At 40.1% G+C, this 242756-nt stretch overlaps 19 protein-coding genes, 3 long non-coding RNA genes and 1 pseudogene across 35 annotated transcripts; 5 read left to right on the top strand and 18 right to left on the bottom strand.

The window, feature by feature from the left end:
• Positions 1 to 1190: 1190 nt before the first annotated feature.
• LOC115727798 lies at positions 1191 to 4347 on the top strand. The gene is made up of 4 exons (XR_007196617.1): positions 1191 to 1378; positions 3317 to 3629; positions 3757 to 3818; positions 3924 to 4347. It is a non-coding gene; the product is annotated as an uncharacterized LOC115727798 (long non-coding RNA).
• Positions 4348 to 14884: 10537 nt separating this feature from the next.
• LOC115727797 lies at positions 14885 to 17508 on the top strand (annotated as a pseudogene).
• Positions 17509 to 20310: 2802 nt separating this feature from the next.
• Positions 20311 to 21211, bottom strand: LOC125312585. Its single transcript, XR_007196624.1, has 2 exons — positions 21073 to 21211; positions 20311 to 20797 (listed from the first exon to the last, which is right to left on the bottom strand). It is a non-coding gene; the product is annotated as an uncharacterized LOC125312585 (long non-coding RNA).
• A 90-nt stretch (positions 21212 to 21301) lies between these two features.
• On the bottom strand, positions 21302 to 22718 carry LOC125312717 (F-box/LRR-repeat protein At3g03360-like). The gene is made up of 2 exons (XM_048271831.1): positions 22564 to 22718; positions 21302 to 22240 (listed from the first exon to the last, which is right to left on the bottom strand). Exons 1-2 carry the CDS (start codon positions 22714 to 22716, stop codon positions 21302 to 21304), a joined length of 1092 nt encoding a protein of 363 aa, XP_048127788.1. The 5' UTR covers positions 22717 to 22718.
• Positions 22719 to 48551: 25833 nt separating this feature from the next.
• LOC115728933 lies at positions 48552 to 77660 on the bottom strand. Of its 2 annotated transcripts, XM_048286126.1 has the most exons (4): positions 77388 to 77660; positions 76675 to 77175; positions 75995 to 76531; positions 48552 to 48624 (listed from the first exon to the last, which is right to left on the bottom strand). In XM_048286126.1, exons 1-3 carry the CDS (start codon positions 77476 to 77478, stop codon positions 76011 to 76013), a joined length of 1113 nt encoding a protein of 370 aa, XP_048142083.1. In that variant the 5' UTR covers positions 77479 to 77660; the 3' UTR covers positions 48552 to 48624; positions 75995 to 76010. The 2 variants fall into 2 exon arrangements, with proteins under 2 accessions (XP_048142083.1, XP_030515192.1); XM_030659332.2 differs by lacking the exon at positions 48552 to 48624 and having other exon boundaries at positions 75952 to 76531.
• Positions 65587 to 66448, bottom strand: LOC115731936. Its single transcript, XM_030662607.2, has 2 exons — positions 66329 to 66448; positions 65587 to 66258 (listed from the first exon to the last, which is right to left on the bottom strand). Exons 1-2 carry the CDS (start codon positions 66421 to 66423, stop codon positions 65973 to 65975), a joined length of 381 nt encoding a protein of 126 aa, XP_030518467.1. The 5' UTR covers positions 66424 to 66448; the 3' UTR covers positions 65587 to 65972.
• A 176-nt stretch (positions 77661 to 77836) lies between the features above and the next one.
• Positions 77837 to 81897, bottom strand: LOC115728922 (putative disease resistance protein RGA3). Of its 2 annotated transcripts, none has more exons than XM_030659327.2 (2): positions 78794 to 81897; positions 77837 to 78696 (listed from the first exon to the last, which is right to left on the bottom strand). In XM_030659327.2, exon 1 carries the CDS (start codon positions 81421 to 81423, stop codon positions 78805 to 78807), a length of 2619 nt encoding a protein of 872 aa, XP_030515187.2. In that variant the 5' UTR covers positions 81424 to 81897; the 3' UTR covers positions 77837 to 78696; positions 78794 to 78804. The 2 variants fall into 2 exon arrangements, with proteins under 2 accessions (XP_030515187.2, XP_048142041.1); XM_048286084.1 differs by having other exon boundaries at positions 77837 to 78693.
• A 917-nt stretch (positions 81898 to 82814) lies between these two features.
• LOC115728958 lies at positions 82815 to 84908 on the bottom strand. Its single transcript, XM_030659366.2, has 3 exons — positions 84748 to 84908; positions 83269 to 83370; positions 82815 to 83147 (listed from the first exon to the last, which is right to left on the bottom strand). The coding sequence occupies exons 2-3, from the start codon at positions 83360 to 83362 to the stop codon at positions 82999 to 83001; spliced, it is 243 nt and encodes an 80-aa protein (XP_030515226.1). The 5' UTR covers positions 83363 to 83370; positions 84748 to 84908; the 3' UTR covers positions 82815 to 82998.
• Positions 84909 to 86375: 1467 nt separating this feature from the next.
• On the bottom strand, positions 86376 to 100284 carry LOC115728912 (protein SEMI-ROLLED LEAF 2). Its single transcript, XM_030659324.2, has 20 exons — positions 100030 to 100284; positions 99379 to 99702; positions 98448 to 98522; positions 95910 to 96025; positions 94966 to 95080; positions 94730 to 94858; positions 93497 to 93544; positions 92722 to 92918; positions 92427 to 92620; positions 92026 to 92318; positions 91733 to 91882; positions 91226 to 91648; positions 90567 to 90716; positions 89687 to 89762; positions 88553 to 88680; positions 88136 to 88336; positions 87907 to 88047; positions 87696 to 87821; positions 87337 to 87573; positions 86376 to 87013 (listed from the first exon to the last, which is right to left on the bottom strand). The coding sequence occupies exons 2-20, from the start codon at positions 99523 to 99525 to the stop codon at positions 86849 to 86851; spliced, it is 3111 nt and encodes a 1036-aa protein (XP_030515184.2). The 5' UTR covers positions 99526 to 99702; positions 100030 to 100284; the 3' UTR covers positions 86376 to 86848.
• Positions 100285 to 103317: 3033 nt separating this feature from the next.
• Positions 103318 to 106019, bottom strand: LOC115728940 (zinc finger AN1 and C2H2 domain-containing stress-associated protein 16). Its single transcript, XM_030659342.2, has 2 exons — positions 105527 to 106019; positions 103318 to 104387 (listed from the first exon to the last, which is right to left on the bottom strand). Exons 1-2 carry the CDS (start codon positions 105623 to 105625, stop codon positions 103593 to 103595), a joined length of 894 nt encoding a protein of 297 aa, XP_030515202.2. The 5' UTR covers positions 105626 to 106019; the 3' UTR covers positions 103318 to 103592.
• A 743-nt stretch (positions 106020 to 106762) lies between these two features.
• On the bottom strand, positions 106763 to 108824 carry LOC115728950 (40S ribosomal protein S2-4). 2 transcript variants are annotated; one of them, XM_048286144.1, is made up of 3 exons: positions 108613 to 108824; positions 108104 to 108576; positions 106763 to 107143 (listed from the first exon to the last, which is right to left on the bottom strand). In XM_048286144.1, the coding sequence occupies exons 1-3, from the start codon at positions 108758 to 108760 to the stop codon at positions 106982 to 106984; spliced, it is 783 nt and encodes a 260-aa protein (XP_048142101.1). In that variant the 5' UTR covers positions 108761 to 108824; the 3' UTR covers positions 106763 to 106981. The 2 variants fall into 2 exon arrangements, with proteins under 2 accessions (XP_048142101.1, XP_030515214.1); XM_030659354.2 differs by having other exon boundaries at positions 108104 to 108824.
• A 4614-nt stretch (positions 108825 to 113438) lies between these two features.
• Positions 113439 to 115589, top strand: LOC125312583. The gene is made up of 3 exons (XR_007196622.1): positions 113439 to 113625; positions 114712 to 114714; positions 115578 to 115589. It is a non-coding gene; the product is annotated as an uncharacterized LOC125312583 (long non-coding RNA).
• Positions 115590 to 118258: 2669 nt separating this feature from the next.
• On the top strand, positions 118259 to 118663 carry LOC115732742. The gene has a single exon (XM_030663430.2). It carries the CDS (start codon positions 118289 to 118291, stop codon positions 118589 to 118591), a length of 303 nt encoding a protein of 100 aa, XP_030519290.2. The 5' UTR covers positions 118259 to 118288; the 3' UTR covers positions 118592 to 118663.
• A 291-nt stretch (positions 118664 to 118954) lies between these two features.
• Positions 118955 to 124231, bottom strand: LOC115732656 (probable cellulose synthase A catalytic subunit 8 [UDP-forming]). Of its 3 annotated transcripts, none has more exons than XM_030663344.2 (11): positions 123894 to 124231; positions 123595 to 123776; positions 123161 to 123427; positions 122719 to 123064; positions 122486 to 122623; positions 122084 to 122209; positions 121762 to 121974; positions 121404 to 121671; positions 120835 to 121037; positions 120332 to 120682; positions 118955 to 120102 (listed from the first exon to the last, which is right to left on the bottom strand). In XM_030663344.2, exons 2-11 carry the CDS (start codon positions 123705 to 123707, stop codon positions 119518 to 119520), a joined length of 2610 nt encoding a protein of 869 aa, XP_030519204.2. In that variant the 5' UTR covers positions 123708 to 123776; positions 123894 to 124231; the 3' UTR covers positions 118955 to 119517. The 3 variants fall into 3 exon arrangements, with proteins under 3 accessions (XP_030519204.2, XP_030519211.2, XP_048142042.1); XM_030663351.2 differs by having other exon boundaries at positions 123906 to 124231; XM_048286085.1 differs by having other exon boundaries at positions 123595 to 124231.
• A 1631-nt stretch (positions 124232 to 125862) lies between these two features.
• Positions 125863 to 137153, bottom strand: LOC115732443 (polygalacturonase-like). Of its 2 annotated transcripts, XM_048286146.1 has the most exons (9): positions 136097 to 136225; positions 134115 to 134303; positions 133732 to 133898; positions 133414 to 133621; positions 133221 to 133302; positions 132995 to 133095; positions 132782 to 132906; positions 132658 to 132704; positions 132205 to 132616 (listed from the first exon to the last, which is right to left on the bottom strand). In XM_048286146.1, exons 3-9 carry the CDS (start codon positions 133732 to 133734, stop codon positions 132598 to 132600), a joined length of 585 nt encoding a protein of 194 aa, XP_048142103.1. In that variant the 5' UTR covers positions 133735 to 133898; positions 134115 to 134303; positions 136097 to 136225; the 3' UTR covers positions 132205 to 132597. The 2 variants fall into 2 exon arrangements, 1 of the variants encoding a protein (XP_048142103.1); XR_007196616.1 differs by lacking the exons at positions 132205 to 132616; positions 132658 to 132704; positions 132782 to 132906; ... (3 more) ...; positions 133732 to 133898; positions 134115 to 134303 and adding an exon at positions 125863 to 126784 and having other exon boundaries at positions 136097 to 137153.
• A 2242-nt stretch (positions 137154 to 139395) lies between these two features.
• On the bottom strand, positions 139396 to 142182 carry LOC115732297 (polygalacturonase-like). The gene is made up of 7 exons (XM_048286119.1): positions 141826 to 142182; positions 141552 to 141719; positions 141425 to 141445; positions 140273 to 140562; positions 140030 to 140138; positions 139801 to 139917; positions 139396 to 139678 (listed from the first exon to the last, which is right to left on the bottom strand). The coding sequence occupies exons 1-7, from the start codon at positions 142165 to 142167 to the stop codon at positions 139460 to 139462; spliced, it is 1266 nt and encodes a 421-aa protein (XP_048142076.1). The 5' UTR covers positions 142168 to 142182; the 3' UTR covers positions 139396 to 139459.
• Positions 142183 to 148336: 6154 nt separating this feature from the next.
• On the bottom strand, positions 148337 to 155747 carry LOC115730861 (probable galactinol--sucrose galactosyltransferase 2). The gene is made up of 13 exons (XM_030661488.2): positions 155564 to 155747; positions 153476 to 153683; positions 152422 to 152669; positions 152013 to 152103; positions 151863 to 151911; positions 151683 to 151774; positions 151462 to 151572; positions 151039 to 151161; positions 150137 to 150689; positions 149650 to 149717; positions 149196 to 149548; positions 148989 to 149077; positions 148337 to 148908 (listed from the first exon to the last, which is right to left on the bottom strand). The coding sequence occupies exons 2-13, from the start codon at positions 153664 to 153666 to the stop codon at positions 148546 to 148548; spliced, it is 2331 nt and encodes a 776-aa protein (XP_030517348.1). The 5' UTR covers positions 153667 to 153683; positions 155564 to 155747; the 3' UTR covers positions 148337 to 148545.
• Positions 155748 to 171190: 15443 nt separating this feature from the next.
• On the bottom strand, positions 171191 to 176189 carry LOC115730888 (calcium-dependent protein kinase 32-like). The gene is made up of 8 exons (XM_030661509.2): positions 175188 to 176189; positions 174404 to 174527; positions 174160 to 174303; positions 173524 to 173676; positions 173220 to 173335; positions 172930 to 173097; positions 172142 to 172369; positions 171191 to 171600 (listed from the first exon to the last, which is right to left on the bottom strand). The coding sequence occupies exons 1-8, from the start codon at positions 175689 to 175691 to the stop codon at positions 171442 to 171444; spliced, it is 1596 nt and encodes a 531-aa protein (XP_030517369.1). The 5' UTR covers positions 175692 to 176189; the 3' UTR covers positions 171191 to 171441.
• Positions 176190 to 182966: 6777 nt separating this feature from the next.
• On the bottom strand, positions 182967 to 190864 carry LOC115730878 (putative elongation factor TypA-like SVR3, chloroplastic). Its single transcript, XM_030661498.2, has 14 exons — positions 190366 to 190864; positions 189986 to 190095; positions 189644 to 189847; positions 188873 to 189049; positions 188424 to 188576; positions 187922 to 188011; positions 186942 to 187076; positions 186746 to 186862; positions 185695 to 185846; positions 185543 to 185627; positions 185149 to 185243; positions 184299 to 184464; positions 183964 to 184159; positions 182967 to 183469 (listed from the first exon to the last, which is right to left on the bottom strand). Exons 1-14 carry the CDS (start codon positions 190859 to 190861, stop codon positions 183336 to 183338), a joined length of 2310 nt encoding a protein of 769 aa, XP_030517358.2. The 5' UTR covers positions 190862 to 190864; the 3' UTR covers positions 182967 to 183335.
• A 5608-nt stretch (positions 190865 to 196472) lies between these two features.
• Positions 196473 to 198330, bottom strand: LOC115730906 (remorin 4.1-like). Its single transcript, XM_030661522.2, has 3 exons — positions 198001 to 198330; positions 197339 to 197742; positions 196473 to 196942 (listed from the first exon to the last, which is right to left on the bottom strand). The coding sequence occupies exons 1-3, from the start codon at positions 198263 to 198265 to the stop codon at positions 196751 to 196753; spliced, it is 861 nt and encodes a 286-aa protein (XP_030517382.1). The 5' UTR covers positions 198266 to 198330; the 3' UTR covers positions 196473 to 196750.
• A 15056-nt stretch (positions 198331 to 213386) lies between these two features.
• LOC115730081 (guanylate kinase 2-like) lies at positions 213387 to 215964 on the top strand (the record flags this gene model as incomplete). The annotated part of the gene is made up of 9 exons (XM_030660666.1): positions 213387 to 213422; positions 213555 to 213628; positions 213713 to 213842; positions 213971 to 214339; positions 214640 to 214761; positions 214836 to 214971; positions 215103 to 215148; positions 215247 to 215352; positions 215455 to 215964. Coding segments are annotated over 9 exons (1125 nt in total), but the record flags the coding sequence as incomplete, so codon positions are not given.
• Positions 215965 to 219155: 3191 nt separating this feature from the next.
• Positions 219156 to 223560, bottom strand: LOC115733515 (nuclear transcription factor Y subunit A-4-like). Of its 8 annotated transcripts, none has more exons than XM_048286142.1 (7): positions 223406 to 223560; positions 221558 to 221870; positions 220738 to 220779; positions 220664 to 220704; positions 220341 to 220412; positions 219987 to 220151; positions 219156 to 219844 (listed from the first exon to the last, which is right to left on the bottom strand). In XM_048286142.1, the coding sequence occupies exons 2-7, from the start codon at positions 221805 to 221807 to the stop codon at positions 219521 to 219523; spliced, it is 894 nt and encodes a 297-aa protein (XP_048142099.1). In that variant the 5' UTR covers positions 221808 to 221870; positions 223406 to 223560; the 3' UTR covers positions 219156 to 219520. The 8 variants fall into 8 exon arrangements, with proteins under 8 accessions (XP_048142099.1, XP_048142100.1, XP_048142095.1 ...); XM_048286143.1 differs by having other exon boundaries at positions 220738 to 220770; XM_048286138.1 differs by adding an exon at positions 222518 to 222698 and having other exon boundaries at positions 220664 to 220779; positions 223406 to 223555.
• A 4961-nt stretch (positions 223561 to 228521) lies between these two features.
• Positions 228522 to 232762, bottom strand: LOC115734029 (G-type lectin S-receptor-like serine/threonine-protein kinase SD3-1). Its single transcript, XM_030664622.2, has 2 exons — positions 231960 to 232762; positions 228522 to 231348 (listed from the first exon to the last, which is right to left on the bottom strand). The coding sequence occupies exon 2, from the start codon at positions 230989 to 230991 to the stop codon at positions 228706 to 228708; it is 2286 nt and encodes a 761-aa protein (XP_030520482.1). The 5' UTR covers positions 230992 to 231348; positions 231960 to 232762; the 3' UTR covers positions 228522 to 228705.
• Between the last annotated feature and the right edge of the window lie 9994 nt (positions 232763 to 242756).

Below are 242756 nucleotides of genomic sequence, written 5' to 3'. Positions count from 1 at the left end.
AATAAATTAGGCGAAGAAGACTATATATATTTTGACAAATATCCCTCGAACAAATTTCAAGGATATTGTGGTGGGACCTTCAAAGGTGCATCAAATGCGATAATACGGATGCTTTGTGTATGCAAAGACGGTTTATCTCTCTAAGTTATTTCCTATAATTTCTTTCAAACCTAGAAATCGACCATCAACAATTGGCGTGTGTTGCAATATGAGTGTGCTAAGTCTCGTGAAGGCAGAGCTACTTAAGAGGTTCACGCAAATCGAGCACCCTGGAGCGTCCTGTGTTGTTGGGTTCCTCCTCGTGGGCAAGGGGACAAGTTATCGAGGGAATGTGTTTAGTTGCTAAGACAAGTCTACGCAGGCAAGTGATGAAATGCCGCAAGAAGTATCTTTGATCTCTTGCACAACATGTGGTGGAACAAATAAGAGAGTTTTTTCAAAATAAGATTTAGAGCGACATTCTCTCAAATAAGATCTTAAAGTAGCCAACCTAGTTTCAAATAAGCCCATGAAGCTCCACATTCGTTTCTCACGCATTTCATGAGCATATTGTGTAAATATCGTTTGATGAATCTTGATTCCTCATTTTCATATCTTGCATAGAATTCTTTGCATTCTTTAAAATTAAGAATCACTTAAAGAGCACACAAAGAACAATCGATCAATATCACTCATCTATCAATTGAATAATACAACCGGTACAAATAAGCATATAAAAGAACATAATTTTGGTCAAACAATAAAATTTGCCTATTTCCTAACTACCTCAAATGGCTTCCGCTCCGATGCACAAGGCACATTTTCCCTCATTTTCGCGGAAAAAAAGAGAGGAAGAGATGGTTAAAAAAAATTCAATAAAAATTTATTTAATTACAAATAAAAACTAAGTTATTTTGCCTAATCTAGTAACGAACAAAATGTTAAATTGGTCAACAGCATAATCATGTAATTCTAAAAATCTATCATGGATTTCAAATTTAAATCAATCTTTCTCATTTTTAGCAACATGTCTGTGCCAGATTTAATTAGGATTAATTAAAAAAATGACCTTTTTTTATTCCAAATAATTTACCCCAAATAAATCCACAATCACCACGGGAAAAGGGCAAATAAAAAGAGAAATAAGGTTTTTTGTTTACGACTTTGTGGGCCAATTTAATTAGATATAAACTTAACTTCATTTCTGTCGTCAAGCCCAAGCCTCCCTCATTTTTCTCAGTGTGCCCTAAACACTTCCTCTCGCTAGAAATTTGGGAACACCTCTCGCTCTCTCCCCTCCGTCTCGCTCAGGTCTCGCGATCTCTCTCTCTCTCTCCTCCCGCCCGTCCGCCTTCATGTGATCGACGCCTAATCTCGAGAGCTCCCCCGCGTTTCCCAGGTAAAATCGACTGGGTGAACGCGGCGACGCTTGATTCCCCTGGCTTTTCCGCCATCGGGTTTTGGTTACGATTGTGCGGAGATATCACTTGTTTTGCGATTGCTGATGCTTCGGTTCCTCTTCAGTTGTCCCAATGCGTCTTCGTTTTGTCGGTTTCAGTATTTGAGTTAACCCCGTGGCCGATGCTTCGGTTCTGTCTTCTCTGCTTCTGTAGTTCTTGCCATGACGAGTGATGCTTCTTTTACCTACATTTCGAGCTCCTTGGTTTCGTATGATATGGTGAATATCGTCGCGCTGTTTCGGTCGTTTTCGTGTAATTTTTTGTGCGGCTTGGATTTGGAAGTTTGACCCATTTGGATCTATTTGTGGCATGCAGTGTTTCTAATGGTCCCTATTTAGCTGCATGCGATGCCCTTTGTTCAATTCAACGGTTCCTTGGCTGTTACAATGGTATTACCTATCGGTTTCTACTTGCTAGACGCTAAAGGACCACTGACACCCATGTTGCCTTCGGAAATGATATGGGTCGGCTATATATCCACTGTTCGAATTGTGGCCTAAGGCTGAGTTAAGCTGTCTTTCTCGTCGGGAAATGTGCACTATGGAAATGAAAGGAGTAGTCTGCATTCTTTTGACTCTATAGCCGAAGTGTTTGCATCCCTTTGATTGTCTTTGAATAGCCTTTTAACCTGAAGTACTGGAAACACATTAAGTTGTGTATTTAACACTCTGGAGAGCTGGAACTGTATCTGTAGAAGTTAACAGAGAAAAACCACTTTTAAATTGCATCTGTATATAGCAAGTGCAGAGTACGCATTCAATAGAATGAGGTACTTATGGTCTGAAGGTCATGTAGAAAACATGTGTGATCAATCGGGAAATACCTTTGCAAGTTCGTATATTCGTCCTCTGTATTTGATTAACTTTTGAAGCAATATGTAGGATTACCTGTTCAAAAAGATGAAAAAAAAATGAAAGAAAGGATTACTACATTGGTTTTTAATTCATCTTAAAGTTTTGGGTCTATTTGATTTTGTTGTGGTGATAATCAAATTCACAGGAGGATATATGATGTAGTCTCGCTGTAGAGGACCTTCTCTTAGTCTCTATGGCTTTTGTATCATGATTGAATAAACTGAGATAAAAAGGATTTGCTTACAGACTTTTATTTATTTGGAGAACTGTGAATTGGAGATGTATATTATTCTGGCACTGAGTGTGGCAGCGATTTCGCTGATAAAACAGTTTATGTTCCCTGGAGTTAGTTGAGCAGACAGAATTAATGTAAATATATCTTTGGGCTTGCTTTCTTTTTCTGCTGGCTCTCCCTAGAGAAAGGTAATTTCTCATTATTGTGTTTTGCAAAATAAGTAATGAAGCTTTTGGTTTTGCTTTCATCGGGAATGAGGAAATTTGTTGTGTTTCATTTTTGGAATGGTATTACTTAATTACACGAGATGAGGAATGGGAAGTTAGCAGATTATGCGAGTGGATATAATTGAGATAGTGATTTATGTCCGATGTTTAGTCTAGGAAATCGGTATGTGGTTTGCTTTTAGTTCAGATCCAAATTAACATAGATCTATAAAGTCTCCTTATTTAGGTATGATCAAAGAGTCATGTCACTTGTGCGCTCTTGGTAATATGACGATTTCAGAGGCTTTAAAGATCATTAGCATGTTGATTTTCTGGCTTGGTGGCTTTCCAACCAAATTCTTGATTAGGCTTGATATACTTTTAGATGCTTGATTGATTGTAATTTCAAATCCTTTGCCAATCTTGAAACTGTAGTAATCTTGGCATTAAAAATATTATGTTGTGGTGATTATTCTTGTGTCGTCCAATATTGGATACCTTTCACCTGCGCTATGTGAGTATACATTCCCACAACTTTTTCTCAAGCATACGAACTAAAAGTGGCCTCTTGGTTTTTGTGAGAACCATTAACAGCATGGTCCTAAAGCGGCGTGCTCGTGTGATCACTTACGGTGGTGGTGTAAATCCAAAACATTTAAGAGTATCTAGATGTTCCTCTTCTTATGGAGTAGACCTGGAGGGTCGATTGGGCGCAATTGAACGCAGGCTAGATCAGATTGAAGATGAACTTCAAGCAACTCGACAAGAAAATGCTGCTCTTAGGCGTCGAATGGATGAGTTCGAAGCCACATATCAGGAAATGATCCGATTTGTGCAACATTCTCGTCGCACTCAGGATGGTGGCTCATCATTGCCTTCAGAAGGAGCACCTCAGGTTAATAACCACAGGGTACTGTATATGCTTGTATGGTTATTGAATACTGACAGTCTTTTCAAATTATGGTTAGGATTTGTGATTACAAAGAAGTGGGGTAGCTTATTATGATCTTGGCGTTTTGTAGGGCTCCAAATCTTAAAACTTTTGAGGAGCAGTACTCTGATGCTGTGGACCATCCGACAGCTGGTACCAATTTTTGGCTTGAGATAGATTCCAGTTTTATGATTCTCTTTTTTCCAATCTAGAAATGGAAATGCTCTTCCATAACTTATTTATCTGGACTTGTTGCAGGTATGTGTGGAAGTGCAAGGCAAATGAGAATCTGGGGGATGAAGATGCTTCAACATGCAAATAGGAATTTCGGTCTTTCAGCTGCAACTTAGGGGAAGTAGATATTAGATAGTATTCTCCTTTTGCACCATGGTGTTTATAAGTGTACCTAACTTCTTTAGTATGGTTTGCTTCGGTGCAAGGTTTGAAGGAAAAGATAAATTATAACTTCAAAAAAAAGAAAGAAGAAATCAAATGGATACCATGGTGCTTGTTTATAACTCGGATATTCACACAATGGTATGGGCCTTGTTTTTGGAACGAGCTGGGCATTAAAATGAATGGCTTAGTGGAAATCAAGGTGTTGTGGGAGCTTAATTGAAGAATTGCATTGCGTGTGCAATGGATAGTTTCCTTGATCCGTCATCGACGGCACTTGAGTTGCAACTTTTTGATCGCCTAAATTGTTTCTGTTTTACTGGTACGAAATTTGTGGATCTTGTTAGCGTACACTTCCTGGTTGCAGGGTACTTGATACACTATTAGAGAGCTAACCATATTCTAGATCTGTCGAAAATGTGCAGATAACTAGGGCACATGCGAAATGGCGATACTTTTAGACCTAGGTACTCCTAGGAAATGACGAGGGTTGTGGGGATGTCTCTAGGGGTTGTGTTTGTTAATATGAACATGGCTTGTTCAAAAACTTGGCCTTCTCCACAGATTGATATAGCTAGATCATTAAATTGGCGTATGGGTAATAGCTTCTTTGAGATATACTTTAGTTTATGTGGCTATGTTAATGCGATTCTTTTCAAAAACCAAATAATTGTAAGAAAAAAACTCGACAAAATCCCGAAATTAATTTCCAAGTAATTTTAAAAGAAATTGCTTGTACTGCTTTATTATCTTTTAATGCTTGTTCATTTCGCTTTTCACAGATATATAGTAGCTAGGATAAAAAATCTTAGGTATTTGAACCAAATAAGGCAACATAGTTAGATCATTAACTAGATCGGCATGTTTCATGGGCAATTTCAAGTTGTATGGGTTATACCCTGATCCAACCCTTTGGGCAACCAAAGGCTGAAGCAGTTACACGTTTGCTTATTCAAATATTTTTGTGTTGATCAAAGAGTTCTTTGGTATAGGATGCGCCTCAACATCATATTCTGAATCATGTTTTCCTAATCCGTAAGAAATGGCCACCTTTAAAATCAACAAATTGAGATGACTGTTTTCTTTTGCGGAATCAATATGACAAATTTACTAGTGTTTTCTTTGGTCTTTTTGTCATGCTTTATGTAGACTTTAGTCATCGTATTGCTGATCCCTTTGCTAATCTCGAAAGTTGGAAGTAGAAGAGTCTATTCAAATTGATTTTGAGTCTCAAAATTTCTCGTATGAGCCAAAATGCTTCACTCAAGAAATATTCAAATAGTGGAAGGTGCATCTTTTCTTTTCATTTTGTTGGGTAATCTTGCTTGAATCATAACATGGAAACATGCCACATGCCACTAAATACCAATTTAGCACACAATTGCTTTTGCCGCGCCCTGTGCCTCTCTCAGGAACAATCTAATTGACCGGAACAACCTTAACATCATCCAAAACAGGGCCACACGTGTGCCCATAATCATGCAGCTTTGTGAGATAGTAAGCACTGGAAAATGTGATCCTTGTGCTGGCCGACATCGCCCGGAACTTGAGGCTCCCCATCTTCGACCCGCCCTCTGCACAGTGGGGACATGTACATAACTTTGAGAGTGTCCTTGGCCGCAAAATGCCTCGACCATCATCGACCCGTGGCACCAATTCTTGGCATACCCCGATGGTGAAAGCAAGGTTGTAGTACTTGTTGGAACCGTCCGGATTATCTGCAAAAAACAGTATGTCATGCATCAGATGACTTGAAGCGGCAAAACTAATTAATAAACTCTTCGGGGGAAGGTATATTACCGGATTGGCTTTGTCATTTGCAGGGTAAAATAGGAGCGTCGGAGAGTCAACCACCTGCAGAGACAAATACAGTAGGGGTGAGTGATTCTAGGTTCCACCTGGAACCTGAAACCTACCCGTCGGAACAGGTTCCTCATTTTTTTGAACCTAAAATCTACCCGTCATACTTTGAAACATGAAACCTACCCTATCACAGGTTCTAAGGTCGGTTCCAAGATACCCGAGAACCTATCAATTTATTTTATTTTATTTTATTTTTTTTTTTCATTTTTAGTTAAGCAAAATGAGAGTGAACGCTATAACATCTAAGAGAAAGTAGAGGTGAGTGATTTTAGATTTCCTACAACTTATATTTAGAACTTGAAACCAATCCATTGGAACACATTTTATCTGAACCCGAAACCTAAAAATTTGTTTGGCTCCGGATTATACACTCATCATTAGATGCCATAGAACATTATAGGATCGTGTAAAAATATATATTAAGAAAAATATATAAATTTATTTTAGGATCTAGAGTCTAGGTTCCAGGTTCCAGAATTTTTAGGTTTCATTATTCATATATTTTTTTAACTTTCAATTTATTTTCATTGCTAAATAGGATCCTTTGGTGAGCCATATGAGATTAGGATATTGATGAAAAAATGCCACGTAAGATTTCCAGCAAAGCTCACTAGAGTTGGCACTCAAATAATCCCTTCCGTTTTTCCTCAAACTTATTTCCAAATTTTCAAAGTTGAATTTTCTCTTCCACTCAATGTGCAGAACAATTATACAAAAATACTAAACCTATTGCACTTTTTTCAATTTTAACCTAACTTTTTAATTTTGCCAATTAAATCCTATAGTCCATCGAGCTAATTTTAGCCGAAAATTGCCAACCTGAACACCAAGCGTCAACATGACACCATCAGTATTCATGTGAAATATTTTAATATCTCTCAAATATTTATTACTTTTGTTTATTGTCTTTTTTCTATTTTCCTTTTTTTTTTGTTCCTTCTTTTTTTCCTTTTACCCTCCGCCGACCATCGCGCAGCCTCAAGCGAGCGGGAGCTGATTCGGAGAACTCAATCGGCAACGTGCATTCACGGCATAATGGAGAGAAAAGATAGAGAGAGACAAAAGCTCTCGGCCTCCCAGTCTTTCAATCAATCCACAGGCCACGCCATCACATATAGACGGCCAAAGAAGGCTTCACCTTCATAAAGGTAAGAGAGAGAGAGAGAGAGAGAAAGAGAAGTGGTTGTTCTTGTTGCGGGTTCCGAAGGTGAAAAAGTCACAATCTTCACGGCCACATTGGGGAGTTCTCTCGCTTCTCTCTCTGTGGATGGTCTGTATCCACACGAGACAGACCAAAAAGAAAGAAAAGAACCGCCGCTCTTGAGAGGGAGAGAGCTAAAAACTATAAAAGAATAGGGGTTTTCAAGGTCGTCACAAGGAGACAACACGTACATCAAAGCGGAAGGGAAAAGGAGAATTACGTGGGTAACCCCTGAAATTCTCGGATGAGGCCAAATTAATACATTCTCTTGGTCATGGGTCCCTGCTGACAAGAAAAGATTTTGGGGTTTTGTTGGGGGTCTTTGCTTCTCTCTCTTCGTTTTTTTATTTGTTGAATACATATAGATTGAATTTTCACTCTCTGCTCTTGGAGAGTTTCAATTTAATTTGTCAATATCAACCCAGCGACGCCCCTCGTCGACCAGCTGTCCCCGAGATCTCCATTGATTCCAGCATTTGCTTTTGCTCAAGTCATTATACATAGGGGGCAGGTCTTTCTTTGGTCGAATCCAGTAATCACCGCGCTGTCCTGAGCAGTCGACCACCAACCCGAGACATCATCAGCGAACATGTACCGAGCCGAGCCTTCTTGCGTCGGTGTCCTCATTCCGTTCTCGGTTTGCTAACGTTCTCTGGTGTGGCGTTTCAAATTGACAGGAAGGCAACGCTATTCATATCAACTATTATCAAGGGGAGTCCATCGGTGAAATTTGTCTTTTTCCCAAAAGGAAAGCAGACAAGGAATTTTTCTTGGTTGCTTTTAGTTTGTCTTTCTTATTGCAGGATCATGTGCTACCGAGCCTTCCGTGCAAGCATGAATTGAGAAACGGTGACCATAGAGAAACCTCCCCATCAACAGATTAGAGTCCCGAGAGTTGCTTCAATTCAGCTCAAAATTGGAAGCGTAATCTTTGGATAAGGTAAAATTCCTCATCTTGAGTAGATTAGAATATTTACTTGCCTATTTGGTCATATTTTGCATATATTTGCATAAAAGTGGATATTTTTCAAAATTCAAGTTGATTAGGAAATTTTTTTTAATCCACAACTTGCCACATGATAGAGGAAGTCCATTTGATGGAATAAAGGATTTGAGTTCAATCGTTAATCGTAGAATTACGAATTAAAGATTGACTCAAGTACTATAAAATATTTTCAAAAATTGATTGACATAGCCATTTTTCTTGATTTGAATTGGCATTTTATCTGCTTTCTTTATTTGAATTTGTTGATTGTCTATCGTTACCTTTTAGAATATATTGTCTCGCATGATATATGTTAAATTTATAAGAGATTCTTATCTTTACGTGTAGTTTTCTTTAGGGTCATTAATTATTCTCGAAAATACAAAAGTAAATCATTCATGTCAATGTCATGTCATCATGCATTATATGTTTGCCATGTCATATACATTGCATTTAAGTTTATATTGCATATAGGATTGCATGTTTAGGGTTTTAATTAATTCACACATCATGTAGTTGATTTAATTGAACCGAAACATCATTTGTACTATAGTTTAATTTAAATGCATGTCATCTAGGTTAATCATGTAGTTAATTAAATTAATTTCACATGCATGCTTAGGATTTTCTTACATTTAATTTAATTCTTTTGCATCTTAGATTAAATTCATGCATTGCATATAGGTTAGTCTTTATCCCATTAAAAAGCGAAAATCCAAAAGTGAAAACAATTTACCTTGGCACATGCTTCCTATAATTACCTTGAGTTCCGATTATTTAATTTAATTGATTGCTCACTTGCGTGATAACCTTTATTAGTGACTTAGATTAAAATCAATTAATGTTGCCTTCTTAAATGATTTTTCATAAAATAAAATGGTAGCGAAAGGGCGTTAGGGTAATCTAGCGTAATCAAGTTCCCGAACTTAGGATCTCTTCTTTGCAGAAGTAATTTGTTTTTTCGCTAATTTACTTAGGTTTCTAATCGGCCTACCAAAAATAATTAGTGGCGACTCCTATTGAAAATCTTTTTATGCATTTTGATAGGACTTGGGAGAGTCCAAGTTAGGTTCATTAAATAATTAACCCGATAATCCATTAATCTAGAATGTTTGAATTTTAGGTTGCGACAGTTTCGCGACTCCGCTAGGGACATAACTTGATTTTTTTTTAAAAAAATTGATTAAGTAATCACTTTAATCTTTTGAAAAAATTAAAAGAAATTCTAGTGGACTTAGCCTGATAATTTCATGAAAAATTGCATTTTTTGTTTGGAAATTGGACTCCAAGTAAGTCCCTAACCATGTGTTAAATGGTTTTGCATTTGGGAGTTATAAGGGGTGGAGTGTTTGGCTAACCATTTGTCTAGCAGGTTTTGGTGTTTGGAAATTATTTGTTTAATTATGCACATTTTGAATCGGTATTTGGATTTAATTGTTGTGTATGATTGATTGCTTTAGCAATACAACACACATGACCCATGACCGGACTTGAGCCACTAGTTTTAGGATGGTATCGAGATTGTATCCTAATGTCTCCGTGAGATCACGGTTGAAAGTTAGTCCGAATTCAATCTAGTTAGCAATTAAAAAAGATAAAAATTGAAAAAAAATTACTAAAAATAAAAATACAAACTTAATTAGTTTACAAAAATAAAAAAATATTGGAAAAAATAAATCAAAAATACAATTTTTTTTCAAATTAATTGAAAAATTAGGTTAAAAATTAACAAAAAAAGTCAAAACTACAAAAAAATTTAAAAAAATATGAATGTTAACAAAACAGGGGGCGAGGACTCGCACAACCCTCGCCACCACCGCCCCACCATTGCCGCCAATGGCCGGTGAGGGTGGGGCATGGCCCCCTCGCTCAAATCTAGGTGAGGGCCGGTGCGGGCGAGGGCCGGTGACCCTCACCCGATTTGGGTGAGGGCTGCGGCCCTAGCCTCTGGCGGGTGGGAATCGCCAACCCTAGGCTGGGGCTCGGCGGCGGCAAGGGCTACCCAAAACGTTTTTTTCCTCTTTTTTTAAAGTTTAAGGTTTTTTGTTAAATTTTTTAGTTAATTTTTAAATTTATTTTAAATAAAGTTTATATTTTAAATGAATTTAATTTTGAGCTAATTTTTAAATTTGATTTTGATTTATTTTAATTTATTTTAAAGTGCAGAAGTCCACGTGGCAGCCCACATGCACTTATTTTAATTTTTTCATATTATTTTATATTAAAAATTAATTATTAATGACACGTGGTAGTTTTGGCCGGAAAATTTCGCCAGAGGCACCAAAATGATCATTTTGTCTTCAACTTAGCACTAAAATGATTCGATTGAAACTTTTGACACCAAATTGATCTCCGTATATAACTTTTGGCACTAAAAGAATCCTTTTGCCGCATCTCCACGAACCTCTCTCACCCATGTGGGTCTTCCATAATAGCCCAACTCTTCCTTTATGCAAAGTGAAGTACCTATTCATCTCCACCTTAGTTCCAGCCAGATTATTAGTAGCATCTCCCACGAAAGGCATTAGCTAAACCTTAGTGATTGATTTTGTGTACATATTTTGCAAATGAAATGACGATGTAGATGAGATTATTGAAACTTTGATTCTTGGAAAAGAGAAATTATCGGTTTTTTGTGAATTTGTATAAAGCAAAATGTGTTTTGGTTCAATATTTGGGCTTGAACTCAGTGAAATATGTTTTGGTTCGGGTCAACTGAAACCATTGTGATATTCATTTGTTAAACTATTAACCGAACATGGAAAATACCCAGCCCCAGTTTTTAACCCACGCGCTGCGTTATATGCCTTGAACCTTTGGCGGAGGCGGCTAGCCACCGGCTACCCCTATCCATGGGCAGAGATGTGATGTGTTGAGACGAGAGAAGAGAGAGATGGTCAAGATATTGTATTGAGGTGATCCAACTATAGTAATTTGTTTGACCGGGAAAAAAAAAAACCATGGTGATTCGATAACAATAGTTTGAATTTCTATCTTTATCCAACTTCCACAGTTAATCTATGAAAAGATATTGTTAGACCGTAGATTATTCACTCATTTGAAATTATTGTTGTTCTAAACACATGAGCTAGAGAAAGTGTGGGATAGGAAATTTCATTGTATTAGTTTTCATCTTAGTTCCAATACTATTTTCAATGTAAGACCTAAGAGGACGAAAGTCATTCTTAAAGTGATCTCCGGATAAAATGTACTTACAAGTGTTAGCGAGTACATAAGCTAGTGGAATCTTTGGAACGAGCGTGAGCATACAAACCTCCGGTAGGTGCTGATATGCCTTCTAGAACCACTCCTTCTCATACTTATACCACTAGAAAGATTTCCAGATTTGAAACAAGACGGGGAAACTAGCTAAGCTTAGCTTAAACAAAACAATCTACCTCATACTTTATTAGTCCATCGAGCTACATGCTAGTAATGACGCTAAAAGCTTTGACTCATTGGGGAACAAATGATCTAAGGCTTGAACTTGAAAGTGAGCTCCGGCTCCTTGAGCTTCATTCCAGCTGCCTCCAGGAGATTCCACATTCTTCTCTTTGTTTCATCTCTCACATCACCCAACCGCACTCGTTTCAGCTGACCTTTGTCTTCTTCAAAATGTTCCTTCAGCAAACCGGCAAATGCCTTAACCTCTTCGACCGTGTTGAGGACTAGTGTGCTTCCCACCTTAACCAGCTTCACCGTCTCATTGAGCTCTTCTCGTGCTTTATTTCTCTGCTATTGAGAATACCCGATCTCCTGTCCGCTGCGTCTAACAATAGAACATTAGAGCCTAAAAACAAATTATTTGGAGTTTTTAGACTAACTCATCTCGCCTTTCCTCGAGAGACAAGTTTTTTGTATTCTTTTTCAGCTTTTTTGAATTGTTCGGCCTTGAAGCGCAGCTTGGCACCAAGATCATCCGTAAGCGTAGGGAGAGTGACGTTTGACTCAGTCATGGGAGCTGGTGCAACTCTTTCTCTGCGACTCGGCCAATGACTCCTCCGCCGATTACGTGGAAGAGCAAACACCTATATATGCACATTGAAAGGAGAGGTGGCACGCTGGGCACGCTTGATTGCGAGGAAGTTGTGACTTACCTAACATAACGATGAGCAGCGCAAGAAAAGCATGCCAGCCAAGGATCCCGTTGCATTGGGGTTTTCTATCGGTTTGTTAAAGGAAAAGAAAATCTTTAAAAGATCATGACTTGGACTTTATTTTACTGCCGATAGGCCCAAGTAAAGAAAGGGACTAATCATGTCGAGCTTAGATTAGATACGGTTCACGAACTACATAAATATAGTAAAAGAAAGGGTCAAATTTCGACAATGCCAGATGACCGCTGTGCGTACACTTGTCATTCTAGAGATGAAAGCCAACGCCACAGCAGAAGAACTTAACCTACACAAACAACGCTGACAGTGTCTCTTTCCGGCCATTAATAAAATGTCAGAAGGCAACCTCAACAGAACCGAAAACACGATTTATTTTTAAATAACCATCATGAAAAAAGCAGCACCAGTCGGTTATCTTCATAAGACAAGGACCCCTTTTGGACTAGGAGTTGCTTCAGGATATGACAGATAACTCAAACCAATGAAGCTTCATTGTTGTCATAAAAGCAATTTCAAAGCGCATCAAATGCAAATCTTTATTGGTGAAATCAAAGTGTAGTGGTTCAATTGAAAACCTCACTGAGTGACTAGTTCCGCTTATTACACGGTGGAAGAAAAACTATCAAAATGGGTGATACACTAATTTCTTAACCCATATATAATGTTTCAACAAAAGATAAAAACTCATATATAGTGGGTTAAGTTGTTATATGAGTTAATGGTATTTAACAAATGAGTTTAAATTTAATATGAGTGTTAAATGAGTCATAAATGGATTAGAACTTAGGTAGACCTCACCCACTTATATGAGGTTCTCATAATTCTCTCTCGCCTTGACTTGAGTCTCGATCTCATGCTCACTTAATCCGCACTCTCACCTCGGTTTGGATATGCGTTTTTCTAGATTGAATTAAAAATGCAAATATTTTAGAAATATTAGTCATGTGAATATGAGTCACTAAATTTGCATTGCAATAAATGTGTTATAAACGGATTAAATCGGTCTATTCGGATGATCCGACCATATCTACCCATTTGACAGGTTTACACAAAAAGCACGTTATTCCCAACAGAACGGCAGCCATTGTCTTGGCACGACTCTATATGATCCACTTATTTCAACCATTAATATAATGGCCATGCATCCACAATATGGCCCTATTGCTCCAAAGTCCCTCGCATTACCCGACCTTTAGGCCGTACCCAATAAATTTCTGCAGAAGTACAACTAATTATAACACGACTAACGCACGAATCGAAAAAGAGATTCGCATACTCGTGCTTGGAAAGTGGAAAAAGTGGAAATAATATGCGCTTTAGCACTTGCACTTCTTCTTTTCTGAGGAGAAGCTAGCTTATTCTAAATCACTTCCCCTCTCATTTTGAATCCTCGCAAGCACGAATGGTTCTCCAAACAACTCATCTTGACCGTCCCACACGTTATTAGCCGGCGACTACTGAGCCCGGGCCATTGTAGTGTGGTGGGTCTCTCACGTGCAGACGAAAAACGTTCCCAGTTCATCTCCCCATCCACAGGCATTTGCACACCCCTACGAAATATCTAACGTCACATGAAATCTTCGGCGCAATTAACGGTTTTCTTAGAATTAGGTTTGACTACAATCGAGGTTAGCACCCCTCGCGAGTTCTTGAACTGCTAGTGTAATGACCCGGTCCGACGATAGCGGAGAGTAATTGCCGGGATCCATAGGGCCTAGATAAGGAGCGGCTCTAGGCAAGATTCTAGAATGAAGAAGGAGGGGCATTAATGAACCGAACTATGCAACTAATAAAGGGAGATCGATTCTGATATATATATATATATGTAATTGGAATTACATCATGGAGGTGCCTTTTGACATAATGGCTAAGATGGGTGCACCACTATGATGGAAATGCTTTCATGTATGCCGTGAGACTCGATATAGGATGAGCCGAAGTGAACAATATCTTTGAGTGATTCATGATCATGAGCCCATCAACCTATCTACGAGAAATCAACAGATAGACAAGTCATGTCCCCACTCTCTTAAAAGAAAGGAAAAAAAAAAAAAGACTATTGCCTTAATCATGAAAAGTAGTCGTGTTGATGCCTTGTGTTCGTTTTCTTTAAGCATTTGTACAGATAATGCCATAAATTATTAATTTACTTATTGATCGATGCATCGATTTTCTTTTTCTGCGTCGACGCGTTAAATAGTGAAAATTGTTACCATTTAAGTGTTGGGACAATTTACGCATGCACTTGACTTTACTTAATTCAATTTCTTTCATTAGACCGGCTAGCCTTTGCTCAAAAACAAAAAGTCCAGAAACACGAGAGCTCTATCCTCACCATTCTTTTTATAGTGAATGTTGCTCTTCAATGTAACATGATACTTGGTGTAACTCATTAGGAGAGAATTTTGTATTTAATGGATCTTACAAAAAAATACGCCATCGTTCGAATACTTGGTACGCCAACCAAAAAAAATACTCTACACTTACACGTAGAACTTGGCATGTTTCGGTCCCACCAAGTCAAATGTCTCTCCTTGCTGTACACAACAAAACGTAATCATGCAGATTCATGTGTGTTTGCCAATTGGGTAGTCCTTGTTCACTAGGTCGAGGCAATTAAAACCAATATAAAAGCACTCAGCGTTGGAGGTGTGGGGATTGGGATGAACTACCGTTAGGTTTTTATCCTTTCAAAAGCCTGGAATCTTCTTCATATTTGCTGGGTTCTTGCCCTTTTGTTGGCACCGATCAAATGGAACTGATTCTGAGCTTGGGAGATACGTCGTTTCTTGAAGTGGAAGACTTAGGGTTTCATCTTGGGTTGGGAAGCAGCTTTTGTGGACGGCCGAAGGAAGCAAGAGACCACAGCCGTGGCGATCGCGAAGATAAGAGTAAGCGATCCAGAGAGGTCGTAGCTCTTCAGCTTCATCTCTTTCCTTCTCGAAGCCTGTCTTTGCTTCCCCAGCTCAACCATAATAAAGTTGAGCTACGACGTCCCCTTTTCGCTGATTTTCTACTCGGTAATGCTTTGAGTTTTGAGTTTTTGTGAGAGGTAGATCGAAACTAGAAACTTAAACGGTAAGCATGCATTCGAGTGAAACACAACTAAGAAAAGGTCACGGTATATTTATAGGTGGTTCTTAAGATGGGCTAGCTGAAGGGAAGTGGTTGTCAAGCCAGTTGCTGGCGACTGGGGCGGTGATGAAGGCTGAGGTGGTGGATGCTGTGGCGAAGCAGCTGTCATCGCCGAACAGCGGCGCGTCTTCGTTTCATCGGTCGGAGTTCAGATCAGGTGGAAGAAGCAGGACGGTCGACGCCTTGTCATTGGAAGGCGACAACGACAGAGCGTGTTCCAAAAGCAGTGATGAATACGAAGACAGTGGGTTGGCTCGGAAGAAACTCAGGCTCCCTAAGGAACAGTCTGCTTTTCTTGAAGAGAGCTTCAAGGAACACCATACCCTTACTCCTGTGAGAGTAATAATATGCAAAAGAGTTTTTTTTTTTTGGTAAGGTATGCAAAAGAGCTATTAAATTCTTGCAGACTATAAATTTTCTTCAGTTCTCGGATTACGCATGACTCCGTTTTTGCACATACGTACTGTTGATCTCGTGACCCGTATATTTTATTGCAACTAGCCTATGCTATACGTATACAGTAAGATCAATTTTACTTGTGTAAATGAAAACTTTCACAGATTCTGATGTAAACATGTTCTTAGAATGAATGGTTAACATACATACTAGCAATGTGCACACTCCTTACGTATGCATAAGAAATTGGTGTTTAAAAGATTGAATTTGTCACGAAATCTTTGAGTCATTAAATAGTTTAAGGAAATTACAGACATTTAAAAACTATTTTTGAGAAGGTTGTTGTAGGATAATTAAGACTAGCTAATTTTATGTTGAAGACTTGCGAAAGATCCTATGCATAGTTTAAATACCGTACTCTTGGAATTATGAAAACAGTATAGAATCTTATCATGGCTTGAGAAGGACAAGGGATTTTGATGAACGATAATGCTGAGTATACTAAAAGTCTGCCCAAAAAGATGGCGGCAAGCTCTTATGTTATGAACATACCTCGACTGTTTAATTGTTCACATATCATTGATGTCATCGTTGATGAACTAATCTCGTAACTTGGCGTCAATATACATAGCAGTACTCTATAGTTATATTCTTGAAAATTTTAGCAACTAAAAGATGAGAATATATAGTGATAAAGCCGTTAGCTCATTGCTAAGATGAGATGTAATTTACTCTTAATGACTATGCTCCTTGTCACTTCATGAAAAGCGCGACGGTGAATCAACCAGCAAATAGTAATGTACACTCGACATATGAGGTACGAGCAAAACACATTTCGACATATGGAGCATTTCGGGTTTCATTATCACCATACCTGCACTAATGTTCTTGTTTCTTTCCTGGCTTATCCTTGTCCTCTGTAAATGCGCAGGAGGAAAAGCTTGCATTTGCGAAACAGCTGAATTTGCACCCTCGCCCAAGTAGAAGTGTGGTTCCAGAATAGAAGAGCTAGGTGAAAAATTTTCTGCAATTCTAGCACAGGACATATCTGATTCTATATAATCTCATGCTGGATCCGAGACAAAGACATGCATTATCCTTATATAGAGAGCTTATTAAATGCTTATCACATATTTCACGATGACTTCTGCATTGGATATTGCTCTATGGTTTATGTTACCAAGTTCGATTTTCAAAATGCGGATAAAATTATAACCTCCACAAGAAAATTTCTTTATTTGGTTGCTTAATGGTATCAAAAAGCACATGTTGACATAATTTTATGTATTCGCGTGTACCGTCAGGACGAAGTTGAAGCAAACGGAGGTGGATTGCGAGCACTTGAAGAGATGCTGCGAGAGGCTGACAGAAGAGAACAAGAGGCTGCACAAGGAGCTTCAAGAACTCAGAGCTTTCAAGTCCTCCCACCATTGCGTTAATTCGTTCACGAAGCATTCCGCTCAGACCACCACTCTCACCATGTGCCCCTCCTGCGAGCGAGTCTCTACCTCCAACGCGACCGCCACCAACACCAAAAAAATGCATGTTCCCTCGTCATCATCGATATCAGCTAATCCTAGGACAACCTTAACCCACCGGCCTCTCTCTCGAATAATACACAGGCTCAAGCTGCTTCCTGATGCATCAGTATTGAGCACGCTGTTCTCTTCTCCTTTTCTTGTAAATGGCATTTGGCTTTTCTTCACCACCTTAACTTTGGTTTTGTTTAATCAGGTCTCTCTTTTCCTCAGATTTAAGTTGCTCCTTCTTACCCAAATATCCTATATAGACACAAAGATTTCGACATGGCCACATACCAACGTCTGATGATATTTCTTGGAAAAGATTGATGCGTTATATATTTGTTCATATATTGATTGTTCGCGTGGTTTTTCAATCCAGTATACATATACAGGAAGCTAAACATCATGCATGAGTGACAGTTGTGTGCTCAAGATCCTCTTCTTCGTCATTGTTTCGCATGAATAGCGACGTGTTTTTAGAGAAAACACATATTGGATAGATTCATATATGAATTATAATGTCCAAATATTCTCAATTACTCCAAAACAAAGAGAATTAGCAGTCTAATCCACGACGTTCTTGAGCTAATGCTGCGTTTAGCTAGACTAACCTTCGCCCTTTTGCCCGCATGCTGTTCTTGCACATACTTTCACCTATATTCCCTCTTCTTATAATGAGAAATTCTAGCTTTATTTACTACTGGACAGAGGAAAGAAAAATCTTGAGTTGACATAGTAACTTGACATTTGACCGCTACCACCCTCTATATCATGACTGTCTTGAACCGTTCTTGAATATCGTGGCAACGATTGAATCATTGGACATGATCTTATCTTGTCCTTTACTGGGCTTGATGGCCACGCAGACTTCAAGAACCCCTAGACCCGCATCGTAAAGTCGATGTTAAATCTCACACCGGCATCCAATATGATTATGGAACGACCTCAGCAAATTATAAATATCTCCTGGAAGTTCAAAAAATAAGGTAAGGAAACAATCCAACCTCGTTTGTGATAAGCTCACAAAGGCGCCGCTAGCGGACTTGTAATCTGAATTTTTCTCGGCGATTTTCTTTCATTTCACGTCCGACAATTAGCCTGATTGGATAATCACTAGATCAACACATCAACATCTCTATCTACACATTCCACGAAAGGACCAACCTAGATGAATAACAATGTGGTTCGGAGACCGATGAACAAAAGAACATGTCGGATTGATTATGGTAGAACCATTCGTTAATTGAGACATTCCTAGCCGACGTAGCATATATTTTTCCTCATATCCACTTAAAAATTGACACGTGTTTTGAAATTAATCTAAAATAAATAACTTGAAATTTCTTCCCATCGTCTTCTTCCTTTGTCATGGCTACCCGCTTGACCTTGGACGATTCGCCATGGACAAGACGCTTATTGGCTCTCGAGATCATCTTTGTCAAAATCGGAGTTAATGCATCAAGCCTTGGGCATTTTCGTCTTTGTCCTTCTTTTCCTTTCTCCTTCTTCCTCCGGTGGCTACAAACCTCGGTGATGGGCCTGACGCGAGCCGGTGAGCTCGAGCTCGGGGCTCACCAGATCCAAGTGAGCCTAAATTGAATTCATTATCCTTCTCCTTCAAAGATTATCCCGACTTTGCATTGGTAACTTAATTGTGCTCGTATGGCACACGTCTCTTCAATAATTGCAAATTTTAACCGCGGTTTTTTTTAGGTTGTTTTCTGTTTAATTTTAATTTAAAAAATAAACTAAATTTTTAGTTTAAAAGTCCCCGTGGCGTCCACGTGCACTTTTTTAAAAAAAATTTGCCACGTTGACGCCATGTGAACTAACTTTTTTATAAATATTCCACATGTCACTTGTACTGTTTGGCCGAAATTAGCATTTAAGTGATCGTTTTTTCTCCGATTTGGCACTTAAGTGATAAAAAAAATATTAACACTAAAGTGCGGCACACAAATATTGGCACTCTGGGTGTCTTTTGGCCTCCCACGAAACTAAGACACATGAAATCAACATACAACACTGCCAGAAAATCAAAGAATTCTGCTATTGACCTGAGTTTGATGTTTCTACATATTGACATCCAAAACTCTTTGTCAGTTACGATAGCTATGGTTCATGAATGAACTTCTAAGTTATTTAAACTTTCGAAGGAACACGAAAGGGTCTTATACAAGTCACTAGAAATATGTTATTTATGTATTTTGTAACACCTGCCGACCTTAATATAACGGGATAAATGCATCAGATTTCTTAAAACTTGTAAAAGAGCAATATTGAGGTGATCCAACTCTAGTGATTTGTTTGACCCGGAAAAAAAAAAAAAACTAAGGTGATTTGATAAGATTAGTTTGAAATTCTATCTTTATTCAATTTTTCATGCATTCGACTTTATCCAACTTCCACAGTTAATCTGTGAAAAGATATTGTTAGACCGTAGACTATTCACTTATTTGAAATTATTGTTGTTTTAAACAGTTTTCATGAGCTAGAGAAAGTGTGGGATAGGAAATTTCATTGTGTTAATTTTCATCTTAGTTCCAATACTATTTTCAATGTAAGACCCAAGAGGACGAAAGTCATTCTCCTCATCAGCCTGTGTTTTTTTTCTTCTTCTCCTTTTGGGTTATGGCCCCAGAAGAAAAGAAACTCCAGTGCCATTTCTAAAAATATGTCTTTTAAAGAAAATACTTTAATGGATACAACCGTCAATATTGTTCTACTTTTTCTATTATGGAGATCACAAGATAAAACATATTTAAATGGAACAAAAAAATACTTATAAAAACCAAAAAGGTAATAAAAAGATAGCCTTGTTTTCGCCTATTTAGGAAATGTATTGGCATGAAAGAATATTCTAAAAGCCGGGTAATAGTGTAATTATGAATAATTCTAGTAGTATGGAAGGATTAGTTTGACTTTAATACGGAAGGTTAAAAGACTAGATTGAACAAATTGAAAAATTAGGGAAGTTATACCAAAAACCAGAAACATCCATTATTTATGCCCTTGCCGCATTCTATACAGAGTAAAAACGCAAAAGAGCCATTACATAACTTATTAATCCTACTAAAAAATCAGAACCAACAAATAATTAAGAAACAAAACATATATCCGTAGTCGAAAAATAACTGTAAGGAGGGGAAGAGAATTATGTTGCAGATCAAAGCCATCCATAATAGTTCTGTAGATGCCACACGAATGATGCTCTAGTTTCACTAACTAATCACCAACTCAATTCCAGAAGGTAAGTTTCCCTTGAGCTGTTGCAGAGCACGTTCTTTAGGTTCTTTCACGCTTTCCATCCCATTTGAGAAAAAATATTCTTCATCACAAGGATTCACCACTAACTTCTCCAGAGCAATGGCATTTTCGACAAGGTAATTCACTAGTTCGTGATCACAAGGTCGACCACGATAATTATAAAATTCAATCGCCTTTAAGTATCGATGGGGAGGTCTAACAACTCTTATCAATTCTCTCTCCCTGCATAGCGTCTCTAGTAGGTCCTTCAACTGTGGCAAAAGAAGAATGTCGTATGTTATGGATCACCACAAGATATCAATGCATTGGAGAATGCTAGTTGGCAAAAAAAAAAAAAAAAAACTTGCAAAATAAAACATGTCAGCGTGGATAGTCACATTGAGTAGATACTAATCACATGATGTCCCAACAATTCACATAAGTAGAGACTCAAATAGGATTCAACAAGCAATTTTGTTTATCATATTCCATCAATCTCGCCAATGCCTAAATAGATGAAGGCTTGAATGAGGCCCGAAAAACCCACCTCAAACACTAAACTCCGCAAGTAGGGACATGCCTCAATCAGGAGAGTCAACGGAAGTAGACTTGCATCTCCATATCCTACAAGTCTCAATTCTAATTGCTTGACACTTGTTAATTTAGGTAGTTCACGAATACGCAAGTTTTCCTGCATATTAGAGAGAGAGAGAGAGAGAGAGAGAGAGAGAGAGAGAGAAAGTCAAAGGCAACACATATTGTAAAAAGGAAATAACTTATGAAACCTTATGAAAATCACTCAGTGCTCTTACATCAGGGCTAAAAAATTCAAGCTTGAGAGTTTGCAGACAAGAAAGACTCGAAAGCTGAGAAAAGGTCAGATGAACAAGTGCCAACGGAGATAATATAATAGACACCTCGGACAGCTGAGGGAGTTTGTCTAAACACAATGGAATTTCCTCTCCACACATACTGAAGGACACAAGATCGGTGTCATAAATCTCAACGCGTTCAAGATCATTGCAGCTATGTATGCGCAAGTATTTCAGCTTCGGTGATCGGCCGAAAAGCCTAAGCATATTCAAAGTAGCAACAAGTACCAAAATCAATCGCTCCGGAACCGGACAATTAGCAAGCGGTTGCTCAATAAATTCTCTCTTCACAGTGACTCGAGTCAAGGAGAGCTCTTCGAGATACTTGAAGCCTACATGCCAAGAACTAGAAGGGCTCAAGCCAAAATTACTACACCCTACATTAGCATCCATAAGTGTCTCCTGCCCGAAAATATATGGCAAGCGACTAGGGTCACCATCGGGATCGGGCCATAAATCCTCGGATGATGCTGGCTGGAAGCACAATTGGAGAACTTTAACTCGTTTTGCCAATGCAAACCTAATCCATCGATCAATGTGAGACTGACATGAGATATTGAGGTCAAAGCATAGTGCGAATCTATGTAAATGGCATTCTCCACATTGACGATGTAAGACATTATCCACCCATTCCACATATCTCGCCCTCTCCTTCTCCAACAAGTCGGGTTTATCTTTCATCCCGGCCAATAAGTCATACCAGTCGAAATCAAGGTTGGTGATCCGACAAGTACACAAATGCCTCCATCTTCTCGAAAGAAGACAAGTCGCCCTTGCTTCTCTAGATGTCAAAAGAGATAATATAAAGCCTATAACATCTTCAGGCAAACAACTGATCCGATCCTTTTGGATTGAGTTTCACAAAAAAAGAACAAACAAGGTTAGAAAAATCTGGAAGTAAGATTGATGGAAAATGGGAAGCAGGAAAATTCAACAAATAAACATAAGGAAAAGCTCAACTTCATGTCGTAAACAACAAGATAAGGAATATTGAAGACCCATTGACCCAACCAAGAAAAAAGTTCAACTTTTGCTCCATCAGCCAACGTATTAAACTGAAAATTCTCCACCATAATCTGAGACGAGTACATGCAGTCGTTCGCTCAGCGAAGAGAAAGGGTTGGTTCTTCTTACGACTTAGTTCCACATGCAGCAAAATTCGTTACCTTGTCGGCAGATTCGGCTTCAGATTCAGAGCGGAGCCTCTTTGGAGAAGGATAATCCATAGGCGCCGGCATTATGTCACCTTGATTTCGGTAAAAGCCTGTCTTTATATCTCCCCTCCTTTTTCTTGTTCCTTCTCGTATTTTAGGGAACATTCAGAGAAACCCCTTCCAGTCCATATCTTTTTCAAGATTTCCAATCAGCGATATCTTTTCGAACCATACACAAAAGATAAACATTCGGAGATATATATTATCGCTAATGGCATGTCTGGATTAACTTTAATTTTTGCACTTTGACTTTACTCGATATGAGATACTCGAAAACTTCACATTGCGACGTAGATCAACATGCTATAATTACATTTAGATTTTTTTAAAAAAGAGCACACTTTTAACTTTTGATTGAGTTTATCCACATTCTTTTTAATCTGATCGAGAGTAAAATCCAAAGTCCACGTTTTAATCTGATCGAGAGTGCACGATTTTAATTAAGTGGTCAAATACTATCATTTTTTTCCTTGTTAATCAGCATAGACCGATTAGTCAAAATATTAATTCTAAATCATTTGAGTTTAGCATTAACGTATCTATTGCACTTTTGCCAATTTAAACCTAAATCTTTTAATTTGTCAATCGAGTCTTAAATACTTTCACGTTTTGCCAATTGAGTCCATCCCACTAATTTTAGCCGAAAATTGCTAACGTTGATGTCAGCCGCCCTCGTGGCACAATCGGTACCGACGTGGATAATTTATATAATATTTTAATATTTTTATTTTTATTTTTTCCTTCTTTACTTTCTTCTTTTTCCCTTCGTTGGCCACTGTGGGCCTTAATGGCCGACCGAGTTCGCCAGCCCCAGGCTTTACCAATTCAAGTGAGGATTGCCCATGCTAGCCTAGGCGAGGGCGACGCTTGTTGGAGGTCGGCGAGGGCAATGTTTGGCGGGGATCGGCAAGGGCGGCCCTTCGTCAAATCGGGTGAGGGTTGCGCTCGCTAGCCTAGGCGACTGTGATCCTCATCTGAGGTCGATGAGGGAGGCCTCCACAGCCAAGGCCGAGTATCCCTGGCTTGAGGCTGCACGGAGGCCAAGGGAGGGTAAAAGAAAAAAAAAGAGAAGCAATAAAATGAAAAAAAGGGAAATAGAAAAAGGACAATAAACAAAAGTAATAAATATTTGAGAGATATTAAAATATTTCATGTGAATGCTGATGGTCCCACGTTGACGGGTGTTTAGGTCGGCAATTTTTGGCTAAAATTAGCTCGATGGACTGTAGGACTTAATTGGAAAAATTAAAAAGTTAAGGTAAAATTGAAAAAAATTGCAATAGGTTTAAGATTTTTTGTATACTTTTTTTGCACACTGAGTGGAAGAGAAAATTCAAGTTTGAAAATCTTGAAATAAGATTGAGGGAAAACAGAAGGGAATATTTGAGTGCCAACTCGAGTGAGCTTTGCTAGAAATCTTACGTGGCATTTTTCATCAATATCTTAATCGTATGTGGCTCGCCAGAGGATCCTTAGCAATGAAAATAAGTTAAAAGTTAAAAAAATTAATTATTTTTTTAGAATAAGCTAACAAATTTAAAAAGAAGAAGAAGGGTTTGGACTTGGCAGCAGCCAGGGTCTTTCTTTTTATTTTTTTACCTTAATTTTAAATTTTAATTTAATTTTTCTTATAAAATTTTAGCTTATTTTTAAAAAACCAGTCTACGTGGACTAAAATTTTTAAAAAAGTTCACCACTCGGAGTCCATGTGGACTGACTTTTTAAAAAAATTGCCACTTAATATTAGAAAATTAATAATAAAAGTCACTAAGTTGTTTGAATTAAAAATGCCATGCCACAAAATTATTTAGATAAAAATGTCACGTATAGTTTTTTGGCCGGAATCTTTCGCAGTCGGCATTTAAGTAGTCGTTTTTCTCCAATTTGGCAGTTAAATGAGCCAGCGAAAAATTTTGGCACCAAAGTAAGCACCGTATACAAACTTTAAACAGAAAGTAAGAAAATTCAACGACAAACATACCCAGAAAACTGTCACAATAACCTATCAGAATCAACAAATGATAAAATAACGTGCATGCCAATTGATCCACCCAATAAAAAGTTCAACTTCTGCTCCATCAGCCAATATATTCAACGGAAAAACCTCCTTCGACCAAAAAAAAAAAAAAAAAATCTCCACGAAATGCTAATGTGAGACGTGTATAGCCACCGAAGGAAAGAAACATGCATCTTCTTCCAGGAATGTCTAATTTCAAGCTCATAAACGAAAAATATGGCTTCAGAGTCATAGCGAAGTCTCTCCAGAGATGAAAATCCATAAAGGACGACAAGTGAGAAGTGCAACTTTGAGAAATCTTTTATGGAGTACGTCCAATGCAGAAAATCTTTTGGAATTTTCCCTTAGATCGTTTAACAATCTTTACCTTCCCATTTCGAGTTGATCCTTATCAATTATTTCTTAATGTGGAACAAGTTAACATGTATAATAATTTATATCTGTGGAAATTATATTACACAAAAGAAAACTTTTCTCAAAATTATATTATAGCTAACGGCGTATCTAGATTACCTTTTATCTTTATACTTAACCAAAATCTTTCCACTTAACACCAAACAAACAGAGCTTGTAACTTTAAATTTCCCAAGGAGTGAACTTGGAAAGATGATAATTAAATTGTTAATATGAGATGCATGTGGTTTGCTTAATTTATTATGCACTTATACACATCCATCAGAGGCTCGTATGGTAAAATTAGATTTCTTAAAATATTTTGGATTTGAGAGATGTTGACAATAAATTGTTTATCCCACGACCATCAATCGGAACAGAAACCCCTAATAAACACGAGCTTCTCACCAATTGCCAACCAAATTCTGGAGCCTTGCCTTTTCATCTACAATCACGATTACCGAAAAAAACAAAAACAAAAGAAAATATAGTCTACGGGAACCGGTAGATAAGGTTTGTCTCCTGCCGCCTGAGTCAGGCACTTGCGAGCTGGCGGCTTATGTCTCTCTTGGTCTCATTGCCAACATTCCCGGTCTGGATGCATTCCAGATGACCACGATTGTTCAAGAATTGTGGCAAAACGGATAAGAATGTCCTAGCTTTGCTTATCGTAGCTATGATCAGAACATTGTATCCCTTGATCAAGACCATGATCTGATTGAAATTATTTTGTGCTAGCTAGATTGAACAAATTGAAAATTTAGGGTTTAACACCTATTCAATTGTAGATTCGTAAGATGTGGTGGGATAGAATCTAAATCATACCACTGCTGAATATTAATAATATTTTCTTGTCCGTGCTTGAATTCATAGTCATGGGAGTTGCCTTGAAATCTTATTAAATATTCATTTCCTTTTAGAAGTTCTGTCTTGCATTGGCATTTGGCAGTAAAATTTCTGTTGCGGTGATCAACATAGGCAATCCCAGCGATGACCTCACTTCAAGGAGTCACAAACATGGAAGCGAGCAAGAAAACGTGCCAAGAAGAAGAGACTCTCTCTCTCTCTCTCTCTCTCAAGGGCACACACATTCCACTTTACTAACTAGTTTGCTTGTCTTGTTGAATTTTTCGACTGTACTTTCTCAGAAATTTATGGGTTGGCGGATGACATGTGTCTGTGCTAGGACATATTGGGGTCATGTGTTGCCGACTTTTCTGCTCGTCTTTTTCTTATTGCTAATTTTTATTGTGTCGGGGATCTTGTTGGTCTGGAGATATTGTATTGTGACCATTGGGACGATGAAATTAGTTGATCTTTCATACGCTATTTTTTGTCATTATTTATCTTGGAAATTGTAGTAATTTGCATAGTACGCAACAGTAACTCAACTTCACCATGTACTTTGTGTATGCAGGGCAGTAATTTTCACCCACGCATTTGTATTTGCGACCCGCTAAAGCCGGTCATAATGGCCAGTCGAAATCCCACGTCAATCTAGGCACAGTATTGTACTATTGTCAAGCTAATGTTTGTACCAAGTGACGTGCACTTCCATTTAGGCACACAACAATCTTTGCTTTTGACTGCATTATCTAGACCATAACTAGATAAATCCATTCTTTCCTGCTACCACTTTAATCACCAACAAAAAGGGGAAACACAAGAGGAAGTTAAACCAAAAACCAGAAACATCCATTATTTTTGGCCTTGTCGCATTCTATATTGAGTAAAATGCAAAAGAGCCATTACACAACTTATTAAGCCGACTAACAAAATCAGAAGCAACTAATAAATAAGAAACAAAACATATATCCGTAGTCGAAAAATAAGTTTCAAGGGGAAGAGAATTAGCTTGCAGATCAAAGCCATCCACAACAGCTCTGTGGACTCCACACGAATGGTGCTCTACTTTCACCTAACTAATCACCAACTCAATTCTAGAAGGTAAGTTTCCCTTGAGCTGTTGCAGAGCACATTCTCTATATTCCTTCACGCTTTCCATCCCGTCCGAGAAGAAATATTCTTCATCACTGGGATTTACTACTAACTTCTCCAGAGCAATGGCATTCTCGACAAGGTAATTCAGTAGTTCGTGAGCACAAGGTCGACCACAGTAATTATAAAATTCAATGACCTTTAAGTATTGGTGGGGAGGTCTAACAACTCTTATCAGTTCTCTTCGCTTGCATAGCATCTCCAATGTGTCTTCCAGTGGCAAAAGAAGAATGTCATATGTTATTGATCACCACAAGATATCGATGCATTGGAGAATGCCAGTGGAAAAAAAAAAATCTTGCTAAGTAATTATGTTAGTGTGGATTGTCACATTGAATAGATACTTGTAACATGATGCTCCAACAATTCATATAAGCAAAGACTCAAATAGGATACAACAAGTAGCTTGGTGAAGGCTTGAATGAGACCCGAAAACCCACCTCAAACACCAAACTCTGCAAGGAGGGACATGCTTCAATCAAGTGAGTCAACGGAAGTAGACTTGCATCTACACATCCTACAAGTTTCAGTTCCAATCGCTTGACACTTGTTAATTTAGGTAGTTCACGAATACGCAAGTTTTTCTGCGTATTAGACAGAGAGAGAATCAAAGGCAACACAGATTGTAAAAAGGAAATAGCTTATGAAACCTTATGAAAATCACTCAGTGCTCTTACGCTAGGGCCAAAAAAAACAAGTTTGAGAATTTGCAGACAAGAAAGACTTGAAAGCCGAGAAAAGGTCACATGAACAAGCTCCAACATAGATAATATAATGGACACCTCAGACAGCTGGGGGAGTTTGTCCAAACACAATGGAATTTCCTCTCCACACATACTGAAGGACACAAGATTAGTGTCATAAATCTCAATGCGTTCAAGATCATCGCAACTATGTATGCGCAAGTATTTCAGCTTCAGTGATCGGCCGGAAACTCTAAGAATATTCAAAGTAGCAACAAGTACCAAAATCAATTGCTCCAGAACCGGACAATTGGCAAGAAGTTGCTCAATGAATTCTCCCTTCATAGTGACTCGAGTCAAGGAGAGCTCTTCGAGATACCTAAAGCCTACATGCCAAGAAATACAAGGGCTCAAGCCAAAATTACTTAGACCCGAAGCCTGTTGTGAACACCCTACATCAGCATCCATAAGTGTCTCCTGCCCTAAAATATATGGCAAGCGACTAGGGTCACCGTCGGGATCGGGCCAGAAATCCTTCAATGACTCAGGCTCGAAACACAATTGGAGAACTTTAACTCGTTTTGCCAATGCGAATCTAATCCATCGATCGATGTGAGACTAATATGAGATATTCAGGTCAAATCATAATGCAAATCTATGTACATGTAAATGGTATCCTCCACTTTGACGATGCAAGACATTATCCACCCATTCCACATATCTCGCCCTCTCCTTTTCCAACAACTTGGGGTTATCTTTCATCCCGGCCAATAAGTCATACCAGTCGAAATCAAGGTTGGTGACCCGACAAGTACACAAATGCCTCCATCTTCTGGAAAGAAGACAAGTTGCTCGTGCTTCTCTAGATGTCAAAAGAGATAATATAAAACCTATAACATCTTCGGGCAAACAGCTGATCCGATCCTTTTGGATTGAGTTTTCACAAAAAAAAGAACAAAAAACATGGTTAGAAATTAAAATCTGGAAGTAAGATTGATGGAAAATAGGAAGCAGGAAAATTCAACAAATAAAAATAAAGAAAAGCTCAACTTCATGTCGTAAACAACAAGATAAGGAATATTGAAGACCCATTGACCCAACCAAGAAAAAAGTTCAACTTTTGCTCCATCAGCCAACGTATTAAACTGAAAATCCTCCACCATAATCTGAGACGAGTACATGCAGTCGTTTGCTCAGCGAAGAGAAAGGGTGGGTTCTTCTTACGACTTAGTTCCACATGCAGCAAAATTCGTTACCTTGTCGGCAGATTCGGCTTCAGATTCAGAGCGGAGCCGCTTTGGAGAAGGATAATCCATGGACGCCGGCATTATGTCACCTTGATTTCGGTAAAAGCCTGTCTTTATATCTCCCCTCCTTTTTCTTGTTCCTTCTGTATTTTAGGGAACATTCAGAGAAACCCCTTCCGGTCCAAATCTTTTTCAAGATTTCCAATCAGCGATATCTTTTTGAACCATACACAAAAGATAAACATTTGGATATATATATCATCGCTAATGGCATGTCTGGATTAACTTTTTTTTTTGCACTTTGACTTTTCTCGATATGAGATACTTGAAAACTTCACATTGCGACGTAGATCAACATGCTATAATTACATTTAGATTTTTTTAAAAAAAAGAGCACACTTTTTAACTTTTGATTGAGTTTATCCACATGCGTGACTAAATAGGCTTTAATAGATGAGAAATATATATACGAAGAGAGAATCGAGAAATTGTATATTCCGATATTGAACAATACAATTGCCTAAATAGGCTTTAATAGATAATTATTTAATTAAGGATATGCATAATAAGATGGAGATATATGTACAATACAGAGATCAAGAGAAGTATTCTGATTATCTCTAATAGAGGAAATATTCCAGAGAAGTATCGGCTCGAGAAACGCAGTAACAGCCAGTATTCATGGCTTTGAGCCATTACATTACTTGTGAATCCAAAATAAAAATCGGATCAACAAATTATTAATAATCTTATATCTGCAGTAAAATAGTAATAATAATAAACTTGAATCGGGAAGAGGGTAGGTCGCAGAATAATACCCATCCACATCAACTCTATGGATCTCGCGTGAACAAAGCTCGGGCACTGTTAGTTAATTACAACATCAATCTTTGAATGTAACTTTCCCTTGAGCTGTTACAAAGCCCGTCAGAATAACTTTCCTTTCAGCTGTTGCAGAATTAGAAGATATACCAGAGGGGAGCACAGCGGGTGTGATTAGAAGGTTTGATTGCACAAAAGAAAAATTCTGCGATGAAATCGAAAAATTGCAAGGTTAGAGGACCAACGTTCTTTCTTGATCCTTATCATATACGGTCCTTTGCTACATGGTTCAATCTATTTATGATTTGTAAATGATCAATCGTCGTTAATTCTTAGGATGGCAGTCTCAGAGGACTGTGAAGATTCTATGGAGAGGGAGATATGTTGTTAAGGTGGAACGCTCACTTCAAGTTGTTACAGAGGGTTTTGACCATGCATGTGCAGAGCATATACACCACAATGAAATGGATTGTGTTCTAGACAGTTGTAGACAGAAGAAGATTTGAAGAGGAGGAACTTCGGTTTTTATCCTTTTCTTTTATTTTATCATTGTCCCCAATCAGAAAAAATTGACAAAAAAATCCTAAATTTTTGTCCTTTTATCAATTCAGTCCTAAACCTTTTTAAGGTTGCCGATTCTATCCTAAATCTTTTTACATTTTGCCGATTCATTCCTATTGGTTGAAAATCACTAACGTGGACGCTGGCCGTCCTATGTGGCATCACCCGGTGTTGACGTGGACAATTTGTAATAATATTTTAATATGTTTTCAAATTAATTAATTTCTATCTTTCCTTTTTTTCCCTTTTCTTTTTCAGGAAAAAAAAAAGGAAAAAGGAAAAAGGAAAAATAAAAAATAAAATAAGATATTATTAAAAATTGTTCACGTCAGCACCGGTACTGCTAAATAAGACGGTCGGCGTCCACGTCAATGATTTTCGGCCAATAGCATTGATAAAAAAATTTAGGATTGAATTGACAAACTTAAAAAGTTTAGGATCAAAATGGCATAACTGTAAAAGATTTATAACTTTTTTGACAATTTTCCCCCAATCACGTTTAAAGTATAGAGCTGAATACATTAGCTGGTCTCAAGCTTTGTCAGGATAATGATAGAATAATTTCGAGTCATCAAACTACCCGGGACATTCACCTGAGACCTAATTAAGATTACGGTCATGCATTTGAAATGGATTTGGATCAGACAGATTACTTTGATATGGGACTAGTGGAGTCATAACGCACTTGGATGAAAGTGCCACATTGTTCATTTACTGGTGGAATGCCGGCGCAATGATCGAATTAAAATTCTTGAACAAAGATTTGACTGATAAAAACAGTGTGTAAACGCTGGCGCGATTCTTGAACGAAAACTTGAGTGATAAAAACGGTGTTATGAGTTACATGTTTATATTAGGGGTGTCAACAGGCCGGGTCGGGTCTCGGCCCGGCCCGAAACTGAATAGTGCCAAGCCCGACCCGGCCAGAACCCTCTTCAAGCGGGGTCGGTTTTTTTTTCTCTTTTTTTTTTTTTTCTTTTTTTGAATCAAAATCACTTAACATGTCCGTAGAATGAAAGAATATAAAAAAGAAAAAGAAAAATAAGATAAATTAAAAAGAAAAAGTAAGTGAAAAAAAAAAAGCCCAACCGGGCCGGCTTGACCCGGCCCGATCCTAACAGTACCAAGCCGGCCCGAAAGGCTGGAAAATTAGAGTGAATTTTCGAGTAGGGCCGGGTCGGGTTGGACCGGCGCGGGTTTTTTGACATCCCTAGTTTATGTGATTTGATCTGATTCAACTACCGATGTTTCTTTGGTTTAGCTCTTGGAGGACCAAGATTCTCACATTGAGTTTACATTTTCTTCCAACTAATAATCGTTCGTGCTGATTACCATGTCCAATTGAAGGGTCCGCAGTAAGTGGGCATTCCATCTTTCATCCCCTGCTCTTTCTCTCTGCCAGTTGTCCTGTAAGCTCTATCTAGCACATTTACGTTGTCGTGTGAATGGCTGTCGCGACAAAAAAAAATAAACGAGTTAATTTTCGGGCTAATGGATTATCAGGTTAATTAATTAACTAACCTAACTCGGACTCTCCCAAGTCCATACCAAATCGCAACTTAAGGTTCAAATAATTAACATGCAATGTGATTTGAATTTGGAGTCGCCACTAATCATTTTCGGTAGGTTGATTAGAAACCTAAATAAAATAGCGGGAGAAAACTATCTTATTTCCGCGAACCAGAGATTTTGAATTCGGGGATTTGGTTACGTCGGATTTCTCTAACGCCCTTTCGGTACCATTTTCATGAAAAATATTTGATTTGGCAATTTTGACGGATTTTACTCGAAATTCAAAGATGCAATTTTTTGGTTTTTTCTTCTTTTTATGGGGATGTAAAACATTGAACTTTGTACGATATACACCATGGGTGATTTAGAAAGAAAGAAAATGCAGCCGATCACGAGTATTTATAAAAATAAATTAACATGTAATAATGCTAAAATTTGAAACACGTGGCATGTCTAAAATAAACAAACAAATATTCAAACCAAACGATTACATTTTTGTAGATCGGGATGGAAAGGATTACCTTCTATTACACAAAATCTTACTCACATACACGTTATAGTTCCCTTCAAGATCTCGGAGCTGGAAGAACGCGGCTGTCGTCGAAAATGGCAAGCAATGGCCTTGTTGGGTTGCGAGGGGCGAAATATGTGTCGGGACTCGTCGAAGATGATGCTCGACTAAAACACTTTTCTTCACTCTCGAATTTTCTCTTCGATTTTTCTCAAAAACTCTCTTTTTCCTCTCTAAAAATTCCTCTCAAAAACTCTCTCAAAACTCTCTCAATTCTCTTCCACTCTTCCTAAAAAACTCTCTCAATTCTCTTCTACTCTCTCTCTCAATTCTCTTCCACTTCCCCCTTCTTCATCTTCTTTTGGTATTTGCAATACAGTCCCCGAAGTTCCAAGTATTTGCAATACGATCCTCGAAATTTTAAGTATTTGCAATACAGTCCTTGAAGTTTCAAATCTTCTCGGTGTATTTTTCTATCCCGTGCCTAGTCTAGACGCATGCTAAATTAAGTGTTCTGCTTGCCCGATTATATGCCAATGCAATGTACGCTAAAAATAAATATGTGAGATGATTTTTTATAATTTTTATGCAAAAAATAGATTAATCAAAATTTAGGCGTCAACAGCTGCCCCTCTTTGAGTGGAGGCTCGTAGAGGTTCCGCTCAAAGACAAAAATTGAATCCTAAATTTTGACAATGCAAATTATGGATGAACTTTTTGGCGGGAGTTTTAATCCCATTTTTTATGTAATGAAGTGATGCATGATATGCAAGACTATAAATAACACGTGTCATAATTTCCCTTTTTCATGTTAGAGAAACCTGCACATGGATCGCATACAAGAATACCTGTTTTACCAAATTTCTCGTAAGCTAATGGTTCTCTTAATTTCCAAGCTTCTTTTTGCGGATGCAAGGATTTTAAGGTATTTGGCCTATCTGTTATTAGAGACTTCTCCCTAATGCGAGACAGCGCAAGATATGTGTGTCGTTTGAGATCACAAGAGCTACGTCGTTGTGAGTCGAAAGAAGTGGCATCAAGTTCACAAGAGCTACGTCGTTGTGAGTTGATTAAAATGTCGAAATCGTCGGTGCATATGTCTTCACGATTCGATAAAGGGGAACCAAAATCATAAGAGCTACGTCGTTATGATTTGGTTTGGATCAAAACCATGGGTGCTTATGTCTTCATGATTTGATAAAGGAGCCGAAAATCATAAGAGCTATGTCATTATGAGCCGACTAAAGGTCAAGATCACCAGTGCATACGTCTTCGTGATTCGAGACCGAAATCATAAGAGCTACGTCGTTATGATTTGATAAGATGTTAAGATCGCCGATGCATATGTCTTCACGACACGACGGAAGAGGCATATTGCCCGAATTGAACAATATTTGATAGGAGCACCATCGAATGGAATCGATAAGTACAAAAGGGGCATATTGCCTGAATTGAATCATAACAACTATCATCAGAAGAGTTGTTAATTTGAAAAGGGGTTGAGAAAACTTACCTGGGTTCTCCAAACGATTAATCAAGGAACGAAACAGATTGCTCGTATCGTACCTGGTAGGCATTTGCCAGCAAAACTTGCTCATTCAATAATCCTTGGATGAATTTCGAGACCTTGGGAGGGAACTCGAACATCGGGAATGTATTACGTATCATAGAATGTCGGAGGTAACACACACAAACATATTCAACAATGAGTATAATGCAATCACTCATACTATGGTTCATGCATAACCATTCGTCAAGTTTGCATTACCAATTTTGTCCAGGGAGGTTCTCACATTACGAATACCTCGAATGTGAGCTGAATGGGGGACTTCGATCCGAAAGGGCTTTCTCTCACTCTCGAGAAAAGCTATTTATCCTGTCTGCGAGGATTCAAGAGAAATCACTCAATCTTTCCATCATCGCATTCGATAAGGATCCAAGTAATCTCGCAATTGATACGACCGAGTCGATCCGGAGGTCTTGATTAGGACCGTAATGAGAGCTAGGTCAAAGGTTTACAAAGGGGACTCCGGTTGAGTCAAGGTTGCTTTGAAATGAATTTCTTCATCATCTGCTCCGGATTTACAAGTCAAGAATCCTGCAAAAATGAGAGAGAAATAATCTTGCTCGAACTTCTTCGAGTGATGCTTAAAATCATTTAACTCTACGTTAACTCAAGTGTCCTAATCAGAAGAGACTTTGGAGGGTTATAACGTAGGCTAGGATTGGGAACCGAGGAACGAAAAGGCTCGTTTTGGCTCAGAAATTAAATGAGAAGGGGCTTGACGTTGGTGATCATCGCCGACTAGTCACCGATCTTGGTCTTCCGGAAATGTCTTCAGAAAGAATACCATCATTGAATGAGGGATGGTAGTTTTCTACTTGAAAATTGCATTTTGCAAACCGATTTCTTGGGGAGTCTTCTTCACAACAAGTGTCTGTCAAGGATTTGCAAGAGACACAATGCAAACATGTACATGGAATTTACAACTTAACCTGCAAAAATGTACATTCAAAATTCAGAAGTACTTTACAAATGAATGTGCATTGGCCTTACTTTTGGTAGGCACTTTGCTTTTCTTATGCTTGAAATTTTCATATGAGATCAGCCTTTGCTTTTCTTACTCCCGACTCTCATTTTTCTTTTTCTTTTTTTTTTTTTCGAGAAGAGATTTCTTTTCCTTTTTCTTTGAGAGCCCTTCGACATCTCTTTATTTTGCTTTATTTTGTTTTTTTGTTTTTTTTTTTTTTTAGAGCGGGCCCTTCTCCTTTAAGCTGAGTTTGCCTCTTCTTTTTTTTACAATCCCATGACTTTGAACCAGGAATTACAACAAGCATAATGATCATTCGGGAATTCTCTGTTGACTCGACCATCTCCAATTCTAATCCTTGGGAAAATGCTATCTTCGCCTTTGGAATGAGCAAATGATCACCAACGGGGGTTTAAGAAATGAATTTGTAGGCTCAAGTGGGCTATGCAAAGAATGAAGTGTATAGGATAGAGAAGTGAATGCTCTTCATCATCCTAAGGCACTTGAATTAAAATTCGAGTATAAATGCAAAGAAACACCCGCAGATTAATGTTAGTCCGAGCAAGAAAATTTCTAACCATTTACCTCGTGTTGCTGTTAGAATTAACTCGTGCCTGGACCCCGATGTAGGGTGGTTCTTGACAGGGTAAAGAAATGAAACCACCGCTCAAAAGGGGTAATCAATGGATCACCCGTAGTGTTTGGGATAGAGAAATGAACGCCTCCGTTACTTCGGTTATCGTACCTTTTGCGAGAAAACTCTTTACCTCGGGAATGCGGAATTTGGCCACCGTTCATCTCGCCTTGAAAAAATGGGACGTGTTTGGAAAAAGATTGCCTTTCATCATCCTGTCCTGCCCCATTCCATACATTCGATGTATCTTATGCGGTTCATGTTCCTTATTCAGAGTTGGTAAATTAAACATGAGGAACAATCATGCGCAAACTATGCAATGTATAAGTGTTTTTGAGCATGTAAAATGCAGCAACTTTTTATCTTGGTGGACAGAATTCGCAAGCACATAAGAAACTTCTTAGGGCGTGGATCGTGAGTTGCCCCCGTCATGCAAATAAGTTGCAAAACTTCATTATCCGGTTCGAGACATGAGATTGTCAAAGGCTCCAGGAATTTCTCATTTCATTAATTTTAGGGAGAAGGGATACTTCCCTATCTGGAAAGGCAAGCGATGACCCGGTAAAAATCAAAAGGGAAAGCATCAATGTACGTTCTCATGTTCTAAACGAGTTGAAACGATACCGCTTTACCCTTGTACGAATTTCTTGTGAACTTTGAATTGAAAGGATCAACTCATCTGGATTGGATTGTATGTCCGGGATGTTATCTCTCCGGTCTTGTAACCATCTGGGCTAAGTTTCAATCGGCATTGAACTGCGAAGCAAAAAGGTTTTTATTAATCTTTGTACATTGATGCCAAATCCCGGGATCGAACCTGGGACGCCTCGGACCACTGTCATTCCCCCAACCACTAGGCCGTGGTGATGTTGGCGTCCACGGTTGGTTCGCTTTTTGCTATATTGTTTTCAAAACAGGTTGGCAATCTCTGTCGAGAATGAAATAAGCTTAAATCGAGTTTGAAATGATTGAGAGCCAATTGGGACGATACGGAGTTACCCATCTTTGAGTCCGCTTGGCCTTTTACTCGTATTCTCCCAAGTAAGGCTATTCGGAATCTCTCTTTACGGGCGTTCGGGGCGTCGTCCACAAATTGATTTTCTACGAGCCTAGCTTAACAAGGAACTCACGCATTTGATAAGGGAGGAGAAAATTCGCCCTTTAACTCTAGGCAAATTCTAGACAACTAGAAAGTAAAAAAAATATCCCACGCAGGGGAACTATACATGGAATCAAAGAAGTATTCATGAGAGATTGGTTCCACCTCTCTTGCTGGCCATTCCAATGATCGACTGATTTTGTCTTGGATTATACACCAACGATCGTTGTTCAAGGATCCATAATCACTTGCTTCGGATCACAACTCGGAGGTCCTTCACTCCGAACCGGGCGATCAATGTGGTGAGCTCATCATCAAAGTAATCTTCTGATTGATACTCGAATTGGGTAGTGTTACTTGCTAACACTAGCGACGGATTTCCCACTTTGTTTTCACCGTGAGCGATCGACCCCTTGAGCTTGAACTTCCGCCGTTGCTCGGAAACTTGTAGGGATGATCAACCGGTCTGCTGCTAGAACCACCAGCGGAAGGTTGGTATGACATGTATTCTTGATTGGGAAGTGGCCGAGTACCTTTTGCTCGGTAGATTTTCCCGGTATTGATCTTCCAATCAACTTTGGTCCCGTCGTGTTGGTCCCAACCTGCATCGTGCTTCCTCGCCTTATCTCTAACCCTTTGAAGGTGATTCGTGACACTTTGCATGGTGAGTCCGTCTATATTCATTATTCCGTGTACAGACCATTGGTCGTGCTTGAATTGATTCCTAGTCAGTCGAACCGCCTCAATGAATATAGAATGAAGCTTAGCGGACCAAAGGGGCCTTTTCTTTTGGACAAAATCGTCGTCATCAGCTTGGTCGTAGTTTTTTTGTTCGAGTAATTGCTTCCTTACAGCATGCTGCCAAATGTTTTGGAGCATTCGAACGCAGACGGCTTCGTAGGACGTCTCGAGCACCATGCAATGTGGCCCTCGTTATGAACTCGCGATCATTACTTGCTGATACTACGATGACCCGTATGTCTAACTCGGGAATCAATGATCTTTAAGAGACGAAACCGTCCATATTGATCCCTACCACGGCCGTGACGACGATGTCAAACTCTTCTTTGTACTGCCTCAGCACTTCTAAGGCATCCGTTGCCTTCGCATAAGCAAAAACCCTGTACATGCAACTTCTCAGCATAGCAACGAGGATTGAGAGGGAAACGGGGTTGCCATCAATGGCCATGACTCGCGAGATCCTCGGGATAGGAAGGTTCCCATACTTCCGCTTGGAATGAACGTGTTTTTCTTTTAAAACCTTCCATATGTAGACCGAAAATGGCTGTTTCGACTAGAGAATGAGCTTTAGATGTTCTTGGACTTGCAAAAACAAATTGCCCGAAAATCACAAAAGCGATGATGGCCTTTCGTGACGGATTCTGAAGGTCGCTAGGTGTATGGAGACTTCAAGTTCTTTATAAACTTCCTCTCTCTTTTTTTATTAGTCTTGCGGACAGGTGGTTTCGCTTTCTCTACGAAAGAGGACAGCTTTTTCTCTCCTTTTCGGTCTTAGTGCCTTGGATCCGTTTCGTAATAACTCTCATCTCTCACTCCATCTATCATCTTCTTCCTTTTCCGATATGGAGGAGCCCTCAAATCTTTTCGCTTTCTCTATGAACGAGGCGGTTATTTCCTTCCTCAGATCTTTTCGGTTCCCCCTACGAACGAGGCGGTTATTTCCTTCCTCGAGTCTTTTCACTTCCTCCCGAGGCGCTTATTTCCTCGAATCTTTTTGCTTTCTCTAATAACGAGGCAGCTATTTTTTCTCAAATCTTTTTGCATCTATCTATGTGAAGGCTTTTAATGCTTTTCCTTTCGGCGTTCAATCAAATCTGACAAAGAATTCACGCATTTAAGCATGATGATATTTGCGGATAGTACTGTTCTTTGCCCCTTGATTAACTCTAGGCGTAAAAGGAAGAATGTCTCACATGGGGACTTTGTAACAAACGAGTACATTCATTCACGCATGTCTCTACTTCTCTTGAGAATTCATAAGGGCTAGCTAGTAATGCTCAAAAGAGTGATATTTTGAAAGCCCATAATAAAAACTCAAGCTTCATGTAGGCTACGATTCGGAGTTTCATCGGTGTTGAATTGGCCGACCGTGACATCGTGGAAACTCCAATTGTAGTGATGCATGTCACTTCCCTCGAAGGGCATCGGTTCCGCCTCCGCAAGGCCGACATTCCGGGGATGTATCCCCAACGAAATCCGATTGTGCGAGAACTTGCTCGGGAGGATGAATCGATAAATGAGCATTTTCAATGCTCGATGTGGCTCATCAAGGAACATGCCACCAAAGGTGATGGGGTTGCTTGCGAGACATGGCAAATAGCGATGTTAAGAGCATCCCTATACCTCTTGATCTCTCGCTCGAAGCTCTTCATTTTCTTCCTTTAGAGACGCAAGTTCATGACTTTCACTTCGAACCTTCACTCGGGCCCGCTTGTTTTGAAACCAAAACCTGACCTTCAAGGGCTCCATTCCTAGCTTCCGGCTCAACTCATTTTTTTCGTTTCCCGTTCACGTAAGGGCACTCCTTAAAAGGCAGCTTCGAGCTCTTTGATTTGATGTTTTCTTTTACGGGGTTGACTACGGCTGCTCTTTGCTGCTATTGTTGTTGCTTGTTATCGAGATCTTGAACTTCACCGCCAAGGGAGTTGGGTTTTACGGCTTGCAGGCTGGATCGGCCTCGAAATTCAGCAGTTCATTCTCGGGGATGTCTAGGTTGGTTGCCTCCAAGTAAGTGCTTGGTAGCCTCCAAACATGTTGGATTGAAATACTTCTTATCGCCTTTTGTTCACTCTACTCTCCGTTGTATGCTTACTCTCTCCAAATTCTTCCGAGTAAACATGCATGTTCCAGAGCCTCCCTTTTAACGTGGATGAAAACCACTAAGCCAATGCTTCTCCCAAGATTTCGTGTTTCCCGCTCTGTCTTCTTCATTTCCTTCTAACATGGTGGGACCCTCAAATCTTTTCTGCAGTATGATTGTCCCTCTTTTAATATGGCGGAACCTTTAAGTCATTTCGCAACTTTTCGAATTTCGTGAGCCTCGAGATGGTAGATCCGTGATTCACGGACGAAACGTCTGTAGTTTTACCCGGATAATTAACTCGGCCCCCACAATAATTATTGCTATGACTTTTTCTGTCCTTTAAATTAGGATTTAACGCCGAGACGATTATCGCTTCCATATCCTCATCTCCAACCTTCTAAGCACTCTTTCGCATCCACTCTTTTTCAGCAACTTCAGCAACAATGGCCTCCCTCCCCGCACGCGTCTTCTCGGCTGAAGTTTTGGCCAAATGGGAGAAACTTTATAATCTCTTAGGCCGGGGCTACTCTTATATAGCCAACCATCCGGAGGTCGAAACCGAAATCCGTCTCATGTTTACGGATATGGACACCGTTTCTATTCAAGGTACCGAGTTAGAAAAGGAATATAGGATCTTCCCTACCCTCTTCACTAACTTCCCGGAGGCTTACCATCTTGCTCATCAAGATGTTACTTTGGCTCATCTTGTGAGAGCTCGCTATCGGGATCGGTCGGACAGCTTGGTGTTGGCCGGTCTTGTAGCCGACAATCATAAGAAGGCCTTTGACTATGGTAATGAACAAGTCTCGTGCTGATTCGTGAGAGGGGAACTTGGTGGAACGTTTGGCCATGTCCCGGACCATCTTCGAGCGCGATCCGCTCGATATCGTTTGAAATTCCAATGCACATGGCTGGAAGAAAGGTGGACGATCCGACCCTGGATATAGCCCGCGGGAGAATGCTGATCCATGACTTGGAATCTGCTGCCGAGTATCACGAGGACGGGGTGGCCAAGCTTAAAGAGAAATGTGAGCTCCTCCTCTTTAAGTGGCGGATCTCGATTCTCGAAGCGATCGGTGTAGGCGGAGCATCAACCGTATGGAGAGTCGGTTAAACTCCTTTGTGATGCTCATTAGGGCTCGGTTTGGCTTTACGTTCCCACCCCGATGATCCGTTTGTAAGGCTCTCCGATGGATGAAATAAATGCAAGTTTTTACTCATTTGCATTTCGCTTTCGCATTATTCGATCTTCCATATCTTTGATGATTGAAGGGGCTCTTCATTTTACTCATTTCATCTTGGTCGTCATATCTTTTTTTGCAAGATAAGCCTTTTACTCTGTGAATATGTAAATCTCACGCTACTGATGGTCATTTCAATTGGGCCAGAGAGACTCCCCCATTTGAAACAATCTCTCGGCAAAGATTAGTAGCGAGGAAACAAACGAATGCCCAAATGTGAACAACTCGTGAATCTGTATTAATATTATAACTCGATTATGAAAACATCGTAGTGAATCAAGTATAATATTTCTTTACGAGTCAGAACTAACGGGGTTGGTAAAGACATGACCGTCCATCTCGGCCATAATCAAAGCACCACCGGGGAGCACCTTCTTTACTATATATGGACCACCATAGTTTGGAGCGAATTTCCCTTCTAGGAGTGGGACTATTGGCAATAATTTTCTCAAGACCAGGTCATTGATCTGAAAATATCGAGGCCGAACTTTTTTGTTGAATGATTTAGCAACTCTCTGCTGATAACACCGGCCATGACATACAGCCTTAAGTCTCTTTTAGTCGATCAGATTCAATTGGCTTGCCCTCTGCTGGATTCATTCGGTTTCCGTCGGCTTAGCTTGAGACAATATACGTAAGGAAGGAATTTCCACTTCAACCGGTAGAACAACCTCCATTTCATATACAAGAGAATACGGGGTTGCCCCCGTAGATGTCCGGATCGAGGTCCGATACGCCATAAGTGCAAATGGCAACCTCTCATGCCAATCGCGATAATTTTCAGCCGTCTTCGCTAAGATTTTCTTGATGTTCTTATTGGCGGCTTCTCTTGCTCCATTCATCCCGAGGACGATATAGGGAAGAGTTCGGATGCTTGATCTTGAACAATTCGTCCATTAGCTTGTTGTTTAAGTTCGAGCCATTGTCGGTGATTATAGCTTCAGGTGAACCGTATCGAGCAATGATATCCCGGCGGATAAAATTCACGATATTTCGTGCCGTGACCGCTAAATAGGATGCGGCTTCGATCCATTTGGAGAAATAGTCAATCGCCACCAAGATGAATCGATGGCCATTGGATGCTTTAGGGTTGATAGGGCCGATAACATCAATGCCCCACATAGAAAACGGCCATGGTTCGAGATAAGCGATGCAACTCGTTTGGAGGGACATTAATCTTGTTACCATGAATCGACATTTGTGACAGCTTCGGACATGCTTGAACCGGGTTGGAAGTCCTATCATACTTCTCGAAGTCGGGCATCTTGAACTTCTCCGGCTCTGTGACCGAAGTTGTCCGTAGGGGGAACTAGAGCAGGAAGCGGCGGGCTGGCGGCGGATGATTGAAATTTGGCGGTGAAGGCGGCCATCATTTCTTTCATCTTTCGGGACATCATCCCTTCAAAGCGCTCAGTTAAGGAGCCAAGTTTCTCGTCTAGGGCAGCACTAACGGCATCGTTAATGTCGGCCATCCTCTTTGCGACTGATCGAGTAATATGTGGAGGATCCGTGATAAATTACCTGTACACAGTAACAAACCCAAAATTAGTACAGGGAGCAAGAATAGCGAGCCGGCCCATGGCATCCCTCTAGACTCAAATGAACAAAGTGATTATGACCAAAGGATTGAAACATGTAATTTTCAGTTTGTCCGCTTTTTACGAAAAAATTCGTATTAATTCGTACGTTGATCAAAACATGTCCAAATTTTACGAGCTTGTAGTTGAGAAGATGATGAACAACTTTTATGTTGGCCAATCAGACTAGAAATGCACGGATCAAATCAGTTTAATGTGTCTTTCCAAAAAAATCACGTTCAGAAAACTGTTATAACCGCATGTTGTTGAAAAAACGAAGGGCCATCTTAAATTATGAATTTAATTCTGAAATTTTGCAAGATATTAGTTGAAACATAGGTCTACAACTTTCGTGTTTGGCACTTACTCAAAGCTCGATCGTAGAATTTAGTAAAAATCGCACAACAGGAATAAGCCAAATCAGAATTGAGGACAACTGATGAAATTGTAAAAGCTACGGAAGCAAAGTGCGAAATTGGAAATAAGACAATGAAACTTCTAAACAATCAACCTAAACCATGGACCCGCCCAAAATAAAAATGAGATAACATGGTACAAGAGACAAGAAATTACCTCTCATACGAAGAAAATGCCAATCACAAAGACATGCGCATGAATTGTGAGTTTAAATCTTATTCTATCTATCCAAAAGGCTTTTGCAAAGTGAAATGATGAACGAAACGACATGTCGCAGCCTCGCGCACAGATCATCATGACTAGTCGCAACCTCGCGTACAATAGTCATGACTAGTCGGGTCCAATCACTTCGGCTTGGTTCGGTCGACAAGGGCAATTCTCATGCATCGTAGCCTCACGTGCATAAGAACGACCCTTGAGCCATTTTTAAAAAAATTTCGGGATCCGGATGGGATAACCTTTAGCGAAGCCTTACCGCCAAGGTTAAAGGACCATCTAAATACCATCTTAAAACTATTAGTGTGACCCGGGTCCGGTCACGGGTTGTGTGCGATGTAGTGCAAAGACGATAAATCATGCACAACAATTAAAAGCAAACACCGCTTCAATGATTCAAAAGTTAAATCACAATTCCAATTCACCAAGCCCGCAAAACAAAGGGTTAGCCAATCACTCCTCCCCTTATAACTCCCAATCTGCAAAAACATTTAACACCTAAGAATGAGAATTCAACCAAAGTTTGCCAAATCAAGTGATTCCTTTTTCATGAAATTATCCGGCCTAAGTCCTCTTTGGGTCCCCAGCGGAGTCGCCAAGCTGTCGCGACCAAAAAAAATAAACGGGTTATTTTTCGGGCTAATGGATTATCGGGTTAATTAATTAACTAACCTAACTCGGACTCTCCCAAGTCCATACCAAATCGCAACTTAAGGTTCAAATAATTAACATGCAATGTGATTTGAATTTGGAGTCGCCACTAATCATTTTCGGTAGGTTGATTAGAAACCTAAATAAAATAGCGGGAGAAAACTATCTTATTTCCGCGAACCGGAGATTTTGAATTCGGGGGATTTGGTTACGTCGATTTCTCTAACGCCCTTTCGGTACCATTTTCATGAAAAATATTTGATTTGGCAATTTTGACGGATTTTACTCGAAATTCAAAGATGCAATTTTTTTGGTTTTTTCTTCTTTTTTATGGGGATGTAAAACATTGAACTTTGTACGATATACACCATGGGTGATTTAGAAAGAAAGAAAATGCAGCCAATCACGAGTATTTATAAAAATAAATTAACATGTAATAATGCTAAAATTTGAAACACGTGGCATGTCTAAAATAAACAAACAAATATTCAAACCAAACGATTACATTTTTGTAGATCGGGATGGAAAGGATTACCTTCTATTACACAAAATCTTACTCACATACACGTTATAGTTCCCTTCAAGATCTCGGAGCTGGAAGAACGCGGCTGTCGTCGAAAATGGCAAGCAATGGCCTTGTTGGGTTGCGAGGGGCGAAATATGTGTCGGGACTCGTCGAAGATGATGCTCGACTAAAACACTTTTCTTCACTCTCGAATTTTCTCTTCTGATTTTTCTCAAAAACTCTCTTTTTCCTCTCTAAAAATTCCTCTCAAAAACTCTCTCAAAACTCTCTCAATTCTCTTCCACTCTTCCTAAAAAACTCTCTCAATTCTCTTCTACTCTCTCTCTCAATTCTCTTCCACTTCCCCCTTCTTCATCTTCTTTTGGTATTTGCAATACGGTCCCCGAAGTTCCAAGTATTTGCAATACAGTCCCTGAAATTTTAAGTATTTGCAATACAGTCCTTGAAGTTTCAAATCTTCTCGGTGTATTTTTCTATCCCGTGCCTAGTCTAGACGCATGCTAAATTAAGTGTTCTGCTTGCCCGATTATATGCCAATGCAATGTACGCTAAAAATAAATATGTGAGATGATTTTTTATAATTTTTATGCAAAAAATAGATTAATCAAAATTTAGGCGTCAACAATGGCCATTGGTTTTCTGACAAAGAAATAAGGGTAAGTATCACTCAAGGACGAAATTATGAATGCTAATGCCTGTAGAGTAGTGGACAAAGAAATAAGGGTAAGTATCACTTTAATTGACAAATGACCCTGCAGGAACCTATCCCTTTGAAAAGGATAAAACTTTCTTTTGTCAACCGAACTTTCTTTTCTTTTCTTCTTTTTTTTTTTTTTAATATTTTGTGTTTCTCAATGATCAAAGGCAAAGGATTAATCAAGTGAATCCGACCTGTTCATACATTTGAAAATAATTCTTTATACCCTATATAAAGCATGTCTAATCCATCACTCTTAGAGAATTCCGTCGCAAGACAATAACTAGGAACATTACTATCACAGTAAAGTGGTTTGGTAAAAAATATTGAATACATTTTTCATTTTTTTAACACGTAAAAAACCTCCAATGGTTTTCCAATTTAGGAATAAATTATTACACCAATATCTAAAAGTCGGGTCTAAATCGACTTGAGCTGAAATCTGACAATTAGGCTATTGAGAAAACAAACAAAAAGCTTGTTCTTTGGTTCTAGCGATGTTAACTATATTGCCATATTGGCCATGGCAGATACCTTATGTAAATCAATCTCCTAAGTCATTGTCATCAAAACTTTTTATTCTCACGGTCAAACACGTTGACTATTGGCATGCGATGCTGACTATTTAGTAGTGTTTCCCTTTTTTTTATTATTTAATTTAACTTATGGACCTTTGGAGGATGTTTCAGTGAAAGGCCCTATTTTATTTTAATTTTGATGATTCTTAGGACACGATAAGGGGATTTATGTGTAAAACCGACGGAGTCGTTGCCATTCAACGGCCCACATAGACTGTGGTTGGTCGTTACGATCTAATGAAGCCAATGCCTCGCGGCAACGGGTGGCCCGACTCAAGCTATCAACGAAAAAACTAAGTATTTTTTTAATACTACAAAATAGGACTATTAATATGGGTCAAAGACCCGTATTTTAGCCTACATTTATGAAAGTGGGTCAAATATGGGTCACATTAGAAATAAGATATGGGTCATGTGTGGGTTTAAAAAGAAAAACCCAAACAATGTAGGTTTTATTTTGGTCCTTTACAAATCCATTTTTGCCCCGTGGCCTGCAGCTTCCCAAGGACCCACTTGTAAATGGGCCTCAACTCAAATATATTGGTTTATCTTTTTTATTCTTTTATTTTAATTATTTATGAGTAAAACAAAGAAAGATAAAAACAATAAAAATGTTCTGCAATGTTGCTTGGTCGCTGCTTGCCGACATTCGCCATTTGCCGCTGCCGACTTCCACCACACTCGGGGGCCGCCCACCGTTGACTTTCGCCATCACCGGGTCACCGTCACTAGCTGTCGAAGAAAAAGGGAAAGAAAATAGAAAATTAATTTTTATTATTAAAAATAATTTCCTAAAAAAAATTCTATTGTCGAGAATGAGTAGTTATAAGAAATAAATATTTCATGATTTAGTTAAAAAGTGAATATTAAAAAAAAATTCAATGGCATGAAAGTATTATAGCAATATCATTTTTCTTAGCAAATTATAAGAAATAAATATTTCATAATTTAGTTAAATATAAAAATATTCAAGTTATACGGGGTCCAAACGGGTATGAGCAATTATATTTGCGCTATATGAAAATAGGTCAAAACAGGTTAATGGGTCAATATAGGTTGGATCATATTTGATTCGACCCACCCATTTGACACCCTTATTACCAAATAAGAGTTGTACTTTTTTTTTGGGACGAAATAAGAACTATATTGATTTTGTCGAATCATAGTTATTTTTAGGCCTAATACAAAAAAAAAACTCAAACTTTAGCATTTGTGATAATTATATCCAAAACTTTTTTTTGTCTCCTAAAAAACTTTTAACTTTTACTTTTGTCCCAACTCTACCCCAAATTTTTACTTTTGTCCCAATTCTACCGTCCTAGTACCAAAAAAATTCCTCAACTTTAGCATATGTCTCATATTATATCCAAAACTTTTTTTGTCTCATAAAAAACTTTCAACTTTTACTTTTATCCCAATTTTACCACCGTTAGCCTTCTGTTTATAATCACTATTAATTAATCTTACGTGGCATTTTCACGTCATTAATGAATTACACCTCAACAAAGCTGACATGAAAAAATTTGGAACTTCTCTTCTATTATTTGCTTCTCCTACATATTGCCAGGAGATACATAGTCACTTAAGAAAGCGCGTTTCGTTTTTTCTTCAACCCTCAACAGCTCAAAGTACAGCTAAACACTTTACCAAGAAAAAAAGTACAGCTAAGCATGGAGATATTCGGATGCATTATCTAAAATCTCATCGTCCATGAAACTTACTGTTTCTAAATTTCGAAGATTCATTGGTAAGTTTCATGAGAAGATTCGAGCTACGTATGATTAACTAACGATAATTATGAACGGAAGGTTGACGGTGATAAAATTAGGATAAAAGAAAATATTGGTGATTTTTTATGAGATAATTTTTTTTAAATATAATTGAGACAGATGCTAAAGTTGAGGTTTTTTTGGGATATTAGACCAGTAAAATTGGGACAAAAATAAAAGTTGAGATTTTTTTATGAGACAAAAAAAAGTTTTGAATATAATTTTCATAAATGCTAAAATTGAAGATTTTTTTGAGTATTAGGCTGTTATGTTTACCAGGCTCAGTTGTCGAAAAGAACGGTTTTTGTTCTCCAAGAAAATCTCCGTACCGAATTATGGTCTTTGCCACAGCAATAAAAATCACATGCTGTGCATGTTCAACAATGATACACGTGATTTCTAAAGCATTTATTACGCATATCACGAGCTAGGGGCGTCAAAAAGACTGGCCCGCCCTTGCCATAATTAATGTGGTGTCATTCTAATTAGTAATTACGCATATCATGTTTAAGTTTAACAATGATATATACGTTCCTTCCTATGCAAAGGTGTTTTTTTTTTTTTGGCCGAATATGCAAAGATGCTTTCAAAATGACGTCGTAGAGCTGGTTGTTCGACATCCCGGCGTGCCTCGCTGCCGTGCTGTTGCAGACGAATTGCCTCCTCGTCATTCGACCCGGAGGAGAGTTTCGGACGTACTTGGTTTTCTTCTTTTGGGTAACCAGGGCACATGCGAAAGGGCGATTGATACTTTTAGACCTAGGTACTCCTAGGCAATGACGGCGGGTGTCGGGATGTCTTTACGGGTTGTGTTTGTTAATATGAACATGGCTTGTTAAAAAACTTGGCCTTCTCCACATATTGATATAGCTAGATCATTAAATTGGTGTATGGTAATAGCTTCTTTGAGATATACTCCAGTTTATGTGGCTATGTTAATGTGATTCTTTTCGAAAACCAAATAATTGTAAGAAAAAAGACTCTACAAAATCCCGAAATTAATTTCCCAGTAATTTTAAAAGAAATTGCTTGTACTACTCTATTATCGCTTTTCACAGATATATAGTTGCTAGGATAAAAAAAAAATCTTAGGTAGATGAACTAAATAAGGCAACATAGTTAGATCATTAACTAGATCGGCATGTTTCATGGGCAATTTCAAGTTGTATGGGTTATCCCCGATCCAACCCTCTGGGCAACCAAAGATTGAAGCAGTTGCATGTTTGCTTATCCGAACTTTTTCGTGTTGATCAAAGAGTTCTTTTGGTATAGGATGCGCCTTAACAAGTTTCACATCATATTTTGAGTCATGTTTTCATAATCCGTAAAAAATGACCACCTTTAAAATCAACAATTGATATAACTGTTTTCTTCTGCGGAATCAATATGACAAATTTACAAGTGTTTTCTTTGTTCTTTTCGTTTTGTTGGGTAATCTTGCTTGAATCATAACATGGAAACATGCCACATGCCTCTAAATACCAATTTAGCACATGAGCACATAATTGCCTTTGCAACAATATAATTGACAGGAACAACCTTAACACCATCCAAAACAGGGCCCCACGTGTGCCCATAACCATCCAAAACAGGAACAACCTTGACTGAAAAATGTGATCCTTGTGCTGGCCGACATCGCCCGGAACTTGAGGCTCGCCATCTTCGACCCACCCTTTGCAGTGGGGACATGTACGGGACTTTGAGTGTGTCCTCGGCCGCGAAATGCCTCGACCATCATCGACCCATGGCACCCATTCGCGGCATACCCGATGGTGAAAGCGAGGTTGTAGTACTTGTCGGGGACCGTCCGGATCATCCGCAAAAACAGTATTTCATGCATAAGATGACTTGAAGCGGCAAAACCAATTAATAAACCCTTTGGGGAAGATATATTACCGGATTGGCTTTGTCATTTGCAGGGTAAAATAGGAGCATCGGAGAGTCAACCACCTGCGGAGATAAATACAGTATAAATATGAAACTTTCCAAGAAAGAGTGGATGCTCATCACGTTACTATATAACTAATGTTAAGTAACGTCCCACACTCTTACAAAAGTTTAAACTCTGTTTGCTTTATAAGGGCAAGCCGCTTTTATAAACTATATACAACTTTGAAATGGCGCAAGTGACTTCCATAAACTCTATACAACTAAAAAGCAGGTGTTGGAACTTGTAGTTAGCATATGGTATGTGACACTTACACAACCAGATCATCAATTAGATAAGCTATCCAAACGAGTGAAGTACTACCCAATGACCAGCCACTCTTTCTTGGAAAGTTCCATATTACACAGCCAGAGTCACAATCCATATTACCTAGTTTCATCTGGTTTCGCATCAAAAAGACAATTGTGGTAGTCTAATTGATACATGCAATTGCAAATGGCTCATGCAACCTTTATGCTATCATGCCCCAAGACTATTATGGGCATCAAGTAGATAAGGGACTAGTGCAAAATGACACCAGGGGCTACCGGTACATGGACAGACTTTCCAATTGCTTCTAGCAAAAGATATTGTCAAACGTGATTTAGCTGGAAACCTTTCAAAAACTATCCAGAAACAAGGCTTTTAGTTTGTCTAACATAACCACTAATTTGCAAGCTTTGAAAAGAAAAACCTTATCTGCAGCTCGCTCATAGCACTGTTCTCTTCTATATTGAAATCTCAATCTCATTTTAAGCCATTCAATCATTCGACAGCACTTACGACAGAGAGACAAAAAAAGAAGAAGAGAGAAATTCATCAGAACAGTGCACTACAACCTTAGTTAAAGGATTTTAATTTTTTTTCACTCACTATTTTTTTTATTTTTCGATTTTGCCCTTGTTGTTAGTGTTCTTCTTCTTCTCTGCAATGGCTTGCTCAGGGGACCTTCGCCTGCGTCGCACAACCCACTACAGGGTTTGCCCAACGTCGGGAGGCAACCTTCCCCTGGGTCACGCGAGGGACTACAAGAATCATTAAGCATCACAGATGTTTTTGCTGTCTTTAACGGGAGGTAAATTGATTAAATTATCAAATGGAGCTCCGAAACATAGTTGCAACTTCCTCTCAGATGCATTCGTCCAAAAGAACACGCAGTGCTAAGCACTTTAACTTTGAGAGTAGTAACTGATATTGCGACTCAAAAAATCGATTACTCTTTCGAAGCTGACATGCGAAAGTTCTTAATAAGATAGATAAATCCCGTGGTATTGATGCAAGAGACAACAGAGGAGAGAGAGCAATGCAAAGATGGAAAGAGAATGGAAGAAGGAGACTAAGAAACAAGAAGTTGAAGAAAAGATCTAAGACTTGAACTTAAAAGTTAGCTCCGGCTGCTTCAGCTCCGTTCCGGTAGCCTCGACCGTGTTTAGGATGAGGATATTTCCCGCCTTGATGACCTTGATGGTGTCATCAAGCTCATTGCAAGCTATATAACAAATTATTTTGAGTTTTTAGACTAACTAAAGTTACTCAACTCGTCTTTCCTTTGGTGACAGGACTTGTGCTCTTTTTCAGCTTGGCGGTTTTTTTAGGCGCGTGAGTGGAGCTTGGCACCAAGATTAGCCATGGCTCATAATCCTGATGTCACTCCCCCTACGCCTACAGACGACCCCGGAAAGGACAGCAGATAAAGAGCACGAAGTCCTCGTCACTAACGGAAAGGCCAGGTGAGTAACGTTTATACAATGTTCGCTTCTTTTCTTTTTTTTTTTTTTGCCTCCAAGACCGGCCATGGAAGAGGCGTTCAAATAGAGATGGATTGGCCGAGAGAAGAAGACACCTCTACATATAATGAGAAAGGGGAGAGGTGGTTGGACATTTAAGTCCGTCGGAGATCTCGTTCGGGAGAGAGCAATTTGAAATTGAGAAAAGCAGGGAAGAATAGTAGAAAGGCAAAAAGCTTAGGCTTTTTATGAAATTGTTTCCATCATCTGGAAAAAGACTACCCCATGCGTGCTCTCTGCTCTCTGCTCAATGCACCCTAAATCAGCAAAAGTCGTTTTCCAGCGGCTTGCAGCCGCAGGCTATGAGAGAGGAGAGAGAGAGAGTTTTGTGTTCTTGTTTTGGTCTTAAGGTGCAGCCGCCCAGAGGATGCATTGAATTGAATTCAATGAGCAGTGAGGATGATAGGACGCAAACTCACCTTGCTTTCACTCTGCTTCGGACGCGCTGGTACTCCTCCTCGGCCTTGACTAAGGCTTTGGGGCATGAGCAGAGGAGGGCACCGTGATTAGCTATAGCCACAGGTGGTTGAAGAGAGATGGGGGGTCGAGAAGCAGAAACAAAAGAGGGGAGAGAGGTGGTTGGAACAATTTAATTGAGAGGTGCTTGGAACAATTTAAGTGCAACGTCTCAATTAAAGAATGAAATATACGAAAAAATAAAAGAAATCCATCACTATCCGTCTCATGGTCCCCCGGCTGACAATGAGGTTTCTCCAAGAGATAACGTGTGAGTCGTCGACTTAATCGGAGAAAATCTTTGCATACGCAGCATAAAGGTGCGAAGCATTCATCCTGAGGAAGAAAAGTGCAGTTTTATCTTCGCTCGAGTCAATTTGGATATTTTAGGAATCGGTCAAGGTCTAGGGAATGTTCGAGGACGGGAATCACGGGCAACGCGTTCTACCGAGCTTCTTAGATGGAAGCCACACATGATACGTAACTAGCTAGGGTTTCGTTTTAGCTAGCGTGATATGGAACCACGAAAAAAAAAAACAGAAGACAGGCACATAGTTTCCGCACAAAAAGGAGCGTCGGAATACCGAATTAAGAATCAAAAGCTGGGTTAGAATTCTTTTCTGACATGTTAGCAGAGTTATTGCTTGCCTGACCCTCTCAATGCTCATGCTCTAATTGCCTTTTTCCCACAATTTTCTAGAAATTTTTTTTATTTATTATGAAATTTCGCTCGAAAAGTTATAGAAAAAAATTACCTAAATAGGATGTATGAACGATGACATTTCATTACATGAAGATAATACTGCTTTGAAGTTCTACTTATTTAGTGAAAACGGTCTCATATCAATATAGGCATTGTTGGGATGTGGTTTATTCGCCCCCGCGACAAAAAAGCATATGGGTCCCGCTCTACACTGAGCTGGCAGGGTCCGAGGGAACCACTCTGATAGGGGTGGGCCGCGCTCCATAAACACTAGAGAGCTTTTACAATTTACGTCCATAATTTTTCATTAGTAGTTTGAACTTGAGTCATGAATAACTACTGCTATATATTCTCTTTTTCGTTTATAATTGAGTGATGTAACGAGACGTATGAGGTGTTAATTTAGTAGAATCCTCTACTAGACGTAACTCTAGTATAGGGATGAACCAGGATAAAATCTCATATCTCAATTTTTTCTTTCTCGCTCGTTTTACTTCGTTGTGATTGTGCGATGATCCTAACATGCACATTGCATCCATTCCAAACCGTTGAGGCCAACCGACATAATAATTTCCAAATAAGCCTCTTTGGCTTTGTAATCCATTTTCTCTATTTCATTTAAATGAAAATAAGAAAAGAGCTTGATTCAGCAAGCAGTGACCTTCTCGAATGTATACTACATTCGGACCATTCAGGTACTCACGCCTGTTGAGATCATATGAGGACAGCCAAATTCTGGAAAAATCAATGGAGTTTTCAATTACTCGGGAAGAAATATACCGCGACAATGGAGTCCAATAAGTTCATATGGTACTTATGTGAATGCTTTGAAACTTGTGGATTTAGCCTATCAAGGCACTGAATATCTAGAATCAAATAGCACAAATTGCACCCATTTGGATTGCTTTAGTCTCGAAGGCCGTGTTATACTGGGTAATATATAATTAATGTGAGCCTAAAAATCATTTTGATTTTCAGAAAAAATACCAGCTCAAGCTTTTTACTTCGAAGCACAAAGTAATTGAATGGTGAGGAGAAAAACACGAATTTTTCTTCTATCACGATAATTGATGGAATAACCTTCCTAAGTTAACGGGAACAACGGTGCCTTCTTTTATCACAAATGTGGACAACAATAGGTACTAGCCTAACAAGACTATCGCTTATTTCTGATCACACGATCTTCCAATCAAAGAGTGATTTATGCAAAACACGCGGTGATGATGTATAGATCTACGGTTAAGATTGTTTATACTTTCATATTTTTTCTCTATTATGTTGTTCCAGAAAGCTTGATAGCATGCCAATTGGACAGAACATTTCCCTTATAACTTTTTCTCTCTATTATGTGTGTTCCACTGCCACCACAGTGGACAAGGACTTGAGGATGAGCCCATGCCAATGTGGACACAACAACTCTCTCTCTCTCTCTCTAGTATATATGTTGTTGAATAACTGCAACCTCAAGGCAATTTTGTGAGTATATATGACCGAAAATGTCTACATTTCTTTTTATCTTAAAAACGTGTAGCACTGTTGATTCTACTTGATATCTCAATTGGCTGATTTTGTCAGAGTTACTGTTTGAATACATGTTTATGGTAGTAGAGACAAGGAGTACATATTAGTTCATCTTAAAGTTTGTTCGGTACTTGGATGTGTTTAAATCTCTCTAACATTTGATGTTGGAAGCTGGACTTTGAAGTAGCTTTCATCACATTAATACCAAAGAGTGGAGAATTGATGTTGTCCATTATCTCTGAAAACACCATAGCTAAAGATGGTCCATAATTAATCCGTTCGTACAATTCCTATGTTCATCCCGTCTGAATGCTCGAGACCTGGAAAAAGGGGCACTTGGGATCACAATGACACTGCCTCTGTCTCTCTTTTTTTGTAAACTTTTGCTGGTCCAAGCATGTGAGATGAGTAAACGTGGGTATAAACGAGGGTAGCTGTGGAGCTGACACCAGCTTTAAAGTGATCCTGTTAAATAAGGAAAAATATTATCTTTTGAGTTAGCTTTTGAAAGGAGAGAAGTCCAAAATCACCTAGCATCTTCCTAAATTGTGACTAGGTGACCTAAGTCTCCCACGCCCAACCTTGGCCCTTTCATTTACTCTCCTCTCGACAAACATGGCTTTCCCACTTCACGCGCCCTGAAGCAATCATCAATTAAGCAAGCGGCTCTCCTGATGAAAACCAAGTGAAAAAGCTTTCCTACGCTCGATTAGCCCCAGTTCCCCCCATAGGAGCTAGGGCTAGTCGTCCTAGCCATAGCTAGCTAAGCACCTGGCCATTTATTTTTTTTTTTGCTGGAATTTGAAGTAAGCATGCAAATGGGTACCTCGTTCGAGGTCCCTCCCCCCTATCTGCACTAGTGAAAGCTCCATTCTCCCCATTTCCATACGGCAAATATGGATTCAATGGCCTTTCACAGCGTTAGGTGGCCTTTTTACCTCCCATTAATACGCGAAGCAGTTACAGCCATGTCATCATCCTCATGATTCCTGAGCAAGAGTGAAGTACTTTATCGAAGCAAAACATTGATTGATGAACGGACTTAGATCCTATAAATTGCGTAAAATTACAATTTGTGATCAGAATTAGATCGAGTGGATGGCTATAGATGTACCGTTTAGATTATCATGCCCTTCAATTTTCAACCCGTTATGATGGCCATAATGGTAGAGTCGTAGCTTCTTACCATGTATTTATTGTACTAACAAATGCACACAATCGTAAACAAATCATAGCTTCTGACCACGAATTTATTGTACTAACAAATGCACACAATCGTAACCAAATCTCGCACTCTTGTTCACGATGATCATGCAAATGCTTATCATCATAGAAAGGTTTTCATGTATCCAGCGCTAGATTGTATAGAGAGACCTCTCTCCTGCTACTCCTATCATAAAAACCATGATTATAAGACGACGAAAAGGCAACTTAGACATATTTAGGGCCTGCATAGCAACGATTCCGATCCAAAAAAGTAATTCTGATTAGAATTGATTTTTTCTAAGTATGTTCCCTGGGTGTGTTTTAAAGAATCAAAACGTGTTTAGTAATTACATAAAATTTCTGTCCTAGAGCAGAACCATGTTACGTAATTGCACAATTTTTCTTCCGGAAAATAATTTTTCTTCTCAATTTTTGTCATTTAAATTAAATAATTACATAGTTACTTTGTGAAATTTCATCCTACATTCCTAATTAATTGAAGATTAATTCATATTGATTCTCTTATATGACATATTGCATATTGCATATAACATTTTTTCGTGTTATTCCGTCTAATTGCCGTATTATAACGAGTCATTTTAAGTTTTAAAAAAGAAAGATCATGTTGGGTTAGTGTGTGATTTTAGATTAACTTGACCCTAGCGAGTCTATACCAAATCGCAATGAGAGAATGTCGGATTCAATCTTAGTGTGAACGGTGGCATGTGTATGTATACATGCAAATGGAGTCTCCATTAGTCTTTGAGGAAGGTAAATCGAAAATATTATCGAGCAATCGAAAGAAACCGTTTAATTCTACGCAACCAGAGAAATCTAAAGTTCAGAAACTTAGTTACGCTGATATTTCCACCGACACCCTTTAGGTATCGAAGTTGAGTATTTCCCTCCATGTCTCCGGTCCAATCGCATACGTCAAAGCTATAATCACAAACTTCCAACTTTGAAGTCGGCTTCTCATTCTCTCTCTCTCTTCAAAAGCTTAGCTGTTCGTCGGCCCATTATTCTAATTATCCATCAACCTAAGATTTTTCTTTTTCCAGAATCTTACAATGCCAAGATATGTTTCAGCTCTTAACTTCTTTTAAAAATGAAAGTTCGGAGTTAATTGAGTTCGAATGCTGGCAAGAAAATCAATAAGAAAGTTAAAAATTCACAATGCAAAGATCATTTCACAGACCACGTGTCTCTAGTTGAAGCACTCGGTTAATAAAAATATAAGTTACTTTTTGTGGCTATTGCTCTCAAAGTGATAAATGCACTCGCCGCCTCGACTGATGCCTAAATTCGAATCACCACACCTGCCCAATTTCTTGGGGTCACTTCCCAGAGACACATCTGTATCCTTCCGATAAGTGGGGCCCATTGAACACATGGCGCTCAAAGATTGGAGCACTCGTTGCTGACGTGAAGTGTCGGGTCTACTCAATATTTCTTCGATCATTTGCAGTCGTGTCTCGAGTACCCCCACTCCACCGGTCGAGACCCCAAGGATTTCTCTCTTCAAGGTCAACAAATCCTTCTTCTTTCCCTTTTGTCCCCTTCTTGTGGCTAAGCAAGCAATTTAGGCGTAGCACCCATGGCAACACTTCTGTTTTAAAATTAACTTCTAGTCAAAAATTAATTTTTTTATTCTTTTTTCTTATGAGAAAAAGTTAATTTTTCTATTTATGCTCTAAAAGTAGATTTCTAATCAGAAAAATATGTTTGATAACATGACAAAATTTTCTCGCTTCGGAATAGAAATTCATTTGATAACGGTTGAAAATTTCTACATATGAAACATAATTAACACAAAATCTTCTACGAAAAATTATTAACCCTAACCTAAAATGCATATTATTCCAAGAAAGTTAAATGCAAATTTCTACTCCTTTCTATTTATGAATTTGAATGTGCTCGGAATGTTATTGCACCCTATTTTGTTGTAGGTACAGGTGGTTCAATTCCCTTTTTTATCTCGTCTACTATCAAGTTTACAAACAATTGGGTCAATTGCTTGGTTCACTTTGCCATGATTATGTCTTTGTGGGGTATCATTTAACCAAATCATGGAACATTTATTTCTTGTAATCCATTAAAAAATGATATTGCTAAAACACTTTCATGCAATACAAATTTAGTGAAAATTTCTTATAATTAAAAACATATATTTTTACTTTTTATCTATCTTTTGGAGGAGACGGAGGTGGAATATCTCTTTCTGATTTTAACTCCTGGAGAGAAGTAACTTCTTTCTTATTTCTCCAAATGGCTTCAAAGTTACTTCTAAAGCAAAAAAAATACTTCAGAAATAGAAAAATGAAGTTGTGTAACTAAACAGATTTCTGCTTTAGAAGTTGCGTTACCAAACGGACTTCTACTTCAGAAGTATTTCTCAAGTAGAAATTCTACTTCAAAAATATTGTCATGCGCGTACCGTAGGGTTCAATCTTAGGACTCTCTTGTGCTTCATCCTCTATGATGGGGTTTCTGAACGGAATGCGTCAGCTTTATCACAAGGTGACATAACATCCGAATGTCATGATTGCCTTCGATCCTAAATACTAGGATTATGCAGTGGCTTGTTTTGTCTTTTAAGTGACAATTTCAATCTCGAGTATAGTGTCTGATCCATGCTTGTTTCTTTGGTGAAGCATTACTGGATAGAAAGGGCAGTGGGGTTTCCGATTTTACAATAGATTCATATTTTCGAAGCACGAAGTAAAAAGGTTGAGCTGGAATTTCTTCTGAAAATCAAAATGATTTTCAGGCTCACATTAATTGTATATTGCCCAGTACAACACGGCCTTCGAGACTAAAACAGTCCAAATGGGTGCGATTTGTGCTATTTGATTCCAGATATTCAGTGCCTTGATAGGCTAAATCCACAAGTTTCGAAGCATTTGCATAAGTTCCATATGAACTTATTGGATTCCATTGTCGTGGTATATTTCTTCTTGAATAATTGAAAACTCTATTGATTTTTCTAGAATTTGGCTGTCTTCATAAGATCTCAACAGGCACGAGTACCTGAATGGTCCGAATGCAGTATACATTCGAGAAGGTCATTGCTTGTTGAATCAAGTCCTTTACAAAGACTGTTTTCACTAAGTAAGTAGAACTTCACAGGAATGTTATCTTCCTGTAACTAAATTTTATCATTCATACATCCTTTTTGGGTAATATTTTTCTAAAAATTTTCGAGAGAAATTTCATAATAAATAAAAAAAATTTCTAGAAAATTGTGGGAAAAAGTCAATTAGAGCATAAGCATTGAGAGGGTCAGGCACGCAATAACTCTGCTATCATGTCAGAAAAGAATTCTAACCCAGCTTTTGATTCTTAGTTCGGTATTCCGACGCTCCTCTTTGGGCGGAAACTATGTGACTGTCTTCTTTTTTTTTCATGGTTCCATGTCACGCTAGCTAAAACGAAGCCCTAGCTAGTTACGTATTATATGTGGCTTCCATCTAAGAAGCTCGGTAGAATGCGTTGCCCGTGATTCCCGTCCTCGAACATTCCCAGACATTAGCCGATTCCTAAAATATCCAAATTGACTCGAGCGAAGATCAAACTGCACTTTTCTTTCTCGGGACGAATGCTTCGCAACTTCATGCCGCGTATGCAAAGATTTTTTCCGATTAAGTCGATGACTCCGTTGGACGGAAGTTAACTTCACCATTTCATTCTACTAGACTTATGTTCTCCTCAAGAGAAGACACCCCCTCGTGATTGTCACGGGGAGTAGAACCCCAAGTAGTCACGAATCATTCGATCCCATTGAACCCGTACATCCTCAGCACTTACGTTAGTACTACCCTTTTCACCAACCCCATAAATTCTACCATCCACCGAGGAGTTTGCAGTTGCTATCATCCTCAATGCGCATTGAATGCAATACATATGACATACGCATCGCTGGTCCAGTTCGGTTCGGCTCTGGTGCAAGTTTCCTTTCACACTCTGGGTGGCAGGGTGGCAGGGTGGCAGGAGGAGATCTCTGGGTTGGGCCCCACGTTATGTCTCGGAGAAACCTCATTATCAGACAGATAGTGACGGATTTCTTCTGTTTTTTGTATTTCATTCTTTAGTTGAGACGTTGGACTTAAATTGTTCCAACCACCTCTCTCTCCTCTCAGTATATTTATATAGGTATATCTGCTTCCCTACCACCCATCTTTCTTCAACCACCTGTGGCTATGGCTGCTCACGGTGCCCTTCTCTGCTCATGCTCCAAAGCCTTAGTCAAGGCCGAGAAGGAGTTCCAGCGCGTCCTAAATAGAGCGAAAGCAAGGTAAGTAATACGATCTATTAAATGTCAAGATATTTACTCTTTGGCTCTAATGCTCTTTTATTGTGCACGGCGAATATGAAAAAAAAAGGTTCTCTGGAGGCAAAAGATAGAGCCCGAGATAACCTTAATGAAACCTTAACTGCGATTAAGGCAAACCATGCCCTCGTATTGAATACCGTGGAAGAAGCCAAGGCTTTTACAGGGTTACTTACCGAACATTTTGAAAATCGAGGTCTGCTCGAACATGTGCAGTTAGGCCAGGCTAGCGACGACACGAAGTGGAAGATATGGGCAATATTAGAAGCGGCCGGACTGCAGCTGGAGCAGAAGGAACTAACATTCGTCTTCGAGTCTTAACGACCTTGATGGTGTCATCGAGCCCATTGCGAGCTGTATTTCTCAGCTGCGTGGAGTACTTCTTCTTCTGAGCGCTAATCCAATAGAACGGAAGGAATGTTAGAGAAAAAAAATATTATTTTACTTTTTGAGACTAACTAGAGTTACTTACCTGGCATTTCCCTTTAGTGATAAGGACTTTGTGCTTCTTTTCGGCTTTACGTTTTTCAGGCGAAAATTATACTCATCACTAAAGGGAAAAGCCAGGTGAGTAACTCTAGTTAATCTCTAAAATCAAAATAATATGTTTTTTTTTGTCTCTAACGTTCTTCTATTCTATTGGATCAGCGCTCAAGAGAAGAAGTGCTCCTGCAGTTGAGAAATACAGCTCGAAATGAAGACAACCACTGCTGCGCAAAAGATGAGGACAAGCAACATTAAAATTAAATGACATTTATATATTATTAATCAAATGAGTCCTTTTAAGATAATATTTATGGTCAATTCGAAAGATTGGTGCATGAAAAAAGAATAGTGCTAATTTAGCCATTAGCTACTTGAACAATCGTCTCACCAGACAAGATGGGTTGGATGCCATTCAAGAGGAGGGTAAGGGCGCAGAGCGGAAATGGTGGCCGCCATGGTGGCTTCCTCAGTGAAGGCGTGGCTGATGACTCCACGGAGCTCCAATACCGCCGCCGCCAAGATCATGGAGATGACAAAGTAGATTATCATCGCTATGACGACAAACGCCAACCTCAAGTCCCCGGCTCCAAGCTTGTTGCTCAACCTCGCACTGTTTCAACAAACATAATTAAGATCAAATGTCACATGTCAGGGCTCTTGAATGGAACTTGCATACATAATCTATATAGTAAGAACACGACATAAGTGGACAAGATGAGGGAAAATGAAAGAGTAGAACGATTACAACATTAGAATCAATATATGTACAAGAGAACTTAGGAAATAAAAAGGACTAACCTGGCAGCAGCTTTTAGCCCAGCCAGGGTCATCAACCCCTACGCGGATATAGTCATGCCGCAATTTGCCAAAGTCAGTAAAGGAGTTCATAAACATGTGCCTAATCATTTCCAAACTAATAATTCTCAGACCCTATGTGTCCACGCAAGCAATTTTTCAAACCACCATTGCTAAACCAACTTGGCTTCTGTCGTTTATGTCGGGCGATAGACGGCCATCTCATTTGAAACAAAATCTCATAATGAAGATGAAGACAAGAAATCACAACATGAATGACTAACGACTTCTACCTAGGATTAGTCTAAATTGAAATCAAGCGTCATTTGTATTACCAGGTGGTGGACGAAATCTCAGCGGTGGCATCGATTTTTATGACCTGAACTTCCCCAGTTGACCCACTGAAAGTCCAACACATCGAGCAGAGGAGTTATTACATCATACGTTGCATGGAGAGAGTAATTGAATGTTCCTAACCCCTCAATCACGGATTTGAAGTATTTGTGGGAAAACGTTTTCGTGGCTCGGTTCTGTGAATACCATGGCGTGTGAATGGCTTGCTTTGTCCGGATTTGCCTGGCACTCCTTGGCGATTGAGTAATAGCGACGAGAATGCTTATTTAAACGCATAGCAACGTTCTATCAAGCTTCACAAGATCCGCACCACCCTAACCGAGATGAAATCATTTTCAAAGACCCTTGCAATATGTTTAAAAGCAAAAAATGCATATCACTTGTGTTAATCTCGTATCATTTATACTACATGTAGGATCAATACATGTCGTTTTGCGTTTATTCAAGTCGTGAATTCTACGTACGATGTTTGCACATGTCACGAAATTAGCTAGTTGCACTTCATACATAGTAAAAACTTGAGGAGTAAAAGAGATGGGTAGCCACACATGACTTCTGTTCAGATTAAAATCAAATCGAATTGCACCATTGACATATCCCTACTGAGGTGTACCCTGATCAAACATCTAGATGCAGGAGGGGTTTGATGATCAAATGCATTTATTGTGTACGTTGTTGCATTTGAGTCGGACTCTCGCTTTCTTGATGGTCCTCCTGGGAAAACTAACTGTTCACAAGTTAGGATAGTTTGTACTTTTGTCTAGGGGCTGATATTGTTTGGTCCTTTTGGTTTTGACAAGTTACTCTTCAGCCTTCGTGTTAAATTCATGTCTTGTGTTTACATATGGGTTTGTTAAAGAGAAAGAAAACCTTTAACAGCTCAACACTTGGACTCTATTGTGCTGCAGATTGGCCGAAGTAAAGAAAGGGGCTCACATCATGCATTAATTTGACGGGGTAAAATGGTCATTGTGAAGGAAAGAAACAAAAGCACGGTTTTCTTTGCGAGAAAATATTTAGGTTGGTTATCGCCACATCAGTAGCTGGCATGGTGTCCATTTTTTATCGTGTTCACTTAAAAATAGACACATGTTTTGAAATAAATTTAAAATAAATAACTTGGAATTTCAAGACAAATGCTAATTTTTAAATGGATACGAAAAAAAGGACACGTGTTAATTTTTAAATGGATATGGAAAAAAAAAAAAGGACTCGCTACATCAGCTGCTCATGTGGCGATAAGAAATGATTGAACAATGATTAGTAAGCTTTCGAATCAGAAGATTTCTATTAATTTCATTTCACAATCGTGACCCTACCCTATTCTATCTCATTTACATCATTATTTGTTTCCAAAATACGTACACAAAATCCATCACCTTGGCTCATATCTCCTCATTCTATCAAGCTGAACCAGGGATTCAGAAAAATCTCTAATGACTTGGAAGAAATAGGTGAATTTAAGTCACTGTACTTATGCATCCATCTTTTGTACTTTCATGTTCACTTAGTGAATAAATAGAACTTATTGCGGGGTTTACATTAATCCAAAAGTCCTACGTCGATAATTGAAGTAAAAATAGGACAAGTCATTGGCTCATGACTCCATAGATTAATTTTTGGAGTGAAGTTTTGACCAATCTAGATATGGGAAATTACTTTTTAAAAAAAAAAAAGCCATTAACCTATTGCACTTTTGTCTATTCAATCTCGGGTGTCGGATCATGTGCGCTCGGGATGAATTGGTGACTCTCAGTGAATGAAATGGGCAAATATCTATGTAGGACTGAGGGAGAGTTATGTTTAGCTAATGCTTTTTGAGGGAGATGCTGCCAATAATCTGGCTGGAACTATGGTGGAGATGAATAGGCACTTCACTTTGCATTAAGGAAGAGTTGGGCTATTATGGAAGACCCACGTGGGTGAGACGCACGTCTAACGTGGCGACGACGGTTCAAGGTCAACCAAAACGACGCTGAAAGCTAAAGCATCATATCTTCTTATGGTCATTTATTATCGATTAAGCCTTGGAAAAGAGAATGACGAGCTTTGCTTCCTTGAGAAAAAAAAAAGAGCCATTTGGTTCATCTTTAGGTCTTTGCAAGAGGTGGTGGGCAGAAGAACATAGACGTTTAACTTGACAACGACGGTGCAAGGTCAACCCCAATGTCGTGGGGTTGGTAAGGCAAGGCGTCGATCTTCGGTGTTAAAGCAAACACGCCAAACAGAGAGGCTGGTCTGTTAGAATGCACATGTGTGTTGTATTAGAGAAATCCCACATTGGAGAATTAATGTGGTGTGGAGCAGTTAATATATATAAATTGACCCATAACTCATTAGCTTAAGCTTTTGAGTGAATGTGGGTCAAACTAGATATGTTAACGGGCTCGGACTTGGGCTCTCTCTTAACGATCTCCTCGAGTGAAGGTATCGGACTTTTGCTGTGCGCTCTCGTTAAATGGTATCAGAGCCGATGGTTGATTGGTGGGCCTTAAATTTGTTTCGGTATATCTCAATAAAGGAATCGGTGACTAACGCGGTTTCCGGGCCGATATGTTGGTGCAGATATCCTCAAGTGAAGGTATCGGACTTATGTTGCGCACTCTCATCAAATGGTATCATAGCCGATGGTTGATTGGTAGACCTTCAATCTGTTTTGGTATATTTCAATGAAGGAATCAAGTTACTAATCTGGTCGTGTGTGTTGTGTTAGAGAAGTCTCACATTGGAGAATTAATGTGGTGTAAAGTAGTTAATATATCTAAGTTGGCATATAACTCATTAGCTTAAGCTTTTGAGTAAAGGTGGGTCCAATTAAATATGTTAACGGGTTCGGACTTGGACTCCCTCTTGACTATCTCTCCGTCTAAAAGTATTAGACTTTTGCTGTGCTCTCTCATCATGGTCAAACCCTAGACAAAACTCACATATTTACTTCTCTCTTCTTGAAGAAAAATGTTTTCTTGACATCTTGACAAGATTGTCAATTATTTTTTATCATAGATTCACACACTATCACATCGTGTTTTGAATAAAGCACTCATTAATTGGAATATCATGGAGTAAAAAATAATGGCGATTGTCGATCTGTCAGCCTAACTTCCCTTCTTAAAAGGAGCTAATAATCACGTAATATTAACAATCCTCAATCAGACTAACAATACAAAACATTGTTTTTCTCTGCATTTATTTACTTTTTCACGGTAGTTCATGTATATTTAAATGAGAGCTGGATGCGTGGACATATGTGGCGAAACATGTCGTTTTAAGGTTATGAACAAATTAAAAGCTCAACATTCGCTATTTTTCTAACATATAATATCAAATAAGAATTCACGTACCATGACAACGTAATTCTTTCCGATAACAATCCATAAAGAGAGAAACTATTGAAAGAATTATATGACGAATATGCTTTGTCAGAAATATAATTAAGTGTTAGCACATAAATTCAAACATATCTTTTGAAAATAGTAAATAATATTTTGAACTTTAACATATAATTTTACTTTTTTATAAATACAAACGAGCAATGACCATGTTTGTCATTTCGAAAGATTGAGCAAGAAATCAGCGCAAGCAATGAGAGCCGACCAACGCAACCCCCGGTCGAACCAGTTGCACCAAAATCTGACTGTGCCGTACCATGAAATCATAAATCATGATGCCACTTTTTCTTTTTTTTTGGCCAATTATCTGATTACATTCTTAATCACGCTTTTCAAGGAGTTGGGTTAACTTAAAATGTGCATAAACATCTTGTCAAGCAATCACTTTAGACCCACCTAAGGTCTCTTATAAACCTAAATTAAACACAAGTCTCAACCAAGAGCAATAAAATTATTAGCTTAACAAAAAAACTAATAACTTTCGTGAGTACAAAGTAATTGTTTTCAGCCAATCCCATTGCTGGTGAAATCAGTGCATATGACTACAACGATACTCCCCAAACACCAGTTACGAGGGACATGGTTTTGTTTTCTAAATGCTCAATTTTGCAAATGCATTAACCAACATCCTCCACAAAATTTCTCGTAATTCTCCATCGCCATTGATAAAGCGGTGTTCATTTATTATTAGTGAGATACGTGTAAGATAGCTTTTCAGTTGGTTAGCTTGGTTTGAGCCCTTTTTTTTTTATTTTTTCATCTTTCAATATCATCCCAACGGAAGTAACGGGAGATGCGATTGACGTTTCTGCACGTTAGGAAGGAGCTTGGCCTAATTTGCGAGCTAAACACACCCCCATTTTTTACGTATGACAAAGTACATTTTTTTTTTTTTACAATTGCTTGAGTGACCCTAAAAAATTAGTTACCGACTAAAACTCGTGCATGAGTGTGCCCCATGGCTCAACCTTGCATGAGAGAGCAATGCTAAGGTTGAAAAAGTGAGGGCAGAATAACTAGAAAAGAAAATCCAAAATGGATGACAAAAAGGTAAAGAGACAGAGATGTCCTCTTCGGTGTCCTAACAACTTGCCATTGTTCGGTAATGGTCAATTTTTTTTTATCCAAGCATGTAACATCGTCACTTTTCCTCCTCACAAGTTACAGCTTGATAATTTACAGCTCATGCAGTTATGTTGTATGTTTATCATGTCATACGTATCATTTGCATGAGTTCAATGTAAATCACCAGCATATTAGGCACAAGCTAAGGATCTTTGAAAAAAAAATTTGGCCAAAGTTTCGACACAATATGTTCACTAATAGTGTCATTACATGATCCCGTTCTCGGAACTATATTTATCTCCATCAAGTTGCTTAAACCTCGAGATACTTCTTCAAACAGTAAATGGGTCATTTTATATGTCAATCCGATCTGTTAACATTGACCGTGTGATTAATACGAATATAGATTAGCCTAACAGGACAGAAGAAATTAACTTAAACCCCGGTACACTGCATCAGCTGAAGATTACTCAGTCAAGTGAAAGATGCGCGTGGACTTGTAGAAGAAGAAAGGAAACATTTTGATCAGGTCGATCCTATCTGCTGGCAAGTTACAACCCATTGGATACAATCTCTAGCTCTACTGTCCCAGCCAGTCCTCCACAGGGAGAAAATGATGCGAAAGATCCCCATTAAGTTAAAATGATAAAAAAAAGATGTGCTTTTCTCATAATACCTTTTCAATGCAAAGAGTTGGGATCCATTTCTCTCTCTCAAGGTCCACGAATCCCTATCTTGCATTGACAAGTTCTTGGAAAAGGAAAAGTAGTACGGTGAAGAAATAACAGCTTGCAGATAGATAGGTGGGTATGACCCCAAGAGGATAAAAGAACGATCATTAAGACTCGAAGACGAAAGCTAGTTCCCCCTGCTCCAGATGCAGTCCGGCTGCTTCTAATATTGCCCAGATCTTCCGCTTCATGTCATCGCTAGCCTGGCCTAACTCCACATGTTCGAGCAGACCTCGATCTTCAAAATGTTCGGTAAGTAACCCTGTAAAAGCCTTGGCTTCTTCCACGGTATTCAATACGAGGACATGGTTTGCCTTAATCGCAGTTAAGGTTTCATTAAGGTTATCTCGGGCTCTATCTTTTGCCTCCAGAGCACTTTTTTTTTCATATTCGCTGTGCACAATAAAAGAGCATTAGAGCCAAAGAGTAAATATCTTGACATTTAATAGATCGTATTACTTACCTTGCTTTCGCTCTACTTAGGACGCGCTGGCACTCCTTCTCGGCCTTGACTAAGGCTTTGGAGCATGAGCAGAGGAGGGCACCGTGATTAGCCATAGCCACAGGTGGTTGAAGAAAGATGGGTGGTAGGGAAGCAGATATACCTATATAAATATAATGAGAGGAGAGAGGGTGGTTGGAACAATTTAAGTGCAACGTCTCAAACTAAAGAATGAAATACAAAAACACAAAAGAAATCCGTCACTATCTGTCTGATAATGAGGTTTCTCCGATACATAACGTGGGGCCCAACCCAGAGATCTCCTCCTGCCACCCTGCCACCCAGAGTGTGAAAGGAAACTTGCACTAGAGCCGAACCGAACTGGACCACCGATGCGTATGTCATATGTATTGCATTCAATGCGCATTGAGGATGATAGCAACTGCAAACTCCTCGGTGGATGGTAGAATTTATGGGGTTGGTGAAAAGGGTAGTACTAACGTAAGTGCTGAGGATGTACGGGTTCAATGGGATCGAATGATTTGTGACTACTTGGGGTTCTACTGCCCGTGACAATCACGAGGGGGTGTCTTCTCTTGAGGAGAACATAAGTCTAGTAGAATGAAATGGTGACGTTAACTTCCGTCCAACGGAGTCATCGACTTAATCGGAGAAAATCTTTGCATACGCGGCATGAAGTTGCGAAGCATTCGTCCCGAGAAAGAAAAGTGCAGTTTGATCTTCGCTCGAGTCAATTTGGATATTTTAGGAATCGGCTAAGGTCTGGGAATGTTCGAGGACGGGAATCACGGGCAACGCATTCTGCCGAGCTTCTTAGATGGAAGCCACATATGATACGTAACTAGCTAGGGCTTCGTTTTAGCTAGCGTGACATGGAACCATGAAAAAAAAAGAAGACAGTCACATAGTTTCCGCCCAAAAAGGAGCGTCGGAATACCGAATTAAGAATCAAAAGCTGGGTTAGAATTCTTTTCTGACATGTTAGCAGAGTTATTGCTTGCCTGACCCGTGGTCCTTCAAGCGCTTCTCAATGCTTATGTTCTAATTGCCTTTTTCCCACAATTTTCTAGAGATTTCTTATTTATTATGAAATTTCTCTCGAAAAGTTTTAGGAAAAAGATTGCCCAAAAAGGATGCATGAACGATGAAATTCCGTTACCGGAAGAGAACACTATTGTGAAGTCCTACTTATTTGTGAAAACAGTCTCACATCAATTTATGCACCTTGCATCCATTCCAAACCCCCGGGGTCAACTGACTCAATAATTTCCAAATAAGCCTCTTTGGCTTCGTAATCCATCTTCTCTATTTAATTTAAATGAAAATAAGAAAAAGACTTGATTCAGCAAGTAGCGACCTTTTCAAATGTATAATGCATTCAAACCATCCAGTTGCTCATGCCAGTTGAGATGCCAATAAAAAAGAAAAGAATTTGGATATGTACAGTAACCACAATACGCAAAAATTCACCGGCAAGCCATCACATGCACTCGAAGAGACTTTAAGATGTGTTGAACTAGGGAAAAGAGGTTATCGTTCAAAAAGACACGATAAAAAAAAAGTAATGACAGTGAAATATTTGGTTAGAAATAGGTACAAAATTTCCTTACCGCAGTGCGTAGACGATGCTTTGGGTAGAGCTGAAATTTTGCTAGCTGCGATGCCGAGAAAGAGCAAACGTGTCGAGAACAGAATTGCCGAAACCAAAGTAGCAAAGGTGAAACACCGACATACGAGAGAAAGACAGATAGTTGAGATGTACTTTTGTCGCAAGAAGGCAAAGGTACGAGAGAAGCGGAGGGCGGCCACGGAGCTGCAATGTTATCGTTGAGATCACATATGAAGCTTACTCCTGTCATTTTTCGTCAAATATCGCATCTGAAGGTAAGCTTGGTGGAAGAAATATACCGCGACAATTGAGTCCAATAAGTTCATATGGAACTTATGTGAATGCTTCGAAACTTGTGAATTTAGCCTGTCGAGGCAAGGTTGTTGTTGAGGTTGTTGAGCATTGAATATCTTAAATCAAATGGCACAAATTGCACCCATTTGGATTGTTTTAGTCTCGAAGGCCCTGTTATACTGGGTAATATACCAGTAAATATGAGCCTAAAAATCATTTCGGCTTTCAGAAGAAATACGAGCTCAATGTTTTTACTTCATGCTTCGAAAATATGAATTTATTGTAAAATTGGAAACCCCACGACCCTTTCTATCCAGTAATGCTTCACCAAAGAAACAAGCAGGAATCGTACATTATATTCGAGATTGAAATTTGTCACTTAAAAGACAAAATAAGCCGCTCCATAATCTTAGTATTTAGGATAGAAGGCAATCATGACATCCGGATGTTATGTTACCTAGCAATAAAGCTGAAGCATTCTGTTCAGAAACCCCATCATAGAAGCACAAGAGTCCTTGGTCAGTATCAGTTCTTTACAAAACTGAAACATACAGTACACGCATGACAATATTTCTGAATTAGAATTTTTGTTTCAGAAGTACTTCTAAAACAAAAATCCGTTTGGTAATGCAACTTTTGAAGTAGAAATTCGTTTGGTTACCACAACTTTTTTCAATTTCTAGAGTTTTTTTTTAAAAATTTTTGCTTTAGAAGTAGTTTTGGAGCCATTTAAAGAAATAAAAAAGAAGTTACTTCTCTCCAGAAGTTAAAATTAGAAAGAGATAATCCACCGTCGTCTTGTCCTATCGACAAATATAAAGCAAAAATAAAAATATTTTTTAATTATAATAAATTTTCACTAAATTTGTATCACATGAAAATTTTTAGCAATATCATTTTTTAACGAATTATAAGAAATAAATGTTCCATGATTTGGTTAAATGACACCCCACAAACACAAAATCATGACAAAGTGGACCGAGCAATTGACCCAATTGTTTGTAAACTTGATAGTAGATGAGGTAAAAAGGGGAATCAAACCACCTATACCTACAACAAAATAGGGTGGAATAACATTCAACACATATTCAAATTCAATAAATAGACAAGAGTAGAAATTTGCATTTAACTTTTCTAGAATAACATGCATTTTAGGTTAGGGTTAATAATCTTTCGTAGAAGATTTTATTTTAATTATATTTCAAAAGTAGAAATCTTCAACCATTATCAAATGAATTTCTATTCCAGGAGTAGAAAATTTTGTTCCGTTATCAAACGCCCTTTTCCGATTAGAAATTTACTTTTAGAGCAGAAGTGTTGTCATGGGCGCTGTGCCTAAATTGCTCGCTTAGCCACAAGAAGAGGAGAAAAGGGAAAGAAAATGGGTTTGTTGACCTTGAAGAGAGAAATCCTAAATTGCTCACTTAGCCACAAGAAGTGGAGAAAAAGGATGCATGATCGAAGAAAAATTGAGTAGACCCGAGACTCCACGTCAGCGAACGACTGCTCTACTCTTTGAGCGCCATGTGTTCAATAGGCCCCACTTATCGGAAGGATACAGATGCGTGCTCTGGGAAGTGACCCCAAGAAATTGGGCAGGTGTGGTGATTCGAATTTATGCATTAGTCGAGGCGGTGAGTGCTTTTATCACTTTGACAGCAATAACCGCAAAAAGGAACTTATATTTTTATTAACCGAGTGATTCAACTAGAGACACGTGGTCTGTGAAATAATCTTTGCATTGTGAATTTTTAACTTTCTTATTGATTTTCTTGCCATCATTCGAGCTCAATTAACTCCGAGCTTTCATTTTTAACAGAAGTTAAGAGCTGAAACATATCTCTTTGTGTCATCGCTAACCTGGCCTAACCGCACCCGTTCGAGCATATCACAGTCTTCAAAATGTTCGTTAATTAACCCTGTGAAAGCCTTCACCTCTTCCACGGTATTCAAGATGAGGACATGTTTTGCCTTAACCGCGGTTAAGGTTTCAGTAAGGTTATCTTGGGCTATGTCTTTCGTCTCTAGAGCACATTTTTTTTCATCTTCGCTGTGCACAATGGGACAACATTAGAGCCAAAAGGTAAATATTTTGCGAATAGATAGATCGTCTCTGCCTCGGACGCGCTGATAATCCTTCTCGGCCTTGACTAAGGCTTTGGAGCGCGAGCAGAGGAGGGCACGATGATTAGCCATAGCCACAGATGGTCGACGAGATGGGGGTGGTCAAGAAGCAGAGATACGTGTATATATAACGAAAGGGGAGAGAGAGAGAGAGAGAGGGAGGGAGGTAGTTGGGACATTTCATGCGCATTGAGGATGATAGCACCATGAATGCAAACGCCTTGGGGGTAAATAGAATTTACGGGGTGGGGTAGTACACACGTTAAGTGCTGAGGATGGACAGGTGCAACGGGATCGAATCCCCAATGTTACAATCAATGAAATGGTGAAGTTAAACTTGTCTATCTAACGGAGACGTCGACTTAGTCGGAGAAAAATCTATGCATACGCGGCATGGAGTTGCGAGGCATTCGTTCAAGAAAGGAAAGTGCAGTTTGATCTTCGCTCGAGTCGATTTGCACATCTTTTCCGACACGTTGGTGAAGTTATTGCCTTCCTGACCCGTTCTCCTTCAAGCCCTTCTCAATGCTTTTTGTGTATTCGAAATCCGTGAAATCCTCCTATCATCCCCCCATTTTCACCTGTTGATGTGTTGCTGCCAGCTTGAAGGACAACGAGTTTTATGAGTTCTCGAGCAATACCGAGTAAGCTCGCATACTGATCTTCGGATTTCTAGTGTTGATTTTAGATGGGGGACACGATTTCTATTCTTAAAATGGAAAGCGCAAGGAGGGGCAGCATTGCGGCATGGGTTTTTTCTATCATTTTTGGTTTTGGTCAAACTTTTAGTACTTTTGCCTTTTGATCATGTACCGAACCCATTATGATGATCAATGTAGTTCTCATTTTGTGACAATTTTAAAAACAATATGACTTCTGCTCGGATCAAAACGTTTAGTGCTTTTCGCCCTTGGCTGCCCAGGCGAGGGCGGAGGTTGACGCTGAGCGGGAGGGAAAAAATCAGAAAAGGAAAAGGGAAAAAGGAAAAACAGAAAAAAGAAAATAACAAAAAATTTTAAAAAATTACTATTTGAAAAAATATTATATATTATTAAAATGGCAAAAGTATACCTATAGTGCCAATATTTGTGTACGGTGCTTACTTTGATATCAATATTTTTCGTCGGCTTACTTAGGTGCCAATTCTCGCTAAATAGTACACGTGGCATTTTTTAAATTAATTTTTCAATATCACGTAGATTTTTTTTAAAGGCAGAGTTTTTTTAAAAAAAAATATTTTTTTAAAAATAAGTCCATGTGGCAAATTTCTTTTAGAAAAGTTAAATCAAATGCAAAAATAAGCTTAAAAAAAAAAAAAAAGAGTTGCAGCGGGGAGGACTGGATTCAGGTAAGAAAAAAGAAATAGAAAAAGAAAATAAATAAAAGAAAGAACAGTATATAGCCATCCGAATCTTCGTGATCCTCATTTCCTTTTTCATCACTTTCTCTTTGCATCTTTGAAACCCTAACAGGTCAATCATTCTCGCAATTGCTCTAGCGTACAAAGATCCTTCATGGAGCTTGGCGAGGGCGAAGCAGAGCTCAATCACTTTCAACGGCCTGCCGAACATGGCATTGAATTTCATTAATATGAAATTTAAGCCTACGTATGCCATAAACATAGGAAAAAATACACTTTTAGTGCCAAAAGTTTCAATCGGATCACTTTAGTACCAAATTTTTTTTAAAAGTAATCGTTTTAGTGCCAAGTCCGATTTGCTTAGTTGGAAATCTAATGTGGCGTTATTTTATTATTATTTGAAGTTGACGTGGCACCGGTAAGGTCCAATCAGCAATTAAAAAAGTTAAAAATTTAAAAAACACTAAAAATAAATATAAAAACTTAATTAGTTTACAAAAATAAAAAAATACAATTTTTTTTTTCAAAATAATTTGAAAAATTAGATAAAAATTTAACAAAAAACTCGGAAAAAAAAAAAGGTGAACGTTTGCGGGCGGCGAGGGCTTGCATAGCCCTCGCCGCCGACAATGGCCGGTGGTGGTGGGGCAAGGCCAACAGGGGTCGCGGCTCTCCCCAGATTGGGTGAGGGCCTCCATTGGCGGGGGTCGGCCGCTAGTGGCGGCCCTTAGCCAAATCTAAGTGAGGACCGGCGACCCTCGCCCGGTTCTGCAGGCCCTCGCCTACCGACGGTGGGGGTCGCCGGCCTTTGGCCGGGGCTTGACAACCCCCGCGGGCCATGCCCCATCACCACCGGCCATTGTCGGCGACGGTGAGGGCAGCGACGGTGAGGGCTAAGTCCTCGCTGCCTAGTTCTCCATCCAGAATTTTTTTTTTTAAGTTTAAGGTTTAAAAAAAAATTACCTATTTTTAATTTTATTTTAAATAAAGTTTGTATTTTAAATGAATTTAATTCTTAGCTAATTTTGTTGAAGCACAGAAGTCCACGTGGATTTATTTATTTTTTAAAATGTCATTTTTCATTAAAAAATAATTATTAATGACACATGGCAATTTTGGTCGGAAATTCTCATCGGAGGCACCAAAGTGATTCATTTGTCCCTAACTTGGCACTAAAATGATCCAATTGAAACTTTTGGTACTAAAATGATCTCCATACACTACTTTTGACACTAAAAGTGTACTTTTCCCCATAAATATAGCATTTCTTGTGTTCCTAGTCTTACTATGTATGTTCTCTCAAATGCATTCATTCAGTCAACTTGCTTATGTTGTACAAGTGCCCCTAGATAGATAGATAGATAGATAGATAGATAGAAATCTTGGAATTGTGGAACTGTGGCGTTGATTAATATAGAAAATTTGAAGTGAGGAAGTTGCAGTCGCCGAAGATTTGATTTTGGTCCAGCTAGTAACAGTTAATTTTATTTTGCTTAAATTAAAATAAATGGTGACTCTTGCAATGCATCTTTCACGCTTCGTTTTATTTTATTTTCTTGTAATTGGCAGAATATTGGATCTTAAATTAACATAAATTGTGACTCGTACAATTGTTCGCCCGTGTGTTTCTTAGCTGAAACTTTGTTAGAGCTTTGACATTCAGTTCAATCGTATGATGGTACATACTCCCCTTTTGGTAACGTATTGTCTTGTCAAAGTTTGGGAAATGTGTGTAAACAAATACATTAATATGAGTTTTCAAAAAATTTCCCAATTCGGTGAATTGAAAACATTGAGTTATGGGCCTTCCGTAGATCTAAAAATTGAGTTGATAGGACGTCGGACAGAAAACTTTAAAAAACATATAAATGTGATTTTTTTTTAAAAAAATTCCCCAATTTGATAAATTGAAAATACAGGGTTACAAGTTTTCCATAAATGCAAAAATCGAGTCAATAGGATGTCGGATGGAAAACGTATGATTGATCAAAGTTTAAGCAAATTTGTGTAAAATATGTCGCCACCCTCTTTTCTCCATTTGAAAGGGAGAAAGGATAGGTTTAGGGGTATTACGTAATGGCAGGCTAACATAGATTAGGCACGAGCTCTCTCAAGGCCACACCTTGACGTTGGATTTCGTTTTCAGAAGGATTTTAATCTTATGGATTTCTTGAAGCCACCGCTAGCCATTCTGGGGTTTGCTAGAAATCAAGATGCAGAAGTGTTAGTCTCATTTTTTATACAACTAGAGATTCTAGTTCGTGGACTTGATTACATTTGTATTTTTAGTAACATAGTTTCGGTACTACTAACTTGGAAGTTCATTATCTAAGTGGTCATACATTCTTGATTATTAATTATGATCCTAAATGTTTTTGAGTCGCTACGTGTTCATGCAATGTTCTCTTGGGGTTCATTATGATCTTAAGGTTATCCTGATCGTTCTTGTAAGGGAAAGAAACAACTAATTTATTTGAAGTGCGAGAATGAAACACTCAATGTATCGAAAGCCTAAAGAGAGCGTGGGAATTAAAATTGAATACTTGTCGAACAAACAACATCACACTGCCTTGTTCTAAGCCATGAAATTACTCTAAATGCGTGAAACTACGCTAAATAATCCTAATCTAAACAGCGGATTATTTACAGGAATGATTATGAAGCACAAAAAAACACTAAATTAGGAAACGACTCCAGCAAATTAGGAAAATTTTAAAAATGCCATTTCTGCCATAATTTCGCAATAATCTGCATTTTTTTTTTTTTTTTGGAAAATTTCTTGATTTTTCATTTTTGTTAGAGTTAATACTACGAAAAATCTCAAATTGATATACACATGTAACAAATTTACCCCAAAACTAATTTTTCGACCACAAATAACACGAATCGATACACTTGTGATAAATTTACTCGAAAATAATTTTTTAACCACAAAAAGCTCAACCGGTTACATTTGGGACAAATTTACCATTCATTAGTTTTTATTGAATTTGAATAATGCCACGAAAATTTTCAAACTTGTGCATCTATAGCAAATGAAAGAACCCATACTCGATACACCCGTCAACCGCTACATGTCATCTAACTTAGTAATTTGATAGTAAAATTTAATGAAATTAATGGAAAGTAAATTCATCACGGATGTATCAAATGAGGCATGAAATGTGTGAGGCCTGTCTTGTGAATTTTCAATTGAATAGAGAAATTTGACCCAAAAAAAAGGTATTGTGTTAGAGAATACCTACATCGAAAAATTGGTATAGCGTAGAGCACTTAATATATCCAAATTGGCTCATAACTCAATTGGCCGATTTGAACGGGCTCGGACTTGGAATGGTCTAAGGTCTCCCCTGGCAAACATATCGGACAAGCCAATAGGATCTCTCTTGATGCCAACACGTGTGTGAGCTTCCATATTGGAGAATTGGTGTGGTAATGTGTGAGTTGTGTATGCATGACGATACTTTTGGAGCATAAATTCGTTTGGTTATGCAATTATACTGCATGCCCGCAACATTTATTTTCAAGGGGGGTCTTTAAATGGGTAGTAGTGCGTGGGACCCCACATGAATTTTCATGAATTTGCCGTGATTTCTGCCGATTAAATTCAGTTTCAATTTCCTAAAACGAAAAGTTGTCTGGTCTCAGGAAACTTCCCTGAGTTTGATAAAGGGGAGATCAGGTTCAGAGGGACCATCATCGGTAATTCGGTAGTGGCAAGTTCTGTGCACATGCTCACAATCAATGCAAGCTTTAGCTTATGGAGAATTTGGATCGTTTAAGTACCTTAACCTGTACCCATTTCGTACAAGCTTTGAATTGAATCAGGCGGGCATGCGATGCTTCGTCTGAAAGAACTTGTCACAAAACAGAACGAAGGAATCAAGGGCTTTTGCTTGGAAGTGCCCTTCAGTGAAGATGAAATTTTATCAAGCACATGCTCCAGGTCACTGTGTTGTCGATCTGACAAACTTACTAATGTTTCTTTGGTCTCTCTGCCATGCTTTATGCAGACTTTAGTCATTGTGTTGCCGATCCCCTGCTAATTTCGGAAGTTCAAAGTAGAAGAGTTTATTCAAATCGATTTTGAGTCTCGGGATTTCTCGCATGAATCAAAATGCTTCACCGAAGAAATATTCAAAAAGTCGAATTTGCATCTTTTCTCTTCTTTTTTTTCATTTGTGTGTGTGGAGTGTAACTCGATTGGAAAACGTGCCACATTCCTCCAAGCACCAATCTAGGATATGAGCAGACAATTGCCTTTTGCCGCGCCCTATACCTCTCTCAGGAACAATCTAACTGACAGGAGCGACCTTAACATCATCCAAAACAGGGCCACACATGTGCCCATAATCATGCAGCTTTGTGTGATAGTAAGCACTGAAAAATGTGATCCTCGTTCTGCCTGATACTGCCCGGAACTTAAGGCTCGCGGTCTTCGATCCGCCCTTCGCGGTGGACACGTACGGGACTTTGAGGGTGTCCTTGGCAGCGAATGCCTCGACCATCATCGACCCGTGGCACCCATTCTTGGCATCCCCGACGGTGAAAGTGAGGTTGTAGTACTTGCTGGGGACCGTCCGGATTATCTGCGCGATCGCGCTCTCTCTCCCCGCGACCAGCTCGATCGCGGCTAGCCCAGAGGGCACGAAGAAGTGTTTCCTGTCGATGTACTTGACCGGCTTCAAGGATTCAATGATCCACCCAGGCAATGGCGAGATCAAGTCCCGTTGCTTGGCGGGGAGGAGGACCCCAGTCGAGAAGTTCTTGAACACGTGCGGGCCAATCTCGAAGCCTCCGTTTCTGATGAGATTACCTGAATGGATTGACGAGGGGGGTACAAAAAGGGGAAAAAAAATAGGTGAGTGATTCTCCTGGTTCATAAACTAATGATCCTGAAGCTCGAACTAGATGCTCTTATACCATAACATTGTGCATGATCATATCAGTGACAATTACCAGGAGTGTACTTGAGCGGGAGCATCTCCTTGATGGCCACAGCATCCAAGAGGGGCCCACAGGTGGGGACCTCCTGGATCCCAGGATTGTGGAAGGTCACCTTCACAGACTTGGAAGCAGCCCAGAAGGCCCAAGCGTAGGTGTCCCCGCCATTGCTGCTGTACAGGGTCTGGATCCCCAGCTCTGCAGACTGGCCAGGGCCTGCTGAGACCCGCAACACTTCATCCTGCGCACAAGTCCTTGTGGCACCAAACGTGAGGGCATAGACTGACCCTGGCTTGGCAATCAGATACTGAGAGACGGATGCCTCGTTGCCCAGTCGCACCGCGTGGATCCCGCGGGGGACCGCTAGGAAGAAGCCCCCGGGTTGCGGCCCGCCCGAGACGAACTCAACCAGGCCATCGATCTCCCACTTGGGCAGCGAGTGCTTCCCTAGGATCACCGTCTTCTTGAGGTTGCTTGGCTTGGGGGCTTCCTCAAAGTCCCCATTCGGAAGAAGTGCTGAAATGTAACCAGCAGAAAAAAGGGTCTTTGTCAGCGAGTTTTTTCAAATACTAAGCTTAGAGACCAAAGTATCACCAATCTGCACAGTGCTCATCACTATAGTATGTTAGCAAGAAAAAGGGTCCTTTTGTTCGTGAAAGATGTTCTTGCTCAACGTATGAAATGACTAATATGCTTCAGGAAAAGGGCAAGGAAAGAGAAGGGCTCACCATCCAGGGGAAGAGTAACAGCTGTGGAGACACAGAGAATATTGAAGAGAGAGAGGGAGAATACGAGGGAAAGGGAGAGAAGAGGACTCATCGCTTGTGCTTTATGCAAGAGAGAGTAGCTAGAAACAACCGTTTTCTTATAGACACAATACGACCACAAAGAAATGCTTTTTTATACTCAATCCAAGAAGATCAGGTAGTGCGAGGAAAAAGCAAAAGCGACGTGATTTTCAGACAAAAAAGAAACAGAATCCCAAGTGGGTGGACGGGAGCACCAAATGAGGCGTGAAATGTGTCGGTCTGTCTTGTGAATTTTCAAAGGGGATTTGAACTTGATCACAGTTTTCCACACACGCAAATCGGCAAATGGGACTTTCAATGGATGGTGGTGGTGTGTGCGAGCCCACATGACTTTTCACGAATTTGCCGTGATTCCTGCTGACTAAAATTCATTTTCTATCTCCTGAAACGAAAAGTTGTCAGGTCTCAGGAAACTTCCCTGAGTTTGATAGAGGGCAGATCAGATTCGGAGGGACCGTCGTCGTTAGCGGCAAGTGCTGTGCACATGCTAACAACGAATGCAAGCTTTAGCTTACCGAGGATTTGGATGATTCGGTACCTTAACCTGTACCCATTTCGTACGAACTTTGACTTGAATCAAGCGGGCATGTGATGCTTTGTCTGAAAGAACTTGTCACAATACAGAATGAAGAAATCAAGTGCTTTTCCTTGGAAGTGCCTTTGGTGAAGATGAAGTTTTGTCAAGCACATGGTTCAGGTTGGCATTCTGGAACAATGAATAACATTGAAGTTCAACATTTGCACTATTTACACGGGACATTAGAGAGCTTTTATGCAGAACAGAAGCATAAATGAAACTGCGAAAGCAAAAGTGACCGCTTTTGCTTTGCAGATTGCACTCCATACTTTCTCAAAGAATTTGACTCACAAGGATATTGTTTATGAAAGAAACAGACCGAAAGTCACCGAATAAGCACTCATTCGAATTGTAGGCATCAGCCAACTTTATGTCACCAGGAACTTCTGAAGACGTCTTCAGAACACACCACACAAAACAGAAAAGAAGAGAAACAATAAGAAGAAGAGTTGTGGAGTTGAAGGAGTTTTACAGACAATTGACATTCATCAACCAAACATTATTTTTTTGACCTTGAGCATTAGACTTCAGCAGCACTGGCAAAGTAACATCTTCGATGAGCGAAAAATCAAATCTTTTTCTTCAGAAACTCAAAGGAACTTCCGCCTGGAAATGCAACCCCATGGTTCCATCCGCATGGTGGGACAGTTGCTGCAAGTGAATGAAGAAAGTATAAGAACCATGATTTCAAAATATCTAATTTTAATTCATTAACGTGTCAGAAAAAGATGGGAGAGTTTGCTTATACCGATAAATCAATCATTTCATCTTCCTTCCGTCGATGTAAATCTCCGGGATGTGAGCGATCTTGCTCCAATCTTCACCGCTTCTAGCAGCAATTCTACTGCTCAATTCCGGGCAATCATCTATCCACAGCTCTCTCAATGTGGCAATGAGGCGAATTCCATCTGGTAAGGAGGATAATCTAGGACAGTCATTAATCTTCAGTTTTCTCAGAGAAGAACAGTTTTGCAGCCACTCGGGCAATTTACTCAAGTTGGGGCAATGCGCAACATCGATCCTCTGCAGTGTTCTTGCAGAACCTTCGAGCCACCTAGGAAAAGAAACTATCTTCGGTAATCCCATAAACATCAAGGTTCGAAGCTTCGACATGGAGCGTGGTTCATCACTTTCGCCTTCTGGCAGCTTCAAGTTCTCGCAGTTGCAAATCCAGAGATTCTCCAATGCCTTCAAATTCTTGATGCCTTGTGGTAAGCATGCCAACTTCGGACAACCTCCAATGAACAACTTACGGAGCGACGTGAGCAATTGCATATCATCGAACAAGGCCTCCAAATTGTTGCAGTCTCCAATGAATAGACACCGCAGAGAAGTCAAGCATCCTATTCCGCCTTCTGGCAATCGCTGCTGTTTCGTGGTTATATCCAAAAAACGGAGGTTGATCATACTCTTAATGTTTGCAGGCAATTCCTCCAGTTCCTCGCACCCAGCAAGTCCTAAGCTCTGCAGATTGTAGAGCTCGCAGACCGAATTGGGGAGCTTCTTGATACTACGATTGCTGCATAAATGAAGAAACCTCAAATGTTTTAGAGTGCCGATGGAACTAGGCAGTTGGTCAAAGCTAGAGTCATGTAGATATAGCACTCGCAAGTGCTTGAATCTCGAAATGCACATCTCCAGAAAGGACTCCCCAGCGGGACCCTCCTTTTTTATTGGAAACATGATGGTGCGAACGCCGCTGAGTTTGCTCAAGTAGCTAGGAAGTTCATCTTCTTGCAGAAGAGATGGATCAGAAAATGATATATGCCGAGTCGTCGAGGAAACGTCCTGATCGTGCGTGCGAATGTTCACGTTGAATGATTCGGGTTGTGACACCGAAATGGCCAGTTCGTGTATGAGGTCGTGCATTTTGAAGGTCAAGAACAGATAGTCTTCCATGACATCATCGAAGAAGGATCTCGACCACAGCTCCTCCCAGTACTGCTGTCCAATCTCTTCCAGCTCCTGATTACCTCCACTAGATTGGATAAGCCCGTTCGATATCCACAGTTGGATCAGTTCAAGGCTGTTGAACTCGTAGTTCTTCGGGAATATCGAGCAATAAGCGAAACATTGTTTCAAGTAAGATGGCATTAGATCGTAGCTTATTCTCAATGAAGGTAAGATATCAGTTTCTAATTGCCATATCTCACTATCTCTTACGGATTCCCAGTTGCTCCGGTTGTCTTTTGAATGCAACAAGCTTCCCAAAGTTTTGACTGCCATAGGATTACCCCCGCACTTGCTCACTATTTCCCTGGCAATATCCATAAGGTCTGGGTGATTCTTCTCTTGCCCTTGATCGAATGCGCACTTAGTGAACAAAGTCAAAGAATCCTCCAGCGAAAGGCTGGACAAATTATAAGGGGGAACGGCGCCCATGATTGAGGCGATAGATTTATTCCGCGAAGTCACGATGACTTTACTCCCTTCAGAAACGCCTTCTAATAGATCTCTCAGTCCCAACCAATCCTCCCGCCTTACTTCCCAGACATCGTCCAGTACAAACAAACACCTTTTGTTCTCCACAAGGCTTCTCAGGTGATTTTGCAGCATTTCAAGGCTCCAACTATCACGGCTTGCTTCATGATCAATAGACTGGATGATGTCTCTTATTATCCTTTTAACTTCGAATTCTATTGGCATGGATAACCAAACTTTGAGTTCAAAATGCTCATTTACCCTACCATCCATGTATACCAATTTAGCAAGAGTCGTCTTTCCAATCCCCCCTATTCCAACAACCGGAACGACACCAATCTTTCCAGCTCCACCTTCACCTGATCTCATCAACAGGTCTATTAACTTTCTCTTGTCTTCGTTTCTTCCGATCACATTCAAAACGGGCACAAAAGAATGAGTTTCCTTCCGCTGAACTAGAGCCTTTTCAGAAACATTAGTTGACAAGCTGAGCTCAGTTTTCTCTTTATTGATCCCATCAAGCCTCTCCCTCAGTTCTTTCATTTTATGTGCCATCTTAAACTGGAAAATGAAGTTGGATAGCCACGAGAACAAGTAGCGTACCTTCCTTTTGAAGGTCAAATGCCCAGTCGACCTCGCCCACCTCTGCAAGGCCTTGACTTCGAATTCGTCTAGCACATCCTCGGCATCGTAGCAGAAGTTCTTAAGCTTCGACAGCCAATGCCTCACAGCTTCTTCTTTTGTTTGCTTCTGCTCAGCATCGGCAAGCACCTTCTGGATAATCTCTAACATGCTCTTGAGCTTTTCTCGGTCATCCTTGACGCCCCATACCAGTTGAATTTCTTCGAAAACCGATGAAGTTAGTTTCTCCACAAGAGGTCCTAGGATGCTAGATGCGACCTCAGCCATGGTTGTGAGTGGTGTCACTAGGTTTTGGAGGAGGTTTAACCTAGCCATTACGCAGGAACTAAACTAGTTATCAAAAGAAGGTTGCCTGAGAGGCATGATTTTGCTAGGTTCTATAGGTGAGTCATAGGAATATACATGGTGCAATGTAGCATGGACAACGTTATTCCAAACTATTGCATAGTTCACTTGATTCTTGGTGGAAATCAGCAAGCAATTCGATGCTGTTCCTGTTACATTTGGAATACCTTCCTCTGTTGAAAGATAAAGCAAAAGTAGCCTGAATTCTTGCTGCCTTTCTCTTTAATCTTTACAAAATTCCTTTCTTTGTCCTCTGTTTCTCATAGGATTCAAATGTGCACAGAGAAGAATAAGCTCCTTTTCTTTTCATTGCTTTATCCCTGTAGTAGATGCCCCCTTTCGTCCTCCCACAAGAATGAGAATGATTGGTTTGCAAGTATATGCTGCTTTCCCTTCACAACATGGAAAATTGGAAAAAGACATTCTGAATACTACAAAATAATCGAAGAAATTCCAAATGATTCTGGGCATCGATAATTGTATCGCTGCTGTTCAATATTAAATATGGATCGGATTGCGTACACTACAACAAAAGGACAGGGAGTAAAAAAAGTAATCATCGATTCAAATTGCCTCATGATGTCCCTGATTTGAATTAAGTCTCCTGTCCCAAACATGGATAATAAACAGAGTAAGTTAGATGCAAGGTAACAACCCCATTGCATGAAATGGACAATGACAAGAAGATTTCATGAACGACAGTTAAAAAGTAACACTCCGTTTTATACTCAATGCACATGAAGGATTTCTGGTGTTAGAAAAAGTTGTGAGAGTGACAGCACATCATGTTTGGCCTTTACCGTTGTCGCACATTTCAATTCATGCTGACGAGGTCTGCAATCGAAATGCTTCGGATCACAGCAGTCACTACAAGTCCCGAGTAGGATCGGCGAAGACAGTTCCTAACTAAAATCTCTTATCCATAACACAACTCAGTGATTGTATCGTTCACAAACCACATTGTGACATGAAGAGATCGAGCTTTGGACACCGACAGCATGTCACTAAATTTGAACCGATGCTAGAACTTCACAGCTTATAGAGAGTTGTTAGACAATAGGACAGGGAGAACTCGAGGAATGTTTCATATGAACTTTATATGTGAGCCAGGACATGGCTTTCATAGGAAGCCAGTCGCTAAATGCCACACTACACCCTAGTTGTCAAGGTATTAGATACAGAAGGCAGAGACTCATGACAGTCGAGATTCAAGATTAAGGGCGAGATTTGACGATGAAGTTTCGACGACAACTGGCTGGCCTACTATCCAAGGCCATCTTGTCTGTTTCTTCCCATCATTCTTTGCTGGCAAGGAGCATGGTTCTTGAATACTAAAACAGAACAGGGAGACAGAGAATTGTACCAATACAAACGCTTACACGCCCTATAGTGCGTTATTAGACAAATAGACCAAATTTTAGGAAGACTTCATACAAACATGATATTCAAGCCAGGACATGCCTATCACCAAAAGCCAGTCGCTATTTGCCACACTAGTTGACAAAGCATTAGATACAAAAGGCAGAGATCCGAGACCATTAAGATTCACAATTCAGGGCGGGATTTGACGATGAAGTTTTGACGGCTGATAGGATTCATAACAACTGGCGGGCCTGCCGTCCTAGGCCATGCCTGAAACTTCTTGTCCGTCTCTTCCCACCATTCTTTGTTGGCAATGGTCGGAGGTGTGGTTCCTGAACACTCAAACGAACATGAGGGAAAAGAAAATTACACCACATTCACATTCGCAACTTTCTGGTCAAGAGATGCATCCAAATACAGCAGTCAAACAAGACAATTGTAACTTCCACTTGCCTCCAAATATCTTCTTGTCAGCAATAAAGTGGTCAGCTGCAAATGCGATTGCAAATGATCCGAGCACAGCAGGTATTATGTACTTGGCCGGCATTTTTCCAACTGAAAAAGAAAATGGGATGGAAAAAAATGGAAGAAACCATAGATACATAGGCGAGAAAAGAGAGAGTGATCCTAGTATATACATACATAAAGAAGGCTCTGAAGGTTGAGTTTAGGCCATTCATTCTCCATTTTAAGCTGATTTCTTCTTTCAGACAGAACGAGATCCTTACAACTATTCATATGCCCTTAGTCTCCTATAACATTGCCCAAATTGGTGATCTATTGAGCACTTACCTGAAACCCATATGGGTGATAGGAAAAGCGTTGCAAAGAAGGCGCAGACAAGGTTGTTAATTGCATTAAACAAAAAAGAGACGAAAAAGCTTCATGGTGAGGGATAGACAAAACAGATACCAAACTGAGACGTTAACAGGAGAATCCTGCTTATGATATCTAGTGCTAAGCATGCCTAGCTCTTTCACTGCAACAATTTCAATGATCTCGAACACAAGCATTCCATAAGATTCAGAATGTACAAGCAGAAACAATGACTCCCCCAAGACTAACCGAACAAAGCCGCATCAATCAAACTCAAACAACCCAAGAACATAAGTCCTGAGAGCAATTCTACAACTAATGAAACTATGCTGCAATCTCATGCCAATTGCTAGACATTATCATAACATTGACCGTTATGAAGCAACTTTTTAGATAATCATAACCCAAAAGGTCTGAGCCACATTGAGGACCCATCCCTAACCTCAACTTTAGCTCGCCTCTTCGTTTCTAATTCCCAAGTTCCTACAGCTGCACGACACTTCTAAATTTCTGCAATTCCTCATCTTTACTGAACCATCCCTGCCACAATCTCAAAATAAGCCAACCCAGCAAGCGCCCACACACGTTTCCCTACAAAGATTTCAACCTCTCCTCCCCCACACACACCCAACAAGAAGAAGTAGCTCAAACCCAAAGTTCCTACAGCTGCACGACACTTCTGAATTTCCGAAATTCCTCATCTTTACTGAACCATCCCTGCCACAATCTCAAAATAAGCCAACCCAGCAAGTACCCACACACGTTTCCCTACAAAGATTTCGACCTCTCCTCCCCCACACACACCCAACAAGAAGAAGTAGCTCAAACCCAAAGTTCCTACAGCTGCACGACACTTCTGAATTTCCGAAAATTCCTCATCTTTGCTGAACCATCCCTGCCACAATCTCAAAGTAAGCCAACCCAGCAAGTGTCCACACACGTTCCAGTGAAACCTACTAGGATTTCAACCTCTCCCCCCACACACACCCAATAAGAAGAAGTAGCTCAAACCCAAAAACCTTCCCCAAGTTTTCTCTGCATTTTCCCACAAACACCCAAACAGAGAGCTTTCAAGCGAGCTAAAAATACCCCCACAAGACGAAAATTCTCACTCACCTGAGACCAGACCTCGTAAAGCTTTGCTCCGAAGTATGTCGGGAAGAAGAACGATGACTTTACTAGAGAACCCAACCTGCTTCGAGTTTCTCTTGGTAGCTTCTCGAGCCTTCCCTATATGATGCCGCGTGCACAGCTGCTGCGACAGATAACCCGATTCTTTGGGTTTTCTTCTATGGTCCCGTGCCCATGAAAAGTGGCTGTAGCCATGAGGGTTCTTTTTTTTTTTTTGGTCGGAATAGCCATGAGGTTCATTAATCACAGTAACCACGTTAATCTCGACGCGTTTCAGCATTTAAATTAATTAGATAATATTCGAAGGCTTATTTTTATTAAAAAAATAATTAATATTACGAAAAATCTCAAACTAATACACATGACACAAATTTATTTCAAACTATTTTTTTTATCACAAAAAACTTCAAACCGGTATATCTATGACAAATTTACCCTAAACTATTTTTTCGACCATAAAAAAAACCAAACTAATACATTTATGATAAATTTACCCCAAACTAATTATCAAACATGTGACAACTTTATCCTTTGTTAGTTTTAGTTAAATTGGATTAATAGCACGAAAAATCCAAATTAATTTACATGATATAAATGGAGGGTAAAAATCCCAAAAGTGCATATTCGGCAAGTGTCACGTGTCATCCAAATCAGCAATTTGACGATAAAATTTAACGAAAACTAATGAAGGGTAAATTTGTCATCGGTATACCAGTTTAGGGTAAAATTGTGAAAGGTGTACCAATTTATGATTTTTTGTGGTTAAATAAACAGTTTGAGGTTAATTTTATCACAAGTATATCGCTTTAAGGTTGTTCGTGGTAGTCATATATTAAATGTTACTGTGTATCGTGAAAATTACTGACCACATGAAAATTTTGCTTTTATATCACAAAAGTTATTAATCATAGTAAAAGTTACCTCAAAATATTATGAAAATACTAATCACGTGTTTAAGTATCTTGAAAGTTACTTTGACTTGAAATTAAATCACTAATCACATGCTACATTAATCCAATATAAATGTGAGTTTTAATAGTTATTCTTTTATGATAAGGTTTACTTGATTTGTATCCATTCGATCGCACGGCTCTCTATTTTTCTTTTGAAAGTTAACAGCCAAGATTACCCTCTGAATTCGGCATGGTGAAATTTAAAAATATCAGAGTTTCAAAAAGTCTTTGCAAGAATTCTACATAAATTCACACGTCAATATTTATTTGCCGAATTTGGCCAAAAAATTTATTTATCAAAAACTAAATATGAATAAATAAGTTGCTCCAACCAAGCCTAGTCAATTGCCCAGAAATAACAATTAAAAGAGGAGTGGTCGATTTGTTTAGCTTCAGAATTTAGAAATTTTCGCAAGAAAAAAACTTTTGATTACGAGATTCACCGACAAGCTGCGTAAAACAAACATTGTTTTACAAAGAAAATTGATGGGAGAACTAACTAGGCGTAGGATTCAAATTCTTGGTAGTGTGTTGGAGTCAACCATATTACATTGACAAGAAGCTCCAAAGCAGTAAGCCACGAGAATGGAATGAACTAATCGCGCATCCGGCACAATCCTAAAGAAAGCTACTATATTTGCTCTTGGCAGTCAAATGTAGTTGATGAACATAACATTTTTAGTAATAATGTAGAAGGATTTCCAGATGTTATATCTTGTTGGAGAATGTCATTTGCCTTCAGGCCTCGAAACTCGCCTACATCTCCATCCGAATACGAAGAAGGGAAGGGAAAACAAACAAGGAGGAGAGAGAACTGAAAGCCCTATCTATACATCAGAAGGATTCAACTAAGAAATGTGTGTGAACCCAGATGGGGTACCAACACTCTAGGAAGAGGACTCATGAGAATGTCCCCCAATCTGAGCAACACTTGAAGAATGAAAGAATTGGGTATGGAGTGACAAAATCTCGGAACCTTGACCAGCTTCTCCTGCATTCCAAGAAGACTGTATGTACCATAACTACGCGACAACTGCTTGGAAGCCTGGGAAATCTTTGAGCTCTATGTCCAACCATCACTAGCTTTATGCCAGTGGGTCCTGAACCCATGTCATCTTCATACTCCTGAAGGATCAGCAACCTGCAGCTTTTAAAAAGTTGTCGTATGGACTTGAAGCAGGTAGTCTGAAGAAGCTCGGGTTATGCTGGTATTCAGCCGAACACAACAATGTGGCAGTGCCAACAGTTGGTTTCTGCATATTGGCATCATGATCATTATCCAGGAAAGGATTACCAACCTGCAATGGTTCTTCGTCGGTTGAATATGTTAGAAACTGGCATTTCTAAGAGAAACTACACAGAAAAGGTAAGGGACCTCGGAAATTATATTGACTGAATCAAGGACCCTGAGGCTGTGGATGTAGCACCATTTGATGAACTACAAATTGAGTACCTTGATGTTGTGCTGCCCATTTCGGCTCAATTTATGATGCCCTTGCCTTGTGGCTTCTCTCTAAGAGAGAAGAAGACACAAGGCAAATAGAAAGAAGGCACCAGGGCTTTCATGGGAACGTAAAACACATGCAGACAAATTATGGTACTCAAGTAATGAATCGCTTACCCTGTGGTTTTGAGTACCCATCTCCGCAGGGAAATGAGATCCCATCTTCACGTCATTATTCTTTTGCAAAGTTAAGTTTGTCAAGCTTTCATGTTTCTGCTGGACGCTCATCACGTTGGACATTTTCTGCTGCTTTCCAATGAGAAGTGCCTCACAGTGCCGTGCAACTTCCTTGTAAGGCACGTCTGGGGCAGTTGAAACAGATAGTCTCCCTACTTGATGTGCAGTCTCCAGTACCTGAAAATTGGAGAACCAAACCAACATTATGGAAAGAAAGAACTATTACAAAAGTCAAACTTTGCAGAATCAATAACTGTCAATTCCATTTTAGTAGCTAAGTAATAATACAGATCACATACAGATTCTAAAAGTTGATCTATGCTCAAGAGATTGGGTACGCCCACGGCAATTTCCTCTAAATTCTGTTTAGTTTGACTTTCGAATGAATCCGTAAAAGCATCATCTTCCATAGGTAATAAAGGAGGCTGTTGGATAGAAAAGAAAAAAAGAAATTGACGTTAATGTCATTAATATCAAAAGAAAGTAAATATAATTGGCCACAAGAATTACATTATCATGAGATTCGCTCGTTCTCGATTCAAGCTGATATATTTTGCACGGAGAGTCCGTGAATGATTGGGACCCCAGAGGACAGACATCATCAGGCAAAAATTCACTGAGAAGTTGCTCCCTAACGATGGACAGGTCAGACTGCATAAAAGATGTTGGAGCTCAAGCAACATGTCAATATACAAAGTGTTTATAAACATTCAGGTGATAAAGGATATCTAGAAGTTACTTCCGGCAAGCTGCCCAAAGTCTTCAAAATTACAGAAGCACAGGATTCCCTTGTTTGATCCTCTGTGAACTGAATGTGAGAGAGAGATTTTAAGCCAGCGGCATCATCTTCTGTTGATCCATAAACATTGGTTTGATGTCCAGATCCAGTGTCTACAGCCTGTAACTTGCGATCTTCAACTAACTTCAAAAACGGATCGGCCTGATTCCAGCACAAAAATATTATTAGAACTAATAAAGTTGTTGCCGACGGCTTGACTGGACACCTGAGGAAGATGGAAAGAATCTCTTTTTGGAAAAACAAAGACGCCAGTATTTACGCGATAAGAGTGTGATATGTGATAGAACCAAATTCATTTTCGCATGAAGAATTCCTTGGAAGATAAAAGTTATCGAAGGGCTGAAATAAAACTCGCACCGTTCTTTCTGTAAGTGCTATCTTGGCACAATGAACAAGTGGAACAATGCCATAAGCCATTGAAGAGAATATGATCATTGAAGTAGACAACGTGAAAAGAGACCTCCGACGTGATGGTGGCAATGGTCCTGTAGAATGAAGCGTATGAATCAGATTTAGAGTGAGATATAGCAGATGTTTTACTGGAAGTAAAGCTCGTCCAAGGCCAACTTTTTAGTATGGCATAATCTATGTCTGCGTCTTTGCGATTAGTAAAATTACAGGGAGCCATTACTGTGGTGTCTTAACTTCTCTTTCAAATTATATACGAAACATGGACATAGAATTCTTTCCGTACTTTTTCAAATATTGACCTGAAATAAGCAAAAGAGCCTCCTGATTACAATGATCGTTGTCATCTCAGCATAGGCACAGAGACATCTACAGTTTTTTCAAATGAGGAAATAAAGAATAAGAATTATTAATAGATGCAAAGTCAAATTAGTTGGCTGAGACAGAAATCATCAGCTTTAAACATAGAAATCAGATAAGTTATGGAACCTGAAGCTATGGCATTTCTGGTCCCGCAATGAAGAGATGATCAGCCTCATAGGAACAATTCTCAAATCAAATTGACATCGAGTAATTCTACCTTGAATCTTATCATGGGAAGGCAAAAATGAACAACATTCTAAGAAATTAAAGCTAGCAGAGCCACAGCAAGTCATGAAACATTGCCCAGGAGTTTAACTGCTGGAGAACTTTGAAATTAAGTCAATCAACAAAACAACTCTTACATGCTAAAGAGGACCTACAAAGAAATATTTTCTAGAGCTTCGTCGATGGTTATGCTTTAAAGCGGCTTTCTTATGGAGTCCAAGCGGTTCAGGATCCTACCCACATTTAAAGCATCGATCATTTTTCAATCAACCTTCCTTAACATAACAAATTGAGTGACATTACATGCTACTATGTGGTTGAAATATAGTTTATCTTAGCATCACTAGTCCCTTTATTTGACGTCAGTAATTGCAAGAACAATCATTCATAATACTAGGCACATAAAAACTGATTGTCATCACAAAGGAAAGGAAATATCAATCCTTGTCCGGTAAAACCATAAATAATGCATAAGATAAAAGTTTAGTAGATGACCTCCTTCTTTGATAGAAATGTTACGCAAGGAAAAGGCGAGCTGGAAACTTCGAACCAGCGCCTCATTGCTGGAATTCTGCAAGTAAGACAAAAAATTTATGGACAGAGTCCATAGATTTCATTCATCAAAATAATGCCATCTAAGTACTAAAATGCAAGCATTTACATATTTTCTGGCCAGTTACAACAAGTATTTACATTGATTGGCATTGTACATGAAATCATCATTTACATCACAAACTCGAAGTACGAAAGTATGCAACCGCATTACCGATCTGCTAAGGCTAAGTTTATTATGGGTCGAACATGACCCAATGACCAAATTTATCCCAATCAAACATCGTAGAGCCAAAGTTGCCTGATACGGAACGAAACCCGATTCAATTTGTTTGCCATGTCGAAATGTCCTAAGACTGCTGGTAATGTCCCAAAAAAAAAAAGTAAGAAAAGCTGAATTGTCCCTAGAGTAAATGACCAGAAATTTATGGTCCAAATCGTGCTCATCATGTTAAGTATGCCACACTTGCTTTTCTTGATATCCTTCTACACATCCTTTTACGAAGAATCCTTACAAGGTGGCATTCTGATAAAAAAAAGATGAGAAAAATTGACAGGCAAGATTACACATTCTGAACTTAGTAACACCACATTCTGGTTTCGTGAAACTTGTAAAAGCAACATCTAAGTCTTTTGCCATGGAGACCAAGCACACTACGAAGAATTCTTTTTCCATTAAGTGGAACTGGTTGCGTGGATTCTCTTGCAACTGAACTGCAGTAATTCTCTCAAGGGTGCGACAACATGAACATAAATGATGAGAAGGAATGCATTTGCATGACATGTAGCGCTATACAATCTGAGAAATAAACCTCAGTGATACCTTGGCTCTAGAAAACAGCAAAACAAGGCTGTATGTGTGCGCAATAGCTTCAAAATTTTCAGGCATGTTTGCTGGGGAAATAGACTGCGCCCAAATGGATGAAAGTAACAGAGTGATCTGGCGGCTACTCAACCTGAGAGGAACAGCCTCCTGAAGTCCAAAAAACTTAAGAACTGTCATCTCATGCATATAGGAAATATGTATTGCTACACCTAAGGAAAAATATTCTTCACCGTGTAAAAATGACCAAATTGATATGTGAGAAAATACGATTTTGGCTCCAGTTAAAAGTTAGACTTGCATACAAGAGAAAATGATGCTAAATTGGATTATAATCGTCTATCAACATATCGACAAATTGGTCCGATTCACGTTCAAGTTCAAGACCCATTTATTACAGATAAGAATACTACTGCATCATGAAGCAGCAAGATGAAAGACTCAATCAAACAAAAAATGGGGTGGCCAAGACTTGTCATTTAGCATCAGTCTAAGACTGATTAGATAGTCATTTAGCATCAGTATAAGACTGATTAGATAAGAGCACAAACTTTAGTTCCTTAGCTTCAGAAATTTCATGTGGTCAATAAATTGGCATAAGGAAGCTACCCTTCAACAAAAACGACAAGAGAACTGACAGATGCATCTTTGAGACTCACCAATTCCTTCTTTAACTTGCTCACAGGATTCACAGCTGTATTCAGTGGTACAGAAGGCTTTCTGATGCTGTATGCTCGACTGTATGTTGACCTCAATCTGCTCAGCATCCCAATATTGTTATTTCTTGTATCCCCCTCACTGTTCTCTTTATCATCCTGAGGAGCGTGATCTCTCGACAAAATCTTCTCGTTTCTCAGCTTCTCAAAGAGGGCAGCAGAAGATGAAAATACTGAGACAGTTCTTGAAAGCGTCCTAGGAAGGTCTGGCCCCTTCTGGGACTCAGAAATAAGAGAAGATGGGCATGGGCAAACTGAAGATGGAACAAGAACAACTGAAAAGATGCGGTGAGCTGCAACTCTTGTTTCATGGTCTGGATGCACCATAGCTGGCAGTAATTGATGGAATAGAGCCTCTGGGAATGCCTAAAAGAGGAGGAAGTAAACATCATTTGTCAAGATGAAACCAGCAAAGACATGATAATGAAATACTTAAACTTAATTTCTTGCCTTATTCTGATATGTCAAATTTGGTAGAGAAGCAACAATTTGGGCAGTGCGATAAACAGCAGAAATTGTTGTTCTGGCTATAACTGTAATGGTGGAGATATTCTCCAGCATAACAGCCATAACGTCAAGTATCGGACCTGCATCTCCTACCTGTCACAATGTCAATGCAGTCTATAACCCAACATCATGTACAAATTATCTGTCCAGAGAAAGAAAAGCGATAAATGGAATGCCAGCCTCACAAGCAAAAAAAAATTGACCAAATAGAGGGTGCAAAACTTAGAGAATAGAACCTTAAGAGACAGTTGCACCAGACACTCATCCACGACCTCTTGGAATTTTCTGTTCCATTTAATTACATCTGCTCCCAGATTAGCATCATCAAGCGAGCAGTGTATACTTTTCCTCAGATGCCTCATGACATCACTTACTGCACCTATAATGGCTACTGAAGGTTCAACCTTTGCATGCTGAGCAAGGAAGGTTGTCACCTCAACAATGTCAATCTGCATACTGGGCTGTTTAAGGACATTTCGATGATCAAGATGCTTGATTAGTATGGACAGCAAAAAGTGTGTACTTTGACCTGTGAGGAAAAATAAAAAAAGGATCTGTAATGAACAAAACATTAAGTTTGCAGATTGGCAAAAATCTCTGGCAATGGGCTTCTACTGCAATTAATAGATCCAATTACCAGAACTCTCCATCAAAATTTGCATGTCCTTCAGGACAGGAAAGGCAAGACCATGTTCTGAAGACCACAAATTTCCATTATCAAAGTAACGGAACAATGATTCTAATACTCGCCGGATTGTGGTCGCCTCCTTGGCTAGCTTGGTCATGTTATGAACACAAACCCGGGACCAAAAGCAAGGGTTCTTCACATCCCTATTGGCATAAAATGGAGAAGTAAAATTCTAGACTGTTCATAATTACAATCAACGAAAAAAGCAAATACGTAATATCAATTCCATTTCATGAGAGATTACACTGTCGCATTTACTTCTCCTTTGTCATTAACAAGGTTCTTCCAAGAAGGAACCCTGATTGTGACTTCTGGTGATGCAGAGACATGACCCTCATGTTTGAGCACTTCTTGTACCCAACGATTCTCAGAGCCTTGCTTGTTTGGGTCTTCAGAGACTTTCTTTGCATGCCCATAATTTTCCAAGACCACAGAAACCACCTTAATAGTGAAAGGGAAAAGAGAAAGTAAATGGGTAGTGGCAACAGACTTGCAGGTTTGTGAATAAATTTGTCGGTTGTTATTTGCAATATAGCAAAGATGCTAAGAGGATTTTGTATTTAAATCATAGAGATCAAATACTATGACAGAAATAAACCTTTGAGAATCATCATATGCCGGTCAGCATAGTTTGATCCAAAGCTTCAGTTGCAACATATAGTGGGAGGGAATAGTCAATATTGACATTTAATGAAAAGGAACTATTGTGGGTCAAGTTTGAAGGTGCATAGTTGTGCAATGATGTGTAAACTGTGATCCAAAGCTTTTGTTAGCATCAGTTGTGATCTAAAGTTCGGCATGATGCTTGAAGGTACAAAGTATGTAAAGGGTTCTACATATGCAAGCCTTCTGTTTACCAGAATAAGAGTGAGGGTGGGGCAAAAAAAAAAAAAAAAAGCTCAAGGAAAATCCTATCGTCAAGGCATGACTTCGTGCAGATGCTGAAAAATGTGGAATTGCAATAAGAATCGGCAAATTCTTCAGGCAACAGTCAAGAAAAAGCACTTCGATATACTCACATTGTCAAACTCGCCTGAAAAATGTGAATATTCACCCATGAACCAGATCTGCACAAGAATGCATGAGGTTTAGTGCTTCAGCGCAGTTGACAAGCTAACACTTAATGGTCATTAAAACCAATGAATAGGAAGGTGATTACTCAAACTTTAAGAATGCACACAATGCAACTACCGCTACAAGCTAAACATCCGCTGTTAGTCCAAAATATAATCATATCTTACAAGCAGATCAAGCATCCATAAATTTGACAAATCTAACGAATAAGCTCCAGATTATCCCAAGGTATCGACATCTTATGGCTAGGTACAAATATCATCCAACTCACTCTCTTTGTGAGTCCTACACTATCCTCGAATTACCCCAATAGACTATGGGTTACTTGCTATTTCCTCCATAGACTACAATAATAGTTACAGCTCTAAAAGTGCAAACCATGTTCCTCAATCACAAACCACGTTCTTCCTTTGTAGACATGGATCAGAAGAACATTTCAAATTCACTTGATTCAAGGCCATTTCACGGTCCGTAAATTTGATCTCAGTTGGGCCAAATCCTTAAAAGAGAACTCCATTTGTCTATATGGAGTGGGTGCTACCTACAGATCATACAACATTTTCACTCCAATCTGTGTGGGACTAGGGTCTCAGGTCAAGAATCCTGACATTCTACCACCGTCCTTGATTCACCAGCCACAGAGATGGGAAGTCCGGGAGGCTATGGACCCACAATGAAAGGTGTCACTCTCAAACAAGCCACCACCAGATGATTCAAAGACATGAGCATGAACCAATTGCCTTCACAGTGCGAGAGTAACTTCTTCGTGCAATCATAAAACCAATTCAATAACTAGAGTTCTTGGAGACTAAAATGACATGAAATGGCCCCTTGCCACTTTATACTCTCCCAAAAGAGGCTTCAATAAGTGAAATAGAAGGGAGCTAATGGCATGATGCCACCGGATCAACTTCTGCTTGAGGGATAGCTTCGTAACCAAGTTCTACTGATGACTTAAACTGAAATGGGGCGAAGACAGAAGGAGAGGGAGCAGTATGCATGCTCATGTGGTGAACAGAACTACAATTATTGTGTCTCTCCTCTTTCCATTTGATCAGAAGATACAATATGGTTAATATACTATCAGTATCTGTATTCTCGTTAGCTATTTCTCTCCACAAATATGAGGTCAAACGAAACCTTAAGGTTATGCAATTAACTGGGACAAAAGAACATACCATAGAAGAAAGTGCCTGTAGACCAGCTGCACGTAAATGCTGTGCTCTCTCATCTTGGCCAAGTTCTTGAGCTAACTGACAGAGCTTCGGAATAAAGCCTTCTAAGTTAAACATGTAGGTGCCATCCCTCTAAAAAATAAGATTAATTAAGCAAAATTTTGACGTTCACATGAAGACCTCGACAAATAAAATTCTCAATCTAAAGTAGAGTTTACATATCCAACATTAGAACTCACTTGATTATTTACAAAGTCAAAAAGGTTCTGACATCCTATTAGTTGCATCTCATCCTGTCTTGTTTGATCCAGCAAAATGCTAATTATGCTTAGTAGACTACTTGCAAACAGAGGCCTGTAACATAAGTTTAAGGTTAGACAGCACACACATAGTCGATGGATGTAAGACAAGTGACTGCCTCTTTCCTGATGAGGAGATGGGGAAAAGGCCACCTGAGATATGCAACAGGTACAAACCATTCCATTGAGCGACATATACTAAGAGGCAATAAATGGAAAGCAAATCACCATGGAGCACGTACACTTCAATTACTATGATTCCAAGTTTGATTTCAGTTGTTGTTCAAGGTTCCAAGTAGGCCAATATACATACTCTGACTAAATCCCATGGTTTAATAAGTGAATTGGGAAAAAGCCTCTTTATCTTGCAGTATCTTTAAAATACATTACAGTTTGTTTGCTGAAACTCATTTTTCCTTACTAACTAAACAGTAAGTTGCAACTATTAAGCACCAATCCAGCCACAAAACCACTGTTTAAGGAAAAAAATCTCTTTCCCACTAGATAAGTTGACATATCCATTGTTTGTTAGCAGGAAATGCCAGAGTCCATTCTGCTCATATAGTATGCTTCTGTAGATATTTTCCCTGAGATGTGGCTGCACAAGCCTGATAGAGTTCCCCACCATAGAACTCAACAGTTACACCTACTTCCATTATGATACTCTCAAATCAATTACAAAAAACAAACCAACAAAATTTTTGCAGAGAACTGTTCCCAGTATGGCAAGAAGGGCCACAACTAAAAACAGTAATTTAAAGGACGGTCAGATCATCTGCCATTAATACAGGTACATGAACCCTGTACTAAGATATCGTTACAGAGTGATGTATATGAATGCCATACGGAGAGAACCGATGCGTGTTGAGGGAAGGCAAACTCACATTTGATCCTTACAAGAAATTAGCAATTTCCTGTAGATACACATGACAATCTTGGCCGACCGAAAATTTTCAGTTCTCAACTCCTTGTAACATCTTTGTTCAAGTGTGCTTGTGATCTGATCAGAATTAGCAACTATCACCAAGATGAAAAGACAAAGCATAAAGTCTAGCATTTTCTAAACGAACTTGTAAGCCTTCTACTATAAACCAATTACCAGATACACATAAACAGTAAGACAAATAAAACTTTTCCTGTCAGCGCCGAATTTAAATAAAGTTAATAAGAAGAAGAAAATGCATTGGAAATTTGCATTTTGAACAACATCAAAAGAAGTATAAATGAGGAGGGCAAATAATATGAGAGGCACCTTGAAATTTTAATTAATTATCCTGCACAACGTTTGCTTCGGAAACCTAAAATGACCAACCTGAGGTCTGAAGAATGATTCTACAATATTTCGTTTCTTTCCAATGGGAATGGGATATTTTCATATATAGTGCAGACAAGGGGATGGAGAGACCTGAACTTAGACACAACACCTCAAAAAGAATGGCCCCCCACCAAGTGAGTCAGCATGAAAGAATGGCCCTTGTTTTTTTAAATTCATTGATCTGATAGGTGTAATAACAAATTTGTCATCTTCATCATGAAAAAATTTCAGATACATTTGCATATCAACAATCCTTGTGGTTTCAAGAACTCAGCTTGATGCAAGTGTAGGTTTTTCAATGAGACGGATTGACTTTGAAAAAATATTGTGCTTGTTCCTTAAGATTGATATAGCATGGCTGTCTAGAAAAACCAACATCAAATATTTTATATCAACAATGGCCTTTTTCTCTCTATCCTCAGCCATGCTGGAAACCCGTGTATTTATGAACTGGCAATTCCCCAGAATGCGGGCCCAACAAGTATCTCGACCTTCAGTTTCTTATGTCATAAGGTTATCTTCTAAACTTCAGACTGTATTACATGGCAGTTACCATGATTGCCAGAGTATAAATAGAGGGAGCTATACTTTTTAAAGCTCTTCCTTTCCCACACAAGTCAACATGCTTGGCACCTGAACAAGTTATAGTCCACACCAGGGAAAATAGTCATTGATTGTTGAGTCGTCCCTAAAAGTAGACATTTGCTGAGGGCTGAGAATATCATTGAGTGTTTACAACCACAGAGATGCGACCTGACCCTTTATAACTCTCCTACGTACAGGAACTATGGAATTACAGACTTTTGACATTACACTAGCCCGATCAATTTCTTGACTTCGTCCACAGTGACACCACTTGCTTTCATTATCTCTTCAACGACAGGACCAGAACCCAAATCTAAAAATCATCAAGCAGCCAAGCTACCTCAGAACATTAATTACATATGAGAGTTCAATTTAGCGCCCCCATCCAGAGTTACAGCTTCTTCTAGCTGGTAAATTATGGCATTTTTTCACGAGTCAAAGCTCCACCCCTTCTTTGTCAAGCCATTCCCAATATCTTGTTGGTTGCATCTCCCCCATTATTTTCTGATCAAAGGCCGTCTTAGCTGCAATGTCTAATTTCTATGTGAATTTTTCAGAGGCGTATATACCTATAAACAGAAGTTTGTTACTGAGAGCATGATATGAAGAAAGGAAGAGATCGGCCGAAACTTACCTGGGGGAAAGTAGTAAAACAAGATTTAATGGAGTGGGAAATAGATTGGCGTATGGCTTGTCTTATGACAGAGTGGAGAAAAGCTATTAGCATTGTGGAAGGGCAGAATTTCTATGTTCCAGATTATCCTTTTTAGTCCTTTTTCCCTAAATATATTTATATATTTTTATTTTTATTTTTATTTTTATATAATTATTTCTTTTCCCTCAATCGGTCTTGCTTTTATTTTATTTATTTTTGGGTTCATCGACCGCCGACCCCAACTAGTTTGGGATAAAGGTGGTGTTGATGTTGATGTTGATGTTGATATATACCTATAAACATCAATCCCAAAACCCTTGTGTCAACATAGTTTTCAGTTTCAGAGCTCCACTGGACAGGAAATTTGGAACATCAGAAGTTTTGGATTATCCACCAATCTTTTTTTTTTTTTTTAACTTAAAATAATTACCCTTCGCTCTTGATTTCAAACTATATTCCTGCTTCTACACCCTGATTTTGAAGGGTCCATGCCAAATCATAGGCTTGCTCAAAATGACCATCTAAACTCTCCAGAAAAAATCATTCAAAATGTTTTCTAATTCTTTATGCTGGGTAAAAATGATAGACAATTCATAGAAGAGCTTCTATAACAAGCTACAGAATTTCCATTAAAGTATCCAACTAAATTCATTATTCAAAGCGCAAAGCTCTTCTACAACAGAATAAACTCGTCAAGATGCAATACAACCAGATATTAGTTGACTAAAAACTCAATCCAATCAAGTGAACCCACCAATTGACAATGCTGAATGGATGTACAGTTCTACACTGTGGCCCAGTTATTTTCAGCATAGTTGAGCATAAATAAGAATGCAAATTAGGACATTATCTATCCCATGACAGTACCTTTGGTATACGCAAAGGATTTTTAGCAGCATATTCACACAGTTTCCCAATTTTCCGGTCATTTGGCTCTTCATCCTGTCATAATGCAAGGCAACATTCATTGACAGCACATAGAAGAAAGAATAATTCAGAATAAGAATATCAACAGCTTGTAAAGATTTGGGTTTTCTAAAATATAGAAAGGTAACATTCCCACTTGTTTTGTACTAAATATTCACTGTGTTAAGATACATATGAGCACTCCAAAGGCAAGTCCCTCTTAGTGCAGTAAAACCATGCTAAACTTCAAAAAGGACTGACATAAAGAGTTGAATCAACAGAGCCACTAATATCTGCATTAAGAGGAGGCCAATGAGGTACTGTGGCAAAGAGGCCTAATATCAGTTCCAACCAGTCATTCTCTCATCTTTGCCTGTGCGCATTCAAGAGCATAGGTGCGCAACCCTGTGGATGCAATTACGGCTAGAGTATCTTCTGTAGCTCCAGATTATCCCAATGATTTATCCTGACATCTGTCCATCAGTGACGAGATCACTTCTATCTCTTCCGGATTCATCTTGTTGACCATGATTGCAATGTTAACCAAGAGTTGAGTTTTGCACATGGCTTATATCCTCTAGTAAAGCAATTGATAGATATAATGGTTTCTGCATTTGAAGCTTGCTTAGCAGCATAGCTGCTGTCTAGGTCATGATAGACTCCTGCTCTTGCTTACCAAACATTTAATAATAATAAGTAAGCCCTTGGCGATGATGCTGGTGCTGTCTACACTTAGTGAAGAAACCAAAAGCTTGACCGAAAAAAAATAATTTTACTACACCAACTGAATTCAAAAGTCATGCATCCATTTAAACAAGCCCAGCAAGTTTCTTTTTAAGTGTTAATCAGCTAATAAATTGCAAAACCGAAACCGAGCTTGAAGATCACTAACCTGGTTTTTCGGGAATATATCGGAAATAAGCTTCTTGTACCTCTTCACAGGCTGTCTAGACCTCGCCCTCATCGCCGGGCAGAAGAAACAAAGACTGCCGCAAACAGGCAAAACTTGCCTGGAGATCACACCCGAAATAACACTCATGTTTTCCAAATCACCCTGCAATCACGGCTGGAAATTCCAAAGATAATTCCGACCCCTCACACAACCCTTCTTTCCCTTTGCAGAACCAATGTCAGAGCTTGTACCGTGGGCACGCAAGAAGGGAAAGAAAGGCTGCCCGGCAATGGAATGCGTAACCTCGTCAATTCGACAACCAGCCTGCAACGATCATCAATCTAAGGTCACTTCTAGCTCCCCCCAACAAATGCTGATTCCGAAACTTCAAAAATCAGAAAAACTTTATGATAAAAAAAAGACCCAGCAATCAATGAACCCATTCGAGCTCAATGTCCGCAGATTTTACGCAGATTTCAGCAAAATGCACGAGCAAATGAAGCTCGGCATAGGATCACATCAACCAAAAAAACACGGGGAGACAGCGCATTGAGAGGTGAACAAGATTGGTCATCGGAAAAAGAAAAACAAAATGGCGATCAAATGTGGGTGCGAAATGGAAAGAAGAAAGAGAGAAGGACAAAGAAATACCTCGAAAATCACTGAGAGAGCAGGCGGAGAGGCTGGAAATCCTTGGAACACATGCGATGAAAAATTGCAAATTTCTCTGCGATGCGAAATGTGGCACCGCAAAACTCTCTCTCTCTCTCTCTCTCTCTGATCGAATGAGCGCCTGCCGAAGCGCTTGTAAATGTCTATTAACGCATTCAACGGTTTCGACATGTGTGGGTCTCACGCGACACGATTGTGGAAGGCCACCACCACCACCACGGCTGATTTTTTTCTCTTTTTTTCTTTTTTTTTTTCCGTTTGGATTTCTTGAACTCTTATTTTCTTCCGACCAACAAAGGATTTCTCTTTTTATTATTTTCCTTTTTTTTAAAACTGGGGCAGAGAGAGTTCTTGCTTTTTTTTTTTTTTTTTTTGGGTGCTTGTTTTGGTTCCTTATTTTTGTCATTTGGTTTTGATTATGCAAATTTTTGGTACTGGGTGTGTTTGAATTAACGTCAGTTTCTCGCGGGAACGATGTCGTGGTGTGCTGTCTTGACAGTTACACCCTTGGACAGCGAAATAACGCCTGACGTCATCCCTCCCCTATTACATCGTCTACCGCTTTGTTTGCATTTCATGCGTTAGTCAATCTTGAGTGGTTCTCCGACCCAAATAAAAAAAAAATCTTGAGTGGTTCTTCGACCAAAAAAATAATAAAAAATCATGAGTGGAAATCCGACCAAAAATAAAAATCATGAGTGGAACTTTTTAAGTGCAGGCCTTGTGGGTTTATGCTTCGCCCAACTTTTTATTTCTCCATGCAAATTTATAACATCATCAAATTTTTCAAAAATATTAATGCCACGAAAAATCTTAAACCGGTGCACATATTATAAATTTATCCCAAACTAGTTTTTGAACATGAAAAACCTTAAACTGCTACAACTATGATAAGTTTACCCTCAAATTAATTTTTTGACTACCAAAAATCTTAAACCGATACACGTATGATAAATTTATCTCAAACTAGTTTTTGAACACGAAAAACCTCAAATCACTACAACTGTGACAAGTTTATCTCAAACTAATTTTTTGGCTACCAAAAAATCCAAACTTGTATACCCAAAACAAAAAAGTCCGGATTTTTAGGATGAGAACAGTGCGGGGAAAACTGTGAGTGAGAATTAGAACAACGGGATAAGAGCTTCTGGGTGATAGGATCAAAAATTTCTGGCTGAATGTTGAAATACGATGTTGGGCCTGGTCATGATGTGATGAAGAGATTGCTATATGAGTTGAATTTGCGTGGGAAGTGGGAAGGCTAGGACTTTGTGCTAATTTGTGCGGTAGGGAAAACCCAAAACTAATACAACTATGATAAATAGAGTGTAAAAACCTTAAATTGGTATAGTAGACTCAGCAATTTGACGGTAAGATTTAACGAAAACTAATGAGTGGTAAATTTGTCATGATCGTATCAATTTGAGATTTTTAGGAGTAAAAAAATTAATTTAGGGTAAATTTGTCACGGGTGTATCGGTTTGGATCTTTCGTGGTCAAAAGAATAACTTAGGATAAATCTGTTATAAATATACAAATTTGAAGTTCTTTGTGATTTTAACTCTTTTGAAAAAACAAGATAAGAAAAATTTAAGTGTTACGAGCCATGAAAAAATTGGAACTCGTTTTTCTCGAGACTTGAATTTGACAAACAGTAGTGCTAAAAAAAATTTGACAAACAGTGAAGAGGAAAAATCTATTTAAACGCATCATTGATCATAAAGTTCGCCGGAACACATATTGTATATATTTGTGGTACACTTATAACATCATATTTATCGTGCACCACGTACGTAAGTACTTTTTTTTTTTTTGGTCGAACTGGATAGTCGAATACCAGCAAAGTATTTCCTGTTATAGTAGAAAATCCATTTCTTTTTTGGAATTCTTTTTTTTTTTTGTCTAATCTTTTTTGGAATTCAAATTGTTGAAATTGTGAGCAGTGCCACAGTAATCTTTTAAATCATAATCAAGTAAACTCTGGAGATCAAGATAAAGATGTATTCAATTTTGAGCTGTGTGGAGCCTCAATTAATTTATAAAAAAAAAACCATCCAAAATCTTTTTTTTTATTATCCAAGCAGAAGAAAAAAAGAAGCGTTTGAATATTTCTGGACGCTACACATGCCTGGTCTTTATCAAAGTGATTGAACTCGTTTGGGATGAGGCAAGAGCTTGTAAATTCAAACTCGAGCCGGGCTAAGGAAAGGAAACCAAAGTGCACCAGACTTGACTGGCCCCAACATAAGGAGCTTGTTCATCTGCAAGCCATTTGAAAAGTCCTGTACCAGAATTAGGAAAAACCCTTGCATTTCACTCGGCTACCTCGACCTGACACTACGTGCATTTAACAACACGAACTCGTGCGACCCCAGCGCATTAGGATGCCCGACGCCGAGTTGGCATCGCTAACTCATTGGATCAGGTGATCCGCCTGTCGCCATTTTACAAAGCAGGAGGAGCTTCCAAAAGGCAAAATGGGTTTGATTGCTTGCTGTTCCTTAAAGCAAACTCAAGCCAGAAAATACCAGAGAAGAAGGTGCAAGACTATAAAAAGAGTTAAGAGAGCGAGAAAGTCATCCAGCTATGGAAACCCAGCATCACAACTGGAAGCACTTGAGTGCATCCAGGCTCATAATCAGGAGAGAAGTGGGCGATAAAAAGGAATGGACAGTGGACTGGTCAAAAAAAGAGCTTGATCCGATTCATAAGCAACAATCATTTCAGTGTGAAAATCATTCCAACAGCTACAGGAGCACACTTCACTGTTTCCCTAAAGTTTGTGACAAATCAATGGAGCTGAGCTGAAAAGGCATGCTCAGTACACATCTGCAATGAGTTTAGAAACATCAGTACACATCTGTCAATGTTGCTCTGGATTTGAGATTTGCGAAGGAGAAGAATGTGCATTTCAATGAAAAATTGCGATGACATGGTCCAGAAACTTCTCTCCTGATGCGATTGAAAGTACCGTCAAGGCCGCATTCTATTACAGAAGGATGAAATGCTTGGAAGCAAACATAAAAATAATGGGATCACGTTAACAAGTACCCAAAGAAACCTCGTAATAGCTAAACTTCAATTGTCAGAATACTCACGTATGACGAGTAAAATCACCATATAGAATAACATTGCAACATTTCTGTATTTGAGTAGGGCGCTATTTGACAGAATCTGGGGACAAATTGTTTCTCAGCAAGACTGCATTGGCATGCTTCTCTCTCTCAATTTCCTCATTGGACAGAAAAACATCACTGAAGGGAAAGCCACAACAAAGAGTTGTTTGCATGACTAAGAGAGAGTGGTTCACAATCAGAAAGCTTGAAATTCTTTCTATTTTCCCACAACTCCACCTTTCCTCTTGCACATCCTCTCACAGATATCTGTACACTTGCGGAATAGTCATGAATGAGGCCTCAGACAAATAGGTCCGCTGCATTCAAACAAACTGAACATTCGCCAATAATTGAACGATGAAAAGAATTATCTCCAAAGATCTGCCATTGACATGTCGCTTTTGTAACATCACAAAGAATAGCTTACTAAGCTGTTGAAGTACCACCATGATCCCTTTCAACATGTTCCACAAGAGCAATGGGATCACGAAATCCTCTACTGCACTTGGGGCATACATCAATTGTGACCTTTCGAACAGGAGCGCGGTTACCGCTGCTCTCATGGACTTTTTCCACATGTTCTATGAGAGATGTCACATCTGAAAACTTTGCACCGCACTGTGGGCACTCCTCTCGCTGCCTGCTTCCACTTCCACTACCACCCCCACTAACGCTGCTGCCACTCTGCCCTGCCCCGTCCTTCGCAATTTGCAATGCTCGGTTTAATTCATTACTCAATTTTGCCATGCCCGCTTCTGTTGAGGCTCGAACCGTTGAAGCAGCATTAAGAATGCTCGCCGTCCACTTGGAAGATGTTGCTGGAGCTCCACTTGATTTTGAAACTTCCTTTTTACTCCTGTTCAAAAAATTGACAAAGGGGAAAGTAGTCTCGAGTTTTTTTGGACCTGCACAATTGTGGTCTGGACCAAACCGGTGCTTCAAGCAGTGATCCCAAGTGCAGTCTTTGCACTTAATTGTGTTCGAAAATGTAAGGATCTCCCTGCAACCAGGTACAGGGCATTTTCTCTTCTTTGTGACTTTGTCATAATTCGAGGGGTCACACTCTATATTCACGTGGGACTCCCAAGTAATGTTTGGGTCTACATCGGGATTAAGCCGGACACCTTTTGCACAGAGAGGACAGATAACAACTGTGACGTCTTTCCTATCAGCTTTCGGACATCGATGTTTGACGTAGCTCCGGTGCTCCAGACAGAATACCTACGACCACATACTTTCATAAATCAGATGAATGCACCAAACCAAAAGAAGCGATAGATGTGGCCAGTTCACAAAAACCATGCAACTGGTAAGCAATAATCAGAAGAGGGGGACTTATCTTGATTTTTGTAACTAATCCGAAGATGAGAACACAAAACGAGAAAGAAACACATTACATACTGCCAGACTTGTCAGCAAATATCTAGCGAGCAAAGGATCTTACAGCTACACCATGGTAACTTGTCTGATTTCAGAGAATCTTGACATGCACACAATATCTCACGCTGGACACATCCCATCATCTATATATCGGCGTCTAGCTAGTTTGTCCACTGGGTCAGTTCTACCTCAAATGGTTGAATTTCATGATATTTTTAGCTAAGAACAAATAGCTCACGCACAAAAAATATATAAATTAAAACTCATAGTTCAACGCCCAATGGTTCGGTTATTCCACTTCAGCAGTTTATTTCCGGAGTCATCTTCACCTATGACCAACAAGAGCCTACTTCCCCGGAACCAATTCAACATGCAGGCAATTAGCTGTCCCCAGAATCGAGCAAATTCACCGTTCTATGTTCCTTTTCCTACAAGGTATTAGATTCATCCCAACCTTCCCTTTCACTCTTTAATAGGTTTTTCTCACCCCAATGTACAAGATGGAGATCAGTGAGACATTATCTCTGCAAGCAGCTCTTCGATGTGCAAGAAGCTGATTCACCTAGAACCCACTTTTCCTGATCATCCACTTCTCTTCGCATATTCAATTCCGGACCTCCCAAAACCATTTTGCATTGCTATTCGGTACAGCAAACCACACCCAATTTGATAGATTTGCCAATTCGACCAAACACTTCCTGCTTATGAACGAATCAAAAGAGGCTCAACATCGAGCTCCAGCAATTCCGCAATCGCCCGTCGTATCCTCCCGCTTAGCTTCCACGCACCATAATCAAGATAAAGATCAAGACAAGCCACAATCATGAGCTAAGGAGCATCTAAATCCCAAAACAGAGAATCAGATAACCCGCAGGGAGGACGCATTTCCACCAACCCGAAGCCCTTCAAAAAATAAAAATACGCAGGCGAACAGGCGAATGAAAGAGAGGAAACGGGGGGGAAGGGAGCAGAAGAGAGACCTGATTGCAGCGATCGCAAGTGAAGGGAAGGAAATCGATCTGCTTGCAGTCGTCGACGGTGCAGTGCTTTCCCAGATCAGGAAACTCCGGCGTCCCCATCGGAGATCGACGAGCTCCGAAACCGTGACCGGAACGAGGATTCCCGCAGAAACGGAGGCGAAAAGCAATCTAGTCGAAGCAGAAGGGCCTCGGAATTTGCGAGAGCGAACGTGCGACTTCGATTCGGACGGATTTTCGTGCGGAATTTAAGACAGAAGACGGCTCGGTGGTCTTAGGAATTCCAGAAATCCGCGTGAAGAATGGGAGGGAATCGAAACAGAGCGAGCGGAAAGTCGTTGGCCGGTCTTTCTGAGATGGGAGGAATCGGGTCTACGTTTTGCCGTGCCGTACAAAAGACAAGGAGAGACTTAAAACAATCCAGACTTTGACCCCATTTCTGGGAGCTTTCCTCCTTTTTCCCTCTCCCCCCTTCTCCAGCTATACTTTTTTCCGCGGCAAAAGGCGATAAATATAAGGCAACTAACGCACATAAAAATAGAAGAAGAAAGTGTCCCTAAAAGCTAAGATTAGGAACGAGCACGGCCCGATCCCCGAGACGGACCAATGAGGCCGTTCCCCCGACCAGTTTCCGGGCGAATTGTTTCGCACTCTCCGTTCTGGAGAAGTCGGATTTGACTCTGGTAGTTGGAGCTGCCGTGATCAACTAGACAGGGATTTGAGGTTACTCGATGACAACATCCCTTGTTTGAACTGGGACGGCTCCTTTTGATGGAGTGCATACCTAAACCACGCATGACCCTGCGAAAACTAATTTAGTTTGGGATGAGCAGGTAGAATGCTCAACTACTCCAACAAAAATTTCCGCGGTCCAGGAGAAACAAAAACACCCATGGGTCTCTTGCTCATTTTGACCGCATTGAAAAGTTCACTTCCCCGAGTCAATGCTCTCCAGTGTATCGAAGGAGAATGAAGCCCGACACATAATATCTAATTACTAAAACTTGTCAAAAGTTCATCAGGGCCTTGCTAGTTTAAGGCGCGGCAATAACAGAGGATAATGAATCAAGGCACGCATCATTCGTTTCATTTAGAGTGTTCAACTTTGACGTGGAATGTAGCTTCTGTCAAGAATGCAATTCCCCTTTGAGTCGATCATAGATAAGACAGGAATTGCAGGGCAAGATTCGAAAGGAAAAAGATGCAGCGACAAATACAAAAGACCTGCTCTTTCGTGCTGAAACCAATTGAACTGAGAACTTGATGTGAAGCTCTGAAAGATTTTCACAGTATCTGTCTTCAACCCTCGTCAAAATCAACACAAAAAGCACAAGATGGAGCAGAGTTATACCATAAAGGTAACAGCATGTATCTCAGAAGGAAAAACATAACATCTTATCTTAAACAAATTAAAAGTACTAACAAAAACTAGACGCCCTTAACAACCGAAATGCTAGCTCAGGCATCAATTCTCTCAGCATCATCCAAAATGAGTGGCTTCCCAGTGGGCTTAGCCAACATATCTGTGTACTCCTGGAATGGAGATTTGTTGAATCGGGTTTCCCTCCAAAAGTCCGGAGTAAGGAAGCCGTATGTCTTCAGCAGACAGTCAAAGGTTGCCTACAGACAAGAGCAGAGTGATGTAAAAACCCAATTAACTTCTAATACACAAAAAATGCCTCTCTCGTGAAATGAACATAATGCATCTACTACTACTTCTAGATGGATCTGAGAAAACCCTATAGACAATATTAGTAAGAAACTAGGAAATGCAACAGAATATCAGAAGGCAAACTTCCATAACTGAGAAACATCACTTCAGAACTCTATCGACAAGTTGATGGGCCGCCACAAAGACCACCAATCAACTTGGAAAGGAAGCACAGCAGAGCAGACACAGTTCAAGTAGAATTTTATCCCCTCCAAAAGGCCAACTTTAAACAACCCATCATCTCGGTTAGATTCTACCTTTTCTCTTTGTTTTCAAAAAGTAGATTCTAAACTAAATTCTACTCTCTTTTTTCGATTTCATGCGCTCTGGCTAACACAGAACAAGCCTACACAATTAGAGGAAAACCACGGGCACAATATCAAACTGGAAAATAGATGCACAACCAGTATCATAATCATATTAAACCCCCACATTCAGCATCAGAATTCAGGACATCATCCCTCTCCCCCTCCCCTCCCCCTCCCCCTCCTTTTGTTCTTTTGTCTCCATGAGGCAAAGTACAAATCACACGCTTACGCCAAGTTTGAATTTGCTTTCATGCAGATGATAAACTATAAGAGTTCAGGACCAACCACCTCAGTAATTCCAAAACCGGGGCAAAGCAGATAATACCAGTCAATTTTAATGAATTTGCCTTGACCTTCCCAGGTATAATCCCAGACGTATCAGAGGCAAGGCATGCACCGACTATTCTAGTCAAGTAAACATCTCACAAACCTCAACCACAAAGAAGCTATCGTCATCCATACCAAACTTATCAAACAACTAGCTGAAACCACACCCGGTATAATCAGATAGCGAAACCAATCAATACATCATGACGATAGTTACACGCAAAGCGACCATACCTTCACAAAGTTTCCGAGAGTCTTGGTAGACCCTCTAGACGAGGTGAACACGTCCTCAATACCAGCAAACTGGAGCACCTTCTTCGGGACACGCGCCGCAACGATCCCGGCACCACGCGGCGCCGGCACCATCCTCACCGTGACTGACCCGCACTTTCCAGTGACCTTGCACGGCACAGTGTGAGGCTTCCCGATCTTATTCCCCCAGTAGCCCCTCCTCACAGGAATCACGGAAAGTTTGGCAAGAATTATGGCTCCACGAATCGCGGTCGCGACCTCCTTGCTGCACTTCACTCCTAGCCCCACGTGGCCATTTCCGTCGCCGACGACCACGAAAGCCTTGAACCGGGTCCTCTGACCGGCGCGGGTCTGCTTCTGGACTGGCATGATCTTCATCACCTCATCCTTGAGCGATGGCCCGACCAAAGTGTCGATGATCTGGTACTCCTTGATCGGTAGGGAGTGAAGGTAGATTTGCTCCAGCGAGTGGATCTTGCCTTCCTTCACGAGGCGGCCGAGCTTGGTGACGGGGACCCACTTCTCCTCCTCCTGGCGTGGCGCTCGGCGGCGGCCACGGCCTCCACGGTCGCCTCGGCCTCCGCGGCCGCCAAATCCACGACCAAAACCACCACGGTCGCCTCCACCTCTCTCCGCCATTTTGTTCTCCGGTTCGCGAGGTAGCAGTGTTGAAGCAAATGAGCTAGGGCTTGATGGATGAAGAAGAAATTGGGAAGATATATATATGGGTGTGGCGCGAGAGCTAGGGTTTAGTAGGGGGCCTTTCGGAGTGTTTGGTTGCAAAGTTGTACATATCTCAGTCTTAACAAATTATACTTTCAACTATGACTGAGCAAAAAAATCGGGATCCACCGAAACCAAATCAGACCGTACCCAATCAGCTGATTTTGAGTAGTTCCCACCGGGTATCGATCCTCTTCCAATTTGAATTTGCTGGAAGTACCGATTTGGTTTACGATTTCAAATGAGAACCACCCAACCTGACACAATCTATTTATTTATATAGATAAATATATATTTTTAATTCGAGCTATCTCATGTGAGGGCTACTCCATGAATGCATTCCTTCCATATCATATCTTTCTATTTTTAGCTGCATTTGTTTTTTAATATATATATATATATAAAAGAACCCCTTTGTGTCATTTTTGCAATGAGATTTGCAAGGATAAAGATGAAGCCGAGGCATGGTTCAGTGACTTGAAAGAATTAATTTCTTGATGTAGTCATAGGAAAGTTAGAGGAGAATCAAGAAGTGATGGAATTCCATTCTGAAGTGACCAGTTCCAATAATCCATTCGAGAACCGGACCGAATCTATGGTCCATTTTTCGGATGGATCCATGTAATCGATCACTTGGTTCACGATCTGCTGAGAAACGAAAATTGACGTCGTAACAAAATGAAAATTTAGGCAAGTCTTGGATAATTTCCCTATGCTTAATTTGAGGGCAAAGCAATTGGCACAATTTAATGAGCTTGCTTCCTAATCTCAAAACGCGACGTCGATTCATTACAACGGAAGTTGATTGCTCTTGTAGAGTTTGTACAAAGAGCATAAAATCTTGTCGCCTTTGTTGAAACCTAAATTTTGATTTTCAGAAATTCATTCATTATTATCGCATAAAATGAGAATTAGTCATAGTTCTCACAAAAAAAAAAAAAAATTTCTCATGCATAGGATATTTATTTTCTATTAGTCATGCATTTTCATTCGAGCCATAGGCGAAGCAATTGAACTTAATTTGCCATGCGACTGGACCAGACTCGGTTGAACGTTTCCAATCAAGCATGAGGAGGTGTGCCGAATTTGACAAGAGGGCTTGAACCTATTTTCAAATTTAATTCAGCCCATTTATGCTCATTTAAATGTTAAAGGCTCTTAATTAAGTATTCATTTAATTAATTAAAGCCCAATTTGAGCCTAAGATTGTACAGTTAAGCTTGCAAGAGCGGGAAATTGGGCTAGCCCGTGACAATTCCTCTAGTGGAGGAAATTATTGAGAAGTTTTAATGAGATTGGACTCTTGGAGATCAAAATTTTTAATCCGATGGTCATTAAGGAATCCTACTTCAACTAGTATTAGATGACCCTAGTCTATAATTACCACGTTAAACTTAGGGTTCAGAGGAAGCCGATGAATTGTCACACACGGCCACAAAAATCAGAGACGCATCTCCCTCCACGAGGACTTCGTCGACTTCATCAATACATGGTCACGAGCAACAGGGACAATTGGGGAAGGACGTAGAGATTGCTAAAACGATGGAATTTGTCGTCTTCCTAGATGATCTGCACATAGAAAGAATTTTTCCTTAGTTGCATGAGTTTTGTTTCTTGTCGTAGGATTGTTCGTTACTAAGCTTTCAACGCAAATCTGAATCAAGAACCATTGTAGCTCCACAACGAGTCGTTGCCGAGAGTGACCATCAAGAAGCTCTGCAGGTCGTCGAATGTGAGCTGTCCGTAGACAACAGCGATCAATCGTCCCGAGTCGTCAGCCGGTCCCCTGTACAAGCGTGATCCACGAGTGTCCCTAATCGCAAGACGATGGCCCATCGATCTTCTTGTTCCGAGACGAGAAGCTAATTCTCGGAAGTGTCTCTAGTATATTTCTACCAAGAGTCTTGGTTCTCGCTTCTCAGATACCAAATTATTTCTCGCTTGAGTTTGACTTTGCAGTTCTACATATTAGAGAACAATTGACACAAAAAGGCCAAAGGAGCAAATCGCCAAAGGACAACTGAAGGAGTTCATGGACAGAGGTTCCTTTCTCATAGGACCCTTGCCTTCAGACCTTCACCATCATGATCCCATAAAATATGGCAAATTCATGCTTCCCGTTTAAATTCTTTATTGTTTTCTCTTGGTTACCCACTGACTATGATGAGAACTTTCAGGGTAGAAGCCGAAAGTGTGCGGGACAAACCCTGAAAAATTTCAACACGTATAGAGCAAGGGCTAAATCTTGGTGCATCCGCTCATCAAATTCATGCATTAAGGCTGCCGTTTCAAGCTCGCACGATCACCCCCATTCAGCCTTTGTGCCATGCCCAGTTCGTGAGTTTGTTCAAACTCATCCAAAGCCACCTGAGTCCTCCACCGTTCATCCAAGCTGCTTCCTGTTTCAGCTTTCTGTTTGGATGCAAATCAGCCCTCTTTAGTGGTAAAAGAGCTTCTTTTTGTTTTGATTCTCGAGACTTCACAAAGTTACTCATATTGTGTTAGAATTTTGACGATTTCGGAGCCCGATTCGAACCAAAAGGGGACTGTTTCGGGCAGATGTACAGCTTGTGCGTGTGCAGAATTTTAGCTTGGGAAAAGGTAATTTTTCTTAACCTTTGATTGCAACTTATACTTGTTTACTTGGAAACTTGCATATTTCTTAACTTTTACGAACATACTTGAATTGCAATTAAAGACGAAAGTTGAACCCTTTTTGATCTAGTTTTGCTCAAAACCGAAAATTACCAATGGTAGGATGAAAATCTGATTTGATTGTGAAGATAACTCATTCATGAGATAGGCTGAATTTTCGTGATGTTCTTCAGAATTGCTTGACATCAATTAGAGAATATATTTTCTCGAATAAAATTGTTCGTCATTGTGGTGATCTAAATTGGATTGGGAAAAGATCATATTTTTCTTTTTGTCGAATTAAAAAATCAATTTTCGGTAATAAATTCTATCATGGCCAAATGTCACATGTTGGAAATCCTTGCTTGAAATTCCCATGTTGGTTGGTTGACGTACCTTATCTAGTGTTATGGATAATAATCTATAATAATCGGACTTTATCTAATAGCTAAGATTCTCTTGAAATTGGATAATGTTGGATTTGTTATAGGTAAGATTTTGATCTCGTTAATTATCCGTAGCATTTGAATTGGTTGATTACACATTGGATGATCATTCTATCTTATCTCATGCAAGTTTTTTTTTATGTACTCGATTAGAGATAAGATTTGATTTGGATTGAGTGTTATCTGAATTTTTTTTTAGGGTCATCTCAAATCAAATTTTCCAACCTTAAAGATAAATTTCTCAAAATTAAAATTTGATCAATTTTAGAGGAGGAAAGGTGGTTCCCCAATCTCATAATTTCGGTCACCCCTCTAAATTTTGAAATTTCAAACTCAATTTTTTTTTTTTTTTTTTTTTTTTTTTTTTTTTTTTTTTTAATTTGTTATAAAGTTTGCACAATTTTAAACAAACATGCCCATAATATATATGCTCCGCTATGTTCCTAGATCCTTCGGAAAAATTAAATTGCATGCCTTAGCCATGATCTTGTGGAATGCGATGGTGATTTAATATAGAAATTCGTATTCTGCCCTTTGGTAAAAAGGATGTTGTTTTTCTATTCTCATATCCCTAATCCGGCTTGAATTCTCGAGGATGTAACGGATAAAATCTTACTCAGCCCAAATCTTGGGAATGAGAGGATTTGAAATCGGAAATTAAAGTTTTTTATTTTTCTATTTTTGTTCAGATTCTTTATTGCTTTTGAATATTTTCCTTTATAACCAAAAATACCAAAGAAAACCATCCTCTGAGCGCTTAATATATGGTCTTCATGTCACATTTTTCCAATTAATCATCGAATTCACATCGATCAATCGGAAAGGCTTTTCATGAAATGGTACAAAGGGCATTAATTTTCAATTAGCGTAACCAAGTCCCGACTCATTCTCTCGTTGTAGAGATAAAATAGTTCTCGCTATTTTATATAGGTTTCTAATCAACCTACGTAAATGATTGGTGGTCGATTAAATATTTTCTCATGAATAAACCTAAACTGCGATTCGGTAGGACTTGGAAGTATCCGAATTAGGTTATTTGATTTAATTAACCTAATAATTTGTTAGCCTGATTTTTAGGTCACGACAACCTTCGGCCTCATAATTGATCCAAGTATGAACTCAACAACAAGTCCCCAATTAAATCATGTCTGCATTTTCACCCGAGCCTACCTTTCGGGCTCAGCCTTCCCCTATCTAAACACATTTTCCCAAGCTCTAGGACACTAGAATTGTTGAAAAGTTTCATACGACGCTCACTTTTTTGCAAAAAATTTTGTCGCCACAATTAAGTACGAAATCGGAGAAACGTCTATTATTTAAGTGCCTTTGGCGAGAATTTTCAGCCAAAAATATCACATTTACAATGAAAAGAGTAAGATGAATTGATGATTTTTTTTTTATTAAAATCAGTCATCGTGGACATACTAAAAAATGTCGCACGAGTCGACGTGGCCGGCTTGCCCGAAAAGAGTAAAATGGATTGATATATATAAAATCAATCCTCGTGGACATCCTAAACAATATTGCATGAGCCGGCGTGGCTGGCTTGCCTAAAACGATGTCGCACAACTCTCGGGAGCAAAAACAACATCGCATATGTCTCACCTTGAGGAAATTCTTGATGGTTCACAAAAAGGAACAAAAATGACGTCAAAATACAAAGAGCCTACAAATGGACGTGAGCCGACGGAAGATTAGATGGTTTTTTAAATCATATCACGCGTTGTTTCGCATCCGTAGGAAATTACAAATAACAAATAGGTAATTATGTACCTTGAGAATGAATAGAAGTTCCAAGATCGAGGGAGCTCAAGCATTAAAAAGCTTTCCTTCACTTGGGCCCTTTTTGTATGCGATCCGTATGTAAGGCTCTTTTACCGCTCCACATGAAGTAAGATGTCTTAGTAAAGGTTCTTATTGCTTGCATATCATGCATAATAGCATTTGAAATTGGGATTAAAACCAGGCCAAAAAAAAAAAAAAAACTTTCATTCATCATTTGCATTGTTAAAATTTAAGCTCAATTTTATCTTTGAGTGAAACTTTTGCGAGCCTCCACTCAAAAAGGGGTAGTTGTTGACACTTAAATTTTGAGTTCTTATTTAATCATTTATGGCATAAAAATTAAGGTCTAACATTAGTCCTTAGCAAAAATGTTAAAATCATTTTCACATAATTATTACTTAGATTAGTTTATTTTAGCATGTATTTACATTTGCATTTGAGTCAGACCGACATTGGATGAACTTGATTCAATTTGGATTAAGCTCGCAACAATGTGAAAATCAATCAAGCCGATATTCTCCATGTGGTCAAATATCACGAAGGATTGTACGACATAATGGGATCTCGGGGCATGGAATCTTTGAAAAAAAAATGATGATAATGAATGGGGGCGTGAATCAAGAGGGAAGTGGGCAGAGGCAGTTAGAAAAAGAAAATATAAAGGGATGTGATCAGATTTGTTGAACCAGAATTGATCTTCAAAAGATCTTAAACAGAAAAGTTTTTTTAAACATTCAAAAGGAAAAGAAACCCGCTAGTCTAAGGGCTCTTCGATTCACGTTCGGCGGGGCTTTCACAGTGTTATAGTGCAGAAAAGTCAGGGAGCTCCAGAGTACCATGGAGCTTCGTCCAGTGGGAGGGTTGGTTCAAAAAGGGAGCTTCGTACTGTAAAAAAAAAAGAGGAGAGTCGTCCAGTGAGGTCCGCAAAGAAAAGTGAGAGCTTCGACGAAAAAAAAACGAGAGCTTGACAACCGCGCACCACACAGAGAGAAAGAGATCGAGGGAGTTGTTTCATATAAAAAAAGAGAGAGGGAAAGTCAGTGAGAGTTCATGAAATGGTGGTCTTCGTTCATGCTCTTGAAGGAATATCACGAAAGAGAACCTACGAGAAGAGCACCGTTTGCTAGCGAGGATGAAATCCACGATCTCGTTCCTTGACGAACCACTACGGCTCGTTGAACCACCGTCCAGCATCATGAGCCACGCCATTCGCTATCTTGGGTCGCTCCAATCCGAAGCCCGTTGGTCCCAGCTACCACCTTTTTCGGACCCCAAACTCGATCTTAACGTCCTCGTGAACCATAATCCTCTTATTTTAGTCATGGTCAAGAAACTAGTAGTTGGCTTTCCTCCTCAGTGCAGCTTTTTCTTAAAAGCTCTTGCCATAAAAGTCTCTCAGTGCATTCACAGGAAAGGGAAAATTTTGTTGCCATCAATTTTTGGCACAACTCGACGTGGTCAACCACTCGAGAAGTTGAGGTCCCCGAAGGCCAGTGACGACCGTGAGAAGTCCCGAGGAATCCCGAGTCAAACGTACCCTTAGCTGCCGACTCAAAGTTAAAATTCGGTCGTCCAGCTTTGTCTCCAAATTAATTCGATTTCTTAGAAAAACAATTTGTTTCAGGTAAATTTCCTACCTTGGAGTTTTGAATATTTTATTGCTTATCTTGGAATATATTTGCATATTTTAAACATATCTTGCATATCTTACCCATATTGCATGAAAGTAGATTTCTTTTAAAAATACAAGTTGATTAGGAAATTTTTCTTTTCCTAATCCGCAACTTGCTTGTGAAAGTAGATTTCTTTTAAAAATATAGGTTGATTAAGAAATTTTTCTTTTCCTAATCCGCAACTTGCCACACAAGCAAGGATTTGAGTTCAATCGTTAATCGTAGGATTACGAATTAAAGATTGACCCAAATATTCACAAAATATTTTAAAAAATCAGTTGAAATATCCACTTGATTGATTTGATTGGCATGATATATTTAGAATGAATATTCTCTTGCATGATATTTAAAATTCTAAAAGATATTGCATTGCATTTTAGATAAAAATTGCATTCTTAAATTAAAATCACATAGATATTTGCACGTTTAATTTAATTTTAGAATAAGTTAATTTAGATTTGCATTCTAGGATAGAATCAACATATTTGAGTAGATTTTCATATCTAAAATAATTTATCTTTAATATATTGGGGATTAGGCAAACTTAAACCCTAAAATATGTAAGATAATTATCTTTAGGCATATTTTTATTTAGGGTCATTCGTTAATCCGAAAATACAAAAAATAAAATAAGCTTTATATGTCATTTGCATGCTAGGTTTAGATCATATAGAATTTGCATGTTTAGGTCTTCAATTAATTCGTAAGTCATGTAGTCAATTTAATTAGACCGTAACAACATTTGTACAATAGTTTCATTTAATTGCATGTCATCTAGGTTAGTCATATATTAGTTAAATTAATTTCATATGCATGCTTAGGATTTCCTTGCATTTAATTTAATTCATTTGCATCTTAGATCAAATTCATGCATTACATATAGGTTAGTCTTTATCCCATTAAAAAGCGAAAATTCAAAAGTGAGAACAATTTGTCTTGGCGTATGCTTCCCGCAATTACCTTGACTTCTGGATGTTCAATTAATTGATTGTGCAATCGCAAGATAACCTTTATTAGTAACTTAGATTAGAATCGATTAATGTTGCTTGACAAAATTCATTTTCATGAAATAAAATGGTACCGAAATGGTGTTAGAGTAATCTAGCGAAATCAAGTCCCCGGACTTAGAATCTCTAGTTCGTAAAAGTTAGGTTTCTAATCAACCAACCAAAAACGATTAATGGCGACTCCAATTCAAATATCTTTGCATGTTAAGTTGCGATTTGGTATGGACTTGGGAGAGTTCGAGTTATGTTAGTTAAATAATTAACCTAATAATCCATTAGCCTAGAATCTTCGAATTTTAGATCACAACATATGGCCTAATGGGTCCGATCTTAAAAAAATTTGTAGGCACTTAGCTAGTGGTTGTGTTGACCTTATGAAAAAAAAAAAAAAGAGGGCACAATTGAATCAAGGCCACTAATTTGATCACTCTTCTTTACCTATAACGGTTAAATTGGAATGCAACGAAATCTCGTCCTTTCAATAGATTTCGACTTCAATGAAAATTTATAAAAACACGATACACCTAGAGAATCACAAATTTTTTTTTTTTTTTGTCAAAAAGAATCACGTACTTCACCCCCATTTAAATGCCTGAAGATAGTGACAAGGAGGGAAAGATTCCGATGATGAGAGAGGTGATATCACGCTCGTGACTCGGCTCTGGAGCTCAGCACTCACCAATCCAACCTTTACACGTGGCGGCTTACGTAGGGGCAAATGAGGGAAATGACGTTGGAGAACAACACTTATTTTCCCGCAGGGAGTGCCAAATAGCAGTCCAAAACCCACCGCTGACATGTCAGACGCTATTTCTTTGTTTGATTTTTTTTTTGTACACGTCAATTTATTTTTCTGTTACTCGAAATATGGTACATAAAATAGATTTTGAAAAAGAAATAACGAGTTAAAAAAATTATTTTTTTGTTTCTGCAAAACAAAAGGAGAAATAATGTTAATAAGCTCGGTGTAACCCTACAAATGAATTCCCATAGCCAAATTTGTGCCATTAATACCGACAAAGATGCGGACTCTTCGCAATCTTCAACTCGCGTTCCATTTAATTGTGAAATCATCCGACATTGCAAATTTTATTCGCTTTTTTTGGCTGTTGTCAATTTAAGTGGTATATAAATTTAAAAATAAAAAAGGGTAATCGATGGGGATGGACATATTGGCAATGGCGATTTGACATGATCTAGACACAAAAAAGTATTACTATTTTTCATCGGTTTTAGTATTCTTTTCGTGCCTCTGGATCAGTCATATCTTATAAGCAGCAAGAACAATGCATGTACCAATGATAACTGCTTAAATTGAAACATTATATATTTTTTAAAAAATAAATTGTTGATAGAAAAAACAGTTGAGAATAAATTTATCGCTAATATATCGGTTTGAGATTTACTGTTGTAAAAAAATAAATTTAAATAAATTTATTTTATATGTATTGATTTTTTTTCATAATAAAAAAATAATTTTAGATAAAGTTATCATGTGAGTAATCCCAAAAATTTATTCGTGCAATTTTCCGAGAACAATGCCGTTAAACCTCTTTTCTTTTTCCTCGTCCTTTCTCTGCTTCCATTTTCATCTCTCTCTCTCTCTCACTCCTTTCTCGCCATCTCTCCTTCTGTTGCACGCACGTTTCAGCAGTAAACAGTTTCAGTCGCATCACTGTTCAGCATCGTCTTCTTCATCACATGCACGTTCTCAGAAACTCCGTTCGCTGAGCTCGAGTCAAGCTCTCGCTCGATCCCTCTCCCTCCGTGGCCCCTCGCCTGTCTTCTGCATTTCGCATCTCCTCCGCGACACAGAAAGAGAGACAGAGACAGAGGCAGAGACAGAGACAGAGACAGACAGAGCCCCCCCCCTCCCGGTTTACGCCCTCCGCTGCCCCGATGGACGACGGCCAGTGCAGGCCGTTCCCGAGACCTCCTTCTTCCCCTCTGGTGGCTGCGGAGCCGGGACGATACGCGCCCCGGTCCATCGAGACGCTGGTGGTGGTGCTGGCGGCGATCACGATCATCGGCGTGGTCGCGGGGATCATAGCTCGCCTGTGCGGAGGGAGGCATTTCGGAGGGAGCGGAGAGAACGACATCGAGGGCTGGGTCGAGAGGCGGTGCAAGAGCTGCCTCGACGGCGGGCTACCGCCGCCGGAGCCGAAGCCGGAGCCGGCGCCGGAGCAAGCGGAGAAGAAGTGAAGCGGGACTGCTGGGGAGACTGTGAGTCTTAGTCATTTTCCATTTTGTCGTGTTTCTTGCTTTCTTTGTTCAAGAAGATAGAAGGGGTAAAAGAAAGAGGGTAGGTGGTAGTACTAGTGATTAGTATTAGGGCTTGAAAATATATATGAATGGGGTTGCAGAGTTTGTTCCGCTGAGCAAAGGCGAGATATGGAGATCCTTATGTCGACTTGTGATTGATCATCGAGCGAATTTACTTTGAACACTTGAGTCCCCCAAGATGATTCGATGTTCGAAACTCCTAACGGATGTTCGAATACAGGTGATCTCCATCCATTTATCAGTTCGAGGTTTTAGGTTGGCCTTTTCGGCATGGAATCGGAGTCGGGTTTTGGCTAAAGAAGGGTATTTTATTTCCTTCATTTCTTTGATGGGAAGGACAGCAACACTAAAGCCTCCAAGTCCATAATACTCATAATATCTAATCATGTTAGCTTTTCCAAAAGCTATATGCACTGTAAAACTTTCTTGTGACCGTTGCTTCTTTTTCTAGCAGAAACAGAGGAAAGGGTTTCATAGCTCATCATTTGTAACTCCAGAATGAAGAGGCTGTCAGAATCACGCTAATAAATAGAAATTTTTCTAGCAGAAACACAGAAAAACGTCTTCTTGCATAACCGATGACTGTTCGTTTTGCATCACTGCAATGCTTATATGTCCGAGTTATTGTCGGACAAAACCAAATTTTACCAAAGATCAACACTGAAACTTGTCAGCAATTCAACTGTATAAAGCCAGGTATACGTTTTTTGTATAAGATCAACAAATCAATTGACTCACTAAACTCTAGACAGTTAAAATTTACTCATGTAGCCTGTTTGCCGAACTGAACGTGTGTGACAAAAAACTCCTGAACACACTCGGATTTGTGCAAGATTTCATGGTCTCTAGCAGTTGATGCCACACTGCTCGATACTTGGGCCGACCACCCGGGTTGTAAAAGGATTGATGTGCACCCAGAGCAAGGAAAAGATAGAGGCCAGCAGAATCGACCACACGATGACGATTGTCGGCACTCTGTTCTGGTTGCTTGTTAGTCCTTTAAGGAAGGGATAGAGATGAATAATCACCCAGAAAGCAAAGAACAGCTTGCAGAACAGCACACTCCAAACATGATGCCCGCTGCTGATGGCGCTAGAGACTCCGGCAACCAGTCCGATCAGGTTTATGAGTAGGAGGGTCGTTGGCGGGATGAGCAGGCTGGTCCATTTGAATATGTACAGCTCGGAAAAGTTGGTCTCTACGTTGGGTTCTTTAGAAGGTGCGTGGATACTGATGTCGATTCTGGTGAGGACTTTAAGCAGGCCCTGGAAAATAGCAAACAGGTGCGCCGAGACACCCCCTATTACCCAGAACTGTTCGGTACTCCACCACTCGTCAATCCTGACCCCGCTCCATCTCATTTCTAGTATGTTGGTGGCGATGATCGATAAAAAAAGTGAGATAAAAGAGATAATGCCTATGATGCTGATCTGCAGTTGGAGAAAAGAAACAATAAGCTACAGATCAGGAGCATTAAGCCTCTATTTACGCGATGTTTTCACGATCCATGGAATTATATCATAGATAGTTCGTCAATTAAACTCAACGATGTGGTTTCAACAGATGGCAATTTGTGTGGATTCAATACGTGATATTTTACCAACAGCTACGTCTTACGAGAGCCAGGAGAAGTCACAATCCGATGCATACCAAGTGTACCTGTGGGATTATGAACTTTCCAGTGAATAGACAGACAGCCGGCAATGTGCAATATGCAAGCAGCGGGATGGCCGTGAATGGATAAACCGTGGCATTGATATATGCGAGCCTTTGAAGCAATTTCAGCCTCCCACCGAAGCCATACCAAATGGGGCAATGCCGGCTGAGCAGCACCTGAACCGAACCTTGAGCCCAACGAAGAACTTGATTGAGACGATCCGACAGGTTATTGGGAGCGGACCCTTTAAAAGCAGCACATTTCGGCATGCAATAGATCGATCTCCAACCACGGGCGTGCATCTTTAGTCCTGTCACGAACTCCTCTGATGCAGAACCGTAGATCCATCCTATCTGCGGAAATTGCATGAAAGTGAAGATTTGGTCACCACAACGGTAGATTCCAAACATTCTAGGAATATTTTGATTTTGTCTGTACTGAACCAAAAGCTCATTTCATCTTGAAGTGTTTGAAACCGCCATAGAAGCGGGTGATAGAGGCATACTTCGCTTCCCCATTTGGTGTTGTCTTCGTATCCGCAGCTAATAACTTGAATGGCTTCTTTGAGGAGAGTTTCTGGCGATGCGAACTGAGAAACGTCCCCTGTTTCAAGTAGTATTGACTCGATGAAGCCGTACGATTGACCATACCATTTCTCCAGACTCAAGTGTGACATGAGCTGCAACTTCTCATCCTCATATCCATCACCTACACATAAAAATTTCACGGATGATCATTGTCTAGCCTCATTAGCCTGAGACAACCTTAACATTCATCTTCAAGTCAATTTGCATTTACTATTTCATGGATGATCATTGTTTAATTGACGAGAGCCTCCATCCGAATTTAGGGGAAATCTGAATATGCAGGCCTTAGAAGTTTCGAACTAAACTGCATTTTCAGATCACTTCTTCAACATCCATGAGAAAGTACGATCCAAAAGGAGAACAAAATCGATAAGAAAGAACACTACCCTGAACGTTTATTTACAGCTCGGCGATAAAAATGAAGTTTTCACAATAGTAAGCGAGAGTACTTATAATATACTCTTTAACAGGAACTGCATGAAACCACCTTCTATCCCTTCTTGAGGATGTTCTAGATCGACTGTCAGAGCATTAGGGTCCGCATTTGTGCTTGAAATTTTCATTTTCTTGTCAGTTCTCTTTTTTGCTGCGCAACCCTCTCTAGGTGATCCTCCAAAGCAAATTGAGAGAATTCCTTGTTTTCTCTGTTTGATCTTGCGCGGAGCCTCATAACCATAAAGAGCTCGCCTGTTGAAAACACACCCGGTGCCCACGTATAAGGGGCCCTGAATGCCATCTAAGCCTCTCAAATTTATCTGAAATCGAAAGAAGGCAGTCAGGGAGCGCATAAAGAAGAGAAATCATGACTAATGGACTCCATAGGAAACAGAAGATGGGGAACTTACATCGAAGAAAATGGTGTTGCGGTTAGCATAGCGATCGTTCTTATCTACCCCATTGAAACTCAGGGGAAATTGAACATAACAAGCTGACTCTGCATAATTTGGATCCATCAGAAAGCACATTGCTTCCTGCAATGCCTTGCTGTTGTTTATGTAATGGTCGAAATTAAGATTTAACAAGAAAGGTCCGTTGGTAAGTATTCCCGATACACGAACCTATCAAAAGGTTGACACCCGTCAGTTGATTTAATCCCTAACTAAAGAATTGCAACTAGCACATAAAAATCAAGGTAGGAAAGTTTAAGCTTATGCAATTATGACTTACAAGTGTGTTCAGCGCACCAGCTTTATTGTGATGTCGAAATCCAGGACGCTTCTCGCGAGACACATAGATCAGCTGTGGAAGCTCATTACCATCGGCATCGTGTCCTCCACTATGGCCTAAAAAGACCTTCAGGAGAACAAGAGCGAAGGAAAAAACATTAGCTGCATTACAGAGTTACAAAAGGGAGAGTAAGATGATCGTTCATTGCTTGGTGGCATGAATTATCTGCCAGTTCGAAGGAGTTTTCCGATCCATAGCAGGTTCAGCGCAACTCTTAAATGCACATTTGGAAATTATCATGTATATATTGGTTGGCATCCTTAAATGCATAGTGAAATTTATCAACACAACACAAAGGTGACATTAGTGCAGGACATATGCGGATGGAACTGGAGGACAAACCTGGATCATTCCCGGATGATCACGCATGTTATTTCCAGGCCACGGCGTGCCGTCTTTCATGACCCATCCTTCATCTGGAACTTTCCTTGCCTTTGCCACAAGGCCATTAATCCGCACTTTGAACTCCTCGTATTCTCTCTGCAAAAATTCACAGGTAATTCCAATAACATTGACACGCAAGATCCATGTCACAAGAAAATTTGTTGTGCATGTAGTCCGGAAGAGTTTCCTACTTTCATGGCTCGGCGCTCTTTGACAAAGGACGGATGAATCTTGTTCTTTAAGTAATCCACATTGCACGAGAAGTACTGCTCCGGGGCCCTTGGCTCGATGCTGTACTTCTTGGAAAAGGGAACCCACTTTCTTGCGAATTCGGACGTTTCTTGCAGAGTCTCGAATGTGAGAATGGCAGCTCCGTCATCGGAAACGTAGCAAGAAACTTTTTCAACCGGGTAGTCCACTGCAAGAACGGATAGGACAGTATTGGCCGTAACAAGGGGAGGCTCTATTAAAGGATCGTTGGTGGTGACTACAATATCAACTGCAGCAAGCTGAGACGGCTCTCCTGCCCTGCTATATCTGTGCCAAATTGGTAGCGAAAAAAACTTTTCAGCAACCAAAATCTTAGCAAAGGGAAAACTTTCAATGGACAATGCAAGGAATAAACATCAAAACCTCAGGGCAAGCCTCTCGCCATAGGTCTGGCGGTTGATGGGTTGCCATTTAGGGAACTGCTCCAACATCCAAGACATAGCGAACCATATCTCGCAAACTACAGATACCAACCACAACGTGTAGGCATCGTGAACTGGATTCTTCAGACGGTAGTAGAAGAAGAATCCGACCACCGCAAGGCGCATGACAATAACCATGCGATAAGGGTTAATCCTAGAAGAAGGGATTGGAATCTTCCTAGAAAGGGGCTGCCTCGCCTCGTCGCTGCTGCATTTCAGAAGCAGAAAAATCAGTTAAAGGACCGGCACGTTGTTTTGCTTATATCTCTGATGCATCAATCGCTATGTGAATTATCCTCAAAGGTGAAATTGACATGAACGGAACAAGCAGATGCATTCATCAGGCAATCTCACTGCGAATGCCGAGACACTTACAACAGAGAGCCCTCTGTTTCAGACTCAGTTCCGGCTTTGGATTCAGTCTCATCTCTACATGTGGAAGGCTCATGAACCACACTCTCCGGAACCTCGCTTCCCCGTTGCTTCATCTTCCAACAATCAGTCCACTCTCTCCAGCTAAGACCGGCTCGTGGCGTGCAAAACCCACCACCACCTTACTATTAGCAGCAAAAAGAGGATCAAACTTCAATGTTTCTCCATCAAAACTCGAGTCTAAATAGCACCTAACGTTCATCATCAAGTGTTGAGATGAGCACAAGAACGTGTAAAGTCACCTGTTTCGGCACGTTCCTCGGCCTGACCGTCTCAATCGCTGTCAGATTTTCGAGTGGCCAGACACAAGCATGCAACACAGGGAAGGACTAAACACAAACTTCAACACCCAGAGGAAGGAATGTTCTGCAGACTCTACATGGGATTGTCTGCCTTCCCTGATCATGAACATACATATATATCCATAAGCTCACCATTGCACATTTGCTACTGTTATATAAGAAAGCTTAAGAGCTCCTTTGGTTTCTTGAATCCAAGTTCACATCATTCCAAAAACTGCCCCGTGTCGCCAATCAGAAGCCTCCACTTGCTGCACCAAAGAGAAAAGTGAATGCTTTCTACATTCTGGAAATACACAGCAAGAAAAGTGAGAAAAAGGAATAATTTTTATGGTGACTCTTTGGGTGGGGACTGTGACATGCGTTACTCAAGAAATACATTTATGCTTTTCTGTGGTTTAAAGGAAGCATCCTGTGCTTCAGGTACGTTGTGGTCTTCTTCTTTCTTTCTTCAATAGGATCTGCTTCACGTTTCCATTCGAGAATGACGGCGCTCCTTTCTATTTGCTTAGTTGAAGGAAATCTGATTTTTCAATGTTCTTAGGATTTTTTTTTTTTTACTATCGGATGGGCATGGCTAAAACTAATTTTTTGCTTAATTTGGGCAATTTTTTCCCAAGTACTTGAAATACCGACCTTTCGATTTCCGCTTGATGTTCATTAATTTCTCTTCTAAACACGAAAAACCCAAAAAATAATAATAATAATAATGAGAGAGCTACATTTCCTAGGGAAAAAAGGGCAGATCTAGAGGAGAGGGATAATGGGCATCAATGATAACCATCCAATGGTTTGATTGTGTCGCATTAACGTAAGACAAATTAAATAACTTAAAATGGAGAAAATCAACGTTGGTAATAATGTGGGAATTTGCAATCATCCGCCAAGTGCCCTTGCCCATTAAGGAACACACACTATTTTGCTTAAAAACCAAGTTTTTGCCTCTTAAGAAGTAATAATTATTTGCTTCGTTTTGCAGGATTACTGTGCTTGCTTTGCTGAAATTGCCTTGACAAACGGAGAGAAGGAAAGATGATGACTAGTTTGGTTGGAGACTTTCTTTTCCGACAAGGAACCGAGGAGAGAAAAATGTTGCGCAAAAGACGTGTTTATTTTGAAATGATGGAAGATTGAAGGATGCCTAGATAGTGCTTAATGGCTCATCAATTACAAGTCATGAAAACTTTGTGTAGCCTTCATCTTGCAATTAGACTCCAACTTCAATTCTACCACCATACCATTATGCTTTATGAAGTCATGTAGTTGTCACCGTTTCTCAATACCCACCCCATGTTCATTTATTCGCACGGTTTGCTAAATGCGTTGCAGAATGACGGGCTAAGGGGGCGACAATCGACGGATGGAACCGAGAGGTGCTTCCTGGAGTTTCCCATTGATCAACAAACAAAAGGGAATATGCTTACTTTAGTATCTAGACAGCAACTCATAAAACAACATGGTCCTACAATGTTCTCTCCACAGTTCCTCTAAAACTGTCTGGCTCTCCTTGTAAATTGTCTGAATGACTTGTCTCCGGATCTAGCAGATTCCCGCACAGCAGCATGCAACTTCTCACCGGAGCAGCCAAGACACCCTCACAGGCAAGCTAACTTCGTTTCACTGGACGATTGTATATTTGCATTTCTGAATATCACCTCCCTCTCCCGGAACTACTCCACTTGCCTCCTCTTCCTTTTTTTTTTTTTTTGATACCGAGGATCCACAGGGACCTGCCGGCTTCGCCAGCGCCTTCGCCAGCTGCGTCAATACCTCGGGGAGAGCTAGCACGGCGGCCCACCAACCATGGCCCCCCACTTAAGTTACGAAACTGAGTAGGGAGAGTTTCGAACCAGTGACCTGACGAGGGATAGCACGCCCCTCAACCAACTCAGCCATGCGTGGGTGGGTGCCTCCTCTTCCTTTTGTATATCAAGAATGTCGTAAACCAGCACTGCTCCAATCCAGGTAATAAGACAGAAGAGACATCATCCTGGAATCTCCTGCGATGACACTTCAGTGTCGATTCTCGAATTCAACAGGAGTCACGCAACCGAACAATAAGGGTTACCGATACTCGGATGGATACAATTCGGCTAAACTCTCGTGCGTGCACTCCTGCACGCGAAACTCCAAGAGGACGGACATGTGGACTCCTGCACCTGAAACTCCAAGAGGACAAACATATGTTCATTTGCCATAAGGGTGTATCTTCAAATATGAAACCCATAACCAACCAAGGCTAGCTACAGTCTGGTCTCATCCCTTTGGCAATGATGTCAACTCCTTTTGAGTTTCCAAACAACATAAATCAGTCCCGAGGGTCTAATTTTAAAAGTAACGGCACAAATTGGTGAACTGAATCAGAACACATACTAGAGTCCCTCCTTCCACCATGGAGTGGACATGGGCAACCAGTAGAAGGACAGCACCCTCGTAACATTGAAAACAAGCAGGGCTCGTGTATGCTCACCAAGAGAAGGAAGAAGTACATTTGACCATTACCCAAGGAGAAATCTCATCTTATAATCTTCTACTCGGAGCGAAAGATCTTGAAGCTCATCGTTTCAAAGTGATACAATACAAAAAATAAATAAATAATTATTACTCATTCAAGTGAAGCCAGAATGGCACATGCATTTCCAACATAAGAGGCCATGAAAAGAGTAAAGGAAAGAAAACAAAAGGAGAGTTTACAGCATGATGCCTCAAAGATTTCCTGCAAGAGAGACTCCAGAGAAATTAAAAAGCTACAAATACTCTTAAAGATGTGACAGACTCTCCAACCTTACATGCACATATCAACCAGATTTTTCATTGCGCAGCCAGAGAGAAGCCTACAGAAATTGAAGTTGAGAAATATAGAACTATCACAAGATTGCATTTTTTTGTTAAGCATCATCTGTTTTCATTGAAAACACAAAAACGATTCACTACGTATTATAAACATCCTTCTCCAAATCTTTACCAAATACAGTTGCACTTCTTACTGAGGAGACATAGTAGTAAAAAAAATACATCCACGAAATGATTGCAAGTTATCCAGTCATACCTGTATACGAGCAGCGCGTATTTCTGAAGGAGATCCTGGCTCAAAATGGCAAGCATGGATTCTTACGAAATAGTCGAATGCATCAATGGGATCATGAGGTCAATTAAATGAGAGGCAACAGTTTGATGACAAAAGCATTATACTGTGGGCAACCAGTTTGGCTATCAATCATATATCCCGGTCGACTGGCTGCAAAAGCTAGCATGTCTCTTATAGGGCATTTAAGAGTAAAACACGTTACGCAAAAACAGAGGGCAAGGCAACTCAGTCGCTCCGTAAAAGCGTATCTGAGAGCAAGTCTGTGAACTAGGCATTCGTGTACACTTAGACAATTAAAACAAATTGACAGCATTAATTTCATTTGCACATGATATTCTTCTGCAAGTGTTGTGTCCCAAACACTGGTTCCACCTCCTGAACAACGTCTCTTGATTCTCTCCATAACCACCAAAACCATCCCCATTGAAAAGAAAGTTACAGAGGAATAATGAATTAATCAAGCAAGTAATAGACAGAAAGAAGCACATAGCTTTTTGACAAGATTAGCAAATATTTCATCAGAATATAACTGCTTGCTCCACATATTGCACGGGAGTTTGCAAAAAACAAGATATACTATGTTCATCATGGCTAACTCAATATCCATAATGCCAAAATATTTGTGCTATATAACTCTAATTATCTCCAATCTCCATGACCAAAAGGAAAATAGCTGAATAAATAAGGTATCTAGTCTCATCGTAACTCATGGAAATAAGGATTAAATTGACACAAAGACACAACAAAAACACACATACAGAGAGCAAAAGAAAGGATAGTCATAAAACTCTCACATTAAGCAAGAAAAATAACCTGCATGAAATGCAATTAATTTTCTTTCAACAATCTTGCAATACCAACGGACCAACGAAGAAGCACAATGTGATCAAAGCACAGACACACTACAAAAAGTTAGAAAATACTCTCCAAGAACCTGCTTGTAGATAATAATACAGCTATAGTTTCTTTGGCTATTCACTGTGAATGAAACATTAATAAAAGCATGTCTGTATGTAACAAGTGCTTATTCGGACAGAGCTTAACCCTAGTTCAGTGTGACGTCAACGAAGATCCCTTACACAGATAAAATTTCCATACTAACTAAAATAAGGTAATGAATAGAGGCAGTACCCACTAAGGACATAGTCGTTCTAGCATGCAGGAATTTCCCCTAAAGAACAATAGATTCTTGACAGGAAAGTACTCATTGCAGTTTGTCAGTTATTTGCATGTCAGGTCCTCCGGATGGTTGTTGGAATGTCGGTCCGTGGATCCCATCATATCCAGCAGCCACAAACCTTGTCAGTTCCTTTATTTCGTGTAAAAAAAAATGTTGCTGTGCACCAATGAAGCAGTAGGATCATAAAAGGAAAACTGTTACCATCATTTATGCAAACATGATTAACGACAAAATCTTCCATGAGGCTGATATCATTCAAAATATTCACAACCATATGCTTCTAAAGATCGATCCGGCTCACGGAAGTGGGCACCAAGTTGAACAGATGCAACAGCATTCCCTCTTTCACATGCAAAATAAAGCAAAAGAAACCACAGGGTACTGCTGGATTACACCGTCTCGTCAGGAAGTACTCCAGTTAACTTTTGAATTTACAAATACAGGAAGAAGCTAAAAATTTTATCACTAGCATATTATGATCCACATGGTGAAGGGAAAAGTAAATAACTTTACACTGAAATAGGATGAACTATTTTACATTATCTCAGCAATAAAACCAGAAGCAATGATAAGTCGGTAAACTCAAGATCAAATAGCAGAAGATTCCAGGCAACCCAAAAGTATTGTTATTAGCGCAACCGTGATCCCTGAAGGGAAATCATCTGTCACTGTTTTTCGTTGCACCAATCAAAACCAATTTCAGACAAAAGCCATTACTTACATAAGTAAAACCAGAGCATAGGCAGAGATGCCTCGATTGATGACAAAAAGCATCTTGATAGCGTCTCATTCGAGATTGTCTTCACAAGCAGTTCACATCAACCACAGTGCTCAGTCATAAATAGGGGACCAAAAGATAAACAGAAAATGTTCAGCTGCTTCATCACAAGCACATGATGAGCAGGTAAAAAGAGAAATCAGCTCTACTCGATGCAGCCTAGTGGTTTCTTAAATAGTAGACTGCTTATTCCTAAAAGCGACAATTTTTTAACGTTTAGGTGTCATTTCTTAACCATTCTATCTGCTGAACTCCTTTGAACAATCAAGTTAGCTACAACCACAGATAGATAAATGCAGTAAGTCCAGGTAAATCAGATTAAACATCCATGGAGCTCACAATCGTAAAGCATCTTACCCATCTGAAAGGAAAAATCGTAAAGCATCTTCCCTAAGCGTTACGGGAACAATCCGCCGAGAAAAAGAGCTAAAGTACAAAACTTTTCAACCGAAAGAAGAAAAGGGACAAAACGTAGATTCGAAAATTAGGGTGGTTTTTTGGAGCTCGAGATCAAAGTTCGCGAGCTCCATCGCTAGATGATCAATCGCCGCGAGATATGAACCGATCAAAACTCACTTCTCGTTCTCAGTCTTTAGACACAGAGCAACCCTCTTATCGGCTGTCATCATTCGCACGCCACTGAAGGAGAATTACAACCGTCACAAACGCATTCTTTAGAACATGGGGGCTCGGAGCTGTAAAACTAGATCGATGTGCGAATTGTGATTCTCCTCCGATGGAACTTGAGAATGGTATTAGTCGATACATGGACCGTTTCTGTAGCTAGGAAAGAGGTCTAGATGAAAGAGATCACCTTCTTCGTAGCCCACTTTGGTAAAGAGAAAAGGAGCGTCTCCATGAATGAGTTCATCATGTCAACAATTGAAAGGACGCTGCTTTTGGCAAGAATTTGTCCATATCTTCAGGCGAAGAAAAACACAAAAGATTAAGATTTAGATTTATCTTGTCAGGGCGGATGGTTGGGCTCTGTATAGTTTTAGTACAAACGGTTTTTTTTTTTTTTGTCGATAGTACAAGAGAGTTCATTAGCTGAACAAGTTGATCTATGATATGCTCTATCAATCCAAAATCGCACAAATCATACCAGACCTGAACGTTAATTCCAGCGAATGATTCAAAGTATGAAAGGAACCTGCTTTTGCAATGATGGCACGTGCTTTTATATCTCCGGACGAAGAAAAGACAACGGACCTGGAATTTTTCATGAAAGCCGGTGTATTGAGAGCTTTACATATGTTTATGCATTTTTTTTTTTTGGCCTTTTTAATTGCAAGAAAGTGCACTAATTGTATAAACCGAACCATCAAATACTCTATTAATCAATAATTACGTTTGAAACCTTAAACCAAGTGAGTAATTCGAAATTGAAAGAGCACTGTTTTTGCGAGAATCGTCAGTGCATATATATAGGCAAAGAAAAGACAACGAATTTGGATTTCTTCTTCTTCTTCTTTTAAGAGACAGTATGTTGGGTTCTAAGTTTTGTATTTGTTTTTTGCCTCCTTTTAATTCGAGAAAGTTCTCTTTTTTTTTTTTTTTGGGTCAAAATTCGAGAAAGTTCACTAACCAAATAAATTAACCTATCAAAAACTCTACTAATAGAAAATCGTGTTACCCCAGATAAGATCCGAACCTCAATGAGTGATTCAAAATTGGGACTTTGCCCAATTATGAGCCAAACTTTGCATCATGATCATAATACTAAGCTTGCGGGAGGAAATCGGGGCCCCAAAGCCCCGTTCCGGCCCTCTTAGCCTGGACCGATTTTTCAAGCTCGGATGTGCTAATCACAACAATAGGTGATATGTGTGCTACTATATCATAGTAGACAACTATTCTTCTCATAAGCTTGAACTGTCCAAAAAAAAAAAGGACATTTTGACATCAAGGTATTAAGCATATATCTAAATAGTTGTGGAATCAGAATCACATCTTTAAATTTCTGTATCTGTCAGTGTAATATAGGAGTGTACATCGATCCCCAGCCAACTCGAAACCCTGATCGGATGGAACAAACCAAAAACTGGGAAGGACCAAGTCGGAGGAACCAAACTAGTGTATATATACATGTATATATTATTTGGCAAGGGCAAAAAAGCATAAATTATTTGTGAGTAATCTCATCTTTTACTTCCTAGGATAAGTAATTTCAACATGCACTAAAGTAACTCTCAATATTTTTAAGAACTTTTGAGAAAAAATACATATTTTTAAAAAATAAATAATACTGCCGATTCTTGGGACATCCCGAGACCCGAATCGGAACCACCCGGTCCAATCCGATTTCATGGTGAACGTGATTGGTTCGCGATTTCACATATTGAATACCGATCATGTTCGATCAAATTCTTGATTCCAGAATGAGAACCAACACATCCCGAAACCGATCGCCTCTATTATAATTTTGTTATGTGGCATGTTGGTTGTGTTAAAATAGATGTGAATAAACACCATCCAGTGATGGCACTTCATGCCTTCTCTTAGAATATTTCCTGTGATAAATCGAAAGGCGGCTGCTTTTCGCAAGAATTTTTCGAGACTTATATATCTCGAGGCAAAGAAAAACACAAAAAGATCTAGATTTATCTTGTTAGAGTCATTGGGCTGGGCTCTATATAGCTTTATATGCTTTTTCGGCTTGTTTAGAACAAGAAAGTCCGTTAAACATCTTCAAGTGAAGAAAAGACAAACAGACCAGAACTTTTAAGGAAGAGCTGGTGTGTTGGGCTTTACATATATTTACACGCATGATTTTCGTCTTTTTAATGCAAGAAAGTGCGCCAATTGAATAAACCAATCCGTCAAACACTCCACATATCAATAATTGCGTGTCGAATATGAACCAAACTCGCATCGTAATAAGCTTGCGAAAGGAAATAGAGGGCCCGAAACCCCGGTCCGGCCCGCTTGGCCTGGACCGATTCTTCAAGCCCGGATATGCTAATGACAACAATAGGGGGATTTGTGTGCTAATATACCATAGTAGACAATTATTTATTCGTATCTCTAAATAGTTGCGGACACGAATCATATCTCTAAATTTTCTGTATCTGTTAATGTAATGTAGGAGCGTGCATCGAACCCCGTCCAACACGGGAACCTGACCGGATCGAAGACCTGAATCGTAATATCAGAAATTCTATTATCGGGGGGACATTTAAATCATCAAATGCGAGTTGGTATATCATATTCCAATACTTTCAATTTTCCTTATCCAAAATAACCTCAACATTTCTTTCAGTACACTACAACCCCCACCACGTTTGTAGCTCTAATTTTTTCTTATGTAAGAAACAAAAAGATCATCCCTAAAATGCAAACACAACTAACATGTTCGACGATCGACATGTTCATGGTACGACGCTGTTGATGCTGACTTATTTTATCTATTTACACCGTCGTATTATTATTAACGAACTCGGTCTGAACATCGTCGATGAGGATCTGTTCAAGAGCAGCAAGCCGAAACAGCACCGATGTACTAGGGATCAATGTGGTTGAAAGAAGCTGTTGCTGACCCCCTCCAGTCTTCTGCATGTCGATGTTCTGCAGAACCATGCCCTCACAGGGAAAGCTCTCGCTACAGTTGAACTCGACCGCCACATCACGTTATTCACTTTAACAGCTGATTTCTGCAAAGATTAGTTCCATGTTATTTTTTCCCGAAAGATCGAGTGACATAAGAATCTATAATGGCAGTTTATAAATATTAGCTTTAATCAGCTCTTTCCGCCTCATCTTCGATGGCGATTAATTTGTTTTACCTGTTGCCTGCATGGCTCATCCTGGTCATGGTAGCTCTGTTCTGCTATGATGGGGTTGCTCACATCATGCATTTCTATGTTCTGGAACTTAATGTTGCCAGCACTTCCAGACCCTCCATGAGAAAATTATCCAGGAAAATATTTTAAGAAAAAGGATAAGTGACTCTAAAAAGCCATAAAATACATTTTTTTCTGCACAAATTGAGCAAAAATTCTTGATCCTGACTCCATTGGTGGTTCCAGAAAAGTTGGCTCTATCCACTGTAACTCCTGAAAAACGAGCCTCTGAGTTTCCAGACCCTAAACTTCCAATGCTAGGGTTGATTACCAAAGCACAAATCACAAACCAAAGTTCAGTCATTTAGCTGAGAGAAAGCTTAGGGGGGGAAAAGAAAGAAAATCAGCTCTTTATAATGAAAACATTCACTCCAGATTTTACCTGATTCCATGACCTGGTCCACAAGTTATTTCCATGGCCTGAACATCTTGTGATCCATCCACAAATGAAATGCAATCATCACCTTGAATGTTCAACATAGACGGGACAGTGACACAAAGTCATTTTTCGATTGCTAAACAGAAAGTTTTCTCACTGATGTGATCAAAGTTTAGAAGGGTTGTCTGAAAATTACCAGTTCCGATTATAGAGCTGGAAATTTCGATGTTCCGAGTACCAGCAACGTGAATCCCATCCGTGTTCGGGTTGCTTCCAGGCCCGGTGACCTGGAGACCGGTGGCTCGGATGTCGCTGCATTTCTTGAACAAGAAATGAATTTGTTGAACGTTCTGAATCTTCAGATTCCGCGTTATCAGGTTCTCGCAGTTGAAGCGAGTGAGAGCCTGAGCAACAGCCACTTAGGTTGATGGCACAATGATAAGAAGGATCCCAAAATATGCATTATACATCGCAACATATTCTGGTGGAGCATTTGAATGAAATAAACTCGTACCATGCGACAAATGATTGAATTGTTTACAGTATGATGCCTCAAAGATTTCCTCCAAGAGAGACTCCAGAGAAATTAAAAAGCTACAAACACTCTTAGAGAAGCGACAGACTCTACAGCCTTCCATGCACGTATCAACCAGACTTTTCATTGTGCTGTGAGAGAGAAGCCTACAGAATTTGAAGTTGAGTGATATATAGAACTATCACAAGATTGCCCTTTTTTGTTAAGGATCATCTGTTTCCATTGGAAACACAAAAACGACTCACTACCTATCATAGACATCCTTCTCCAAATCTTTAGCAAATACAGTTGCGTTTTCTATTGAGGAGACGTAGTAGTAAAAAAATACATCGACCACAAGATTGCAAGTTGTCCAGTCATACCTGTAGATGAGCAGCACGCATTTCTGAAGGACATCCTGGCTCAAAACGGCAAGCATGGATTCTTACAAAATGGTCGAATGTATCAATGGGATCATGAGGTCAATTAAATGAGAGGCAACGGTTTGATGACAAAAGCATTATACTGTGGACGACCAGTTTGGCCATCAACCATATATCCCAATCGACTGGCTGCAAAAGCTAGCAAGTCTCTTATAGGGCATTTAAGAGTAAAACACTTTAAGCAGAAACAGAGGGCAAGGCAAGGCAAGTCATTCGCTCCGTGAAAGCGTATCTGAGAGCAAGTCTGTGAACAAGGCATTCGTGTAAACTTGGACAAGTAAAACAAATTGATAGCACTGATTTCATTTGCACATGATAATTCTTCTGCGAATGTTGTGTCCTAAACACTAGTTCCACCTCCTCATCTACGTCTCTTGATTCTTTCCATAACCACCAAAACCATCCCCGTTATAAGCAAGCTACAAAGGAATAATGAACTAATCAAGCAAGTTATAGACAGAAAGACGCACATAGCTTTTTGACAAGACTGCAAATAATTTCACTAAGATATAACTGCTTGCGCCACATATTGCACGGGAATAACTCATAGTTTGCAAAAAACTAGATATAATATGTCCTCACGGCCACCTCAATATCCATAATGTCAAAAGTTTTGTGCTATATATCTCTAATTATCTCCAATCTCCATGACCAAAAGGAAAATAGGGGAATAAACCAGGTATCTAGTCTCATCGTAACTCATGGAAATAATGATTAAATGAAACAGAGACACATCATAAACTCACATACAGGGAGAAAAAGGAGGGATAGTCAATATATCTCTCACATTATGCAAGAAAAATAATCTGCATGAAACGTAATTAATTTTCTTTCAACAATCTTGCAAGACCAATGAACCAACGAAGTAGCACAATGTGATCAAAGCACGGACACTTTGCAAAAGTTAGAATATACTCTCCAGGAATCTGCTTGTAGATAACAATACAGCTATAGTTTCTTTGACTATTTACTGTGAAGGAAACATTAATAAAAGCATGTCTCTATGTAACAAGTGCTTGTTCGGACAGAGCTTAACCCTGGTTCAGTGTGACGTCAACAAAGATCCCTTACACAGATAAAATTTCCATACTAACTAAAATAAGGTAATGAATAGAGGCAGTACACACTAAGGACATAGTCGTTCTAGCATGCAGGAATTTCCCCTAAGGAACAATAGATTCTTAACAGGAAAGTACTCAGTGCAGTTGGTCGGTTATTTGCGTGTCAGGTCCTCCAGATGGTTGTTGGAATGTTGGTCCGTGGATCCCATCATATCCAGCAGCCACAAACCTCGTTGGTTCCTATATTTCATGTAAAAAAAAATGTCGCCATGCACCAATAAAGCAGTAGGATCATAAAAGGAAAACCGTTACCATCATTTATGCAACATGATTAATGACAAAATCTTTCATGAGGCCATGATGATATCATTCAAAATATTCACAACCATATGCTTCTAAAGATCGATCTGGCTCACGGAATGGCACCAATTAAACGGATGCAACATCATTCCCTCTTTCACATGCAAAATAAAGCAAAAGAAACCGAAGGGTACTGCTAGATTACATCGTGTCATCAGGAAGTACTCCAGTTAACTTTGAATTTTCAAATATAGGAAGCTAAAAAATAAATCACCAGCCAATTATGATCAACATGCTGAAGGGCAAAGTTAGTAAAGAGCTTTACACAGAAATAGGATGAAGAATTTTACACTACGTCTTCAGAAGATAATGTAAAAACTAGTTTCAGCAATAAAACCACAAGCAACAATAGGTTGGTTAACTCAAGATCAAATAGCAGAAGATTCCAGGCAACCCAAAAGTATTGTTATTAGCGCAACCGTGATCCCTGAAGGGAAATCATCTGTCATTGTTTTTCATTGCACCAATCAAAGGAAATTTCAGCCAAAAGCCATTACTTACATAGAAAATTGGCAGAGATGCCTCGATTGATGACAAAAGCATCTTGATAGCGTCTCATTCAAGATTTCTTCACAAGCACTTCACATCAACCCAAGTGCTCAGTTAGAAATAGGGGACAAATAGATAAATGGGAAATGTTCAGCTGCTTCCTCGCAAGCACATGATGAGGAGGGAAAAAGAGAAATCAGCTCTACTCAATGGAGCCTAGTGGTTTACTTAAATTGTAAACTGCTTTTTCCAAAAAGCGTCAAATATATAACCTTTAGGTGTCATCTCTTAACCATTCTATCTGCTGAACTCCTTTGAACAATCAAGTTCGCTACAACCACAGATAGATAAATGCAGCAAGTCCAAGTAAATCAGATTAAACAGCCATGGAGCTCACAAACGTAAAGCATCTTACCCATATGAAAGGAAAGATCGTAAATCATCTTCCCTAAGCGTTACGCGCACAATCCGGCGAGAAAAGAGCTAAAGTACAAAACTTTTCAACCAAAAGAAGAAAAGGGACAAAAATGTAGGTTCGCAACTTAGGGGTTTTCTAAGTTCGAGATCAAAGTTCGCGAGCTCCGTCGCTGCATGATGAATCGCGGCGAAACATGAATCGATCAAAAACTCACGTCTCGTTCTCAGTCTCTTAGACACAGAGAAACCCTCTCATCGGCTGTCATCATTCGCACGCCACTAAAGGAGAATCACAACCCTGACGAACGACACATTCAAATTCTTCTGAAGCAAGAACCTTTTTTTTTTCTTTTGTTCGAAATCTGGAGCAAGAACTCGATGACAAGGAAAAAGAACCAAAAATTAAAGAAAGAGAGGGGGGAAAAAACACACACACAAACACGAGCTTCTCCTTTTGAAAAAGACAACTTCACAAGCAGGGACAACGGTCAAGGTTACTTTCATTTTCCTACTGAAACAGAACACGGGTTCGCAGCTGTAAAACTAAATCACACGCGTCTTTCGTTCGAATTGTGATTCTCCTCTAATAGAACGTGAGAACGATATTAGTCGATGCACGGATTGTTTCTGTAGCTAAGGAAAGAGATCGAGATGAAAGTAATCACCTTCTTCGTAGTCCACCTTGGAAAGAGAAGAGGAGTGTATCCATGGACAAGTTATAACATGTAATCAAAATTGAAAAGACACTGCTTTCGGCAAGAATTGTCGGTACTTATATATCTCCGGACGAAGAAAAGACAAAACGATCTAGATTTATCTTGTTAGAGCTGGTGGGCTGGGCTCTATACATTTTTTTTTTTTAAACCGAGCTTTTTCACGTGCAATAGACTATTCCTCGAGATGATGGGAATTTTGCCAACACCATCAAGTAAGTCCTCCAAGACGTGGTCGGCTCTATAAAGTTTTAGAGCATAATTTTCGCTTTTTTAGTACAATAAAGTTCATTACCTGGATAAATTAATCTTTGATAAATTCTATTAATCCATAATTGTACATGTCATGTAAGATGAGAGCGTCAATTCAAGTGAATGATTCAAAGTTAAAAGGACCATGCTTATACGAGGATGGTCTATGCTTATATATCTTTGAGTGAAGAAAAGACAATGGACCTATACTTTTTTTTTTATCGTAGCCGGTGTGTCGAGCTCTATTTATATTTAAGCATATTTTCGCCTTTTTTATTGCAAGAGAGTGCACTAATTGAATAAACTGACCCATTAGATACTCTACTAATCAATAATTTCTTTTCCAATATTAAACCAAGCGAGTGACTTAAAATAGAAAGGACGTTGCTTTTGTGAGAATCATCGGACCTAGAATTTTTTTTATATGATAGCAGGAGTATTGGGCTCTATATATTTTTAAACATACTTTTCGCATTTTTAATGCATTAATTGAACAAACTGACCTATCAAATATTATACTAATTAGTAATTTCTTTTTGAATATTAAACCAAGTGAGTGATTCAAAATTGAAAGGGCACTGCTTTTGTGAGAATAATTACACCTGGACTTTTTTTTATCGGAGCCGATGTGTTGGGTTCTATATATATTTAAGCATATTTTTCGCCTTTTTAATGCAAGAAAGTGCACTAATTGAATAAACTGACCCATCAAATACTCTACTAATCAATAATTTCTTTTCAAATATTAAACCAAGCGAGTGGTCTAAAATTGAAAGGATCCTGCTTTTGTGAGAATCATTAAACCTAAACTTTTTTTTTTTATCAAAGCCTCTCTCTCTCTCTCTCTCTCTCTCTCTCTAAATATATATTTAAGCACATTTTTCACCTTTTTAATGCAAGAAAGTGCACTAATTGAATAAACTAAACTATCAGATACTCTACTAATCAATACTTTTGTTTTGAATCTTAAACCGAGTGAGTGATTCAAAATTGAAAGGACACTGTTTTTGCAGAGAATCGTCGGTCCATATATCCATAAAAAGAAAAGACAACGAACCTGGACTTTAGAGCCGGTGTGTTGGGCTCTATGTTTTGTACATGTTTTTTGCTTCTTCTTTTTTTAATTCAAGAAAGTTCACCAACTGAATAAGTTAACCTATCAAAATCTCTACTAATAGGAAATCGTGTTACCCCAGATAAGATCCGACCCTTAATGAGTGATTCAAAATTGGGAATTTGCTCAAATATGAACCAAACTTGCCTCATAATACTAAGCTTGCGAGAGGAAATAGAGGGCCCGAAATCCCGGCCCAGTTCGCTTATCCTGGAACGATTTTTCAAGCCCGGATATGGTAATGACAACAATAGGGGATTTGTGTGCTAGTGTATAATAGTAAACAACTATTCTCTTATAAGCTTGAAATGTCCGTAAAAAAAAAAAGGTCAAGCATATATCTAAGGAAAATGCTTCTTTGATAGTACTATCACAAACGGTACAATTTCAACCGTAGGTTTACACGCCATCATAGCATATTGAATAAAGTAGTCATTGATTGGAAGATCGGTTGGTCAAAAATAACTGATAATACTATTAGATTGTCAAGCTAGCAGCTTCCTCTATCTAAATAGTTATTAGCACATCACCCACTTTTGACAAAGCCTACAGTCATGAATCATAGTAACAGAATTTTAATATTGGGGCGACATTTAAATCATCAAATGCTAGTTGGTATATCATATTCCACTACTTCCAATTTTTCCTATCCAAACAACCTCAACATTTCTTTCAGTACACTGCGACCTCACCACGTTTGTAGCTCTGATTTTCCCTTATGTAAGATACAAAAGATCATCCCTGTGAGGCAAACACATCTAACCTGTTAAAAAATTAACGTTCATAGTCCGACGCTGTCGATGCCGGCTTATTCAATCTATTTACACCATCGTATTATTCTTAATGAACTCGGTCTGAGCATCATCGATGCGGATCTGTTCAAGGGCAGCGAGGCGAAACGGCCCCGATGTAGTCGGGATTGATGTTGCTGCAAGAAGCTGTTGCTGATCCACCTCCAGTCTTTTGCAAGTCGATGTTCTGAAGAGCTATGCCCTTGCAGGGAAGGCTCTCGCTACAGTTGAACTCGATCGCCACATCCGAAGCACTCGTCCCTCTGATGTTCTGGTACATCACGTTACTCACTTGAACAGCTGATTTCTGTAAAGATTAGTTCCTTGTTGTTTTCGCCCGAAAGATCAAATAACATAAGAATTCATAATGGCAGTTTATAATCAGCTCCACTTTCCGCCTCATCTTCGATGGCGATTAATTTGTTTTACCTGTTGCTTGCATGGCGCATCCTGGTCACAGTAGTTTTGATCTATTATGATAGGGTTGCTCACATCATGCATTTCTATGTTCTGGAATTTAATGTTGCTTGCACTTCCAGACCCTCCCTGAGAAAAATCATCCAGGTAAATATTAGAAAAAGAGGAGAAGTGACCGAAAAAAAGCTGTAAAAATACCTTCTTCTTTTTTTTGCGCACAAATTAAGCAAAAATTGTTTACCTGCCATGTCTTGATCCTGACTCCATTGGTGGTTCCAGAAAAGTTAGCTCTATTCACTGTAACTCCTGAAACATGAGCCTCTGAGTCTCCAGACCCTAAACTTCCAATGCTAGGGTTGATCACCAAAGCACGGATCACAAAGCCAAAAGGTCAGTAATTTAGCTGAGAGAAAGCTGAAGAAAATGGAGGGGAAAAGAAAGAAAATCAGCTCTTTATAATGACTAAATTCACTCCAAATTTTACCTGATTCCATGACCTGGTCCACAAGTTATGTCCATGGCCTGAACATCTTGCGATCCATCCACAATTGAAATGCAATCGTCACCGGTCCCGATTGTAGAGCTAGAGATTTGGATGTTCTGAGTGCCAGTGACGTGAATCCCATCCGTGTTCGGGCTGCTTCCAGGCGCGGTGACCTGGAGATCGGTGGCTTGGACGTCGCTACATTTCTCGAACGAAACGTGAATTTGTTGCGCGTTTTGAATATTCAAATTTCGCGTTATCAGGTTCCCGCAATTGGAGAAAGTGAGGGCCTAGCAAAACGAGCGACGACCATTTAGGTTGATGAAACAACGATGTGAAGGATCCCAGAATATGCATCATACGTCGGAGTAGTTAGTATCCTATCATTATTCAATCAAAATCCTTCCCGACAATTAATGACTATGCATTCAAATTGCCTTTCCACGATTAAAATCGAGATATGTTATGTAGCTAACGATGGACGACAGGCCTTAGCAACTCATTTCTTCAACAATGAGCACTAATTATTTCGGCGCTCTTTGTTTAACTTCTTACTCAAGTTTAAAACAGAGAAATTTAAGGCAATTTTGGGCGCAAAGAGTAGATTATAATAAGGTTAAATTCGATTAGTCATGCATATTTTCAAGTCTACTTGTGCCATCTTCCTATCTAGTTATACAAGACGTAAATGGCTCACAAAATAATTTGGCTAACTTCCGATTATTCTGGACAAGAATAACACTATTGTCACGATTCGTCATTTGCATACACAAGAAACGCCAAGTGTGGGGAAGAAGGAAATTTACGTAAGAAACTTCTATTATATGGACCGACGAACTCTAATTGGTAGTTTAGACAAAAAAAAAATCAATCTTTGTAAAAAATAACTGTTTCAAATGCTAGAAAAATTTAGGAGCTGCTAGCTTGACAGTTTAATAGTATTGTCATTATTTATGGTCTCTACGATTTTTCACTTAATGAGTGTTTTATGCAAAATACGCTGTGATGATATGTAGATTTATGATAAAAAACAACTGCCAAGACTATGAGACCGTCATGGAAGCAATTTCCAAAAATTTAACTACTAGGTGTTTCTTCTCCAGAGCTATACATGCATGGAGAGAGAGAGAGAGTTGGTAAATAGTAACTTACGGTGGGTGCGTCCTTGCAAGGCTGCAAATCAAAAATAAAAACGACAATAGTTAGATATAAACTATGAACGCTTAAAATTTTAGAAGAGTTGGTGCAATAATTCACAACATCGATGCAAAGTGCTTACGAGAGATTTATTGGTTTTGCATGAGTTTTGCCACCAGATAAGCCCATTGCCGTCGAAGGTTCCGCCACCTTGGACGACCAAGTTGTGAACCCCATCAAACATGATCCAATGCCTCCGGTCCTCATCATAGTCGGATAGATCACCGGACGCTCTAATGATCCCGTTAATCTGCGGGTACGAGCACGTAATTAATACACAATGTAAACTCCGATGCTCGCGTATTCGCTGCGGTCATGCACGACCATCCGCGCACGAATCCTCTTGCTTATTTTACCTGAAAAGTGGTGTTGTCTTGGCAAGGACCCGAGAAATTGGTTGGGCCGAGGAGGTAGTTCTTCTTGGGCACCACAAGAACAGCTCCTGCAGCCGAACACGCCTCTTTCCACGCCTTCTCAAAAGCCTGAGCATCGTCATGGTTGCCGTCGCCCTGAGCTCCGAAGTCATCCACATCGAAAGTCACAGCAGGAGCCGATAACGATAACCTCCGACGAGCTTGGATGTGATGATGAACAACAGGTTGGTCCTCCTGCAGATGCCTGCAACAGGAGCTGCAGAAGAGGGAGAAGATACCTATGATCACTGCGAGGACATGTACAACTGCTCTTTTGGAGTCCATGGTTTTCTCCCTGAAAGTTTGGTAAAAGAGACAGAAAGATGACAATCGAAAAGGGTCTCTCTCTTCTGATGTTGTGGAATGATGTTGGGTGGCGAATGTTGAGGAAATGCAATGATGAGGGATTCTGTATTTATAGAGATTGATGGGGAGAAAGAAGGTTGTGTCTTAGCATGACGCTTAAGGGTATGGGACACAACAGTTGGATTAGGGTTTGGTACGTGAGATTGGCAAGAGAGCATCATGCTTTTGAATGCACCGACCTTAAAATTGGTACACGCGATAGGTACTTACGAGCTCGGTCTTTCGAATATATGACTTACTTGTTCAAACATATACTTGCTGTCCCACGGAGTCACGGACCACTTATTGACATACCAATTGGGTAAGCCTTGCACTCACAATTAATGCACAGGATATGGAGATCATAGCAATAACTTAGATCTCGGGGGTGGAGATCACGAGGATCAAATTGGTGGAAGAAGATCATGTAATATTTGTATAATCAAGCACTAAATTTTATTGGATGTTTTCGTTAGAAATGGGGTGGCCGGAGTTTTTGTTATACAAAACCCTCGTTTTCATATATCATGAGTGACAACCGTATGCACAGGAGGAACACATTTGCCAGTTATATCATCTGCAATCGTCTGAATCTCTAGACGTTCTTCAAGCCTATCATGGATTCGATTGAGATAGGTAAACCAAGAGCACCATCCCATTGAGAACTGCATCTGAGAATTTTATCTCGTACAACATAGACAAAAAAAACTCAAATATTGCTTTGGTTGCAAGGGATGCTGAATAGAAAGTTTGAAACTCATGCGGAGTACAAGGAGTTAGATACAAATAACTTAGACCTTGGACATAAAGATTATGATGATCGCATTGATGGAAGAAGATCGCATGAAATTTGATAATCTAGCAATAAATACTATAGTCATTCTTACTTCAAAGAATTTTTTGGGAGGAGGAGGGAAATTATCTAAAAAGTCCTAAACCTATCATACATAAAACATTATATTAACTGGAAAATAACATTAGAGGACTTGTAGTTAATATTACATTGGGGGCAATCCGCCGTCCGTTTGGTTCGGTTTAAAGGGCCCTAACTCTCTCATCTAATATGAGCTTGGGTTGCCAAAAAATCAACCATTAACTTTACTTTGTATTTTTAGACTGTCATACATAAATGAGAAGTCTAACCTCGATATGGTTTTATTAGTGAGCTCCTCATATAAAAACTGATTACAAAAAATTTCGATTAATCGGTCTCGTTATCTATTGTTTCAAATCAAAACCAAAGCGATGAATAAATAGATAAATTGGCTTGCTCGATCGATTTTTATCGAACATACCCAGATTCTAATTAGAGCAATATCTCGATAGGTAAACATGGAATTTTTTGGGTTGCTTTGATGTGCACATCTCCTGAAGCTCATGTACAGGCACATCATCAGTTAGGGAATACTTGATCCTCCATATTCTAATAAGTCACGTTGGGCATCTTGAGACTGCTTTCATATAGTTGATTCGAAAAGTGATATTATGAATTGCAAGTGAATTCTTAAAGGGAAAAAGCCATGAGAAATCCTAATCTATATCCACTGGACACATTCACTCTGAACTCCTTTTTTTTTTTTTGTGACATAAAAAAAACTCCAAATTATGTCCATCGGACACATTAGCCCTAAGCTTTTTCTTATGACATAAAAGATCTCAAATTTGTACCTGTGTGATACTTTTACCCTCCATCAAGGTTCCGTCAGATGATTATTCAAACAAAATAGCATCGTTTTTATTTCACTTAAGCCATGTGAGTGCCATGTAACATCATTTGCTTTCCGTCATTCATATGAACAAATTTTTAACGGTGATCATTGACAGAGTACAAATGTGTTATACAGGTATAAGTTTGGAAAATTTTGGTGTCACGGAAAAAAAAATATAAATGTGTTGCAGTCGACATAAGGAGACCATAATCAACATTCAATAAGAATCCGTCACATCACTTGACGAACCAATTTCGCCGAACAATTCCCAGGAACCTGAATGATTTTCTTATATGCAATCGTCATGTTTCCCCACTCCTCCCTCCCAATCTCAAACGTGGTACGCCAATGACCGAGCATAGCTTAAGAGACCAAAAGTGCGGTATGTGGTCGCGGGGCAATAACCCTTGCATCAGCTTCTAAATCGAGAAAGCGCATCAGCAACAAGACATCCCTGATCCATTTTCCAGATATATATGCATGCGTATGTGTGTGCATGGCAATCTCCACAATGCTTGCATCAGACAACTTAGTTGCCGTCTGTGTTTCGGTGAAAGTTAGGGCAACCCCCATAAGACCAAACTTATGAGTTCCTCGTCGTCATGCCCTGGGCGTGTGCAAGGCACTGTCTAGAGCATTCACGTATCGATGCTTAAACATATTGATAGAACATTCGTATATTATACCACATCTGTATGTAAAAGCTTAAGCTTTTAGAATAGTTTGCAATGGTCTCACGAAATCTTAAATGGTATCGAAGCAGATGGTTCCGAGTTTAAATCTTCGTAAGTTCATATTAAACCGCGTTCTTATCTAACCGCTTAAGTTTCGCAAAAAGAGCAAATACCAAATATTAAAAGCGCTCAATTCATGTGTGAACATAGTAACCGACGTCAAGCAATTGCAAAGAGTCTAATTCAATCTTAAAGCCAATTTAGTCTTAAACCTTTTGACTATTTGCTAATTTGGTTCATCCGACCAATTTTGACCAAAAATTGCTGACATAGACGTTAGCCGTTCTACGTGGTACGGTTAGTACCGACGTAGATAATTTTTGTAATTTTTTAATAACTAATCTGACTCTTTTCTTGTCTTTTCTTTTCTTTACCATTTTTTCTTTCTTTCCTTTCTTTTTTTAGACTGCGGCAACTCTTGCCTACATTTGGCGAGTGCTGCGACGCCCTCATTTGTGGCCGGGGGAGGGAAACAATGAAAAAGAAAAAAAAAAGAAAAGGAAACAAGGACGGAAATAAAGAAGAAAAAATTCATAAAAATATTGAAAATTTTGTAAAAACTATTGAAGTCAATACCCTCGATGCCACGTAAGATGGTCGACATCCACGTCGAGGATTGCTAACCAAAAATTAATCAAAATGACTATATTGCTAAATTGTCGAAATGTTTAGGATCAAATTTGCAAAAATTTAAAAGATTTGTGACTGAATCAGCGTCCATGTAATAAGTTTGGATTTTTTTTTTTTTGGTTGCGTAGAAACCAAGTCATTGAATGACTCAGACTCATTCGAATTTGGTTACGATGAAATCGGGTTGCAAAAACTCCTCGTGACGTCAACATGGGTGAGAGTTCAAGGCGGACAGAGGAGGAGTTTTTTAGCTTGCGTAATGGACGTTCCATATACGGTTATCCCGACGCCACGTGTGTCGGTTGATGACGGGGACACTTGGGTGGGTTCCCAACCGTTAATGTCCGATGAGTCGATGGTGTGTTCGTGCTGCGGAGGTATGGGGGCCAGGCCAAACCAGCCAAGATTGACCCCAAATCCTGATTTCGGATCGTTGTTCCATCCAGCCAGATAAGGCAAGGGCAAGGAAAAACGAACCTTTAAATGTTTTTGATGAGGACGTTGGGAGTCTCGATTAACCACGCAGTGGGAACGGAGTAGGTATATGCAATTGCTTGTTAGGATTGTCGTCCAACGTTTTGATCCCCGAGGAGGTGTGTGGGACTTGCTTTCTAATGATGATGCAAGTGAAGATGGATGTGTCGGGGTATGCTTGAATTCCTTGGAACACTCAGATTAATCCCGAGCGGTCCCACTAAAGTATAATCCGACGTTCGACATATTAGGTAATAACGAATGTACTCACAAGGGTGCGCTTCGACAATAATAACGTAAGACGGTCCGGGAGGTTATTACATTGGTTACACTAGGAGAAGTGTTTTCCTACAGCCATGTACAATCATACCTCTTATTAGTAGGCGATAAGCATAAACATTGCCCGTATCTCTTTAAAGAAGCAAATCATTGAGGCTACGTTTGGTAATCGGGATAAAAATCGGGATATGATAAAGTATATCTTATCATATGCTTGGCTCCCATCCAGGACAAGACAAAGTATTTATGGTATAAAAGCTATTTTTTTGCAAATAACAAACTTCTCATGTTATAAACTAAAATAACAATTAAATAAGAATCATATTTGAATTCTAAATGTTAAAAAGAAAACGAAACATGAAAAATAAATTTTTGATTTATTATAATATGTTTTTTTATAGATTTTAGTTTCTTTTTATGTTATAATATATATTTTGTGCATATATACATTCACACACTCCATATCTATATTATTACATATTTTAGGTATGGTAGTATAGTTTATTATTTAATAAAATTTTATTAATGAAATGAAAAAAATAATGAAAAAGAGATATAAAAAAAATAAGCAACTAAAAATGAAGTAGAAGAACCTAGACTTTAAGTGAACAAATTCGAACTCAAAAATGATTTTTTAATTCTCGAAGGATGTAAGCCAATAAAATTTCTAAAAAAAATAAACCAAGAAACCTCCGTCTCATTCTCCTATGTATCTCTCGACTCATGTTAAAGTTTCACCACTCCTTTGTAGTTCTTTAATTCACGTCAAAACACTACGAAAATGGCGAAAGAGTAAAAACTTCTTTTCTTCAAAGGTTTCGATTCACATCAAAAAATCTATGAACAAAGAAAAAGAGTCAAAACTTATTCTCCTCCGTAATTTTGTGGGTCATGTTGAAATTTAACTAAAGTAACAAGAGAGGCTAAACTTTTCCTAGTTGCAAATGTGAATGATCATATTTTCTCTTTTACTAGAGTTGGCAGTGAATTATTAAGAGATTCTTATAGTTTATATTTGTGCATTTTCGGGTTCATTTACATTGATATGTATAAATACTAAATAATGAACACAACATGATATGAACATATCATGCTTTATTAATATGATTCACCAAACAATAAATAGGATATGGTAAAATCCTCGAACTTTATATCATATTCTATTCAAATCATATCTTGGCTATAAATGCAGACAACCAAACGCAACTTAATGGATCTCTCCATTAGCTTGAAAGCATAAAACCGATTACCAACTTTTTCTCAAATTAAATTACAAACTAATTTGTAGTTACCGGCTCTTATACAAGCTATTATTTGTGAGATTCACCATCTTTTCTCCAATTAAGTTATCATTTAGTTTTTATTATCAACTCTCGCTTGAGGTGCTTACGGGGCCTATTTGTTTTTCCTTAAATTTACTAACTTACCTATTGAGTTATCGTTGTTGCTCCGCTTCCTTACTAGTTATGTAAAGAATCCCACTAGAATGATGGTGTCACAATATAATAATGAAACACTAGGCATAAAATCAAAGATAGTCCCACCATGATTGCTAAATATTTTTGCCATTCATAACACTTGTGGTTGAGATTGCATCGTTATACTGTTATACTATCGCTTTCTTAAATCCTTTTTGTATGTGAATTGATACCATCTCTAGTTAGAATTATTACCAACTTTTATTTGAATAAGTTGCCAACTAGTTTTACCTTTCCGACTCTTACTCGAATTGACTACCCATGTTTATTTGGTTTATTGTCCGCTTCGCTTTATCTTCGACCAAACAAGAATATCTCTTCACATTTGGAGCACGGATATTCTTCTCTTCGAGGACATGCTGTCTTCGGTGGAACCAATGTGGAAAGACAGTTCACTCTCAAAAGTCAAAGGGTAGGACCAGAACAAGTTCTTGCTGAGATCCTGATCTAGCAACTAAAATCATGGATCCGTTTCTTCGTTATAGCATGTCAAAAGTGAATGCGCTCCCGGTGCTGGCGGAATCAAGAAGATCTCCAGCGATCCCTTCACGAAAAGATGAGGGGCTGTTACGTTATCCTTCGACATTCACCTCTTCCTAGTAGTTCTATCAAGATCGGAAAGTCCTATGAAAGTGATGTTGAATGTTTTCGGTTAGTTCGGTTTGATCAGCCTTACATCTCTCTGGCTAGTACTTCGCCGTCCTCGTACACGACAGTTTGTTCACGCACATTAGAGAAAGAGAGAGAGAGAGAGAGAGAGAGAGAGCACTCGTGAGCTTAAAACAGATCGGGAAGAGAGGCGACAGATTCGGAATTCATTAGCACTTTTTATTAGCATAGAAGGAAAGCATACAGGCTAAGTGATAATGCCCTGTGTCAAAGGGTCTTTTTCCTCACTCCCCTTCTCCAATACCTTGACAATGAAGAAACCAACCCACCATCGCCCTTACAAATCCCACCCCAACATGATCCTCCTCACTCTAATCCAATATTTCATTACTACAATAACAGAGCTTAAACTTGAATCTCCACCGGCCATCTGTACATCTCTTCTTCCGGGATGGGGAGGTTCACCGTCAACAGACCCGTGGCCGAGTCATAGACAAACTCTGTCTCAACGCTGCCCACGGTGCATTTCAATGGCCGCTGAGAAGAGTAGGCGCCGAATCGTCCACATCCCCTCACTTTGAGTGCGATCGTCGCAGTAGGAGAACGGTTCCCGCTGAGGGAAGTGGTCAACTCTGAAGAAGCTTCCCCATCAAAAAGCTCCGGTTTCTTGTCAGAAGCCATGTGGATGTCGAATTGCTCGACGGCACCACCAGAGTTGAACATGTTGAGCAGGCCAATTGGAGCAAAAGAGATGTTAGATGCAATTTCCTGCCGAAGAGAAAGGTCGGTATTAGGAAACCGTATCTTGCAAAGACCGAAATAGTTATCGCATGGCATAGAATTCTTACCTTCAGTGGACAGAAGTGGAAAAGCTCATACTCTAGAACCTTGAGAGTAACAGGGACGGAAGCACCTTTCGGCAGCCGAATCACCTCCCCTGGAATTTCCAACGGTATCAAAATTTGGAACTTCCCTTTCCATTCAGAAATATTCAAGTATCCAAGAAACTCTATATTCTAGAATCATTCTTCGGAATGACAGGTTTATATAATTACCTGATCTGTAGCAATAAACGATAGCCTCTCCATTCCAATTCGGACTGGCCACTTGGGAAATGAGGTCAACATCCGTGGCACGGACAGAGCCTGTGAGGGTACCAGGTGATTCATCATGTATGCGAGTTTTCTTTACAACCTTGCACCAGCCAGCACCTTGGCAGTTGAATACTCCGACCACTCCGGTGCATTTATTCAAGTTCCATATCTTGAGCAAACTGATTCCATCCCGCGCTGGATCAACGAAGAGACAATCACGTGTAGGCCTACCAGGCAATTGTGCACGTAGAACGGATCCATCTGGTAAGACAAGCTTCTTCAAAAGCTCAAAGTTGTGGTTGCCTGGCTTGTCACTGATATATACACATCACAAGAAGAGACACTCCCATTATAACCCTTATCAAGGTCAAAACAAGCACTCATATGGATGATATTAGCATGTGCTCAAAACTACCTCACGTATATTGCGCAGCCTCCAACAGCACGAGCAGCACCATGGTATTCTGCTGCTGGATGAAGACTCTGAAAAAGGAAAACATTTTCATCAGCTTCCCAGGCACACAAAATAAGTAAAAGACGCTACAGCAGCCATTTTCTCATGTAAACAGCAGAAAGACCATGTAGGACAATGGAAAGAACTTCTTATTTTGCAATGAAACAATAGGCAAAATTTCGTCGAGTAAGACTTAGTTATGAGTAACTGAAAAAAGGTAGCAATGTCAAATAGAACTCCCTAATTAAATTGATACATGCTAATGACCTCCCAAGACTATGATCCTGTACACTCTATACGAACTCCAAGGAGGAAGCGGAACACTGACTTATTACCCAAAACTTAAATACCGTCTTCAGTGGGTTAGAAATTAGTAAAGAGATGCAACCAAAACCGAAAAGAGAAGAATTGACTATATGTCAGGGTTTCGCGAATTCTTAGTACTTACATGGAACATATCCCAGTCAGGTTGCATAAACTCTCCAAGGAAAAGCGTGTTATAAGCCACAGACGAAATATGTATGGTGTGGGACGCGGGATCCCTGGGGTAAAAGTCATCAGAAGCTCTCACAATAGCAGTCTGCTTGGCACTATAAATCCCATCTGTATTGTGGCACATGCAAGCAATGCATCCATTGTCGGGAAAGTTTCGACCAATGGAAGCCTCAAGGGCTTGGTTGTAGCTGCGGGTAAGAGACACTCTTCCCCCATGACCAGCGCCTAGAGTCTCGATGATGTTCTGAACATCTACTTTCACTCCGTCAACTCCACATGAAGCCAAGTAGGCATGAAGCTCGTTGTAGAAGTTGAATACCTTCTTTGGATGCACCAGACCCAGGCCATGAACAGAGAGACTGTCCATGACAATGTCTGGCTGGTTGCCAAGTACACCTGGGGACTGGACTGGATATGCCAGAGCAGTGTCATAGTGTTCCATGCCAGCAGCAGCTGGCTTTACTCCGCCCCAGTAACCGGCAAGAGCATGCCATACATAGACAAACCTGCACCAGTTACAAATGTTAAAATTTAAATAAAAATATTTGACCTCTTCAGCCATATATCATCATATTCTAGTCACACAGATACAATCACAAAGCAAATAATCTCATTGGAGCCCAGTAGCTTCAATCTATTACTTTAAAGGCAGGTCTGTAATGTGGTTATAAGCAAAGAGAAGGCATTTGTAGTATGTGCTGGAGAACAAGATTTATATTCACTGCTCGCTTCTTACCTAGAAGGAAGATATTTGTTGAGAGAAAGAATACAAAATGCAGGATATGTTGCGAAATTCAAAAGATCACGAAAAATAAGAGGAATAATTAAAATGAAAGAATCATTCAAGAGACTTACTTGACATTGCGATGCTGCTTGGCTTCATCAACGACATGTTTCAATCCTGAGACCTGTTCGCTATTCTGGCCATTTTTCTGGAATTTTGAGTTTTCTTTAATGCCAGTCAGCCTGCTAGCGAACCTACAACAATCAAAATAAGACAGAAGTGATGGTTACTTTGATTATAGGAAATGAAAAATGAGTGGCAAAAGAGGAAAACAAAGTCAGGAAGACCTCTGCTAATCCTTTAAGAATCTTGTTACCATGTACAGGGCAGTCGACAAAGTTATCAGGCATATACATTCGCAAGTCCTTAAATCGATAAATATGTTTTCCATGCACTAAATTTAGTCTTAAAGATTGCAGTTGTAGCGCCTGATGATGTGTCTGTTTTCCATGGTTACTGAATAGCAGAGTAACAGGGAGGGAGCGGGCTCTTACTGTGCTCCTTCTTGTACAATGGAAGCACTTTCCTCCTTGGCTTTGTTTTCAATCTGCTGCCAACCATCATCAATGATAAGGAATCTTGGAGGTGTCCCTCCCTCAGATAGGCTGCAAAGAGGAATGCCACAAAGTCCATCATCCATCCTCATACCGTATTTTACTCAAGCTATTACTTCAGAATAAAATGCTGAAGCTGAACTTAGGCTCTCATTATTTACCTCCTAAGGCCTTCATCAACTCCCTCTGCTGTGACGTCAGTATAGAACGCATCCCATGTGCACCAACCAAACCAGTCAAGGAAAGAAGGCAACTGGACAAAAACCAAATGAAAAGGTCGAGTAAGTTCTATTCTAATGGAGGCACTGAATCATCTTGGCAATAAATGAGAGAGCACCTACCCTTTTTTTCTCTCGATGAAGGAAAGTTTGCATGTGTTTCTCAACACCCCTGTTTCAGAGTTCAGAAGAATTATTCATGATGCATGGTGCAACTTATAACATTTTAAGATTATTCAACATAATAATTTCATGAAAGTTAGGAGGGCTCACTTCACAGCCTGATTGATAACTTCAAAGGGGTTAGTCCCGGCATGCATATAGACAAGGTAGAGACCTTGGTTCGTTTCAACAGCACTATCTCCTGCAAAACCACGTAACAGGACAAAAAAAACACGTTTTGGTTCTTTCGAGCTCGATTGACTCTACATTGCTCTTCCACAAATGCTATAAGCTCCGGTAATTTGTGTCATGCGAATGCGGTAATTGTGTGATTTATCCAGCCTGACTGTGTTCGCGTCCATTGCATCTTCACCACATGATTTCACATGGTCAGGCGTCTCCATTATTGCCCGATGGAACATGACAGAACTAACAGTTGACATGGCCCCTAATTGAGCGCATATCCAGTGTGTGTATGGTCTACAACGTCTCATACATTTGATGACCATGATCTACTCACCACTCTCAAGGCAGACCTCTAGCTCGTTCTTGTCATTGCCTTGAAGAACAGCACGGAATGGGCCTTCAAGGAGAGGGAGGAAGACTGTATAAATGGTCGATGGATCACCCTGCTCCCCTGTTTCTGTGTTGACTTTGCTCTCTACGAGCATAAATTGGGTCTCAAGCGGGATGTCTCTCCCACTTGTTCCCATTCTCTGAGTCATCCACCAGAGCTTGAACCGGAAGCAGCACATGAACCGAAGATCCCTATCAGAAGATAAGAACAAGAAATTTCAGAAATAGCCCACACAAATCCCAACATTAATTTCTCTTCATCATATTTTAACTCTAGTAAACCTGACCCTCAAATCATAATGTAAGAGAGGAAAATATAGTAGGAGAAGATCATTCTACGAACAGAACTGTTCTCTTATGTCATATCGGTATGGAGAGGTATATATGACATTCAGTGTCCAGAAATGGATCATAAGCAAGTTGTCAATCTTCATTCATTCCAGACTACTTCCAACCAATCTAACTGCAATCAAGCAAGTAGAACCAATTCACTTCCCCATATCCAGTATTACTAGGGGTACAACTAAAGCGTCTGGCTAACCTGTTCTATTAAAAGCTTGGAAGAGTTAAATAAAAAAAAAAGGTCGTTTAAAGCTTGGGAATCTCTCCTAAACTGAGATCCCCCTTGAATGGTATAATATATGGCAGGAGAATTAAAATTATGGCAACATGCTATCTCTTAGCATTAAGCTCATAGTAGAGTTCAATTAAAGCCACAGCAATACATGTCCTCTGCCATTTTTCCAGATAACAACCAAAAACATCAAATTTAATGTACAGATCCTTTTTCAAGAACTTGGATGTATCAAGTTCATTTCAGAATAATTAATCATATTAGATAAAATCCGGCCTCTCATGACTAATATGGTTCAATTGCAGTTGCCATCACTTGCACGGATAAAATCTGAACATGCACATAACAGGATTTGGTCATTGCACAAGTCTACACGTATTGAATAAAGAATGAACATACACAGTAAAGGTGGAATAGTACGTACTCTAAAACACCAACAGGGAAAACATGAAGGCTCTTGCTGTGAGAGGCTGTAGCCCCAATGAATGCACCAGCAACAAGCCCAACTCCAGAACCTGGAGTCACCACAATGTTGTCCGGCACCCCTGTGAGTATGGTTTTTCCGTGAACCACAAGGTCCCCGTCATTGATGGAGATTTTTGGTGTCACCGTCATCGTTGAGCACCTTAATACTGCGAAAGAGCAGACAGACTAAAGAGTTAGCAATTTCAGATACAAAGCCAAGAGTAAATAGCGTGCCTCCTTGAAGCAAACGTTGCCTCAAATAGGAATGATACAGGACAAAAATCAGTAGCAACAAGGATGAACTCAATCGCCCAAACCAATGACAATGTTAAAAGAAAAAAAAGGACGGGAGAAAGGGAAAAAAGCATTGAGGGAACGTCCTAAGAATAACCTAGGGACTTATGTTTCCTGCGAAATGTTACGCGTGCATTAGAATGACCGCCCCGCGACATCCATGAATGGGCAAACCATTTGGGTTGATGCACTGATACTGTCCTCAACATCCTCACCTACCCCGAAGAACAAAAATGGGGAAAGTAAAAGGAAAAGGCAAAAAAAATGATGCTAAAAATATATTATTCCCGGTTTTTCAACCTCAATTTACTATACTGAGGAAGTAACTAAGTAAGGAAAGGAAACAAAGATGAAAGCAAATTTTCCCTGGTCGCTTCAGGGGTTGGTATTCCTGAACATGAATGTTTTTGTCAATGGGAACTTGGAGCCTGGTTTGAACAGTTAGGCCCATCTATTCTCTTTTCCTTCTCCTCCTGGAAGAGGAGGAAAATACAATTTGAAACACAGAAGCCACACTAATTTTGTGGTGTTTGCTCTGTTCTGGATCTTATAGAACATAACAAAACATCGCTTTCCGGGGTTAGACGAAACTATTTTGACCATTACAGAAGCTCCAAGAAGCGAAGCTCCAACTACCGCCTTACCTGGAAAATAAAGGGAATCTACAGGGGTTTCCACGGAAAAATAGGCAAAGAAAAGGAAACGAAACAACTTGCAGCGACAGACGGGGTTTAGAAAAAAAAAAAAAAAACCGCTCAATTTTTCCCAAGAAAAGCGAAAAAAGAGGAGGACGAAAATCGTCTGAAAGAGAGCCGGGGCAGGTCCCATCGCGTGCTTGCGCTTTCGAATTTTAGCTTTGCAAAGCTTGGCATTTACTTCGTCTTTCTAACTATATCTTTGTTCTTCTTTTAGCAAGGAAAATACAGAGAAAATATTCTAGTAGACTGGTCACAAGACATACCCCCCAAGTGAAAAAAGGCAAATAAATCGGAGGAAAAAAGACGAGTATCCTGGGAGATGAGAAGAAGTAGAGCTGAAAGATACACGAGAAAGGAGTCCAAAGACTCAGAACGACCGGATTCACGGGGAGGAAAATTAAAGAAGCGCTCGAACGGGGGTAGGTCCTCCGATGACGACGGCAATAGGTCGAGCAACTTTCGAGACGTCAACCAAAAGGTCACGAGTACGTCTTTTTCGCATCTAGATTTCAGTTGTTTTTCAACTATGCCAATCTCAGGTGTTTTAACTTATCATTTCCGACTGGATCCACCAGGACTTCAGTGAATCGATGCCGATTTCGCCCCAGGGTAACACGAGTCCGAGCTCGAAATTCCAAACGATGTCCAGATGACGACCACCAGAACGCAAAGAAGTCACCAGAACGCAAACAAAAACCACTCAGCGGTCAGAAACCAAATGAAATTTCTCTTAAGTCGGCCTCTTCCGCGAACTAAAAAGTCCTTCGCGAGAGCGGGTGATGAATCTCGAACGGAAGTCCTGATCGTTCAACGACCAACACAGATGAGCTCAAATAACGCCGAAAGATATCAGGCACGTAACTCGACCTCACCATCTCTCTCTCTCTCTCTCTCGGGGAGTTCTCCACAAAGCAGCAGCTCAAAACTCGAAAGCAATCGAAAACACCTCGACTCAAAAGAGAGTCCATCTTCCATGGCAGCGAAGGCCGGCCACACGGAAAATCAGCACAACAACCAAAACCTCAAAACACGGAAACTCTCCACCGGAAACTCACCAGACGATCCCTAAGCGAAAGCGAAAGATCTCTTGCTCTTCGCGGAGGGTCACCGACGCAGACGCAGGGAGACAGCGAGACGAAAGGAGAGATCAGCTCAGGAGAAGCGCATTCCACAGAGGAATGCTTCTTCTCGGAGAGGGAGATAAAGAGAGCGCCCAGCAGAGGAGCACTGATTTCTCACGAGACTACATAGAGACCGAGCAGAGTTTCGTGGCCCTTTTATACCGCGTCGAGGGTTAGACGTCGAGCAAGTTCGAGGGGCGGGAGCCGTTCAGATCGCGACACGTGGGGCCTCCGTTTTGATCGACGCCGCTGGTTGGGGTGTGGAGAAACCAACAAAAGACCCAATCCGAAAAATGGGATGGCCCGACCAAAAAAAAAAAAAGAAAAGTGGGATGGGATGGGATATTTCGAAATTCTCCATCGAATTATTGGGAATTGTTGATTTTTTTTTTTTTGGTCAGAAGAATTGTTGAGTTCGGCGACGATAAACTTGGCCTTCTCTAGTGAATTCTAGGAAGTAAAACAGTCACTCCTGATTTTGGCAAAAATTACTAAAAGATCAAACCCAAAAGAGAAATATCTTAGAACACACACGTCTAGTCAAATGATTGAATAAAGGATTAAATCGACATAAATCTATTCCATCTTAATTTTTTGACCAATAAAAACCTCAAATTAATATACTAGTGGCAAATCTCTCATTTGTTGATTTCATTTTACCATCAAATTACTAAGTTGGATGATATGTGACGATTGACGGGTGTCGATTTTAAATTTTTATTATCCGTTTTTCATAAATGTACTAGTTTGGGTTTTTTCGCCGCTTTAATTCTTGAAAGTTTCTCGCTTTCGTTTTTGCAACTTTACGTGCTCGGTCTCTACTGAGAAAGGATTCCGAATGCTTATTATGTTGAAAATAATAATTTTGCAAATTCATCGACGGATGACGGTTGGTACACGAAAATGTTCCGATTGCAAAAATTAACTCCAAAAACAAATGCAAAAGTCACGGATGGGTGATTTATGTAAAAAAAAAAAAAAAGCATGAATTTTTTTTTTAACCCTTTGGCTGTGGACCGTGGGTGACTCATGCAGTTAATCCGATTGGTGGAATGATTTCAACGGCTCTTGTTTTAGTCAATATCTTACTTCCCCACATCGAAAGCGGCCGAATCAACGGCGACCGCCGGCAGCAACTTTGTCTTGAACCATTAACGCCGTTCTAAAGTGGTGGCGCCGCCCATATATTTGTTTCTATTTTTTTATTTTATTTTGGCCATTCCTTGCGAGTTTTATTTTGGTATTTATTTTTCCTTTTTGAGGGCTGCAGTTAATATTTATCTCTGCTTGGATGGGGGGGGATCGGGAGACCTTTTTGCCTTTATGAAAGGGCAAAAAGATTTCGAAATTCAGCTTTTTATAGCCGCATCGAAGGGGGACAAAAAAAAAATTTGTTCACATCGTCAGGACACGAAAATAGTAAAGGAAATATATGTTTTTGTCGTTTTGCCACAACATGGATTAGCGAATGCCCAGTTGATGTTGTCTGAGGAAGGAAGAAGAGGCAGGTTTTCTGAATTGAAATCGGATCTTTTTGTGGGTGTGCGTCCTTCAAGATGATGAAGTGACCGGAGAACATGGGGAATATGTTGCCCCTTTTGCCTGTTTGTTTTCCCAATCAGAACGCAAATAGGGTGCATTTTCAATGGGTGACGGGGAAAACCCAATTAGAAAATATATTCGCCCGTTCGCTTCGCGAAGGCGTCGACATCTCACGAATTCGACAATATGCAACATTTAGCCTCTACTAAATTTGAGCAGTTCTAATTCCGAGCGGTTGCTTTCACCATGAGGCCATCGTCGTTTCGCATGCTTCTTTCCCCAGTTTTGAAGATTCACATCCACGCGTGGATGAATTGGTGGCCTCAGGATAAGGAGTCGCATCGATTGGGAAATTAAGTGTTTAAGTGAATCGCTAAAAATGGGAGGGGAGGCACTAAGTTGCGGCGAATACGGCAAGGGTGGTGGAGGAAATCGGGGCCATGTGCTTGAAGACATCAATCTCACGCCAACGAAAAAAAAAAACCGATTTACTTCTAATCTTCTTCCTAAGCAGCGCAGGCACGCAAGCAATGTCAAACAAGAAAGCATCCCAAAGAATCATGAGGGCATTCCCTCATGGAATGATAAATAAACCATGAAGTGCTTTGCGAATAATCGAATAATGAGATATCGAAATTTAAGCAATAAGGAGCACGTTTCTTTTATTCTCGTGAAGCACTCCTCGAGCCTTGTTGAGTGAAAAATTCACATGCAAAATGTACGGTCCGGTTTGGATGAGAAGGGAATTCCGAACTTACGGGTGAATCTCTATCAATGAATCTAAACCTCTTAATTCTTTCGGATCAAGTAAGACTCGATTTATAAATCTATGAGAACCAAGCGCTTGATTGCCAGTGTACTTTAATCGCGTATCTTTAGCCCATTCGTCAATGTAACCACCGCCACCGCCGCCACCACCACTACTATTCTTGAGTTTGTCTCATAGGAAAGGCAAGAGCTTATCATGTCTAAAACGAATCGATCCATATATATTTAGACATCTTTTTTTGCCCTCGTGGAGTCAAATATGCTCCGTTTTAAGCATATAAAAAAAAAAAAAAACAACCCAACTCAAAAAGGAGAAAAGGAAAGATTTTACGAGTGCTAGTGCTAATGGGGTTCATCACGATCGGAATGGCATCTCCAATTCTCCATTATAATCAAAACGATCACCTCCTCCTCATCTTTACCTCGGGACGGAGACAAGAGCCGGTCCAAATCGAGACACGTAACCCTTTGGTAACCGGTCCTTGTTGGTTCACGAGTGCGCGGGGCCCACCGAGCAGCGCCGGGGGTGCAATCGCGTCTCGACGCGTTTCGTCTCCACGTCGGAGCCACACGGAGAGAGAGAATGTACGCCCCGTTGAGTGACTCACTGCCACGTCGGATCGGCATGGTAATCCCTCCTCCTCTCGGTCCGCGGCGATTTGGTAGGCGAAACGTTTATACGATCAAACCCCGCAAAAATAAATCACAAGAAATGAGGACGGAATTTACGATTAAAGTAATGGGGACGTGTGGGACCACGACACGTCAGATCTGACAAGGAACGTGTATGTTCGTGCATGTCTTCATGTCTCCATGTTCGGGGCCTCACATGAAACCCCGCCAACTTCTCTGTCGCGTTCTTGCATGTGGAGGAGTTTGCATGTGGATGAGTAGGATGACTCCCGGGATAATTATATATTTTTTTCAAAAAAGTCCTTAGTTAAGCGCGAAGTTTTGGACGATTAGGTGAAAAAATATCAAAAAATTCTAAATCTATATCAATTTAGTCATAAATTTTTTATACTTGTATCAATTCAGTCCTAAATATTTTGTATTTATGTCAATTCGATTATAAACCTTTTACATTGGTAGCGATTCAATCTTAAATCATTTAATTAAATTAGCATAAATATAAAAAATTTAGGATTGAATTGACATTAAAGCAAAAAATTTAAGACTAAATTAGCACTAATAAAATGTTTAGGATCAAATTGGCATGAAAAAAATTCATGACTTAATTGACACTAATACAATAGGTTTATGACTTTTTTGACACTTCTCCCGACGATAATGCAAGACCCATTAATTAGTTGCCAGCCAAAAAAAAAAAAAAAAGAGGAATGGAGTTGTTACTACTTAATGTGGTCCTTTTTGGCCACCACTAATTAATTTGTTCAACGACGATTGAAGATAGTGTGTTCGGCCAGCAAAAAAAAACAGTCGTTGCGAATCAAGTCAGATGAATGTTTTTTGGGAGGGAGTTGGGAAAAATTATCATATAAATACCAATTCAATCCTAAACATTTAAAAAAAAAAAACCTATTTAAGATCATTTATGGCACATTTTACGCTTGTATTATGTTTAAATAAATTTATGACTCATTTACTGAATATAATTAATCCATATAATAAGTCATTTCATTATATGTGAATTAAGAAATGGATTTATGGCCCATTTTGATAGATTTAGTGACCATACCGGAGATTATTGGAGGGACTTGAGCAATAACAAAAAGCACACGACTTTCCATGCATGACGAGGTGTGACCGGAGTCGGTGGATCCTACACCGACAGGAGATTTATACAATTGAGGAGGAGAAAGATGCGATTAGTATTTTAAGGGCCTGAAACGCAATAATATCTTCTCAATGATGGGCGAATTAAATGTGTGAAAGGAAAAGGACCGGTCCTGGGCGGTTTGGACCCTCTGGCCGCCGTTCTTGGCTTATTCTACTCCAACTATGTGCCCACGCACACTCAATGGCGATGTGGTGCTCGACAGCTCTTTGCCTAGACACGAGCGTGTACCTAACTTCATTTTAAATTGCATCGTATGGGTTCCTTCACTGTACATGTGCTTGTGGTGTGGACCCGATTGCCTAGCTTGCGTGGAGCGGCGATTCTCTAGAGCGGGATAGCTATAGCTAGTGCAGTACATTGATAGCCAATCACGATTTTCAGGCCCGTTTGATCTAATGTACACGGCAAGGCTAGCCGGTGTCGAGGAAGCAGTTGCAACACCATGGGACATTTCATCTCCACGATGGAGCGGAAGATAGGTTGTAATGCGATACACGAGTAAATATCCATTTGCAATAGCAAGCGTTGTGTAAATAATTTGTCCGATCGGTTCGATCCATGTATGTTTGATCCAATTTCTGATTAATCAGGGAGATGGGCATGCCATGACAAGAGAAGCCTCACTTCTTATATGTGGACAATGCAGTTTGCACTTCCATGAAAATTAGCTCCGTCAAGTACATGGATTTTTCGACCATGGATTTAATTTTGAAAAAAATTTATTTATTTCAAATGATAACAGGATTAGTTTTCTAATTTGTTTTGTGTAACATGTATTTAAAGGAATAAATAAATGTTTGACTTGAATTTTGGCTTTTAACGTAAGAAATTTGTGATTTTTACACTAAACACCCGACATCTTGACATTTAAAAGTGTTAGAATCTAAAGTCGCCCCAAAAGTCATGTGACACCTACTATAGCAACACGGGAGAAGAGGGAAAATGGCAAGGTCATCTGCCACCCGAGATCATTAACATTTACAAAAGTCTAGATTTGGGTTTTTTTTTTTTTTGGTTATGAATTCTGATTTTCGCTTTTCTCGAGTTTTATTGTTGTACAAGTCCAGTTTCATAGGAGATCGAAGGAGACTTTCGAGAATGCTCCAAACTTAAGATTTATGCTTGTTCGGTCGAAAACCGAGAAGATATTGGGGAACCAACTTAAAAGCAACAGAAAGTAGATATTTTAGTGTGCGCTCATTACTGAGATAAATTCCATGATAGGCCGTCGATTTTGATATGAAGAAGTTAATTTACTCTTTTAGCATGTGATCCCTAAATTTATATGGAATTTGTTTTATTTTGAAGTTGTTTGAGATAGTATGCAGTTGCGACGCTTTTCTTTTTTGTTTTTTTTTTTTTTTGGGAGATGAATGAAATGTTAATTTGAAAAAAAAAAAAAAAACAATCAGTGAAGTAATCCGGTCGAAATTTGCTGTGTGTCAAGACGAACCAACGAAAATCGAGAAGAAATTTTGTAGGGCGAGGTCCATGGAAAGGGCGGTGGAGATTCGTCCACGTCCGTACCAACCCAGTCAGCACGTTAAGCAGCGCCCGTGATGGTCCGACACGTGGGGCCGTGTCCCTCCAGTGAAGTGAAGCGCGCACATGGTGCAATTAGTTTTAGCCCGGCAACGATCGGAGGTCCATTAGCACGTAGCCAAAATAGATAACCTAATTTATTTGGGTCTTAGGGCTACATTTTGTTGTGTGCCTGCTTTGTTGCTTTCCTGCATATAATTCAGCAAAGCTCAATACGGGGCCATCGATTAAAAAATCAGGTTCATTTTGGTTTCCTTTTTTCAATTGCATTTTTATTTTTCTTTGTCAATGGAGCATTCGAAATGATCATAAGAGTCCGTTTGTTTCAGGAAAAAATATTTTTTTCGAATTAACTTTTTCGGACTTTCACCATTTTGGTTCGCCAAAAATGGCTTAGTCAATGGAAAGTATTTTTTCCTTTTGGCCCCTAAAAAAAAAGGAAAAAACATTTTCTAGTCAACGAAAAAATCATGTATAAAATTAAAAAAATGAATTCCTAAATCTAAAGATGTGAAAACACTTTCCAGATTTGTTCCTCTGGAATTTTTTTTTAAACTTTTTAATATTATGTTTTTTTTTTTTTTTATCATTTTAATATTTTATTTTGTAATTTCTTTTTTCTTCATTTTTATTTCTTCTTCGTCCACTCCAAGTCCAGTGGCGTTCCAAACCATGAGCTCGAGCCTCACCTTCCACCAGCGAGCTCAAGGTCGCCCATTGCCGCCGCCGGCCGTTATAGTGGAGGAAGAAGAAAGATAAAGAGAAAGGAAAAATATTGAAAATATGATTTTTTTTTGGTTAAGATAGAGCCACGAGATTGAATCATTTTTCAAATGAAAAACAAACACCAAAAAACCTTTTGAGTCACGTATTATTAAATAAAGGAAAGCAAATTGTTTTACTAAAAATGATTTTCAAAAATCATTTTTCTTTTTTAATTTTTCGTGAAACAAACGCGGCCTAAATCTAAAAGGTGTTTGCTATTTGCTGATCCAAAAGGGATTAATCTTTGAGGCGATGTCGAATCAGCCATCAAGTTTAAGCCTCGCCAAAGTCCGTGAAGGAATGAGATTAACAATCGTATGCGAGCTATTCAAAAGTGAAGATCTTCTTATCCTCAGATCATCAAATCCGAATCCACAGAATGCCACGTCAAATCCAGATTGGATGGGCGATCCAAACACAAGAATCCAGCGGTCAAATCTGGTGGAAAATATTGATCCGAATAAAATAAAATTAGATTTTGAGACATAGGAATACTCATATTAATAATTTATTTAACCCTTCTTTGAAGAAAAAAAAGAAATTGAAAGATCTGAAAATTGAAGTTTTGAAAATGCACAGAATCGTTCAAATATAATAGTTAAAGGAAGACAACTTTTTATATCTCAAAAACTGTATTTCGGATACAACTCTTCGTATCCGAAGAGTGTTCGAATTATAATTAATTCAGACATACCTCTTCATATCCAAAGAATAGTTAATTCGGACACACATTTTCGTTGTCCAAAAGAACTGTTATGTTTGAAAAGTTGCAACTATTTGATATAATTACCTAATTAAAATTATAAAATAAATTTAATAAAAAATAGCTGCAACTCCTACATGAACAATTGCACTATGTCCATGTTGCAACCATTGGACGTACTTTACTAATTAAAATTCTAAAATAAATTTAATAAAAAAATAACCGTAACTCTTATATGAACAATCGCACTATTTCGTTAGGACTCAAAAAAATAAAAAATAAAAATAAAATGATTGTTGATTAATGACAATAATTATTTGCGATTGTGCAAGCGTGCAAAGTACGCCTAATAATCATGTAATCGCGTGCGAATATAGTGGGGTCTAACCCACTTGCCCATTTCTTTATTTGAAAAATTATAGCAACCTTCTAATTAATAAAGACTTATACCCTTCCTTCCATCCTATGTGGAATTGGAAAAAAGGGCACTTTCATTTGTTTTACCAACAAACTTCAACAAAATGTAGATCGGATGGGCGATCCAAACACAAGAACGTTCATACTTAGCAGTCAAATTCAGATTGGATGGGAAGAATATTTGCACTCGGCGACGTTTGGGAATCAAACACGTGTCTTTCCATTTGATTTGCAAAAAGGGCTAGTCGGGGTTCGAGTATTGAACATGCGCCTTTTCATTCGATTCGCGAAAAGGCCCCGTTTGTAATGATACAATATATTAACATAAATAGCATGTCATATTTGAATTACATGTTAAGAGCGAGCAGGAGAAGCCCGATACCTTCATTCGAGGATATTGACAAGAGGGAGCCCAAGTCCAAGCCTATTAAGGTATCCAGTTAGACTTATCTTCACTCAAAAACTTAAGTCAATAAATTATGGACTAACTATGATATATCAACTGCTCAACGCCATACTAATTGTCCACTTTGAAAATTTTCTAACACAATACGTACGTGTATTTTAACATATCGGACGGATGCACAATGTTACAAATATAATAGGAGATTAGGTCAAAATTGTTGGTTGTCGTTGCCCAACTTAAAGTGGGCTTTAAGAACGAATCAAGTGGAAAACAAAGCTTTATATAATCATACTCTTCGTAGTCTCCACACACTTGCCCTATCACTTCCAAGAGAACACTTCTAAAGCTTTGAGAGAGAAAGTTTGCCGATGCTCTACAAAAGATTGAACTATAAAAAATAAAAAAATAAAATGAGAATTCTCCACCTAAAGGCAAAGAGCCCATTGTGATGCTCTCTCTCATCATTAGCTTCGAAATAATAACCTTTGCACAATCTCAACTTTTATCACCATGAAGCATCTAATCCCTTCCGAGCAATGACGTGCTGATCCCTAACCACTGAATAATTTCTCCTTCCAAGTCATGATAAATTCAAAAAAATAAGGAAAAAAAAACGGAAATAAACTATTTCTGGATGGGGAATTACATGAAATCAGAGATATTAGCTTGATGACCATCATATGTTTCCTAAGTTATTGGCTAATAAATGGGTGATCCAGAGACTACCCCAATTTTTAGATCCATCATTCCCTCCCGATTCGAGCCCAAAAACTCCGACTCCACTCCATTCATCCCCACTTATAAAGATACGTGTCGAGTTTTTGAATGGAATTTCTTTCTGGTCAAAGAGATGTAGTCGCGGGGCTACACGACTCGGTACTGTATTTTTATTCGATGGGTGTTTTGTAGGGTCTTTACTTTAAACTCTTGAAAAGGTTTAGAATCGAAATTTATTAAATCATACGAATCGATAACGGCGTTTTGTCTTTTCATAGTTTCCAAAACTCAAAAATGCCTTTTTCTTTTTGTTCGGAAATGGTCGAGCGAAATGCACCTTGTAATGACCTGATCCGATGAGGGCGAGGGGTGATTGCTTGGCTTAGAGGACCCCGAACAAGGAGCAACTCTCAGTAGGTTTTTAAGATGGGAAAGGGGAGTGATAATGAACCAAATTGGCACCGAATAAGGAGAGAACACGCAACTCTCGACTTTGAAACTCCAAAGTCAAGCATTCTCGAGTTAGAATACTATAGGGTTAAGTGGCCTCTTGAAAAAATGTTCACATGTATGTCAAATGACAAAACCGTGAGGTTCAGTATGGGACGGACTGAAACAGACAATATCTCGAATGCGTTAATTTAGAAATGTCACACATCCCCGTAACATCTTCGTGTCCAAGTCGAAGTTTTCGAGGTTTTGAATTCTAACCCAAGCTTTGAACCTCAAACCATGGATCAGCAACGTTCGAGCAGCGTGTTCCTCCACGCAATTCTAGCTCGTACCGGCGAAAACGACGGGCAGTCAGAGTTAAAGTGGGGAAGGACCAGTGCGGACGGGAACGTGGACCGTCACTGGAATGGAATTTAGTAAGTGGGGAAGCGTGCGTGGGGGGTAGGCATGTGCGACTTTGTTACCGCGGCGTCGTTTTGCTCCTGTCCGCTTCTATGGAGAAACTTATGCACTCGCAGTCGCCCTCGTGATTGGGGAAAAAAAAATAAAATTGGGAGCCCATCTCACCTCGGCGGTTTAAATTTTGTGGGCCCTATTTTGCGATCTAACGATCAAGATGAAGTGAGCTCACATGCGCCGAGTGCATACAAAAGACTTGCTCCATGATTGATTGGTGCATGCACTCGGAATCTGACAAAATCACACGACACTACTCCAAAATAAATTTATTGAGTGAATGAAGATTTTCTAAAGTTAGAAACATCAACGAATCAATGTCTTACATAAATAGGGCCATGCGAGGTAGGTGTTGGAATGTGATGGAGAGGTTGCTCTTGATAAAATGACCCCTCAACGAAATTATTGCCTAAAGTCATTAATAAGGATCGAACTTATGACTTTGCGTGTCGAAGCCGACATGTTGACTGGACCACCAGTTCAAGAATTCGACCGTACAAATTAGAAGTTCGAAAATCACATTGAATCAACAATAGAAGTTTAGAGACCAGATGTCAGCTCCCCCTAAAGTAATCATGCATGCCAATGAAATTTGTACCCGATAGGCAGAATCAATCACAAGACATGCATGGATGCATCCGAATATGATTCGGTCCCAAAGTCATATATCCCTTGCTCAAGAACATTCCATGGTAGATTTCAACGGACTGTCCAAAAATTGCTAAATTTATTTCACTTTGCCAATGCGGTCATAAATCTTATAACTATGCCAATTGAGTCTTGTATCTTTTTTATGTTTTTTTTTTCCAATTGAGTTAATCCGATCAATACCGTTAAAAATTATTGATATGGACGTTAGCATTTCTACGTGGCATAACTAGTGTTGGAGTGGATTTTTCTATTTTTTTTGTTTACTTTTTTTATTTTTCTATTCTGTTTTTCTCTTTTTACTTTTTCTTTTTTTGTTATTGTGGTTAGCGAGGATCACAAGGTCCAGAAAGGAAAAAAGTACAAGATAATAAAATTAAAATAAATAAATCACAAGAAACATTAAAAAAAAAATTTTAAAAATTTCATCGTCAGCGATTTCCAATCGAAATATACTACGTGCACTCGATTGGGAAAACGTGATATGATTTAGAACTTATCGAATTAGCAAAAATGTAAGAAGTTGATGATAATTTTAATAATTGTCTTTGAATCGACTTAATGTGTCTAAATACATTGGAGACGAGGATTAGGTCCGACATCTTGACGTGCTAAAAAGTAGTCACTCCTTACTTACATCACTTCTAAGTCTCACTCTAGTCACATTATTTCATTCCATCAATTGATTGCATTTCGCTTTACTTTCAACATCAATCCGACAAAATTAGATTTTGGACCCCACCAGCGGGGTATTGTCGCTCTTCGAGTCTCGTCAATTTGCCCCAATTTCTCTGTTTGGCGGTACATCTTAAGTCCACCGAGTGTGTTCCACGTGGATGCCCTGCTTGACCCACAATCTTTGTCGAGCACATTTATCTTGTTCGTTCCAATTTTCATTTTTGGGCCTTCGCGAAGCCCGATTCCGCACAGTGTTCACGAGTTTCGAGGGTCGGATACGCGTGGATGTAGGATCACCAGGTGTGCCCACGCCCCCACGCAGATCGCACAAAACACGCTCGATCAATCGGTTTCGGAGACGTGGATGTACGCGGAATTTGCAAAACCTAGGGATATCAACACGATTCCTGCGTAGAATCGGGAATCAAGGAATCGGACCGATGCCCATTTCAAGATGTATAGAATAAGTTTCGGATTCTAAGAATTTGAAAACAGATTCTCGCAAATAGATTCTAAATTCCAAACCTGAAATCTGAATTGCGATTTTCTTTTTTTATATCTCTCGCGGCCATGTGATACTTTATGACTTTCGGTGATAAGTATGTATTTTGAAATTACTTTTTTAAGCTTGCGTTTTCGATGATATCCATGATCGAAACTTTACATTTGTTAATATTTCACATTATATAGGTGTCTAAATATGAGTTATTATCGATAGATAATAGTAATAGTAGTAATAAATAATGGTTATTAGAGTTGATAATTCACCGCGATTGGTCAATTAAGAAAGCAAGTGGAACCCGAGTAGATCCTGGAGGGAATGCGGCGTAGGTTTCGGATTTCAAAAATTGAAAAATCGTATTTATTACTACTATTACTATTACCTACCGATAATAACTCATATTTAGACACCTATATGAGTTATTAAAGTTGATAATTCATCACGATTGTTCAATTAAGAAAGCAAGTGGAACCCGAGTAGATCCTGGAGGGAATGCGGCGTAGGTTTCGGATTTCAAAAATTGAAAAATTGGCCCGACGGCTATATTGCAGGTGAAACCTGGACCGACGGCTCGCCCCTGTGCGAACCCAAATGGGATGTTCGATCGCCTACACACCCGCCTGAAGCACGCCGATCGGGGACAAAAGAGGCCATCCGGCATATGCTGTTCCGTCTCCTCTTTTACACCTTCCTGGGCGTGTCGTTTTGTTCTGGGTTTCTGGATTTGGAATCTTGATTGATCATCTGAGCTGTTATCGCCAGTGGAAAAAACCCATCCGGAAGAAGCAAATGGAAGATGAGATGCCGAATATTGGTCCTCTTGTCAGGAGATTTCTGTCCTTTTTTTTTTTTTTTTGGGTCTGGCAAGAGAGAACTTGATTGTCCATGTGTCGTCCGATGAGATGGACTTTGCGAATAATCATTGCGCATATGGATGCCCACATTCCTTGTCTTCAATCGAACGATGAATTGCGGCGATGAATTTTGTCATGGCCACTCGGTCATCGCATTCATCCGAATGCTGTGCACGAACAGTCGTAAGCACAGAGATGAGTCCAGGTGTCGTTTCAACGATCGTACCAACCCAATGGGTCAATCATTTGAGCCAAGTTGACAATCGACGTTCTTTTCCTTTCGCCACCTCGCAAAAGAGATTGTCCGAGTCGGGCTCGAGTCGAGGGGTAGCCGGGCCGATCGGATTCGGGTCGTGGCGAAAGCGATTGCCTCAGGGGCCTCCCCTGATGGGGTCTTCGATGAGATGCGAAGATTACCTCGACCCGACAAGTTAATTTGAGAGCGGTCCGATATATCCAAAGGCCATTGAGAGAGAGAGAAGGACGGCATGTCATCTCCAGTCACGCATCGGGTGTTATCATCGACCAACTTTCTTGCCCTATATAAATTTCATGTTCTTCGTTGATCCTTTTTTTTTTTTTTTTAATTCACCATGTTCGATAAAGTTAGATAGACTTAAAACTACATAATCCTTAGGATCCAATTGCCATAGATTGTTTTAGGCTATTGGGAGCACATGGGATAGGCCGTACGAGTCAAATTGAACGATAGGCCTAGATCACTTCATTGTTGCTCCCCCCACTCGAAGGTCCAAGCATGCCTCTAGAAATTGCCGTCTCCTTCGTTCTCGATCTCCTTCATATAATGGCTTTGCAATATAATTCAGTAAGCACTTGCCTCGTCCCATCCCGGCCCAAAAATCATAAATGCCGGTCTGGGCTCAGTAATGCGTCCATGGATGTTCCTTTGGGTAGGCCGGGCCCGTGGCTCCGAATGGGGGATCTTGCTATCGGGTCCAGGCCCAAGTAGATATGTCAAACGGGGTGAATCGGGTCAATTTGGATCGGGTCATAAATAGTCCTACCCAAATTGACTAATATAACCTATTTATGACTCATTTATTTCAACGCAAATTTCCCGACCTAACCCACATTGCTAAACAAATTACATATTTAATACTTATTTCTTTAAAATATTTTAAGGAAATTATAAAGCTAAAATATTATGGACAATTTCTGTAAATTAAAAAAATAAAAAAAAAAAACTGATTCTTTTTCTTTTTCTTTTTTATTTGGTCAAAAGAAACATGTCACTCATCTATTAGAATAATACTTGAGGGGTTGAGAGGTACATAGAAGGATTTCAAGCCTAATAAATCCTAAACAATTACAAAACAAAGTAAAAGCCGTAAATAACAAAGCATAATCCGCAGTTAAAGGCGCACTCTCATTGCTCGGGAATAGATATGTTACCGTAACATTCATCAGCCAATCATTAGATTCAATGATGAGCACACGTCGAGATCTCTCACTCCATTTGCAACGGCTTGCGGTGCACGTCTAGGGTCGACATCCTCATTACCATTGGCATGCAGAGACACCAACATCAAAATAATGAAATAACACGGATCAAATACATGTAAGGAACTCTCAAATTCTATATCTAGATCTAGGTCAAAAAGTGAAACCCTAAAAATTAACCTAAATCTAAATCGAGAGAGAAGGGCAATCTAATCTAAAAGGGGTTGTACAACCACATCACGAAAATCCTCCTCGGTATGTCGATTAGCTAGACAAATGGCTCCACATATACCTAAGATCAGTCTAAAAATTTATTCACCTATGTCATCGGGAGAGAAAAGAAAGACATAGTGTTTCGAAAGACATAATTAGGTACCCATTGAATTATTAAGTATCTCATGTATGACCCCATTTAAGCTTGTTTTTAAAGCTTAATGCAACACATTTATATGGGTTATACCATTAAATATGGGTTACATAACCATTTTTTCACCTCTAGGCCCAAGTATGCTGCTACCCCGTCTCCATGATGAATGGGCCAGAAAGTCGATAAGTAACCTATAATGTCGATTATTCGATTGTTGCCTTAGTTTTTCGTCATCCCCACTTTCCGTATTATATGTGAATTGAATTTATCGCTACATGGGGAGATTGCCAAGAGTGAGGCTAATTTCGAGCCTCTTACTATATTCAGTTTGACTAACCTTTACTCAAAAATTTATGCGAGTGAGTTATGGACCAATTAGGATATATTAATTGCTCTATACCGCACCGATTCTCCGATATGAAATTCCTCTAACATAACTCGCTCATATGTGGATCTCAACACAATAAATTGACAAACTCAGAAAGTTTTCTTTCACATAAGACCACTTTTGCCTTGTCGTGATTGTGGTTTTACCTATACCTTCCCAAAGCTATCAAGTTTGTTGTGGAGTATTGACTTTTTGGGATGAAGTTTGTTAAGACACAAACGTAGGATGATGAAACAAAAAGGAAAAGGTCGTTGGTGGCAGAATTCCAGACTATATAACCTTGTCAAATTAAGTATCCCGCCTGGGGGGTCATTTGGCATCTTCTCCATTTCTCTAGAATTTCCAAAGTGCGGTGGGTGTTTTGCCATTCAATTCCCCTTCATTTCATCTGTCCTCATCCACGCCATGGAAAATATGACTGCTTTTGGTTCTTTCTTCACTCAACTTCCTCTGGCTTCTTTCGACCCAAACTTTGAATCACTGTGGTTCTAGAGGAAACTCTTTTCACACCTTTTGATCCCTGGTCTTAACCGAATTGACGCCCGTCCGGTCAAAGTTTGAGCCAGCAAACAAAGTCCCGGAGCCAATTTTGCAAGATTGATCAGCACCATTTTCTCCTAAGCATGATTCGGTTGTATCATCTGAGCATTGAAATTCAACTCGATTTACGACCACGCCGATACAGAGGAAATTGTTCTTTGAATCAATTGCCAACACCAAGAATTAACAAGCGTACTTTCAGGATACCATGTCAGGCTCTGAGAGCATCGAGTTATCTCGAATTCCACGAGGTTAGGCAATTCGAGTCGGAATACCCAGTAAATATACTTACTTTTCCGCCGCCGCACGCAATTAACACGACCAGCTGCCATTCCTATGCCGATCCAATGGCATTCTGCATCTCAAAAATAGAGGAGGAGAAAGCTCTTTCGACAAGACAAAAACATACTTCTTCCACAAGGTCTACAAAGTCTGCCTGAACAAAAACCATGTGATTTGACTCTCTATACTGAAAATAATATTTGCCAAATCAATATTTACAATCACCAATCACCCCCTTTCCAACCTCCACCACTCCCCCCCCTTTTTTTCCCTCTTCCCAGTGGAATTCACAACAACAAACCAAAGAAACACAAAGCAATTCCTTTGAAGACATTAACCAGCCAGGGGCCCAAATCCTCTAATTTCTTCATACCTGGGTCCCTAGAAGGAAGGGGAGAAAAATAACAAAAAACCGACGAAAAACAATTTCTGAAAAGCCAAAGAACAAATACACCATCTTCTCATTCGTAAGGGCCCGCTCTACTCGTTTACATAGTTCTCCCCGATGTAACATCCTCCTCGTCAACTCATCTTTGCCTCGTTTACTTGCAATGATCCATCTCTGATCAAATTCAAGCTGAGATTGTTGAACCGCTCTCTTGAGTACTGCCTCGATGCTTTTCTCCAATCTGTGCCGGCCTTCATCATCGCAGCAAACTCCTCGTAACTGATACGCCCATCCTACAAGTTCCACGCCGCAATGAATTTAGCATCAAAGATTTCACGAACGGGGGTATATCAAGGATATATGGAGACGGTTAGAACTAGAGTCCAGCGTGACAAATTCACTTGATCAAGCTCACGCTTGACCCCCATTAATTGATCCCCGGACATGATAATTCTGAATCCCACTAAGACACTCTCCCAAAATCATCAACTATAACTTTTAAGAAAAATAAACAAGAAAATGCAAGGTAGTGCCCTTAGGGGCACTTTAAAACTCATTAACGGTAATTTGAAAATAGTACATTTTCCGGCCTTTTTTTTTTGGGTAAGATACATTTTCCAGTTTGTTAATAGGCAGCTTTCTTGAAGAAACTTTTCATTTCCAAAGAATCTTCATATGCATTTTTTCCTTTTAAGCTAACCATACCCATATTTAATTATGCACTTTGCAGCAAAACCATCATTGGTTTTAAGTAGAAAAATTAACTTGATAACCAAATGAGAAGCAACAAAGATGAATAATCGTGGTGGAAACATGCACATTTGCCCAACTAACCTTGTCCGTATCTACATCTTGCATGATGGCACTAACAACTTCTTCACTGGTATCAACTTCATCAGCCAAGGCATCCCTCAATTCTTCAACCTCTATGTATCCACTTTGGTTCTGATCAAACAACTCAAATGCCTTTTGCAGATGATCTTCATTGCCCATCTTTCTCAAGTGAACAGATATAGCAACGAATTCTCCGTAGTCAAGATATCCATCCCGGTCAACATCACCCTGCAACAAGCACATCCGGAAAAGTTAACAAGTCTGCTCCGCTAAACATCTTTGAAAGCAAAGAACAAGCAGTTGGAAGAGAAAAAATCTACGTAGCTAAAAGTTCTCCCCTATTCATCTTATATGAAGTTTCCAAATGCAAAGGGATTGACATCGATATGCAGTCACTATTTACTACTATTGTGTATTGGGTCGCAGATTTGTACGAATTTGCTTGATGCTCTGCATTTGCATTGCTTGCACTCATCTGAAGGCCCATGGCAAAGTCATGTTTCTCATCGCCAAGCACAGATTACTTAAGCATTTTTAACCACAACCGCCTCAATCAATAGCAGCTACTAACCAAGTATACATGAAATGAGTAAAGTCTCAAAGTAGTGTTTAACAGAAACCGCAAGTTTTCTTTCCTCATAATAAGCTATCATTCACTAGACAATGCTATCTGTTGAAAGCAAGATGATAAGGAACTGACCAGAGTCCAGACTATCAACTCCAGAGAGAGAGAGAGACGAGAGAAAAACATAGCACAAGGTCTCAAAACTATGAAATGCTGTACTTACGGCGTCCATTAGAATTTGAAGATCTGTATCAGGGATCTGATGACCAAGCTTGTACAGACCAACTCGTAGCTCGTCAATGTTTATCTTGCCCTTATTGCCTGTGTCCATCAATTGAAATCCCTCCTTTATGCCAGCAACTTCCTCCACAGACAAATGCTCAGCTATTACCTGTTAATTTCAAAGTCCATGCAATTCAGCAAATGCAACATGCAGAACGTAAAGGAGAATCCATCTTTGTCAACTTTGACTGAGACGTTAGGTGAAGAAAGAAGAATAAGCCACAATAATACCTTCAGAGCTCGTTTCTTGAGCTTATTCATCACAGAGAATTGCTTGAGCCTTGCCCTCACAGTCTCACCCAAATTAACATTTGGAGCCCTCTTTGCATTTTGTACCCAAGTATGATCTGCATTTAACAAGGAAACACGATGAGTTTGAGTGTTCACCCATCTGCCTTGACAGGAGCTAGGCATTATCATTCACAAGGTCTTTCGCATTAGCTGAGCTAAGCATTATTATTCACAAGGTCTTTTGCATTGGCTGCATTTAACAAGGAAACACGAACAGAAACTGAAACAACAAAACAAACTTCACCTAGCACTTCCTGAGCTGAAAGGCGCCTCTTCGGGTCAGGATCCAGCATTTTCTTCACAAGGTCTTTTGCATTAGCTGAAACTTTTGGCCAAGGGTCCCTCTTGAAATCCACAACCGACCTGATAATAGCTTGGGCAATTCCTTGTTCCGTCTCTGCATTTTAAACAAAACATGAGTGCACAGTCCAAAACTCTAGATTCACTCAGAAGAGAAAACAGATGATAAAACAAAATGTTAATTTGATATCTAAAATTTTGATTCGAATCCATTTGAGAGACCAAATTTCCAACTTAATAGGTCGAAAACTATGCATTCTCGTCAAAGAAATTTTTGGACGAGATTCACAATAAGTATTAGGAGCCAAAAAGCTGAGAAGACCTTTAACAGTAGACTTCAACTCCGACTCTCTAACTTACCACATGAGCTGGGATTCGTGAGATCAAAAAATCTGACATTTTGTCAAAGAATTCAATGCAGGCATTAACTAAATGGTGCAGGCATTCCAACTATCTTACGAATCCAAGCTCTCACAGCAGATCTATCTTTGTGAACTTATACACCATTTCACTGCAAACCAGAGCAGCCCTAACAGACATTGAGGAATAATTCATTCCCAAAAGGAGAAAAGGAAGCAACCTGCCCAAAAAGGTGGGACACCACAAAGCAAAATATAAAGGATCACTCCAGCACTCCAGACATCCACTTCTGGGCCATAATCCCTTCTAAGCACCTCTGGAGCCATGTAGTATGGACTTCCAACTATCTCGCTGAATTTTTGACCTGTACAAAATCTCTAAGATCAGTAAAATATCTAAGCTACATATATCTAATTGGACACAAGAAGTCAGAAGATTTATGTGATGGGTACCACAAAACTTACCAGGATCAAAGAACATCGACAGCCCAAAATCAATTGCCTTCAAAGGTGATGTTTCCTTCTTGTTTGCAAACAAGAAATTCTCAGGCTTAAGATCCCGATGCATCACCCCATGCTTGTGGCAAACCTGCAGCATCACAAACAACGATGAACCTCGTGAATCCAAATTCAAGAGTGTAATGCTGGGTCACTCTTTCTCTTCTGCTGTAGTGAAATTTATAGTAATCAAGTAGCACACCAACCGGGAATGTCGTGAGATATAGGAGATGGCATCATAACATTAGCACATAGTCTTAGAATCATCAAAACAAGCAAAAAAGCTAGTTGGTGTGTCTCGGCTTCTAGAATTCACACTCTATTCCTCAACATCTTTGACGCTCCCCACAGGAAGCAGTAGTTCACTAACACTTCTCCAAATTTCCGGATTTCAAGAATTTATTAGCACCATAATTTGTCAATCGGTTTGAATAACTAGCTTACGGTCTTTCCTCCAGTCACTCTTGAGTTATCGAACAAACTTGATACACGTGTCCACCTAGTAACATGCCAAGTGCCACCTAACTCACCTAGTAGGGCGGCGATCATTCAACAGGCCTGAAGCAGGATTCCATCTAACCACGAGATCGAGTAATAACAATCACACACAAGACATGATGATTTGAATTCACAATCTAAAAAGGCCGACAGAAACCCACAGATCAGGTCTAACCATCAGTCGAAAGAACCAAGAAGTAGCCCAAAATCAATCGATAGAACACCTCAAAAAAAAAAAAAAAAAGACACGAACCTGGATAACTTCGACGATCGTCTTGATCACCGCAGCGGCAGCACGCTCCGTGTAGTGTCCCCTGGCAACGATCCGATCGAACAACTCCCCACCTTCGCACAACTCCATCACCAAATGCACGGCGTTGTCGTCCTCGTACGTGTCTTTCAAGGTCACGATGTTGGGGTGCTGAGGCAAGTGCTTCATGATCGCCACCTCCCTCCTCACATCCTCGATGTCCACAGCTGTCCTCAGCTTCTTCTTCAGTATCGACTTGCACGCGAGCTCCTCGCCGGTCTCCCTGACCGTGCACAGGTACGTGATGCCGAACTCACCGCGCCCGAGCTCCCGGCCAAGCTCGTACCGGAGCCCGATGTCGGTCCCGGTCGGATCCTTCAGGACGGCGAGCTTGTGGCTGCCGCCGTTGACGTTGTAATTGACGCCGTAGTCGATGGCGAAGGGGTTTTTCTTCTTGCCCCGCTTCTCGTCGCCGTCGACCTGGGGCGTGACGCAGCAGTTCCCCATGGATGGCGATCAAGATCTTTCCCGGGGAAGGGGACTCTCGCCGGAACGGGGGCGTCCGAATTTCTAGGGTTTTAGCGACCTGCGGATCGGAGACGCGGGCAAGAACCCGGCTTTTTCGCAAGAATCGAGGGAAAGACTCGACAGGGGTCGAGATCAGATCGCAAAACGACGAAGGGGGAAGATCTGAGAGCTCTCTCTGGTTTTTTTTTTCCTTTCCCCGGGGAGGGAAAACAGAGAGAAGACGGGACAGGAAGGAGGTGAAGGAAAAAAAAATTTTTTTCCCAGAATGCGAATTGCGAAGAAAATGGAGGAGGGAATTTAAGGGGAAGGAGGGTTTTGGTGGAGGGGAAGAAGAGGGTGAGAAGAGGAATATAGCGCGTGACCAGCCACCATTGCTGAAGAGCGAAGGTGGGTCAAACCAACCTCAAAGAAACCCAACCATTAAAAAAAAAATAAAAAACACCCCTACCTCTCCCTTTCCCACAGACACTCTCATCTCTCTCTCTCTCTCTCTCTAGCTTTCTCTCTCTATCGGCCCATGTGAAGTCTGAGAGGAAGAGAGAGAAAGTGAATGGGGATAGAGAGAGAGAGAGAGAGAGAGAGATTTTTTTTTATGTTCTTGGGGGGGGGTGTTGTGTTGTTTACCAAAAATGTCCAAAACGAGGATCCGATCTTTCGCCCCTCATTGAAATTAGGAAGAAAGGGCAAAAAAAAGGCCCCGAATTGTCCTCCTATTCTCAAGAATGCCACTCACTGCCTCTTTTCCACTGACATGTACATACATATGTATGTATACACTTTAAGGTTTTTTTTTTTTTATAACAAAAAATTGCGCAAATGGGACACGCAATCTACGTGAACGAGTAAATTTTTTCTCCTTAAAACATGCCGTGTCAAATCAGTTCGTTTTGTCTAATTTCCTCCCCCGTACGCAAATTATTTTGTCCATGTTCGTCGAATGAGATGCCTTTCGCAATGTGGTAGACGCTCACACCGGGCGTCTTCGTCTTCGCGAGCAAGGGAAATTTTTATTTGCTTTAGAATTTATCAAAACATCTCGACACACGAGAGATCTTGCAGTGCAATTACTGTCATGTTGATCGGGACGGGACGAGACATCAACAATCGTAGCAATCTAAAATTTGATAAATGACGGAATAATTGAATTGCGGATTTATGTGGACATGCGTGCTTATTTACGACAAAAAAAAAAAGGAGGGGGAAGGGGGTGGGAAATCAATATTCTGACCTACTATTCCTCTCCCCTTTTGTGCAATTTTTCTGCATTAATTTCTCCTGATCGGACATAAGTTTGACATCGCAGCGCAAACGTTAACAAAAACGTACTATCATTCTCCATGGATCATAACCACCCATGCATGGTACCATCATTATTACATGCGCCCACTTCATTATTGTGCATAGGGAACATGAATTTCCACATCATTTAATTTCATCTAGAATGATGAACCGTCGTTGTCATTATTGTGGCAATCTTATTTTCTTCTTATCTATTGTGTTTTGCTTAAATTATTCGAACGACATCTGTTTATACAATACAAGCATCGTTACGTAAATTCGATGACGAAATTACTCCGAGTGGTTAGATTAGGTGAATCGTGGGACCGTGAGTTTCATGGCTTGATCCCATTTTTGGATTAAGCTTTGTGAGTTTTTAGATTCGCGTCTCGTGAGTAAAAATGATTCGTGTTCAATTGATGTATGGATCTTCGAGAAAAGTAGTCGGGAAACAATACCTTGGACAGGTCCTTCTAGAAGCCGGCGCTCTGGGTTATCCGGTCGACACGTGTAGCTGGTCCATTGGCTTGAAGGGGGAGTCCTTCTAGAAGCCGACCCCCTCTCTAATCTCCAGTTCCGCAGCGTGCACTAGGGCGAGGGTACTTTCGTCAATTCACTTCGTCCCACTCAAAATAATAATAATAGTAGTAAAAAAGTCCTATCTTTTTTCTTTTTTTTTTTTCTGGAATTTGGCTAATTGGCTGAATGATGTGGTGATTGATTAATTTTCTTAGCTTTTTAATGGGTAAGAATAAGATCACCTGTAAGTATTATCATACATCAAACCCCATTAAAAAAATTAAGAAGAAATGGCTTCGCTTAGCGGTTGAAGATTAGTACATCGTTTCGATTAAGTTCTCGAGTAAAATCGTGGGTTGACTTAGGTATTGTCCTTTTGTCATGCCCGTTTTTGCGTGACGTGCACCTATAATAAAGATTATATTCAACAGTCGTTGGAGACTAAATACATGTTTCTTTAGGCATTTCGCGCGAATCGTTCGGCATGGGGGGAGTCTACTGGAATATGCGTGTTGCGCAAAGATCACCTTTGCAAACAAGGTGATAACATTTTCGAGAAGGTGAACCCCGATACGACGGAGTTACGAGATTTGGGATCGTGCATATTCCAATGGAAAGAAATGACGAGATGATTTCACTTCAATTGACAAAAAAAAAAAAAGACGGGATTATAATCGCTCGATTGCATTTGCTCGCGGGTTTTTTTCAATCCTGATCACGCCCTATTAATTTAAGCCCCGCGAGAACTAATCAAGAATCTCTCTCACTTGGTTTTTCCTTGACGGCTTTCTAAAAGCTCCCTTGGAGTTGCGTCCGCACTTTCATGTAATGAGCGAAACAATTTGAATCTCGCGCTTTGTATTCGCCTCACACGCGTCCCGTTATGGTGAACGTTCCGAGTTTCGTCGGAAATCGTCAATCTCCGGGTCGAATGTCCGACTAATTTGCTGCTTCCCTTGTTAGACGTCCGAGCTCGAAACCGGTTGTCCGCGCACAAGAATACGGAGCCACATATCCTCCAACCTTTCGGTCTTCCTTTCGAACCGATAGAATAGTTAAATATTAAATAATACATTCATCTAACAGTTTAAGCTTTTAGAACATTTGATGATTGTTCCACGAAATCTTACATGGTATAAGTGCGGGAGAGAAAATTAGCCAAAAAGTCATTTCCTATATCTAGTCCTAATTTTTTTTTTTTTTTTTTTTGCAATTGAATCCTATACATTTTACATTTGTGCTCTTTCGGTTCATCCGACCAATTTAGGCCGAAAATCGCCGATATGGACGCCGACCATCCCGAGTAGCGCGATCGGCACCGACATAAACATTTTGTATTAGTATTTCGATATTTTTTCAAACTTTTTTTTTTTTTTTTTCTTCCATTCCTTCTTCCTTCAGCCGGTTGTCGAAGGCGAGGGCCGATGAAGTCGACCTCCCCAACCTCTAGTGAAGTTTATCCCCGCCAGCCACTACCGATGGCGAGCCTCGCCATATTTGGGCCTTCACCTCTTTGCTGTCGATCTCCACAACCTGCGTCTGGAGCAGACCCCGATTGTGGCCTTGTTGTTGATGTCAAACCTGTTGAGCTTGAACCGCAAGAGGAGGTTGGATTTCTCGACGATGGAATCGCCAATCCATACGATTTTGAAGAGGTACTCCTTGCCTTGAGCGTTGTCCTCCATTTGATCGGGAAATGCTAGAGTTGTGGTGGAGATTAGAGCTGGTTCGATTACGGTTTTCGTGGTGAAGTAAGGAGCCGTGGACATTAAAGGCAAGGAGGTGACGGCCTAGATCTAGGACACCCCCGACCACTGGCAAGGAAGAGCTTCGTCAGAGGCCGATGAGGTTGACCTCGCCAGCTTCGCCTCTGGCTGGTAGCCGAGGACTAGTGATTGGCTGGGGGAAGAAAAAAAGAGAGAAAAAATTTGAAAATATCACTGGCCGCACTACGTAGGATAGCTAGCGTCATTGTCAGCGTTTTCTATCCTAAATTGACAGGATTGATTGAATTGGCACAAATGCAAGAGGTATAAAACTAAATTATATATATAAAGATTTAAGACTAAATTGACACGATTGCAATATGCTTACAACTTTTTTGGTAATTTTTGAAGACTCGAGTTCAAATCTTTCTAAACTCCATTTGCCCTTCTCCCTATTAAATATTTCCACGCAAAAATATCTGATTAAGCGTGAGGAGGAGTGATAGAATAGTTAAATATCAGACAACGTCTTCATCAAACAAATCGAATTTTTAAAATAGCTGGTAATGGTCCCATGAAATCTCATACCAACGCCTATCACATGGTTTGGGGATTCGAAAATATCTCTTTAAGCATTCTGAAATATCTGTGCTCGCTCCCAACACCCGTCGATTCCGATCCGGTTGAGTGTGATTTTCGAGCCGTGTTCAAACGATCCTTCGCCTCGATGAGAAGTCCAAGTCAGTCCTCGTCGATAGCCCGTCGCTTCCTAAGCCCATCGAAGCTCCCTCGCCTCCGGTGCAGACGCTGACCAAAAGTCCGGACGGCATTGCAAAATAGACCGACAACGAACGAGGCTAAATGTTAAGGGAGGCCGCACTCCGAGTCGTCGCTGTAATCTTAAATGACGCAGCAAAATCTTTATCTGGCATATTAATTTCGGTATGCTTTTAAACATACGAAAATTATTGACCCAAAAACATAAAATAAAAAAAAAATACGAAAAGGGCAAATGAGATGTGGATGTTCCTCGCTTAAGGGGGGCACTTGCGTCAAAGCACACAGTCTCTATCCGTTTTTCTTTTTTTTTCTTTTTTAAAATGTTTTTTTTTAGGGAGAGAATTGAGAAAGTCATTTCATGTCTCTTGCCGAGCAGGAAGAGGAAAAGGCGGGGGCGATTTGGACAATTCACGCGTTCCACTTGAGCATCTAAAAAGCACCGCCACCTTTCAGCTGGCCGGTCAAACTCCAGGATTTTGACTTTGAATATAACGTTGGAAATTTTCTCCATCTTTTTTCCTTTTTTTTTTTTTTTCTCTTTTGTTAAAATCAGTTATCATTGTGGGACAAGGTGACACGTCGATAGCCGTCAAATTAACTATTTGGTACCGCTAGAGTAAAGGAATTTTCTTACTATCTTCCTGTCGCATCGCAAATTTTATATAATTCGTTGGAAAATCAACATATTGTCAATCCAAACAGTATAAATATCTCGAAAAAAATGAAAGCAGTTTTTTCTTAACTTCTCCATCAAAAGCAACTTCTGTCCAATGACACAGTAGTTTCTTTGGACGGTGCATGCCATATGAGCTCAATCTGACATACGAATGATGGAATATGGTTCATGTTCTCCATCGATAGAAAGGCACGGAAATCTCACTACTCTATGAGCGGGCGAGTGCGGGACAACATCTCGAAAAAGCCGTATGAATTTTATATTTTGAGCATGTGTTTTATTGATAGTTTAAGTTTGAGTAAATGAATAACTAATGTTATTATATTAATCTATTCCCCTTCTTAATAACAGTAGAATACCTTACTGCAGGTAGTCCTAATATAAGGGTAAATCAAAATTAATCTTATATCTTGATTTGTCTCCTTCACGTTTCCTGCCTAACTTTTCGTATCTATGCGCCTAATCCTAACACGAACCTTCCCAAATGGTGTGTTCAAAAGCCGAAAAGTGCTTAAAGAAAGACGAAGAAAGGGGAAAAAGGTCACTTTTGAGAGCGTGAGGTTGGAGACGGTCGTTGCTGGGTTGTAAAGAAGCAAGCGTGGATTCGACAGTGGATTCAACAGTGACTGAGCGGACGATTCATGCCTTTACCGGCTCCAAAACCCAAAAACGAAAACAACAAAAAGACAAAGGAAATCATGATTTGGCCAAATATTTTTATTTTTCCTTCTGTTAAAGCAACAGAAGAGAGAGAGAAGAAGAAAAAAAAGAAGCTAGAAGATCAGTGCCATGTAGCCAGGCCTGTTTGGACGAGCGATAAGCGTAATTATGAATTGAATACGTAATACTCGTTTAACAACGCCATTATTTTACTTCTTATTTAGATATCATCAACCAAAATGAAATGCGCCTATATATAATATTATGCCGGCATTAGACCTAACAAACTTCCTATGCTCAATTTAGTATTCCCCACCTTTGTGTAGGACTCTTCTCGTGATTCTACCTATGCTATTGCTATGACCATCTAAAGCGTTTAGCGTTCGAAGCTCTCTTTTCTTTCGCTTTTATAGCTTTATTCTAATTCAGAAGGTTTACATTCCTACTGTCCTAGGGTGTTAGCCTTCATTAGTGTGATGTGAGGTGGTTCGTGTATCTACAAAGTTGGGTTACCCTTTCTCTTGTAATAAGCTTTGATTGAGATAAAAGTTAACTTTCTAATCCACATCCAATCAATTGGCCTCGGTTTGCCGCTGTGAAGACGGACAGAATAGAAAGAATGACAAATAGAGAGATCTAGTTGCGGGGCTGAGACGTACTGTATCTGCATTTTACTAGCACTGTGGGCATCAAGGTCCATGTACCAGAACGGCATGCGAGGATGCCAAGTCAAGAATGGTATGTGTAGACATCGTCGTCTCGGCACCTTGCTGATGACGACCCATTCAAATCAAGGCTTCTATCAATGACAAGTAATTAAACCCAATAAGAGGAAGAGAGAGAGAGGGAGACGTCAACAACGCTGCATTATTCTGAGCTCTTTCTCGTTCACGTCAGCTTGCACCGTAAAGGTCAAACAAGGAAAGCGACCGAATGTGGTAATAAAAGTCGTCCTGATCTCGATAACCAACCGTTTGATGATTGAGATTATTTTACCGATTCTGCTTCGACAAGACACCATAGATGTTAATCTTGACATGGTCATCGACGCTTTGTGGACAAAAAGACGATAAAAGATAAAGACACCCATATTGCAGAACCGTTCACCTTCTAGATGCACACGTGCGCGGGAAGGACAGTTTCTTCTCCGTGGATTCAGAAGCGTAGTCATGGAGACTTGGCAGATATCCAGGGGAAGAGTACTTGGCGTTCTAGATGTTGGAGAACTTCCCTAATGCGTGGAGAATATGTAGGTAAGACGAGATAAGATGGATTAAAGCTAACAAGGATATGCAGAATACGGTGTGACTCGTTAATTAAACAGATGGATGCAAGAGCAAGGTTCTAGAAGGATGGCTTTTTGACTTTTCAATTGATGAAATATCAACTCAGAACAGCCAAACATTGTACATGCCATGGACCACTGAAACTTTTCCACACTCCCACCGCTAAGACGGAAGAAAGAGACAACAGGGGGCGCACCAAAAGAGGTGCTTCAGAACTGACTCAAGCGGAAACACCGGTGATTGTATGACACCATATGCAGAAAAACAGAATGTAAACAAATAAAGATTACCATGAACTTGAGCGAGGAAATATAATGGCTGTATGACGGAGTGAAGAAAGACATGGCAGTGAATCTCTGGAAATCTCCACTGTATGATTCATTCAGGTAAAAGAGTACAATGCTTCGCTATTGATGTTGAAAATTAGAAGTAGTACAATTTAACTATGACCTCCAATTGGCAATGATACAGTGCTTGAAGTCCCTTTCTGTATGTATGAACTCGCTGGGAGTTAGGAAGGCTACAAAAAATGGGCATGATCTGGATGACCAGATGAGGTGGATCGCCAAAAGTAGTTTATGTAGAGAGCTTCCAACATCCACTATATACCCTCCCGCAGAGAGAGAGAGAGAGAGAGCAACATGTAAACTTTAACAGATATGTTGCTCGAGCAGCAGATGATTAATCAGGCAACAAGCAGATGTTCAGCTGTTCACCTTCACCTCGACTTCTTTGCAAGCTTAGGATTTTTGCACATCCGGATACTTAAAGGAGTCACCTCCACCAGTTCATCTTCCTGAATATATTCTATGCAGTCGTCCAAACTATAATCCAATGGTGTATCAAGCACCACTGCAAAAGGGAGTAAAAGTATTAATAGATTGGATCAGAGCATGTTAACTTCCGCTTGTATGTGACCAGCTGAGAGATCACAGTGACATCCCAAATAAAAGAGAGGATCGAACTTTCGTTTCAGCGACCTAATATTAGCCTCTTCCCAGATAACAAATACATGTATGAGATGTAGGTACTAGAGAAATATAACATAGCAGAACTTCTATAATTTTTGTGGCTATAGTCGATCAAAGAGGAAGACACATATCCAGATACCCATTGTGAGATATAAATATTTTACTTGTGTAACCAAAATGCAAAATAGATAATTCTAACTGCAGCTGTTCAATTGAAGTGACATTCTGTCTTCATTAAATGGGAGCAATCAACATCTCAAAGATGGGAAGCAAACTCTTCACATGATAATGTATGAATTTCTCATAAATGCTTCTGCCTATTTATTCACAGGTAATAGGAAGGAAATGCACAACTTTAGTATAGCTGCCTCTCACCAGTTTGTTCCTTGTTGGAGCGCACGTTGGTTGCTGCCTTTTTCTTGCAGACATTGAGGGATAGATCCCCTGTGCGCTGATGAATTCCTACAATTTGACCTTTATAAACCTCCACGCCAGGACCAATAAACATCTGCCCCCTCTCCTGAGAACTTGCAAGGGCATAGGATGTACTTGTTCCATCCTCAAAAGCAACCTGAAAATTAGTCTTATAAGTCACTATATAACAGAGGAAGGTAGAGAGAAAACGTGTGGTTAATAAAAGCGTGGAAGTAAAATTTCTGCACATGGTTTTAAGTCTCAACTAATAACAAAATTCCAACAAAAAAAGTTACCAATGATCCTTGATCCCGAGTGTTGATATCACCAGCCCAAGGACCGTAGCTATCGAATATTGTGTTGAGAATAGCTGTTCCCCGAGAAGCAGTTAAAATTGCATTTCGCAGTCCAAGAAGGCCACGAGTTGGCATCCTATATTTAAGCAAAGTAGTTCCCTCTGACCTGGAAGACACAAAAGTTTGCCTAAGTTAAGATCAAAATCATGTTTTCACACAACAAACTACCTGCAGGAGAGAGACCCTAATGACCAAGGAAGCAGCAGCAGTCAGCAATTCAAATAAGCGACATATTGCGAAGAGCCAAGCTCTATTCTACCAAGACTAAAGCTATCTGCTCTATCCCAGCTGCAACTAAGAAAAGTCCAGTAAAACAAATGCCTCTGAGTGCTGATTGAATATCTTCAGGCACAATCAAAGATCTTAAGAACAATCTGAACATGAGCATGTGAGGGCATCTCATCTCACAAATAATGTCTATTCTCACATAGCATGCAATGGCACGCAAGATGTTAAAAACTACCGATCTCCAATGTGCAGATTGCATCACTTATTTTTACAAATGGAAGGATAAAAATTTGACTAGCATTAGCATTATCTACCATACAATCATCAAATATGGTGCCACCAGGCACCAAAACGGCTACGCAAACAACTTCTTCCATAAGATGTCGTTTATGCATCGTCATTTTCTCTACTACTTCTTACCCTAAAAAAGCAGGGCCACCTTGCGTCCTTGATCAATACAACATACATTTTGAACGCTATAGTAAATTTGCAATACACTTACACAAAGAAACCTCAAAGTTTGGTCATGTAAATAACAGGAGAGAGAAATTGTTTTACAAACCCAACCCCCTGCATATCAAACATCTGCCCACGCCTTCTGCCAAGAAGCTCAACGACAGATCCCATGTGTTCTTCTGGTACCTCCACCGTAGCAATCTGGCAAGGATATCAAACATCAAGGTCACCTAATTTTTGACACATAGTTGTCCATGCGAATAGAATCAAGTTTCTAAGTTAGATAGTATTGAGAACCCTAATATCTGGTGCAGAAAAATGGGTTTATTTGAATACACAACAGAAGATGCAGATCGTCCAGTACTCTTTCTGGATGAGCTCTACCAGTAATGTCCTCCATTGATTTAAGAAAATAGAAAGTCATCCAAGGGTCCACAAAGATCGAAGGTATATCAGTATTGAAATTATTCGTTGTGAAGGAATAGTGATTAGGCACTCACCTCAAATGGCTCCATCAACTTGTCATTCACCCTTTTGCTAATGACCTTAGGAGGGCCCACCATGAATTCATATCCTTCTCTTCGCCTGAAAGGCATTATCGAGTGGATAGGCACACATATGTGGGAATGGAAAGGACAGGGAGCACACTTACATGTTTTCTATTAGAATGGTGATATGCAAGGTACCACGCCCACTGACTATGAAGGTGTCAGAAGTTTCACCGTCTTCAACTTTCATTGCCAAATTCCTCTCAAGTTCACGGAATAGTCGATCACGTAAGTTCCGACTAGTAACATATTTTCCCTGAAAAACAAAATTTTAATTCCCCTACACGAATCTTCCACAACATTTATACTGGCAATCCAAATACAGAAACATGCCATCCCAATAAGAAACAAAGAAAAAAAGACAGACCAAATGGCAAAATAATGGAGTGTCTAGGGATAAAGCAAACCATCCTCCATGCATCTAGTAAACCTTACTCAAGCCACAGAGTCAGCTATTTTAGAACCTTAAGCTATTAAATGAAGGCGTCATTTAATATATGAATGCTTCAACACTTCCCCGTAGTCAAAGGCTGGACACCTGATACTAAAGCGTGGAAATACATAATAAGGGAGACCCATAAAGACCTAGAAAGATTTGAACTCACGATCTCCTGCTTTGGTACCATATAAAATTTGTGGGACCACTACCAACTATTCTAGTATTAGATGAAGGGATGGTTTAATATTTAAACACTTCAACGTAGAAAAAATTTAAACCTCTATTCTCCTAACCTCAAACTTCCCATCAAACTGCCAGAAAGATTTTACAACTACAACTACAGTCAAGCTGCAGAGACGCACACATCGCCAGACATATGTAAACTGTCGATGCAAACAAGCTATTTCAACAATTTCCTAAAGGACCTTTGAGCGCCAATTTTACAACTAAAGTGTAATCCTGTAGGAGATGCAATATTACAGAGGATAATTCCAGAGACATTAATTAAGGACAAGATTTTTTTAGTGATACAATATGTGTGCTCTTGCTATTGAATTCTTAGATAAAGCAGATCCAGTTAACATGTGATAGAATCCCAGCACTCCAAAAGGAGAACCTAGCAAACAACAATGTATCTATTCATGCCGCAATTTTATATTACAATTGACAAGTAGGCCCCAAAGGACTTCCAGTATATTACTGTTCAAATAGCATACCTCCCGTCCAACAAATGGTGATATGTTTATAGAAAATGACATTTTCACTGTTGGTTCCTCCACCTTGATGGCAGGTAATGGCTTTCCTGATATTCTATCAGCAATTGTCTCTCCAATCTGAGCAGATTAGATGCTAGTCACAAAGAAGAAGATAGCTAAACATTATTGTGATCCTCGTGTAGGAAATGAAAATTACCTGGATATCGTTGATGCCACAGACTGCACATATATCACCTGCTTCCACACTTTCTACAGGAATTCTACTGAATTTTTCATACACAAAAAGCTCACTAACTCTTGCATATCGACAAGAATCTTCTGAAGTGCATACCTAAAGAAGAAACAAATTAAAATAGTCAGAAAAGAGAGCAAACTTTCTTTCTTTCTGACAAGCATACAGCCAATTCTGGCCCGCATTCCCAGGGTTGTGGCCTATTACACAGTCAATAATAGGCATCCATGAATTTTTTAGCCAACAGTTCAAATTAAATTCACTCAGGATAATAAGCAAGCAAGGTTTACCCATGATAACTACAACGCATCCATAGTTCTGTACAAGCATTCAAAGAAAGACTGAGGATATTCTTGGTTGAGCCATGTACAGACTAATAGTTGTTAAATTTTAGAGTATTGATATTAAATTTCTGTTTTTCTGACAAGTAAGTCATATAAAGTTTTGTGGATTCCGATATTGAATTGGAATGATCAAATAATTTTACATTAAGAAGCATAAGATTGGAATCTCAGGTTAATGAAAAAGACAACTATTGACAAAGACTATCCGAGCATAAGTTACTAATCTCTTAATTCCATCAAATGAATCATCAATACTAAAGCATATAAGAAAAATGTCCCAAACTAATCTCATCTCAAGATTAAATTCAAGAAAAAGGTCCATGAAATAGCAGACAACTCCTTCACTGACTCATCAGTGCATTTTCTACAAGGTGGATTCACTACCAATGAACACTTCATTAGCATGTATTTCAAATACCAGGGGACCAACTAAAACCAATATGTCCACTGGCTTAGCTTTAGACAATTATCTGATCATCACTAACTAAGGTTGAGAGAAGTTCTAGCTGTAAACTATCTCTGAAAGACCAGCAGAGCTAAAAGTTCTAGAGAAGGAAAAGGAAAGACGTCCATGAGAAGATTTGAGCTTTCGAGCTTTACCTTCACATCAGTGCCCTTCTTCAAAGTCCCAGCATGCAAGCGCCCAATAGCTATCCGTCCTTTATGTTCATCATACTCAATATTTGTGGCCTAAATAACAAAAAGTGATTGCTACACATTACTGGATTCAAAATATGTTGACAATCAAGCTTACTTAATCAATACCAAGCAAAGGATCCATAACTTGAGAAGATAGGATGAGGAAGCACTATAATATGATGCTTCGAGAGAACAAGAGACTAGTTCATTTCTACTTATACTTTAGACTTGCTGACCATCATTATATTAAACTGCCATCTGTTATCTAACAATGAAGTTTGAGTAAAAAGGTAACAAGTGTCCATGTTCTAGTTTTGTAGACAAGTCCAGGAAATTACTTTTTCTTCCTAGCCCAATATAAGGTAGCACATTATAGCAACATCAGCTAATAACAAAAACAAAAATGAGGTGATAGATTTGAGAGGGAGAGGGAGAGAGGCTATGAAGGTGTAGAACCACTGACAAGCATTTGTAATGTGCCATCCTTGTCAATACAAGGTCCGGGTATACATCTGATTATCGCCTCAAAAAGTGGGCTAAGGTCTTCCGCCAAATTATCTGGGGAAAGTCCAGCTTTTCCTTTAATGCCACTAGCATATATTGCTTGGAAATCACACTGCACGTGCATCACATCTAGATGAATTAACTTCTGATGAATCCAGTTCTAAAGACCCAAACATAAAAGAGGAAAGGTAATGAACAGTTATAAAATCCCAATTACTCATATTTAGATTCTGAGGGTAACCATATAGATAAGAGTCAAAAGTACTTGACAATCCTCATGATGAATACCTCCATCTAGACTACCAGAAACTATTACTACTATACAAAAATATTTGAGTAGCCTAAATTTTATCTGTTGACGCGTCACAACACAGATATGATTGTTTTTCCAGTATATGCCACAAGTACCTGTTCATCTGTCGCATTTAGTTCAATGAACAATTCAAAAGTGGAGTTTATGACAAAATCTGGACGAGCAGATGGTCTATCAATCTTATTGACGACGACAACTACAGCATGACCAAATTCCAATGCCTTCTTCAGGACAAATCTTGTTTGGGGCATAGGACCTTCAACAGAATCCACCTACGAGAGAGGAGTGATGTGCATTAAAATTAACACGGGAGGAAACTCTTATTAACCACAAAGACAAAAGAAAGTAAAACAGAGACACTCAAGAAAGGAGGATCGACAGTCATTTGATGTAAAGCAACAACTAACTAACAGAGCATACGTGCCTTCTAGTGTAGTATTGAATATGCGATTCAAATAAGGTCCTTCTTACCATATATTCAGACGAAAGTACGTTACAGACAAGGGAAGAAGTAGCAAATTCAGAACTAGGAAATGAAAACTCAAGTTAGAAAAGTATCAAATGCACAAAGTTTTGAAGTGAACAATCAGAGGAAACCATAGTTCTTACTCAGTAACAACCTCTGTCGAATAAAATAGAGTCTAGACACCAGATGTGCCCAGGGTTTCAAATTTCCCTAAATTTGGGTTTAAGATTTATCTATAAATGTATCCGTTACCCTATCATCTTGCTCTGTAGCTAAATTATCTTATCGCAGCACTAAGACTGTCACATCTCTAAAGTGATAATCACCTGATCAATTATGAGATAATTTAGGTTTCCACGAGAACTGCATAACACGGCCAACAGGAAAATGAAAAAATTACCACGAGCAGCACTCCTTCCACCATATTAAGGATGCGTTCCACTTCACCTCCAAAGTCAGAGTGTCCCGGTGTGTCGATTATGTTAATTTTCATGTCTTTGTAATTGATAGAAGTGTTTTTGCTAAGAATTGTAATTCCCCTTTCACGTTCAAGATCGTTCGAGTCCATTATCCGTTCTTGCACGAATTGATTATCACGAAAAACCTGCAAATGAGAACCGATACACACATCAGCAATATTTCATTCCCTTGGAAGAGAATGCGTTCCTGGTTCAGATGTAAAACTGCCGAAGACCAATGTTTAGAGTCTTTGTTTAGAATACAAAGGGATTTCGAGCTGTACCTTGGCTTGCCTCAACATAGAATCCACCAAAGTTGTTTTTCCGTGATCAACATGCGCAACAATGGCTATATTCCTTATATCTCTTCTCCTCATCAACTGGCTCTTCTTCTCTGCCAGAACAAAATTTCGGCATCAATCACTCTCTCAATGCACTGGTGATCTACAAATCTCTCGCCATGTCTCCAGTCAAGAAAATTCATTTCCCACTAGAAAGCCTGTTTCTGCCAACTAAAGAAATCGGAATCCCAGAACAACGACAAACACAAAATCCCCATGCTTACTCGCACAGTGCGTGATATCGAAAGCAGACCAGAGAGTAGCGAGCATTCATCATCTCCGCAATGACAACTCAAGTCGGCGGCGGAGTTTCCGAAACGTACCAGTAGGCGTCTCCGTGGTCTGAGTGGCGGAGCAGGCGATGGGGCGGTGAATCCGACGCTTGGAACGACATCGGAGGGTCGTCCCGGAGGCGAGAGGCGAAGACAAGCTCGAGCCGAGACCCAAGAGCTGCGTCGCCGACTGACAAGAAGGGCGGCGACTCCTCGCGTTCGAGCTCGAGCCAGGGTTTAACAGAGCAGGCGAAGGACTGCGGAAGGCGAGCGCCATCTCTATCTTCTTCTTCTTCTTCTTCTTCTTCTTCTTCTCTCTCTGTGCAATTGCAGTGTGAGAGTACGCGCGCGCGAGAGAGAGCGAAGGCGGAAGCGATTTGGCAAATGCGGCCGTTATTGGTGGTGGTGGTGGTAGTGCTCTTCGTACATCGTCATCATCTGGGTTTTTTTTTCGTTGCGGCCCAATGTTCATCCACGTCGACGCTGTGGCCCCACTTGGAGGGTGACGTGGACAGTTCCCAGTACGTGGCTCCCGTTGATTTGTCATCACCTGCGCTTTTTTTATCTGTATATTTTTTGGGGTCAGGATTTTGCGGGGAGGCTCTCCGCAGGTCCGACGCGACCAAATATCTGACAATTGAGGACCTGTTCCATAAATAATTTCCGAGTAAAAATAATTCTTTTTAATTTTATTTTCGGAAACATTCTGTCTTGTTCCAAATTTGTTTCATTGGCACTGGTCCGTAAGAAAAATTAATTTACCTTATCAAATAGATTTCTATTCTTTTACGTGAAGTAGATAAACACGGGCATTACCAAATATATACTAAATATAACAAAATAAAAATGTTTGAGTAATTAATAAAAGACTTTTGCCACTCCTTCTTTGACTCGAATACATCATGTCATAATGTTTCCACCGTATTATCCTCAGTGTGGCTCACCTTTTAGCATGTTTTAATTGCAATTTTACGAAAATGATTTCATTATTTTTTTTCCCCTCTCTTTGTTTGTTTCTCCCTTTTCTTTCTTATAGGTCTCATTTTCCTCCTCCTTCTTACTTCTCTTGTGGGTAATTCTTCTTTCCGCACCTTTGGTGTCTCGTGTTCTTTCGGTTCTCTCCCGGTTTTTTCTCGCAAAATATCCAAATGCTGGTGTTAAGTCGAAAGTTTTTTGCGAGTCGCCGGAAAAAGCACAAAATGTAGAACCATTACAACAAATAGAATGTTAGAACCATTATAAAAAAGAGGATGATGTTCATATAATTTATTACAAATTACAGTCTTTATATAATAAATTATAATTGTACTGCAATAGTCTTAATAAAATACATAGAAGAGAGATCATTTAGTTGCTTAGATCCCCTCAAAAATGCATTGTGCCTATATTTGAGCACCATGATTTATGAGGGTTCTTGAATGTGAGCTTGATATAAGATCTTTGCCTTTTGATTTACATTTTCATGGCCATAACCCTTACAAGTACCAAATCTCTTTCCCTTTTCAATAAAAGGGTGTAGGAAGGTGGGGTTTGCATCGTAAATCTTCGCTTTCTTGACTTGAAGAGTAGGAAGGTGTGGAAAGAAAAGAATTACCTCCTAAGAGAACAGAGAAGTAAAAAGAAGAAGGAAAGTGTGACCTACGAGAAAATGAGTATAAAACTGTATGCAATGGGAAAATTCCAAGGGATGTTAATTAATTATAGAAAAAACATATAATAGCATTAAGGGAAAATTTCAAACAAAGGGCTTGAAGTATTTTTATTTTCTTAAATAAGTGGCCAAGTCATAATCAAAAAAAGGCGTGATAGCACAGACTAGTCAAAGGCATTTTCGTCCTTTACCTTTTTTTAATTTTTTATTTGTCTTTTTCCTTTTCTATTTTTATACTAAAAAAAGAAAGCACAAAAAAATAATAATAAGGCCATTTGCCTATGGCCGCCACCCCATCGTAGGCGGCTAGCCCTCTAGCCCGATCATTCTTCTTCTTCTTTTTCCTTTTTTGCTTTTCAAAATTTTTAATTTTTTTTATATTTTTAACTTAATTTAACTAAAATTTAGGTTACAATTATCAATTGACGAAAATGCTCTTGATCGATCGAAATATTTGGCGGGCCGGCTAGGTCATACCCTTATTTGAAATAGCCATGACCACTTCATATCCTTACTTGAAATAACATCATCTTCATGCCTTTGTTTGGAATTTTCCTTAATATCTTCATCTAAAGTGATTATTTGATATTTTCTCCAACCTGATCGTTCTTTTTTTTTTTTTTTGTCTTTTTTAAAATTTTAGTTTTTTAGATTTTTAACCTAATTTAACTAAAATTTAGGTTACAATAATCAATTGATGAAAATGCCCTTGATCGGTTGAAATATTTGGCCGGCCTGCGATGTCAAGCACTTTATTTGAAACAGCCAAGACCATTTCAAATCCTTATTTGAAATAATATCCACTTCATGCCATTATTTGGAATTTTCCTTAATATCTATGTCTAAAGTGATTACTTGATATTTGCATAAACACTAATAAAGTGAGGTACGAAATTGTCATTCAATATTAGTATAAACCCTCGGTTATAATTTGCCGACTCTCTTTCTTAATCTATTCATAAGTCGGTCTCATATAAGTATTACTCAAGGTCAAGCGGATTTGTGCTATACATTCTAAGTGATATCTGCCAATAATTCGAGAGGGACGTAATATAATGGTTCTGTCATTTTGGTCCAGTAAAACACCATTGCCTAAGTTTTTTTTTTTTTTTTTTGGGGTCGAAACATCGCCTAAGTTTAAAAAAAGGGAAGACAAAGAACAAATCAGCCAAGGTGAAGAAGAATTGTTAAGATGGCAGAAAGAAAAGGACTCAGAGGATCTTCCGGGTTGGGTTCCTGGGATATTCTAAATTGAGAGTCTATCGTGGTCTCCACCATCCACAAGAAAAAGACGATGATAAGCGGGTCGGGCCGTCCATGTACCCGGCCCATCTTGCACGATCCATGTACTACCCACTGGTCGTTTTCGGCCTTGCTTCTTCGGCCCAAGGACCATCCATCGGCGCTTTTATTGGGTTCGTGGGCCACCAAGCCAATTGGACAAATGTAGATTTGGGGACAAGATTTGAGTTGGGGAAATGGCATTCCACGCACGAGATACATCGCGCGGCAGTGACACGCGGAGAAACAACTCGACTGTTAACGAGCGTTTTGAAAATTCAAATGCGAAATCCATCGGGGAGTGTATCATGTTGGTAGAGTGATCAATCAATCCGACCACTTCACAGTCTCTTTGTCGAAAGACTTGAACAACTTGATCAAGAATCGTTTCCATTCCATTCTCAAGCAAAATCGTGGTTAACCCGGATTAAAATGGGCTCAATATGAGTCGAGCCATTGTCGATTCAACTCAAACCCCATTAGAAGGCCCTAAGTACGTGCGTGATTTTCAATTAAACTTCCACCTCCCGTACATTCCTAGATGAAGTTTTTTCGGTCAGAACCCTAACGTAGTTTACATGTACAAAACGCACACCTTACTATATTCAAGGAAAAGTACTTCAATTTTAAATTTATCTAACACCTTCTCATCCGATGAGGTAGCGTGTCAATACATCCTCATTCGCATATCGCATCAAGCGTTTTGTCACGACACGGATGAGCACGAACGTAATTTCCTTTCGATTTCTCGTCAGATAGCGGGAAGTAAAAATACAATTTGAATACTCGATGCGATTATTTGTTACTTTATGTCGGCCTTCACATTCGACAAAAGTCGTTATTCCTGGAGAAAGAGTTGCTTTCCTGGTGGAGTGCATGAGTTGGCCCCTCGAAGATTTGTTCTGAAGCACTTTCGGTGGTATTTAATTCCCCACTTTGATCTACCAGTTTTGTCCGAATCATTCGAGGATTCCCTTGTCAATTGATAAACTAATGATAGTGTTGTTAGGTCTAGGACAGCGGATTTCGTGCAACGAAAAGCACAGATTCGTAAAATTAAAGAGATGTCTAAGTTTAATTTATATATCCAGGCATAAATTGAACTAGACATAATGGAGGGCAGCACATCAAAGGTAGATTTCCTATGTCTGAAAATATCTTTCTTTCACCACAAATGATGCATAGAGTTTTGAGTATCGATCAGGGGTGTCAACCCGAACTGACAAACCGAGCTAAAAATTGGGAAAAAAATTGAAAATTGAAAAAAAATTAAAAATATAAATATAAACTTAATTAGTTTAAAAAATCTAAATTTTGGAAAAAAAATTAAAATACAATTTTACTCAAAATAAATTGAAAAATTAGCTTAAAATTACAACAACAACAAAAAAACAAGGTTACTTGCATAACCAAGCAATGAGGGATGTGCAAGCCCTCGTTGCCTGGTAAACCAGAAGAATTAAAAAAAAAAATTTAAAGTTTTTGTTAAATTTTAAGCTTATTTTTAATTTTATTTTAAATAAAATCTGTATTTTAAAAGAATTTATTTTTAGCTAATTTTTAAATTTGAATTTGACTTTTTAATTTATTTTAAAGTGTAAATTCCACATGGCAGCCCGCGTGGACTTATTATTTTTTTAAATGTCATTTTTCATTAAAATAATAATTATTAATGACACGTGGTAGTTTTGGCCGAAAATTATCGCCGAAAGCACCAAAGTAATCATTTTGTTTCCGACTTGGCACTAAAGTGATCCGATTAAAACTTTTGATACCAAAGTGATCTCCGTACATACTTTTTGATACTAAAAGTACCCTTTTCCCCCAAAATAACTATTCTTTTTTTTTTCCTTTTTTAGATCATCTTCCTCCCACCTACATTCTTCCTCTGCAAGCCTCCTCCTCCACAACTCCCTAAATCTATCCCCGCCGACCTCAGCATCAGTGCCCTCAACCTCGTCCGCCACCACCCTCGATAGCAAATCCAGCCCCTTCGTCGTCAATTGGAGGTCAATTTGATCCCTAGATGGAGCATGAGAGAGCCGACATCTGATGCTTGTCCTCGATTTGAGACCCATATCTCATCCTTGTGGTCGAGCATGGCAATGGTGGAAGATGAAGCTCGAAGGTGTAAAGCCTTTAGCTAGTCGTTTTCCTCTGCTAGAACTCGGAGCGAAATTTGGTTCAATTCAAGCTTCCACCCTAATGATTCAATTCGATTCGATTTTCTTGAAAAACCGAATAGAATTGAACTATTGATACCCCTATCGGTCGTCTGATTAATCAGATTGTCGACCCTTCTCATGAAGGGAAAAGGGATTATGTTTTCCAACACAATTTTGTATTTGTGCAACGGACTTTAGACCAAAGGAGTTTCATGAAATATAAATAGTGTTTGATAGGCAATTATTGTACACAATGGACTTCAGATCAAGGTTGGGCGACTTTAGGCAAGCTAGATCTAGAGATCAAGCGTCGATGCAACCCCAAGCAAGGGCCGCCGAGTTAACGTGACACTAGGCAAGAGGCAATGCAACCCCATCGAGTCGACGTCGTGGTCGCATGATCCCAAGTGACGGCCCGCTGAGGTCGTGCAACCCTTGGCCACGCAACCCTAGTTGACCCTTCGCCGATGTCCCTCCAGCTCCTCCGCAAAGTCCAAAACGAGCCAAAAGGCAAAAATTTACTTTTGAAATTGTCCTCCCCTCTCCTCTCACATGAATGCCAAAATCTTTAAACTCGTTACTTAAAATTTTCAATCCCTCCATTTTCTCTCCTTTCCCCGTACACCAGACTTCTCTTCACGGGAGTCAGCAAAAATTGAAATCAAAGTGAAATTGCAATTCCTCATAGCTCGTGACTTCACAGTAGATAAGCAGCCTAAATCAGAGAGAAATTGATTGGTGCACAAAACGACATCACATCACCATAATGAAAGCAGACGCGCCGGACCATCAGCTCGAGGTCAACAATGAAGCCAAATTGGCATCCAACTTCTTCACCCACCAAGACCAAGCACGTACAAAAGAGGCCGTCCCTTCAATTCATCAGCAGCACACCCCCAAAACTATTTTACCGACCATTAAATCCCGGCGAATCCCATCCGGATCTTACGTGAGACCTAACGGATCTGACGATCCGGGTTCAATTTTAATATTACACAAGACGGTCGGCAGATGACGTTCGCTAATACACACCATGCCCTTTCCAAGAAGGCAATATTAGAAAAAGCAAATCGATGACACATTGCCCCCCGCACAAAAACAGTCCTTTGCCAAACACCAATCAATTCACAGTTCCTAGAACTTTAAAAGACGGTCCAAAGTCCAACATGCCCGCCTTGCAACATTGCCCCGTCTCTGAAAAAGGTCGGAGGAGGCCTAAAATATGAAGGGGGCACTTATTTTTCCATGCCCATAATTTTACGTAATTACACTCAGCACCCGTCTTCTTCTTCTTCTTTCCCATTTTCTGACTTTAGTGTGTGTATGTTGCTACGACATATCAGAAGAAGGACCTCTTGGCCGGGGCTCGACCGACGGCCCTCATCAGGTTCGCGATCTCGAGGACCCTGGCGACCTTGGTCCCTCGCTTGGCCTCCGCGCTCGCCCGCCTCTCCTCCGCTCTCCGGCGCGCCTTCGCGATGTCGTTCTGCATCTTCTCCAACGCTCTCGCCCTCTTCTCCTCCAGCTTCCTCTGCAGCATCAATCAAATTCATTGTCATCACCAACGAGCCAAACCCTAAGCCTCCTACCATTAAGAAAATAGATCGAAACCCTAATTTTTTAATTAAAGAAAAAGAAGCGATTAACTCGGTATAAGCGAGAGAAAGGCCATAATCGGAACTTGAGGAGACTTTAAGGGGCTGAGCTTAAACTATACTCTTCCAATCATTGCGTTGCATTAATTTGCGTACAATTGAAGTACTTGCGTACAACAAAGTGATGGTCCTCTGGTCAAACGGCTCATCATTTCGGAGTGATTAATGTTGACCCACCACACCAGTTAAGCATGAATGAATCGGCGTACAGAACAAGTAATTTCAGAAACTGCTCGTGAAGAATCATTTTTGATCATGCGAGCGCCACGTACCTCGACCTTCTTCATCCAAGATGAGGACTTGTGGACCTGCTCGCTCTCCCACCCGCCGATGACGGCGTCCTCCCGCTTGAACCGGTTGTTTATCTTGGCCACCTTCGCGTTCTGCCACGCGCTTATCTTCGCCTCCACCTCCTCCCTCTTCACCCTCTGCACCATCACCTGGTCTCCCGGGCCGACGACGCCGCCGCTGCCGCTCACGCTCACGCTTGACCCCGCACGTCTCGGAGAGCTGCTGCTCCGCCCAACCTCCTCCAGGGGATTATTTTCCGGGACGATCGCGAGCGGGTTCGTCTCTTCCACCGGAGTGCCGTCGTCATCTTCTCCGATCATCGCCAGGTTGTTCCCGTTCGCGTTGTTGCTCGCGCTCTGCTCGGTCTCCGTGTTGATCGCAGAGCCTGCAAGAGGCCATGCAGTTTTCATACCTAATTCTTTGTGCAGATCGTGTATCGCTCTACGATCGTGAAAGATTCAGAGCGCACGGTTCCGCGATACGTCGAAGCTATGGAGAAGATATCTGTACCATGAGCCTCGTTCTCTAACAGTTTAAAAGAGCAACTGCTGCACACTCCAACTAAATCAAGCGGAATCGTTTTCTACAGAAAGTTCTTCGCGACGTTCGTGTCCTGTTCCGAGACAGAGATCGGTGGCCTTACCGGCGATGACGAGAGCGTTGAACTCTCTGCTCATGGTGGTGAAGTTCTCGCTCGAGGCCACGTCGCTCCCCATGGACAGAGAGGAAGACCGGCCATGGCTGCCGGTCTCCCACTGGTCCCTCCTGCGGCCAGCGGGGGCGGAAGGCAGGGGCGGGGGCGGCGGGGTCAGGGCGTGGATGTCTCTGAACCGGTGCTCCTCGTCGTCGTCGTCAATCGATCCGCTGCTTGTCGTAGGCCTTTGACGATGATGTTCGATGCTCAGCATTGCAGGCAAGTGAACGAGAGAGAGAGAGAGAGAGAGAGAAGGCTAGGAATGAAGAGGTAGTGAGAGAAAGGGTTTAATCATAGTTTGTGTCTTTTTTTTCCCCCTGTTTTGTCTTGTGGCGTGGTATATGGAGGAATAAGAACCACACACGTGCCACTTTATAAAAAAGAGAGAGAGAGCGAATTCGAGTAAGAAATTATTTGGTGGATGTGATACACGTACTAAATTGAATCCGACGTTAAATTTTGTTAATTTTCGTGAGACAAACATAACATCTATGAAATTCAACGGCCCAGATGTGATGTGCCGACATGAAGGGTTCCTCGAATTCAAGTGTGAAAAATATATTTTAGGTGTCTTTTAGAGATATAGAGGAATTTCGGTATATTTTGATGTGTATAGAAAAGGGTTAATTATAATATTTATCACGTAACTATCTAAAGTAATAAGATAACCATGATATCGATTACAATCAATTAATGATATGCAATGTCAAATGAGATGTATGTATGATCCCGACAAATGCGTAAAATCGAATATATAGTCTAATATCACTAACATCAATAAGTTATGAAAAGTGATTTGAATTCGTTACCACCCCCCTAACGAGGTAAAGTTAGGCCAGCCTAAAAGTGGAAAGAGAAAAATGACAATTTTATTCATGTCTTTGCTGGTTGGTTCTTTAAGGGTAGATATTGTCCGCGTCTTAAATCTATTGTACAGTAGGATAATTCGGTTCTAAATCTTTTAATTGTGTCAATTTAATTATAAAACGATTGTATGTTAACCGATTCAGTTCTAAATAATTCAATCATGCTAATTTAATCATCATCATATGGCCATTGCCAATTTAATCCTAACCTTTTATTAATTTACATAAACCATTGACATCGCGATCTAATCGATCGCCGACCATCTTACGTGACATGACCAGCCCTAATGTGAATTTTTTTAGCAAATTTTTTAAGATTTTCCGAATTTTTCCCATTTTCCCTTTTACTCTCCATTGGGCTTCGTTGATGGCTAGTAGAGGTTGCCACCTCGAGGCAAAGATCGCCCTCGGAGAATTTGGCGAGCACGAGAGCTGTCCTTGTTTGATCCGGCAAGGGCGGCCAAGAAAAAAGGGAAAAATAGAAAAAAGAAAAAGGATAACAAAAGAAAAAATTGCAAACATTGTCCACATCACTTTAGTGCCGGTCGTATTACGTAAGACAAACAACTCTGAGCATATCACCACATCAATGATTTTTTTATCAAAATTGACAAATCATTAAAAGATTTATAATTAAATCGACAAATTATTTAAATATTCATGGTTAAATTAGCACAATTTAAAGGTTTAAGATTAAATTGGCACAATAAAAATATTTATGATTCAATCGGCCTTTGTATAATAGGTTTAAGATTTCTTTCAAAATTTTCTCAATGATTCTATAATATTGCACTTTTGTGACAAAAGTTTGGCTTCCTTCCTCTCTGCTTTCGAGCTCATGTGTAGAGTTTTTGTTATATTCCCTTCCTTCTCTCTCTATCCACTTCCTCTTTCCTCAAAGTGGCTATCGAATGATCGTTTGTGTCATTCCTTCTCTCATTCCTGGTTCCGTCAAGCAATCAAACTAGCAAAAAATGGCTGTCAAACATTGCATGTGGTAACCTGCTTGACTCAAATAATAGACATTCAATCCATAGATCATGCTTGGGAGCGTGAGTGTCTAAAACAAAACGTGGGTATTTGCTATCTTTTATATATATGATAGTTGTAACTTTACATAGCTTTGAATTGGGTCGCTAAATAATTAAGAACGAGCATGACGACTCGAGTTAGATATGTAAGGAACACGACTCTACAGACACGTTCACGTGCATTTCGAAAGTGAATTTACTAGATAATAGGCCGGCAAAAAAAGTATCATAGGCCGAAATTGAGGGGCATTGTTGCAAGAATCTGCGATGAGGGTCCTTTTGAAAAAGGTTGAACGTGTCTCTGGTTAATTGTTCCCGATTAGAATTGTAAAAATTCATCAACAGCATTTGTTGATAAATTCTGTAGCTTAATGTCGGTCGAAACAGTTCAAAGGGCCCCACGCATATTAGGCAGTCGCCTCCAGTCCCACTCATGACCAGCACACCTGTCACGGAGGGGTTGCCATCGAGGCCCCCGCGATGGGGCACACGTGGCGGTCTCCGAAAGGACCCGGACCCACCGGAGGAAACCACGTACCTCCTTCCATGCAAAAGGAAAAAGCTTCTCTAAAGGTGCGCTAAGCTCATCGAGGCCCTTGGATCCCGATTGGGACGATTCTCATCTCGATCCAACGGCTGCAACGCACTGGGCTCACGTGGATCCTATCCATCTGAAAATTGCTCCCTCCAAAAAGCTCCCGCTCGCCCTCCCACCGGACGGACGCCACGTGTACGTCGCCCGGACCGAGACCCGTAATCCCGGGTTTCGTGGATGCCCACGTCTCACGCGTTAATCAACATTATCTCTTTGCTCGAATGATGTGCTATTAAATAATCTCGGAATTTTCGACCCCAAAAAAAAAAAAAAAAATCTCGAGATGCTTACTTTTCGCATTTTCCTTATATTTCATTATGCCCATTTTAAATTTCGAATCAAAAAAGGGGCAAGAGGTTCGACGAATGGGGTGCCTACACGTGGACTAACCGAGGAAGTGGAGGATATCGGGTGACGTAACTGGAGTCCGAGACGGGACATGTGTCCTCCATTAGAGGACAATTGCTTGGTGGCTTCTGTTAAGAAAGCTGGGCTGCTGGGGGCGAAGATGGCGACTCGTTCTTCTCGTGCTCTTTTTATTTTTGGGCAAATTAAGATGGCGACTGACATTTGGCGGTTAAATCACAAAAGCTAAGGTAGCTGAAAAATCTTTAGCGTTTTGACGGCAACGTTTGCGGTCGGATCCGAGGCTAGGTCGGCCGTGTTTTTAGGGATGTTCCTCAGCTGCTAGACTCGGGTGGGCCCATTTGGGTAGTCATCTCCGTGATGCGAGGGTTCACAGGCCAGGCCCATGGACCCATGCGTCTGCGAGCTCATTAGGTCCGCCATTCGATCACGCGAAACGGCGTATTGGCCTGGTCGCCGGGAGGTTGCAACCCAAACACAACCCCACCTCCCGGGACACAAGAGAAGAGAAGCGGATGAAAGGCATTCTTTTAGCATCGAAGAATAAGAAGACCGACAAGCACGTTGTGACCGGATTTGGTTGACCTGATAATGTCATCCTCTTCTAGGACGGGTGTAAATTCAAGTATAATCCCTGGCCCCTCACTAAAATTCAGGAGAATTCGGACACTCGAATTTAGATAACGTATTACCTCATTAGTAGGTAAGGCCGAACCCGGTTGGGCCTCGCGAGTGCTTATCCTCGAGCACCCTAACAAGGATGGATTCCTAGTATTGCATGGGACATGTCATTATGAAATGACAGAAATCCAGAGTCCTTTTCGATTTATCTGTTCCTAGCTTTCGAAACTCATGAATTTTTCAAATTGATGTTCAATTTTCCAGTGCAATCTTCGACTTTTCCCATGGATCAAGCCCAAAATCACCTCTTTGGGTTCTTCACCGTTTTGAACAAGACCGAGCCCAAGGCACGGGTTCTGGAATGTGAATCCTATTAGTTAGGCCAAAAGCCCACAAAAGTAGTATCTCTTAAACGCCGATTAGGCATGTTCATGAGGTGAGCATGGTTTGGATTGGTCCAATTTTCTCAAAAATCATGGATCGGACCAGTGGTACCAGTTTTCAATTTCAGGAACCGTGGATTGACCGGACCACCAGTGTGGTCTGGTTCCCAAGCGGTCTAATGGAACCGTTAAAATTAAAATTAAAAGTAAAATGAAAACAAAAATAAGAAACCCGAGTTTGACAGGACAGTTCGAGCCTTCGGGGACACCACATACACCAAAATGAAAAGTCATCTACGCATACCGATTGCCCCCATAAAGCACTAGAATTGGCTCCCACAAATAAGTCATCATCTTCATCATATGAAATCTCCCAAAATGAAAAGTTCTTCCTAATGCTCTAAAACACAACAACAATCCAAATGCATCCTTAATTTGATTTGGGGGGGATTAGGTTTAGGTCAGGAGTCAGAAGTCTTCTGGCATATTAGATTTTCTTTTTCTTCTTTTTCTTCTTTTTTACTTTGGGAAATTCAGAATTTGTGTTATATATTTAAAAAACAAAAACAAAAATAAAAATTTGTCGGTTCGGGTGGGCGATTCATCGGTCCAATTCCAATCTAGAATCGGGAACCGGACTACCCGGACAACGGTTTTACTTTGAGGAACCGGAGATCGGACCGGTGACTTTAAGAACCAAACCAAACCCATCGGTCCGGTCCAATCTAGGCGATTTTCGGTCCGATCAATCCATCTTGCTCGCACCTAATATTCAGTAAACAAAGAATCCTCACTTTCAAGATATTGATTACGCGTATTATGAGAATATCCGCCGCATTAAGAATGCGTGCTTGATGAGTTGCGTGTCCTTCACAAAGCCCGAGTGACGGGGCCGTACATAAAGGCGAGATTGGAGCTTTGGCTTTATAGTTTATACACATGAATAATTTCCTCTTCTTTTGCTCGCATTCATTGGGGCTATGGAGCTTTCGGATGGCGACAAGAGTCCCATTATTCACTTTGGCCAACTTTTGAGATTCATTGCCTTATAATTGAGGGTTGGATGGGCGTTTGAGCGTGGCCATTTTGCCCTAGATATTCGCGTGTCTGTGTGTGGGATCTTGAAACGATGGCACACGGACCCGAGAAAGGGCCATCAATCCCACTTTTCATGTGCACTCCTTTTTGAGTTACTTTTCTAAGTTACTACTGGCTTGGCATGCTCGTTATTTTATCATAAATTAAATGAACATGAATTATACGTGAGTTAGAACAGGACAATGTTCATTCCATGATAGATCAATCGTGATTTTTTCTCAAAAATTTGGAGCTTAAGCTTTTTTGTTTGGAGGTTCGTGGCGATTCGACAAGGTTATGAGGAATGATGTACCGATTCCGAATCGTCAAAGGCAAAAGGGAAGAAGAGAATTTGACTAGAATGAACCGATTTTTCGTAGATGCCTACTTGATATCACAGAATGAATTTCTTATTTTATTTTGCAGTCATCGATAAAAAAGATGGAGTAAACCGATAAAAAAAAATGAATAGAGATGAGCGGTTCCAAAGTCGATCCGAGTTTCATCTAAAACTAGGAACCTACTCATCAGAATCGGTTCCTCAATTTTTGAAATGCAAAGTCTGTTATGCATGGCCCGTAACCTCAATCGTAACATGTCTCAGATTTTAGGATATACCCATGTTCCACATATATTTTTAATTGAACAATTATGGCGAATCATCACATTTAATGACCATCATTTACTGCTGTAATTCACTTACCATAATTCATATTTAGATACATGAAAGATATGAAACATTGACAAAGTAACAATCTTAGTTATGGATATCACCGGAAAAGGAAACTAAGACTAACAATTTCAAATTACACACTCATCATCGAATGCCATGAAATACCGCAGGATATCGCGAAGTCGTAAAAAAACACGCGGGCTTGTTCTACATAGAACCTACTCATCAAAACCTGTTCTCCAATTTTTTGAACCTAAAACCTATTCGACATACCTTCCCACCGATCCGATTTTTTCAATTTTATATTCTACCCCGAAACCATGCTCACCCCAAGCAAAGATTTTGGTTCCCCACTTAAATCTTGTTTCAAGCGAAGTACGATGAAATTAAACTAACAAAGAGCAAATCATGTTTTACCCCTTCTCAAACTTAGAAACACGCGTTGACTCTTTCAGCAAATAAAAGGAAATCATCTTAGATTATTAAATGCTTGATCTAAGTACAAGTTTTTGAAGATCCTCGGGTTCGGTATTGACGAAATGTCCAATCCCAAATACTAAAAACGGGATATCAAAGAGCAATTCATCGGTCAAAAAGTAAAAGGCAATTCAACCAAAAGCCCAAAATCAGCAGGTTTCATTCGTTCTCTCGGGAAAAAATTCCCAAAAAAAAAAAGGGCTCCAAGTATCTTCATTTTCTCAAATAAAAATTTGAAGTGGACATCATTTCAAATAAAGACTCGAAATGCCCTTATTATATCAAATAAATGCATGAAGTACACATTATTTTAAATAAGGGTCTGAAGTGACTATATTAGTCTAAAAAAAAGGCTTGAGTCACTTTAGTTAGAGGCATTTTGGTCATTTATATTTTTTTTCCTTTTTTCTATTTTTAAAGAGATTTAAAAAAATTTAAAAAAAAGAATGATGGGGCGGTAGCTTTGGCCGTTAGGGTAGCCGGCGCCTCGGCGAGGGCCTCGCGATTCTTTGTGTTTTTTTTTTTTTTTTAACTTTCTATTTTTTTTTTTGAATTAATTTAACAAAAAATTGGATTAAATTTATATTTCTATAAAAATGTCCTTGATCGGCCGAAAAATTTGGGTGACCCGGTGACGAGGTCGGGTTCTTATTTGAAATAACTATAGTCACTTTAGGCCATTTTTTAAGACAATGATTACACTTCAGGCCCTTATTTGAAATAAAGTCCACTTCAGATTCTTATCCGAGAAAATGAGGGCCCTTTTCTGAATTTTCCTTTCTCAAAATGAAGAAGCGGTATGCTAATTTGCGCTTAATTTTCATATGTGATTTCAAAGGCAAGATTGCATCTAATTTTTCCGGCCAATCGTAAATCCAAAATGGGTAGGACTTGAGAAAGTGGGATAGCGACAAACCCTCTCAAAAGAATCCGATCTCTCGCTTGGGTTTTGGTGGGTAGGTTCTACCTGGAACCTAGAACCTATGACAAGTCTTTGTGTTTTCTTACGACTTCGCGATATCCCGCGATATTTCATGTCATTCGATGATAAGCGTGTAATCCGAAATCACTAGTCTCGGTTTCCTTTTTCGGCGATATCCATGATTAAGATTGTGGAGCTTCGGTCCGAGAATCAGGCTATACAATACCCAGGAGCAGCATGGACTAGCGCCCGAGACCAGAACGGGTAATGAAGCGGGTATGTGTGTGGTGAGACAGCATTTCTCTGCTTTGCTTTTGGCTGGTTGTCGCGAGATAATTTGTCGCTGGCCACTCTAATCAGACTTAGAAGATGTCAAGATGGAGAGCTCCAGAGATAGAGAGAGAGATAGAGAGAGAGAGAGAGATGCCATTTTTGGTGATGCGACGAAGAAACAGACAAGGAGAACCCTCCTACAGTGGAGCTCTCTCTCTCTGTTTGCGGTGGTCCTCGCTTTGATTATTATTCTCCTGCAAGTAAAAGGTGATGAGCTGAGGAGAACCCAGCACGACCAGCTAGGCCTTCTTGCCTATGTAAAGCATAAAGCAAAGGCCCATCCCAGCATTTAAGTCGATCGCCACAAATTAACTTTTAAATTCCAGAGACCCACGAAGAAAAATAGCAGATGAAGAGGACAGATCTGCGCCCCGGCGGGGGAGGGGCCTACCCACGCGCGGTCACGTTCTCCACAGGGCTTCTGTTGCTCGATTGGCGTTCAGGCTCTCTTCCCTTCCCTTCCCTTCCCTCACCCGACCTGACTTGGTCGCATGTCGGCGGTGCTTCCAGTGCATCGCGCTCCAAATCCGAACAATACACATGCGATTCGTGAGTATGTCCAGACGACACCATTGAACTCTCGGCCCGCGTACCACGTATTTTCTAGTTCGGTTGTCTCCTCCTGTTTTAATTTCGTGTCCTCCGAAATCGCGGGCCAGATATGCACGAAATCTGGAGCCAGCAATGGCGATTCTGTGTGTTGCCGCTAGAAGACGTGGGTTTTTGGTTTTTTTTCTGACTTCTAAATGTGAAGTTGAGTATTGACCTTTTGTACGATTTGAGCATTATCTTTCACGATTTGTACGATCGCACCTTCCATACGATTATTGTTTGCCAACACCCCTCAAATTGCCGGCGTGACTTCTCTAATGTGGCAAAACTCATAGATCGTCAATTTGGCGCTGACGGGACAATTTGGCTTCATTGTTGACCTCGAGCTGATGGTCCGGCGCATCTGCTTTCATTATGGTGATGTGATGTCGTTTTGTGCACCAATCAATTTCTCTTTGATTTAGGCTGGTTATCTACTGTGAAGTCACGAGCTATGAGGAATTGCAATTTCACTTTGATTTCGACTTTTGCTAACTCCCGTGAAGAGAAGTCTGGTGTACGGGGAAAGGAGAGAAAATGGAGGGATCGAAAATTTTAAGTAACGGGTTTAAAGATTTTGGCATTCATGTGAGAGCAGAGGGGAGGACAATTTCAAAAGTAGATTTTTGCCTTTTGGCTCGTTTCGGACTTTGCGGAGGAGCTGGAGGGACATCGGCGAAGGGTCAACTAGGGTTGCGTGGCCAAGGGTCGCACGACCTCAGCGGGCCGTCACTTGCGATCATGCGACCACGATGTTGACTCGATGGGGTTGCACTGCCTCTCCCCTAGTGTCACGTGAACTCGGCGGCCCGTGCTTGGGGTTGCATCAATGCTCGATCTCTAGATCTAGCTTGCCTAAAGTCGCCCAACCTTGGTCTGAAGTCCATTGCGTAAAATAATTGTCTATCAAACACTATTTATATTTCATGAAACTCCTTTGGTCTAAAGTCCGTTGCACAAATACAAAATTGTGTTGGAAAACATAGTCCATTTTCCCTTCATGAGAAGGGTCGACAATACTGATTAATCGACGACCGATAGGGGTATCAAGGGTTCAATTCTATTCGGTTTTTCAAGAAAATCGAATCGAATTGAATCATTAGGGTGGAAGCTTGAACCGAACCAAGTTTCGCTCTAAGTTCTAGCAGAGGAAAACGACTAGCTAAAGGCTTTACACCTTCGAGCTTCATCTTCCACCATTGCGATGCTCGACCACAAGGATGAGATATGGGTCTCAAATCGAGGATGAGCATCAGATGTCGGCTCCCTCGTGCTCCATCTAGGGATCAAATTGACCTCCAATTGACGACAAAGGGGCTGGATTTGCTGTCGAGGGTGGTGGCGGATGAGGTTGAGGGCACTGATGCTGAGGTCGGCGGGGATAGATTTAGGGAGTTTTGGAGGAGGAGACTTGCAGAGGAAGAATGTAGGTGGGAGGAAGATGATCTAAAAAAGGAAAAAAAGGAAAAAAAAAAGAATAGTTATTTTGGGGGAAAAGGGTACTTTTAGTATCAAAAAGTATGTGCGGAGATCACTTTGGTGTCAAAAGTTTCAATCGGATCACTTTAGTACCAAGTCGGAAATAAAATGATTACTTTGGTGCTTTCGGCGAGAATTTTCGGCCAAAACTACCACGTGTCATTAATAATTATTATTTTAATGAAAAACGACATTTAAAAAAATAATAAGTCCACGTGGGCTGTTACATGGACTTTACACTTTAAAATAAATTAAAAAGTCAAATTCAAATTTAAAAATTATCTAAAAATAAATTCTTTTAAAATACATATTTTATTTAAAATAAAATTAAAAATAAGCTTAAAATTGAACAAAAAGCCTTAATTTTTTTTTTTTAAAAAAATTATGGTTTACCAAGCGGCGAGGGCTTGCACATCCCTTATCGCTTGGTTCTGCAAGTAACCTTTTTTTTGTTGTTGTAATTTTAAGCTAATTTTTCAATTTATTTTAAATTTTATTTTAACTAATTAAGTTTGTATTTTTATTTTTAACTTTTTTTTATATTTCAATTTTCAATTTTTTCCCAATTTTTAGCTCGGTTTGTCAGTTCGGGTTGACACCCCGATCGATAGTAAAAACTCTACGCATCATTTGTGGCGAAAGAAAGATATTTTCAGACATAGGAAATCTACCTTTGTATGTGCTGCCCTCCATTATGTCTAGTTCAATTTCTTATTGCTCGTTGTCCGAATTTTTCCCCGAAGCATTCCTTTCACGCTGAAAATAATAAGAAATGTGAATTGTGTTTCCCCCGTTGTCAAAAGTCATGGGTTAGCTTGCAGGAGAATAATAATCAAAGCGAGGACCACCGCAAACAGAGAGAGAGCTCCACTGTAGGAGGGTTCTCCTTGTCTGTTTCTTCGTCGCATCACCAAAAATGGCATCTCTCTCTCTCTCTCTCTCTCTAGAGCTCTCCATCTTGAAATTTTCTAAGTCTGATTAGAGTGGCCAGCGACAAATTATCTCGCAACAACCAGCCAAAAGCAGAGCTGAGAAATGCTGTCTCACCACACACATACCCGCTTCATTACCCGTTCTGGTCTCGGGCGCTAGTCCATGCTGCTCCTGGGTATTGTATAGCCCGATTCTCGGACCGAAGCTCTACAATCTTAGTTATGAATATTGCCGGAAAAGAAAACTGAGACTAGTGATTTCAGATTACACGCTTATCATCGAATGGCATGAAATATCGCAGGATATCGCGAAGTCGTAAGACAACACAAAGACTTGTCATAGGTTCTAGGTTCCAGGTAGAACCTACCCACCAAAACCTGTTCTCCAATTTTTTAAACCTAAAACTTATCCCACATACCCTCCCACCGGTTCGATTTTTTCGATTTTAGATTCTAACATTAAACCATGCTCACCCCAAGCAAAGAGTTTGGTTCCCCACTTAAATCTCGTTTCAGGCGAAGTACCGTGAAATTAAACTAACAAAGAGCAAATCATGCTTTACCCCTTCTCAAACTTAGAAACACCTGTTGACTCTTTCAGGAAAATGAAAGAAAACCATCTTAGATTATTAAATACTTGATGTAAGTATAAGTTTTTAAAGATCCTCCGGTTCGGTATTAACGAAATGTCCAATCCCAAATACTTAAAAAAGGATGTCAAAAGGCAGTTCATCGGTGAAAAAGTAAAAGCCTATTCAACCAAAAGCCCAAAATCAGCAGGTTTCATTCATTCTCCAGAGAGAAAATTCCAAAAAAGCCCTTGAATGTCCTCATTTTCTCAAATAAGAGTATGAAGTGGACTTTATTTCAAATAAAGGCCTAAAATACCCTCATTGTATCAAAGAAAGGTATGAAGTGCACATTATTTTAAATAAGAATCCGAAGTAACTATATTAGTCTCAAAAAAGGTCTCAAGTCACTTTAGTTAGGGGCGGTAGGGTGGCGGCTATGGCCATCGGGGTCGCGGGCTCCTTGGCGAAGGCTAGCGACCCTGCCGACCAAAGGCGAGGGCTTGCTGGTTCTTTGCTCTTTTTTATTTTAACTTTCTATTTTTTTTGTTTTAATTTAATTTAACAAATAATTAAATGAAATTTATATTTTTACAAAAAGCCCTTGATAAGCTGAAAATTTTGGCCAGCCGGCGACCGACGATGTCGAGTCCTTATTTGAAACAACCAAAGTATTTCGGGCCATTCTTTGAGATAATAATGGCACTTCGGACCTTTATTTGAAATAAAGTCTACGTTAGATCCTTATTTGAAAAAATGAGGACACTTAGGGCTCTTTTTTGAAATTTTTTCTTCTCTAGATGAAGAAGAAGTATGCTAATTTGCGCTTAATTTTCACATCTGATTTCAAAGGCAAGATTATATCTTATTTTCCCAGCCAATCCCAAATCCAAAATGCGTAGGACTTGAGAAAGTGGGCTACATTGAAAAAAAGTCCTTGTCTTGTCATCAGCACACGCAAAATTGAAATACATGTGCATCTTTCTTAAATTGATCGGACCCGGACATTGGAGACATTGGAGTTGGGTCGGGCATCGCGATCGATTTACGAGAATCCTACTAGTAAATGCCTATGATCAAGTCCATCCTCCCAGATCAATTCAAACTAAATTCGAAATATTCTCGGCGAGATCGTCACAGCAATCCCATCAGCATGCTAGCATATGGGACGTCGACATGCCGTAACTAGGCAATGCGGCACGGGCCGATTTCGGAGGTCCATTCGTGACGCGAGTCGAGCTTGCGATTTCACGGGGACAGGGAAGCGGCTCCTTTGTCACCGGGCCAATCAATTTCGCGGGATTCCGGAAAGTGCCTAGTTAAAGCAAAGAGGAGGAAAAACATTGGGGTTGGGGGTTGGATTCCGACCCCAGAGGGCCTTTGTCACCGGGCCAATCAATTTGGAGCGATTGAGGTGTCCCGGCGGGGCCATGACATTCATGGTAAGATTCGGACCGTCCAAGTGCGGGACCCGCTTCCAAGTGGTTGGCGAATTTTCCTCGAAACATGGTCGGATCGTGACAGAAAAGATAAAGCTGGACGCCTTTGGGTTTGCAAGCTGAGGTTGGCACACTTTTTGTTTTTATTATTGATTGCTTGTTATTGCGATATCTTTCAAATCAACTTGACCCGCCAAGTACGTTTAGATTGGAAAAAAAAAAAAAGACTATACAAAAAGAAGGGAAGAAATTGACCATTCAACGCTTTAAAGTATATTCGACCAAAAAAAAAAAAAAAGACACTTTAAAGTACCATTGATGAAAATAAAAACTTTAACAATCCTTGAATGGCCAAATAGGAACATCTTGTGAGTAGGCATGCGGAGCTGCCGATAAAGAGATTGGGAAAGTGGGAACGCCAGTATCATAAATGTGAAGTTTGACTTTTATGCCCTATAACTATAACGAGGCAGGACAAAAATCAGAGAGAGAGAGTAGTGTTAAAAATAGGATAAATCAAATAAAAAGGGGAAGCACACTTTTTGACCCTCATAAAAAGAAAAAAAAAGTAGGCATATTAGTTTTTTTTTTTTTTGTTCGAAAAGGAGGCACATCCAAGTTGCCAAGTGGGTTTTAGGTTAGAACCCAATATAACTTGGCCTGACGCTATTATGTTGACTGTTCTTTTAGCTCAAACACGTGTACCTCGAATGTGCTTTTTTTCTCAAATACCTTCTCGTAACGACTAGTCTTCTAATAAATTATTCACATGCATGCCACATTCGCATGCCCTTTTCTCCGTCAAGCTAATCGAGACTCGGCCTCATCTTGAACTCGGTCAAGCTTCTTAACACCTTCAGGATCGGCTTCGGCTTTCAAGGCGCTCTCTTACAGTCCCGAGATCCCATCCTTTCGCCTAAAAGGAAGATATATGTCAAAAGGGTACATCTCGATTTAGAATTTGAGCAAGAAAAAAGCATGTATCGAGAGAATAAAGTCCTCAATTTGTATGTTGGGATGTTTCTTTCTTCCGTCGAGATCCGCGTTATCGAAAATTCATCGTCACGTGGATTCCGAACCAGCGAACGGAGGCATGATTCGCATTGCCCCTTTCCCAATTTTTCCAAGTCAAATGGAAAAAAAAAATGCCGAGTCTTCTTCTTTCATTCCATAGTCGCGGCGGATTTGTCCACCAAGAAACCACCCCGTCGTTGAATTCTTCCCAAAGGTGGCTTTCAATAGTGGGTCTACACCAAATAAAAAATTCGTCTTTTTTTTTTTATTCTCTTCACCCTCAACCAAATTAAATGCTAGTAAGTATCCGATCTTACTCATAACGAGATTGGAGGATAGGGATGCTAGTATCATAGGTGCGTGATTCAACTCTCTGTTAGGGTCGGCGCACAATCACAACGAAGCAAAACGAGCGAGAAAGAGAAAATTATGACACCAGATTTTATCCCGATTCGTTAAACTAGGGTTAAGTCCAGCAAAGTATTCCACTATATCAGCACCTCGCATTTCTCGTTAAATAACTCAATTACAAGCGAAAAAGAATACATTAGCTATTCATAAGCCAAAGCCCAAACTATTAATGAAAAATTATGGACTCAAATCTTAAAAGCCCTCTAGTGTCCAAGAGGCGCCGCTCTCTTGAGACTACCGCCGGGGCGACTCCCCTGAAACGGGATCCACGTGTTTTCCTATCACAGGGAAGTATGTGAATACTTTCGTGCTCTGCAAAAAAAAAAAGCAGTGCAAAAGTAGGACAGTTGAGATAAGATAGACGAAAAAAAAATCAAATTAAATGAGAAATAAGAAGAATAAATATTTAGAAAAGGAAAGAAATTTATGGAGAAGCTTCCCAAGACCTCACGAACCTAAAAAAAAAAAAAGTAAATTAAAATAGGAAAAGGCGGACTTGTTTGTTCCATGAATTGAATGCAACCAAGGGCCACCCCCCATTCCCACGACTCCTTTTCTTCTCTCTCCTACAATTACTAGAATTGCTCCGAAATCTTCCTGCGACCACTTCTCGTGAATTTTTTTGCACCCTTCCCAGAATTTTTTTTTTGTCTCCGAGTTCGTGTCGATTTCGGCATTCCGAGGTCACTTGAGCTCGAAAGGCACGCCATCGCGTGCTTTCGAAGCATTCGGTTTTTTGGCTCTCCTTTTCTTTCCCTCTTCTGGCGTTTTTGTTGCCGCCGGCTCACAGCCAGGACGAGCTCGAGCTTCGCTTTTCCGTCGGAGAAACAGCCGCCGCCGCCGCCGCCGCCGCCACGCGAAGGTATTCCGATATGGGGGGAGGCTTTCGTTTGTGTTCCGCGAAGCGTTGTTGTCTCGTTGGTTTCGGATCTGATCGGTTCGTGATCTGTGAGTTTTTCGCTTGATTGGAGGTGGGATTCTGTTTGGCGCTCTGCTTTTAGCATCAATCCGTTCGGTTCTTTTTTGGGAGGGTTTTGAGCTTGTGTTGAAAAGGGAATGAGCTTCGTCAATGTGGCTTCTTTGGCTGTTCTTTACATCTTTCTCTTTAATACGTGTTTTCTTTTTTTTTTTTGCGATACGATTTGTGAATTGCACGAGTCTTGTTGCTTCGGCGCGGTCTACATGATCTTCGAGGTTAATGCCATTGGCAGCTTTGTGTTTTGGTCCGTCCTTGATTGATGTTTTTGTCGGTGTTTTTCGTCGCTTTTTTTGCCAAAATTTTCTAGTTTCCCTGAAGCCTCATGTGCCGATGCTTGCATCAATGTTAGATCCAGGGAATACGGATGTTATCTGATATTTTCTCTCTCGGTGCCTTGTTGAGCAGGGTTCTTTGGAGTGAAGAATTAAGATTCTCAATGGTGAGCCTCTTTAGCTTAAATTTGCTTAACAGTTGGTAAGAAGAAGAGGAGTTTTTGGGAGCGTGCAATTTGATAATGTTTCTCGGTTCGATGATGTGATGTATTCTGCTTGATGGTTGTCAGGGAGGAGCTCCAGTTTTTGACAAGACTGACACCACCGTTGGGGATAAAACAGTATGATGCTATGATGCTCTGAGTTTATATTTCCCTAAAACTTTTCCCTGGAACCTACATTTGTTCGTATGATCAGTTGGCTTCCAAAGTGAGGATCTTTTTTACCGAATAAAAAATTTCTGGCCTTTTCAGTATGTTATCTCCGGATCTGATGGGGATTCAACATCTCTGGGCGTCCGAATATTTGATGAATCAACAGTACAATGGTGAGCTTCTAACTCCACCCGGGGAGTTGGGTAATCCTTACTTTAGTAACAGTCAAGATCGGTAATTGATGGTTAAGTTTATAGGGTTCATCCAGTTGTACTGGGAACTAAACCGAGAGCTTGCAAAGGCCATTCAGCGGTACTTCTGAATAAGGACCGCATATTGATTATTAAGAAGGGAGCAAGCCCAGATGATTGCACATGGTTCCTTGAGGTCTGCCTCTTGCTGCTTATTTGTTCTCTTAGCAGTTCCAGCCTAAAATCTAGTTCCTTGTTTGCAACTTTTATGGTAGTTGGATTCTCTTTCTGTCTTAAGATATTAATGCAACTGAACTCTTACAGCTGGATACCCAATATGTCCGGGATCAGAAGACAATGTGTGGTGGGAACACTGAGGTTGTCGCCTGGAGTAAGGGCATGAGAGGCAATGTTGAGAAGCCAGTTGTGATTAGTGGTCCTTCTGGTGTGGGCAAGGGCACCCTGATAGCTAAACTTATGAAGGAATATCCATCGTTGTTTGGGTTTTCTGTAAGCCATACGACCAGAGCTCCGAGAGGTATGGAGAAAGATGGGGTCCATTACCATTTCACAGAGAAAAGTGTCATGGAGAAAGAGATAAAAGATGGAAAGTTCCTTGAGCATGCATCAGTTCACGGAAATCTTTACGGGACTAGTGTTGAAGCAGTTGAAGTTGTAGCTGATGAGGGAAAGGTATAGGTTTCTGCAAATCCATGCTTAAAAATAGTTTGTAGCGAGCCAATCTGACAGCTATTTTTGACCAGTGCAGCCTCCCCTTGTTGAAGAAGAGATTTTCAACTCTTAATTTTTGTTTTTGTGGTATACGCAACATCTGATATTTTGTATTTGCCGAACTTGCTGTCTGTTGATTTGGGGTACCTTTTTTCTTTATGTTTGGAGTGATCAATCTATCTGCACAATTTTCCAGTCGAAGATTGTTATATTGAGATTTTTTGCCGGCTTTTAATCTGAAAATTTCATATGGCCTGTTAGAGATGCATCCTTGATATTGACGTTCAAGGGGCAAGATCCGTCCGGAGAAGTCCTCTGAAAGCTATTTTCATCTTTATTCGTCCACCCTCGATGGAGGACCTTGAAAAACGACTTTGGGCCAGGTTAGCATTTTAACATCAAGGCACTCATGTCCTTGTGCATTCAAAATATTGGTATAAATCCGCACGTTTAACAGGGGAACCGAAACTGAGGAACAAATTTCAAAGCGTCTTGAAAATGCTAAGGCAGAGCTTGAACAAGGAGAAACATCGGGCCTTTTCGACCATAGTTTGAAGAATGACAACCTTGAAGAATGTTATCAGAGACTCAAGGTGATTCTGCTGTTTTGTGTTTCATCACCCTTTTTTGGTTGTGCTGCGTAGATTTATGTTCGCTCAGGAAAATTGACAGACAACCTTGTGACGGTTTAGCATTCCTCTGTGGTGATTTTTCTCTTGAGTAGGAACACCTGGGACTTGATCGAAGTGTAGGAGCAGCCTCCAGACCAGGTGAAAACATCCTCGTGCAGCTTATATTTCGCAATTAACATCTATATGTGCTAGCTTGCTTTTGTAAATGAATTGAACATGTTCAAATCCTAATACAGTGTCTGGAGGGATTGATCTGCCCGTGGACCATTCAGTATCAAAATTGGATAATAAGATCATTATAGATTGTGGAACCCCAGAGTTGGAGAAGGCATCCAAAAATCTGTAAAATCGCTCTCTCTCTCTCTCTCTCTCTCTCTCTCTCTCATGCGTGCTTTTGAGTCTATTCTTGTACAGCATGAACTCTAACTTGTTGCGGTCTGGCAGGATTTTGGACGTCTCCTGCCTCAACGGCGGGGCACCTGGCCGTACAAGGGGGTTAGACTTGTATGCAATCGATTCATTTTCAGATGGGTTGAAAGAGGGCAGATAACCAAGTCAGTGCCTGCCATTCTCCTCAGCCCTTGCTACTAACTATGTCATAGCCCGAGGTTGACGAACATAAGAGCTTTACATTCATGGACAATTGCTGAGGCCGGATTTTCTAGATTCTTTGGGATTTTTAGAAGCATACTTTGTTTCTTGTGAGTGTCTGGAGAATTTTTATTTTCCGAAATGGGCATCAATGATTTCTAAGTTACACGGCATCTGGGTCATCTACAAGCGGTCCGATGATCCCTTTAGAAAGTTGATTGTTTTGGGAGGGAAAGATCTTGTGATAATGTTGGAAAGCAGGGCATTCTTTCTCTCAAATAGTAGTCAGCTGAGAAGCGACCTGAAGTGGTGATCCTCATAATCTTGATTCTTGACCTCTATATACTGTTGACTTTTGATTGACAGCGTGCATTTATGTAATCGTGTAGTGAATAGATTTAAGAAGATTTAGAAAAAGTGAGAGAGCTTGATAGTTCAAATTTTAAATTTGTGATATAAAGAGCGAGTGAAATGTAATATTTTGAACATTATTAGATGAAGAGTACAATTTCGACCAAAGATAGTGAAGAGTACAAGTCTTTATGTGTAGGTGAGAAGACAATTGGACTTCTTACAATTAATGTATATTACAATGTACTTAATTTAAAAAGTTGTGATCCTATGCAGTTACCAAGGATACATCTAACGTCCTCTCAAATTTGAGTTTGGAGAAAAGATCAAGAAAATGCCTAGTAGATGTGTCTTAATGAGGACATTATCAGTCTCTTCGGCAGACGAATTGGAGAAAAGTCGAATAGTGCCATGAAGAATGTGTTATTGGATGAAATCATGAAATAATAGTGTATTTCGATGTGTTTGTTGCGATAACAAGAAACATCATCATATGCTATTTGGATAGCACTTTAGTTGTTGCAATAATGACTGTTACGCTATTATGATGCACTCCCATATCTTCTAGTTTTCTTTGCAACCATAACAACTTCGATATCTTACCAACAAGATCTTCATATTTTGCTTCTATGCTTGAGCGAGTAACAATAGTCCATTTTTTGTTACGCAATGAGATATGTGAGTTACCTAAAAATTAAACAATAGCCCCCGGTGGGAGCGACGATCTTGAAGGTCCGTATCCCGGTCAACATTAGATTAAGCACTCAACTTCAATGTCAAATGAGTAGAAAAGTGAATGCCATAGAACAATGTACCGTTAATGTAGAGAAGAATTCAAAAACCTGCCGCAAAATGAATTGTATGAGGCGCGGTCATGTGCTGCCTAACAATGTGAGCAGCATAGACAAAATCATGTCAAGTAACACGGAGGCATATATGACTGCCAATTAGTTGTCGGTAAAATGTAGGATTTGATAGAGAAGTTTCATCTTTGGCATCGAATTGGGCATTTGTCGCAATAGGGGTTGTAGCGACCTTGTTGTGGGTGAGTCCGGCTCGAGAAAGGAGATTGGTGGCATAATTTGCTTGAAAAAGATAATAATAAGAGAAATCTGAATTAACCTCCAAGCCCAAAAAGTAGCTAGTCGCTCAACATTTTTTCAAACTGTCAAGTGTTCAAATACTAGTATGATCATCGCCAGTAATAATCATGTTGTCTACATAAGAGAGCAATGTGATATACCCACAGAATGTGCACCAAACAAAAAGAACATGGCCATAGGGACTGAATTTCAAGCCAAGAAATTTCATGATTGAGCTAATCTTGTAATACCATGCAGGAAGAGCCTGTTTCAGGCTTTAGAATGCTCAACATAATGGACACACTTCGTTGGAAGGATGAGTGTATCCAACACACACACACGTAACTACTATATTCGGAAACGAGACAAATGTAACGGTGCATTTGTTTCACTAAAAATTTCATCTTCAAGGAAAAAAGTTAGTTTTCATTTGTTTAGAATTTTTTTTTTTTGGTCAAAACATTTGTTTGGAAGTTTAGGAAGAAAGATTTCCTTCTTGCCAAAAGGGAAAGTCAATTTTCCCATAATCTAAGCCTATTGTTTTCAATTTATGGAAAACTTTTTTCATAAATTGATTAGCTCTCTATCATCTAAACACCGGAAAGTCGGACTCTGAAAAATATTCCTCTAACCTAAAGGACCCAAAGTCTAATTGTCTTCTCACACTATATGTAGCATACTTGTACCCTTCATTTGGTAGTACACATAATATTGCATTTCTCTCTTTCATCATAAATCTCAACATGATATTGAAAACAGGTTCGGACCCAATTTATTTCTCGTGTGTCTCCACACCATTCATCAAATTACACGTATCGTTCCTAATTGACTTACACGCGAGAGGGGGCGTCGTTTGACGAGGGGATGCTGGAATGGCGTTTGCCAAGTTATGTTACCTCTCTCTCTCTCTCTCTCTCTCATATATATATATATATATATATATATGAGTTAGAAGTCTTTGGATTGCATTGACGCAAAGATAGTACGGTCGGTCTGATCTTGTGGTCGTCGGAGCCAGATTGGATTTGCCGAATTGGCTTTATGTGAACCAAGAAAAGTCCAACCTGACGTCATCGAGCCCAAATGACCGTGGAGCTCTCAAATTTCCGGTCAACACGCAGCCGTCCGCCTCACGATGTGTAGCGTGGAGCATGTCCTGTTTGGAATATTTACGTTCAACGCCCTCTTGACATGAGATTTGCTCGTCTCAAAGAGTAACCAAAGATCGGAAACACCGGTGGTCTTATCGGAACTTTATACATCCATTCGCCCTCAATCCCAACTCGAGCGTGTCGATGGGAACGAGACCCTAAAGCTCGTTTCAATCCATGTCTCGATACACAATTCCTCGTCCAGCTTATCGATCGCTACTTAGAACAATTTCTAGCGGCTTGCGACCCAGCATGTCATGCGGCTACTTAGCGAGCAACGGGTTGTTAATGCGGTTTTCGGTTGGGAAGAGAGCAGGTGGGCGATCCCTTTTGGCTCTTTGAAGAAGAGGGTGCAACTTTACTGAGCCATGAGGCTTAGAGCTCAACGAATCTGATCGGATTCGGCCAACTGCTTTCGGTGATTAGAACTGGGAAGCTTCTTAGAATCGACAAAGACAAGTTCAAATTGGAGTCTGCCAACCAGAAAAGTATGGTGCGAGTGGGGACAGACAGGCCTCGCCGGCCAAGTGGGTCTCTACGTCGGGATGTGATTGTGATGAACCTTCCAGCTTTCATGTCTGGTGAAGGGACCACCTCTTCACTTCCCAACCCTTCGGCGCATAATAGATGATCACGCAAGCGAGAGCGATTCGGTTCGATTCAGTGGTGAACCGAGAATGATTTGCAGGCTCACCGTCGGTCTATTTGAGGCGCGAAACCTGTTTCACGGGCTCCCTTGTGCGAGTTGATCTGTTGGGTCTTCACCTCAACTCATACACGAGACATTGGTTAGACCAACGAGTAATCGTACGGGCAACATATGATTGATCAGTCGAATCCATGAACTCGGGAGCCATCCGAAGACGAAAAGAGGGCGCGAGTTACAATGTTAGTCCGGTATAACCATCTGTACATATGTCGGAAGTCCAAGGTGACAAAGAAGATGTTAATATGATCACAAGAGCGATTAACGATAAACATTACGGCTTCTTTTCTCACAAGACTACTCTTTACATTGGAGTCAAGCCGATAGGCAATGATGCAGCAGTCACTCACGAGAACGTTGCGAAAATCCAGTGCGAGCACTTCATTCACTAGGCCGGGGTGGAATGCTGCTATCGACTGCTACAAAGCGTGAAAGAAAAGAAAGGTTGAAACTCAGATTCTTTTTTCTTTCCCCACTATCTTGGAATAGTGAACCTGATTACACAGAGCTGTGCCATCATGTCCCCCTTTCCCATGGTTGCTGCTGCAAGAGGCTGTTCAGAGCTGTTTCCCGCCGCAATCTACTTCAGCGCATCATCTGGGTGGACACCGGCACGAAGGCGAGTGAAGTCATCTGTGGTTCGGGAAACGGGTGATGCAGTTGCCGCTATGGTTTGCCCACGCATGAAGCGCATTTCGAGCATGAGGCAGATTTTCTTTGCTAAGGGGACTGGTCAGCGGGTCTCGGTTCAAAGATATGAATGAAGGTGCCAGTTTGGAGCTTGACGGATTGGATTCATCAGTTGAACCAGTTCTCCTAGAATCGCTGCCGATGCTACCTTCAGGAGTCGGATCGGTTGCGGCATTTTCTAGCTTCTTGGAATTTAAAAAGCGGCCTCCACAGCCTCTTGCTCTTCTCATAGCGTGCAGATGCCGGGACTCGTGGAGATAGGGCTGGGGGACAAGCCAAGACAAGGCAAGCGAAAGGGTTCTTACATGGAAGTATGCAAATGCTGGGAGGTTTTGGATGTACAATGTTGTTTAGGGTGATGAAGATTCTATTCGATTAGATCAAGGGATATGGTAGAGAGATTACCTTCCTCGCTCTAAGCAACTTCCGCTCCACCTCCGCCTTGGCTCGCGACTGCCTTCGCCTCAGGATACCATGGTACTGCTTGGCATTCACATAAACAGGTTCCTCCGCCAGTCCGAAGGGCAACACCAATCTCAGGGAGTTTGGCCCGAGATACTGAGAATGTGCCTGCGCATAGTGCAAATCGTCAAAGTCATCAGTAATCCTCTATCTGGTGTACACCCTCTATGCCACCGGCTAAAATAAGGTTGTTCTTGACGGTATCATGCCGTTCATGCTCGTTTTCAGGGTCTCAATAGTAGGCTAAGAAAGAACGAAGCTAAATATTCTCAACAGCTGGCAAGAGTGAGCACGTACCAATATCTGAGGTCCATATGCCGGCGTAACTCCATCATGGTATTGCTCAGAATATTCATATGATCCACATGCCTGCATGGAATTTTCTTATTAGAAACGGGGGCTCCCTTTCATAACTATTTCCAGAACATCCCTTATGTCATGTCCGGCGACTTGTTCCCGCTAGAAAAAGCCTGTTGAAGTGCTCAATCGATAGGAACGAAGATTGCGGTACGTGCGACTAACCGTTCATGAATCTGACACCGTGGGAGGCGCGTAATCGCCACACCACTACTCACACAGACATACAAGATGGATTTGTGAGAAAGAGAGAGAGAGATTACAATCGAGTGGCAAACTGGCTGGGACAGCGGTGTAGCATTGTCTGTCGATGTCGGTAGCAGAATTGAGACACCATCCGTTGAATGTCTCTGCTCTTGTCTATAGACTCCTGCCATCGCTGCCCATGTAAATTACAAAAGTTCATACCATCAGGAAGATAGCAACATTCCTTTTACTCATACTTGAAAAGCTAATATATAGTTGCAGAACCTCAAAGCCATAAGACAACCACATACTCAAGTACCAAGCATTTGGAGAACTCAAATTGAAGCAACACATTCCAACCGAAGCGAACTAATTTCACGAGCTTTAGGTTGATGCGCACTAGCTATCTGGAAAACTTGCAAAAAACTCTAGGAGATTGTAGTTTGCACTAATATGTAACCAACCAAATCCTATGAAGAAGGCAAACAAAAACCAAAACAATATACGAATAAATTCGTTGCGAGACCTGTACAAACATACTTTCATGCCATATTCCTCACTCTTAAGAGTTCATGCCATATTCCTCACTCTTAAGAGTAAAAGACAAGATTTTTAACATAGTCTAGGCAAAGATTTTAAATCCCATCTTTCCAGGCCTGTATGAAAACAGGAAATTAGGCACAGGGAAATAGTTCTAAAGTCTCAGCATCTAGACATTGCACTTGTATAGCATTCGGCGGTTTAGCTAATGCATGTGCACATACTTGAAGTCGAATCTTAAACACGGCATAGATTTCCATGCAACAATGAACTTTCTCCTTCAATAACTTGGCATATGAGAAAAGACAACATGAACAGTCAAAACCTTAAAAAAAAACTTATGTGCTTGACTTTATGACTTGTCCAATGAATTACCATATGTGTAGGAGTTCAAGGGCCATATTCATTTTCTTCAAACACAGTGACATTACCTGATTGGGACACCTCTGCAGGGTGCCTATGTTGGTTAGCATCGTTAACCTCTGGAGCACCTGTTGACGTTAATTCGGTAATTTTAGTCCCTAAACCGATGTCTGAATTTTTTCCTGTCGGCGGATCATCCAAGCCTTTCAACATATCCAAGAAGGTAGCCTGATGCCTCGTATGGGAATAGAACGGATGCGAGCTGCCTCCATTTGCATTAGGATCTACTTCCAGTTTGTTATTCATGTTCCTTCTCATCTCGCTTTCTTATCTCAACTCGAGTACAAGCGACCGGAAGAAGAGTGTTCACGGCAATAGTTCCTGCGGAGATGTGGGAAAAGTTTAGGTTTACAGAATTACTGATTCCAATGCAAGAATAAAATCTGCAATCCATGAGAAGCTCGTGCAACGTCCTCTAAGCTGGTTAAACAATTCAAATTCATACTGACTTGGTGTTTGGATTGATTTGTAGGTCTAGGTGGGTCGGCGGCCCTGATGGGAGTTCCCTCTATAATCTGAAACTAACACCGGAGAGGAGGGTCGCAGCATTTCAATTCTCTGAATCTCCTCACTTGGATCCCTAGAAAATTCGGTTTTGTATGCTTTGCCTCAAGGTGCTAAGCCAACCTCTGGTGAGAGGATGTAATTTCCCAAATCAAGAACTCGAAAACTTTATAAAGTACATCATCTCCAATCCTACTAGTGAAAAAAATTCACAATGCGGAGCCGATGATACCCTCAATTATAAACGCTAATGACTCCCAAAACCAAAGATAGTATTGCTAAATGAAAACATAAATCAAATGCCGTTGCTAAAACACCGAAAATGAATCATATCATATTTCTCCCCTTAAAGACATCAAAAAGAATAAGAATGTTACTTGTGTTATCTGATTAGAAGTGCAAAAAATGCATGGAACACAACAGAACTTTAATTTTATCGCGCTGTTAAGAGACGAACTAATTACTTGCAAATGCGATCTTCTTAAAGAGGTAATTGTTTCACCTGATATCCATTTGAGCTGCAAACACAGAACCTCAGGACCTCTAAACCGAAAACATAGTTCTTAAAGAGTTGAAGAAGATTTTCTGCTAGATACATAAACATGTAGCATCGAATAGCTAAGAACACTTCACGTCCGATTCCCCCTAGTCATTCAGGCCAGACCAAGTTAATGTTTGTATTCGATTCCACACGACTAACAGTCTTACTTAGCGACCAAAACCGCGATATACATGAAAATTTCAAGTTGATCGACTTCGGATAGCAATTACTCGCTCTGATCTAAATAAACACCAAACCTCATAAGCAATTCGTCCGAAAAAACAGGTCAGAGACGAATCAAATTCAGGCGATCGAATTATTGCCTCAAATGAATTTCTCGTTCAAGCCATGGCATTGAAAATAAAGGAAAACTTCCTCGAAATATGTCCATAACAAGCATTTAAGAAAGCAATATCCGGTTAAATCCTCGTAGACATATGCAGACACGCATACACATAATACTTCTCCCACCAGTAAAAACGCTGAACAAAAGCCAAAAAACATGAAGCACATGCTACGCAATATGCATGCAAGAACGTGTACACGGACCTAATCATACGCCTCGCAACTTTAATTCAAGCTTCGATCATTCATGGACGACGCAGAAAGGACCCAAAAAAACCAGCAGAGAGACGACCTTGAGGGACAAAATGGAGGCCGGAGCTAACTAAATCGCCGCGGAAAGTTCTTGAACTTCCTCCATACATACGTACATACATCCATACTCGTATGAACTCCACAAGAAGGCAAAAAGAACCAGAAAAGAAGAAGAAAAAAGGCCCGAGAAGAGGGAAACTCGGCAGAGTCTTACTTCTCCGACTCAGAACTACGACCAGCGAGAGAACCCAGAGAGCTTCTCCTTCTACTGGGGAGGACGACGGCTCGATCCCCCAGCCTGCCGTTGATTCCGCCTGATATATGGAGACCAAGAGGAGTGGGGAGTAGTACTAGTATCCTAGCACTGAAGAGGGACAATAGACCAAAAATGGGGAAAATATTCAATCATTTTCCGCGAATAAATTTAACAGGGGAAATTTAAAAAAAAAAAAAAGAAAAAAAAAAAGACGTTGAAAAGTAAAATTCGGATTTGAGGATCTTTTAACGGACAGGTGGAAGTGCCCGTACAACCTAAGTTGGGCCGTGTAATGACGTCAGCGTCCGTTTGCTTCCCCCAAGGGACCACATTCGACCTGGCCATTTTTGTCGAACGGATGACGTCATTATTAGATAAAGTAAAATTTGCGCACTTTTATGAGAACGAAAGTATGGGCCGAGCACGGTTCCAGGATAAGCTTCGGAGTTTAAAGCATGGGGAAATGATCTTAAAACAAATCTTTGTATTTTTCATTTTTGCTTGATCCAGCGATACCGGTGTCCAATGATGCATGCATGATTTGGATTGAATTTCAATTTTCGGCAATATCCATAACTGAGACTTTTATTTTGTTAACGTTTGGTATTTTTCGTGTATCTAAATATGAGTTGTAATCAATGGATTATAACAGCAAATGGTATCGTCAGATGCGATGAGTATCATTCAATTAAGAATACGAGATGAAATCACGTAGACCCTATAACCGACCATAAAATCTGCGATGGGGTAGATTTTAAGATATGTTTCAAAGATATCCATAACTGAGATTTTTATTTTGTTAATGTTTGGTATGATTTGTAGTCGGCGAATTATAATAGCAATTGGTGATCGTATGATCCATTGTAATCGTTGAATTAAGAATACGTATGGAATTTGGGCAGACCCTACAAATCGAGGAATCGGTTTTAACAGTTAGATTTTAGGCATCGGGTGAAATATGAACCAAACCTGAAACCATCCACTCCTAAACGAAAGCGAAGCGGAGTCAGTAATTTGTTGACCACAGAAGAAAATCAGCTGAATATTTTAAAACAAGAAAAAGAAAGTTCTATTAAATTTAATGCGGGGCCTTTAAATAATTAAAAATAGGTCAAATGCGATTTAAAAAAATGCCCACGTGTATAGTCTAACCCACCCTAACGCTAGTGGACCATATTCGACGGTGGCATAAGTCAATCAATGTGATTTTTATAGGCCGGAAATTCGTACAATTTGTGTTCTGGAATTGCACAACAGCAAGTTTGAGAAAATGGGCTCCTTCGGAAAAAATTAAATTAAATTAATTAGTGTCGTAATCAAGTCGATAACTTGCGGAGAGGATTTTTAATTAGATACGAGTGGTTAGGGCTACCTCCCATTCCTTGATTATAGCCATGGGGACACAATGTTCATGGGCTACTACTATGTCCGTGTGAACTTTGGCGCTAATTCGCTCTTCATGGGAATGAAAACACGGTCGAACTGGAGGTTTTGCCCCTCGAGGAATCTTTCGAATTTCCACTACTTAAGCTCTTTTGATTGTTCTTTTTATGATTCTTACGAAGGTTTCTCGGCCCGACACTCATCGTTGATTGGGGCATAGATGTCCGATCAATAGAGAGAAGGCTTTCGAAAACCTGAAAGAGCTTTTGTCCCGCACTAACGTTAGTTGTCATGGGACTAATAAGTTGGGCATTTTGGTCGTCGATTTTTCATGAACATGCATCGCAAACAGGATCATAATTAGGATAATGGTATCGAACCAATCTTATCAATGATTGAGCGCCCATACTTGATTATGTTCCAGATTTCGATGTCTGCAAAGTAACCGATAGATTTGTACGGAATCAGAAACCGTTCATCTCTAAAAGCAAATATAGATTGGTAAGTTGGGCGATCGAAGTTCAATAAGGGAAAGGCTTGCTCGTTGTCGCCCATTCCTCACACTACAGGGATTCAATCTATGTGCGCCTAACGGGCCGTGAACTCTATAGTCATATGTCTTATTACAAAAATCAAAATCTTTTAACTTATGAATAATTCCTTGCAGAGAATTTTGTCTCGAAACTGGTGGCCAAGAGAGCGAAACTGATTAGGCCGTTAGCACCCTGCAGGAGGGGGGCATACCTGTCCCGATACATCAAAATCAACTGTTAATCACGCTGATTAACGTTAACCCAACCTTCATCTAATCAGATAAAAAAATCGATTTTTCAAATCGCCCCTTTCGAAAGCAACCTTGTACTGATTCCGCATCAATCATGTCCCCGCTACGTGTCCGGGGTTGAACGTTCAACTACAAGGACGTGTGGGGCCCCCCCGCCCCAACAGGACAAGAACGGGACACGTGGTTCCCGGTCCCGCTAGTTAACGGCGACGCCACCCGTTAGGCTGTCGTGGCGTTAGGTGACAGGGCTTGTCCTTTTATTACCGGGGAGACAGAAGGGAGGGAGGGCCAGGGGCAGGCCACGCGCGGATCTCGCGACGGCGACCGTGAAGTCCCCAGCCACGTGCCCTCCCGAGCCGGGAGGGCGACGGCGATCGCTCCATGTGGATTATTCGTAGAAGCTTTGGGAAAGTGGGTGGGTGCGGGGTTGTCAAAAGAGCGGGCGCGTGAGGACGACGCCCACCCTCGGGTCGCGAGCGACGACCAATGAATGGAAATCTTAAGGTCGTCGAAGACGTCAAGGTCGATGGCTTCTGATCGACCTTCCAGGAATTATGCAGTTTCAAGCGCCGTCGTCGTCCGGTGCTTCAGACTTCTTGTTCGATAGGATAGCTGCAGGTTTCAAGGTGGCAACTTTGAATTGCAGTCGCATCGTGCTCCACTTTCGAGCGGTTAAGAAGAGGGGGAATCGGTGGTCACGAGCCGGCAGTATGCAGCTGGGACGGTACATCCACCGTATAAATGGATCGGATTCAAGATAGCCCAACCTAAATAGATAAGTTTAATCTATTTTTATCCATTTACATGCAATGCGAATTTACCCGATCTGACTCATGCCAAGCTAATACCCGACTTGATCCGTATTTTTAAAACACCTTCTCAATGTAACCCAATTTAGAAAAATTTAAATCCAAGTTACGAGCGAGAAATAAAGTGAGGGCGAGAAAGAATGAAGAGAAAGTCTTACAAGTAAATTGAATCTCAACAAATTGTAAATCCGATCACGACTCATTTAATACTCATACGATATTTAAACATCCCAATTAACACTTAAACAATATTTATACTCATTTATAATCTATTTATTAAAGAAAATTAATGCGTCACAGGTTTTTTTTTTTTGGGTGGGGTGGCGGGAGGTGGGGTATTTCGAGGGGCTAGGGCACGGTGTCAGTTTTCTGTTCATGGGCTTGCCCTGTCCATGCTCAATGGGACACACCCCCAAGGAAGATGGTGGTCGGGCCTCTCCAGCCGAACAAAGCAAATTCATCTGCTACTTAGCTCATGACTTTATCAACTGCTTAATAGAGTTAACAAAGCCAAGAAATGAGACAAAAGAAGATCACATAGACATGGAAGCGCATGCATGCACACATTGTTCAAACTCCTCTTACTTCCGCTCGCTCGCTCGTGTATGGTCCACTAAAGATTTAAGCAGAAAGAAAGCAAAATTTTGCGGAGATCCACCAACCGGTTATGTAGAATCGGACTTGCGGCACCGAAGCAAATGCCAGAACAGAAACTCTCAGCAGACAACACTAGCAGAAGCACAACCATATCAATCGACCCTACAAAACTACCAAGAACACCTCTCATCAGGCCTAATCTCGCAGTGTGCATTGTCGATGCTGGTTATGGCCCGATCTTCGTGTTGAGTACCTTGCTGCAGACTTGAAGTTTCAGCAGCCTCCTAACAAACTGAAGGAATCGATATATCCAGAAAAAGGGCAGATTATGTCGATGCATTACGGAATGCATAGAGGAAGAACATGTCTATATCAGGGTGAGCGAAGAAGGTTGCGGGAGATTTTCTTGACGAGCCATTCTGAGTGGACAATGACGCCCTCCTCTTCTTCATTGGAGCTGGCGGACAAGACAAGATCTCCGGCACTCTGAACTTTTCGGCTTTCGGTGTACAGCAATCCATTGGTGGAACGTCTGTGGTTTTGCCTGGAGGTGCCATTACTGAGAAGCCCTCGAGGGTTCCTCTGCTTTTAGCTATAGATGTCGACCGATGAATCAGTCGAGGAACCGCAATGCAAACTTTAACGTGGAAGGAACGCGAACCGCTAATGTAGAGTCGCTTGTCTCGTGGAACAGTTGGAACATTCATGGATTGTAGTTGAACTTTCGTCCCAAAAAAGAAGAAAGTGTGACCTAAGAAAGAAGCGCCACTATAGTGTTTTCAACCAGGACTGCTTGAAAATGCTAAAACCTGGCAACAGCAACACTCCAAAGAAGCTCTGCTTTTATCTGTTTGAAAACTTAGGGAAGTTTCTTCGTTCTCTCAAAGTAAGATCCAGCCTACGGCAGCAGCTAACTGCTCCCACTAACTAGCTGATTAAAGACTGACAAAGCTCTGTCAAATCTAGATAAGAAAGGAGCAACTTTTCACAATAACCCCATCATTTGTGACCTAATACCAGGATGAAAAATGTACTCTCCACGAAATTTCGTTGATGGTTCATCAGGAAAAGCTGTTCTTCTATTGTTAGTTCTTGCAACTTATCTGGTTCCTGTTATGCAGAGCAAAGTCAGGGAACGTCATCTGGTAACGGGGGGACATAAAACCAGATGAAAGAGTGCATATTCCTACTTAGACACCATTATCCGGTTTAGTCACGGCTAAATCCAAAGAAGTCCTTGTTAAAAACTTACACAAGATGAAAATTATGCCAACGAGGACTACGATTCTCAAAGACTCCACCTGATGATGCATCAAGAGACATTATCAGGCTTTGCACACTACCAGGTTCCAGTACTTTTTAAAACGACTGCTTCATCTATCTTATTTATGGAACAGATGGAGCAGCAGCACAATCAATACCAAGAAAAAAGGAAGCAGTGACATAAGGCCTGCAGTTCATACAAAACACATCCACATGCGCGCACTTGCTCGCGTGGAGAGAGAGAGAGAGATTTTACAATTGCTGAACTTGAGAAGAGATATCAGTACATTGGCTTTATACAAAGATTTTATACGCCCAACAAGGGCAAGTCAATCAGAGGCCTAATTCCAGCTGAAAGGCTTAGTTAATCCTACCACAAAAAAGAGATGGATAACAGGAAAAAACTTCAGAGGCAACAAATTCTATGACTCTGAGCCAGACCTGGAAGACTCTTCTTCCTGCAATGGCCTCTCGCGACAAAAAGGAGGTGGTGGGGGGTCAACCGTCAAACTACCCTCTAACACCTTAACAACCTCGCCCATTGATGGTCTCAACCGTTCATCGCCTTGTAAACACCAAAATGCAATCCTCATTACTCGGTTCAACTCTTCTAAGCTAACCTCGCTCTTTGTTCTTTTATCTACCACCTTCTCTACCTGCCCAACCATCATTTCGTTGTAAGCCCACTCACTTACGCTCCTGTGATCTCGACAGCCGCTGACCAAAGCAACCACTAGCTTCCCAAAATCCTCCACATCCCTCTCGGCCGATATGTCAGGGCTTAGTGCTTCACCATGAATTATTGAGAGCCCAAACTCAGAGACCTTGGCATCTAGATTCTCGTCCAGCACAATGTTTTCACATTTCAAGTTCCCATGACTTATAAATTCTCTACATTCCGAGTGCAAATAAGACAGTGCCTTTGCCACGCTCAAACACACTTCCAATCTCTTCTTCCAGGTTAATCTCTTACTCAGCTCAGGGTCTTCGATGTACTTCTCCAAAGAGCCATTTTTAGCATATTCATAGACCAAGTACCTGTGAATAGACTCGCAACAATAGCCCTCCAACTTAATGAGATATTTGTGATGAATGCTTCCCACTCTCGAGACTGCAGCTCTAAACTTCCTCTCTGCCACAGTTGCCTCCACATCTTTAATTGCAACAGGTTGCCTATTTGGGAGCATGCCTTTGTACATCTTCGGCCCAATCTGATGCTTAAAGCTTCCAGTGAGTTCTTCAATCTCCATGAAAGAAAACGCAACCAAGCTCTTTGAGTAAAGATCTTTATAGGCCAATGCAGGTCTCTTCCAAATCCAGTTACGCCTTTTATAAATATAGAACCCGACAGCTAACTGAATTGCAAGAACTGTAATGAATGTTCCAGAGGCAGCTCCAGCTAGACAAGGAATGCAAAACCTAAAAGATTGGTCGACAGGGATAGGCGCCGGAGACGTTCTTGGATGATTTGGGTCAACGGCAATTGGGTCCGAACACTTCTTAACAAAAGATATTGAACTTAAAGATGGGTCTGTATAGCCAGTGATATAACGAGAGGTCTTGAATAGACATTCTGGCGATCCATCGTCAGTAAATGTTACAGCTGTACAGAGTGGGTCCTTCAGGCACAAATCTTTGCATTGCTGTACACTACTTAGCACAACTGAATCATTCACTGGATACATCCCATGAAGAAAAGTATGCTCATAGGAAAGCATGATGGAACCAGATTTGCATCCCTGCTGATACGGAAGCAGACATTTCGGGGAAGTTGCGGAATCAGACTTAAATGGACACATACAATCGGGTAAGCCTGAACTGTTGAAAAAGCATATTCCATAATCCCCACAAGTTGCAAAGACATTGCATTGATTATCAACCGCTTGCCAGACTGATATCCAAGAGGCTGAAGCTTCTCTCCATGAGTACATACGTAGATTACCATCAGTATCTAACCTGAGAAATCGAAATTTCACGGTCTCACTGTGATCTTCCCCAAAAAGAGAATCAATAGGCTTTGAATTCCTATTTAGAAGTAGCAGAGCTCCATTAGACGTGAGGACAGCGCTAACATTTGAGTTTGAAACACTTCCAAAAGTCCAATATTTGACATCAGTCTCCCATCTCAGTTGTAACTGACCAGACTCATTCATATAGAGGCTGTAGTAACTTGAAATTGAATTCACCTTCTGTGCTCTGAGTGTTTTGAAGACCGGTAATTTCTGCCCTGGGAGAAGTGTGTTAGAAGGACTGTCAAAACTCTGCCAAACTCTGTCCCCCTTGTCGTTGAGAAGGATAAAATTGCCGTCATCATGTAAAACGGCCGAAACTACCCCTAATTGACTAGTTTTACTGCTCCAAGCAATGGTGCTTTCCAAGGAATCAAACAGGATGAGTTCTCCATCTTGGGTGAGCTGAAAATAAGACTTGTTTCCAACCATGATCTCAGCTCCAGCAACCCAAACTACCTTTTGCTCATTAGCAGGAATAGAATTTGAATTGAAATGGATGCCGACACTATACTGAAATGACTGAGGTGAACTGTTATAAAACCCAAGTGCAAAATCCCCATTGGAGGAGACCCAGAAGTTATTATCTTCAACCGAAAGTTTTGAACCTAAGGGAACTTCTGAAACCACAGTGGACGATAGCAGGAACCCAATGGAGAGGTAAATCCACAAATACCGAAACTCAACCTGTTTAACCATTCTTAGATGCTAAGATTTGGGAAGAAGGTACATACAGGTACCAAACGGCCCCACCACTAAAGCTTCAGGATAAGCCAAAATGGCAAACACCAGTCAGAGAGTAATCATGTTGAGTTAGGCAAGATGATTGACAAACCTCAAAATTGTCAAAGCAAACCGTAATGCAGATGGTAGCCAGCAATAATTCCAAGAAAATGGCATCTTCCAACCTCAGCAAATCAACAGGGAATTTCGCCAATGTGAGAGCACATTTCAAAGATAATTAGGTGACATCAACCGAATTTCAAGAATCCCATGGCGGTTTCCAAGTGAAGCGAACACAATTCAACGGGAAATCCAGTCGTCGGCGTTCGGTACCTAAAAAGACAGTCAAAATCAGCACCCAGAATCAAGAAGCCAGCTTGGACTACAGAACCTGGCCCTGTGTTAAGTAAACAGGCATACGGGTCCACTTAATCGTCAAAGAGTTGAATCCAATAGAACAATAAGGGGTGGGATGGGCTCACAAGATACAAAGGCGTTACAGCGTTGGTGACATGCGGATGTTGAAAAGGAGAAAATTTATTTTAGAGTTGAAAATCAAGCGCAATAAGGGGTCCCAATCAATGCAAAACCAGCTACTCCCTTGCGCAATGCCATCACTTTCATGCTACAGAAGATAGACTGTTGATGGCGCTACTGTTGCCAACCAACATTTCCAGAGGGATAAGCAGAAAACGTGATAACCCAGCAACATACACAAGATTAAAAGTCAAAAATCGAAGCGACCCCATCTTACTATAGGATCTTACTCCTCCGCATGAAGACCACGAGGTTGAGACCACTAAAACGTTTCCGACAGTTCATTTTCAAGACACCCAACAGAGATTGTCAAGAGGAAGAAACATGAAAAACAACAACCAAGCCACAACAATGAGCCCAACATAAAAGCGCAAATGCAAAAGGGGAGTAAAGAGCAAGGGCCTGACCTGAGTGTAAGGCAACGGAGCCCCGACCGACTGGGTCAAGAAAAGGAACCCAGGAAAGAAAGCACTCCCTCTCTCAACCGAAAACAAAAGGAGGAAAAAGATTATGGGGACAGAAATGTGCGTGGAAAAGATAAGTTAAAAGGGGCTTCAAAAAACGGAATCTTTCTGAAAAAAAGGGATGGCAATGTGGCCGGAAAGTAGTCGGAGAATGGCCGGCCCCGAGAGAGAGAGAGAGAGGTGTGGGAGTGGCAGAGGCAGAGGCCTGAAAGTACTTTCAGAGCCAAAAAATGAAGACAGCTGTGTGAAAAAGAGCCGACTTTGAGTCAAAAAACATAAGGGTCGTTCTTCATTTCTTTATTACATTGCAGTATGGGGTAGGGGGTGGGATTTATCAAATATTCTGGGGAGTGGGGATTAGGTAGGGCTCTCAGACAGATGCGGCTCGTGAGGAATCCAATGGTTCTTTTCGGCCGCTTGGAGGGAATCGGCTTTGGACACACCCTGTCCCTCCCTCACCCTCTGTTCTTGCAGATGTTCAGCTGGAGATGAGTTCTTGGAACTCGGAATCCCCTCCTTCCGTTGCCTTCTTTCCCCTGTTTCGAAGCGAGAAAGCAAGATGAAGAGCGAAGCCTGAACGAACACGACCGAATTGAGGGAGGAGGTTCTTACCTTCGACCACCGCTTAACCGTTCAATTCAATCCGTTCCCACTGAAATTGGAATGGCCTTGAAAAAAGTCCTTTCGATAGTTCAGTCTCCTCCGACATAAGATTAACATGTAATGACGAGGTTAGGCCGAACACGACCCTCGAGCCGGTCTCTACTTCCAACTAATCGTACGAAATTTATTGACAATTAGGTGACTACACCATCACCCTAGAGCATTAGACAGAGACGAAATAGGTGAGGGACAATACAATAAGTACCTCGTGCAAATTGTCTTTTTTTGCATATAAGTCAGATCATGTTTCATTGGAGTCGCCTGTATACCAAAGCCTTTGCTATATAGGCAACTTATTAGGTATAAAAATCTCATATTTTATTATCATCCTCCAACAGCTGAGATTTAGCATCTAGTCGATCTTCCTATCCGCCCGCGTCATCTAACGGTCGATGATAAGAGTGGGGGAGAATCGGTAGAACCGACATGGTCAAACGGGGTTCCTGAATGAATATTAAAACTCTCGAGGTGGGTTTCAAGTTTCAAAGTTGTAGGTTCAAAGGTTTTGGGCCGTACTATCTTATACCATGCATCGTACACAAATATACATTGTATAGTTTATCTTGTGTAAGTACACGTGTGCTTAACTATTTAAGATTTTCTCTTTTATTTAGGGTTAATATCATAAAAAAACCCCAAATTAGTGTATCTGTGACAAATTTATCTAGAATTATTTTGTTGACAAAAAAAAACCTCCAAATTAGAATACCTTTGACAAATACATCCCAAACCAATTTTTCGACAACCAAAAATCTTAAACTGTTACACTTGTTACAAATTACCCGTTGTTAGTTTATGTTAAATTGGATTGATACCACGAAAAATCTCAAACTAGCACACATATAACAAACGAAGGACAATACTCAAACCGATACAATTGTCAATTGTTACGTGTCATCCAACTCGGTAAATTGACGGCAAAATTTAACGGAAAGTAACGGCTGATAAATTTGTCACGGGCGTACTAATTTGGAGTTTTTGGTGGTATTAACCCTTTTCTTTATAAATTTTTTGAATTTGCAATGTGTGAAGCTCCGACTAATCGACAATCTCCAACCTCCAACCCAATTAGAAATCACAAATCTCCAACTTCGTTTTTCTCTTTCCATAATAATACAGTCATCGGGTATTCGAAGGTCATGAAGTTTAAAAGACAGAATTCCCTTCAGAGAAACAATTTCCCAAATTCCTAATATTATTAAGAATAAACTAACAAAAATCATCTTCCCAGACAATTCCCCGAATGCTCTCTCGCTCTTAACCGATTCGCAACTAGCCTCGGAACTTGGAAAGCTAAAAAGAGGGGCAAGCAATACCATTTCTATGTGACCAAGCAGTTAATGACGCAATCTATCAAGCATGCAAGACTGCTGTCCAATGCATAACAATGAAAAAAATTACCAAAGAAAGTCTTAAACTAATTGTATTTGTGCCAATTTAATCATCAACATTTCAAGTATGTCAATTTAGTCATAAACTCTTCTTCACATTTTGCCAATGCAATCATCCGGCCAAAATTAATCGAAAATCACTAACGTAAATATCGATCATGCAAACACGATCGGAAGTGACGTGAACAAACTTTATTAACTGTTTAATACTTTTCGAAATATTTATTAAGTTTTGTTTTGTAATTTCTTTATTTATTGTTTTCCTTCTTCTTTTGCCGATCGCCAGGCCTCGGCAATGGCCGGCGATCGGCCCAAGGCAACTACTTACCTTAGGTGAGGTCACTCTTGTGGAGATCCGGCAAGGGGCTTTCTCGCAGAAAGCTAGTGAAGGCTAGCCTCAAGCGAGGCTCACCTAAAGCTAGTGAGGCCGACCCTCATCGGGGTTTGGCGAGGCTCAATCTTGCCTCGCCCGAGGCCGACAAGGGTCAATTGTAGCCCGTGGCCGCTCACCGGTGATCGATAGAGGAAAAAGGAAAACGTAAAAGAAAGAAAAGAAAAGAAACGAAAAGAGTACAAATATAAAATGTTCAACAAAAAGAATCGAGCGATTAATAAATTTTGTTCACGTCATAGCTGACGACATCATGTAGAATGACCGGCATTCACGTCAATGATTGTTCCGCCAAAATTGACCGAATGGATTATATTGGCAATAAGTGAAAAGGTAAATTGACATAATTGAAATGTTTATTACGTGATAGAGGTTATGACTTTTTTGGTAATTTTTCCCATCCAACAATAAATTTGAACGTACAATATAATTCCACAACTACGAGCTTATCTGGAATCCAATTATGATTAAACCCCGAAAATCACATCGGTTGTGATTGGATCCCTAAGCAGTACTGGTCTCACAAAGTCAATTTCACTTTGATAGCGTGCAATTATCGCATAGGTCGGCATCGAGTATAATTTTTGTTTTTTTGTGAAGACAAAAATCTTTCATTTTAAACGAAAGAAGGATAAATAAGTTTAAGATAAAGATGCAAAGCCCACAAAGTACCTAAAATAAATAAATTTGAAAAAGTAAATCAACTTGGTACACACCATGTAGAGATTCGCTCATTCGACAGAGATGGATATTGTAGCATCGACGCACAAATGATGGATAATCACCGAATCTCAAATCAACGGTGACGAGCACACGCCAAGAAATTTCTCTCCAATAACTACGATTTTGTAGGTGGTGCGCGTCTGCCGTGTAGAGAACACAACAACCCTAAAAGATCGAAATAACACGTCTTGTAAATCATATATATAATTGAGATAGAAGAGCGCGTAAATCTAGATCTAGTTCTAGATTGGGAAAGAAAAACTACAAAGTAGATACAGGTTGAACACAAAATCACTTTCAAAAATGCCGATTGCTGAAAACAAAACAAAAGAGTCTCAAAGACTTATGGAGCGCTCGGCAATCTGAAGTAATCATCGGAGCGAGCGAGCAGATCCAAAGAGAGTAAATTCTCTCGCGCTTCGATTTTCCGAGCTCAAGGATGTGGGCCACGTCGCCTACAAAAACAATCAAAAAGTCTACAAAATAAAGGAGGGAGGGAGGGAGACCCCTCACGCGGGAACTCTGCTGTTGGAGGCTGCGGCTGCGAAAATCCTTTACGCAGATATGTTTTTACATGTCCACCACAAGACAACCACCGTACGTACGCACGAATCGAGGACCACAACTATGCTAGCAAAGAACCCAACTTTGGGTCGTTCGGACTACTTGACCATTAAAATTAGAAGGCCATAAATACTTTAACGTACCGAGAAATCCAGAGTTGATAATTTCCTCGAAATAATAGATTTGAAGTCTAATTTAGGAAATTTCTATTAAGTCACTTGGCGCAACGGAAATTTTATACGGTTTGGACGAACTCGTAAATTTTGATATCCACCTAAAAGCCAAACGTCATGGAACGTGAAAAAAACATCCTGCCGATTTCAACGGTGAAGATGGCGTAGGAATTTGATTTCAGAGTGTACGGACAAGCCGTTAGAGATGTTGCCGCACTCGAAGAAATCCTAACAAAATCCACAAAAATTATAAAAAAAAAAGTCATAAACTTATGATATGAATGTCAATCTAGTTATAAACCTAATGTACAAATGTCGTTTCAATCTTTAAGTCTTTCGATTTGATAAATTTAGTTATTGTACTAATGTAGTTATTCTAGCTAATTTTGGTCGGAAATCGCCAACAAGAATGCCTATCATCCTACATGTCACAGCCCACGCCGACGTAGACAAATTTGTAATTCTCTAAAAATAAATCTGATTTGTTTGTTCTTTTTTTTTTATGTGGCTAGAGAAGGCTTGACTTGGGCAAAAGCGTCATTGCCTTTGCCATATGCGGCAAGACCCGAGGTCGCGAGGGTCGAGCATTCGCCCGATTTGGCAAGGCTAATCATCTTTAAGGACCGGCAAAGGGTAATAGGAAAAAATGAACAAGGAAAGAAAATAAAAAAAAAAGAAAAATAAATTATGAAAAATTTATAAAACAAATTGCCTAAATTTCTTTGCGCCAATGTTGACACTAATCATGCCACGTCGGCGGTTTTTCGGTCAAAATTGACTAGAATGACTAAATTGACAAATCGCCAAAAATTTTAGAACTAAACCGGCACGATTGATATGTTTAAGACCGAATTGGGCGCCGATGACTTTTTGGACAATTTTTCCCACAAAACCCGAATTTTGTTAATGAGTGCTATGAACACCCTAATATTGTTAGCTTGTGTCTTTTTCAATGCCCTATCTTTCTCGTGTTATACGTAATCAATACATGAAAATTCTTTCTTATTCAGTATAATTAATCAATGTCTTGAGAACACACGTTAAATTAATAAGATCCCCAAACAAACATCCCAACTGTAAGCTCGAGGGTTCGAAAGGGGACAAATTTAGGATGGCTAAGCATGGCAGAGGACAGAGGCTGCTGTTATCAACTTCAATTTCTCTTCTTTTTTTTTTTTTTTATGTATTGTTGTTATTAGCTTTAAAAAGGAAATCAAGATGAACACACACACACACACAAAAGGTGGCCATTAATTTCCTCTTGACACTCGATTGGCGATCTTCATGATTTCTTTGTCCCATTGGCCATTTGCGAATCATTGCTGTTAAAGAGGGAGAGATCGTGGAAAACAGCGGGCCAAAGATGAGACGCTGCCTCGTCCTTATCGAAGCGCATGCGGTGGCGTTTTCTTTTAGGGATAATCATTAAAAAAAAATACTAAATTATTACATAACGATCAATTTAGTCATAAACTTCTTAAAAATTTATCAATTTAGTGTCGATTCTTTCAACTGTTTGTCAATTTAGTACTTTCGATCTATTATTTAAATAATAAATTTAGGATTAAATTAGCAAATCGTCAAAAAATTTTGGACTAAATTGAAGTAATTAAAGAGTTTATGAATAAATTGATGGTCAGTACAATAAATTTTTTTGTTAAAAAAAAAAAAAGCGACGTTAATTTACCGCTACGGCCTTGAAGGACACGCGCATATATATATATATATATATATATATATATAGAGTGTACGGGTTGAGGTCCGAGCAACGGGATAGGTGGTGAATTAGGCTTTCCCGTGGCCTCTTGCACGTCCTTCCAAGGATCCACGAGACCGGTCCACGAGATTCGTCCCTGTGGTAATGCGGTCCGACCGGGGGGACATCCAGACAATTATAAGTGGCCAAATCATCTGACGCAACCTTGTTCGATTCGATCACGTTGAAAGTTGGTTTCTGAAACCTCCTCCTCATGTTATTCGGATCAGACTCCATAATCTTGCGGAGTTGATCCATTTTCAGCGTAACGACCTTTCCAATGGCAAAAGAAACCAGCATCAAGCGAGGCCCTTCGCGCGGCCCAGACCATAAAGCCCATGGAGTATCGATGGGCTTTCGCTAGCAGTGGGCCTCTCTCTCTCTCTCTCTCTCTCTCCCCCATTCGATCCGGGCGACCCGACCACGTTACCGTCGAGCCGATCGCCTGGTATTTCGTGGGCCTCCTCTCACTCCGGATTAGTTTGGTACACACGAGATCCAACCTTAAAGTACCACTTAACCACGTCATGAAAGGATTTTTTTCCGGAGAGAACTGAAGCCTAGCTTTTTCTTCTATCTCGAACCTTCACTTTGAAACACATGAAAATACGGGCATCTGTCGATTGAATTTAGCCGTAATAGAGGCGACCTCGGGAGATCGTTCGAGTCAAAAGGTAGGTCCTTTTTTTCCCATGAATCGGAGTCTAATGTACTATGATTAGCCCATCCACGGTGTAGATACCTTCTTTTCCTAATTTCTAAGTGATAAAAAAGGTGCGTGAGCGATGCGATGGACTTCATGGACAAAGATGAAAAATGATAGCAACCCCTCACCCAATGGGTTAAAAATCAATTCTCGGATTGCAAATTCGTGCTTACTGTACTCTTAATCAAGGTTCCCAAGCTTCACCGGACAATATATTTAAAGAAACAAATTCATCTCTGACATTAGAGAATCACAAGGTTAGGTAAGTAACCCTTTTTTCATATGTTTTCAGACTAAAGAACCGAGAGATTAGGTAAATTTCCCTTGGCCTTCTTTATTTTTTTCATAAAATCGGGTTTGTTCAAGCGCCGGTCGGCCACCGATTAGTCGGTCTCTTATCGTGCGTATCAATCTCCCTATTATCGGATTATTATAAAAGTCCCATTCGATTCCTAGAACCTGGAGATACTCGTAGAGGAGTCGTCGCCGGTGAAATCGAACCCTAGACCTCCGGCTCGTCCCTCAAGCAAGATGCCAAGACGGCTTAATCGCGGCACCGAATCCGACCGGCCGGTCCAAAGTTGAAGCTCTCTATGCAATGAAATGGACTAATGGAGCAAGTAGGCCTTTTGATTGGAGGAGGGGCTGAGTCGTTGGCGACAGTGGGCTCTCTCTTTGTTTGGAACCCGAATCGTCGTGACCATCGAAAGGAGGGGGCAATTTGTCTTAAGCCGATCCTCAAGTACCTTACAAAAGCAAACCTTTGGAAAAACGAACGCCGGAACAAACGACTTTTTTTGCTTTTCTAGGGCGATTAAGAAAACTAAACATGGTACCGAGATGGGTAATGTTGGACTCGATCGCAGTCGATGAATTATGCACGGGACGTGAATCGCGGCCGAGTCAAGCATAACACGGAGCGAACGAGCTTAGATTTTGACGGTCCTTTTATGGCTACACTACATCATTTGTTTGAACCGTTCCACATAGCGAGTGAGCTTAGATTTTGATGATCTCAGCTTCCAAGAGCTTTTCCGAAGTTATCGCAAACATTATTCATCTGGGATCATGGCGTTGAAACCTAATTTCCATCACGAATGAGTCCATCCACCTTTAGCTTTCACGTGGTCCATGTCATCTCAATTTTTTTCGTCTTCCAATTCAGTTTCTCTTGCAAGCACCGTCGACACGAACAACACCCAATCCATATGTTTTTTCACGCGAATCGACCAATCGAAAAATAGATAATTTCTCCTCTTTTTTTTTTTTGCACACATCGTGTGGTCCAACACGTGCGAACACGAATTTCTTCTTTTTAAAGAAAAAAAAAAAGAGTGGCGGAGCGGAATTAAGGAAAATAGGGACCTCCTTAAAAAGCGACAAAGCAGAGGAGTGAGGTCCATTTTAAGTCCAACGTTAAAGGGGGCATGTCTTCGATTTCCATTCCGAGAAAAAAAACTGTTGCCATAATTCCACAGTACCTCAGACAGACTACAAACCAAATAATCAAGATAAATTTTTTTTTTTTTTAAAGAAAGAAAGAAATTTAAAAGGGAGAAATCGATGACTGGATAATCATCGGATGTCGACTAGTCGACGGCCTGGATCGTCCCACCTGGGTAGATATTGACCAAGAGCAGAAGGGCCCCCCCACCTCGCCGGGAGGGGCCCACCGGTGGCTACTGGAAACTCCCCTTCGAAGTTCTGATGCGCTTAAGCTCGTCCACACCATGGAATCCCCCCACGGGTGATGAGAACCGTCGACGCAACGGGATCGCGACAGGTGTTTTGTGATGCCCCGGATCGGGGCCCCACTTTTGGTTCCCGCCCGAAGAGCCATACCCCACCCAAAAATTCATATCGATGTACAGATACTTATATAAATTTTATCCCTTCGTCTTTACGATCGGAGGGACACGAGGTGCAAAAACCCGACCGGTGAAGCGTAGTCAAAACACCCAGCAAGTCCCCGTAAAGTAGTTAATATCGTACCTTTAACCCGTGCTGGCGGTACCAACTCGAGATCAATTTCGCGCTCGACCGGTGGGACGAAATTGGTCGTGCGGCATTCAGTTCCCGAGCTGAAACTTTTCTCCACATCCAACCATGCTAACCCAAGGAGTTAAAATGTTGCGCAACTCTTGTTAATACACGGCACGAAGGCACCCATGGCTTCAATGCGACCTCGTACCGCTCGAATGACATGTTTTGGTCCGGTGTACAATTCACGTGTTGTCCATGTTTGTGGTTTTCACACGTGGACATAGAAAATTAAAAAGAGCAATTCTAGTGGCCAAGATAAAAAGTTGATTCGCTTCCACCATAACAAATCTTAAACGAATTCTACACCACGATAAATTCGAGCATCATTGAAATTCAATCGCGCCACTAGACAAACAAAACCCCATTACTTTTGTAAATAGTATCTTAATAATAACGCTTATCCTATTCGGATATATTTATGAATTGTGTTAGAGAAATCCCACATCGAATAATTGATGTGGTATTGAGCGAATAATATATTCAAATTGGTCAATAACTCGTCAACTTAACCTTTTGAGCAAAGGTATAAGTCCAATTGGATATATTGACGGGTTCGGACTTGGCCTTTCTTTTGACGATCTAATTTTCTCGAGGGAAGTATAGGATTTCTAAGTCCACGTGTACGCCCAAAATGAGGATGTCGACGCGATGGAGAGAGCTTGCTTTTTGATCGCACGGGCCCGCCTCCACCACGAGAAAGTCCCTTTCGAAAGTGTCGACTTTTAGGGTTTTGGTGGGGGGGCATCGGATTTGGGTTCCCCGTTGGATTTTTGCGAATTTTTCCAAAAGGCAGCTCATATTATTTATTTGTATTCACATTTGTAGTCATATGAAAAGAAAGAGGGTATCGTCGCATTCTCGGCTACACTGCGTTTCCTAAATGTGCAAAAAGATAGGGAAAAAAAGGGGAGAAAGAAAGAAAGTTGGGTCCATTATCTTATCTAAACATGCAAGTGCATGAAGAATTAGTGCTCCTTCGTATCCACGTCGATATAGATCGAGACAAGGATGCTGATCGCGAAATATATTATGTCGGAATTTCTAAAAAGACTGAGAATCTCACCACACCTCATCCTGAACAATAAGATTGATGTGCTTTAGTTAGCACATCGAAAAATATAGTGAGAAACTAGGATTATTAGTCCATTGAAGCGTGCTTTTGTTATTCGTTTTTAGGTCATCTACCATCCCCTAATGGCCGCTTTTAAAAGTACTTTTTGTATAGCAATCGATGGGAACTTGAGAATGGAAATAAAGGAGAAATCGATAGAGCAGGGCAAGGAGGGCAACTCGAATCTTTCATGGCGAGAAGTCGGGTCTAGTCTCGTTTCTATTTACACTTTTCCTTCTTTCTTCCATTAAAACCCTAAACTTATTTTCGGAGTTAAAAATCTTTTCTTCATAACTTCTGTAATTTTTTTTTTTCTATTTGATTCTTGATTGTGCTGGTACCTATAAATATAATAATTGATTTGAGTGAATGTGAATGCCTTGTCACGTAAATGTGCAATATCGAAACAAGTATCGCTCCATTTGTTTCATGAAAAATGAATTATTCGGAAAATATTTTCCTACAAATGGTTGTTTATATTGCTTACAAAAACAAGTGAACAAAAAGTATTTTCATTTTTCACGAAAATATTTATACATAAAATTGTTGTTAAGAACGAAAATATTTTTCATTGATAAATTATTTTAAGTGATACAAGCGATTAATTTTATGAAAGTATTTCGCCAATCGTTAATTTTTCAAGAAATAAACAGAGTCCAAAAAGAGTGAGCATAAGATAAACCTGGCAAACTTCGAACATATCTCGAACCTAATCAAAATTGAAAAAGAGGACCAGACTTAAGGCATATAAGCATTATGAGATCGACGATTGTTCCAAATTCCAAACCCACTTTACGCCTCCTTTTTTTTTTTCTCTTATCGTAATACTTTTAATTGATGTGGAATCCTCAAGACAAGATAAATGATAAATTAACTATCCACCACATGCTCATCCATCATCCGACGGATGTTTGATTACTCGTTTAGCGAGATATTTGTCCACATCGAAACTTCCCTCTAACACCGGGCACGATGAAGTGCATCGGAGGCTCGACGCCTCGTCCCGAAGAAAGACTGGCAAGAGGGGTCCCGAACTAAAGTTACCAATATAAACTCAAGCTAACGAGCTTACTAGTACTAGCTCGGTCTTTGTCGATTACCGACAAATATTTCTTGCACTCCCGACGCGCCCGCATCATTCACGCAAAAGCGAAACAACCGAGCATTCAGCGTTACGGGCTATCCGGGGTTCGATCCGTCGACCCAAAACCACACGACC

Source organism: Rhodamnia argentea, chromosome 10, assembly GCF_020921035.1.
Source record: "Rhodamnia argentea isolate NSW1041297 chromosome 10, ASM2092103v1, whole genome shotgun sequence".
Classification (NCBI taxonomy): domain Eukaryota; kingdom Viridiplantae; phylum Streptophyta; class Magnoliopsida; order Myrtales; family Myrtaceae; genus Rhodamnia; species Rhodamnia argentea.
Note: the sequence above shows the minus strand (reverse complement) of the source record. Positions and strands in the feature narration are given on the sequence as shown.

Coding starts and splice junctions, on each gene's coding strand:
- LOC115730861 (XM_030661488.2), bottom strand. CDS start 153,666: ATGACGGTGACACCAAAAATCTCCATCAATGACGGGGACCTTGTGGTT. Junction 151,912..152,012: donor GTTATCAATCAGGCTGTGAA/GTGAGCCCTCCT, acceptor ACTCTGAAACAG/GGGTGTTGAGAAACACATGC. Junction 148,909..148,988: donor TCCACTTCTGTCCACTGAAG/GTAAGAATTCTA, acceptor TCTCTTCGGCAG/GAAATTGCATCTAACATCTC.
- LOC115728950 (XM_030659354.2), bottom strand. CDS start 108,760: ATGGCGGAGAGAGGTGGAGGCGACCGTGGTGGTTTTGGTCGTGGATTT. Junction 107,144..108,103: donor CTCTCGGAAACTTTGTGAAG/GTATGGTCGCTT, acceptor TCTTGTCTGTAG/GCAACCTTTGACTGTCTGCT.
- LOC115732742 (XM_030663430.2), top strand. CDS start 118,289: ATGGACGACGGCCAGTGCAGGCCGTTCCCGAGACCTCCTTCTTCCCCT.
- LOC115733515 (XM_030664172.2), bottom strand. CDS start 221,807: ATGAGAAGGAACATGAATAACAAACTGGAAGTAGATCCTAATGCAAAT. Junction 220,780..221,557: donor TGCAGAGGTGTCCCAATCAG/GTAATGTCACTG, acceptor TTACATGGGCAG/CGATGGCAGGAGTCTATAGA. Junction 220,152..220,340: donor CATATGGACCTCAGATATTG/GTACGTGCTCAC, acceptor CACTATGCGCAG/GCACATTCTCAGTATCTCGG.
- LOC115728958 (XM_030659366.2), bottom strand. CDS start 83,362: ATGCCGGCCAAGTACATAATACCTGCTGTGCTCGGATCATTTGCAATC. Junction 83,148..83,268: donor TGACAAGAAGATATTTGGAG/GCAAGTGGAAGT, acceptor TTGAGTGTTCAG/GAACCACACCTCCGACCATT.
- LOC115732297 (XM_048286119.1), bottom strand. CDS start 142,167: ATGGACTCCAAAAGAGCAGTTGTACATGTCCTCGCAGTGATCATAGGT. Junction 141,720..141,825: donor AAGACAACACCACTTTTCAG/GTAAAATAAGCA, acceptor TCGTACCCGCAG/ATTAACGGGATCATTAGAGC. Junction 140,563..141,424: donor CTTGCAAGGACGCACCCACC/GTAAGTTACTAT, acceptor TCGTTTTGCTAG/GCCCTCACTTTCTCCAATTG.
- LOC125312717 (XM_048271831.1), bottom strand. CDS start 22,716: ATGTTCCCTAAAATACGAGAAGGAACAAGAAAAAGGAGGGGAGATATA. Junction 22,241..22,563: donor AAGCCGAATCTGCCGACAAG/GTAACGAATTTT, acceptor TCAATCCAAAAG/GATCGGATCAGTTGTTTGCC.
- LOC115730906 (XM_030661522.2), bottom strand. CDS start 198,265: ATGCTGAGCATCGAACATCATCGTCAAAGGCCTACGACAAGCAGCGGA. Junction 197,743..198,000: donor CAACGCTCTCGTCATCGCCG/GTAAGGCCACCG, acceptor GGCCTCTTGCAG/GCTCTGCGATCAACACGGAG. Junction 196,943..197,338: donor CTTGGATGAAGAAGGTCGAG/GTACGTGGCGCT, acceptor TTGATGCTGCAG/AGGAAGCTGGAGGAGAAGAG.
- LOC115734029 (XM_030664622.2), bottom strand. CDS start 230,991: ATGGTTAAACAGGTTGAGTTTCGGTATTTGTGGATTTACCTCTCCATT.
- LOC115730888 (XM_030661509.2), bottom strand. CDS start 175,691: ATGGGGAACTGCTGCGTCACGCCCCAGGTCGACGGCGACGAGAAGCGG. Junction 174,304..174,403: donor GTCGATGTTCTTTGATCCTG/GTAAGTTTTGTG, acceptor GATTTTGTACAG/GTCAAAAATTCAGCGAGATA. Junction 173,098..173,219: donor TCAAGAAACGAGCTCTGAAG/GTATTATTGTGG, acceptor TGAAATTAACAG/GTAATAGCTGAGCATTTGTC.
- LOC115728912 (XM_030659324.2), bottom strand. CDS start 99,525: ATGAGTGTTATTTCGGGTGTGATCTCCAGGCAAGTTTTGCCTGTTTGC. Junction 98,523..99,378: donor ATATATTCCCGAAAAACCAG/GTTAGTGATCTT, acceptor GCATTATGACAG/GATGAAGAGCCAAATGACCG. Junction 95,081..95,909: donor ATTTCTTGTAAGGATCAAAT/GTGAGTTTGCCT, acceptor CTTATGTTACAG/GCCTCTGTTTGCAAGTAGTC.
- LOC115728933 (XM_048286126.1), bottom strand. CDS start 77,478: ATGAGTCCTCTTCTCTCCCTTTCCCTCGTATTCTCCCTCTCTCTCTTC. Junction 77,176..77,387: donor TGTTACTCTTCCCCTGGATG/GTGAGCCCTTCT, acceptor GTTACATTTCAG/CACTTCTTCCGAATGGGGAC. Junction 76,532..76,674: donor CCCGCTCAAGTACACTCCTG/GTAATTGTCACT, acceptor CAATCCATTCAG/GTAATCTCATCAGAAACGGA.
- LOC115728922 (XM_030659327.2), bottom strand. CDS start 81,423: ATGGCTAGGTTAAACCTCCTCCAAAACCTAGTGACACCACTCACAACC.
- LOC115732656 (XM_048286085.1), bottom strand. CDS start 123,707: ATGAAGCAACGGGGAAGCGAGGTTCCGGAGAGTGTGGTTCATGAGCCT. Junction 122,210..122,485: donor ATCATCCGGGAATGATCCAG/GTTTGTCCTCCA, acceptor GTTCTCCTGAAG/GTCTTTTTAGGCCATAGTGG. Junction 121,975..122,083: donor CTGGTGCGCTGAACACACTT/GTAAGTCATAAT, acceptor ACCTTTTGATAG/GTTCGTGTATCGGGAATACT.
- LOC115728940 (XM_030659342.2), bottom strand. CDS start 105,625: ATGGGGACGCCGGAGTTTCCTGATCTGGGAAAGCACTGCACCGTCGAC. Junction 104,388..105,526: donor CTTGCGATCGCTGCAATCAG/GTCTCTCTTCTG, acceptor ATGTGGTCGTAG/GTATTCTGTCTGGAGCACCG.
- LOC115731936 (XM_030662607.2), bottom strand. CDS start 66,423: ATGGCTAATCACGGTGCCCTCCTCTGCTCATGCTCCAAAGCCTTAGTC. Junction 66,259..66,328: donor CTAAGTAGAGCGAAAGCAAG/GTAAGTAATACG, acceptor TATTGTGCACAG/CGAATATGAAAAAAAAAGTG.
- LOC115732443 (XM_048286146.1), bottom strand. Junction 133,303..133,413: donor CAGCTCTATAATCGGAACTG/GTAATTTTCAGA, acceptor TGAACATTCAAG/GTGATGATTGCATTTCATTT. Junction 132,705..132,781: donor ATGAGCCATGCAGGCAACAG/GTAAAACAAATT, acceptor CTGCCATTATAG/ATTCTTATGTCACTCGATCT.
- LOC115730878 (XM_030661498.2), bottom strand. CDS start 190,861: ATGACAAATCAACGGGAGCCACGTACTGGGAACTGTCCACGTCACCCT. Junction 187,077..187,921: donor AGAAGGGCACTGATGTGAAG/GTAAAGCTCGAA, acceptor TTTCTTCTTTAG/GTATGCACTTCAGAAGATTC. Junction 185,628..185,694: donor ACCATTCTAATAGAAAACAT/GTAAGTGTGCTC, acceptor AATGCCTTTCAG/GCGAAGAGAAGGATATGAAT.